The sequence below is a fragment of the Sturnus vulgaris genome, chromosome W (genome assembly GCF_052056855.1).
Source record: "Sturnus vulgaris isolate bStuVul1 chromosome W, bStuVul1.hap1, whole genome shotgun sequence".
Lineage (NCBI taxonomy): Eukaryota > Metazoa > Chordata > Aves > Passeriformes > Sturnidae > Sturnus > Sturnus vulgaris.
This window is the reverse complement of record NC_142282.1, coordinates 21,225,119-21,513,476: the sequence shown is the minus strand read 5'-3', so window position 1 is coordinate 21,513,476 and position 288,358 is coordinate 21,225,119.

The window sequence follows — 288,358 nt, the reverse complement described above, 5'->3', positions numbered from 1 at the left end:
CAGACAAGGAGAAGGCTGAAGTACTCAACAAGTGTTGGTCTCAATTTTTACTGCCAGTCACTATTTCCACATCTCTCAGGTTATTGGACTGGTGGGCTTGATTCTAAGCCATAGTAGCAGGTCAGCTTTCAGACCACTTGAGGAACCTGATCATGCAAGACCATGGGACCCACCCAGAGGCATGTCAGGGGGCTGAGAGAACTGGCAGCTGTAGTTGCTAAGGTGCTTCCTCCATCATATTTGAGAAAACAAGGCAACAAGCTGAAGTCTCCAGACACTGTGTTGTATTGAGTCCAATCCTCTTGGTCTTTTTTGTAAATCTTAGAGCTCTGAGTCAATTTCTGCAGAGGATTCCCAATGCAGTTTCAAAAATGGAATCTTTGTTATTGGTCCTCATGTTGATCTTGGATATTTCCATTTTCTGCGCTCCTATATTTTTGAAACATTTGTAATGACTGAAAAGAAAGCTGAGATGAGGCATTATGCTCTTTCCAGTGATATAAATGGACCAGTATTCTTTTCAGACAAATATATTTTTGCTGTGTCTAAGCACATGTGCATACCTGTGTTTGATTGATGTGTCCAGGTTTTGGCAATGGGGCAGCCACAGGGCCGTCTTGTGACAATGGCCCGGGTGCTGCCCTGTCCAACTTTCTACCAACTGACTCCACTTCAGGATGTCCTCCCTGCTGAGAGAAGAGGCTGGGACAGCACCTTTAGAAATGTGACTTTCTGGGTTTTTGTTTTGTTTTGTTTTGTTATTTTTAAAGTTACTAAAAACCTTCACCCTGATTTTTTGATGTGTTTGGTTTAGGGTTTTTTCAGTTTTGGGTGGGTTTTTCTGTGGGCTTTGTTTGTCTCTTTGGGGATTATTGTTTGGGGTTTTTTGTGTGTTTCTTTTGTCTGCTTTTTTTGTTTGTTTGTTTGTTTGTTTTGTTACGGTTTTGTAGATTTTTTTAAGCAAATTGATTGGAAAACTGAATAGTCCTCCACTATAGTCTCCTGGATTCACCTGAGAATCTTCCTAGGCATTACCCTGACCCTTTTTGCAATGAATCTCACATCATTCTCCTGAGGAAACTGTCTGCTTATGGTTTGGATGGGTGGGCTGTTTGCTGGGTGACAAACTGGGTGATGGCCAGGCCCAAAGAGTGGTGGGAAATAGAGTTCATCCGGCTGGTCCCCAAGGCTCAGTCTTGGGCCCAGTCCTGTTTAATATCTTTATCAGTGATCTGGTCAAGGGGATAGAGTACACGCCCAGGAAGTTCACAGATGATGCAAAGTTGGCTGGTAGTGTTTATTTCTTCTGGAAGACAGCAGGCTCTGCTTCTTCTTCCTCCTGTTCTGAGGTCGCTGCTCCCTCTTCATCCCTCATTAAGTGTGCTGATTTTGTCACTTGGATGAGAAAACAAACAATTTTAGCAACAATACTAGAGGCAGGGTACAAGAAAGGAAGAGTTCACATGAAATCCGCCCCCGCCCAACAACAGACAATACCTGATGGCTCCTCTGCCCAGCTTACTGACTACACCAGAACCCATTGTCCCCCAAAGATACTCCCTTCTCCCTGCCCCCAGCCATGATGTGAGATGGAATAGAATATCTAAGATTAAGATTCTCCCTATGTAACTCCATCATACTTTGATTCTGGGAAAAAAAATTTCTTGAAGTTCTCTCATTTCAGATCATTTGAATTTGAATTTGCATACTAAAAAGTCTAGCCAGAAACTCATGACAATATTAATAGCCCATTCTAGAATGTCGGAGATGATATACACTTCTTTCAAGAGCATTTGATACCACACGTGACTTCTCCAGAATTTCAATGAACAGTGGGAGTAGTCTACAAGATTCTTGCTGCCATCTGGATTTCCTGGTATTTGGCTGGTCTATGTAAGCCAAACAGCTATCCAGCAGAGGGAATATTAGTGTGATACTTGATGGTATGTGAGATGGAACACAGTAATTTATGGCTTTTTGCATAGTGATGAAGCTGTAAAGAAAGCTCCATAATGCTCAGACAAGGAGGCTGTTGGACTTCCAGCAGCAAAGGCCCAAAACGAACCAATGAAAAGGTGTCGTTGAAAAAAAAAGCCAGGTGGGGAGCAAAGTGATACTTAAGGGCATTTTACTGAAAGAGGAAATCTAGTGAAAAAAAAGGCCAAGAGTGTGTCTGCCCCCGATAACTCTCTACTCCAAGACACACTTGACCTAGTGGTTAAAGTTTTAACCTCTGCTGGATTTGAATTGCAGGAGGACAAAGTCCAAAGGATGCCACGTTGGAAGTACCTGGGCTTGGAAATTACTGCACGGACCATTGTTCCGCAGAAATTGGAAATTAATTGTAATCCAAAAACCTTAGCAGATCTCCATTCCCTGTGTGGGTCATTGAATTGGGTTAGGCCCTGGCTAGGCCTCACTAATGAGGACCGAGAACCTCTCTTCAATTTATTGAAGGGGGAGAGAGAGCTGCTTTCTCCCAGGGAACTGACCCCAGAGGCAAAGACGGCATTCGAAAAGGTACAAAAGACTTTAGGAGAGAGGCAAGTTCGCAGTTACCATCCCCTGCTGCCCTTCAAATTCATTGTCCTAGGAAAACTGCCTCACTTACACAGGTTAATATTCCAATGGATCCAGCTGCAGAGAGAGTCACTGTTAATCATAGAGTGGGTCTTCCTCTCCCACCAAAGACCCAAAACTATCACAAAGCCACAAGAGTTAATAGCTCAGCTGATTCAGAAAGCAAGGATGAGACTGTATGAAATAGCTGGTTGTGATTTCACATGTATTCACCTCCTTGTTAAACTGTCTGAGGAGGGAAGGAACTCTCCTGAAAGATTGACTAAAGAGATGTTTGAGCACTTGCTCCAGAGCAATGCCAATCTCCAATTAGCCCTGGACACCTACAGAGGACAAATATCAGTCCATGCCCCGTCTCACAAGCTGTTCAATGAGGAATTCCACCTCATTCCTCGAGAGAAGAGGAGTCGGAGACAACTCAAAGATCTCACAGTGTTCACGGATGCATTCGGGGCGTCCCACAAGTAGGTGATGACTTGGAAAAATCCCAAGACTCAGCATTGGGAGGCTGATGTTGAGTTTGTGGAAGGATCACCCCAGATAGCTGAACTGGCAGCGGTTGTGAGAGCCTTTGAGAAGTTCTCAGAGCCAATCAACTTGGTAACACTCAGCCTATGTAGCAGGGATAGTGTCCAGGGCAGAGCAGGCAGTGCTCAGAGACATCCAGAATGAGCAGCTTTTCAGGTTGCTTTCCAAACTAATTTATTTGATTTCTCATAGAGAACACCCGTTCTATGTGATGCATGTGAGGTCACACACAGATTTGCCAGGCGAAATTGCAGAAGGGAACCGTCAGGCAGACTCCCTTGCAACCCCAGCAGAACAAGCAACCCCAGCAGAACAAGCACGCCTTCCTGACATCTTCCAACAGGCAAAGCTGAGCCACCAGCAGTATGTCCAAAATGCGCCAGGTCTAATGCGTCAGTTCCAGCTAACACGGAGTCAGGCTCGAGCCTTTGTGGCCACCTGTCTCAACTGTCAGCTGCACACCATGCCCTCAATAGGCATGGGGGTTAGCACCCGAGGTCTAGGCAGTTGTGAAGTATGGCAGACAGACATCACACACATTCCTAGTTTCGTTCACCTCAAATATGTGCATGTTAGCATTGACACATATTCAGGCGCAGTCTATGCCTCTGCCCACGCAGGAGAAAGGGCAATACAAGCCAAAAAACACCTAATGCAAGCCTTTTCAGTATTGGGGATCCCTAGGGGAATCTTAACTGATCAGGGCGCAGCATATAAGTCCAAGGAGTTCCTGGAATTCGTCCAGCAGTGGGGAGTGGAATATAAAACTGGCACCTCCCACTCCCCCACAGGCCAAGGTGTAGTTGAGCGAGCCAATCAGATGCTCAAGCAGGTTTTGGCTAAACAGAGCAGTTCAACTGCGTGGATGTCTCCACAGCAGAAGCTCTGCAAAGCCATGTTTACTTTCAATTTCCTGAATTGTTCATTTGAGAACATGAGTCCACCTGTGGTACGTCACTTTAACAGTGGTAAACAGTTCAAGTTATCCCAACATCCTCCAGTTTTGATTAGGGACCCAGAAACCTGGGAAATCAAAGGTCCCTATGAGCTCATTACCTGGGGACGTGGCTACGCATGAGTATCCACTCCCTCAGGCCCTCGGTGGATTCCCCAAACGTGGGTGAAACCATATGTTCCCAAACATCCTGCTGCAGCTGAGGTGAATGAGGAGCAGGTGGCTGCGGCTTCAAAAAGAAGACGCTGCTGGAAAAAAGAAAAAGAAATCCTCATAGAGGATGACATCCCGGCAGATAGAGACCTTTAATCGGTTTTGCAATGTTTGTCTTTCCTTTTAGAGAAAAGCTTCCCTTCTCTAGGTCCTGTGAGGAACCCCATTCAAGTTGTCTTCCTGTTAACACTGAACAGTTTAGCAGCTGCATGAATCGTCCTTCAGCCACGTCAAAACATCTAGATGAACGTGGCACACACACTCCAAAATCGTGCTGCAATAAATTTTCTCCTACTACTGCACGGACATGAGTGCCAGGAAATTGAAGGACTTTGCTGTATGGATCTGACCTCGGGAGCTCCTAACATCCATGCTACCCTAATCTGAAGATTGGTTCAATGGACTGTTCAAAGGCTGGGGATTCACAGGGCAGTGGGCAAAGTCATAATTTAAATGAAACTAATATCCTTCTATCAACTTTGTAAAACAAAAAACAGGGAGATATTGCATTTCCTAGGTGGATTGTAAATGGTACATTCTGTGACCCCTGCTATGCCCTGTAGCCTGGTCCCTCTCCCCTCCTGGCCATACAGGGCTGGCTGGGATCCAGTTTCTCCCCGCCGACATTTTCAGACACTAGGAAAGATCTGTGCCCCCCGAGCTCTGTCTCTTTCTCCCTCTCTTTCTCCCTCTTTTCCTCGCTACCCACGAGAAATAAACCCTGCAACTTCATCAGGGAAAAGAGCCTCTCTTTTCATATCTTATTTAGGTCCCCGAGGCAAGGGCCCAGGAGGCTTCATTCTAAGACCTGAGTTAGACCAGAGGAAAAGGTGAAGACCCCATTTTTAGGGCCAAGAAAAAGCCTCAGCACTGCTGCTTGTGCTGCTTCTTGGTTCCCTTGCAGCCTGTTGTGGAAACATTGGCGGTCACTTCTAGGTGCCGAGTTGCACACAGCACCACGGTAAATGCCGCGGAGAAGGGAAATACAGAATGCAGCGAGGAGCTGGACGTGGCTTACGTGCAATAAATAGAAGGTGAACCAAGCACTGCCTCTTCAATCTGGCCCCCTCTGCTCTGGTAGCAACTTTTTCAAGTCGGAAAAGGGAGCTGCAAGTATGTAGAATAGAGGGCAGCGAGACGCCTTGTGATATGTGCCGTTTCAGGGCTGCTGACAGAGGGCTACTTTAAGAATGCCTTCTTCTTCCTCGAGTCCTTCTCGCTTCACTCTAGCTGCATGCAGTACACCACAGCGAAGGTGTGAGAAAAGGCACTGCCCCAGCTTTTGCCCTTGCGTGCAACGGCTGCGTTCTACTTTTCCAAGCAGCAAGAGCACTGAGAAGTGAAAGCAATTGTGAAGAAACTCGTTGACTGCTTGTGTGGTCTTTGCTGCGCTGCGCTTGCAATCCCGGTGCCCTGCGGCTTCGTTCTTCGCCTTCATTACCATTTAAAGCAGATTTGAACCCCTTGAAGACTGGTGGGGTGAAGTTCAATATCCGTGTGATGGATTGGGAGAAGATTTCACACGCTGCCACTTCCTCACAGTAAGTACCATTATTGAAGTAGCCCCAGAAACACACACTTAGAATGCCATAGCTCTGAATCAATGTGGCCATCTTCCAGAGAAAATTAAAAATCCATGAATTCCTCAACTGATCAACACACAAAATGAACCGGATAATAGCCACAGTAACCTTGGTTATGAGACTCATGTTTAAAAAAGGCCTTGCAAATGGGAGAGATATAGCAGTGACCACATGGAAGCCAATCCAGGGTAAGCTGGACAGCATGGTGTCACCTACCACAAGCTTGGGTAATTCAAGAACTGTTTTTCCCTTTTCTACCCCTCTCTCAATGTCCTCAGGGAATGCCTCATGTTCCGGGCGCCAAAATCTGTCTTGTTTGAAAGACAGGTATGGTGTAAGGAAAGGCAAGAGCCCCCTTCGTGAGATGCAGAGTGCAACCCCCTTCCCTTTTAATTATTTTAGTTTTAAATCAGAGGCCTTCAGGCAGGAGATGTGGCGATAAGGGTAACAGTTCTTTACTGATCTATAACAAGGCAGAAAACAACAACAGCTATAAATATTGACAACAGAACAGTATAACTCAGTTCCAGTCCCTTTTGGCTGCAGGCCATCTCCCTGTGCTCAGTTACCGGTGCTGTGTGGGCAGGGCAGGTCCCTCGCACTTGAAGCGGGCTGGAGTGATGATGACAGCGGCCCAGGGGTGAGAGGGATGGGGAAAGTGACTCCCCCCTCACGGTGTCGGTCGTGGTGCTGGGCAGAGTGTCCAGAGGTAGTAGGGTGAGGTGGGAGAGCAGCAGAGCTATGTCCAAAGGCAGGGAGGGTGGATCTCAGCGTTGGGGTGGCAGGGGAGATGATAGATCCGAGCATGGGGCGTCCTCTCCCTCCATGAGCCAAACGAGAGAGTTTTCCAGCCCGCTCCCGACCCCCATCCCACCTTTCCTTTTTCCGGTTTCCCGCCCCCCCTCTCTCCACCCACCTCCCTGCGAGAGAACATTACCTTAAGGTGTGTATCCACTTAGCATAACAATGGGAGAAATTCCACAGAAAGAAAAGGGAAGCATTCAACCCCCGACATTATCCACCCCTTTCTTTCTCCCATACTAATATGCTATATCAAATTAAACTGTTACATTACATATACATACATGCAGTTAGAGACATAGGCACAGTACTATAGGTATTTCACCCTAAAACAAGGTCTCCTTGGGGTATGCATCGGGTCCCTCCACTCTTTTGCATCACCGCCAGGTGCAACCTGGTCCCTGAGCGAATACAACTCCATGGATGGGACTGTCTTTGCTGGAGGCAGGATTCACCCAGACAGTTTTTCCTAGCATACCTCTCATGTGTACCACTGTAACCTTATTTCCATCTGATATTCCCAAGGGCTCAGATTGGGCAGGGCCTGCTCGGTTAGTGGAACCTCGGGTGTTCACTAACCATGTGGCCTTTGGTAGATTAATAATTGTTAATAATAATAATAATAATAATAATAATAATAATAATAATAATAATAATAATAATAGTTTGGTAGATTAATAATAGCTCTTCAAAGTTCCCCCACCCAGTGCCTTCAAGGTGGTTTTAAGCAGGCCATTGCACGGTTCAACTTTCCCTGCCGCTGGTGCATGGTAGGGGATATGGTACACCCACTCAATGCCGTGTTCTCTAGCCCAGGTGTGTATAAGGCCGTTCTTGAAATAAGTCCCATTGTCTGACTCAATTCTCTCAGGGGTACCATGACTCCCAAGAACTTGTTTTTCCAGGCCCAAGACGGTGTTCCGAGCAGTGGCATGAGGCACAGGGTAGGTCTCTAACAATCCAGTGGTAGGTTCCACCATGGTCAGTACATAGCACTTGCCCTGGCGGGTTTGAAGCAGTGTGATGTAGTCAATCTGCCAGGCCTCTCCATACTTATATTTGGCCCATCGCCCCCCAAACCAGAGGGCCTTCACCCGCTTGGCCTTCTTGATGGCAGCACACGTCTCACAGTCATGGATAACTTGAGAAATACTGTCCATGGTTAGATCAACCCCTTGGTCTCGTGCCCACTTATAGGTGGCATCTCTGCCCTGATGACCTGAGGCATCATGGCCCCATCGAGCCAGGAACAACTCTCCCTTGTGCTGCCAATCTAAATCTATCTTCGACACCTCTATCTGTGCAGCCTGATCTACCTGCTCATTGTGTCGGTGTTCCTCATTAGCCCGACTCTTGGGGACATGGGCATCTATGTGACGGACTTTCACAGGCAGCTTCTCTACATGGGTGGCAATGTCTTTCCATTCATGGGCAGCCCAGATTTGTTTTCCCCTACGTTGCTAGTTAGCCTTTTTCCCCCTTTCCAGCCAACCCCACAGAGCATTGGCTACCATCCATGAATCAGTGTAAAGGTAGAGTTTTGGCCACTTCTCTCTTTCAGCAATGTCCAGGGCCAGCTGAACAGCTTTGAGTTCAGCAAGTTGACTCGATCCACCTTCTCCTTCGGTAGCTTGTGCAACCCGGCGTGTGGGGCTCCATACGGCTGCTTTCCACTTCCGGTTCATCCCCACGATGCGGCAGGAACCATCAGTGAAAGGAGCATAGCTTGTTTCATCTGCTGGCAGTTGGTTATACGGTGGGGCTTCTTCAGCCCAGGTCACTTGTTCCTGTTCCTCTTCGTTGGCAAGACAAAAGTCTTCCCCTTCCGGCCAGTTGGCAATTATCTCCAAAATCCCAGGGCGATTCGGGTTTCCAATACGGGTGCATTGTGTGATGAGGGCAATCCATTTGCTCCTTGTGGCGTCAGTGGCATGGTGGGTTGAGGGAACCTTTCCTTTGAACATCCAACCCAGCACTGGCAGTCGGGGTGCCAGGAGGATTTGTGTTTCCGTGCCAACCACCTCTGAGGCAGCTTGAACTCCTTCATAGGCGGCCAAGATCTCCCTCTCCATTGGAGTATAGTTGGCCTCGGACCCTCTGTAGCTGCAACTCCAGAATCCCAGTGGTCGGCCTCCCGTCTCACCAGGCATCTTCTGCCACAGGCTCCAGGACAGACCATGGATCCCGGCTGCAGAGTAGAGCACGTTCTTCACCTCTGGTCCCATCATAACTGGGCCAAGGGCTACTGCATGAACGATCTTCTGCTTGATCTGGGCAAAGGCTTGATGCTGCTCAGGGCCCCAGTGGAAATCGTTCTTCTTACGGGTGACCAGGTAAAGAGGGCTCACAATCTGGCTGTACTCAGGAATATGCATTCTCCAAAAGCCTATGGCACCTACGAAGGCTTGTGTTTCCTTCTTGCTGGTTGGTGGAGACATTGCAGTGATCTTATTGATGACCTCACTGGCAATCTGGTGCCGTCCATCTTGCCACTTTACTCCCAGGAACTGGATCTCTTGGGCAGGCCCTTTGACTTTGCTCTTTTGAATGGCGAAGCCTGCTCCCAGCAGAACCTCAATGATCTTTTCTCCTTTCTGAAATACCTCCATTGTCGTGTCCCCCCACACAATGATGTCACCAATGTACTGCAGATGTTCTGGAGATCCACCCCTCTCCAGTGTAGCCTGGATCAATCCATGACAGATGGTGGGGCTGTGTTTCCACCCCCGGGGCAGTCGTTTCCACGTGTATTGCACACCCCTCCAGGTGAAAGCAAGCTGAGGCCTGCACTCTACTGCCAGCGGAATGGAGAAAAACGCATTGGCGATGTCACTGGTGGCGTACCACTTGGCTGCCTTGGACTCCAGCTCGTACTGGAGTTCCAGCATGTCCGGCACAGCAGCGCTCAGTGGTGGAGTCATTTCATTCAATGCACGATAGTCCACGGTTAATCTCCATTCTCCTTCAGATTTATGCACAGGCCAAATGGGGCTGTTGAAAGGTGAGTGGGTTTTACTGACCACCCCTTGGCTCTCCAGCTCACGGATCATCTTCTGGATGGGGATCACGGCATCTCGATTCGTCCGGTAGTTCTGGCGGTGCACTGTTGAGGTAGCAATTGGCACCTGTTGCTCTTTCACCCTGAGGACTCCCACTGCAGATGGGTTTTCTGATAGCCCAGGCAGGGTGTTGAACTGCTTAATGTCCTCTGCCGCCGCAGCAGCTATTCCAAAAGCCCACCTGAGTCCCTTTGGGTCATTGTAATAGCCGCTCCTGAGGAAGTCTATGCCTAGGATACATGGTGTCTCTGGGCCAGTCACAATTGGATGTTTCTGCCACTCTTTCCCAGTCAGGCTCACCTCAGCCTCCAGCAAAGTCAATTCCTGAGATCCCCCCATAACCCCAGCAATTGAAACAGGTTCCTCCCCGACATGTCCCAATGGTATTAATGTACACTGTGAACCAGTGTCAACCAATGCACTGTGTTCCTGTCGCTCTGATGTGCCAGGCCATCGGATCCACACCGTCCAAAAGATCCGGTTTTCCCGTGCCTCTCCCTGACTAGAGGCAGGGCCCCTCTAGCCCTGGTTATTATTTCTCTCCTGGGCATACATAGTGGACGTTCCTTCAAGGGGATCTGACAGATCATCTTCCCTTCTCTAATACCCTGCACCTTGGTCATGGGAGGCTGAGGCTACCTTCACTTTAGTGGAGTTCCCTCTGTTAGTGTTCCCCTCCCTGAGTTGGCGCACCCGTGCTGCCAGGACAGAAGTGGGTTTCCCATCCCACCTTCTCATGTCTTCCCCGTGGTCAAAAAGAAAAAAACACAGGTCAGCACGTGGGGTGTACCCTCTCTCCCTAGCTGGAGGACGTTGGGCTCTGCTTTTGGGGTCCATGACTCGCACTGGTGCTGCACTGATCTTCCTCACCTCTTCCCTTATCTCCTTCATCTCCTCCTTAAACTCCTCTCTGAGGTCCTTAACCACAGCAGAGACATGAGCCTGCATTGGGCCAGCCATCATACTCTGAAATTCCTGAGCCTGTTGGCAACAGAACCCACTGTCACTTGGTTGGTATCAGCATTAATCCTTGCTATAAAGGGGGTATATTGAGATGGGCCCAGGTTTGCCAGATTCCACAACCTCTGCCCTGTGCACCTGACCTTGTCAGGGTCATTGTCATTCTGTCCATCCCTCCCAAAGAGCACCTCCAGTACTGCCACTTGTCTCAGCTGTTGGATCCCTTCCTCAAGGGTATTCCAACGCGTTCTCTGGTGGTGCTCCTGCATTCTTTCCCTGTGGACAAATCTCTCTCTCACACTCATTAAAAGTCACTCCCAGAGGGAAAGGAGACCAGTCTCCCTTACAAATACTTGGTCCACACCTGAGTCCTGGGTCAAGGCTCCCAAATTCCTTGCCTCAGTACCATCCAGTTGCACACCTGTGCCCATAAGGTCCCAGACCCGCAGTAACCAGGTTGTAAAAGGCTCACGGCCCCGTCGTACAATGTCTTTACTCAGGTTACGGAGGCTCTCGTATGACAGGGACTCGGTGATGATCTCAACTTCTGGCTCCCTTGCTGGTTGTGAGGGGCCCCCTTCCTGACCCTTATTATTTGGGTGCCTTGTTTTCATCTTAGACTTCCTAGTTTCCACAGGGGCAACTGCTGCTGCTGAGTGCCCTTGCAGTTCAGCTGGAACCTGGACAGATGTAACATCTGTGGGTCCCACTGCTGCGCCATCAGAGTCTTCCCTCTTTAAGGTAGGGGGAGGGTTTCTCACCAGCTGGGGAGAGGTACTCCTTCAGCATCTGGCCCATCTCATGTATCTCCTTCGCTAGCACCCCCACCCATTATGGGTGGTTCCTTTCCAACGTGGGCTGTGGGGCAGGGTCAAACGCTGGGTTAATATCCCTAGTCTCTGGAACAGGGTAAAGCTCTGGGGTAACCTCCCTAATCTGGTAAACAGGATCAGGCTCTGGAGCAACATCCCTAGTCCCTGCGGTAGGTATCAGGGTGGTTATCCAAGTCAATCTCCCCTTATCTCTGAATGTTAGATAGAACAGGTTTAACAGGGATATAAGCAACACTAGCCACAGTATAATGTCATTAGCATTTAAAGCGGATTGGAACCCCTTGAAGACTGGTGGGGTGAACTTCAAAAACCATGTGATGGGTTTGGAGAAGATATCACCTGCTGCCACTTCCTCACAGTAAGTACCATTATTGAAGTAGCCCCAGAAACACACACTTAGAGTGCGATAGCTCTGAATCCATGTGGCCATCTTCCAGAGAAAATTAAAAATCCATGAATTCCTCAACTGATCAACACACAAAATGAACCGGATAATAGCCACAGTAACCTTGGTTATGAGACTCATGTTTAAAAAAGGCCTTGCAAATGGGAGAGATATAGCAGTGACCACATGGAAGCCAATCCAGGGTAAGCTGGACAGCATGGTGTCACCTACCACAAGCTTGGGTAATTCAAGAACTGTTTTTCCCTTTTCTACCCCTCTCTCAATGTCCTCAGGGAGTGCCTCACCTTCCGGGCGCCAAAATCTGTCTTGGTTTGAAAGACAGGTATGGTCTAAGGAAAGGCAAGAGCCCCTTTCCTGCGATGCAGAGTGCAACCCCCTTCCCTTTTAATTATTTTAGTTTTAAATCAGAGGCCTTCAGGCAGGAGATGTGGCGATAAGGGTAACAGTTCTTTACTGATCTCTAACAAGGCAGAAAACAACAACAGCTATAAAAATTGACAACAGAACAGAACAGTGTAACTCACTTCCAGTCCCTTTTGGCCACAGGCCGTCTCCCTGTACTCAGTTACCGGTGCTGTGTGGGCAGGGCAGGTCCCGCGCAGTTGAAGAGAGCTGCAGCAAAGGGGTGAGAGGGAGGGGGAAAGTTACTCCCCCCTCACGGTGTCCGCCATGGTTCTCAGCAGAGTGTTCCGAGGCAGTAGGGTGAGGTGGGAGAGCAGCAGAGCTATGTCCAAAGGCAGGGAGCATGGATCTCAGCGCTGTGGTGGCAGGGGAGATGCCAGATAGGAGCACGGGGCGTCCTCTCCCTACACGGGTCAAACGAGAGAGTTTTCCATCCCACCTTTCCTTTTTCCCATTTCACCCCCCCCTCCCTCCACACACCTCCCTGGGAGAGAACATTACCTAAAGATGTAGCCAATTAGCATAACAATGGGAGAAATTCCACAGAAAGAAAATAGACGAATTCAACCCCTACAATGGAGTACACCACAGCGAAGGTGTGAGGAAGGGCACTGCCCCAGCTTTTGCCCTGGCCTGCAACGGCTGTGAGCTACTTTTCCAAGCAGCAAGGGCAATGAGAAGTGAAAGGGATTGTGAAGGAGCTCTTTGACTGCTCGTGTGCTCTTCGCTGCACTGCGCTCGCAAGCGGCTTCGTTCTTCACCTTCTGCCGTCCAGACAGAGCTCAACTCCTGGGGTCAGTTTTAGCTCTGCCCAACAGCCTGTCCTCACTTCTACGGGCAAGCACGCCCTGTTGCCTTGGCTCCTAGTGCAAAGTCCCTAGCGAGCTCTCACTGAGTGCAATGCACCCAGAAAGACGCTCTCGCTCGTCTTTCAAGGAGCGATTCCTAACAGCAGAAGCACAAACTGGATGACGAGAAGGGACAATGTAGAACACGTCTCTATCCTGGCCCATTTTCTTGTGCGATATGTTCCTCCAGGTCTTCGGTCTTTGTGAATCTCTATGTACTGTGAACGCTGCTACTTACAGCTGAGAAGGACCGTAGCGCTAGCAGCGAATACGGAGAGGGCTGAGCATGTAGTCAAGGAGCGTGAAGTGCCCCTGCAATGTGGTGCTAATAGCAGCTTCCTCGCATCTGGGGCGAGCTCCGGCCACAAGACCTTCTTGTCCTGGCAACAGATCTTTGTGAAAGGCGTAGTCGAAAAGCTTTCGTTTTCCATTTGAACTGCGAGAGAGGCAGACTGTTACACGGAGCTCTGAGAACAAAGGTGCACGCCCTAGGAGGGCTTGGGCAGAAGCAGCGTTCTCGTGCGCTTGGCTGCTGGCACACTGCTGGCTGTGTGGCCCTGCCTCAGCGGCTTCTGACCACCAGGGTCTGAAAGCGGCGCCAGGCGTGGGCGAGGGCGGTGAATGAAGACGCACAAGTACCGTGCTTGTGTGCACCACGTTACAGGCTACTAGGAGAGGAAGGTGGCTGCCTCTCGCTTGCCTTCCTAAGTGCCCTTAGCAGTCGGAAGGAGCAAGCTGAAGCACTGCTGCTTGTGCTGCTCCTTGGCTCCCTTGCAGCCCGCTGTGGAAACATTGGCGGTCACTTCTAGGCACCGAGTTGCAGAGAGCACCACGGTAAATGCCGCGGAGAAGGGAAATACAGAGTGCAGCGAGGAGCTGGACGTGGCTTACGTGCGATAAGTAGAAGGTGAACCTAGGCACTGCCTCTGCAATCTGGCCCTCTCTGCCCTGGTAGCAACTTTTGCAAGTCAGCAAAAGGGGCTGCGAGTGTGTAGAATGTAGGGCAGCAAGACGCCGTGTGGTATGCGCCCTTTCAGGTCTGCTTGACAGAGGGCTACTTTAAGAATGCCTTCTTCTTCCTCGCATCCTTCTCGCTTTGCTCTAGCTACATGGATTACACCACAGCGAAGGTGTGAGGAAGGGCACTGCCCCAGCTCTTGCCTAGGCCTGCCTGTGCTGCCCGAAACCCCAAGTAAAACACAAACGAACAGAGTGTCAGTTTATGCGGTGCTTTATTCAGGGCCCGGGGACCTGCGGACTAGCGTCCCAAGTCAGGATCCCACTGATTCCCTTTTTAGAGGGTTTTTTATACCCTTATTACAAATGGTTTATGTGCAGAAGTACACATTCTTCTATAGAAACATTCACCTTGAAGAAAGCATTTTGCGTCATAAATCTTACATGGTTGCTTATCTTAGGACTATAGTGTTCTCCTCCTCAAACTCTCTCTTACGCCACTGCCCACCACCAGTACTTTATTTATGTTTATACTTTAACCTTATCACTAACGGTTCTGCATGCTCTCAGCACAGCACATTCCTAAGTTAGTTTCCCAGGGCCTACTCTGGGAACTACAGTCTTCAAGCCTTAGCATTACTACTACTATTATGGTTTATACACTTTATATTCTAATATTCAGGATTTCTAGTCCATACGGTAACAACTCCCCCCTTTTGAGCATTCTTCAGTCTTCTGCAAGGATGCTCAATTCTTCCAAGTGATAGTTTCTAGATATGATGGTGGAGGGTTGTTTCAGGAAGTGGGTTGAATCACTTCTTTTCGAGTCAGGGCCTTTATGATTTGCCGTGTGTGTGTTCCTTCTTTAGCAATTATTCCTAAAAGACATCTATACATAATCACAATTACTACAATGATTATTACAATCATTATTCCATTTTGAATAATTGAGGATAACCAACCAGAGACCTGGATTCCCAAAGAACTGAATAAAGCTCCAACGCAATTATGTTCTGCATCCTTTTGTACTTCATGTATGTTTAGTTCAATTCGCTCCAATTGACCTATATCCTTTTCTACTTCCTTCGTGACATTTGGGATATGTACACAACAGTGATCATCCCTTCCTTGTAAATATCCACAAACTCCGTGTTCCTTTAATAAGAGCAGATCTAATGCCATTCTATTCTGGATTGTCATCCTGGTTGTGGCTTGTAATTGTAGATTAAGATCTCTAAATCCCTTTTTTGTTACTGCTGCCAATCTTTCCGTCTGCTCTAGTAATTTATATAACATTTCCCGGTTTCTATATGTAGATACAGGTGCAAATAAAGATTCAAGCATCCAACCGAATTTTACACTTTCCCCTGGCTCGTGCCATTTATTCTCTAGATTTACTGCTTCGACTGTCTCAGGGCTTAATCCTCTTTTCGTCCTTTTCTCTTGGTCTTCCTTGGTTAATTTGGACTGTTTCCAAAATGGACATAAGGTTGGTATCCCTAACGTTATTTGAGTAATCGGACCACCTCTCGGTAAATGTGTAGTCCATTGGCCATGTCCCATTACCCAGACTGAATTTCCGGGGCTTCGTACTGTGGTTGATTGACAATCTTTCTGAGCTCCTTTTAATTCTCCCGTTATTGTATGGTTGTATCTCTGACATTCACATCCCCATTTTAACAACACCCGGACGGGTACTAATCCAATTTGGGATTCTGGGGTATCACAGGTTATGACTTTACTACAGTTCCAACCTGATATTTGGGCTAGTCTGCTGTGGTGCACTGTTTCAGCTTCGAGGGCCCCTGGATGTTCCTGTTTTCTTGACCACTCGATACACCAGTGTATTGATCCGATATAACTATAGGGTTCCAGTAGGCTAGGACCCAAATTGCTTTCCATTGCTCCCAATCTTCTTTCCCTTCTTGACACACTATCTCATGATAATAATCTACTACAGGTTTTCTCCTTTTCTGATTTACTTCAAATGTGCACCACCCAACATTTTTGTATTGACCTATTTCAGTGAATACAGAATTTGGTAATTTTAAACATTCCGATCTTTGCCCTGGGGTTGACCATCGTCTTCCATAGGTATAAACCTCTTCTACTATTCTAGTGCGATTTCGTAGCTCTCTGTGGCATTTCCTCGTTCCATTTACTATTTTTGGGGGCATTTCTCCTAATGGGATGATTCCCCACGGTATAGGGTCACTTGCTGCCTTTGGCAAGGGCAAACACGCTGTTATCGCTGTTACATTTTGCATTTTCCCAAAATCCCTAATTAATCCCACTACCAAATTCTCTTGCCCTAATTCCTGTTTCACGTTTTCCATTTCTTTTGCTTGTTGGACCGTTCTAGTTTCTCTCATCCTGCAAAGATTCCCTAATTTGAGAGTGCAATTGATTCTCAATGAAGGACCATCCCACATGTCAATTCTCATACTTGTGGGTGTTACTTGTATTGGATAAGAATGCCCTTTTGTCTTAAAACCCTCCGCCAAAATTTTTACATCTAAGTTCCCATAATCGAAGCTTTCCCTGATCCATACCATGCATGAAAATTGACCAACCTGAGCTTTTTGCAAGTGTGAGATCATTAGGGTAGTATTACCTTTCTGTTGTTTCATATCCCAAATTGTCACAATCCCTTCTGAAAATACCTTATTTGTAGTGATCAATTTCCATTTCATCTTTACTTCATCGAATCCAGCTCCCTGGTCATCAGAAAACAAACAGGTTAGATTTACATTTGCCCCTTGTGGTACAATCACTGTTGGTTTAGGAACAGTAACTTTAACAAAGGCATCTCCGATACGAGCAATGCTCAACATTAACATCGCAATCAAGGCCTTGCCCTGAACACCAGTTTTGTGTCGGTTAAAGGTTGGACTTCCCATCGTGACGGGACTTTCTTGATTCGGGTGTAGTGTATCCAATTGTCGATCCCTTGGACCTTTACGGTTGTGTATGTAGTCATAATCATTTGTCGGGGACCGTCCCATGTTTCTTTTAGTGGTTCCACATTCCAGTTTTTTATGTAGACTTGGTCTCCAGGCTGTATATCGTGGACGGGATTCTCCAGAGGCAAAGGTCGATTCCACTGCAACGCCCCCCGTAGTGCTGTAAGAGTCTTATTGAGAGACAAAATGTAATTTACCAGTACCTGATCTCCCACCACATTCGGGTCCCCTTTGTAAGTTGCAGCATGATAGGGTTTGCCGTATAAAATTTCATACGGACTTACTCCTACCTTGTCTCTAGGTTTGATCCTGACCCTTAACAGAGCTAAAGGTAATGCTTGAGGCCATTGTATCTTTGCTTCTTGGCAGATTTTCTTAATTTGGCCTTTTAGTGTCTGATTCATCTTTTCTACTTGTCCACTAGACTGAGGTCTCCAAGGTGTATGGAGATTCCATGTTATCCCAAGTACCTTAGCCACTTCTTGCACTATTCCTGCCACAAAATGAGGTCCCCTATCTGAGGACATCCCTAGTGGGATTCCAAACCTAGGGATGATCTCTCGAAGTAAAGTTTTAATCACTTCTTTTGCTTGGTTTGTTCTACATGGGAATGCCTCTGGCCAGCCTGAGAAGGTACATACATAGACTAAAACATACTTATACCCCTGTGCTTTTGGTAATTCTGAAAAATCTATCTGCCAATAATCTCCTGGCTGTGGGCCTATTTGCAATTTTCCCATTTGCACTTGCCTACGTGTCACTGGGTTGTTCTTAATACAAACTGGACACATTGCATTGATCCTTTTGGCCATTGTTAACATCTGATTGGAGATTATTTCTTGTTTTAGAAATTGCACTAGAGCTTCTGCTCCCCAATGGCATTTGTTATGTTCAATTTCTAATATCATTTTCATTATTTTTGTTGGCAATATCACTTGTCCTACGGCAGTTACATACCATCCGGCTGCATTCTTCTTAGCTTGTACTAGCCGTGCTAATTTTTCGTCTTCTGGTAGGTATACTGGTACTTCGTCCATAAAAGTTTCCGCAGGGTTGGTACGTGCTGGTAGCAACGCCATTTGGGTCCATACCTCGCGAGCAGCCTGTCTGGCTGCTCTGTCAGCCAGACGATTTCCCTGGAATGCTCTTTCTTCTCCCTGCTGGTGTCCTTTTACATGCATTACTGCTACCGCCTGGGGCTTATGTACTGCTTCCAGTAGTTGCACAATTTGTTCTCGGTGTTTGATTGACGAACCCTGTGAATTTAATATTCCTCTCTCCTTCCATAATGCCCCATGTACATGTATTACCCCAAATGCATATTTAGAATCAGTCCAAATATTTACTCTTTTCCCTTGACTCAATTCCAAGGCTCGGATGAGGGCTTGGATTTCAGCTTTTTGTGCTGATGTTCCGGGAGCCAAGGCTCTGGCTTCTATAACCTGTCTTAGAGTTACCACTGCATACCCGGCGTACCTGGTTCCATTTTCCACGAAACTAGATCCATCGGTATACAGCTCCCATTCAGGTTCGTCTAAGGGCTCATCCTTTAGATCCTTGCGGGTAGCGTATACCTGTTCGATGGTCTCCACACAGTCGTGTACCAGGTTGCCTTCTTCTTGGGTGGCTCTAAGAAATTCGGCTGGATTGAGATGGTTAGTTACCTTCATTTCAACATCATCATGTTCTCTAAGGATTGCCTGGTATTGCAGCATACGGCTAGAGGAGAGCCAATGCCCCCCTTTTTGTTCCAAAACTGCTATTACCATATGTGGGACAGACACTTCCATTTTCTGCCCCATAGTTAGTTTCCTAGCTTCTTGTATCAGAAGCACTGTTGCAGCAACAGCTCTAAGGCAGCCAGGCCATCCAGCGCTTACTGGATCCAGTTGTTTTGAGAAGTACCCCACCGGGCGCTTCCATGTTCCCAATTTCTGTGTCAACACCCCAATCCCCAGTCTTTGCCTCTCATTTACATATAGTTGAAAGGGTTTTGTGAGATCTGGCAACCCTAATGCAGGTGCCTCTTTTAGAGCTTGCTTCAAGTTCTGAAATGCCTTTTCTTGTATTTTATTCCATTTAAATTCAGGATTTTTGACTGCCTCATACAGAGGTTTTGCTTTTAGTCCAAATTCTGGAATCCACAACCGGCACCACCCTGCCATTCCTAAAAAGGACCTTAACTCTTGTGGATTTCGAGGTGTCGGTATAGCACATATTGCCTGGATCCGGTTCACCCCTAATTTCCGAACTCCTTGTGATATCTCGCATCCCAAATAAATGACTTGTGTTCTTACCAGCTGGGCCTTTTCTTTTGACACTCGGTATCCAGCTTGTCCGAGCATGTTGAGGAGTTCAATGCTGAGTCTTCGACAGATGTCTTCTTCTGTTGAGGCTAGAAAAATATCATCTACGTACTGTAGAAGAATAAATGAGAAAGGTGACTCCTTTACCTGGGTTAGTCTCCATTCTTCCAGTTCCCGGGCTAGTTGGTTTCCGAAGATGGTTGGAGAATTCTTGAATCCTTGTGGTAAACGTGTCCAGGTGAGCTGTCTTTTCCATCCTGTAGCAGGGTTTTCCCATTCGAAAGCAAAAATTTTCCTACTTTCAAATGCCAAAGGGATACAGAAGAATGCATCTTTCAAGTCAATTACTGTGAACCATTTAAATTTCTCCGAGACAGCTGTTAGCAATGTATATGGATTTGCTACTACTGGATGAATATCCTTTGTTATATTATTGATTGCCCTCAGATCTTGAACTAACCTGTACTTACCATTGGACTTCTTTACCGGAAATATGGGGGTATTGAATTCTGATTCACATTCCTGTAATATCCTTAAACTAACAAACTGATCTATTAAGGGTGCTACTCCTTTCCGAGCCTCTAGTTTCAGAGGGTACTGCCTTATCCGTACGGGTTGTGCTCCTTCCTTCAATTCCACAACTACCGGTTGTGCTGCTTTTGATTTTCCAGGAATCCCTGTTTCCCATACCCATGGTACCACAGCCTGTTCTATTTCTGTGGGGATTTCTGTTGCCTCTACTTCTTTCACTGTAAATAATTTGGCTATATTATCTTCTGGAATTTCTAATTTTACTCTTCCTTTTTCAAAGATTATTTTTGCCTCTAACATTGATAACAAATCCCTCCCCATTAATGATTCTGGGCTATTTGACATGTAAAAAAATTGATGATCAAATTCTTTCCCCCCAAACTTTATATCCAACGGACATAAAAATGCCCTTTCTTCCACCTGTCCTGTAACCCCTACCACCCGAATGGTAGAATCACTTAGAGGTCCTAATTTGGTGTTAATTGCAGAATATGTAGCCCCCGTATCTACTCTAAATTCCAATGGTTCCCCGTCTACTTCTAAAACTACCTTCAGATCCCGATCTAGTCAGCTTTGATTCTGGTAGCTTCCCATCATAAAGGCTTGGGCGACACCTTGTGGCCCTCCCTGAACTGCACTTGAATTATTTATCAACCCCTCCCTGCTATTCAGCCCGAATCCCATACCTTGATTAAGTGGACATTCGTTTTTCCAGTGTCCTCTGTTCTTGCACAAGGCACACTGATCCAATCCCAATCTCATTTTTCCTTGTCCCATTTGTAATTGGTTTGGGAATCCCCTTCCACCCATCGAAATTCCTCCCCTAGCCATTCCTCGCCCCCGTCCGCGCCCCCGGCCACCTCCCCACATACCATTCCCCGTTATCTGCTGTAGTACTGCCAACATACTAGCTTGTTGCTTCTTAGCAGTCTCTTTTCCCCTATTATTATACACCTTCCACGCAACTTCTAAAAGTTTATCCAAATTCCGTGTATCTTCCCCTTCTAATTTCTGCAACTTTTTCCGGATATCCTCTTGGGATTGTCCCATAAAAATTAAAGCTAGCTGCAATTTCCCTGATTCCCCTTCAATTTCTAAACTGGTATATTTTCGAGCAGTTTCCTTAAGCCTTTCTAAGAAAGCTGACGGGGACTCATTTTTCTCCTGCCTTACTGAATACAGCTTGGACCAGTTTAACGTCTTAGGTATCCCGCTCCGTATTCCTTCTATCAACAATTCTTGATAAGCCTTAAGTCTATGGTAACCCCCTGTTGAATTAACATCCCACTCTGGATCCTCCCGCGGCACCAAATCATTTAATGTACCGTCCGCTATTTGCAACCTAATCATTTCTCGTGCCTTTTCCCTCATAGCTTTAAACACCATCTCTTTCTCAGTAGAGTCCATTATTGTATCCAGTAAGACCTGTAAATCATTCCAGTCTGGATTCTGTGTTTTAACCACCATTTTCACTACCCTTGCCGCCCGTTCAGGATCCTCCCGATAAGCCCCCGCAGACTGCTTCCAAATTAACAAATCATTAGGAGAAAAAGGAACTTTCACTATTACTCGTTCTCTGTGGGGTCCAACCGCTTCCCGCAAAGGAGCCATCAATTGTGCACCCCTTTTTCCCTTCTTCTCCCGCCCGCTACGGGTCCTTTCACATAGAGGAGTACGCGGCTTATCAACGACTTTTCCTTTCTCTAAATCCCCCCCCTTTTCTTCCCCATTCACCTCTTCGTCCGACTCACTCGGTTCACTCTCCTCCAGGGGAGGGACACTAGGTGCTACCAACAGAGAAACATCCTCCTCAGGGTCTGACAACTTAACAGAATACTCCTTCCCTTTTTGCCACCCTTTGCAGCCCGCACAACCATCTGTTGCTGTTTTTAAGACCATAATGCCACACTCCTTCTGCCATTCTGGCTTATTTTTCAAATAATAAAACAAATCAAGATACGGGATTTCTTCCCATTTCTCATTATTTTGTAAGAAGTGCATAAGAGGAGTTATAATATCAGGATTTAGAGTACCATTTCGGGGCCGTTGCATACCCTCAGGTTCGTATTGGGGCCACACATGATTACAAAAATCAATCAATTTCTTTTTACTCAGTTCTTGACCAAAATTCCCCACCTTCCAATGTTGCAACAAACAGCCCAAGGGTGAATCATTCGGAATTTCCATTCCCCAACTAGCCAGAACTTTAAAGGTTTTAAAAGGCATCATAACACTCACACTCACACACTTTACTATTATTTCCACACTCACACACCCTTTACCACAATTCTTGCCTTTCTCGTCGCCGCGAGTGGCAAGTGCTGGATCTGCGCAATCACTGTTGCGTCTGACGACCAGCGCCTAGGCTTCCTTTTCCACAACCTTTAAGACGTCCTTTGCCCCCGGTGCGGGATCACCGTCCCGTCTTAATCGGTGGGCTTTCCCTTTCAATAAAGAATAAAGCACCTTGCGGGCTTACCTCACAGTCGTCCGTCAGGAGCGGGGTCGGGCACGGGTTGATGTCTCCTCAGAAATCACCTGGCGCCGGCGTGGAGTAGATCAGCTCGCGAACCGCCCCTGCCGCCACCGGAGTCCTGCCGCGGTCGCCAAAACTGCTGCCCGAAACCCCAAGTAAAACACAAACTAACAGAGTGTCAGTTTATGCGGTGCTTTATTCAGGGCCCGGGGACCTGCGGACTCGCGTCCCAAGTCAGGATCCCACTGGTTCCCTTTTTAGAGGGTTTTTTTATACCCTTTTTACAAATGGTTTATGTGCAGAAGTACACATTCTTCTATAGATACATTCACCTTGAAGATAGCATTTTGGCGTCATAAATCTTACATGGTTGCTTATCTTAGGACTATAGTGTTCTCCCCCTCAAACTCTCTCTTACGCCACTGCCCACCACCAGTACTTTATTTATGTTTATACTTTAACCTTATCACTAACGGTTCTGCATGCTCTCAGCACAGCACATTCCTAAGTTAGTTTCCCAGGGCCTACTCTGGGAACTACAGTCTTCAAGCCTTAGCATTACTACTACTATTATGGTTTATACACTTTATATTCTAATATTCAGGATTTCTAGTCCATACGGTAACACCTGTGCTGCACCTTTAGCTGCACACCAAAACAATGGCATTTCTTACCCTCAAGGTAAAAAAGGCGTTAGTGCAGCCTCAGGAATGGCAAGTGCCTAGGCATAACGTAGAGAGACCACGTATGAGGGAGTCTTTAGAGGATTCCTCCCCCATGGTGCGGGCGTATTCTCATTCTCGTGCTGAACTGAAATGTCCAGGGATGGCAAGTCCGGCCTGCCTTGTGCAGAGACGAACACAAATGTGGGGCTATGATCCTCTGTCCCAGAGCTCAGGTTCCAGGTGCAGCAGCCGCGGAGAACACTGTGGATTGTGGATGTGGCTGGGCTGGCTGCCCGACCCCCGTTGGTCTGACAGCTGCAGGAGTGGCAGCTGAACGGCATCGCATGAGGGCCCCATGGGGGGCAGGGAGAGAGCCGGGAGTGACCGTGAGCGACACCGGAAGCGATATCCATAGGGCCCAAAAGGCCAGAGGTGGCGTTGAGATTCACGGGCAGGAGGCTGCTAAGCTGCTTTTAAAGCTGGAGCTTCTCTGCTCTAGGACAGACTGGGAGAGCTGTGGGCGTCCAATGTGGAGAACAGAAGGCTCCAGGGTAGCCTTCAAGCCCCTTGCAGTGCCTGCTGGGGCTCCAAGATAGATGGGGAGGGACTTTGCAAAAGGGTCTGGATTCGCAGGACAAGGGGGTATAGCTTCAAACTGCCAGGGAGCTGGGGTAAATGGGATATTGGAAAGGAATTCTTCCTTGTGTGGGTGCTGAGGCCTGGCACATGTTGCTCAAAGAGGCTGTGTGGGAGCCCCATGGCAGGAAGTGTCCAGGGCCAGGCTGGAGCGGACATGGAGCAACCTGGACTAGTGGAAAAGTGTCCCTGCCCATGTCAGGATGTGGGAAGAAGATAATCTATCATCTCTAAGGTCGCTTCCAGTCCAAACCATTCTGGGATTCTAGGATTCACGGAAGGCCCTTTTCCAAGTGAAGTGTTGTATCTCTTGGCTCCCAGCTTGTAGTTGCCAGTTCTTCTGGAAGCAGGCCTGGCCAAGCAGCTGTGATGAGCCATGGCTTCTCAATAGGATGAGTGTGATATATTTGCAGAGAGGAAGGCTGCAGACAGATCTTCAAGGCCCAGGTAAAACAAGCAAAGGATTGAATAAAAGCCAAAGGTCGGTTGTGTTAGTCAGTTTGCTGGCTGTTGAAATGGCCCCGGGTCATTTTCAACATTACTAATTTGGATTTGTTTGAGTAAAAAATGAATGTGTTACCTCCAGCGTAGGCTCTCCAATGCATCTCCATGTGCTCCCATCTCTTTGTTGTATATCAGGTTCTATAAACTGAAGACAGAATCAGAACACACTAGTAAAACATATAGAGGTGTATTGAGCCAGCTTCAGGAGTTTTCAACTCTGCTGTTGACTTTTCTGGTAACTGCAAGCAAGGCAACACAATCCAGTTACTCCACTTATCCTCTCTGAGGAAAAGATTATCTTTTTTTTTCCTCATTTTGAAAATAGCCTAGAATGAAGAGTGTTATATATGTGGCATGTAGGATTCATTATTTTACCTTTCTCTTCTGCTGTCTTTCGCATACTAGTTTTTTTAATTTTTTTTTGTGGCTGTTGTCCATTCAGTAGGTTTGAAAGAATTCTAATTGTTGAGATGATGGTTCTTTGAAGGCTCACTTAGCCCACCTTTTGGGTGATGGAAAGAAGAAGACAAGGTCTTCTAAGAAGAGTAAAAAGCATACTTTAAAGAGACATTCAGAGATGTCTGCTGATGCCATGCAAATACCGTGTAATCAGCAGAAATGTGTTGGAAAAACACCCATCAGTGACTTCACAAGAAAGCCACACTCAAGACAGGTAAAGAACAGAAGCATAAAACCCCAAAGGTATGAAATGGACAGATTTTCATTGGGAATGAGCAACTCCTGAATTCTTGGTTCTAGAACTAGCGGCTTGTTATAAATAAACTGTCTCCTTGCCAAACATAAATTTGGTGTAATGAACTGCTCACTGCCCGTTGAAGTGCAGGGCTAGTAGACTAATATTTGCCATGGCAGGCATATTGTATGGCTTTCCTGTTAAAAAGAAATTGGTTTTGCTCATAGCAATCTAGATATGTACCCAGTCTGACACCTATTTTTTAGGCTATATTTCCAAGTAAATGGCTTCCGTGATGATGCAGAAAGTTTATGTCATGAACAGGAATGAAGTGATTGCATGCATCCTTTTTTACCCTAAGCCAGCTGCTGAATAATGAGACAGAGACTCTCACTGATGCCAAGGAGGGCCCAGGCTTTTGGGAAAAGCACTGGCCAGATAAAGCCTATTTCCACATTTCTTGCTAGCGTCTTCTTCCAAGTTCATGGGTTTGTTCATCTTTTAGAGCTGTTCTAGATGTCTCTGTAGTTTACATGTACTAAATGTAGCAAGTATTACTTCCATGCTGTCTTAATAGATTTGAAGTCGGGATCTACTGAGGCTTGAATGTCTCAGAAGAAGCAACGCTGATTCTTTGAATTCTATTCTTGAATGTGAGAATGATACTTATGTAGTTAATGAATTAATTAAATCGAATTCACTTGAATGGAAAAATTGTCTTGTTCATGTAGGTTTTACTTGGGAAATTGATATTTGAGTTCTACTTTTCATTGTTGTTGCTTTTCTGTATTTTTGGATTGCACAGATAGCAGATGTACTGACCAAGTATTCTGTGAAACTGGAGGAAATGTCCTTCCTCTTGGCAGCTGATGTTCACAAGCTCATTAACGCTAAGGCCATGGTAAATGTTTTACGTGGAGCAAGATAGCAGTCTGAATATTCCTAGAATGTCTTTCTTTCCCCAAATGAAATTCATTTTTTCTGCCTATCAATCACTGAAATATAGAAGAAATTTCTACTTGGCAGGGTATTGGTTATCATTTGTGTTGTTTTCTCCACTCATTTTCTGTAGAAGAGACAATGTTTTGTTTGTTTTTGCATGTTGTATGCTGCTTCTACTTCTGGTTTTATTTTTTAATACTCAGAATGTAAAGAGAGCACTGCTGGATAATGAGAGGGCAACTGCCAAGCTACTCTTGAATCGAATGAAATCAGAGCTTGAGAAAGAAAATTGGCATCAACTGAAATGGCAAGGGAGAGTCAAGGACTGGAAGCTCATGCAAAAGAAGTGTGTAGTTCAGAGTTTCAGGTCAGAAATGGGGCAGTCTTCTTTTGGACAATGAGCAACACAAAGTGGCTAGTGTTCACTTTTGGTTTCTATCAAAGTAATACTTGATCATTATTTCTTTCTACGTGATATCACATATGATATCACATATATCATGTGATTCCATTCTACATATCTACTTTCCATCCTGCAGAGAATTTATGGCAAGTGAAGAAATACAGAATCCCCCAACTGTGAATATGGAAATGGAAAAGTTGATAAAGGAGCAGATGGTACTCAGTGAACAGAGACTGAAGGCTTTGCAATATATCGGGTATGGCAAAGGAGGGTATAGCATAAAGGAAAACAATTGTTGCTGGAGTTGATGAAGGACTTGGCTACAAAATGCACTTTGCTTCCCATCAATGTGTGATTGCTTAAATGCAGCAGTAAGGCAGGGTCTACATCTATTTCTGTACAGCTCTTTTGAATGGAGAAAATGCATTCTTGATTTTCAGTGCCCCAGCCACACTTTATAGGTGGCGATCAGGCTCTAAAAATGGAGGACAGCAGAAGTAAATCTTGAAACATAGTAGAAATGGGCAAAGATGGGTGGAGAGATAGGAGCTGGTGCTTTTGTCAAGGCCTTTTTTCTCCATGCCGTGGGATTTTATTTGCGTAATAAATTAAGAGAGGAGTCTGGATAGAAATCTGACGTTGCTACTTTTGAATATCCATCCTGAACACAAGACACATTGGTGTGGGTGCAATGCATTACTATCTTTACAGGGAGGTTTTTTACAGTGGATGTAGGAACAAGGTAGATGACAGTTAGTTCCTTATCAGGCAGTAAACAGTTGGCCTTGAACAACAACAATCTCAGGTTTATTTTCATTGCTAAGATGGCTGTAAATAAAAGAGAGCCCAGTAGTATGGATATTCTGATTCATAATTTTATATTTGAAGTACTGAGTGGTTTGTATTTTAGGATACCTGACTCTTGTTCCCTACTTTGATAGCACCTTGTTGCCTCCAACATGTGCCAAATCTGATGGAAACGAATGGTGCAGAACTCTGGAGAATTGAAACATAAGTCTAGGTAGGTTGGGAAATCCTGAGAACAGTCTGGAATTCAAGAAATATTTTCTTTTCTCCCGGGCAACGATGAGGCAGACAGTTGCTTTGAGAGTGCATGTTTGCTCTATTCTTTGTTCCGTGTGTTCCCACATCCCTTCTCAGTTGCTTGGAGGTGGCAGTAAGAGCCAAAGAAGCTGCCTGTGGCATGGCTTTCCTTTGGCCAGTACAAACAACTGTGCATGGTGAGATCTAGCAGGAACTGGCTTGGTTAGAATGAATCTGGGGGAAATCAAAAGTTAATTTTGACATGGATCCCTTCTCAATCATACAAAAATACTCCTTTTTAACTCTTGCAGAAGAAGAGGAGAACTATGAGTAGAAGAGGGGAAGTATTGGAGATACTTCCTTTCTCTGTGTCCTTGCAGCATGCCTTCCCTCTCTGTGTCTGCCTTCTCTTGCTCCAGAGGACATCCTGTTGGGATGTTTGTAGCCTGTATGGTAGCAAAGAAGTTGGTAGCGATTGTAAGTACCTTGCTACTTTGAAGCATAATGATCAAGAGCTGTGTATGAAAATGTCTTGATTTCTTTGGCTGGTAGCATCTGGTGTCTGCAGGCAAAGGTCTGTAGGCACTGCCGGGATCTGTTCGGTGTGCTGAGATTCAGCACATGGCCTCTGTCATGTTTCCATGTCACACTGCACTATGAAAAATGGGAATTTTGACTGTGGTCTGTTCCATATCATTCAGACAGCCCTAATATGGAGTGCGTGGAGAAAATGAGCATCCAGTATGAGCTGGTCGAGGGCAAATGTCGGTAATGAAGGGAGTGCTCTCCTACGTGAATGTGGAAGATGCAAGGAGCCTCAGCACTTGTGCTAAATCTGTCTTATCTTGGGAAAGAAATTCCACCTCTGCCAAAATTTCTCCCTTTGTGTCCAACCAGATGGTATTGTTTACTAATCTAATATGGCATGTAGGAGGCTGGATCTATCTCTGTCCATCACAAGAAAAGAAACACTACATTTAGCCAGGCTCTCTGAAAGCCACACAGTATTTCTTCTGAGCATGTCAATAATTTGTTTTTCTTTTCCTTCAGATGACCCTGTTGGATATGAACATTTGCACAGCAGAAGATGCTGAAGTTGTGCACTCCAGCATGCTTCAGATGACTGAGAAACTAAAATGTAGGTTTGAAGAAATAGTGGGGCATGTGGATGTACGTTTCTTTTATTTGATGACATATATTTTCACCACTCCATGGGATTAGTCTGTTCTTCCTGTGTTCCCACCTGCAATGCCTTCTGCGTGGTAGGCTATTGATGTCACCTTAGAAAGAGGTCCATAGTGTGACAAAACACTCCAAAGAAACAGTTTGGTGTGGAAGAATTTCATGTGCAAGTGTTCATAATTCTTGTGTTTATTATTTGTAATATAAATAGATTGAATTTTTATGATCATTTCTATCTGAAATACATATGATAGTGATGAATGAAATATGGCCCAGCCTGCTTAAGATCAGACTTTAGGAAAAGCTGGAAATGATCTCCCAAATGTCTTCCAATCTTTTCTATACATATAAAAATTCGGGCAGTTGTTTCTAAAGGGATAAATTATAGAATGTGATTTGGTGCTTTATGGTGCCAGAATAAACAGAAGTTTTGATAATCTGCATTCTTAGCAGTTTACTTGGAGACTGATTTTTTTTTTACTCTCCAGATACAAGACACCATGTTGGATACCAGTCGTAAAATTCCAGGCAGCCTTTTATCATCTTACATATCCTCTTACTCATTCATTTCACCTTCCAGCAGTTTAGAAAGAACTTGTTCACTAGAATGTTTTTCTTTGGAGTGATTTTAAGGAGACGGATTAATGACCATAATACAGGTAGAAACATAGAAACAAGGGTGTGCTATAAAGACAGCACTTCTTAATGCAAATAACCCTCTGAAATTCCAAATACCTGCTATAAAATTAAAAATATAATCTTTGACTTTTAGATGGGAATTTCGACTCTTCAGTTTCATTCTGTCTGGTGCATTTTTGCTAACTGCTTGATTCACGCTGAATGGACAGTCCTGTCTTATTCTTGCTATGGCAACAGTGATAGAGATCACTGCTGCTTTCTGTAGAATGTGGCTGCAAGTTGCTATTACGAGATCTTGTGCAGGTCTAGAGTCTTATGGGATGTGAGGTTCTCATTGTTTCAACAACCAACTTGGGGTGGCGGTGACAGAGGTGTTCATTACCCAGGAAGATTTTCATAGGCCATGAATTTTGCTGAGGTAGCTTTCTCTTCTGGGTGTAGAATATATGTGCATAATTAACTTCCTTGAATCCTAAATAGTTGGGGAGATTTTAGTATCTACGAAACCATTTTTACTAGCTTTTTTATGTGGCCTTAGATGATGAAAGTGATCTGGATACAATTTTAGAAAAAAGCAAAACGGTGAGCTGTGAGGAAGAGCTGAAGGAGTATTTGGAGAACACCCTTTCTTCTTGAGATCAAATTAGAACAAGGTACGAATTTTGTATCGTCAACTTAAAAGGTAGGGCATCTTTTAACATTGGTTGTACTACTTAGGCCTTGTTTTAATGCTGTTGTGTGAAGGTATTGAGAAAGAGTGCTTTTCACTTCATGTAAGAATATAGAATAATGTCTGTACTGAACAAGGTTAAGGCAAATAATGCCCACGGTTTAGGAATGGGACAAAGGAAGACTCCTATCATTCAAAACCCATAGCACATCAGTATTACTGTGCATACCATCACATCTATTCCTTATTCAGAAGGTCAAAGTTGTAGCGCAGATTTTTGGATCACCGGAATCAGAAGTTGGTCTGCACCATCATCTCTTCACTCATAGATTTGATCTCATTCAAAGTTCTAGGAACTCAGAAGTTTAAGATAGCCAAACACTTGCAACGTTAAAAACCATCTAAAAATTGGTACAATACCGCTCTCCTTCCTGAAGATCTTAGCAGCAGCTCTGAAGCCATAGAGGAAGCAGCACTGTTCACACACACAGGAGGTCTTTCCTACCTGCTCCATCAGAGCCACATTAGAAGAGCAGTATGGACCTGAGGGGCAGATGCACATACCTTCACACACCTCGCAGTGGGACTGTGGTTACAGCTGGAGGTTTGATACTCTTCCTAATAATTTGAGCCATTAAAACAAAGCCAGAGGTAACAGACCAAGTGAAAATACAATGCCAGGTTGCGGAAAGAGAATGTTACTTATCTGAACACCTACATAAATTCCCCATCATTCTCTTTGTTTAGGAGACCAAGCCAATGTCCGTGTAAATGAAAACAAGTGTGAATATTGATTTTTCTTGAATCAAGACTCAGCTTTATGTCCAAGTCAAAGGCAAATAAACCAGAAAGGCTCCGCTGAGCACAGTGCAGAACTAACATGGAAGACAGTAATTTGACCTCTTATGTAAGCAGTGTTGGAATGGTTCCCCATCCAAAAGGAAGGATGTCAAATGCTTCTTTGGAAACATTTTAACTTCTGAGTATTTACTTTGTAATGAACTAATCTGTAACAAGCCAGGACGTGATTGTGTTCAGTAGAAACAGATCAATGGCAACATTTAGCCTAAAGGTTTTATGAGCTTGGTCAGGAAGTTCCATTTAGATTTAAAGGCACTGTAGTCATATTTAATTTTATTTCTCTCCCTACTTGAGTCTCTTAAACAGGGGCCTTCAATTGGACAGGAACGGGACACTGAAGCAAATTGTAATGGATGACGTAATGGCGTACCCGGAAGCATTTTGTGGGAATTGATTTCTTCTAGGTATCCATCAGTCAGCATTTTAGTGTGAAGGAAATCTTCAAACAGGTAAAACAAAAATTCCTGTTGGTTTAAAACCTGACTGCTATATTAATTTTTCATTTTGAGAAAATTTTCATGACCTTTAAAATTCAGACAATATCAAGTATTGTTTCAGCCTTTGAAGAAAGTGCTTTTGATAGAGATAGGAGAGGGAAACCAAAACATTTCTCAGAGCTGCACTTTCAACTCTGTCTTGTTTCAAATGGCACTTGAGCAAATTCATTTGCCTTTGGAACAGAAAACGACAAGGTAACAGGCTTATCATTACGGATTTGAGTGTTCCAGGTTCTTTAGATAGTAAGTGATCTATTCAAGATCATCTCTTACTGAAATAGATCCATTTTGATAAGGGATATGGATTTCTTAGAAGAAAGCAAATCCCTATGTTAAAAGGGTGTGGTGGGTGTTTTTTGTTGTTGTTTTGCTTTTAGAACTTGCAAGGCACAATCGACTTCATAGTTCGAGATCCAAATAAGACCACGACATTCCAAACAGGTGTTTAGTTTTGGTTGTTTTTCAATCGGTATATCTTTGGATTGTAACCAGTAGAACTGTGCTTGAACTGGAAAGAAGTAGCTAAGGTTTCCGAAGTGGAACAAACGGTGGAACGGTAAGCTGAGAGCATTGTGCATGGAGAGGAAAGAGGGGAAAATGGTAAGAGTTTCCTGAGTCGGAAGGGACCCCTAGGGATCGTCAAAGTCCAACTCCTGGCCCTGCACAGACACTCCAACAGTCCCACCCTCTGCATCCCTGAGAGCATTGGCCAAACGCTCCTGGATCTCTGGCAGCCTTGGGGCTGTGCCCATTGCCTGGAGAACCTATTCAGTGCCTGACCAGCCTCTAAGGAAAAAAACCTTTCCCTGATAGCCAGCCTAATTGTCCCCTGACACAGCTCCTGGCAGTCCCTTGGCTCCTGTCCCTGGTCGCAGAGAGCAGAGAGCAAAGCTGTCCCTGTGCTTCCCTTGAGAGGAGCTGAGAGGTCCCAAGTGAGGTGTGAGCTCAGTGTCCTCTCTGCAGCTGAACCAAATGCCCTCAGCCACTCTTTGTATGGCTTCCCCTCCAGCCTCTTCACTCTCTCTGTGTCCCTCCTTTGGACATTTCTCCAATAGCCTGAGGTCTTTCTGATGTTGTGGCATCCAAAATCGCCCCCAGGGCTTGAAGAGAGCGCAGTCCCAGCCCAGAGCAGAGCAGGACAATCACCTCTCTCGAGCGAGCAGTGCCACAAGATAGGGACAGTTGTCAAAAATCAGCTGGAGAAACAAATCTAACAGAGAAACAGGTGATCTAGGCACAGGAAATGGAAGAAGCAGAGGAAGATGAGGAGAGGATTCCTTTGTAAAGTGAAGAAAATGAGCATGGAGAGCAGGGACGAAGCATTATGCAGCTAAGTGAGCAAGAGAATAAGTTTGAAAGTGAAGGCAGTTTTGTCCAAAAGACGGTGGAATAGGAAGTCTTTTTGCTGAGAATGAATAGAAAGGTTATTTCCGTTTAGTTTGTATATGAAGCGCACAGGGCTCTAGATCCTTTTGTGGGAAAATGGAGTCTGTAAAGTTGCCAATTATTTTGGAGCGAATTTGGAGGTTTTTGGGGTCGCAGGTGAATTTTGGGTTGAATTCTGGGGACTTGGTGGTTCCCAGGTGAATGGGGGGGGGGGGATTTGGGGAGATCCAGGTAAGTTTGAGGGGTCCCAGGTTGATTGATTTTGGGGGAGAATTTGTGGAATTTTGGGGGATCCCATGTAGCGAGGTTTGGGGTTGTGTTGGTTTGAATGTAAAACCAGTGCGAGAATCCAAGTCAGTCATACAATTTTATAGGAGAAAAGAGAAAAAATAAAATACGTGCAATGCTATAGAAGAAAAACCATCAAAAAAGTGAGAAATACAACCTGACACCCTGTCAGTCAGGGTGTTGGTAGCAGTCCCTATAAATGGTGGGTGCAGTCCTCCTGGATGACAGATGTGGTTCAGTTGAAGCAGTGCTCCTGTAGAAGGGGCAGTTTTTCTCCGAAGATCCAGCGATGATGTGGAAAAAGGTCCGACTTTCCTCTGGGATCCAGTGGAAAGGACTGCCTTGGTGTTCCAAATCCCAGTTTTTACCTAGGTAGGAAATGTTTGGCTCCTCCCCCTGGCTGGAGCATCTCCCAATGGGATGATGTAATCTTATCAGTCACACAATAGGACTTAATGGCCCATTAACAGAATCTGTCTTCTGGAGGAAGGATGGGTTGTGAAAAGATAACGATGATCATCCCCCTGATCTTATCAGATGGCACATCAGCAGAGGCTATGTCCCACAGAGAAAAGGATCACCACCCCTCCCACATTTTAACAGATGGTGATAGAATACACATTTTTGCATTGTACCCCACGACATAATCCACCCCTTATTCTATTACCATCTACATCATACCCAAACCAATACCCTGTTACACATATATAATCCAAAATGAAACCTTACCTTCAGTTTTCACTAAAAATTAGGTCTCCTTGCAGTACACAACGTGTTTCCCCATCTTTCTGCATTACCCACCAAGTGCAACCAGGTCCTTGAGCAAAAACAATCCCACGGATTGGTTTGCCTTTGCCTGTGGTGGGATTAATCCAAACAGTCTTTCCTAAAATACCTTTCATGTGTGCCACAGGGACCTTGTTTCCATCCACTGTGTGCAGGGGTTCAGAGTGGGCAGGACCGGCTCAATTAATGGACCTTCGGGTGTTAACCATCCAGGTGGCTTTGGCCAAGTTCATTTCCCAATTTCTGAAGGTTCCACCACCTGGTGCTTTCAAAGTAGTCTTAAGGAGTCCATAAGACCGTTCAACTTTCCTGGCAGCTGGCGCGTTGTAAGGGATATGATATATCCATTCAATACCATGTTCTTTGGCCCAGGTGTTGATAAGGCCGGTCTTGAAATGGGTTCCGTTGTCTGATTCAATTCTGTCAGGGGTACCATGCCTCCAAAGGACTTGTTTTTCTAGGCCCAAGTTGGTGTTCCGGGCAGTGGCATGAGGCACAGGGTAGGTTTCTAACTATCCTGTAGTTGCTTCCACCATGGTCAGTACGTAGCGCTTGCCCTGGTGGGTTTGGGGAAGGGTGATGTAGTAAATTTTCCAGGCTTCCCCATACCTGTACTTTGACCATCGTCCACCGTACCACAGAGGCTTCACCCGCTTGGCCTGTTTGATTGCGGCACAGGTCTTGCAGTCATGGATGACCTGTGAGATGCTGTCCATGGTAACGTCCACCCCTCGGTCACGGGCCCATCGGTATGTTGCATCTCTCCCCTGATGACCAGAGGCATCATGGGCCCAACGAGCTAGGAATGATTCTCCCTTGTGCTGCCAGTCTAGATCTACCTGTGATACTTTCACTTTGGCAGCTCGGTCCACCTGCTCGTTGTTGTGATGTTCTTCATTAGACCGGGTTTTGGGTACATGTGCATCCACGTGTCAAACCTTTATGGTCAATTTCTCTACTCGGGCAGCAATGTCCTGCCAAATCTCAGCCGCACAGATGAGTTTCCCTCTGCGCTGCCAGTTGGCCTTTTTCCAGCGATCCAACCATCCCCACAGAGCATTAGCTACCATCCATGAGTCACGGTAGAGATAAAGCCTTGGCCACTTCTCTAGTTCAGCAATATCCAAAGCCAACTGGACGGCTTTTAGCTCTGCGACCTGACTCGATCCACCTTGTCCCTCGGTAGCTTGTGCAACTTGTCGTGTGGGGCTCCATACTGCAGCTTTCCATTTCTGGTTAGTGCCTACAATTCGGCAGGAACCATCAGTGAAGAGGGCATATCGTCTTTCAGTCTCCCGTAGCTCATTATATGGTGGGGCTTCCTCAGCACGTGCCACTTGCTCCTCTTCTTCTTCAGAAGACAATCCAAAACTCTCACCTTCAGGCCAGTTTGTAATTATTTCCAGAATCCCAGGGTGATTTGGATTTGCAGTACGGGCGCACTGAGTGATGAGGGCAATCCACTTGCTCCATGTGGTGTCAGTGGCATGATTTGTGGAAGGCACCTTTCCCTTGAACATCCAACCCAGCACTGGTAGTCGGGGTGCCAGGAGGAGTTGTGTTTCTTTGCCAATCACCTCTGAGGCAGCTTGAACTCCTTCATAGGCGGCCAAGATCTCCTTCTCTGTGGGAGTGTAGTTGGCTTCAGATCCTTTGTAGCTTCTGCTCCAGAATCCCAGTGCTCGACCCCAAGTCTCCCCAGGCACCTTCTGCCAAAGGCTCCAGGGCAGACCATGGTTCCCGGCTGCAGAGTAGAGCATGTTCTTCACATCTGGTCCCATCCTTACCGGGCCAAGGGCTACTGCATGAGCAATCTCCTGCTTGATCTGGGCAAAGGCTTGCTGCTGCTCAGGGCCCCAGTGGAAATCGTTCTTCTTGCGCGTGACCAGGTAGAGAGGGCTCACAATCTGGCTGTACTCAGGAATGTGCATTCTCCAAAAGCCTATGGCACCTAGGAAAGCTTGTGTTTCCTTCTTGCTGGTAGGTGGAGACATAGAGGTGATCTTATTAATTACCTCTGTTGGGATCTGACAACGTCTATCTTGCCACTTGACTCCTAGAAACTGAATTTCCTGAGCTGGTCCCTTAACTTTATTTCGCTTAATGGCAAAACCAGCTTTCAGCAGAATCTGGATAATCTTCTCTCCTTTCTCGAAGACTTCCCCTGCTGTGCTGCCCCATACAATGATGTCATCAATATACTGTAGATGTTCGGGGGCTTCACCCTTTTCCAGTGCAGCCTGGATCAGTCCATGACAGATGGTAAGACTGTGCTTCCACCCCTGGGGCAGACGATTCCAGGTGTACTGCACACCCCTCCAGGTGAAAGCAAACTGAGGCCTGCATTCTGCTGCCAGAGGAATGGAGAAAAATGCATTGGCAATGTCAATGGTGGAGTACCACTTTGCTGCCTTGGACTCCAGCTCGTACTGGAGTTCCAGCAAGTCCGGCACAGCAGCGCTCATCGGTGGAGTCACCTCATTCAAAGCACGATAGTCTAAGGTCAATCTCCATTCTCCTTCAGATTTACGCACAGGGCAGATGGGGCTGTTGAATGGTGAGTGGGTTTTACTGACCACCCCTTGGCTCTCCAGTTTACTGATCATTTCATGGATGTGAATCACCGAGTCTCTGTCAGTACGGTATTGCCGATGGTGTACTGTTGTTCTGGCAATTGGTACCTGTTGCTCTTCAACTCTCAGTAGTCCCACAGCAGAGGGGTCATCTGCAAGACCAGGCAAGGTGTTCAGTTTTCTAATGTTGTCTGTGTCTACAGCAGCTATACCAAAAGCCCAGCGATATCCTTTTGGGTCTTTGAAATATCAATTTCTAAGATAGTCTATGCCAAGGATGCATGGGGCCTCTGGGCCAGTCACGATGGGGTGTTTCTGCCACCTGTTCCCAGTTAAACTCACTTTGGCCTCCACTACAGTCAGCTGCTGGGATCCTCCTGTTACCCCAGAAATAGAGATGGATTCTTCTCCTACATTCTTTGATGGCATCAGAGTACATTGGGCGCCGGTGTCAACCAAAGCCTTATGTTTTTGTGGGTCGGATGTGCCAGGCCATCGGATCCACACAGTCCAATAGATCCGATTATCCCTCTCCTCTACCTGGCTAGAGGCAGGGCTACTCTATTCCTGATCTTGGTACATGTCGCTCTCTTCCTGTAAATAGGTTCTTGAGGTCCCTTCAAGAGGATCAGTCATATCATCATTCTGATACTGTCTGGAGTTCTGTACACAAGAGACTGGAGCAGCATTGACTCTAGATGGGCTTCTTGTGGTAGGTGTCCCTCTTTTCAGCTCACGTACCCGGGCTGCTAAGGAGGAGGTGTGTTTTCCATCCCACTTCCTCATGTCTTCTCCATGCTTCTGAAGGAAAAAACAGAGGTTACCTCGTGGAGTGTGTCCTCTCTCCCTGCCTGAGGAACGCCGGCTCCTAATGGCAGAAACTCTTGTTGGTTCTGGAGAGATCTGGTAGTTGTTTTCCTTAAGTTCTTTTTTTAGTTTCTGATGGCCCTCTTCATTTAAGCTTCGGACTTGCTCCACCAGCCTTGTTTCCACGGATGAGACATGGGTACGAAATGGGGCTGTGACAGTGTCCTCATAAATTCTTAGTTTATTGGCCAAGACGCCTACCATGTCCTCACCTTCCCTCCACTGCAGCGTTGCCAGGTAACGGGAATACATCTCTCATCCAAGCCGTGCAAATCTCAACCACATCTGTGACGTGCACCGGACACAGTCTGGGCTCTTAGGAAATCTCTCATCTTCTGAGAAAATGATCTCCAGCATGGCCAATTCCCTCAGGCATCGGATACCTTGTTCTATTGTGCTCCATTTTCCTTGGTGCACCTGGAGATCTTCTTTACAAAGGTATCTGTCCTTCACACTTGTCAGCAGTCGCCGCCAGAGGCTGAGAGTTTCTTGGGTTCTCCCAATCCCCTGGTCAATGACCACATCCCGGGACAGAGATCCCAGTTGCCTGGCCTCACTTCCATCCAGAATGGTGTCATTGGCTGCAGCGTCCCAGATGGGGAGCAGCCAGGTCAAGATGGACTCATTTGTCTGGTGGGTGAATTCCCTCCGCAGGTCAAGCAGCGCACCCAGGGATAGAGAGCGAGTGATGATTTCTGGATCTGTCTCTTCCGCTGGGTGCGAAGGTCATGCCACGTCCTCGTCAGTCACTATGCGGACTGATTTGCTCTTTGATTTCTTCTTCTGAACGGGGGCAACTGCTACTGCACTATGCTGTGCTGGTGCAGTGATGGTTTGTGTGGAGATGCTGATGGCGCTTCTGGCTTTTTTTCTCCTCTATGGCAGTCTGGGTAGACACGGACACTGTTGCTTTGCTTTTGGCTTTTTCCTCCTCTGTGGCAGTCTGCATAGACACGGACACTGTTGCTTTGGGTTAGGTTCTTCTCCTCTTTGTGACATTGTGTGCAGACATGGACGAAGTGGATTTGTTTCTTTTTTCCTCTTCCTCAAGATTACGCAGCAATACACCATGTAGTGTTTTATTTCTAAGCATGTTGTAGGCTGTGCAGAGGAGACAAAGCAGAACTAACAACAATATTATGCTGTGCTTAGCATCCAGCGGGAGCTCAACATTTCCAAAAACTACTGAATCAGGCCGGAAAGATTGGAAAAATCATTCTTTACCCCTCCCCCCAAGGCCTGGGTGTGATTATTAAAACCCCGGATGCAGCAACCTAGACTAGGACAAGCAAACAAAGTTGAGTATATATTCCGAATTATGTTCATTGCCTTAGAGGTTATCATGCAGTAGACATAATAGGCCAATAAAGCAATTTTTATACCATATCCAGGTCTACACAGGAGCATTACAGCTGGCAGATAGTTCCCCATGTGCAGAAAAATATAGAGAACAAGATATAAAACCCATGCAAGCATGTTGAGAATCATGGTGCATACAAAATTGTAATACTGACCTTTCTCAGTATGCTTCGTGCCCCACGTTGGGCGCCAATAAATGTGTTGGTTTGAAAGTAAAACCAGCGCGAGACTCCAAGTCAGTCATACAATTTTATAGGAGAAAAGAGAAAAAATAAAATACGTGCAATACTATAGAAGAAAAACCATCAAAAAAGTGAGAAATACAACCTGACACCCTGTCAGTCAGGGTGTTGGTAGCAGTCCCTATAAATGGTGGGTGCAGTACTCCTGGATGACAGATGTGGTTCAGTTGAAGCAGTGCTCCTGTAGAAGGTGCAGTTTTTCTCTGAAGATCCAGCGATGATGTGGAAAAAGGTCTGACTTTCCTCTGGGATCCAGTGGAAAGGACTGTCTTGGTGTTCCAAATCCCAGTTTTTATCTAGGTAGGAATGTTTGGCTCCTCCCCCTGGCTGGAGCATCTCCCAATGGGATGATGTAATCTTATCAGTCACACAATAGGACTTAATGGCCCATTAACAGAATATATCTTCTGGAGGAAGGATGGGTTGTGAAAAGATAACGATGATCATCCCCCTGATCTTATCAGATGGCACATCAGCAGAGGCTATCTCCCACAGAGAAAAGGATCACCACCCCTCCCACATTTTAACAGATGGTGATAGAATACACATTTTTGCATTGTACCCCAGGACTCGGGGGAATTTGTAGAATGTGGGGAATCCCAGTTGAATTTTAGGGGGGATTTGTGGAATTCTAGAGTTCTCAGGGGAATTTTGGGATGAATTTGGTGAATTTTAGGGTATACGTGTGATTTTTAGGGTTCTCAGGTGAGTTTTGGGGATGCCAGGCAGATTTTGGGGTGAATTCTGTCGATTTTGGGGTATCCAGGTGAGCATTTGAGAGTCGTGGGAGAATTTTGGGATGAACTGGGGGGGATGCAGGTGGATTTTCGGGGAAATTTGGTGATTTTTGATAGTCCCAGAAGGGTCTTGGAGTGATTTTTTTTGATTTGGGGTATCTGTGTGTGTTTTGAGGGGGATTGGAGACATTTTAGGGTGAATTTGGGAGGTGTTGGGGGGACTGGGTGTTGGGGGTGATTTGAGGGATTTTGGGGGTTGCAGGTGGGCTTTTGGGGTGAAGCCCTGGGATTTGGTGGTCCCCATGATTTTTGGGGTGAATTTCTGGAATTTTGGGAGTTGCCAGGTGAGTGCTGGGCATCCTAGGGGGGACTTCGTGGAGACTTTTGGGGATTTTGGTTTTTCCAGGTGAATTTCTGAGGTGAAAAGCTTCAAAAAGTTTTTTTTTTGAAAACAAATTAAAGCCAGAAGGTTATTGAAAATTAATAGATGTGATGCAAATAGCTAATATGCAGACAATACACAGCGAGACAAATCATGGGAAAAATACAGTGGTAACACATGAGTGTGTGAGGACGGGATCAGTATAGCTAAGGCTCACTTGAAGCTGAATTTGGAAAAGCATGCCAAAAATAAGAATAATAAAGGCACCTACATGTATTTCAGTGGGAAAAGGAAGATGAAAAGAAACCTATCACACCTCCCCTATTCTCCCCCACCCCTATAAGCCGGACAGGACTAGTGACAACAGAGAAGGAGAAGGCTGAGGTACTCAACAAGTGTTGGTCTCAATTTTTACTGCCAGTCACTATTTCCACATCTCTCAGCTTATTGGACTGGTGGACTTGATTCTAAGCCATAGTAGCAGGTCAGCTTTCAGACCACTTGAGGAACCTGATCATGCAAGACCATGGGACCCACCCAGAGGCATGTCAGGGCGCTGAGAGAACTGGCAGCTGTAGTTGCTAAGGTGCTTCCTCCATCATATTTGAGAAAACAAGGCAACAAGCTGAAGTCTCCAGACACTGTGTTGTATTGACTCCAATACTCTTGGTCTTTTTTGTAAATCTTAGAGCTCTGAGTCAATTTCTGCAGAGGATTCCCAGTGCAGTTTCAAAAATGGAATCTTTGTTATTGGTCCTCATGTTGATCTTGGATATTTCCATTTTCTGCGCTCCTATATTTTTGAAACATTTGTAATGACTGAAAAGAAAGCTGAGATGAGGCATTATGCTCTTTCCAGTGATATAAATGGACCAGTATTCTTTTCAGACAAATATATTTTTGCTGTGTCTAAGCACATGTGCATACCTGTTTTTGATTTATGTGTCCAGGTTTTGGCAATGGGGCAGTCACAGGGCCGTCCTGTGACAATGGCCCGGGTGCTGCCCTGTCCCGTTTTCTTCCAACTGTCTCCACTTCAGGATGTACTCCCTGCTGAGAGAAGAGGTTGGGACAGCACTTTAGAAATGTGACTTTCTGGGGTTTTTTTTTGTTTTGTTATTTTTAAAATTACTAAAAACATTCACCCTGATTTTTTGATGTGTTGGGTTTGGAGTTTTTTTCAATTTAGGGTGGGTTTTTTTGTGGGCTTTGTTTGTCTCTTTGGGGATTATTGTTTGGGGTTTTTTGTGTGTTTCTTTGGTCTGCTTTTTTTGTTTGTTTGTTCATTTTTTTATTACAGTTTTGTAGATTTTTTTAAGCAAATTGATTGGAAAACTGAATAGTCCTCCACTATAGTCTCCTGGATTCACCTGAGACTCTTCCTAGGCATCTCCCTGATCCTTTTTGCAATGAGTCTCACATCATCCTCCTGAGGGAACTGTCTGCTTATGTTTTGGATGGGTGGGCTGTTTGCTGGGTGACAAACTGGGTGATGGCCAGGCCCACAGAGTGGTGGGAAATAGAGTTCATCCAGCTGGTCCCCAAGGCTCAGTCTTGGGCCCAGTCCTGTTTAATATCTTTATCAGTGATCTGGACAAGGGGATAGAGTACACGCCCATGAAGTTCACCGATGATGCAAAGTTGGCTGGTAGTGTTTATTTCTTCTGGAGGACAGCAGGCTCTGCTTCTTCTTCCTCCTGTTCTGAGGTCGCTGCTCCCTCTTCATCCCTCATGAAGTGTGCTGATTTTGTCACTTGGATGAGAAAACAAACAATTTTAGCAACAATACTAGTGGCAGGGTACAAGAAAGGAAGAGTTCACATGAATCCCCCCCCAACAACAGACAATACCTGATGGCTCCTCTGCCCTCTCTTACTGACTACATCGGAACCCATTGTCCCCCAAATATACTTCCTTCTCCCTGCCCCCAGCCATGATGTGAGATGGAATAGAATAACTAAGATTAAGATTCTCCCTGTGTAACTCCATCATACTTCAATTCTGGGAAAAAAATTTTCTTGAAGTTCTCTCATTTCAGATCATTTGAATTTGAATTTGCATACTAAAAAGTCTAGCCAGAAACTCATGACAATACTAATAGCCCATTCCAGAATGTCCGAGATGATATACACTTCTTTCAAGAGAATGTGATACCTCACGTGAGTTTTCCAGAATTTAAATGAACAGCGGGAGTAGTCGACAAGATTCTTGCTGCCATCTGGATTTCCTGGTATTTGGCTGGTCTATGTAAGCCAACCAGCTATTCAGCAGAGGGAATATTAGTGTGATACTTGATGGTATGTGAGATGGAACACAGTAATTTATGGCTTTTTGCATAGTGATGAAGCTGTAAAGAAAGCTCCATAATGCTCAGACAAGGAGGCAGCTGGACTTCCAGCAGCAAAGGCCCAAAACGAACCAGGTAAATGGTGTCATTGAAAAAAAAAAAAAGACCAGGTGGGGAGCAAAGTGATACTTAAGGGCAGTTTACAGAAAGAGGAAATGTGGTGAAAAAAAAAAGTCCAAGAGTGAAGGAATAACAGGGAAAATGAATCTAAGGAAGGAAATCAATCTCAGCTCATCATTTCTGAAGCTAACAAGTTGTCATTGCAATGATGCATAAAGTGAGAAATAATAAATATGTCTGCTCCAAAATCTGAAATATAAGCTTCATTGCCTTCTGTCTTTTATGGAATCGTACAACAGTCTGTGATTAAAGATCATCTAGTCCAACTTCCTTGCCAGGTAGATCTTAGAGTAGATCAAATTGCTCAAGACTAGCCAAACTGATAAGGAGCACTCTCAATGATGGGGCATCCACAACTTCTCTGGAACACCCATTTGAGTGTCTCACCAGCTTCATTGTAGAAAAGTTTTTCCTTTTAGCCAATCTAAACCTAGTCTCAGTTTAACAGCATGGCCCCTTGTCCTGTCTCTGCAAACCTTCCTAAAAAGTCTTTCTCCATTTGTCTTATACCCTCTTTAAATATTCAATGGCCACCATACTGTCTGTCCAGAAACCTCGCTTCTCCAGGCTAAAAGATCCTACTTTTCACAAGAACCAGGTCATAAACTGAAATGGAAGACATCTCAGGAGATCAGATCATCGAACAGCTCAGCATAAGAATAGCTCTGAAGTCCGATCAACTAGCTTAGGGCTGTGTCAGTTTAAATTTTGAAAATTACCAGGAATTGAAATGCTTCAAGGAAGAGAACTCTGTGTGGCTCCAGAAACAGCCTGAGAAACTCGAGCAAACTCGAAACCTCAGAAACTACCACTGCTTTCTCTCCCTCAGCCCAAGCAGTCACAAAAAAGAAGTGTTCCCAGCAGGCTGGGATAGCACACATATACACTACATATACATGACAGGCATCGCCAGCAGCCACATCCTGCTCCTTTCTGTGGCTGGCAAGAGTGAGACTGGATGTTTACATGTGGGCAAATTGGGTGCCTCCAGCAGCTCAGACACTCAGCCTGCCCATTGACCCCACTGAATTCCAGTATTCGCAGTGTCCCAAGGCCACAGCACTACTCCTCTTGCTGGCACAGACCATCACACGCCTCCTAAATCAGTCAGGACTCCCCTTGTCCCACAGCCAGCAGCTCACGTGCTCTCCCCCAGGCCACTGCCATAGTTCACCAACTTCTCCACTTTGATCTTTGCTGGTGCTCTCAACACTGGCACACCCAGATGTTCTGCAGCTGTTGTCTCCTGGTGGAAAGGACTTGTAAAGCCATGTTTCCTAACAGGACTTCCACAACCTTTCAAAGCAACCTTTTCTGGGGTATGAACAATCTCATTCAAATGTCCACATTTCTTTTTCCATATGTGAAATCAGAATTTCCTTCTTCCGGGCATGCCCAAAAGAAGGCACAAACTACATTGCGCCTTCTGTTTCAAATGCTGACTTGTTTGTAAACAGTGCTAGGAGAATACCTGTTTTGATCCAAGCTAATCTCTGGCCCTTATAGTGCTTTCGGTAGTTAGTTTTGCTTTGCTGTTTACTTGATGTCCCATTGAATTGTTGAATCATAAACAGACTATCTGTCTGTATAGAAGCATAGCAGTGATGAATAAATGCAAGTACCATCTGCTCCTTTACCAACATTTTCATTTGCATATTCACAGTTGGGGGATTCTGTATTTCTTCACTTGCCATAAATTCTCTGCAGGATGGAAAGTAGATATGTAGAATGGAATCACATGATATATGTGATATCATATGTGATATCACGTAGAAAGAAATAATGATCAAGTATTACTTTGATAGAAACCAAAAGTGAACACTAGCCACTTTGTGTTGCTCATTGTCCAAAAGAAGACTGCCACATTTCTGACCTGAAACTCTGAACTCCACACTTCTTTTGCATGAGCTTCCAGGCCTTGACTCTCCCTTGCCATTTCAGTTGATGCCATTTTTCTTTCTCAAGCTCTGATTTCATTCGATTCAAGAGTAGCTCGGCAGTTGCCCTCACATTATCCAGCAGTGCTCTCTTTATATTCTGTGTATTAAAAAATAAAACCAGAAGTAGAAGCAGCATACGACATGCAAAAACAAACAAAAATTGTCTCTTCTACAGAAAATGAGGGGAGACAAGAACACAATTGATAACCAATACCCTGCCAAGTAGAAATATCTTCTATATTTCAGTGATTGATAGGCAGAAAAAATGAATTTCATTTGGGGAAAGGAAGACATTCTAGGAATATTCAGACTGCTATCTTGCCCCAGGTAAAACATTTACCTTGGACTCAGCGTTAATGAGCTTGTGAACATCAGCTGCCAAGAGGAAGGACATTTCCTCCAGTTTCACAGAATACTTGGTCAGTACATCTGCTATCTGTGCAATCCAAAAATACAGAAAAGCAACAACAATGAAAAGTAGAACTCAAATATCAATTTCCCAAGTAAAACCTACATGAACAAGACAATTTTTCCATTCAAGTGAATTCGATTTAATTAATTCATTAACTACATAAGTATCATTCTCACATTCAAGAATAGAATTCAAAGAATCAGCGTTGCTTCTTCTGAGACATTCAAGCCTCAGTAGATCCCGACTTCAAATCTATTAAGACAGCATGGAAGTAATACTTGCTACATTTAGTACATGTAAACTACAGAGACATCTAGAACAGCTCTAAAAGATGAACAAACCCATGAACTTGGAAGAAGACGCTAGCAAGAAATGTGGAAATAGGCTTTATCTGGCCAGTGCTTTTCCCAAAAGCCTGGGCCCTCCTTGGCATCAGTGAGAGTCTCTGTCTCATTATTCAGCAGCTGGCTTAGGGTAAAAAAGGATGCATGCAATCACTTCATTCCTGTTCATGACATAAACTTTCTGCATCATCACGGAAGCCATTTACTTGGAAATATAGCCTAAAAAATAGGTGTCAGACTGGGTACATATCTAGATTGCTATGAGCAAAACCAATTTCTTTTTAACAGGAAAGCCATACAATATGCCTGCCATGGCAAATATTAGTCTACTAGCCCTGCACTTCAACGGGCAGTGAGCAGTTCATTACACCAAATTTATGTTTGGCAAGGAGACAGTTTATTTATAACAAGCCGCTAGTTCTAGAACCAAGAATTCAGGAGTTGCTCATTCCCAATGAAAATCTGTCCATTTCATACCTTTGGGGTTTTATGCTTCTGTTCTTTACCTGTCTTGAGTGTGGCTTTCTTGTGAAGTCACTGATGGGTGTTTTTCCAACACATTTCTGCTGATTACACGGTATTTGCATGGCATCAGCAGACATCTCTGAATGTCTCTTTAAAGTATGCTTTTTACTCTTCTTAGAAGACCTTGTCTTCTTCTTTCCATCACCCAAAAGGTGGGCTAAGTGAGCCTTCAAAGAACCATCATCTCAACAATTAGAATTCTTTCAAACCTACTGAATGGACAACAGCCACAAAAAAAAATTAAAAAAACTAGTATGCGAAAGACAGCAGAAGAGAAAGGTAAAATAATGAATCCTACATGCCACATATATAACACTCTTCATTCTAGGCTATTTTCAAAATGAGGAAAAAAAAAGATAATCTTTTCCTCAGAGAGGATAAGTGGAGTAACTGGATTGTGTTGCCTTGCTTGCAGTTACCAGAAAAGTCAACAGCAGAGTTGAAAACTCCTGAAGCTGGCTCAATACACCTCTATATGTTTTACTAGTGTGTTCTGATTCTGTCTTCAGTTTATAGAACCTGATATACAACAAAGAGATGGGAGCACATGGAGATGCATTGGAGAGCCTACGCTGGAGGTAACACATTCATTTTTTACTCAAACAAATCCAAATTAGTAATGTTGAAAATGACCCGGGGCCATTTCAACAGCCAGCAAACTGACTAACACAACCGACCTTTGGCTTTTATTCAATCCTTTGCTTGTTTTACCTGGGCCTTGAAGATCTGTCTGCAGCCTTCCTCTCTGCAAATATATCACACTCATCCTATTGAGAAGCCATGGCTCATCACAGCTGCTTGGCCAGGCCTGCTTCCAGAAGAACTGGCAACTACAAGCTGGGAGCCAAGAGATACAACACTTCACTTGGAAAAGGGCCTTCCGTGAATCCTAGAATCCCAGAATGGTTTGGACTGGAAGCGACCTTAGAGATGATAGATTATCTTCTTCCCACATCCTGACATGGGCAGGGACACTTTTCCACTAGTCCAGGTTGCTCCATGTCCGCTCCAGCCTGGCCCTGGACACTTCCTGCCATGGGGCTCCCACACAGCCTCTTTGAGCAACATGTGCCAGGCCTCAGCACCCACACAAGGAAGAATTCCTTTCCAATATCCCATTTACCCCAGCTCCCTGGCAGTTTGAAGCTATACCCCCTTGTCCTGCGAATCCAGACCCTTTTGCAAAGTCCCTCCCCATCTATCTTGGAGCCCCAGCAGGCACTGCAAGGGGCTTGAAGGCTACCCTGGAGCCTTCTGTTCTCCACATTGGACGCCCACAGCTCTCCCAGTCTGTCCTAGAGCAGAGAAGCTCCAGCTTTAAAAGCAGCTTAGCAGCCTCCTGCCCGTGAAACTCGAAGCCACCGCTGGCCTTTTGGGCCCTACGGATATCGCTTCCGCTGTCGCTCAGGGTCACTCCCGGCTCTCTCCCTGCCCCCCATGGGGCCCTCATGCGATGCCGTTCAGCTGCCACTCCTGCAGCTGTCAGACCAACGGGGGTCGGGCAGCCAGCCCAGCCACATCCACAATCCACAGTGTTCTCCGCGGCTGCTGCACCTGGAACCTGAGCTCTGGGACAGAGGATCATAGCCCCACATTTGTGTTCGTCTCTGCACAAGGCAGGCCGGACTTGCCATCCCTGGACATTTCAGTTCAGCACGAGAATGAGAATACGCCCGCACCATGGGGGAGGAATCCTCTAAAGACTCCCTCATACGTGGTCTCTCTACGTTATGCCTAGGCACTTGCCATTCCTGAGGCTGCACTAACGCCTTTTTTACCTTGAGGGTAAGAAATGCCATTGTTTTGGTGTGCAGCTAAAGGTGCAGCACAGGTGTTACCGTATGGACTAGAAATCCTGAATATTAGAATATAAAGTGTATAAACCATAATAGTAGTAGTAATGCTAAGGCTTGAAGACTGTAGTTCCCAGAGTAGGCCCTGGGAAACTAACTTAGGAATGTGCTGTGCTGAGAGCATGCAGAACCGTTAGTGATAAGGTTAAAGTATAAACATAAATAAAGTACTGGTGGTGGGCAGTGGCGTAAGAGAGAGTTTGAGGGGGAGAACACTATAGTCCTAAGATAAGCAACCATGTAAGATTTATGACGCCAAAATGCTATCTTCAAGGTGAATGTATCTATAGAAGAATGTGTACTTCTGCACATAAACCATTTGTAAAAAGGGTATAAAAAAACCCTCTAAAAAGGGAACCAGTGGGATCCTGACTTGGGACGCGAGTCCGCAGGTCCCCGGGCCCTGAATAAAGCACCGCATAAACTGACACTCTGTTAGTTTGTGTTTTACTTGGGGTTTCGGGCAGCAGTTTTGGCGACCGCGGCAGGACTCCGGTGGCGGCAGGGGCGGTTCGCGAGCTGATCTACTCCACGCCGGCGCCAGGTGATTTCTGAGGAGACATCAACCCGTGCCCGACCCCGCTCCTGACGGACGACTGTGAGGTAAGCCCGCAAGGTGCTTTATTCTTTATTGAAAGGGAAAGCCCACCGATTAAGACGGGACGGTGATCCCGCACCGGGGGCAAAGGACGTCTTAAAGGTTGTGGAAAAGGAAGCCTAGGCGCTGGTCGTCAGACGCAACAGTGATTGCGCAGATCCAGCACTTGCCACTCGCGGCGACGAGAAAGGCAAGAATTGTGGTAAAGGGTGTGTGAGTGTGGAAATAATAGTAAAGTGTGTGAGTGTGAGTGTTATGATGCCTTTTAAAACCTTTAAAGTTCTGGCTAGTTGGGGAATGGAAATTCCGAATGATTCACCCTTGGGCTGTTTGTTGCAACATTGGAAGGTGGGGAATTTTGGTCAAGAACTGAGTAAAAAGAAATTGATTGATTTTTGTAATCATGTGTGGCCCCAATACGAACCTGAGGGTATGCAACGGCCCCGAAATGGTACTCTAAATCCTGATATTATAACTCCTCTTATGCACTTCTTACAAAATAATGAGAAATGGGAAGAAATCCCGTATCTTGATTTGTTTTATTATTTGAAAAATAAGCCAGAATGGCAGAAGGAGTGTGGCATTATGGTCTTAAAAACAGCAACAGATGGTTGTGCGGGCTGCAAAGGGTGGCAAAAAGGGAAGGAGTATTCTGTTAAGTTGTCAGACCCTGAGGAGGATGTTTCTCTGTTGGTAGCACCTAGTGTCCCTCCCCTGGAGGAGAGTGAACCGAGTGAGTCGGACGAAGAGGTGAATGGGGAAGAAAAGGGGGGGGATTTAGAGAAAGGAAAAGTCGTTGATAAGCCGCGTACTCCTCTATGTGAAAGGACCCGTAGCGGGCGGGAGAAGAAGGGAAAAAGGGGTGCACAATTGATGGCTCCTTTGCGGGAAGCGGTTGGACCCCACAGAGAACGAGTAATAGTGAAAGTTCCTTTTTCTCCTAATGATTTGTTAATTTGGAAGCAGTCTGCGGGGGCTTATCGGGAGGATCCTGAACGGGCGGCAAGGGTAGTGAAAATGGTGGTTAAAACACAGAATCCAGACTGGAATGATTTACAGGTCTTACTGGATACAATAATGGACTCTACTGAGAAAGAGATGGTGTTTAAAGCTATGAGGGAAAAGGCACGAGAAATGATTAGGTTGCAAATAGCGGACGGTACATTAAATGATTTGGTGCCGCGGGAGGATCCAGAGTGGGATGTTAATTCAACAGGGGGTTACCATAGACTTAAGGCTTATCAAGAATTGTTGATAGAAGGAATACGGAGCGGGATACCTAAGACGTTAAACTGGTCCAAGCTGTATTCAGTAAGGCAGGAGAAAAATGAGTCCCCGTCAGCTTTCTTAGAAAGGCTTAAGGAAACTGCTCGAAAATATACCAGTTTAGAAATTGAAGGGGAATCAGGGAAATTGCAGCTAGCTTTAATTTTTATGGGACAATCCCAAGAGGATATCCGGAAAAAGTTGCAGAAATTAGAAGGGGAAGATACACGGAATTTGGATAAACTTTTAGAAGTTGCGTGGAAGGTGTATAATAATAGGGGAAAAGAGACTGCTAAGAAGCAACAAGCTAGTATGTTGGCAGTACTACAGCAGATAACGGGGAATGGTATGTGGGGAGGTGGCCGGGGGCGCGGACGGGGGCGAGGAATGGCTAGGGGAGGAATTTCGATGGGTGGAAGGGGATTCCCAAACCAATTACAAATGGGACAAGGAAAAATGAGATTGGGATTGGATCAGTGTGCCTTGTGCAAGAACAGAGGACACTGGAAAAACGAATGTCCACTTAATCAAGGTATGGGATTCGGGCTGAATAGCAGGGAGGGGTTGATAAATAATTCAAGTGCAGTTCAGGGAGGGCCACAAGGTGTCGCCCAAGCCTTTATGATGGGAAGCTACCAGAATCAAAGCTGACTAGATCGGGATCTGAAGGTAGTTTTAGAAGTAGACGGGGAACCATTGGAATTTAGAGTAGATACGGGGGCTACATATTCTGCAATTAACACCAAATTAGGACCTCTAAGTGATTCTACCATTCGGGTGGTAGGGGTTACAGGACAGGTGGAAGAAAGGGCATTTTTATGTCCGTTGGATATAAAGTTTGGGGGGAAAGAATTTGATCATCAATTTTTTTACATGTCAAATAGCCCAGAATCATTAATGGGGAGGGATTTGTTATCAATGTTAGAGGCAAAAATAATCTTTGAAAAAGGAAGAGTAAAATTAGAAATTCCAGAAGATAATATAGCCAAATTATTTACAGTGAAAGAAGTAGAGGCAACAGAAATCCCCACAGAAATAGAACAGGCTGTGGTACCATGGGTATGGGAAACAGGGATTCCTGGAAAATCAAAAGCAGCACAACCGGTAGTTGTGGAATTGAAGGAAGGAGCACAACCCGTACGGATAAGGCAGTACCCTCTGAAACTAGAGGCTCGGAAAGGAGTAGCACCCTTAATAGATCAGTTTGTTAGTTTAAGGATATTACAGGAATGTGAATCAGAATTCAATACCCCCATATTTCCGGTAAAGAAGTCCAATGGTAAGTACAGGTTAGTTCAAGATCTGAGGGCAATCAATAATATAACAAAGGATATTCATCCAGTAGTAGCAAATCCATATACATTGCTAACAGCTGTCTCGGAGAAATTTAAATGGTTCACAGTAATTGACTTGAAAGATGCATTCTTCTGTATCCCTTTGGCATTTGAAAGTAGGAAAATTTTTGCTTTCGAATGGGAAAACCCTGCTACAGGATGGAAAAGACAGCTCACCTGGACACGTTTACCACAAGGATTCAAGAATTCTCCAACCATCTTCGGAAACCAACTAGCCCGGGAACTGGAAGAATGGAGACTAACCCAGGTAAAGGAGTCACCTTTCTCATTTATTCTTCTACAGTACGTAGATGATATTTTTCTAGCCTCAACAGAAGAAGACATCTGTCGAAGACTCAGCATTGAACTCCTCAACATGCTCGGACAAGCTGGATACCGAGTGTCAAAAGAAAAGGCCCAGCTGGTAAGAACACAAGTCATTTATTTGGGATGCGAGATATCACAAGGAGTTCGGAAATTAGGGGTGAACCGGATCCAGGCAATATGTGCTATACCGACACCTCGAAATCCACAAGAGTTAAGGTCCTTTTTAGGAATGGCAGGGTGGTGCCGGTTGTGGATTCCAGAATTTGGACTAAAAGCAAAACCTCTGTATGAGGCAGTCAAAAATCCTGAATTTAAATGGAATAAAATACAAGAAAAGGCATTTCAGAACTTGAAGCAAGCTCTAAAAGAGGCACCTGCATTAGGGTTGCCAGATCTCACAAAACCCTTTCAACTATATGTAAATGAGAGGCAAAGACTGGGGATTGGGGTGTTGACACAGAAATTGGGAACATGGAAGCGCCCGGTGGGGTACTTCTCAAAACAACTGGATCCAGTAAGCGCTGGATGGCCTGGCTGCCTTAGAGCTGTTGCTGCAACAGTGCTTCTGATACAAGAAGCTAGGAAACTAACTATGGGGCAGAAAATGGAAGTGTCTGTCCCACATATGGTAATAGCAGTTTTGGAACAAAAAGGGGGGCATTGGCTCTCCTCTAGCCGTATGCTGCAATACCAGGCAATCCTTAGAGAACATGATGATGTTGAAATGAAGGTAACTAACCATCTCAATCCAGCCGAATTTCTTAGAGCCACCCAAGAAGAAGGCAACCTGGTACACGACTGTGTGGAGACCATCGAACAGGTATACGCTACCCGCAAGGATCTAAAGGATGAGCCCTTAGACGAACCTGAATGGGAGCTGTATACCGATGGATCTAGTTTCGTGGAAAATGGAACCAGGTACGCCGGGTATGCAGTGGTAACTCTAAGACAGGTTATAGAAGCCAGAGCCTTGGCTCCCGGAACATCAGCACAAAAAGCTGAAATCCAAGCCCTCATCCGAGCCTTGGAATTGAGTCAAGGGAAAAGAGTAAATATTTGGACTGATTCTAAATATGCATTTGGGGTAATACATGTACATGGGGCATTATGGAAGGAGAGAGGAATATTAAATTCACAGGGTTCGTCAATCAAACACCGAGAACAAATTGTGCAACTACTGGAAGCAGTACATAAGCCCCAGGCGGTAGCAGTAATGCATGTAAAAGGACACCAGCAGGGAGAAGAAAGAGCATTCCAGGGAAATCGTCTGGCTGACAGAGCAGCCAGACAGGCTGCTCGCGAGGTATGGACCCAAATGGCGTTGCTACCAGCACGTACCAACCCTGCGGAAACTTTTATGGACGAAGTACCAGTATACCTACCAGAAGACGAAAAATTAGCACGGCTAGTACAAGCTAAGAAGAATGCAGCCGGATGGTATGTAACTGCCGTAGGACAAGTGATATTGCCAACAAAAATAATGAAAATGATATTAGAAATTGAACATAACAAATGCCATTGGGGAGCAGAAGCTCTAGTGCAATTTCTAAAACAAGAAATAATCTCCAATCAGATGTTAACAATGGCCAAAAGGATCAATGCAATGTGTCCAGTTTGTATTAAGAACAACCCAGTGACACGTAGGCAAGTGCAAATGGGAAAATTGCAAATAGGCCCACAGCCAGGAGATTATTGGCAGATAGATTTTTCAGAATTACCAAAAGCACAGGGGTATAAGTATGTTTTAGTCTATGTATGTACCTTCTCAGGCTGGCCAGAGGCATTCCCATGTAGAACAAACCAAGCAAAAGAAGTGATTAAAACTTTACTTCGAGAGATCATCCCTAGGTTTGGAATCCCACTAGGGATGTCCTCAGATAGGGGACCTCATTTTGTGGCAGGAATAGTGCAAGAAGTGGCTAAGGTACTTGGGATAACATGGAATCTCCATACACCTTGGAGACCTCAGTCTAGTGGACAAGTAGAAAAGATGAATCAGACACTAAAAGGCCAAATTAAGAAAATCTGCCAAGAAGCAAAGATACAATGGCCTCAAGCATTACCTTTAGCTCTGTTAAGGGTCAGGATCAAACCTAGAGACAAGGTAGGAGTAAGTCCGTATGAAATTTTATACGGCAAACCCTATCATGCTGCAACTTACAAAGGGGACCCGAATGTGGTGGGAGATCAGGTACTGGTAAATTACATTTTGTCTCTCAATAAGACTCTTACAGCACTACGGGGGGCGTTGCAGTGGAATCGACCTTTGCCTCTGGAGAATCCCGTCCACGATATACAGCCTGGAGACCAAGTCTACATAAAAAACTGGAATGTGGAACCACTAAAAGAAACATGGGACGGTCCCCGACAAATGATTATGACTACATACACAACCGTAAAGGTCCAAGGGATCGACAATTGGATACACTACACCCGAATCAAGAAAGTCCCGTCACGATGGGAAGTCCAACCTTTAACCGACACAAAACTGGTGTTCAGGGCAAGGCCTTGATTGCGATGTTAATGTTGAGCATTGCTCGTATCGGAGATGCCTTTGTTAAAGTTACTGTTCCTAAACCAACAGTGATTGTACCACAAGGGGCAAATGTAAATCTAACCTGTTTGTTTTCTGATGACCAGGGAGCTGGATTCGATGAAGTAAAGATGAAATGGAAATTGATCACTACAAATAAGGTATTTTCAGAAGGGATTGTGACAATTTGGGATATGAAACAACAGAAAGGTAATACTACCCTAATGATCTCACACTTGCAAAAAGCTCAGGTTGGTCAATTTTCATGCATGGTATGGATCAGGGAAAGCTTCGATTATGGGAACTTAGATGTAAAAATTTTGGCGGAGGGTTTTAAGACAAAAGGGCATTCTTATCCAATACAAGTAACACCCACAAGTATGAGAATTGACATGTGGGATGGTCCTTCATTGAGAATCAATTGCACTCTCAAATTAGGGAATCTTTGCAGGATGAGAGAAACTAGAACGGTCCAACAAGCAAAAGAAATGGAAAACGTGAAACAGGAATTAGGGCAAGAGAATTTGGTAGTGGGATTAATTAGGGATTTTGGGAAAATGCAAAATGTAACAGCGATAACAGCGTGTTTGCCCTTGCCAAAGGCAGCAAGTGACCCTATACCGTGGGGAATCATCCCATTAGGAGAAATGCCCCCAAAAATAGTAAATGGAACGAGGAAATGCCACAGAGAGCTACGAAATCGCACTAGAATAGTAGAAGAGGTTTATACCTATGGAAGACGATGGTCAACCCCAGGGCAAAGATCGGAATGTTTAAAATTACCAAATTCTGTATTCACTGAAATAGGTCAATACAAAAATGTTGGGTGGTGCACATTTGAAGTAAATCAGAAAAGGAGAAAACCTGTAGTAGATTATTATCATGAGATAGTGTGTCAAGAAGGGAAAGAAGATTGGGAGCAATGGAAAGCAATTTGGGTCCTAGCCTACTGGAACCCTATAGTTATATCGGATCAATACACTGGTGTATCGAGTGGTCAAGAAAACAGGAACATCCAGGGGCCCTCGAAGCTGAAACAGTGCACCACAGCAGACTAGCCCAAATATCAGGTTGGAACTGTAGTAAAGTCATAACCTGTGATACCCCAGAATCCCAAATTGGATTAGTACCCGTCCGGGTGTTGTTAAAATGGGGATGTGAATGTCAGAGATACAACCATACAATAACGGGAGAATTAAAAGGAGCTCAGAAAGATTGTCAATCAACCACAGTACGAAGCCCCGGAAATTCAGTCTGGGTAATGGGACATGGCCAATGGACTACACATTTACCGAGAGGTGGTCCGATTACTCAAATAACGTTAGGGATACCAACCTTATGTCCATTTTGGAAACAGTCCAAATTAACCAAGGAAGACCAAGAGAAAAGGACGAAAAGAGGATTAAGCCCTGAGACAGTCGAAGCAGTAAATCTAGAGAATAAATGGCACGAGCCAGGGGAAAGTGTAAAATTCGGTTGGATGCTTGAATCTTTATTTGCACCTGTATCTACATATAGAAACCGGGAAATGTTATATAAATTACTAGAGCAGACGGAAAGATTGGCAGCAGTAACAAAAAAGGGATTTAGAGATCTTAATCTACAATTACAAGCCACAACCAGGATGACAATCCAGAATAGAATGGCATTAGATCTGCTCTTATTAAAGGAACACGGAGTTTGTGGATATTTACAAGGAAGGGATGATCACTGTTGTGTACATATCCCAAATGTCACGAAGGAAGTAGAAAAGGATATAGGTCAATTGGAGCGAATTGAACTAAACATACATGAAGTACAAAAGGATGCAGAACATAATTGCGTTGGAGCTTTATTCAGTTCTTTGGGAATCCAGGTCTCTGGTTGGTTATCCTCAATTATTCAAAATGGAATAATGATTGTAATAATCATTGTAGTAATTGTGATTATGTATAGATGTCTTTTAGGAATAATTGCTAAAGAAGGAACACACACACGGCAAATCATAAAGGCCCTGACTCGAAAAGAAGTGATTCAACCCACTTCCTGAAACAACCCTCCACCATCATATCTAGAAACTATCACTTGGAAGAATTGAGCATCCTTGCAGAAGACTGAAGAATGCTCAAAAGGGGGGAGTTGTTACCGTATGGACTAGAAATCCTGAATATTAGAATATAAAGTGTATAAACCATAATAGTAGTAGTAATGCTAAGGCTTGAAGACTGTAGTTCCCAGAGTAGGCCCTGGGAAACTAACTTAGGAATGTGCTGTGCTGAGAGCATGCAGAACCGTTAGTGATAAGGTTAAAGTATAAACATAAATAAAGTACTGGTGGTGGGCAGTGGCGTAAGAGAGAGTTTGAGGAGGAGAACACTATAGTCCTAAGATAAGCAACCATGTAAGATTTATGACGCAAAATGCTTTCTTCAAGGTGAATGTTTCTATAGAAGAATGTGTACTTCTGCACATAAACCATTTGTAATAAGGGTATAAAAAACCCTCTAAAAAGGGAATCAGTGGGATCCTGACTTGGGACGCTAGTCCGCAGGTCCCCGGGCCCTGAATAAAGCACCGCATAAACTGACACTCTGTTCGTTTGTGTTTTACTTGGGGTTTCGGGCAGCACAGGCAGGCCTAGGCAAGAGCTGGGGCAGTGCCCTTCCTCACACCTTCGCTGTGGTGTAATCCATGTAGCTAGAGCAAAGCGAGAAGGATGCGAGGAAGAAGAAGGCATTCTTAAAGTAGCCCTCTGTCAAGCAGACCTGAAAGGGCGCATACCACACGGCGTCTTGCTGCCCTACATTCTACACACTCGCAGCCCCTTTTGCTGACTTGCAAAAGTTGCTACCAGGGCAGAGAGGGCCAGATTGCAGAGGCAGTGCCTAGGTTCACCTTCTACTTATCGCACGTAAGCCACGTCCAGCTCCTCGCTGCACTCTGTATTTCCCTTCTCCGCGGCATTTACCGTGGTGCTCTCTGCAACTCGGTGCCTAGAAGTGACCGCCAATGTTTCCACAGCGGGCTGCAAGGGAGCCAAGGAGCAGCACAAGCAGCAGTGCTTCAGCTTGCTCCTTCCGACTGCTAAGGGCACTTAGGAAGGCAAGCGAGAGGCAGCCACCTTCCTCTCCTAGTAGCCTGTAACGTGGTGCACACAAGCACGGTACTTGTGCGTCTTCATTCACCGCCCTCGCCCACGCCTGGCGCCGCTTTCAGACCCTGGTGGCCAGAAGCCGCTGAGGCAGGGCCACACAGCCAGCAGTGTGCCAGCAGCCAAGCGCACGAGAACGCTGCTTCTGCCCAAGCCCTCCTAGGGCGTGCACCTTTGTTCTCAGAGCTCCGTGTAACAGTCTGCCTCTCTCGCAGTTCAAATGGAAAACGAAAGCTTTTCGACTACGCCTTTCACAAAGATCTGTTGCCAGGACAAGAAGGTCTTGTGGCCGGAGCTCGCCCCAGATGCGAGGAAGCTGCTATTAGCACCACATTGCAGGGGCACTTCACGCTCCTTGACTACATGCTCAGCCCTCTCCGTATTCGCTGCTAGCGCTACGGTCCTTCTCAGCTGTAAGTAGCAGCGTTCACAGTACATAGAGATTCACAAAGACCGAAGACCTGGAGGAACATATCGCACAAGAAAATGGGCCAGGATAGAGACGTGTTCTACATTGTCCCTTCTCGTCATCCAGTTTGTGCTTCTGCTGTTAGGAATCGCTCCTTGAAAGACGAGCGAGAGCGTCTTTCTGGGTGCATTGCACTCAGTGAGAGCTCGCTAGGGACTTTGCACTAGGAGCCAAGGCAACAGGGCGTGCTTGCCCGTAGAAGTGAGGACAGGCTGTTGGGCAGAGCTAAAACTGACCCCAGGAGTTGAGCTCTGTCTGGACGGCAGAAGGTGAAGAACGAAGCCGCTTGCGAGCGCAGTGCAGCGAAGAGCACACGAGCAGTCAAAGAGCTCCTTCACAATCCCTTTCACTTCTCATTGCCCTTGCTGCTTGGAAAAGTAGCTCACAGCCGTTGCAGGCCAGGGCAAAAGCTGGGGCAGTGCCCTTCCTCACACCTTCGCTGTGGTGTACTCCATTGTAGGGGTTGAATTCGTCTATTTTCTTTCTGTGGAATTTCTCCCATTGTTATGCTAATTGGCTACATCTTTAGGTAATGTTCTCTCCCAGGGAGGTGTGTGGAGGGAGGGGGGGGTGAAATGGGAAAAAGGAAAGGTGGGATGGAAAACTCTCTCGTTTGACCCGTGTAGGGAGAGGACGCCCCGTGCTCCTATCTGGCATCTCCCCTGCCACCACAGCGCTGAGATCCATGCTCCCTGCCTTTGGACATAGCTCTGCTGCTCTCCCACCTCACCCTACTGCCTCGGAACACTCTGCTGAGAACCATGGCGGACACCGTGAGGGGGGAGTAACTTTCCCCCTCCCTCTCACCCCTTTGCTGCAGCTCTCTTCAACTGCGCGGGACCTGCCCTGCCCACACAGCACCGGTAACTGAGTACAGGGAGACGGCCTGTGGCCAAAAGGGACTGGAAGTGAGTTACACTGTTCTGTTCTGTTGTCAATTTTTATAGCTGTTGTTGTTTTCTGCCTTGTTAGAGATCAGTAAAGAACTGTTACCCTTATCGCCACATCTCCTGCCTGAAGGCCTCTGATTTAAAACTAAAATAATTAAAAGGGAAGGGGGTTGCACTCTGCATCGCAGGAAAGGGGCTCTTGCCTTTCCTTAGACCATACCTGTCTTTCAAACCAAGACAGATTTTGGCGCCCGGAAGGTGAGGCACTCCCTGAGGACATTGAGAGAGGGGTAGAAAAGGGAAAAACAGTTCTTGAATTACCCAAGCTTGTGGTAGGTGACACCATGCTGTCCAGCTTACCCTGGATTGGCTTCCATGTGGTCACTGCTATATCTCTCCCATTTGCAAGGCCTTTTTTAAACATGAGTCTCATAACCAAGGTTACTGTGGCTATTATCCGGTTCATTTTGTGTGTTGATCAGTTGAGGAATTCATGGATTTTTAATTTTCTCTGGAAGATGGCCACATGGATTCAGAGCTATCGCACTCTAAGTGTGTGTTTCTGGGGCTACTTCAATAATGGTACTTACTGTGAGGAAGTGGCAGCAGGTGATATCTTCTCCAAACCCATCACATGGTTTTTGAAGTTCACCCCACCAGTCTTCAAGGGGTTCCAATCCGCTTTAAATGCTAATGACATTATACTGTGGCTAGTGTTGCTTATATCCCTGTTAAACCTGTTCTATCTAACATTCAGAGATAAGGGGAGATTGACTTGGATAACCACCCTGATACCTACCGCAGGGACTAGGGATGTTGCTCCAGAGCCTGATCCTGTTTACCAGATTAGGGAGGTTACCCCAGAGCTTTACCCTGTTCCAGAGACTAGGGATATTAACCCAGCGTTTGACCCTGCCCCACAGCCCACGTTGGAAAGGAACCACCCATAATGGGTGGGGGTGCTAGCGAAGGAGATACATGAGATGGGCCAGATGCTGAAGGAGTACCTCTCCCCAGCTGGTGAGAAACCCTCCCCCTACCTTAAAGAGGGAAGACTCTGATGGCGCAGCAGTGGGACCCACAGATGTTACATCTGTCCAGGTTCCAGCTGAACTGCAAGGGCACTCAGCAGCAGCAGTTGCCCCTGTGGAAACTAGGAAGTCTAAGATGAAAACAAGGCACCCAAATAATAAGGGTCAGGAAGGGGGCCCCTCACAACCAGCAAGGGAGCCAGAAGTTGAGATCATCACCGAGTCCCTGTCATACGAGAGCCTCCGTAACCTGAGTAAAGACATTGTACGACGGGGCCGTGAGCCTTTTACAACCTGGTTACTGCGGGTCTGGGACCTTATGGGCACAGGTGTGCAACTGGATGGTACTGAGGCAAGGAATTTGGGAGCCTTGACCCAGGACTCAGGTGTGGACCAAGTATTTGTAAGGGAGACTGGTCTCCTTTCCCTCTGGGAGTGACTTTTAATGAGTGTGAGAGAGAGATTTGTCCACAGGGAAAGAATGCAGGAGCACCACCAGAGAACGCGTTGGAATACCCTTGAGGAAGGGATCCAACAGCTGAGACAAGTGGCAGTACTGGAGGTGCTCTTTGGGAGGGATGGACAGAATGACAATGACCCTGACAAGGTCAGGTGCACAGGGCAGAGGTTGTGGAATCTGGCAAACCTGGGCCCATCTCAATATACCCCCTTTATAGCAAGGATTAATGCTGATACCAACCAAGTGACAGTGGGTTCTGTTGCCAACAGGCTCAGGAATTTCAGAGTATGATGGCTGGCCCAATGCAGGCTCATGTCTCTGCTGTGGTTAAGGACCTCAGAGAGGAGTTTAAGGAGGAGATGAAGGAGATAAGGGAAGAGGTGAGGAAGATCAGTGCAGCACCAGTGCGAGTCATGGACCCCAAAAGCAGAGCCCAACGTCCTCCAGCTAGGGAGAGAGGGTACACCCCACGTGCTGACCTGTGTTTTTTTCTTTTTGACCACGGGGAAGACATGAGAAGGTGGGATGGGAAACCCACTTCTGTCCTGGCAGCACGGGTGCGCCAACTCAGGGAGGGGAACACTAACAGAGGGAACTCCACTAAAGTGAAGGTAGCCTCAGCCTCCCATGACCAAGGTGCAGGGTATTAGAGAAGGGAAGATGATCTGTCAGATCCCCTTGAAGGAACGTCCACTATGTATGCCCAGGAGAGAAATAATAACCAGGGCTAGAGGGGCCCTGCCTCTAGTCAGGGAGAGGCACGGGAAAACCGGATCTTTTGGACGGTGTGGATCCGATGGCCTGGCACATCAGAGCGACAGGAACACAGTGCATTGGTTGACACTGGTTCACAGTGTACATTAATACCATTGGGACATGTCGGGGAGGAACCTGTTTCAATTGCTGGGGTTATGGGGGGATCTCAGGAATTGACTTTGCTGGAGGCTGAGGTGAGCCTGACTGGGAAAGAGTGGCAGAAACATCCAATTGTGACTGGCCCAGAGACACCATGTATCCTAGGCATAGACTTCCTCAGGAGCGGCTATTACAATGACCCAAAGGGACTCAGGTGGGCTTTTGGAATAGCTGCTGCGGCGGCAGAGGACATTAAGCAGTTCAACACCCTGCCTGGGCTATCAGAAAACCCATCTGCAGTGGGAGTCCTCAGGGTGAAAGAGCAACAGGTGCCAATTGCTACCTCAACAGTGCACCGCCAGAACTACCGGACGAATCGAGATGCCGTGATCCCCATCCAGAAGATGATCCGTGAGCTGGAGAGCCAAGGGGTGGTCAGTAAAACCCACTCACCTTTCAACAGCCCCATTTGGCCTGTGCATAAATCTGAAGGAGAATGGAGATTAACCGTGGACTATCGTGCATTGAATGAAATGACTCCACCACTGAGCGCTGCTGTGCCGGACATGCTGGAACTCCAGTACGAGCTGGAGTCCAAGGCAGCCAAGTGGTACGCCACCAGTGACATCGCCAATGCGTTTTTCTCCATTCCGCTGGCAGTAGAGTGCAGGCCTCAGCTTGCTTTCACCTGGAGGGGTGTGCAATACACGTGGAAACGACTGCCCCGGGGGTGGAAACACAGCCCCACCATCTGTCATGGATTGATCCAGGCTACACTGGAGAGGGGTGGATCTCCAGAACATCTGCAGTACATTGGTGACATCATTGTGTGGGGGGACACGACAATGGAGGTATTTCAGAAAGGAGAAAAGATCATTGAGGTTCTGCTGGGAGCAGGCTTCGCCATTCAAAAGAGCAAAGTCAAAGGGCCTGCCCAAGAGATCCAGTTCCTGGGAGTAAAGTGGCAAGATGGACGGCACCAGATTGCCAGTGAGGTCATCAATAAGATCACTGCAATGTCTCCACCAACCAGCAAGAAGGAAACACAAGCCTTCGTAGGTGCCATAGGCTTTTGGAGAATGCATATTCCTGAGTACAGCCAGATTGTGAGCCCTCTTTACCTGGTCACCCGTAAGAAGAACGATTTCCACTGGGGCCCTGAGCAGCATCAAGCCTTTGCCCAGATCAAGCAGAAGATCGTTCATGCAGTAGCCCTTGGCCCAGTTATGATGGGACCAGAGGTGAAGAACGTGCTCTACTCTGCAGCCGGGATCCATGGTCTGTCCTGGAGCCTGTGGCAGAAGATGCCTGGTGAGACGGGAGGCCGACCACTGGGATTCTGGAGTTGCAGCTACAGAGGGTCCGAGGCCAACTATACTCCAATGGAGAGGGAGATCTTGGCCGCCTATGAAGGAGTTCAAGCTGCCTCAGAGGTGGTTGGCACGGAAACACAAATCCTCCTGGCACCCCGACTGCCAGTGCTGGGTTGGATGTTCAAAGGAAAGGTTCCCTCAACCCACCATGCCACTGACGCCACAAGGAGCAAATGGATTGCCCTCATCACACAATGCACCCGTATTGGAAACCCGAATCGCCCTGGGATTTTGGAGATAATTGCCAACTGGCCGGAAGGGGAAGACTTTTGTCTTGCCAACGAAGAGGAACAGGAACAAGTGACCTGGGCTGAAGAAGCCCCACCGTATAACCAACTGCCAGCAGATGAAACAAGCTATGCTCCTTTCACTGATGGTTCCTGCCGCATGGTGGGGATGAACCGGAAGTGGAAAGCAGCCGTATGGAGCCCCACACGCCGGGTTGCACAAGCTACCGAAGGAGAAGGTGGATCGAGTCAACTTGCTGAACTCAAAGCTGTTCAGCTGGCCCTGGACATTGCTGAAAGAGAGAAGTGGCCAAAACTCTACCTTTACACTGATTCATGGATGGTAGCCAATGCTCTGTGGGGTTGGCTGGAAAGGGGGAAAAAGGCTAACTAGCAACGTAGGGGAAAACAAATCTGGGCTGCCCATGAATGGAAAGACATTGCCACCCATGTAGAGAAGCTGCCTGTGAAAGTCCGTCACATAGATGCCCATGTCCCCAAGAGTCGGGCTAATGAGGAACACCGACACAATGAGCAGGTAGATCAGGCTGCACAGATAGAGGTGTCGAAGATAGATTTAGATTGGCAGCACAAGGGAGAGTTGTTCCTGGCTCGATGGGGCCATGATGCCTCAGGTCATCAGGGCAGAGATGCCACCTATAAGTGGGCACGAGACCAAGGGGTTGATCTAACCATGGACAGTATTTCTCAAGTTATCCATGACTGTGAGACGTGTGCTGCCATCAAGAAGGCCAAGCGGGTGAAGGCCCTCTGGTTTGGGGGGCGATGGGCCAAATATAAGTATGGAGAGGCCTGGCAGATTGACTACATCACACTGCTTCAAACCCGCCAGGGCAAGTGCTATGTACTGACCATGGTGGAACCTACCACTGGATTGTTAGAGACCTACCCTGTGCCTCATGCCACTGCTCGGAACACCGTCTTGGGCCTGGAAAAACAAGTTCTTGGGAGTCATGGTACCCCTGAGAGAATTGAGTCAGACAATGGGACTTATTTCAAGAACGGCCTTATACACACCTGGGCTAGAGAACACGGCATTGAGTGGGTGTACCATATCCCCTACCATGCACCAGCGGCAGGGAAAGTTGAACCGTGCAATGGCCTGCTTAAAACCACCTTGAAGGCACTGGGTGGGGGAACTTTGAAGAGCTATTATTAATCTACCAAACTATTATTATTATTATTATTATTATTATTATTATTATTATTATTATTATTATTATTATTAACAATTATTAATCTACCAAAGGCCACATGGTTAGTGAACACCCGAGGTTCCACTAACCGAGCAGGCCCTGCCCAATCTGAGCCCTTGGGAATATCAGATGGAAATAAGGTTACAGTGGTACACATGAGAGGTATGCTAGGAAAAACTGTCTGGGTGAATCCTGCCTCCAGCAAAGACAGTCCCATCCATGGAGTTGTATTCGCTCAGGGACCAGGTTGCACCTGGCGGTGATGCAAAAGAGTGGAGGGACCCGATGCATACCCCAAGGAGACCTTGTTTTAGGGTGAAATACCTATAGTACTGTGCCTATGTCTCTAACTGCATGTATGTATATGTAATGTAACAGTTTAATTTGATATAGCATATTAGTATGGGAGAAAGAAAGGGGTGGATAATGTCGGGGGTTGAATGCTTCCCTTTTCTTTCTGTGGAATTTCTCCCATTGTTATGCTAAGTGGATACACACCTTAAGGTAATGTTCTCTCGCAGGGAGGTGGGTGGAGAGAGGGGGGGCGGGAAACCGGAAAAAGGAAAGGTGGGATGGGGGTCGGGAGCGGGCTGGAAAACTCTCTCGTTTGGCTCATGGAGGGAGAGGACGCCCCATGCTCGGATCTATCATCTCCCCTGCCACCCCAACGCTGAGATCCACCCTCCCTGCCTTTGGACATAGCTCTGCTGCTCTCCCACCTCACCCTACTACCTCTGGACACTCTGCCCAGCACCACGACCGACACCGTGAGGGGGGAGTCACTTTCCCCATCCCTCTCACCCCTGGGCCGCTGTCATCATCACTCCAGCCCGCTTCAAGTGCGAGGGACCTGCCCTGCCCACACAGCACCGGTAACTGAGCACAGGGAGATGGCCTGCAGCCAAAAGGGACTGGAACTGAGTTATACTGTTCTGTTGTCAATATTTATAGCTGTTGTTGTTTTCTGCCTTGTTATAGATCAGTAAAGAACTGTTACCCTTATCGCCACATCTCCTGCCTGAAGGCCTCTGATTTAAAACTAAAATAATTAAAAGGGAAGGGGGTTGCACTCTGCATCTCACGAAGGGGGCTCTTGCCTTTCCTTACACCATACCTGTCTTTCAAACAAGACAGATTTTGGCGCCCGGAACATGAGGCATTCCCTGAGGACATTGAGAGAGGGGTAGAAAAGGGAAAAACAGTTCTTGAATTACCCAAGCTTGTGGTAGGTGACACCATGCTGTCCAGCTTACCCTGGATTGGCTTCCATGTGGTCACTGCTATATCTCTCCCATTTGCAAGGCCTTTTTTAAACATGAGTCTCATAACCAAGGTTACTGTGGCTATTATCCGGTTCATTTTGTGTGTTGATCAGTTGAGGAATTCATGGATTTTTAATTTTCTCTGGAAGATGGCCACATTGATTCAGAGCTATGGCATTCTAAGTGTGTGTTTCTGGGGCTACTTCAATAATGGTACTTACTGTGAGGAAGTGGCAGCGTGTGAAATCTTCTCCCAATCCATCACACGGATATTGAACTTCACCCCACCAGTCTTCAAGGGGTTCAAATCTGCTTTAAATGGTAATGAAGGCGAAGAACGAAGCCGCAGGGCACCGGGATTGCAAGCGCAGCGCAGCAAAGACCACACAAGCAGTCAACGAGTTTCTTCACAATTGCTTTCACTTCTCAGTGCTCTTGCTGCTTGGAAAAGTAGAACGCAGCCGTTGCACGCAAGGGCAAAAGCTGGGGCAGTGCCTTTTCTCACACCTTCGCTGTGGTGTACTGCATGCAGCTAGAGTGAAGCGAGAAGGACTCGAGGAAGAAGAAGGCATTCTTAAAGTAGCCCTCTGTCAGCAGCCCTGAAACGGCACATATCACAAGGCGTCTCGCTGCCCTCTATTCTACATACTTGCAGCTCCCTTTTCCGACTTGAAAAAGTTGCTACCAGAGCAGAGGGGGCCAGATTGAAGAGGCAGTGCTTGGTTCACCTTCTATTTATTGCACGTAAGCCACGTCCAGCTCCTCGCTGCATTCTGTATTTCCCTTCTCCGCGGCATTTACCGTGGTGCTGTGTGCAACTCGGCACCTAGAAGTGACCGCCAATGTTTCCACAACAGGCTGCAAGGGAACCAAGAAGCAGCACAAGCAGCAGTGCTGAGGCTTTTTCTTGGCCCTAAAAATGGGGTCTTCACCTTTTCCTCTGGTCTAACTCAGGTCTTAGAATGAAGCCTCCTGGGCCCTTGCCTCGGGGACCTAAATAAGATATGAAAAGAGAGGCTCTTTTCCCTGATGAAGTTGCAGGGTTTATTTCTCGTGGGTAGCGAGGAAAAGAGGGAGAAAGAGAGGGAGAAAGAGACAGAGCTCGGGGGGCACAGATCTTTCCTAGTGTCTGAAAATGTCGGCGGGGAGAAACTGGATCCCAGCCAGCCCTGTATGGCCAGGAGGGGAGAGGGACCAGGCTACAGGGCATAGCAGGGGTCACAGAATGTACCATTTACAATCCACCTAGGAAATGCAATATCTCCCTGTTTTTTGTTTTACAAAGTTGATAGAAGGATATTAGTTTCATTTAAATTATGACTTTGCCCACTGCCCTGTGAATCCCCAGCCTTTGAACAGTCCATTGAACCAATCTTCAGATTAGGGTAGCATGGATGTTAGGAGCTCCCGAGGTCAGATCCATACAGCAAAGTCCTTCAATTTCCTGGCACTCATGTCCGTGCAGTAGTAGGAGAAAATTTATTGCAGCACGATTTTGGAGTGTGTGTGCCACGTTCATCTAGATGTTTTGACGTGGCTGAAGGACGATTCATGCAGCTGCTAAACTGTTCAGTGTTAACAGGAAGACAACTTGAATGGGGTTCCTCACAGGACCTAGAGAAGGGAAGCTTTTCTCTAAAAGGAAAGACAAACATTGCAAAACCGATTAAAGGTCTCTATCTGCCGGGATGTCATCCTCTATGAGGATTTCTTTTTCTTTTTTCCAGCAGCGTCTTCTTTTTGAAGCCGCAGCCACCTGCTCCTCATTCACCTCAGCTGCAGCAGGATGTTTGGGAACATATGGTTTCACCCACGTTTGGGGAATCCACCGAGGGCCTGAGGGAGTGGATACTCATGCGTAGCCACGTCCCCAGGTAATGAGCTCATAGGGACCTTTGATTTCCCAGGTTTCTGGGTCCCTAATCAAAACTGGAGGATGTTGGGATAACTTGAACTGTTTACCACTGTTAAAGTGACGTACCACAGGTGGACTCATGTTCTCAAATGAACAATTCAGGAAATTGAAAGTAAACATGGCTTTGCAGAGCTTCTGCTGTGGAGACATCCACGCAGTTGAACTGCTCTGTTTAGCCAAAACCTGCTTGAGCATCTGATTGGCTCGCTCAACTACACCTTGGCCTGTGGGGGAGTGGGAGGTGCCAGTTTTATATTCCACTCCCCACTGCTGGACGAATTCCAGGAACTCCTTGGACTTATATGCTGCGCCCTGATCAGTTAAGATTCCCCTAGGGATCCCCAATACTGAAAAGGCTTGCATTAGGTGTTTTTTGGCTTGTATTGCCCTTTCTCCTGCGTGGGCAGAGGCATAGACTGCGCCTGAATATGTGTCAATGCTAACATGCACATATTTGAGGTGAACGAAACTAGGAATGTGTGTGATGTCTGTCTGCCATACTTCACAACTGCCTAGACCTCGGGTGCTAACCCCCATGCCTATTGAGGGCATGGTGTGCAGCTGACAGTTGAGACAGGTGGCCACAAAGGCTCGAGCCTGACTCCGTGTTAGCTGGAACTGACGCATTAGACCTGGCGCATTTTGGACATACTGCTGGTGGCTCAGCTTTGCCTGTTGGAAGATGTCAGGAAGGCGTGCTTGTTCTGCTGGGGTTGCTTGTTCTGCTGGGGTTGCAAGGGAGTCTGCCTGACGGTTCCCTTCTGCAATTTCGCCTGGCAAATCTGTGTGTGACCTCACATGCATCACATAGAACGGGTGTTCTCTATGAGAAATCAAATAAATTAGTTTGGAAAGCAACCTGAAAAGCTGCTCATTCTGGATGTCTCTGAGCACTGCCTGCTCTGCCCTGGACACTATCCCTGCTACATAGGCTGAGTGTTACCAAGTTGATTGGCTCTGAGAACTTCTCAAAGGCTCTCACAACCGCTGCCAGTTCAGCTATCTGGGGTGATCCTTCCACAAACTCAACATCAGCCTCCCAATGCTGAGTCTTGGGATTTTTCCAAGTCATCACCTACTTGTGGGACGCCCCGAATGCATCCGTGAACACTGTGAGATCTTTGAGTTGTCTCCGACTCCTCTTCTCTCGAGGAATGAGGTGGAATTCCTCATTGAACAGCTTGTGAGACGGGGCATGGACTGATATTTGTCCTCTGTAGGTGTCCAGGGCTAATTGGAGATTGGCATTGCTCTGGAGCAAGTGCTCAAACATCTCTTTAGTCAATCTTTCAGGAGAGTTCCTTCCCTCCTCAGACAGTTTAACAAGGAGGTGAATACATGTGAAATCACAACCAGCTATTTCATACAGTCTCATCCTTGCTTTCTGAATCAGCTGAGCTATTAACTCTTGTGGCTTTGTGATAGTTTTGGGTCTTTGGTGGGAGAGGAAGACCCACTCTATGATTAACAGTGACTCTCTCTGCAGCTGGATCCATTGGAATATTAACCTGTGTAAGTGAGGCAGTTTTCCTAGGACAATGAATTTGAAGGGCAGCAGGGGATGGTAACTGCGAACTTGCCTCTCTCCTAAAGTCTTTTGTACCTTTTCGAATGCCGTCTTTGCCTCTGGGGTCAGTTCCCTGGGAGAAAGCAGCTCTCTCTCCCCCTTCAATAAATTGAAGAGAGGTTCTCGGTCCTCATTAGTGAGGCCTAGCCAGGGCCTAACCCAATTCAATGACCCACACAGGGAATGGAGATCTGCTAAGGTTTTTGGATTACAATTAATTTCCAATTTCTGCGGAACAATGGTCCGTGCAGTAATTTCCAAGCCCAGGTACTTCCAACGTGGCATCCTTTGGACTTTGTCCTCCTGCAATTCAAATCCAGCAGAGGTTAAAACTTTAACCACTAGGTCAAGTGTGTCTTGGAGTAGAGAGTTATCGGGGGCAGACACACTCTTGGTCTTTTTTTTCACTAGATTTCCTCTTTCAGTAAAATGCCCTTAAGTATCACTTTGCTCCCCACCTGGCTTTTTTTTTCAACGACACCTTTTCATTGGTTCGTTTTGGGCCTTTGCTGCTGGAAGTCCAACAGCCTCCTTGTCTGAGCATTATGGAGCTTTCTTTACAGCTTCATCACTATGCAAAAAGCCATAAATTACTGTGTTCCATCTCACATACCATCAAGTATCACACTAATATTCCCTCTGCTGGATAGCTGTTTGGCTTACATAGACCAGCCAAATACCAGGAAATCCAGATGGCAGCAAGAATCTTGTAGACTACTCCCACTGTTCATTGAAATTCTGGAGAAGTCACGTGTGGTATCAAATGCTCTTGAAAGAAGTGTATATCATCTCCGACATTCTAGAATGGGCTATTAATATTGTCATGAGTTTCTGGCTAGACTTTTTAGTATGCAAATTCAAATTCAAATGATCTGAAATGAGAGAACTTCAAGAAATTTTTTTTCCCAGAATCAAAGTATGATGGAGTTACATAGGGAGAATCTTAATCTTAGATATTCTATTCCATCTCACATCATGGCTGGGGGCAGGGAGAAGGGAGTATCTTTGGGGGACAATGGGTTCTGGTGTAGTCAGTAAGCTGGGCAGAGGAGCCATCAGGTATTGTCTGTTGTTGGGCGGGGGCGGATTTCATGTGAACTCTTCCTTTCTTGTACCCTGCCTCTAGTATTGTTGCTAAAATTGTTTGTTTTCTCATCCAAGTGACAAAATCAGCACACTTAATGAGGGATGAAGAGGGAGCAGCGACCTCAGAACAGGAGGAAGAAGAAGCAGAGCCTGCTGTCTTCCAGAAGAAATAAACACTACCAGCCAACTTTGCATCATCTGTGAACTTCCTGGGCGTGTACTCTATCCCCTTGACCAGATCACTGATAAAGATATTAAACAGGACTGGGCCCAAGACTGAGCCTTGGGGACCAGCCGGATGAACTCTATTTCCCACCACTCTTTGGGCCTGGCCATCACCCAGTTTGTCACCCAGCAAACAGCCCACCCATCCAAACCATAAGCAGACAGTTTCCTCAGGAGAATGATGTGAGATTCATTGCAAAAAGGGTCAGGGTAATGCCTAGGAAGATTCTCAGGTGAATCCAGGAGACTATAGTGGAGGACTATTCAGTTTTCCAATCAATTTGCTTAAAAAAATCTACAAAACCGTAACAAAACAAACAAACAAACAAACAAAAAAAGCAGACAAAAGAAACACACAAAAAACCCCAAACAATAATCCCCAAAGAGACAAACAAAGCCCACAGAAAAACCCACCCAAAACTGAAAAAACCCTAAACCAAACACATCAAAAAATCAGGGTGAAGGTTTTTAGTAACTTTAAAAATAACAAAACAAAACAAAACAAAAACCCAGAAAGTCACATTTCTAAAGGTGCTGTCCCAGCCTCTTCTCTCAGCAGGGAGGACATCCTGAAGTGGAGTCAGTTGGTAGAAAGTTGGACAGGGCAGCACCCGGGCCATTGTCACAAGACGGCCCTGTGGCTGCCCCATTGCCAAAACCTGGACACATCAATCAAACACAGGTATGCACATGTGCTTAGACACAGCAAAAATATATTTGTCTGAAAAGAATACTGGTCCATTTATATCACTGGAAAGAGCATAATGCCTCATCTCAGCTTTCTTTTCAGTCATTACAAATGTTTCAAAAATATAGGAGCGCAGAAAATGGAAATATCCAAGATCAACATGAGGACCAATAACAAAGATTCCATTTTTGAAACTGCATTGGGAATCCTCTGCAGAAATTGACTCAGAGCTCTAAGATTTACAAAAAAGACCAAGAGGATTGGACTCAATACAACACAGTGTCTGGAGACTTCAGCTTGTTGCCTTGTTTTCTCAAATATGATGGAGGAAGCACCTTAGCAACTACAGCTGCCAGTTCTCTCAGCCCCCTGACATGCCTCTGGGTGGGTCCCATGGTCTTGCATGATCAGGTTCCTCAAGTGGTCTGAAAGCTGACCTGCTACTATGGCTTAGAATCAAGCCCACCAGTCCAATAACCTGAGAGATGTGGAAATAGTGACTGGCAGTAAAAATTGAGACCAACACTTGTTGAGTACTTCAGCCTTCTCCTTGTCTGTTGTCACTAGTCCTGTCCGGCTTATGGGGATGGGGGGGAATAGGGGAGTTGTGATAGGTTTCTTTTCATCTTCCTTTTCCCACTGAAATACCTATAGGTGCCTTTATTATTCTTATTTTTGGCATGCTTTTCCAAATTCAACTTCAACTGAGCCTTTGCTATACTGATCCCATCCTCACACACTCATGTGTTACCACTGTATTTTTCCCATGATTTGTCTCGCTGTGTATTGTCTGCATATTACCTACTTGCATCACACCTATTAATTTTCAATAACCTTCTGGCTTTAACTTGTTTATAAAAAAAAACCTCTTTGAACCTTTTCACCTCAGAAATTCACCTGGGAAACCCAAAATCCCCAAAATTTGTCCCGAAGTCCCCCTGGGATGCCCAGCACTCACCTGGCAACTCTCAGAATTCCACAAATTCACCCCAAAATTCACGGGGGACCCCCAAATCCCAGGGCTTCACCCCAAAATCCCACCTGCAACCCCCAAAATCCCTCAAATCACCTCCAAGACCCAGTCCCCCCAACACCTCCCAAATTCACCCCAAAATCTCTCCAATCCCCCTCAAAACGACCGAAATACCCCCAAATCCACCGAATTAGCTCCAAGACCCATCTGGGACTCCCCAAAATCACCAAATTCCCGGGATAATCCACCTGCATCCCCCCAAATTCATCCCAAAATTCTCCCACGACTCCCAAATGCTCACCTGGATACCCCAAAATCGACAGATTTCACACCAATATCTGCCTGGCATCCCCAAAACTCACCTGAGAACCCTAAAATTCACATGTATACCCTAAAATTCACCAAATTCCCCCCAAAATTACCCCGAGATCCCTAGAATTCCACAAATTCCCCCTAAAATTCAACTGGGACTCCCCAGTTTCCAAAAATTCAACCCTGTCCTCGGGTACAATGCAAAAATGTGTATTCTATCACCATCTGTTAAAATGAGGGAGGGGTGGTGATCCTTATCTCTGTGGGAGATATCCCCTGCTGATGTGCCATCTGATAAGATCAGGGGGATGATCATCGTTAGCTTTACACAACCCATCCTTCCTCCAGAAGACAGATTCTGTTAATGGGCCATTAAGTCCTATTGTGTGACTGATAAGATTACATCATCCCATTGGGAGATGCTCCAGCCAGTGGGAGGAGCCAAACAATTCCTACCTAGATAAAAACTGAGATTTGGAACACCAAGGCAGTCCTTTCCACTGGGTCCCAGAGCAAAGCTGAACCTTTTTCCACATCATCGCTGGATCTTTGGAGGAAAACTGCACCTTCTACAGGAGCACTGCTTCAACTGAACCACAGTTGTCATCCAGGAGGACTGCAGCCACCATTTATACAGACTGATACTGTTACCCTATGGACTAGAAATCCTGAATATTAGAATATAAAGTGTATAAACCATAATAGTAGTAGTAATGCTAAGGCTTGGAGACTGCATTTCCCAGAGTAGGCCCTGGGAAACTAACTTAGGAATGTGCTGTGCTGAGAAAATAATGTTCAAAAGATTTAGGAGAGCATGCAGAACTGTTAGTGATAAGGTTAAAGTATAAACATAAATAAAGTACTGGTGGTGGGCAGTGGCGTAAGAGAGATTAAGGGGGAGAACAGTATAGTCCTAGGATAAGCAACCATGTAAGATTTATGACGTAAAATGCTATCTATAAGGTGAATGTATCTATATTATTTAGAAGCATGTGTACTTCTGCTCATAAACCATTTGTAAAAAGGGTATAAAAAACCCTCTAAAAAGGGAACCGGTGGGATCCTGACTTTGGACGCGAGTCCGCAGGTCCCCGCGCCCCGAATAAAGCACCGCATAAACTGACACTCTGTTAGTTTGTGTTTTACTTGGGGTTTCGGGCAGCACTACCAACACCCTGACTGACAGGGTGTCAGGTTCTATTTCTGACTTTGTTGGTGGGTTTTCTTTTATATTATTGAAGTTATTTTATTTTTTCTCTTTTCTCCTATTAAATTCTATTACTGTCTTGGAGTATCACACTGGTTTTACTTTCAAACCAACACATTTATTGGCGCCCAACGTGGGGCACGAAGGGTACTGAGAAAGGTCAGTATTACAATTTTGTATTCACCATGATTCTCAACATGCTTACATGAGTTTTATATATTGTTCTCTATATTTTTCTGCACATGGGGAACTACCTGCCAGCTGTAATGCTCCTGTGTAGACCAGAATATGGTATAAAAATTGCTTTCTTGGCCTATTATGTCTACTGCATGATAACCTCTGAGGCAATGAACATAATTCAGAATATATACTCGACTTTGTTTGCTTGTCCTAGTCTAGGTTGCTGCATCCGGGGTTTTACCAATCACACCCAGCCCTTGGGGTGCGGGGCAAAGAATGATTTTTTCCTATCTATCCGGCCTGATTCAGTAGTCTTTGGAAATGTTGAGTTCCCGCTGGATGTTAAGGACAGCATAATATTGTTGTTAGTTCTGCTTTGTCTCCTTTGCACGGACTACAACATGCAGGTCACAGATATGGTTGAGATTTGCACGGCTTGGACCAGAGATGTATTCCCGTTACCTGCCAATACTACAGTGGAGGGAAGGTGAGGACATGGTAGGCGTCTTGGCCAATAAACTAAGAAATTATGAGGACACTGTCACAGCCCCATTTCGTACCCATGTCTCATCCGTGGAAACAAGGCTGGTGGAGCAAGTCCGAAGCTTGATTGAAGAGGGCCATCAGAAACTAAAAAAAGAACTTAAGGAAAACAACTACCAGATCTCTCCAGAACCAACAAGAGTTTCTGCCCTTAGGAGCCGGCATTCCTCAGGCAGGGAGAGAAAACACTCCATGAGGTAACCTCTGGTTTTTCCTTCAGGAGCATGGAGAAGACATGAGGAAGTGGGGTGGAAAACCCACCTCCTCCTTAGCAGCCCGGGTACGTGAGCTGAAAAGAGGGACACCTACCACAAGAAGCTCATCTAGAGTCAATGCTGCTCCAGTCTCTCGTGTACAGAACTCCAGACAGTATCAGAATGATTATATGACTGATCCTCTTGAAGGGACCTCAAGAACCTATTTACAGGAAGAGAGCAATGTGTATGAAGATCAGGAATAGAGGAGCCCTGCCTCTAGCCAGGTAGAGGAGAAGGATAATCGGATGTATTGGACTGTGTGGATCCGATGGCCTGGCACATCCGACCCACAAAAACATAAGGCTTTGGTTGTCACCGGTGCCCAATGTACTCTGATGCCATCAAAGTACGTAGGAGAAGAATCCATCTCTATTTCTGGGGTAACAGGAGGATCCCAGCAGCTGACTGTAGTGGAGGCCAAAGTGAGTTTAACTGGGAACAGGTGGCAGAATCACCCCATCGTGACTGGCCCAGAGGCCCCATGCATCCTTGGCATGGACTATCTTAGAAATGGATATTTCAAAGACCCAAAAGGATATCGCTGGGCTTTTGGTATAGCTGCTGTAGCGACAGATGACATTAGAAAATGGAACACCTTGCCTGGTCTTGCAGATGACCCCTCTGCTGTGGGACTACTGAGAGTTGAAGAGCAACAGGTACCAATCGCCAGAACAACAGTACACCGTCGGCAATACCGTACTGACAGAGACTCAGTGATTCCCATCCATTAAATGATCCGTAAACTGGAGAGTCAAGGGGTGGACAGCAAAACCCACTCACCCTTCAACAGCCCCATCTGGCCTGTGCGTAAATCTGAAGGAGAATGGAGATTGACCGTAGACTATCGTGCATTGAATGAGGTGACTCCACCGCTGAGCACTGCTGTGCCGGACATGCTGGAACTCCAGTACGAGCTGGAGTCCAAGGCAGCAAAGTGGTACGCCACCATTGACATCGCCAATGCATTTTTCTCCATTCCTCTGGCAGCAGAATGCAGGCCTCAGTTTGCTTTCACCTGGAGGGGCGTGCAGTACACCTGGAATCGTCTGCCCCAGGGGTGGAAGCACAGTCCCACCATGTTATGGACTGATCCAGGCTGCACTGGAAAAGGGTGAAGCACCCGAACATCTACAGTATATCGATGACATCATTGTATGGGGCAGCACAGCAGGGGAAGTCTTCGAGAAAGGAGAGAAGATTGTCAAGATTCTGCTGAAAGCTGTTTTTGCCATTAAGCAAAGTAAAGTTAAGGGACCGGCTCAGGAAATTCAGTTTCTAGGAGTCAAGTGGAAAGATGGACGTCGTCAGATCCCAAGAGAGGAAATGAATAAGATCACCTCTATGTCTCCACCTACCAACAAGAAGGAAACACAAGCTTTCCTAGGTGCCATAGGCTTTTGGAGAATGCACATTCCTGAGTACAATCAGATTGTGAGCCCTCTCTACCTGGTTACACGCAAGAGGAAGGATTTCCACCTGGGCCGTGAGCAGCAGCAAGCCTTGGCCAGATCAAGCAGGAGATTGCTCATGCAGTAGCCCTTGGCCCAGTCAGGATGGGACCAGATGTGAAGAACGTGCTCTACTCTGCAGCCGGGAACCATGGTCTGCCCTGGAGCCTTTGGCAGAAGGTGCCTGGTGAGACTCGGGTCGACCACTGGGATTCTGGAGTCGAAGCTACAAAGGATCTGAAGCCAACTACACTCCCACAGAGAAGGAGATCTTGGCTGCCTATGAAGGAGTTCAAGCTGCCTCAGAGGTGGTTAGCACGGAAACACAACTCCTCCTGGCACCCCGACTACCAGTGCTGGGTTGGATGTTCAAGGGAAAGGTGCCTTCCACACATCACGCCACTGACAACCACATGGAGCAAGTGGATTGCCCTCATCACTCAGCGTGCCCGTATTGGGAATCCAAATCGCCCTGGGATTCTGGAAATAATTACAAACTGGCCTGAAGGTGAGACTTTTAGATTGTCTTCTGAAGAAGAAGAGGAGCAAGTTGCACGTGCTGAGGAAGCCCCACCATATAATGAGCTACCGGAGACTGAAAGACGATATGCCCTCTTCACTGATGGCTCCTGCCAAATTGTAGGCACTAACCGGAAATGGAAAGCTGCAGTATGGAGCCCCACACGACAAGTTGCACAAGCTACGGAGGGACAAGGTGGATCGAGTCAGGTCGCAGAGCTAAAAGCCTTCCAGTTGGCTTTGGATATTGCTGAACTAGAGAAGTGGCCAAGGCTTTATCTCTACACTGACTCATGGATGGTAGCTAATGCTCTGTGGGGATGGCTGGATCGCTGGAAAAAGGCCAACTGGCAGCGCAGAGGGAAACCCATCTGGGCAGCTGAGATTTGGCAGGACATTGCTGCCCAAGTATAGAAATTGACCATAAAGGTTTGACACGTGGATGCACATGTACCCAAAAGCCGGGCTAATGAAAAGCATCACAACAACGAGCAGGTGGACCGAGCTGCCAAAGTGAAAGTATCACAGGTAGATCTAGACTGGCAGCACAAGGGAGAATCATTCCTACTTCGTTGGGCCCATGATGCCTCTGGTCATCAGGGGAGAGATGCAACATACCGATGGGCCCGTGACCGAGGGGTGGACCTTACCATGGACAGCATCTCACAGGTCATCCACGACTGCGAGACCTGTGCCGCAATCAAACAGGCCAAGCGGGTGAAGCCTCTGTGGTACGGTGGACGATGGTCAAAGTACAGGTATGGGGAAGCCTGGCAAATTGACTACATCACCCTTCCCCAAACCCACCTGGGCAAGCGCTACGTACTGACCATGGTGGAAGCAACTACAGGATGGTTAGAAACCTACGCTGTGCCTCATGCCACTGCCCGGAACACCATCTTGGGCCTAGAAAAACAAGTCCTTTGGAGGCATGGTACCCCTGAGAGAATTGAATCAGACAAGGGAACCCATTTCAAGAACAGCCTTATCAACACCTGGGCCAAAGAACATGGTATTGAATGGATATATCATATCCCTTACCACGCGCCAGCTGCCGGGCAAGTTGAACGGTCTAATGGACTCCTTCAGACCACTTTGAAAGTACTAGGTTGTGGAACCTTCAGAAATTGGGAAATGAACTTGGCCAAAGCCACATGGATGGTTAACACCCGAGGGTCCATAAAATCGAGCCGGTCCTGCCCACTCTGAACCCCTGCAGACAGTGAATGGGGGCAAGGTCCCTGTGGCACCCAGGAAAGGTACTTTATGAAAGACTGTTTGGATTAATCCCACCACAGGCAAAGGCAAACAGACCCGTGGGATTGTTTTTGCTCAAGGACCTGCTTGCACTTGGTGGGTAATGCAGAAAGATGGGGAAACACGTTGTGTACTGCAAGGAGACCTAATTTTTAGTGAGAACTGAAGGTAAGGTTTCATTTTGTATTATATATCTGTAACAGGGTATTGGTTTGGGTCTGATGTAGATGGTAATAGAATAAGGGGTGGATTATGTCCTGGGGTACAATGCAAAAATGTGTATTCTATCACCATCTGTTAAAATGTGGGAGGGGTGGTGATCCTGATACCGAAATAATGAGAAAAAGGACTAATGTAGATATAGTAGTAGTCATGCTAAGGCTTAGAAAACTGCAGTTCTCAGACAGGCCCTGGGAACCAGCCCTGGGAATGAGCTGGGGACTGTGGAAACAATAATTAAAGATAATTAAAGAATTTAGTGGAGCATATAAGAACATCTAGAAACTTTCAGGATAAGGCTAAAGTATAATAATAAATAAAGGGTTCTGGTGATGGGAAAACATGCAAGGGGGAATTAAAGGGGGGTAGCCTATAGTTTTGAATAGACAAGCATGCAAAATTTATAACTTTTAGGAATGATATCTACAAGATTTATGTATCTGTATTGTCTTGAAGAATGTGTACCTCTGCACGTGGACTACTTTGTAAAAAGGTATAAAAAACTTGACGAAAAAGGGAACTGTGGGACCCTGACTTTGGACGCTAGTCCGCAGGTTCCCCGGGCCCTGAATAAAGCACCGCATAAACTGACACTCTGTTAGTTTGTGTTCTGTTTGGGGCATCGGGCAGCAATCCTTATCTCTGTGGGAGATATCTTCTGCTGATGTGCCATCTGATAAGATCAGGGGGATGATCACTGTTAACTTTTCACAACCCATCCTTCCTCCAGAAGATATATTCTGTTAATGGGCCATTAAGTCCTCTTGTGTGACTGATAAGATTACATCATCCCATTGGGAGATGCTCCAGCCAGGGGGAGGAGCCAAACATTTCCTACCTAGATAAAAACTGAGATTTGGAACACCAAAGCAGTCCTTTCCACTGGATCCCAGAGGAAAGTTGAACCTTTTTCCACATCATCGCTGGATCTTCAGAGGAAAACTGCCCCTTCTACAGGAGCACTGCTTCAACTGAACCACATCTGTCATCCAGGAGGACTGCAGCCACCATTTATAAGGACTGCTACCAACACCCTGACTGAGAAGGTGTCAGGTTGTATTTATGACTTTTTTGCTGGTTTTTTCTTTTATATTATTGCATGTATTTTATTTTTTCTCTTTTCTCCTATTAAGTTGTATTACCTACTTGGAGTCTCGCATTGGTTTTACTTTCAAACCAACACAACCCCAAACCTCGCTACCCGGGATCTCCCAAAATTCCAAAAATTCTCCCCCAAAATAAACCTGGGACCCCTCAAAACCCACCTGGATCTCCCCAAATCGCCCCTCCCCCGTACGCAATTCACCTGGGAACCCCCAAATCCCCAGAATTCTACCCAAAATTCACCTGAGTCCCCAAAAACCTCCAAATTCGCTCCAAAACAATTGGCAACTTTACACACTCCATTTTCCCACAAAAGGATCTAGAGCCCTGTACGCTTTGTATACAAACTAAACACAAAATACCTTTCTATTCATTCTCAGCAAAAAGACTTCCTATTCCTCCTTCTTTTGGACAAAACTGCCTTCACTTTCAAACTTATTCTCTTGCTCACTTACCTGCATAATGCTTAGTCCCTGTTCTGCATGCTCATTTTCTTCACTTTTACAAGGAATCCTCTCTTCATCTTCTTCTTCCTCTGCTTCTTCCATTTCCTATGCCAAGATCACCTGTTTCTCTGATAGATTTGTTTCTCCAGCTGATTTTTGACAACTGTCCCTATCTTGTGGCACTTCTCGCTCGAGAGAGGTGATTGTCCTGCTCCGGGCTGGGACTGCGCTCTCTTCAAGCCCTGGGGGCAATTTTGGATGCCACAACGTCAGAAAGACCTCAGGCTATTGGAGAAATGTCCAAAGGAGAGACACAGAGATAGTGAAGAGGCTGGAGGGGAAGCCATACAAAGAGTGGCTGAGGGCATTTGGTTCAGCTGCAGAGAGGACACTGAGCTCACACCTCACTTGGGACCTCTCAGCTACCCTCAAAGGCAGCACAGGGAAAGCTTTGCTCCCCGCTCTCTGCGACCAGGGACAGGAGCCAAGGCAATGCCAGGAGCTGTGTCAGGGGACGATTAGGCTGGCTATCAGGGAAAGGTTTTTTTCCTCAGAGGCTGGTCAGGCACTGAATAGGTTCTCCAGGCAATGGGCACAGCCCCAAGGCTGCCAGAGATCCAGAAGTGTTTGGCCAACGCTCTCAGGGATGCAGAGGGTGGGACTGTTGGAGTGTCTGTGCAGGGCCAGGAGTTGGACTTTGACGATCCCTAGGGGTCCCTTCCGACTCAGGAAACTCTTACCATTTTCCCCTCTTTTCTCTTCTTGCACAATACTCTCAGTTTACCGTTCCACCATATGTTCCACTTCTGAAACCTCCGCTACTTTTTTCCAGTTCAAGCACAGTTCTACTGCTTACAATCCAAAGATATACAGATTGAAAAACAACCAAAAAAGAAACACCTGCTTGGAATGTCGTGGTCTTATTTGGATCTCTAACTATGAAGTCGATTGTGCCTTGCAAGTTCTAAAAGCAAAACAACAACAAAAAACACCCACCACACCGTTTTAACATAGGGATTTGCTTTCTTCTAAGAAATCCATATCCCTTCTCAAAATGGATCTATTTCAGTAGGAGATCTACTTGAATAGATCACTTACTATCTAAAGAACCTGGAACACTCAAATCCGTAATGATAAGCCTGTTAGCCTGTCGTTTTCTGTTCCAAAGGCAAATGAATTTGCTCAAGTGCCATTTGTAACAAGGACAGAGTTCAAAGTGTGGCTCTGAGAAATGTTTTGGTTTCACTCTCCTATCTCTATCAAAAGCCCTTTCTTCAATGGCTGAAACAATACTTGATATAGTCTGAATTTTAAAGGTCATGAAAATTTTCTCAAAAGTGAAAAATTAATATAGCAGTCAGGTTTTAAACCAACGGGAATTTTTGTTTTACCTGTTTGAAGATTTCCTTCACACTAAAATGCTGGCTGATGGATACCTAGAAGAAATCAATTCCCACAAAATGCTTCTGGGTAAGCCATTACGTCATCCATTACAATTTGCTTCAGTGTCCTGTTCCTGTCCAATTGAAGGTCCCTGTTTAAGAGACTCAAGTACGGAGAGAAATAAAATTAAATATGACTACAGTGCCTTTAAATCTAATTCGAACTTCCTGATCAAGCTCATAAAACCTTTAGGCTAAATGTTGCCATTGATCTGTTCCTATTGAACACAATCACCTCCTGGCTTGTTAGTGATTAGTTCATTACAAAGAAAGAAATGCACAGAAGTTAAAATATTTCCAAAGAAGCATTTGACATCGTTTCTTTTGGATGGGGAACCTTTCCAACACTGCTTACATAAGAGGTCAAATTACTGTCTTCCATGTTAGTTGTGCACTGTGCTCAGCGGAGCCTTTCTGCTTTATTTGCCTTTGACTTGGACATAAAGCTGAGTCTTGAGTCAAGAAAAATCAATATTCACACTTCTTTTCATTTACACGGACATTGGCTTGGTGTCCTAAACAAAGAGAATGATGGGGAATTTATGTAGGTGTTCAGATAGGTAACATTCTCTTTCCGCAACCTGGCATTGTATTTTCACTTGGTCTGTTACCTCTGGCTTTGTTTTAACAGCTCAAATTATTAGGAAGAGTATCAAACTCCAGCTCTAACAACAGTCCCACTGCCAGGTGTGTGAAGGTATGTGCATCTGCCCCTCAGGTCCATACTGCTCTTCTAATGTGCCTCTGATCGAGCAGGTAGTAAAGACCTCCTGGGTGTGTGAACAGTGCTGCTTCCTCTATGGCTTCAGAGCTGCTGCTAAGATCTTCAGGAAGGAGAGCGGTATGGTACCAATTTTTAGATGGTTTTTTAAGTTGCAAGTGCATGGCTATCTTAAACATCTGAGTTCCTAGAACTTTGAATGAGATCAAATCTATGAGTGAAGAGATGATGGTGCAGACCAACTCCTGATTCCGTGATCCAAGAATGTGCGCTAATACTTTTACCTTCTGAATAAGGCATGGATGTGATGGTACGCACAGTAATACTGATGTGCTATGGTTTTTGAATGATAGGAGTCTTCCTTTGTCCCATTCCTAAACCGTGGGCATTATTTGCCTTAACCTTGTTCACTAGGGACATTATTCTATATTCTTACATGAAGTGAAAAGCACTCTTTTTCCATACCTTCACCCAACAGCATTAAAACAAGGCCTAAGTAGTACAACCCATGTTCAAAGATGCTCTACCTTTTAAGTTGACAATACAAAATTCATACCTTGTTCTAATTTGATCTCAAGAAGAAAGGGTGTTCTCCAAATACTCCTTCAGCTCTTCCTCACAGCTCACCATTTTCCTTTTTTCTAAAATTGTATCCAGATCACTTTCATCATCTAAGGCCACATAAAAAAGCTAGTAAAAATGGCTTTGTAGATACTAAAATCGACCCCACTATTTAGGATTCAAGGAAGTTAATTATGCACATATATTCTACACCCAGAAGAGAAAGCTACCTCAGCAAAACTCATCGCCTATGAAAATCTTCCTAGATAATGAACACCTCTGACACTGCCACCCCAAGTTGCTTGTTGAAACAATGAGAACCTCACATCCAATCAGACTCTAGACCTGCACAAGATCTCGTAATAGCAACTTGCAGCCACATTCTACAGAAAGCAGCAGTGATCTCTATCACTGTTGCCATAGCAAGAATAAGACAGGACTGTCCATTCAGCGTGAATCAAGCAGTTAGCAAAAATGCACCTGACAGAATGCAACTTAAGAGTAGAAATTCCTATCAAAAAATCAAAGATTACATTTTCAATTTTATAGTAGGTATTTTGAATTTCCCTTTAGAAACAAATGCCCGACTTTTTTTACGTATAGAAAAGATTGGAAGACATTTGGGAGATCATTTCCAGCTATTCCTAAATTTTGATGTTGAGCAGACTGGGCCATACATCATTCATCCCGATCATATGTGTTTCTGATAGAGATGATCATAAAAATACAATCTATTGATATTACAAATAATAAACACTAGAATTATGAACACTTCCACATGAAACTCTTCCACACCAAACTGTTTCTTTGTAGTGTTTTGTCACACTATGGACCTCTTTCTAAGGTGACATCAATAGCCTACCACGCAGAAGGCATTGCAGATGGGAGCACAGGAAGAACAGACTAATACCAAGGAGTGATGAAAATATATGTCATCAAATAAAAGAAACGTACATCCACGTGCTCCACTTCTTCTTCAAACCTACATTTTAGTTTCTCAGTCATCTGAAGCATGTTGGAGTGCACAAGTTCAGTGTTGTGTTATGTTGTTTAATGTTAATTTTCCTTCTGTGTTGATGGTTCATCCCAGTTTCTTTCCCCTAAGTTAAGTGCATAATGGTTTTTCCCTTTGGCGCCCTTGTCCTAGTCAGTCATCCTAAACCCCTCCCCTTTATCTAGAACCTTCCCTGTCCCTCACCCTAAACCCTGCCCCACCGGATGTCAATCCTTTGTAGCCCCTCTCTTTGTTCTAGAAGTTTCTGTGTCAAGCATTCCCTTTTGTATTCATGACTGGTTATATTGTATGCATCCCCACCCTCGGTTTGCCTTATTGGTTCAATGTACCCCTTTCTCCACCCTCTGTACCTCCCCCCGTTAACCGTTATTGGCCAGAGTTTTGTGCCTTCCCCTTGCTCCTCCCCCGTACTTAAGCCGGTGTAGAACCCATTCTAACTGCCTTTTGCGCTTCCCCCTCCCAACCTCCTGATCTGTTACCTCTTCCTTCAATAAATCCCTTCCCCCAGAACCGTAAAAGGTCTCTCCTGCGACTCTTTATCCCGCCCTGACGACTCGCCCAGGCGTAGCTGTTGCTACACCCCTTCTTCGGCTCCCAGAGTGGTGCCGGGGAGGGGCCACTCACCGTCGTAGGCTTCCCTGAGCTAGCCGATAGCCCAGGTGAGGTGGGCAGTGGATGGAAGAAGCGTCAGTTAAGCATCTTCTGCGGTGCAAATGTTCATATCCAACAGGGTCATCTGAAGGAAAAGAAGAACAAACTATTGACATGCACAGAAGAATACTGTGTGGCTTTCAGAGAGCCTAGCTAAACGTAGTGTTTCTTTTCTTGTGATGGACAGAGATAGATTCAGCCTCCTACATGCCATATTAGATTAGAAAACAATACCATCTGTTGGACACAAAGGGATAAATAAGATAAGACAGATTTAGCACAAGGGCTGAGGCTCCTTGCATCTTCCACATTCACATAGGACAGCACTCCCTTCATTACCGGCATTTGTTAAGGCTTTTCCACATTTCAAATACAAACACCAACTACTACTGTGAAACCAAACAGATGGCTTACTTTTGAACAGAGTAAGGCGGAGGTTAAAAAGGAATTCCACTTGTTATCTCAATGTTTGGTGCATCCTCAGATATGTTTTACTCTAATGACACATTGGAGCACGGCTATCACAGCCAAAAGCTGTGGCACTCATCTTGCACATCTGCCCTTTCTCCTGACATTTGCCCTCGACCAGCTCATACTGGATGCTCATTTTCTCCACGCACTCCACATTAGGGCTGTCTGAATGCTATGGAACTGACCACAGTCAAAATTCCCATCTTTCATAATGCAGTGTGACATGGAAACATGACAGAGGCCATGTGCTGAATCTCAGCACACGGAACAGATCCCAGCAGTGCCTACAGACCTTTGCCTACAGACACCAGACACTACCAGCCAAAGAAATCAAGACATTTTCATACACAGCGCTTTATCATTATGCTTCAAAGTCGCAAGGTACTTACAATCGCTACCAACTTCTTTGCTACCATACAGGCTACATATATCCCAACAGGATGTGCTCTGGAGCAAGAGAAGGCAGGCACACAGAGGGAAGGCATGCTGCAAGGACATAGAGAAAGGAACTATCTCCAACACTTCCCCTCATCTTCTCATACTACCCCTCTTCTTCTGCAAGAGTTAAAAAGGAGTATTTTTGTATGATTGAGAAGGGATCCATGTCAAAATTAACTTTTGATTTCCCCCAGATTCATTCTAACCGAGCCAGTTCCTGCTAGATCTCACCATGCACAGGTGTTTGTACTGGCCAAAGGAAAGCCATGCCACAGGCAGCTTCTTTGGCTCTTACTGCCACCTCCAAGCAACTGAGAAGGTATGTGGGAACACACGGAACAAAGAATAGAGCAAACATGCACTCTCAGAGCAACTGTCTGCCTCATCGTTGCCCGGGAGAAAAGAAAATATTGCTTGAATTCCAGACTGTACTCAGGATTTCCCGACCTACTAAAACTTTTGTTCCAATTCTCCAGAGTTCTGCACCATTCGCTTCCATCAGATTTGGCACATGTTGGAGGCAACAAGGTGCTATCAAAGTAGGAAACAAGAGTCAGGTATCCTAAAATACAAACCAGTCAGTACTTCAAATATAAAATTATGAATCAGAATATCCATACTACTGGGCTTTCTTTTATTTACAGCCATCTTGGCAATGAAAATAAACCTGAGATTGTTGTTGTTCAAGGCCAATTGTTTACTGCCCGATAAGGAACTAACTGTCATCTACCTTGTTCCTACATCCACCCTAAAAAACCTCCCTGTAAACATCGTAATGCATTGCACCCACACCAATGTGTCTTGTGTTCAGGATGGATATTCAAAAGTCACAACGTTAGATTTCTATCCAGACTCCTCCCTTAATTTATTACGCAAATAAAATCCCACGCCATGGAGAAAAAATGCCTTGACAAAAGCATCAACTTCTAGCTCTCCACCCATCTTTGCCCAATTCTACTATGTTTCAAGATTTACTACTGCATTCCTCCATTTTTAGAGCCTGATCGCAACCTATTAAATGTAGCTGGGGCACTGAAAATCAAGAATGCATTTTCTCCATTCAAAAGAGCTGTACAGAAATAGATGTAGACCCTGGCTTACTGCTGCATTTAGCAATCACACATTAACAGGAAGCAAAGTGCATTTTGGAGCCAAGTCCTTCATTAACTCCAGCAACAATTGTTTTCCTTTATGCTATACCCTCCTTTGCCATACCTGACATATTGCAAACACTTCAGTCTCTGTTCACTGAGTACCATCTGCTCCTTTACCAACTTTTCCATATTCACAGTTGGGGGATTCTGTATTTCTTCACTTGCCATAAATTCTCTGCAGGATGGAAAGTAGATATGTAGAATGGAATCACATGATATATGTGATATCATATGTGATATCACGTAGAAAGAAAAATGATCAAGTATTACTTTGATAGAAACCAATAGTGAACACTAGCCACTTTGTGTTGCTCATTGTCCAAAAGAAGACTGCTACATTTCTGCTCTGAAACTCTGAACTACACACTTCTTTTGCATGAGCTTCCAGTCCTTGACTCTCCCTTGCCATTTCAGTTGATGCCATTTTTCTTTCTCAAGCTCTGATTTCATTCGATTCAAGAGTAGCTTGGCAGTTGCCCTCTCATTATCCAGCAGTGCTCTCTTTACATTCTGTGTATTAAAAAATAAAACCAGAAGTAGAAGCAGCATACGACATGCAAAAACAAACAAAAAATTGTCTCTTCTACAGAAAATGAGGGGAGAAAAGAACAAAAATGATAACCAATACCCTGCCAAGTAGAAATTGCTTCTATATTTCAGTGATTGATAGGCATAAAAAATGAATTTCATTTGGGGAAAGAAAGACATTCTAGGAATATTCAGACTGCTATCTTGCCATACCTCACAACTGCCAAGACCTCGGGGGTTAACCCCCATGCCTATGGAGGGCATGGTGTGCAGCTGACAATTGGGACAGGTGACCACAATGGCTCGAGCCTGACTCCGTGTTAGCTGGAACTGACGCATTAGACCTGGTGTATTCTGGTGATACTGCTGGCGGCTCAGCTTTGCCTGTTGGAAGATGTCAGGAAAGCGTGCTTGTTCTTCTGGGGTTGCTTGTTCTGGTGGGGTTGCAAGGTTGTCTGCCTGACGGTTCCCTTCTGCAATTTTGCCTGGCAAATCTGTGTGTGATCTCACATGCATCACATAGAACGGGTGTTCTCTATGAGAAATCAAATAAATTAGTTTGGAAAGCAACCTGAAAAGCTGCTCATTCTCGATGTCTCTGAGCACTGCATGCTCCGCCCTGGACACTACCCCTGCTACATAGGCTGAGTCTGTCACCAAGTTGATTGGCTCTGAGAACTTCTCAAAGGCTCTCACGACTGTTGCCAGTTCGGCTACCTGGGGTGATCCTTCCACAAACTCAACATCAGCTTCCCAATGCTGAGTCTGAGGATTTCTCCAAGTCATCACTGACTTGTGGGATGCCCCGGATGCATCCGTGAACACTGTGAGAGCTTTGAGTGGTCTCTGACTCCTCTTCTCACGGGGAATGTGGTCAATTCCTCATTAAATAGCTTGTGAGACGGGGCATGGACTGATATTTGTCCTCTGTAGCTGTCCAGGACTAATTGGAGACTGGCATTGCTCTGGAACAAGTGCTCAAACATCTCTTTAGTCAATCTTTCAGGAGAATTCCTCCCCTCCTCAGACAGTTTAACAGGGAGGTGAATACATGTGAAGTCACAAACAGCTAGTTCATACAGTCTCATCCTTGCTTTCCGAATCAGCTGAGCTATCATTTCTTGTGGCTTAGTGATAGTTTTGGATCTTTGGTGGGAGAGGAAGACCCACTCTATGATTAAGAGTGACTCTCTCTGCTCCTTGATCCATTGGAATATTAACCCGTGTAAGTGAGGCAGTTTCCCTCGGACAATGAATTTGAAGGGCAGCTCGGGCTGGTAACGGTGAGCTTGCCTCTCTCCTAAGGTCTTTTGTACCTTTTCGATTGCAGTCTTTGCCTCTGGGGTCAGTTCCCTGGGAGAAAGCAGCTCTCTCTCCCCCTTCAATAAATTGAAGAGAGGTTCTAGGTCCTCATTAGTGAGGCCTAGCCAGGGCATAACCCAATTCAATGACCCACACAGGGAATGGAGATCTGCTAAGGTTTTTGGATTACAATTAATTTCCAATTTCTGCGGAACAATGGTCCGTGCAGTAATTTCCAGGCCCAGGTACTTCCAAGGTGGCATCCTTTGGACTTTGTCCTCCTGCAATTCAAATCCAGCAGAGGTTAAAACTTTAACCACTAGGTCAAGTGTGTCTTGGAGTAGAGAGTTATCGGGGGCACACACAAGCACATCATCCATGTAATGAAGGATGATGGCCTCCCCTCTCTGCGCACGCACCTGGGACAGCAATGAGGCCACATGCCACTGGCAGATGGAGGGACTACATTTTAATCCCTGGGGCAAAATCTTCCAGTGGTAGCGCTTCATTGGAGCTTCTCGATTTATAGTAGGAACCGAGAAGGTGAACCGTGGGGCATCCTCTGGGTGTAGGGGAATGGGGAAGAAACAGTCCTTGATGTCTAGAACAGCCAATTGCCAATCTCTAGGAAGCATTGTTGGAGAAGGCATTCCAGGTTGGAGAGACCCCGTGTCCTCAATTACTTTGTTTATTTCCCGGAGGTCGTGGGGCAGCCTCCACTTGTCCTTCCCCGGTTTCTTTATCACAAAAACCGGAAAATTCCACGCACTTGTGGTCTCCTCTATGTGGCCTTTAGCCAATTGCTCTTCCAAAAGCTCCTCAAGCGCCCTGAGCTTTTCCTTACTCATTGGCCACTGTGCTGCCCACTTTGGGGTATCATCTAGCCATTTCAATTTTTGGGTAGGGCGCTGTACAGTGGCCGGGTCTAAAAATCCCGAGGAGTCTTAGGAATAATCAATTTTACCCCCCACTGGGACATGGTGTCTCTCCCCCATAGAGGGCATTTATAGTCTGTAACAAATGGACGGATGCTAGCCAATTTTCCATCCGGCCCCTCAATTTGTACGATGCTTTTTGATATTTATGCCAATTTGACTCCTCCTACACCTTGGATTCTGCCAGCCACAGGCTGAAGTTTCCAATGTGACGGCCACATCCTTTCGGGTATGAAAGTCACATCAGCACCTGTGTCCAGTACCCCCTCCACATGGAGGTGATCTCATCCACGGGTTAGGTTGCATGCCAGAGAAGGTTTGTCCTCACCCACCGCTTCTGCCCAGTAGACTTCACATGATTTTCCAACTACTGGGACCTCCTGTGGAACAGGAATGGCCTGGGCAAGGATTTGTCCCTCGACCATTAATATGGTGGTAGAGGACATCGTGCCAGGAGAATGAGGCCAGTTATGCTTCCCTTGATGGTCATGGGAGCTACCTCAATCTCTGGGTGTGTGTTTGCTGTGTCCCCGACAACAAAGCACTCACTGTCCAGTTTCATGTGGTTTAACGTCACGTCCTGTGTACTGTTAGCTAAGTCCACTGTAATGACTGTCCAATCACGTGACCTGAAATGAAAACCTTTGGTAGTCACAAGCCTAAAACGGCCTAGTGGCTTCCAAACCTTGTTAATTGAAGATTTAATATTTTCATTGCCATGCATCCCCACACCCTCTCCCCCATCCTCCCCCTTTTTGTTTATTAAGAGAGAGTCCTTTGAGAGCCGAGGGCGCTATTGTGTTAATGGCGGGTACGCGCTGTAAAGCTAGTTTTTTCGTTTGTTGGTCTTCTTCTGTTTCTGGTTGTGTGGACAGTCCCTGGCGAACTGTCCTGGCTGCTTGCACTAGAAGCAAATGATGTGCTGCAGCTGCTCTGGTGACATTGGTTGCTTCTTGGCTTCTGGTGTTACAGCTGCCATGGTCTTTGGGTGTGCCAGTCCTGGATTTCTCTCGTGTCCACTGAGCAGTTCTGCTTTCCTGGCGAAGGCTTCTATCATCTGTGCTAAGCTAGGTGCTGGCTCGAGGGGAAGGCCAAGAATAACCCTATGGCAGGTTTCATTAGCATTCCTCTGAGCCATCTCTTTAATTAATTCAGCTTGTACCACTGGATCAGACACCTGTCTTTCCACTTGCGCACGAAGGCGGTCCACAAACTGTAAGAAATTCTCAGAAGCAAGCTGTTTAATGTTAGCACAACTGCCTTTAGTATCTACTGTTGGTTATTGGTTAAAAGCCTTTTCTGCAACATTGCATATTTTATCCAGGACAGACTTGGATAGTACTCTGGTTTGGCTTTCGGGGCAATGCCAATCCTTTTCCCCACATAGGTGTTCATATGTTATGTCATTATTATCAGCATCTTTTGCATCATCTGAGCTTTTTAAAAGCTCTAGTAAAAGCACTTTCAAAGATCTTTTCCACAGGCTTTCCCATAGATCATATTCTGAAGGAGTTAACAGACATCGGAAAAGCTCTTTGATATCATATGGAACCAGTTTATTTGAGGTATAGGTGGCTCTCATCATACCTTTAGAGATGTCACTATTTCCACCAAATTCTATCTGTAATTAACAAATTTCCTTTTTTATCTTGATAGAACAAAGGTTGATAACTTCTTCTACCATTCCTCTTACCAAGATAAACTACAGGAGCAACTGATGGTATATACTCTTTTTCCTGGTGTTGAATTTCAGGGCTGGGCATCCCCCCCCCCCCACTGGACCGGGGGGCTGCCCACCCCCCCCACCACGGGAACACCATCCGTCCCGCAGGGGCTCTGAGCTGATCCCTCCCCACCCCCACCCCCACCGAAACTAGCAGGGGCTACATTGCCCTCCCCCACTCCCCAGCAGCTTGGAGGGAAGGAATGTGAAACTGGAGCGGGGGAGGGGTGGTGGGATCCAGGGTTGCAACACCTGTGGGCGGGGACGCTGGGTGCTGTGCAGGGCGGGGTCTTGGCGGGGGGAGGGGGCAGTGGAGCCAAGGGCGGGGATGGGTTATGGGAGGGGACAGGCTTAGGGGCAGGGACCGGAGGGTGAAGGGGGTTGCGGGATGCAGGAGGAGACACGTGGCTGCCACCACATGGGATCCCCCCTACGAGCTGTATCGCATGGCCAGAGCTATCGGGGACCCCGACACATTCAGATGTAGCCACATGGCCGTTGCCCCGAGGGGAAGGGAACAAGGAAGGAGTGCTGAAAATTTTCGAAAAATTATCAGAACCGGGATACCGGGGAGGACCCAGGAACTCAGAGCACCCACAGCCGTGCTGGGAGCCCTGCACCCCCCTGGGAGACCCGTGGGTCCCCTCCAGTTCCGGGTTATAGGGTTTTTGGTAAAGGGAAGGTGAGTCTGAACAGTTTTGCTGCTGCTCTCTGTTGTTTTCTGTCTGAATTTGAAGTTTCCGAATTTGTAAAAACTTGGGGAGGAATACAGAAGCTGTTTTATCTCCATTTTCCACTTTTCAAGTTAATAAATCCCCTATTTCATCCCAAAATGAAATCGAATTTATATTTTGCAATTCAAGGTCAGATTTTTCAACAGACAGCCAGCTGGAAAAACGGGCTAATTTTTTCTTAGATATTAAAACATTTCCTGAACTTAATATCTCCCTGAGTTGGTTTCTTATACTCTTTTGTAAGGCAGATTGCAGTAAGCCCATGATGTTTAGCAATTTGCCACTATATCTACCCGACTACAGTTAAAAACACAGGAAGAGAGTTAGTTGTTAAAACGTGCCAGGTACACAACGGTTTTCAGGCTTTACTGGATGCGGAGCCAATATTAATTTCGCCGTTTCTGTCGGTAAAACCCAATTGGCGCCCGCAGCGCCGTAGGGACCGATGCTGCAGCAAATACCCACAAAAAACGCAAAGAACCCATCAAAGCTTCCTGCCCACCGCTGCGCCAGGATGACTGCGTCAAGCCCCCACCAGTCCGCACGCCACACCACGTGGTGGAGGGCCCACCGAGCCATCTCACAGGCTGCGCACACGCCCGCGCCGTGTCTCTCCTCGAGAGCAGCGCCACGCCAGCCAAATGCCACCAGTGAGACCCCCACGCGGAGCTCCCGGAACCCACCCAACCCGAAAGGAGGCTTCCACTCACCTTTTTTTTTCTTGCAGGCAGAGGCGTCTGAGTAACTGTAGTGGGTCTACGTCCAGAACCGACCTGCCTGGGCTTCTGACTGGCTCCCGGTTCGTGCTTAAAAGTCTTCGAACTGCACAAAATGCTGCTTAAAGAAATTTAATCTAGTTTATCAGCTCCAAGGCATCTTGAATCCCAAAAATAGGAGTCACAGCCGAACGTGGGGTGATCTGTAGAGACCATTCGCGTAGGGCGCCAAATGAGGCTTTTTCTTGGCCCTAAAATGGGGTTCTTCGCCCTTCCTCCGGTCTAGCTCAGGTGTTAGGGTGATGGCTCCCGGGGCCCTTGCCTAATGGACGTAAATAAGATAACAAAAGAGGCTCTTTTCCCTGATGAACTTACGGGGTTTATTTCTTCTGGACAGCGAGGAAAAGAGGGAGAAAGAGAAAAAGAAGGAAAAAGAGACAGAGGTCAGGGGGTACAGATCTTTTCTAGGGTCTGCAAAGGGTGGCGGGGAGAAACTGGATCCCAGCCAGCCCTGTATGGCCAGGAGGGGAGAGGGACCAAGCTACAGGGCATAGCAGGAGTCACAGAATGTACCATTTACAATGCATCTAGGAAATGCAACAGTCTTTCCTACCTGCTCGATCAGGGGCACATTAGAAGAGCAGTATTAACCTGAGTGGCAGATGCACATACCTTCACAGACATCGCAGTGGGACTGTGTCTGGAGCTGGAGGTTTGATATTCTTCCTGATAATTTGAGCCGTTAAAACAAAGCCAGAGGTAACAGACCAAGTGAAAATACAATGCCAGGTTGCGGAAAGAGAATGTTACCTATCTGAACACTTACATAAATTTCACATCACACTCTTTGTTTAGGAGACCAAGCCAATGTCCGTGTAAATGAAAAGAAGTGTGAATATTGATTTTTCTTGAATCAAGACTCAGCTTTATGTCCAAGTCAAAGGCAAATAAACCAGAAAGGCTCCGCTGCGCACAGTGCAGAACTAACATGAAAGACAGTAATTTGACCTCTTATGTAAGCAGTGATGGAATGGTTCCCCATCCAAAAGGAAGGATGTCAAATGCTTCTTTGGAAATATTTTAACTTCTGTGCATTTCTTTCTTTGTAATGAACTAATCTCTAACAAGCCAGGACGTGATTGTGTTCAGTAGAAACAGATCAATGGCAACATTTAGCCTAAAGGTTTGATGAGCTTGATCAGGAAGTTCGAATTAGATTTAAAGGCACTGTAGTCATATTTAATTTTATTTCTCTCCGTACTTCAGTCTCTTAAACAGGGACCTTCAATTGGACAGGAACGGGACACTGAAGCAAATTGGAATGGATGACGTAATGGTTTACCCGGAAGCATTTTGTGGGAATTGATTTCTTCTAGGTATCCATCAGCCAGCATTTTAGTGTGAAGGAAATCTTCAAACAGGTAAAACAAAAATTCCCGTTGGTTTAAAACCTGACTGCTACATTAATTTTTCACTTTTGAGAAAATTTTCATGACCTTTAAAATTCAGACTATATCAAGTATTGTTTCAGACATTGAAGAAAGTGCTTTTGATAGAGATAGGAGAGGGAAACCAAAACATTTCTCAGAGCCGCACTTTGAACTCTATCCTTGTTACAAACAGCACTTGAGCAAATTCATTTGCCTTTGGAACAGAAAACGACAAGGTAACAGGTTTATCATTACGGATTTGAGTGTTCCAGGTTCTTTAGATAGTAAGTGATCTATTCAAGTAGATCTCCTACTGAAATAGATCCATTTTGAGAAGGGATATGGATTTCTTAGAAGAAAGCAAATCCCTATGTTAAAACGGTGTGGTGGGTGTTTTTTGTTGTTGTTTTGCTTTTAGAACTTGCAAGGCACAATCGACTTCATAGTTCGAGATCCAAATAAGACCATGACATTCCAAACAGCTGTTTCTTTTTGGTTGTTTTTCAATCTGTATATCTTTGGATTGTAACCAGTAGAACTGTGCTTGAACTGGAAAGAAGTAGCGGAGGTTTCAGAAGTGGAACATACAGTGGAAAAGTAAGCTGTGAGCATTATGCAAGGAGGGGAAAGAGGGGGAAATGATAAGAGTTTCCTGAATCGGAAGGGACCCCTAGGGATCGTCAAAGTCCAACTCCTGGCCCTGCACAGACACTCCAACAGTCCCACCCTCTGCATCCCTGAGAGCATTGGCCAAACGCTCCTGGATCTCTGGCAGCCTTGGGGCTGTGCCCATTGCCTGGAGAACCTATTCAGTGCCTGACCAGCCTCTGAGGAAAAAAGCCTTTCCCTGATAGCCAGCCTAATCGTCCCCTGACACAGCTCCTGGCATTCCCTTGGCTCCTGTCCCTGGTTGCAGAGAGCAGAGAGCAAAGCTGTCCTTGTACTGCCCTTGAGAGGAGCCGAGAGGTCCCAAGTGAGGCGTGAGCTCAGTGTCCTCTCTGCAGCTGAACCAAATGCCCTCAGCCACTCTTTGTATGGCTTCCCCTCCAGCCCCTTCGCTATCTCTGTGTCCCTCCTTTGGACATTTCTCCAATAGCCTGAGGTCATTTTGACGATGTGGCATCCAAAATTGCCCCCAGGGCTTGAAGAGAGCGCAGTCCCAGCCCGGAGCAGGACAATCACCTCTCTCGAGCGAGAAGTGCCACAAGATAGGGACAGTTGTCAAAAATCAGCTGGAGAAACAAATCTATCAGAGAAACAGGTGATCTTGGCATAGGAAATGGAAGAAGCAGAGAAAGAAGAAGATGAGGAGAGGATTCCTTTGTAAAGTGAAGAAAATGAGCATGCAGAACAGGGACTAGGCATTATGCAGGCAAGTGAGCAAGAGAATAAGTTTGAAAGTGAAGGCAGTTTTGTGCAAAAGAAGGAGGAATAGGAAGTCTTTTTGCTGAGAATGAATAGAAAAGTTTTTTCCGTTTAGTTTGTATATGAAGCACCCAGGGCTCTGAATCATGGTTTTAAAAAGTTAAGATTTTTGCTAAGAGTAGAAGTAGTTTCCATGACCAAGATGTAAGTTAGGTAGGTAAATGGTAGGTAAATAATTACTAGATGCTTAGGCTAGAACTAATTGGTATAATTATCTACTATTATAAAATTACGTACAGAAGAACGTAAAATAAGTAAACTGCTAACCATGAAGCACGGAGCCTTGGATCGTGCCAGAGGGTCACTGAGACCTGATGAAGACTCTCCTGACTTCATCGTTCGAGACCACTGACCCATTTCGAGACCACCGACCCAATTCAGGAGAAGAGCTGTGCGCGCGTGAAGGACTAATGGGCTCATTTTAATATGGGATGGGAGGTGCTGGGGTTATGCACATGTATTGTATCTAAGATCTTGGGGAATAAATAGATGGCAAAGAACCTTGTTCGGGGCCGTCATGCCTTTCGGAGGTGACTCCCGTGCCGCCCGCCGGTGAATAAACATATCACTTTCTAACTTTAATTAGTTAGAGGGTCTTCTCTCAGTGATTATACCGGGATTTTTAATGATTCAGCTCAAGATCCTTTTGTGGGAAAATGGAGTGTGTAAAGTTGCCAATCATTTTGGAGCTAATTTGGAGGTTTTTGGGGTCCCAGGTGAATTTTGGGTTGAATTCTGGGGATTTGGGGGTTCCCAGGTGAATGGGGGGGGGGGATTTGGGGAGATCCAGGTAAGTTTTGAGGTGTCCCAGGTTGATTTTGGGGGATACCGGGTAGCGAGGTTTGGGGTTGTGTTGGTTTAAAAGTAAAACCAGTGTGAGACTCCAAGTCAGTAATACGATTTTATAAGGGAAAAGAGAAAAAATAAAATACATGCAATAATATAAAAGAAAAACCACCAACAAAATTAGAAATACAACCTGACACCCTATCAGTCAGGGTGTTGTTAGCAGTCCGTATAAATGGTGGCTGCAGTCCTCCTGGATGACAGATGTGGTTCAGTTGAAGCAGTGCTCCTGTAGAAGGTGCAGTTTTCCTCTGAAGATCCAGCGATGATGTGGAAAAAGGTCGAACTTTCCTTTGGGATCTAGTGGAAAGGACTGCTTTGGTGTTCCAAATCTCAGTTTTTATCTAGGTAGGAAATGTTTGGCTCCTCCCCCTGGCTGGAGCATCTCCCAATGGGATGATGTAATCTTATCAGTCACACAATAGGACTTAATGGCCCATTAACGGAATATGTCTTCTGGAAGAAGGATGGGTTGTGAAAAGTTAACAGTGATCATCCCCCTGATCTTATCAGAAGGCACATCAGCAGAGGATATCTCCCACAGAGATAAGGATCACCACCCCTCCCACATTTTAACAGATGGTGATAGAATACACATTTTTGCATTGTACCCCAGGACATAATCCACCCCTTATTCTATTACCATCTACATCAGACCCAAACCAATACCCTGTTACAGATATGTAATACAAAATGAAACCTTACCTACAGTTCTCACTAAAAATTAGGTCTCCTTGCAGTACACAACGGGTTTCCCCATCTTTCTGCATTACCGACCAAGTGCAAGCAGGTCCTTGAGCAAAAACAATCCCACGGGTCTGTTTGCCTTTGCCTGTGGTGGGATTAATCCAAACAGTCTTTCATAAAGTACCTTTCCTGTGTGCCACAGGGACCTTGCCCCCATTCACTGTCTGCAGGGGTTCAGAGTGGGCAGGACCGGCTCGATTTTATGGACCCTCGGGTGTTAACCATCCATGTGGCTTTGGACAAGTTCATTTCCCAATTTCTGAAGGTTCCACAACCTAGTACTTTCAAAGTGGTGTGAAGGAGTCCATTAGACCGTTCAACTTGCCCGGCAGCTGGCGCGTGGTAAGGGATATGATATATCCATTCAATACCATGTTCTTTGGCCCACGTGTTGATAAGGCTGTTCTTGAAATGGGTTCCCTTGTCTGATTCAATTCCCTCGGGGGTACCATGCCTCCAAAGGACTTGTTTTTCTAGGCCCAGGATTGTGTTCCGGGCAGTGGCATGAGGCACAGGGTAGGTTTCTAACCATCCTGTGGTTGGTTCCACCATGGTCAGTACGTAGCGCTTGCCCAGGTGGGTTTGGGGAAGGGTGATGTAGTCAGTTTGCCAGGCTTCCCCATACCTGTACTTTGACCATCGTCCACCGTACCACAGAGGCTTCACCCGCTTGGCCTGTTTGATTGCGGCACAGGTCTCGCAGTCGTGGATGACCTGTGAGATGCTGTCCATGGTAAGGTCCACCCCTCGGTCACAGGCCCATCGGTATGTTGCATCTCTCCCCTGATGACCAGAGGCATCATGGGCCCAACAAGCTAGGAATGATTCTCCCTTGTGCTGCCAGTCTAGATCTACCTGTGATACTTTCACTTTGGCAGCTCGGCCCACCTGCTTGTTGTTTTGATGTACTTCATTAGCCCAGTTTTCGGGTACATGTGCATCCACGTGTCGAACCTTTATGGTCAATTTCTCTACTTGGGCAGCAATGTCCTGCCATATCTCAGCTGCCCAGATGGGTTTCCCTCTGCGCTGCCAGTTGGCCTTTTTCCAGCGATCCAGCCATCCCCACAGAGCATTAGCTACCATCCATGAGTCAGTGTAGAGATAAAGCCTTGGCCACTTCTCTAGTTCAGCAATATCCAAAGCCAACTGGACGGCTTTTAGCTCTGCGACCTGACTCGATCCAACTTGTCCCTCCGTAGCTTGTGCAACTTGTCGTGTGGGGCTCCATACTGCAGCTTTCCATTTCCAGTTAGTGCCTACAATTCGGCAGGAACCATCATTATATGGTTGGACTTCCTCAGCACGTGCCACTTGCTCCTCTTCTTCTTCAGAAGACAATCCAAAAGTCTCACCTTCAGGCCAGTTTGTAATTATTTCCAGAATCCCAGGGCGATTTGGATTCCCAATATGGGCACGCTGAGTGATGAGGGCAATCCACTTGCTCCATGTGGTGTCAGTGGCGTGATGTGTGGAAGGCACCTTTCCCTTGAACATCCAACCCAGCACTGGTAGTCGGGGTGCCAGGAGGAGTTGTGTTTCTGTGCCAATCACCTCTGAGGCATCTTGAACTCCCTCATAGGTGGCTGAGATCTCCTTCTCTGTGGGAGTGTAGTTGGCTTCAGATCCTTTGTAGCTTCTGCTCCAGAATCCCAGTGGTCGACCCCGAGTCTCACCAGGCACCTTCTGCCAAAGGCTCCAGGGCAGACCATGGTTCCCGGCTGCAGAGTAGAGCACGTTCTTCACATCTGGTCCCATCCTGACTGGGCCAAGGGCTACTGCATGAGCAATCTCCTGCTTGATCTGGGCGAAGGCTTGCTACTGCTCAGGGCCCCAGCGGAAATCGTTCCTCTTGCGGGTAACCAGGTAGAGAGGGCTCACAATCTGACTGTACTCAGGAATGTGCATTCTCCAAAAGCCTATGGCACCTAGGAAAGCTTGTGTTTCCTTCTTGTTGGTAGGTGGAGACATAGAGGTGACCTTATTAATTACCTCTGTTGGGATCTGACGACATCCATCTTGCCACTTGACTCCTAGAAACTGAATTTCCTGAGCCGGTCCCTTAACTTTACTTCGCTTAATGGCAAAATCTGCTTTCAGCAGAATCTGGATAATCTTCTCTCCTTTCTCGATGACTTCCCCTTCTGTTCTGGCCCATAAAATGATGTCATCGATATACTGTAGATGTTCGGGGGCTTCACCCTTTTCCACTGCAGCCTGGATCAGTCCATAACATGGTGGGACTGTGCTTCCATCCCTGGGGCAGACGATTCCAGGTGTACTGCACGCCCCTCCAGGTAAAAGCAAACTGAGGGCTGCATTCTGCTGCCAGAGGAATGGAGAAAAATGCATTGGCGATGTCAATGGTGGCATACCACTTTGCTGCCTTGGACTCCAGCTCATACTGGAGTTCCAGCATATCCGGCACAGCAGCTCTCAGTGGTGGAGTAATTTAATTCAATGCACCATATTCCACGGTTAATCTCCAGTCTCCTTCAGATTTACGCACAGGCCAGATGGGGCTGTTTAAGGGTGAGTGGGTTTTACTGACCACCCCTTGGCTCTCCAGCTCACGGATTATCTTCTGGATGAGGATCACGGCATTTCGATTCGTCCGGTAGTTCTGGCGGTGCACTGTTGAGGTAGCAATTGGCACCTGTTGCTCTTTCACTCTGAGGAGTCCCACTGCAGATGGGTTTTCTGATAGCCCAGGCTGGGTGTTCAACTGCTTAATGTCCTCTGCCGCCACAGCAGCTATTCCAAAAGCCCACCTGAGTCCCTTTGGGTCTTTGTAATAGCCGTTCCTGCGGAAGTCTATACCTAGGATACATGGTGCCTCTGGGCCAGTCACAATTGGATGTTTCTGCCACTCTTTCCCAGTCAGGCTCACCTCAGCCTCCAGCAAAGTCAATTCCTGAGATCCCCCCGTAACCCCGGCTATTGAAACAGGTTCCTCCCCGACATGCCCTGATGGTATTAATGTACACTGTGAACCAGTGTCAACCAATGCACTGTGTTCCTGTGGCTCTGATGTGCCAGGCCATCGGATCCACACCGTCCAAAAGATCCGGTTTTCCCGTGCCTCTCCCTGACTAGAGGCAGGGCCCCTCTAGCCCTGGTTATTATTTCTCTCCTGGGCATACATACTGGAGGTTCCTTCAAGGGGATCTGACAGATCATCTTCCCTTCTCTAATACCCTGCACCTTGGTCATGGGAGGCTGAGGCTGCCTTCACTTTAGTGGAGTTCCCTCTGTTAGTGTTCCCCTCCCTGAGTTGGCGCACCCGTGCTGCCAGGACAGAAGTGGGTTTCCCATCCCACCTTCTCATGTCTTCCCCATGGTCATGTAGAAAAAAAACACAGGTCAGCACGTGGGGTGTACCCTCTCTCCCTAGCTGGAGGACGTTGGGCTCTGCTTTTGGGGTCCATGACTCGCACTGGTGCTGCACTGATCTTCCTCACCTCTTCCCTTATCTCCTTCATCTCCTCCTTAAACTCCTCTCTGAGGTCCTTAACCATAGCAGAGACATGAGCCTGCATTGGGCCAGCCATCATACTCTGAAAATTCCTGAGCCTGTTGGCAACAGAACCCACTGTCACTTGGTTGGTATCAGCATTAATCATTGCAATAAAGGGGGTATATTGAGATGGGCCCAGGTTTGCCAGATTCCACAACCTCTGCCCTGTGCACCTGACCTTGTCAGGGTCATTGTCATGCTGTCCATCCCTCCCAAAGAGCACCTCCAGTACTGCCACTTCTCTCAGCTTTTGGATCCCTTCCTCAAGGGTATTCCAAGGCGTTCTCTGGTGGTGCTCCTGCATTCTTTCCCTGTGGACAAATCTCTCTCTCACACTCATTACAAGTCGCTCCCAGAGGGAAAGGAGACCTGTCTCCCTTACAAATACTTGGTCCACACCTGAGTCCTGGGTCAAGGCTCCCAAATTCCTTACCTCGGTACCATCCAGTTGCACACCTGTGCCCATAAGGTCCCAGACCTGCAATAACCAGGGTGTAAAAGGCTAAGGAGCCCGTCATACAATGCCTTTCCGCAGGTTACGGAGACTCTCGTATGACAGGGACTCGGTGATGATCTCAACTTCTGGCTCCCTTGCTGGTTGTGAGGGGCCCCCTTCCTGACCCTTATTATCTGGGTGCCTTGTTTTCATCTTAGACTTCCTAGTTTCCACAGGGGCAACTGCTGCTGGCTGTGAGTGCCCTTGCAGTTCAGCTGGAACCTGGACAGTTGTAACGTCTGTGGGTCCCACTGCTGCACCATCAGAGTCTCCCTCTTTAAGGCAGGGGGAGGATTTCTCATCAGCTGGGGAGAGGTACTCCTTCAGCATCTGGCCCATCTCATGTATCTCCTTCGCTAGCAGTCCCACCCATTATAGGTGGTTCCTTTCCGAGGTGGGCTGTGGGGCAGGGTCAAACTCTGGGGTAATATCCCTAGTCTCTGGAGCAGGATCAGGCTCTGGGGTAACATCCCTAGTCTCTTGGATAGGATCAGGCTCTGGGATAACATCCCTAGTCCCTGCAGTAGGTATCAGGGTCGTTATCCAAGTCAATCTCCCCTTATCTCTAAATGTTAGATAGAACAGGTTTAACAGGGATATAAGCAACACTAGCCACAGTATAATGTCATTAGCATTTAAAGCGGCTTTGAAACCCTTGAAGACTGGTGGGGTGAACTTCAGAAACCCTGTGATGGGTTTGGAGAAGATTTCACCTGCTGCCACTTCCTCACAGTAAGTACCATTATTGAAGTAGCCCCAGAAACACACACTTAGAGTGCGATAGCTCTGAATCCATGTGGCCATCTTCCAGAGAAAATTAAAAATCCATGAATTCCTCAACTGATCAACCCACAAAATGAACCGGATAATAGCCACAGTAACCTTGGTTATGAGACTCATGTTTAAAAAAGGCCTTGCAAATGGGAGAGATATAGCAGTGACCACATGGAGGCCAATCCAGGGTAAGCTGGACAGCATGGTGTCACCTACCACAAGCTTGGGTAATTCAAAAACTGTTTTTCCCTTTTCTACCCCTCTCTCAACGTCCTCAGGGAGTGCCTCACATTCCGGGCGCCAAAATCTGTCTTGGTTTGAAAGACAGGTATGGTCTAAGGAAAGGCAGGAGCCCCTTTTCTGCGATGCAGAGTGCAACCCCCTTCCCTTTTAATTATTTTAGTTTTAAATCAGAAGCCTTCAGGTAGGAGATGTGGAGATAAGAATAACAGTTCTCTACTGATATCTAACAAGGCAGAAAACAACAACAGCTATAAAAATTGACAACAGAACAGAACAGTATGACTCAGTTCCAGTCCCTTCTGGCCGCAGGCCGTCTCCCTATGCTCAGTTACCGGTGCTGTGGGGGCAGGGCAGGTCCCGCGCAGTTGAAGAGGGCTGCAACCCCGGGGTGAGAGGGACGGGGAAAGTGACTCCCCACTCACGGTGTCGGTCATGATGCTCTACAGAGTGTCCGGAGGTATTAGGGTGAGGTGGGAGAGCAGCAGAGCGATGTCCAAAGGCAGGGTGCGTGGATCTCAGTGCTGGGGTGGCAGGGGAGATGCCAGATAGGAGCAAGAGGCGTCGTCTCCCTCCACGGGCCAAACAAGAGAGTTTTCCAGCCCACCTTTCATTTTTCCTGTTTCACTCCCCCTCCCTCCACACATTTCCCTGGGACAGAACATTACCTAAAGATGTAGGCAATTAGCATAACAAGGGGCGAAATTCCACAGAAAGAAAAGGGAAACATTCAACCCCTAACAATGGAGTTCACCACAGCAAAGGAGTGGGGAATGGCACTTCCCCAGCATTTGCCCTGGCGTGCAACGGCTCTGAGCTACTTTTCCAAGCAGCAAGGGCACTGAGAACTGAAAGCTATTGTGAAGGAGTTCTTTGGCTGCTCGTGTGCTCTTCGCTGCACTGCGCTCCCAAGTGGCTTCGTTCTTCACCTTCTGCCGTCCGGAGAGACCTCAAGTCCTGGGGTCAGTTTCAGCTCTGCCCAACAGCCTGTCCTCAGTTCTGCGAGCAGGCACGCCCTGTTGCCTTGGCTCCTAGTGCAAAGTCCCTAGCGAGCTCTCACTCAGTGTAGTGCACCCAGAAAGACGCTCTCACTTGTCTTTCAAGGAGTGATTCCTAACAGCAGAAGCAGCAGAAGCACAAACTGGATGACAAGAAGGGACAATGTAGAATACGTCTCTGTCCTGGCACATTTTCGTGTGCGATATGTCCCTACAGGACCTAGGTCCATGCGAAGCTCTGTGTACTGGTAGCGCTGCTACTTGCAGCTGAGAAGGACCGTGGAGCTAGCAGTGAATTCGGAGAGGGCTGAGCATGTAGTCAAGGAGCGAGAAGTGCCCATGGAATGCGGGGCTAATAGCAGCTTCCTCACGTCGGTGGCGAGCTCCGGCCACAACACTTTCTCGTCCTGGCAACAGATCTCTGTGAAGGCGTAGGCGAAAAGCTTTCGTTTTCCATTCGAACTGCGAGAGAGGTAGACTGTTGCACGGAGCTCTGAGAACAAAGGTGCACGCCCTAGGCGGGCTTGGGCAGAAGCAGCGTTCTCGAGCGCTTGGGTGCTGGCACACTGCTGGTTGTGTGGCGCTGCCTCAGCGGCTTCTGGCCGCCAGGGACTAAAAGGGGCGCGAGGCGTGGGCGAGGGCGGTGAAGGAAGCCACACAAGTACCGTGCTTGTGTGCAGCACGTTACAGGGTACTAGGAGAGGAAGGTGGCTGCCTCTCGTTTGCCTTCCCAAGTGCCCTTAGCAGTCGAAAGGAGCAAGCTGAAGCACTGCTTCTTGTGCTGCTCCTTGGTTCCCTTGCAGCCCTCTGTGGAAACATTGGCGGTCACTTCTAGGCGCCGAGTTGCAGAGAGCGCCACGGTAAATGCCGCGGAGATGGGAAATACAGAGTGCAACGAGGAGCTGCACATGGCTTACGTGCAATAAGTTGAAGGTGAATCTAGGCACTGCCTCTTCAATCTGGCCCTCTCAGTTCTGGCAGCCACTTTTGAAAGTCGGGAAAGGGAGCTGCGAGTATGTAGAATGGAGTGCAGTGAGACGCCGTATGTTATGCTCCCTTTCAGAGCTGCTGACAAGGGGCTACATTAAGAACGCCTTCTTCTTCCTCCCGTCCTTCTCGCTTCGCTCTAGCTGCATGGAGTACAACACAGTGAAGCAGTGAGGAACGGCACTGCCCCAGCTTTTCCCTTGGCCTGCCTTTGCTGCGCCTTTAGCTGCACACCAAAACAATGTCATTTCTTACCCTCAAGGTAAAAAAGGCGTTAGTGCAGCCTCAGGAATGGCAAGTGCCTAGGCATTAAGATGAGAGACCACGTATGAGCGAGTCTTTAGAGGATTCCTCCCCCATGGCGCAGGTGTGTTCGCATTCTAGTGCTGAACTGAAAAGTCCGGGCATTGCAAGTCTGGCCTGCCTTGTGCAAGGATGAGCACAAATGTGGGGCTATGATCCTCTGGTCCAGTGCTCTGCTTCCGGGTGTGTGGGCCTCCATGAGCCCCCAGCAGCCACCGAGGACACTGTGGATTGTGGATGTGGATGGGCCGGCTGCCTGACCCCCATTGGTCTGACAGCTGCAGGAGTGGCGTCCGAGCAGCATCGCCTGAGGGCCCCATGGGGGGCAGGGAGTGAGCCGGGAGTGACCGTGAGCGACACCGGAAGCGATATCCATAGGGCCCAAAAGGCCAGAGGTGGCGTTGAGATTCACGGGCAGGAGGCTGCTAGGCTGCTTTGAAAGCTGGAGCTCCTCTGCTCTAGGACAGACTGGGAGAGCAGTGGGTGTCCAATGTGGAGAACAGAAGGCTCCAGGGAGATCTTCCAGCCCCTTGCAGTGCCTGCTGGGGCTCCAAGATAGCTGGGGAGGGACTTTGCAAAAGGGTCTGGACTCGCAGGACAAGGGGGTATAGCTTCAAACTGCCAGGGAGCTGGGGTAAATGGGATATTGGAAAGGAATTCTTCCTTGTGTGGGTGCTGAGGCCTGGCACATGTTGCTCAAAGAGGCTGTGTGGGAGCCCCATGGCAGGAAGTGTCCAGGGCCAGGCTGGAGCGGACATGGAGCAACCTGGACTAGTGGAAAAGTGTCCCTGCCCATGTCAGGATGTGGGAAGAAGATAATCTATCATCTCTAAGGTCGCTTCCAGTCCAAACCATTCTGGGATTCTAGGATTCACGGAAGGCCCTTTTCCAAGTGAAGTGTTGTATCTCTTGGCTCCCAGCTTGTAGTTGCCAGTTCTTCTGGAAGCAGGCCTGGCCAAGCAGCTGTGATGAGCCATGGCTTCTCAATAGGACGACTGTGATATATTTGCAGAGAGGAAGGCTGCAGACAGATCTTCAAGGCCCAGGTAAAACAAGCAAAGGATTGAATAAAAGCCAAAGCTTGGTTGTGTTAGTCAGTTTGCTGGCTGTTGAAATGGCCCCAGGTCATTTTCAACATTTCTAATTTGGATTAGTTTGAGTAAAAAATGAATGTGTTACCTCCAGCGTGGGCTCTCCAATGCATCTCCATGTGCTCCCATCTCTTTGTTGTATATCAGGTTCTATTAACTGAAGACAGAATCATAACACAGTAGTAAAACATTTAGAGGTGTAGTTAGCCAGCTTCAGGAGTTTTCAGCTCTGCTGTTGACTTTTCTGGTAACTGTAAGCAAGGCAACACAATCCAGTTACTCCACTTTTCCTCTCTGAGGAAAAGATGATTTTTTTTCATTCATTTTAAAAATAGCCTTGAATGAAGAGGGTTATGCATGTGGCATGTAGGATTCATTATTTGACCTTTCGCTTCTGCTGTCTTTCGCGTACTAGTCTTTTTAATTTTTTTTGCCACTGATCACCATTCAGTAGGTTTGAAAGCATTCTAATTGTTGAGATAATGGTTCTTTGAAGGCTCACTTAGCCCACCTTTTGGGTGAAGGAAAGATGAAGACAAGGTTCTCTAAGAAGAGTAAAAAGCATACTTTAAAGAGACATTCAGAGATGCCTGGTGATGCCATGCAATTACCGTGTAATCAGCAGAAATGTGTTGAAAAAACACCCATCAGTGACTTCACAAGAAAGCCGCACTCAAGACAGGTAAAGAACAGAAGCATAAAACCCCAAAGGTATGAAATGGACAGAATTCCATGGGGCATGAGCAACTCCTGAATTCTTGGTTCTAGAACTAGTGGCTTGTAATAAACAGACTGTCTCCTTGCCAAACGTAAATTTGGTGTAATGAACTGCTCACTGCCCGTTGAAGTGCAGGGCTAGTAGACTAATATTTGCCGTGGCAGGCATATTGTATGGCTTTCCTGTTAAAAAGAAATTGGTTTTGCTCATTGCAACCTAGATATGTACCCAGTCTGACACCTATTTTTAGGCTATATTTCCAAGTAAATGGTTTCCGTGATGATGCAGTAAGTTTATGTCATGAACAGGAATGAAGTGATTGCATGCATCCTTTTTTACCCTAAGCCAGCTGCTGAATAATGAGACAGAGACTCTCACTGACGCCAAGGAGCGCCCAAGCTTTTGGGAAAAGCACTGGGCAGATAAAGCCTATTTCCACATTTCTTGATAGCGTCTCCTTCAAGGTTCATGGGTTTGTTCATCTTTTAAAGCTGTTCTAGATGTCTTTGTAGTTTACATGTACTAAATGTAGCAGGTATTGCTTTCATGCCGTCCTAATAGATTTGAAGTTGGCATCTACTCAGGCTTCAATGTCTCAGAAGAAGCAACGTTGATTCTTTGAATTCTATTCTTGAACGTGAGAATGATACTGATGTAGTTAATGAATTAATTAAATCGAATTCACTTGAATGGAAAAATTGTCTTGTTCATGTAGATTTGAACTTGGGAAATTGATATTTGAGTTCTACTTTTCATTGTTGTTGCTTTTCTGTATTCTTTGATTGCACAGATAGCAGATGTACTGACCAAGTATTCTGTGAAACTGGAGGAAATGTCCTTCCTCTTGGCAGCTGATGTTCACAAGCTCATTAACGCTAAGGCTATGGTAAATGTTTTACCTGGGGCAAGATAGCAGTCTGAATATTCCTAGAATGTCTTTCTTTCCCCAAATGAAATTCATTTTTTCTGCCTATCAATCACTGAAATATAGAAGCAATTTCTACTTGGCAGGGTATTGGTTATCATTTTTGTTCTTTTCTCCCCTCATTTTCTGTAGAAGAGACAATTTTTTGTTTGTTTTTGCATGTCGTATGCTGCTTCTACTTCTGGTTTTAATTTTTACTACACAGAATGTAAAGAGAGCACTGCTGGATAATGAGAGGGCAACTGCCAAGCTACTCTTGAATCGAATGAAATCAGAGCTTGAGAAAGAAAAATGGCATCAACTGAAATGGCAAGGGAGAGTCAAGGACTGGAAGCTCATGCAAAAGAAGTGTGTAGTTCAGAGTTTCAGGGCAGAAATGTGGCAGTCTCCTTTTGGACAATTAGCAACACAAAGTGGCTAGTGTCCACTATTGGTTTCCATCAAAGTAATACTTGATCATTTTACTTTCTACGTGATATCACATATGATATCACATATATCATGTGATTCCATTCTACATATCTACTTTCCATCCTGCAGAGAATTTATGGCAAGTGAAGAAATACAGAATCCCCCAACTGTGAATATGGAAATGGAAAAGTTGGTAAAGGAGCAGATGGTACTTGCATTTATTCATCACTGCTATGCTGCTATACAGACAGATAGTCTGTTTATGATTCAACAATTCAATGGGACATCAAGTAAACAGCAAAGCAAAACTGACTACCGAAAGCACTATAAGGGCCAGAGATTAGCTTGGTTCAAAACAGGTATTCTCCAGCATTGTTTACAAATAAGTCAACATGTGAAACAGAAGGCATAATGTGGTTTGTGCCTTGTTTTGGGCATGCCCGGAAGAAGGAAATTCTGATTTCACATATGGAAAAAGAAATGTGGACATTTGAATGAGATTGTTCATACCCCAGAAAAGGTTGCTTTGAAAGGTTGTGGAAGTCCTGTTAGGAAACATGGCTTTACAAGTCCTTTCCACCAGGAGACAACAGCTGCAGAACATCTGGGTGTGCCAGTGTTGAGAGCACCAGCAAAGATCAAAGTGGAGAAGTTGGTGAACTATGGCAGTGGCCTGGGGGAGAGCACGTGAGATGCTGACTGTGGGGCCAGGTGAGTCCTGACTGATTTAGGAAGCGTGTGATGGTCTGTGCCAGCAAGCGGAGTAGTGCTCTGGCCTTGGGACGCTGTGAATACCGGAATTCAGTGGGGTCACTGGGCAGGCTGAGCAAAAACCTTAACTTTTTAAAACCATGATTCAGAGCCCTGGGTGCTTCATATACAATCTAAACGGAAAAATCTTTTCTATACATTCTCAGCAAAAAGACTTCCTATTCCTCCTTCTTTTGGACAAAACTGCCTTCACTTTCAAACTTATTCTCTTACTCACTTGCCTGCATAATGCTTAGTCCCTGTTCTGCATGCTCATTTTCTTCACTTTACAAAGGAATCCTCTCCTCATCTTCTTCTTTCTCTGCTTCTTCCATTTCCTATGCCAAGATCACCTGTTTCTCTGATAGATTTGTTTCTCCAGCTGATTTTTGACAACTGTCCCTATCTTGTGGCACTTCTCGCTCGAGAGAGGTGATTGTCCTGCTCCGGGCTGGGACTGCGCTCTCTTCAAGCCCTGGGGGCAATTTTGGATGCCACATCGTCAAAATGACCTCAGGCTATTGGAGAAATGTCCAAAGGAGGGACACAGAGATAGCGAAGGGGCTGGAGGGGAAGCCATACAAAGAGTGGCTGAGGGCATTTGGTTCAGCTGCAGAGAGGACACTGAGCTCACACCTCACTTGGGACCTCTCGGCTCCTCTCAAGGGCAGCACAGGGACAGCTTTGCTCTCTGCTCTCTGCAACCAGGGACAGGAGCCAAGGCAATGCCAGGAGCTGTGTCAGGGGACGATTAGGCTGGCTATCAGGGAAAGGTTTTTTTCCTCAGAGGCTGGTCAGGCACTGAATAGGTTCTCCAGGCAATGGGCACAGCCCCAAGGCTGCCAGAGATCCAGGAGCGTTTGGCCAATGCTCTCAGGGATGCAGAGGGTGGGACTGTTGGAGTGTCTGTGCAGGGCCAGGAGTTGGACTTTGACGATCCCTAGGGGTCCCTTCCGACTCAGGAAACTCTTACCATTTCCCCCTCTTTCCCCTCCTTGCATAATGCTCACAGCTTACCGTTCCACCGTATGTTCCACATCTGAAACCTCCGCTACTTCTTTCCAGCTCAAGCACAGTTCTACTGGTTACAATCCAAAGATATACAGATTGAAAAACAACCAAAAAGAAACACCTGTTTGGAATGTCGTGGTCTTATTTGGATCTCGAACTATGAAGTCGATTGTGCCTTGCAAGTTCTAAAAGCAAAACAACAACAAAAAACACCCACCACACCGTTTTAACATAGGGATTTGCTTTCTTCTAAGAAATCCACATCCCTTCTCAAAATGGATCTATTTCAGTAAGAGGTCATCTTGAATAGATCACTTACTATCTAAAGAACCTGGAACACTCAAATCCGTAATGATAAGCCTGTTACCTTGTCGTTTTCTGTTCCAAAGGCAAATGAATTTGCTCAAGTGCTGTTTGTAACAAGGACAGAGTTGAAAGTGTGCCTCTGAGAAATGTTTTGGTTTCCCTCTCCTATCTCTATCAAAAGCCCTTTCTTCAATGGCTGAAACAATACTTGATATAGTCTGAATTTTAAAGGTCATGAAAATTTTCTCAAAAGTGAAAAATTAATATAGCAGTCAGGTTTTAAACCAACGTGAATTTTTGTTTTACCTGTTTGAAGATTTCCTTCACACTAAAATGCTGGCTGATGGATCCCTAGAAGGAATCAATTCCCACAAAATGCTTCCGGGTAAGGCATTACGTCATCCATTCCAATTTGCTTCAGTGTCCCGTTCCTGTCCAATTGAAGGTCCCTGTTTAAGAGACTCAAGTACGGATGGAAATAAAATTAAATATGACTACAGTGCCTTTAAATCTAAACCGAACTTCCTGATCAAGCTCATATAACCTTTAGGCTAAATGTTGCCATTCATCTGTTTCTACTGAACACAATCACGTCCTGGCTTGTTACAGATTAGTTTATTACAAAGAAAGAAATGCACAGAAGTTAAAATATTTCCAAATAAGCATTTGACATCCTTCCTTTTGGATGGGGAACCATTCCAACACTGCTTACATAAGAGGTCAAATTACTGTCTTCCATGTTAGTTGTGCACTGTGCTCAGTGGAGCCTTTCTGGTTTATTTGCCTTTGACTTGGACATAAAGCTGAGTCTTGATTCAAGAAAAATCAATATTCACACTTCTTTTCATTTACACGGACATTGGCTTGGTGTCCTAAACAAAGAGAATGATGGGGAATTTATGTAGGTGTTCAGATAGGTAACATTCTCTTTCCGCAACCTGGCATTGTATTTTCACTTGGTCTGTTACCTCTGGCTTTGTTTTAATGGCTCAAATTATTAGGAAGTGTATCAAACCTCCAGGTCTAACCACAGTCCCACTGCGATGTCTGTGAAGGTATGTGCATCTGCCACTCAGGTTAATACTGCTCTTCTAATGTGCCCCTGATCGAGCAGGTAGGAAAGACTGTTGCATTTCCTAGATGCATTGTAAATGGTACATTCTGTGACTCCTGCTATGCCCTGTAGCTTGGTCCCTCTCCCCTCCTGGCCATACAGGGCTGGCTGGGATCCAGTTTCTCCCCGCCACCCTTTGCAGACCCTAGAAAAGATCTTTACCCCCTGACCTCTGTATCTTTTTCTCTTGCTCCCTCTTTTCCTCACTACCCAATCGAAATAAACCCTGCAACTTCATCAAGGAAAAGAGCCTCTTTTGTTATCTTATTTATGTCCATGAGGCAAGGTCCCCGGGAGCCATCACCCTAACACCTGAGCTAGACCGGAGGAAGGGTGAAGAACCCCATTTTAGGGCCAAGAAAAAGCCTCATTTGGCGCCCAACGTGAATGGTCTCTACTGAGCACCCCACGTTCGGCTGTGACTCCTATTTTCGGGATTCAAGATGCCTTGGAGCTGATAAACGAGCTTAAATTTCTTTAAGCTGCATTTTGTGCAGTTCGAAGACTTTTAAGCACGAACCGGGAGCCTGTCAGAAGCCCAGGCAGGTCGGTTCTGGACGTAGACCCACTACAGTTACTCAGACGCCTCTGCCTGCAAGAAAAAAAAAGGTGAGTGGAAGCCTCCTTTCACGGCTGGTGGGTTCCTGGAGCTCTGCGGGGGGCTGTCACCAGTGGCATTTGTCCGGCGCGGCGCCATCCTCGGGGAGAGAGACCACTCTGTTGTGTGAGCGGCGTGCGGGTGGCTCGATGTGCCCGCAGTCACGTGGTGTGGCGTGAGGACTGGGGGCGGATGGACGCAGTCACCCAGGCGCAGCGGCAGGCAGGCAGCTTTGATCGGTTTCAAAGTAGCGGCACGGGGTTTTTTTGCGGTTTTTTGCGGGTTTTTGCGGCAGAGTCGGCCCCTACAGCAGCGCCCGTGCCAAGTCGGTTTTACAGACAAGAAATGGCAAAATTAACATCGGCGCCGCAGGCAGTCAAGCCTGAAAACCGTGGTGTACCCGGCACGGTTTAACAACTAAATCTCTTCCTGTGTTTTTAACTGTAGTGGGGTAGATATAGTGGCAAATTGTTAAACATCATGGGCTTACTGCAATCTGCCTTACAAAAGAGTATAAGAAACCAACTCAGGGAGATATTAAGTTCAGGAAATGTTTTAATATCTAAGAAAAAATTAGCCCGTTTTTCCAGCTGGCTGTCTGTTGAAAAATCTGACCTTGAATTGCAAAATATAAATTCGATTTCATTTTGGGATGAAATAGGGGATTTATTAACTTGAAAAGTGGAAAATGGAGATAAAACAGCTTCTGTATTCCTCCCCAAGTTTTTACAAATTCGGAAACTTCAAATTCAGACAGAAAACAACAGAGAGCAGCAGCAAAACTGTTCAGACTCACCTTCCCTTTACCAAAAACCCTATAACCCGGACCTGGAGGGGACCCACGGGTCTCCCTGGGGGGTGCAGGGCTCCCAGCACTGCTGTGGCTGCTCTGAGTTCCTGGGTCCTCCCCGGTATCCCAGTTCTGATAATTTTTCAAAAATTGTCAGCACTCCTTCCTTGTTCCCTTCCCCTCTGGGCAATGGCCACGTGGCTCCCCCTGAAGGTGTCGGGGTCCCCGATAGCTCTGGCCATGCGATACAGCTCGTAGGGGGGAGTCCCATATGGTGGCAGCCACGTGTCTCCTCCTTCATCCCGCAACCCCCTTCACCCTCCGGTCCCTGCCCCTAAGCCTGTCCCCTCCCATAACCCATCCCTGCCCTCGGCTCCACTGCCCCCTCCCCCCTCCAAGACCCCGCCCTGCACGGTACGCAGCGACCCCGCCCACAGGTGTTGCAACCCTGGTCCCCACCACCCCTCCCCCGCTCCGGTTTCACATTCCTTCCCTCCAAGCTGCTGCGGGGTGGGGGAGGGCAGTGGAGCCCCTGCTGAGTTCAGTGCCGGTGGGGATGGGGGTGGGGAGGGATCAGCTCAGAGGCCCTGCGGGACGGATGGTGTTCCCGTAGTGGGGGGGGGGGGGGGGGGGGGTGGGCAGGCCCCCGGTCCAGTGGGGGGGGGATGCCCAGCCCTGAAAGTCAACACCAGGAAAAAGAGTATATACCATCAGTTGCTCCTGTAGTTTATCTTGGTAAGAGGAATCGTAGAAGAAGTTTTCAACCTTTGTCCTATCAAGATAAAAAAGGAAATTTGTAAATTACAGAGAGAATTTGGTAAAAACAGTGAAATCTTTAAAGGCATGATGAGAGCCACCTTTAACTCAAACGAACTGGTTCCATATGATATCAAAGAGCTTTTCCGATGTCTGTTAACTCCTTCAGAATATGATCTATGGGAAAGCCTGTGGAAAAGATCTTTGAAAGTGCTTTTACTAGAGCTTTTAAAAAGCTCAGATGATGCAAAAGATGCTGATAATAATGACATAACATATGAACACTTATGTGGGGAAAAGGATTGGAATTGCCCCGAAAGCCAAACCAGAGTACTATCCAAGTCTGTCCTGGATAAAATATGCAATGTTGCAGAAAAGGCTTTTAATCAATTACCAACAGTAGATACTAAAGGCAGTTATGTTAACATTAAACAGCTTGCTTCTGAGAATTTCTTACAGTTTGTGGACCGCCTTCATGCGCAAGTGGAAAGACAGGTGTCTGATCCAGTGGTACAAGCTGAATTAATTAAAGAGATGGCTCAGAGGAATGCTAATGAAACCTGCCGTAGGGTTATTCTTGGCCTTCCCCTCGAGCCAGCACCTAGCTTAGCACAGATGATAGAAGCCTTCGCCAGAAAAGCAGAACTGCTCAGTGGACACGAGAGAAATCCAGGACTGGCACACCCAAAGACCATGGCAGCTGTAACACCAGAAGCCAAGAAGCAACCAATGTCACCAGAGCAGCTGCAGCACATCATTTGCTTCCAGTGCAAGCAGCCAGGACACTTCGCCAGGGACTGTCCACACAACCAGAAACAGAAGAAGACCAACAAACAAAAAAACTAGCTTTACAGCGCGTACCCGCCATTAACACAAGAGCGCCCTCGGCTCTCAAAGGACTCTCTCTTAATAAACAAAAAGGGCGAGGATGGGGGAGAGGGTGTGGGGATGCATGGCAATGAAAATATTAAATGTTCAATTAACAAGGTTTGGAAGCCACTAGGCCGTTTTAGGCTCGTGACTACCAAAGGTTTTCATTTCAGGTCACCTGATTGGACAGTCATAACAGTGGACTTACCTAACAGTACACAGGACGTGACGTTAAACCACATGAAACTGGACAGTGAGTACTTTGTTGTCGGTGACACAGCACACACACCCCTAGAGATTGAGGTGGTTCCCATGACCATCAAGGGAAGCATAACTGGCCTCATTCTCCTGGCACGATGTCCTCCACCACCATATTACCTGGCTGAGGGACAAATCCTTGCCCAGGCCATTCCTGTTCCACAGGATGTCCCAGTAGATGGAAAATCACCTGAAGTCTACTGGGCAGAAGTGGTGGGTGAGGACAAACCTTCTCTGGCATGCAACCTAACCCGTGGATCAGATCACCTCCATGTGGAGGGGGTACTGGACACAGGTGCTGATGTGACTATCATACCTGAAAGGATGTGGCCGTCACATTGGGAACTTCATCCTGTGGCTGGCAGAATCCAAGGTGTAGGAGGAGTAAAATTGGCAAAAATATCAAAAAGCATCGTGTAAATTGAGGGGCCGGATCGAAAATTGGTTAGCATCCGTCCATTTGTTACAGACTATAAATGCCCGCTATGGGGGAGAGACACCATGTCCCAGTGGGGGGTAAAATTGATTATTCCTAAGACTCCTCGGGATTTTAAGACCCGGCCACTGTACAGAGCCCTACCCAAAAGTTGAAATGGCTAGATGATACCCCAAAGTGGGTAGCACAGTGGCCGATGAGTAAGGAGAAGCTCAGGGCGCTTGAGGAGCTTTTGGAAGAGCAATTGGCTAAAGGCCACATAGAGGAGACCACAAGTGCATGGAATTTTCCGGTTTTTGTGATAAAGAAACCGGGGAAGGACAAGTGGAGGCTGCCCCACGACCTCCGGGAAATAAACAAAGTAATTGAGGACACGGGGTCTCTCCAACCTGGAATGCCTTCTCCAACAATGCTTCCTAGGGATTGGCAATTGGCTGTTCTAGACATCAAGGACTGTTTCTTCCCCATTCCCTACACCCAGAGGATGCCCCACGGTTCGCCTTCTCGGTTCCTACCATCAATCGAGAAGCTCCAATGAAGCGCTACCACTGGAAGATTTTGCCCCAGGGATTAAAATGTAGTCCCTCCATCTGCCAGTGGCATGTGGCCTCATTGCTGTCCCAGGTGCGTGCGCAGAGAGGGGAGGCCATCATCCTTCATTACATGGATGATGTGCTTGTGTGTGCCCCCGATAACTCTCTACTCCAAGACACACTTGACCTAGTGGTTAAAGTTTTAACCTCTGCTGGATTTGAATTGCAGGAGGACAAAGTCCAAAGGATGCCACCTTGGAAGTACCTGGGCTTGGAAATTACTGCATGGACCATTGTTCCGCAGAAATTGGAAATTAATTGTAATCCAAAAACCTTAGCAGATCTCCATTCCCTGTGTGGGTCATTGAATTGGGTTAGGCCCTGGCTAGGCCTCACTAATGAGGACCTAGAACCTCTCTTCAATTTATTGAAGGGGGAGAGAGAGCTGCTTTCTCCCAGGGAACTGACCCCAGAGGCAAAGACTGCAATCGAAAAGGTACAAAAGACCTTAGGAGAGAGGCAAGCTCACCGTTACCAGCCCGAGCTGCCCTTCAAATTCATTGTCCGAGGGAAACTGCCTCACTTACACGGGTTAATATTCCAATGGATCAAGGAGCAGAGAGAGTCACTCTTAATCATAGAGTGGGTCTTCCTCTCCCACCAAAGATCCAAAACTATCACTAAGCCACAAGAAATGATAGCTCAGCTGATTCGGAAAGCAAGGATGAGACTGTATGAACTAGCTGTTTGTGACTTCACATGTATTCACCTCCCTGTTAAACTGTCTGAGGAGGGAAAGAACTCTCCTGAAAAATTGACTAAAGAGATGTTTGACCACTTGCTCCAGAGCAATGCCAGTCTCCAATTAGCCATGGACAGCTACAGAGGACAAATAATCATTCCATGCCGCGTCTCACAAAGCTGTTCAATGAGGAATTCCACCTCATTCCTCGTGAGAAGAGGAGTCAGAGACCACTCAAAGCTCTCACAGTGTTCATGGATGCATCTGGGGCATCCCACAAGTCGGTGATGACTTGGAGAGATCCTCAGACTCAGCATTTGGAAGCTGCTTTTGATTTTGTGGAAGGGTCACCCCAGGTAGCTGAACTGGCAGCAGTCGTGAGAGCCTTTGAAAAGTTCTCAGAGCCAATAAACTTGGTGACAGACTCAGCCTATGTAGCGGGGATAGTGTCCAGGGCAGAGCAGGCAGTGCTCAGAATCATCGAAAATGAGCAGCTATTCAGGTTGCTTTCCAAACTAATTTATTTGATTTCTCATAGAGAACACCCGTTCTATGTGATGCATGTGAGATCACACACAGATTTGCCAGGCGAAATTGCAGAAGGGAACCGTCAGGCAGACTCCGTTGCAACCCCAGCAGAACAAGCAACCCCAGCAGAACAAGCACGCCTTCCTGACATCCTCCAACAGGCAAAGCTGAGCCACCAGCAGTATCACCAGAATACACCAGATCTAATGCGTCAGTTCCAGCTAACACGGAGTCAGGCTCGAGCCATTGTGGCCACCTGTCCCAACTGTCAGCTGCACACCATGCCCTCAATAGGCATGGGGGTTAACCCCGGAGGTCTTGGCAGTTGTGAGGTATGGCAGACGGACATCACACGCATTCCTAGTTTTTGTCGCCTCAAATATGTGCATGTTAGCATTGACACATATTCAGGCACAGTCTATGCCTCTGCCCACGCGGGAGAAAGGGCAATGCATGCCAAAAAACACCTAGTGCAAGCCTGTTCAGTATTTGGGATCCCTAAGGAAATCAAAACTGATCAGGGCGCAGCGTATAAGTCCAAGGAGTTCCTGGAATTCTTCCAGCAGTGGGGAGTGGAACATAAAACTGGCACCTCTCACTGCCCCATAGGCCAAGGTGTAGTTGAGCGAGCCAATCAGATGCTCAAGCAGGTTTTGGCTAAACAGAGCAGTTCAACTGTGTGGATGTCTCCACAGTAGAAGCTCTGCAAAGCCATGTTTACTATCAGTTTCCTGAATTGTTCATTTGAGAACATGAGTCCACCTGTGGTACGTCACTTTAACAGTGGTAAACAGTTCAAGTTATCCCAACATCCTCCAGTTTTGATTAGGGACCCAGAAACCTGGGAAATCAAAGGTCCCTATGAGCTCGTTACCTGGGGGCGTGGCTATGCGTGCGTATCCACTCCCTCAGGCCCTCGGTGCATTCCCCAAATGTGGGTAAAACCGTATGTCCCCAAACATCCTGCTCCAACTGAGGGGAACGAGGAGCAAGTGGTTGTGGCTTCAAAAAGAAGACACCGCCGGAAAAAAGAAAAAGAAATCCTCCTAAAGGATGACATTCTGGCATATAGAGTCTTTTAACAGGTTTTATAATGTTTGTCCCTTTATTTAGAGAAAAGCTTCCCTTCTCTAGGTTCTGTGAGGAACCCCATTTAAATTGTCTTCCTGTTAACAATGAACATTTTAGCAGCTGCATGAATCATCCTTCCGCCCTGTCAGAACATCTGGGTGACCCTGGAACACACACTCCAAAATCGTGCTGCTACAGATTTTCTCCTACTACTGCACGGACATGAGTGCCAGGAATTTGAAGGACTTTGCTGTATGGACCTAACCTCAAAAATTCCTAACAACCATGCTACCCTAATCTGAAGACTGGTTCAATGGACTGTTCAAAAGCTGGGGACCCAAAGGGTGGTGGGCCAAACCATAAGTTGAATGAAACTAATATCCTTCTTTCAACTTTGTTAAACAAAAAATTGGGAGATGTTGCATTTCCTAGATGCATTGTAAATGGTACTTTCCGTGACCCCTGCTATGCCCTGTATCTTGGTCCCTCTCCCCTCCTTGCCATACAGGGCTGGCTGGGATCCAATTTCTCCCCGCCCCCCTTTTCAGACCCTAGAAAAGATCTTTGCCCCCTGACCTCTGTTTCTTTTTCTCTTTTTCTCTTTCTCCCTCTTTTCCAAGCTTCCCACGAGAAATAAACCCTGCAACTTCATCAGGGAAAAGAGCCCCTTTTGTTATCTTATTTACGTCGATGAGGCAAGGACCCTGGAGGCTTCATCCTAACACCTGAGCTAGACCGGAGGAAGGGTGAAGAACCCGATTTTAGGGCAGAGCAAAAGCCTCAGTACACCACAGCGAAGGTGTGAGGACGGGCACTGCCCCAACTTTTGGCCTGGCCTGCCTTTGCTGCGCCTTTAGCCGCACACCAGAACAATGGCATTTCTTCCCCGATAGGTAAAAAAGGTGTTAGTGTATCCTCAGGATTGGCAAGTGCCTAGGCATTAAGATGAGAGACCACGTATGAGGGAATCTTTAGAGGTTTCCGCCCACCTTGCGCAGGTGTATTCTCATCCTCGCGCTGAACTGAAAAGTCCGGGCATGGCAAATCTGGCCTGCCTTGTGCAGAGACGAACACAAATGTGGGGCTATGATCCTCTGTTCCGGAGCTCTGCTTCCGGGTGTGTGGGCCTCCATGAGGCCCCAGCAGCCACCGAGGACACTGTGGATTGTAAATGAGGCTGGGCTGGCCCCCCGGCCCCCGTTGGTCTGACAGCGCCAGGAATGGCGATGGAGCGGCATCGCCTGACGGCCCCATGGGGGGCGGGGAGAGAGCAGGGAGTTACCCTGAGCGACACCGGAAGCGATATCCATAGGGCCAAAAGGCCAGCGGTGGCGTCGAGTTTCACGGGTAGGAGGCTGCTAAGCTGCTTTGAAAGCTGGAGCTCCTCTGCTCTAGGACAGACTGGGAGAGCTGAGGGTGTCCAATGTGGAGAACAGAAGGCTCCAGGGAGACCTTCGAGCCCCTTGCAGTGCCTGCTGAGGCTCCAATATAGCTGGGGAGGGACTTTGCAAAAGGGTCTGGACTCGCAGGACAAGGGGGAATAGCTTCAAACTGCCAGAGGGCTGGGGTAGATGGGATATTGCAAAGGACTTCTTCCTTGTGTGGGTGCTGAGGCCTGGCACATGTTGCTCAAAGAGGCTGTGTGGGAGCCCCATAGCAGGAAGTGTCCAGGGCCAGGCTGGAGCGGACATGGAGCAACCTGGACTACTGGAAAAGTGTCCCCGCCCATATCAGGATGTGGGAAGAAGATAATCTATCATCTCTAAGGTCGCTTCCAGTCCAAACCATTCTGGGATTCTAGGATTCATGGAAGGCCCTTTTCCAAGTGAAGTGTTGTATCTCTTGGCTCCCAGCTTGTAGTTGCCAGTTCTTCTGGAAGCAGGCCTGGCCAAGCAGCTGTGATGAGCCACGGCTTCTCAATAAGACGACTGTGATATACTTGAAGAGAGGAAGGCTGCAGACAGATCTTCAAGGCCCAGGTAAAACAAGCAAAGGATTGAATAAAAGCCAAAGGTTGGTTGTGTTAGTCAGTTTGCTGGCTGTTGAAATGGCCCCAGGTCATTTTCAACATTTCTAATTTGGATTTGTCTGAGTAAAAAATGAATGTGTTACCTCCAGCGTAGGCTCTCCAATGCATCTCCATGTGCTCCCATCTCTTTGTTGTATATCAGGTTCTATTAACTGAAGACAGAATCATAACACAGTAGTAAAACATTTAGAGGTGTAGTTAGCCAGCTTCAGGAGTTTTCAACTCTGCTGTTGACTTTTCTGGTATCTGTAAGCAAGGCAACACAGTCCACTTACTCCACTTTTCCTCTCTGAGGAAAAGATGATCTTTTTTTTTTTTTCTCATTTTAAACATAGCTTGAAATGTAGAGAGTTACGCATGCGGCATGTAGGATTCATTATTTTACCTTTCTCTTCTGCTGTCTTTCGCGTACTAGTTTTTTTAAATTTTTTTTGTTGCTGTTCTCCATTCAGAAGGTTTGAAAGAATTCTAATTGTTGCGATGATGGTTCTTTGAAGGCTCACTTAGCCCACCTTTTGGGTGAAGGAAAGAAGACAAGGTCCTCTAAGAAGAGTAAAAAGCATACTTTAAAGAGACATTCAGAGGTGTCTGCTGATGCCATGCAATTACTGTTTAATCAGCAGAAATGTGTTGGAAAAACACCCATCAGTGACTTCACAAGAAAGCCACACTCAAGACAGGTAAAGAAGAGAAGCATAAAACCCCAAAGGAATGAAATAGACAGATTTTCATTGGGAATGAGCAACTCCTGAATTCTTGGTTCTAGAACTAGTGGCTTTGTCTTGGTTTGAAAGAGAGGTATTTCCAAAGGAATGTAAGACCCCCCTTCCTGAGATGCAGAATACAACCCCATCCCTTTTAATTATTTTAGTTTTAAATCAGAGGCCTTCCGGCATGAGATATGGGGATAAGGATAACAGTTCTTTACTGATATCTAACAAGGCATAAAACGACAACAGCTATAAAAATTGACAACAGAACAGCACAGTATAGCTCAGTTCCAGTCCATTTCGACCCCAGACCGCCTCCCTGTGCTCAGTTACCAGTGCTGTGGTGGGTGGGCAGGTCCCATGCAGTTGACGTGGGCTGGGTGATGGCGGCAGCAACCCAGGGTTGAGAGGGATGGGAAAGTGACTCCCCCCGCACAGTGTCGATCGTGGTGCTCAGCAGAGTGTCCGGTGGTAGTAGGGTGAGGAGGGAGAGGAGCAGAGGGATGTCCAAGGGTAGGGACCGTGGATCTCAGCAGGGGGGGCAGGGGAGATGCCAGATCGAAGCCCGGGCTGTCCTCCCACTCCACCAGCCAAGCGAGAGAGCCCGCCCGCTCCAGACCCCCCGTCCCTCCTTTCCTTTTTCCGGTTAGCCCCCTCCCCCTCCACCCACCCCCCTACGAGGGAACATTATCTATTGTTTATGCGTGTGTTATGCGCCCTTTCAGGGCTGCTGACAGGGGGCTACTTCAAGAACGCCTTCTTCTTCCTCGAATCCTTCTCGATTCTCTCTGGCTGCATGGAGTACACCATAGCGAAGGTGTGAGGAAGGGCACTGCCCCAGCTTTTGCCCTGGCGTGCAACGGCTGTGTGCTACTTTTCCAATCAGCAAGAGCACTGAGAAGTGAAAGCGATTGTGAAGGAGCTCTTTGGCTGCTCGTGTGCTCTTCGCTGCACTGCGCTCCCAAGCCCAGTGCCCTGCGGCTTCGTTCTTCGCCTTCTGCCGTCCAGACAGAGCTGAACTCCAGCGCTCAGTTTCAGCTCTGCCCAACAGCTTGTCCTCATTTCTGCGGGCAAGCACACCCTGTTGCCTTGGCTCCGAGTGCAAAGACCCTAGCCAGCTCTCACTCAGTGCAATGCACCCAGAAATACACTCTCGCTCGTGTTTCAAGGAGCGATTCCTAACAGCAGAAGCAGCAGAAGCACAAACTGGATGGCGAGAAGGGACAATGTAGAACATGTCTCTGTCCAGGCACATTTTCATGTGCGATATGTCCCTCCAGGTCCTCGGTCCATGCGAAGCTCTATGTACTGTGAGCGCTGCTACTTGCAGCTGAGAAGGACCGTGGAGCTAGCAGCGAATTCGGAGAGCGCTGAGCACGTAGTCAAAGAGCGAGAAGTGCCCATGCAATGCGGTGCTAATAGCAGCTTCCTCGCATTGGGGGCGAGCTCCTGCCACAAGGTATTCTCGTCCTGGCGGCAGATCTCTGTGAAGGGCGTAGGCGAAAAGCTTTCATTTTCCATTCGAACTGCGAGAGAGGCAGACTGTTGCACGGAGCTCTGAGAACAAAGGTGCATGTCCTAGGCGGGCTTGGGCAGAAGCAGCGTTCTCGAGCGCTTGGCTGCCGGCACACTGCTGGCTGTGTGGCGCCACTTCAGCGGCTTCTGGCCGCCGGGGAGTGAAAGCGGCGCCAGACGTGGGTGAGGGCGGTGATCGAAGCCACACAAATACCGTGCTTGTGTGTGCCACTGTTGGAGTCAGTAAGGTAGGAGTTTCTCTGAATCCTTCAGGGAGAGATCAGAATGCAGGGATTGAGTTGAATCCTTTGGATGGATTGAAGTATATTAGGCCTCTTACTTATAAGGCAGAGGTGTAGACTTAAGCTATAACATAAGAGAAAGAAAATAAGTAAGTAAATGGAATAAGTTTTAAGTGCTTTTAGTGAGCAAAAGGTCTTAGATGCCTAAGAAGTAGTACATGTTCTAGTGAAGGTTGAAAAACATGCTAGTGTTTTCTTAGCAGCTCCAAGAACTTAGCTTTAGACATAATAGAGTTAGAGTTAAGAATATTGCTTACATTTTTCAGTTAGAACAAGATAGGCCATGAACGTAATTTATACATAGCTTGGCGTGTTAAGAAATTAGAATTCTAATAGGTTAAGAAGTAGTGGTCCGAGTCTGGTCCGATTCTACGTCTTAGTTTGCTCGTAAGTTTCTATAAAAGAAGAGGCTTGGAAAGAGACATTGCTTTTAGCCATTGCTTTTATGCCACAGCTTTTGCTCTGCTTTTGTTTTCGCCGCAGAAATCAAGACCCGAGAAGAAGATAGGAGCTGCCCGGCTCCTCCTGCCCTGCTGGGACCACGGGGAGCTTCTGCTTCTGTTTGGGACTCTGAGCTAGAACCTTAAATGGACTTTGTTAGCTTTGACTCTGCATTTGAGACTGATGTGCTTCTGCAATAAATAACTTGACAGCTACTATTAGCCGATTTGCTTTTTACATAAAAGAAGAAGTAGCCTGAGAGTGTGGGTGCACAAGAAGCACCCGGAGATCCCCAGAAACCTTACATTTGGTGCCCCGTGTTTGGTGCCGTGCTTTCTCCTCTCTTTGCAAGGCTTTATATCTACTGTCGGGCCTCCTTCGAACCCTCATTTGAGTGTGGTAAGAAGGCTGGACACCCCACCGGTTGCTGAGAGGAGCAAGCACCCCTAAAAGGTGGACGAAGGGGGCTGGGTCTGGACCTTCTCATCGCCTGTCTTATATTGAGGTGAGCTTTGGGGTGAAGAGTAGTGCCATTTAGAATTAGAGAAATGCGAAATAATATGCCAAAAGAGCAGAAATATGGCTTTGATTACTTAAAATTCTTGTTAAGAAAGCATGGTTTTAACGTTTCTGAAAAAAAGTTGAAAGAGCTTTTAGTATATGCTCATAGTGTGTTTCCTGATATAGATCTTGATTCTGCCTTAAGTGCTTCTTATTGGGATCAGATAGGAGTTAAGCTTTTTGAAGATGTTACTCGAGGTGATAAGACAGCCCCGTTGCTGTTACCAACTTGGAAGTATGTTAGTGATTCTCTGTTAATGCATAATCTTGTCGATACAGAGGTTTCCTCTCTCCCTTCTGGGATGCCGTTGCGAGCCTTTGAGGGAAATTCTGGAACCGAGCCCCCCCCCCACCGCGATCTCGGGCAGCCACCCCACCGCGGTCTCCTGCAGCTAGGGAGGATGGCCCTGAACGCGATCTCGGGGTCTCGCCGCCACGATTGTTACACAGTGAGCCCTGTTTTGCGAGTGCGGGACCTGGTTCTGTCCCACCGGCCCCCGAACGGAGTTTCGAGGGCGAAAGAGCTGCGGGTCCTGTACCGGGTTCCAGTGTCGGGGATTCGGGTGATTGTCAGTTTCCCTCCCCTCCGCGGCTGAGTCGAGCGGCAGCGCCAGTTTTGGCTGCGCTGGAAGCACGTCGCGATTTTTACGGCATGACTGCCGGTGCTAGGTACCTGCCGTGCGGGCCGCTTCCTTTAACGGTAGCTGCGCCGCCGTTTTTTTCTACCTTGCACCGGGACAATGCGGGCTTTGCTGCATTTTACGCGCCTTTTCCACAAATGACTCAGTCGGCTTTCATACCTTATGCCGCGAGTTTGGATTCGGGAGCGCGTTCGGGGAGTTTTCCATCTCTGCATACTTATCGGGACAGCGCGGAAGTTTTCGAACAAGCGCTGCATCATGACGTCAGTCCTTTGCGTCGGGCAGCGTCGCATCATCTGCGCCTGCGGGTCCCCAACCCGGCCCTCGTTGCTGTGTTCATTGTGCACCTACGGAGGCGGAGTTGCCGGTCCCCGCCCACAGCCGGACCGGCAATGTGATCGGGAGATCGGGATCCCCCCTCCCCCCCCCCCCCCCCCCCCCCCCCGCTTAGCCGCGGTGCTGCGGTTTCTGTGCCTGCATGGGACAACCCTCCTTTTGTGTCCATAGATGAGGCAGAGTTGGCAAAGAAGAGGGGGAATTGGAGGGAGGAGGGGCAGGACGGCGTGATTGAGGGTGAGAGGGAAGATCAGTGGGCTGTTGAGAAAAAGAGAGGAGTTGATTGTCCCGTTCCAGGGAGATCAGAGGTTCCAACATCAAAGCCAGAAAACTCAAACGGGGAAAGAAGTTGGTCTGTTTTTAAGCCTGAGAATTCTCAGTCAAAGACTCCACAGCATGTTTCTGTAAATTGGACAGCAATGAGGCACCAAGCAATTAAAGAGAAAGATTTTCATTTAGCTACTGAACCGTTATTAGCTCTGCCTGTTAGATACGGCAGAGGAGGAGCGAACCCTAGATGGGAACCAATAGATCATCAAGATGTTAAGGAGCTTAGGAAGGTATTGAAGGAGGATGGATTGGGCTCACCATATTTTAGGCAATTATTGAGAGGACTGTTTAACAGTGTGGATTTGACACCGCATGATTGCCGTTGTATTGCTGAAGCATTGTTGACGGAATCACAATTAATTTTGTGGGAAGGAAGGTGGAAAAGGTTTTAAAATCAATTAATTGAAGGATATGCTGGGGGTCCCAATGCTCAGTTTACACTGGCAGATTTAGCAGGAGAAGCCCCACATGATAGAACTGAAGACCAGGAGGTAGATTTGCCTAGAGCAGTGCTCAATGATATTAAGAGGGCTGCCTGCAAAGCCTTGCTTCTGACTCAGCCAGCGGGGACCCCAGAGGGAGATTTTGTGCAAATTAAACAAGGGCCAACAGAACCCTATGCAACATTTGTTGACCGCCTATCACAGTCCCTGGACAGGCAATGTGAAGATGATAGAATCCGTACACTGATGCTTCAAACTCTTGCTTTCATGAATGCTAATAGTGAGTGTAAAAAAAGTTATTCAAAGCCTGCCAGATTCTAACCCCGATCTCTCACGGATGCTAGAGGCTTGCAGTAAGATTGGCACTCCCCAACGTATAGCTACTCTTCAAGCAGATACTATGGGAGAGAAGATTGGGGAAAAACTTAAAGAGAATAATGATTACCTTGCAAAGGCTCTTGATAATCTTAGTTCAGCACTTTTGCAAAATAATAAGTTTCAGAAAGATGGTGCTTCTAAAGGGTCATGTTATAGATGTGGAAAATCAGGACATTTGATAAAGAATTGCCCAGACCCAGCAGAGAGCAAAAAGTCAACTGGTCGTTGCCCAAGATGCAGAAAGGGGAAGCATCAGGCTAGCCAATGCCGTTCTAAATATGATATTGAAGGGAATCTGTTGACGGGAAACGGGAGAGTGAGCGCCCCCCACCGAGTGCCGAAACAAATAGTGGCTTTCCAGCAGCCAGGAGGCTTCCCTGGGGCAGGATACATGAATTATCCGGCCCCATCATACCCTGGGTGGCCAGTCAGTTACCCAACGATCCCACCCTTTTACCCCCAGGGGCACAATGCCAGCTGGCAACTTCCAAATTAACCTGCTTTTTACAGAATTGTCATGCAGTTGTTTCTACAGGAGTGACGGGAACTTCACAAAGGAGACAAGATTTTCTAATTATAGGTAAAGAAAGGAATCGTATTTTGGGACTTGTGGTTTTTCCGACTATTGTTTCAGCAAATTGTAATGAAGAATTGACAGTTTTAGTTCAAGCCTGGTGCCTTCCACTTGCCATTCCAGCAGGAACTCCAATAGCTACAGCTGTTGCTTTGCCACCTAATATAGAGGAGCAGCTTGTTGAAGGTCAACGGATGTCAACTGGGAACATGAATATAGCTTCTCATGTTTTTTGGGTGGAACATATAGGCCGCAACCGACCAAAACTGACTTGCAGCCTAACTCATAATAACAAAACTATTGAAATTACAGGTCTCCTGGACACTGGTGCTGATGTTACAGTGATTTCTTATTTGCTTTGGCCAAAGGACTGGACTTTAATTACTCCTTTAGATCCTATTACAGGTATCAGAGGGGCCACTGTTTGTCAACGAAGTGAATACGTGATCACAGTCAGAGGACCAGCGGGGAAGACAGCGGCCATCTGTCCCTTTGTGGTGCAAAGACCCATCACAGCCTGGGGAAGGGACCTGCTGTCTCAGCGGGGAGCAAGGCTGGAAGTGGATTTTTGTGAAAAGCCATGACAGCATTTATCACTCCAAAATTATCCTGGAAAACTAATAATCCTGTATGGGTGAGTCAATGGCCTCTGGAGGAAGAGAAATTGAGTGCTCTTAAAGAACTGATTAGAGAACAACTACAAAAAGGCCACATTAGAGTGACGAAGAGTCCGTGGAATTCACCAGTGTTTGTCATTCGCAAGAAAGCATCTGGTGCCTGGAGGCTGCTTCAAGACCTCAGGAAGATCAATGAGGTAATAGAAGACATGGGACCACTACAACCGGGTCTCCCTTCGCTCTCAATGATCCCGAGAGACTGGCCTCTTGTTATTATTGACTTAAAAGACTGTTTTTTCAATATCCCACTCCATCCAGATGACACTCCATGGTTTGCTTTTTCTATTGCAAGTATCAACAGACAAGAACCCCTGCAAAGATACCACTGGGTGGTTCTGCCACATGGAATGAAGAACTCTCCTACTATATGTCAATGGTTTGTGGCTCAGGCTTTGGCCCCTGTGCAGCAAAAGCATCCTCGAGCAATGATTTTACATTACATGGACGATTTACTTATTTCAGCTTTGACTCCAAAGGAAGTAAAAGAGGTTTGTGATAATGTTGTTGCAGCAGTTCAGGAAGCAGGACTTGAAATCTCCACTGAAAAAATATGAGAAGTTTCACCATGGAAGTATTTAGGGTGGAGAATGACAGAGCATTCCATCAAGCCTCAGAAAATTCAGCTCCAAACTAAGGTCAACACCTTACAAGATCTGCAGCAACTTTTGGGGGAAATCAACTGGATCAGAGTTACTTTAGGGATTACCAATGATGAACTTGCTCCGGTTTTTGACTTGCTTAGAGGGAATTGTGACATCACTTCTCCCAGATCTTTGACACCTGAAGCTCAGAAAGCCCTTGAAAAGGTCACCGAAGCCCTTCAATCTAGACAAGCTCATCGATGTGTGCATTCATTGCCTTATTTTCTTGCAATTTTGGGGGGAAACAAACAGTTATATGGACTGATATTTCAGTGGGACGTTCTGAAAGGGGACCCTTTGTTGATAATAGAATGGGTTTTTTTATCTTCTAGGTCTCCCAAGACAATTTTTACCACGATGGAAATGTTGGCTCAGATTGTAATTAGAGCCAGGGAAAGGTTAATGGCCATTGCAGGTCGGGATTTTACCATAATCTACTTGCCTTTGAGGAGAGAGTATTCTGATTGGGCATTGCAAAAGTCAGAGGATTTGCAGATTGTGTTGTTAAATTTTTCGGGTATTTGCTCTCTACATTTCCCAAGTCACAAGTTATTGCAAGCAAAATTAAATTTTAGGGAAAAGCCCATTTTAAGTCAAGTGCCTCTGGAAGCTATTAGTGTTTACTGATGGTTCAGGGAGAACCCATAAGTCAGTTATTACGTGGCAAAACGAAAAAACTAAAGACTGGGAGTCAGATATTCAGTCAGTGGAAGGTTCACATCAAGTTGTGGAGTTAGCAGCTGTAGTTAGAACGTTTCAACTTTTTCCAGAACCTTTTAATTTGATCACAGATTCTGCATATGTAGCAAATATAGTAAACAGAATAGAGGGATCAATTCTAAAAGATGTCAATAATGATGATTTATATCGATACCTTGCATGTCTTTATACTATCTTGCAAAATAGAACTAATCCATATTTTGTTTCCCATATTAGGGCTCATTCTTCACTTCTACGATTTCTGGCAGAAGGGAATACTAGGGCTGATGAGCTGACAGTGGCTGTTGTTAATACTTTGCCCAACATTTTTGAGCAAGCAAAATTGAGTCATGCCTTCTTTCACCAAAATGCTCAAGCACTTGTGCGGACCTTTCACCTTTCTAAAGATCAGGCGAAGGCAATTATAAGTGCCTGTCCTGACTGTCAATTGGTGCAACCTCCTGTCTCCACAGGAGCAGTCAATCCACGAGGGTTACACAGCCTTGAATTGTGGCAAACAGATATTACTAAGTACCCATCATTTGGGAAGTTTAAAAACATCCATGTGTCAGTGGACACTTTTTCAGGTGCAGTTTATGCCTCCCTTCATACAGGGGAGACAGCTAACCAGGTGTGTCAACATTTTTTGCAAGCTTTTGCTTCATTGGGTGTGCCTCAGGAGATAAAAACTGACAATGGCCCAGCATATAAGGCCAAAAGATTGTCTGATTTTTTGATGGATTGGGGTGTTCGACATGTTTTAGGTATCGCTCATTCTTCCACGGGTCAAGCAATTGTTGAAAGAACGCATCGCTCTTTAAAACGTATCTTAGATCAGCAGAAAGGAGGATTGGCACAAGCCACACCGCAAATGAGATTGAGTAAAGCTTTGTATGTTTATAATTTTTTGAATAGCTCTCCTACAGAGTCTGACCCACCAATTTTTAGGCATTTCTATAACAATACTAGGGAAAATTGAAAGAAAATCCTCCAGTTTTGATCAAAAATTTAGAAACGGAAAATTGAAGGCCCATTTCCTTTAATAACTTGGGGCAAGGGTTTTGCTTGTATTTCCACAGATTCAGGACCCAAGTGGATTCCAGCTAAGAACGTGAAACCTTTCCAAGAGCAAGAAAGCACTACCCACTCCTCCAGTGAAGAAGCGGGCACACAAACGTGAACTGTTAAAGATCTTTACGTACACCTGATATCTCATGCTTTATCTAAAGAAGACTGTGTGCTCTGCTCTTTTTTTTTTCTTTAAAAAAGAGGGGGAATCAGTAGTATTGTAGAATTTTGTTTTGTATTAGTTTAGGGAAACATGGGTTTTCATTTTATGCTGTGCTTTTATTGCTTTGCTTTGTTTACTATTAGTAGTACAGATTTGCCAATTAGCCAGACTAAGACGAATGTTTGGGTGACATTAGCTAATGTGACCGGTCTGGATACTATATGTCTGTCCAACACAACCCCGGAGAAGCCATTTTCAACTTGTTTAGTTGGTGTGACTGTGGATGTTTGGCCAATTCCCATAGAAGTTGATAGAGCTATACAAGGACCTTTGGCAGGAACGCCAAAATGGGACCTTCAAACCCCTGTTAGTACGTGGGAGTGGTGGGTTCCCCATCTTCCTGAAACAATTTCAGAACCACAAGAACTGGACATTTTTGGTTCTGTGAAAATGAACTTTTGTGCTGTGTTTAACTACACAGAAGAAAATCGAGCTTTAGTTAATGATGTTTCTCCTCATCATGTTATTTATAAAAATCAAACTTTTTGGTGTAATCAGACTTTTTGGGTCCAATTGACGTTTAATAATGTTACTTATCAGTTGCCACGAGATGTTGGCTTTTTCTCGGCCCAAAACAGGGTCTTTCACCCTTCCTCCGGTCTAGCTCAGGTGTTAGGGTGAAATTCCCCTGGGCCCTAGCCGCAGGGACGTAGTTAAGATATCAAAAGAGGCTCTTTCCCCTGATAAAGTTACAGGTTTATTTCTCGTGGGTAGTGAGTGAAAAGGGAAGGGAAAAGAGCGGGGGAAGAGAGAGAAAAGAGGGGGAAGAACAGGGTAAAAGCGTGGGGGGAAAAGAGAACGGGGGAAGAGGGAAAAGTGCAGGGTAAGAGAGAAAAGACGGGGTAAGAGAGCAGGGGAAGAGAGCGGGGTAAGAGGACGGGAGAAAAGCGTGGGGGAAGAGAGCGAGGCCAGCGGGTCCTGACCTTTCCTAGGGTCTGGAAAGGGGGGGCGGGGAGAAATTGGATCCCAGCCAGCTCTGTGTGGCCAGGAGGGGAGAGGGACCAAGATACAGGGCACAGCAGGGGTCACGGGATGTACCATTTACAATGTATCTAGGAAACGCAACATCTCCCCGTTTTTTGTTTAACAAAGTTGAAAGAAGGATATTGGTATCATTCAAATTACGATTTTGCCCACCACTTGTAGCTGGCGGGAGGGTTAGATTGTTTCAAGTCTTTCATTTCTATGTGATTGACTACTGAGGTAGAGGGAATGAGACTATGAATAGCCTTGAAAACCAAGTGACGTAGGATCCCGAAGGCCATTATTACAAGGAAAAGAACAAGAAAAATTAACATAATTGTTTTGACTATAGATGTCCACCACCCTGTGAGTCCCCAGCCTTTGAACAGTCCATTGATCCAATCTTCAGATTCTTGCTTCACTTGTCCGATTAAGTTGTTCATGTTTCGGAGGGCAGCATGGATGTTAGGAGCTTTCGAGGTCAGGTCCATACAGCAAAGTCCTTCAAATTCCTGGCACTCATGTCCCTGCAGTAGCAAGAGAAAATCTATAGCAGCACGATTTTGTAGTGTGGCCTGCCTGGTGATTTCCTCGTCTTCTAGGAGGGAGCTGATTGCGGTGGATGTTAAGTTTGCCTGTTTGACTACCCAACATTCTAGGTGGCCCAATTCGCCTAGAGCTTTAGCTGCTGCAACCCACGGAAGAAACAGGGACGCAGCAATTCTTTTGGACTTGGCCCAATGGAAAATTTCAGAATCACAGTTTGGGTCCATATTGTCTGCAATTCGTTTTTGGATTTTATTACCTGATTTGTTTTTGTGAGTCCAATCGCTAATTAGGGTTTCGTTGGGTGCCAACAGGGACAACCGACCAAAGGTGCATGGCCCTCCTAAGAGCCGAGAAGGAATTCCTGCCCACATCCGGTCTCCACAAATTAAGAACAATCCCTTTGGGAGGCTTTTGGGGCTTGAATAAGTTGGGGTATCAGTTGCAATATGGCTTATAGTATTGCACCACCTTTTGGCAGTGAATTCCCCACGATATTGCATTATGTTGTGGAATTCCTTTATGCTAGAAGGTTTTGGGAAGATTCTAAAGTGAATGCAATATTGTGCTGGGTAGGAACCTAGCAGTTCTAATTCTTGGGGTTCTTGAGCTGTTTTGGGCAAACTTGGCAGCAACTCTTCTATGGGGTTTTTATTTACTCCAGCTTGCTGCCTATGATTTTTGTGTGATGAAATGGTGTGTGACTCAGGAATTTCATTGGGACAGTGTGTTTCAAAACTGGCTGAATATTCTCCAGCCTTCAATGGGATTCCTACCAGGCAGGTGGACATAGGGTTTGCTGTTGCTGCTGTGGACAGACATGTTTTCTTGTTGGAGAGTCTGTGCCAGGGTCACCCAGACGTTCTGACGTGGCTGAGGGACGATCCATGCAGCTGCTAGACTGTTCAGTGTTAGCAGGAAGACAGCTTGGATGGGGTTCATCACGGGACTGAGAGAAGAGAAACTTTTCTCTAGAAGAAAAGACAAACATTATAAAACCTATTAAAAGTCTCTATTTGCCGGAATGCCACCTTCCATGAGGATTTCTTTTCCTTTTTTCCGGCGGCGTCTTCTTTTTGAAGCCACAGCTACCTGCTCCTCGTTCTCTTCAGTTGGAGCAGGATGTTTGGGAACAAACGGTTTCACCCACTTTTGGGGAATCCACCGAGGGCCTGAGGGAGTGGATACGGACGCATAGCCACGCCCCCAGGTAACAAGCTCATAGGGACCTTTGATTTCCCAGGTTTCTGGGTCCCTAATCAAAACTGGAGGATGTTGGGATAACTTGAATTGTTTACTACTGTTAAAGTGACGTACCACAGGTGGACTCATGTTTTCAAATGAACAATTCAGGAAATTGATAGTAAACATGGCCTTGCAGAGCTTCTGCTGTAGAGACAACCACACAGTTGAACTGCTCTGTTTAGCCAAAACCTGCTTGAGTGTCTGATTGGCTCGCTCCACTATACCTTGGCCTGTGGGGGAGTGGGAGGTGCCAGTTTTATGTTCCACTCCCCACTGCTGGACGAATTCCAGGAACTCCTTGGACTTATACACTGCGCCCTGATCAGTTTTGATTTCCTTAGGGATCCCCAATACTGAAAAGGCTTGCACTAGGTGTTGTTTAGCATGCACAGCCCTTTCTCCCATGTGGGCAGAGGCATAGACTGTGCCTGAATATGTGTCAATGCTAACATGCACATATTTGAGGCGACCAAAACTAGGAATGCGTGTGATGTCCGTCTGCCATACCTCACAACTGCCAAGACCTCCGGGGTTAACCCCCATGCCTATTGAGGGCATGGTGTGCAGCTGACAGTTGGGACAGGTGGCCACAATGGCTCAAGCCTGACTCCGTGTTAGCTGGAACTGACGCATTAGACCTGGTGTATTCTGGTGATACTGCTGGTGGCTCAGCTTTGCCTGTTGGAAGATGACAGGAAGGCGTGCTTGTTCTGCTGGGGTTGCTTGTTCTGCTGGGGTTGCAAGGGAGTCTGCCTGACGGTTCCCTTCTGCAATTTCGCCTGGCAAATCTGTGTGTGATCTCACATGCATCACATAGAACGGGTGTTCTCTATGAGAAATGAAATAAATTAGTTTGGAAAGCAACCTGAATAGCTGCTCATTTTCGATGTTTCTGAGCAGTGCCTGCTCTGCCCTGGACACTATCCCTGCTACATAGGCTGAATCTGTCACCAAGTTTATTGGCTCTGAGAACTTTTCAAAGGCTCTCACGACTGCTGCCAGTTCAGCTACCTGGGGTGACCCTTCCACAAAATCAAAAGCAGCTTCCAAATGCTGAGTCTGAGGATCTCTCCAAGTCATCACCGACTTGTGGGATGCCCCAGATGCATCCATGAACACTGTGAGAGCTTTGAGTGGTCTCTGACTCCTCTTCTCACGAGGAATGAGGTGGAATTCCTCATTGAACAGCTTTGTGAGACGTGGCATGGAATGATTACTTGTCCTCTGTAGCTGTCCATGGCTAATTGGAGACTGGCATTGCTCTGGAGCAAGTGGTCAAACATCTCTTTAGTCAATTTTTCAGGAGAGCTCTTTCCCTCCTCAGACAGTTTAACAGGGAGGTGAATACATGTGAAGTCACAACCAGCTAGTTCATACAGTCTCATCCTTGCTTTCCGAATCAGCTGAGCTATCATTTCTTGTGGCTTAGTGATAGTTTTGGATCTTTGGTGGGAGAGGAAGACCCACTCTATGATTAAGAGTGACTCTCTGCTCCGTGATCCATTGGAATATTAACCCGTGTAAGTGTGGCACTTTTCCTAGGACAATGAATTTGAAGGGCAGCTCGGGCTGGTAACGGTGAGCTTGCCTCTCTCCTAAGGTCTTTTGTACCTTTTCAATTGCAGTCTTTGCCTCTGGGGTCAGTTGCCTGGGAGAAAGCAGCTCTCTCTCCCCTTTCAATAAATTGAAGAGAGGTTCTAGGTCCTCATTAGTGAGGCCTAGCCAGGGCCTAACCCAATTCAGTGACCCACACAGGGAATGGAGATCTCCTAAGGTTTTTGGATTACAATTAATTTCCAATTTCTGCGGAACAATGGTCCGTGCAGTAATTTCCAGGCCCAGGTACTTCCAAGGTGGCATCCTTTGGACTTTGTCCTCCTGCAATTCAAATCCAGCAGAGGTTAAAACTTTAACCACTAGGTCAAGTGTGTCTTGGAGTAGAGAGTTATCGGGGGCACACACAAGCACATCATCCATGTAATGAAGGATGATGGCCTCCCCTCTCGGGGCACGCACCTGGGAAAAGCAATGAGGCCACATACCACTGGCAGATGGAGGGACTACATTTTAATCCCTGGGGTAGAACTCTCCAGTGGTAACGCTTCATTGGGGCCTCTCGATTGATGGTAGGAACCGAGAAGGCGAACCGTGGGGCATCCTCTGGGTGTAGGGGGATATGGAAGAAACAGTCCTTGATGTCTAGAACAGCCAATTGCCAATCTCTGGGAAGCAGTGTTGGAGAAGGCATTCCAGGTTGGAGAGACCCCATGTCTTCAATTACTTTGTTTATTTCCCGGAGGTCGTGGAGCAGCCTCCACTTGTCTTTCCCTGGTTTCTTTATCACAAAAATCGGGAAATTCCACGCACTTGTGGTCTCTTCTATGTGGCCTTTAGCCAATTGCTCCTCCACAAGCTCCTCAAGCGCCCTGAGCTTCTCCTTACTCATCGGCCACTGTGCTACCCACTTTGGGGTATCATCTAGCCATTTTAACTTTTGGGTAGGGCGCCTCACAGTGGCCGCTTTTAAAAATCCCGAGGAGTTTTAGGAATAATCAATTTCACCCCCCACTGGGCCATGGTGTCTCTCCCCCATAGAGGGCATTTATAGTCTGTAACAAATGGACGGATGCTAGCCAATTTTCCATCCGGCCCCTCAATTTGCACGATGCTTTTTGATATTTTTGCCAATTTGACTCCTCCTACACCCTGGATTCTGCCTGCCACAGGCTGAAGTTCCCAATGTGACGGCCACATCCTTTCGGGTATGATAGTCACATCAGCACCTGTGTCCAGTACCCCCTCCACATGGAGGTGATCTGATCCACGGGTTAGGTTACACGCCCGAGAGGGCTTGTCCTCACCCACCACTTCTGCCCAGTAGACTTCAGGTGATTTTCCATCTACTGGGACATCCTGTGGAACAGGAATGGCCTGGGCAAGGATTTGTCCCTCAGCCAGGTAATATGGTGGTGGAGGACATCGTGCCAGGAGAATGAGGCCAGTTATGCTTCCCTTGATGGTCATGGGAACCACCTCAATCTCTAGGGGTGTGTGTGCTGTGTCACCGACAACAAAGTACTCACTGTCCAGTTTCATGTGGTTTAACGTCACGTCCTGTGTACTGTTAGGTAAGTCCACTGTTATGACTGTCCAATCAGGTGACCTGAAATGAAAACCTCTGGTAGTCACAAGCCTAAAATGGCCTAGTGGCTTCCAAACCTTGTTAATTGAACATTTGATATTTTCATTGCCATACATCCCCACACCCTTTATCCCATCCTCCCCCTTTTTGTTTATTAAGAGAGAGTCTTTTGCAAGTGTGGAGCCCGCAGTATTTATAGCCGAGCGCGCTATGGTGTTAATGGCGGGTACGCGCTGTAAAGCTAGTTTTTTTGTTTGTTGGTCTTCTTCTGTTTCTGGTTGTGTGGACAGTCCCTGGCGAAGTGTCCTGGCTGCTTGCACTGGAAGCAGATGATGTGCTGCAGTTGCTCTGGTGACATTGGTTGTTTCTTGGCTTCTGGTGTTACAGCTGCCATGGTTCTTGGGTGTGCCAGTCCTGGATTTCTTTCGTGTCCACTGAACAGTTCTGCTTTTCTGGCACAGGCTTCTATCATTTGTGCTAAGCTATGTGCTGGCTCCAGGGGAAGGCCAAGAATAACCCTACGGCAGGTTTCATTAGCATTCCTTTGAGCCATTTCTTTAATTAATTCAGCTTGTAATACTGGATCAGACACTTGTCTTTCTACTTGAGTACGAAGGCGGTCCACAAACTGTAAGAAATTCTCAGAAGTAAACTGTTTAATGTTAATATAACTGCCTTTAGTATCTACTGTTTGTAATTGATTAAAGGCTTTTTCTGCAGCATTGCATATTTTATCTAGGACAGTCTTAGATAGTACTCTGGTTTGGTTTTCAGGGCAATACCAATCTTTTTCCCCACATAGGTGTTCATATGTCATATCATTATTATCAGCATCTTTTGCATTATCTGAGCTTTTTAAAAGCTCTTGTAAAAGCACTTTTAAAGATCTTTTCCATAGGCTTTCCCATAGATCATATTCTGAAGGAGTTAACAGACACCGGAAAAGCTCTTTGATATCATGTGGAACCACTTCGTTTGAGTTAAAAGTGGCTCTCATCATGCCTTTAAAGATTTCACTATTCCTACCAAATTCTCTTTGTACTTTACAAATTTCTTTTTTATCTTGGTAGGACAAAGGTTGATAACTTCTTTTCCCGTTTCTCTTACCAAGATAAACTACAGGAGCAACTGATGGTATATACTCTTTTTCCTGGTGTTGACTTTCAGGGTTGGGCATCCCCCCCCCACCCGGCCCGGGAGGCTGGCCACCCCCCCCCCACCACGGGAGCCCCATCCATCCCCCAGGGGCTGTAAGCTGATCCCCCCCCACGCCCACCCCCACCGGCACTGAAACTAGCAGGGGCTACATTGCCCTCCCCCACCCCGCAGCAGCTTGGAGGGAAGGAATGTGAAACCGGAGAGGGGGAGGGGTGGTGGAATTCAGGGTTGCAACACCTGTGGGCGGGGTCGCTGGGTGCCGTGCAGGGCTGGGTCTTGGAGGGGGGAGGGGGCGGTGGAGCCGAGGGCAGGGATGAGTTATGGGAGGGGACAGGCTTAGGGGCTGGGACCGGAGGGTAAAGGAGGTTGCGGGATGAAGGAGGAGACACATGTCTGTCACCATATCGGCCCCCCCCCTCTCCGTGTACCGCATGGCCAGAGCTATCTGGGACCCCAATCCTGACCTGTCCAGATAGGGCCACATGTCCGTGGCCCGGAGGGGAAGGGAACAAGGAAGGAGAGCTGATAATTTTTGAAAAATTGTCAGAACTGTGATACTGGGGAGGATTTGGGGGCTCAGAACAGTTACAGCCGTGCTGGTCACCGTGCATTTCCAAGGGAGACCCAAGGGTGCTTTCCAGGTTATGGTTATAGGGATTTTTGGAAAGGGAAGGTGAGCTTGAATCATTTTGCTGCTGCTGTCTGTTGTTTTCTGTCTGAATTAAAACTTTCCTAATTTGTAAGAATATCGGGAGGAATACAGAGGCAATTTTATCTCCATTTTCTACTTTTAAAATTAATAAATCCCCTATTTCATCCCAAAATGAAATCGAATTTATATTTTGCAATTCAAGGTCCGATATTTCAACAGACAGCCAGCTGGAACAACGGGCTAATTTTTTATTAGATATTGAAACATTTCCCTAACTTAATATTTCCTTGAGTTGTTTTCTTATACTCTTTTGTAAGGCCGATTGCTGTATGCCCATGGTATTAGCAATTTGCACTATATCTACCCCACTACAGTTAAAACACGGGAAAGGAGTTAGTTGTTAAGACGTGCTAGTTACACTACGGTTTTCAGGCTTTACTAGATGTGGAACCGATGTTAATTTTGCCGTTTTTCGTCAGCAAAACCTTATGTGGCGCCCGCGCCACTGTAGGGACCGACCCCACCACAAAAACCCGTAAAAACCGCAAAAACTGCAAAAAAACTCCCTGTGCCGCAGCTTTGAAACCGATCAAAGCTGCCTGCCTGCCGCGCCGCGCCTGGGGTGGCCGCGTCCAGCCCCCCCCCCCCAGCCCCCGCGCAGCACCACGTGGCCGATGGCTTGAGAGCCGCGCGCACGCTGCAAACACGCCTGCGCTGCCTCTCCTCCCGAGAACTGCGCCGGGCCGGCAAAATGCCACCGGTGAGACCCTCCCGCGGAGCTCCGGGAACCACCCGCCGCAAAGGGACGCTTCACTCACCTTTCCTGTTGCAGGCAGAAACGTCTGTGTACACGTAGTGGATCCACGTCCCCAACTGACCTGTCTGGAACTGACAGGCTGCCGGTTAGTGCTGAAAAGTCTTCGAACTGCACAAAATGCAGCTTAAAGAAATTTGAGCTAGTTGATCAGATCCTATGCTGGTCGAATCCCGAAAATAGGAGTCACAGCTAAACGTGGGTGCTTTGTAGAAACCACGCACGTGGAGTGCCAACTGTCGGCTTTTTCTCGGCCCAAAACAGGGTCTTTCACCCTTCCTCCGGTCTAGCTCAGGTGTTAGGGTGAAATTCCCCTGGGCCCTAGCCGCAGGGACGTAGTTAAGATATCAAAAGAGGCTCTTTCCCCTGATAAAGTTACAGGTTTATTTCTCGTGGGTAGTGAGTGAAAAGGGAAGGGAAAAGAGCGGGGGAAGAGAGAGAAAAGAGGGGGAAGAACAGGGTAAAAGCGTGGGGGGAAAAGAGAACGGGGGAAGAGGGAAAAGTGCGGGGTAAGAGAGAAAAGACGGGGTAAGAGAGCAGGGGAAGAGAGCGGGGTAAGAGGACGGGAGAAAAGCGTGGGGGAAGAGAGCGAGGCCAGTGGGTCCTGACCTTTTCTAGGGTCTGGAAAGGGGGGGCGGGGAGAAATTGGATCCCAGCCAGCTCTGTGTGGCCAGGAGGGGAGAGGGACCAAGATACAGGGCACAGCAGGGGTCACGGGATGTACCATTTACAATGTATCTAGGAAACGCAACAACGAGGGATGTTTCTTATTTGTGGGGACAGAGTTTGGCCTGCTATCCCGGCGCACATCAAAGGTGGACCATGTAGTATTGGAAAACTTACTTTGTTAGCACCCAAAATGAAGAAGTCTATGAAGTATAGAGTGAGGAGATTTAACCATCTTTACAAACCAGACTGCAAGGATGATTTTACACCTTGGGGTCTTGGGAAGAGACTTCCATCGTCTCTTCTTTTGCCACAACTTAGTTCGGCAGTGGCATTGAAGCAATTAGATCGATTGGGGTGCTGGTTGAGTAAAGAGACCAGTGCTACTTCCCTTGCAATGAGTGATATGTTAACGGATGTTAGCAGTAATAGACATGCAACTTTGCAAAATAGAGCTGCAATTGATTTCCTTTTGTTAGCACATGGCCATGGATGTAAAGATTTTGATGGAATGTGTTGCATGAATTTATGTGATCATTCGGAATCCATTCATAAAAGTATACAACGGCTTAGGGAAGGTGTGGCAAAGATCAAAATTGATGATGGAACTTGGTTAGATGATTTGTTTAATGGATTAGACCTGACATCGTGGGCAAAAAAGCTTTTAAAAATGGATTTATATGTTTTAATTATTATAATAGTGGTACTAATTATGGTGCCCCGTTTTTTCCGATGTATTCGACAGATAAATGAAAGATCTGTTGAGGGGATCTTTATGGTCCAAAGAGGAGGGGGAGATGTTGGAGTCAGTACGTCAGGAGTTTCTCTGAATCCTTCAGGGAGAGATCAGAATGCAGGGATTGAGTTGAATCCTTTGGATGGATTGAAGTATATTAGGCCTCTTACTTATAAGGCAGAGGTGTAGACTTAAGCTATAACATAAGAGAAAGAAAATAAGTAAGTAAATGGAATAAGTTTTAAGTGCTTTTAGTGAGCAAAAGGTCTTAGATGCCTAAGAAGTAGTACATGTTCTAGTGAAGGTTGAAAAACATGCTAGTGTTTTCTTAGCAGCTCCAAGAACTTAGCTTTAGACATAATAGAGTTAGAGTTAAGAATATTGCTTACATTTTTCAGTTAGAACAAGATAGGCCATGAACGCAATTTATACGTAGCTTGGCGTGTTAAGAAATTAGAATTCTAATAGGTTAAGTAGTGGTGGTCCGAGTCTGGTCCGATTCTACGTCTTAGTTTGCTCGTAAGTTTCTATAAAAGAAGAGGCTTGGAAAGAGACATTGCTTTTAGCCATTGCTTTTATGCCACAGTTTTGCTCTGCTTTTGTTTTCACCGCAGAAATCAAGACCCGAGAAGAAGATAGAAGCCGCCTGGCTCCTCCAGCCCTGCTGGGACCACAGGGAGCTACTGCTTCTGTTAGGGACTTTGAGCTAGAACCTTAAATGGACTTTGTTAGCTTTGACTCTGCATTTGAGACTGATGTGCTTCTGCAATAAATAACTTTACAGCTACTATTAGCTGCTTTGCTTTTTACATAAAAGAAGAAGTAGCCTGAGAGTGTGGGTGCACAAGACGCACCCGGAGGTCCCCAGAAACCTCACACACCACGTTACAGGCTACTAGGAGAGGACTGTGGCTGCCTCTCGCTTGCCTTCCCAAGTGCCCTTAGCAGTCGGAAGGAGCAAGCTGAAGCACTACTGCTTGTGCTGCTCCTTGGTTCCCTTGCAGCCCGCTCTGGAAACATTGGCGGTCACTTCTAGGCTCCGAGTTGCAGACAGAACCAGGGTAAATGCCGCGGAGAAGGGAAATACAGAGTGCAGCGACGAGGTGGACGTGGCTTACGTGCAATAAGTAGAAGGTGAACCTAGGCACTGCCTCTTCAATCTGCCCCCTCTGCTCTGGTAGCAACTTTTGCAAGTAGGAAAAGGGAGCTGCGAGTATGTAGAATGGAGGGCAGCGAGACGCCGTGTGTTATGCGCCTTTTCAGGGCTGCTGACAGAGGGCTACTTTAAGAACGCCTTCTTCTTCCTCGCATCCTTCTCACTTCTCTAGCTGCATGGAGAACACCACAGCGAAGCTGTGAGGAAGGTCCCTGCCCCAGCTTTTGGCCTGGCCTGCCTCTGCTGCGCCTTTAGCTGCACACCAGAACAATGGCATTTCTTACCCACAAGGTAAAAAAGGGGTTAGTGTAGCCTCAGTATTGGCAAGCGCCTAGGCATTAAGTGGAGAGACCATGTATGAGGGAGTCTTTAGAGGTTTCCTCCCGCATTGGCCGGTGTATTCTCATTCTCACGCTGAACTGAAAAGTCCGGGCATGGCAAATCTGGCCTGCCTTGTGCAAGGATGAGCACAAATGTGGGACTATGATCCTCTGTTCCGGACGTGTGCTTCCGGGTGCACGGGCCGCCATGAGCCTGCAGCAGCCGCCGAGGACACTGTGGGTTGTGAATGAGGCTGGTCCGGCTGACCTACCCCTGTTGGTCTGACAGCTACAGGAATGGCGTCGGAGCGGCATCGCCTGAGGGCCCCATGGGGGGCGGGGAGAGAGCTGGGAGTGACCCCGAACGACACCGGAAGCGATAGCCGTAGGGCCCGGAAGCCCTGCGGTGACATCGAATTTCATAGATAGGAGGCTGCTAAGCTGCTTTGAAAGCTGGAGCTCCTCTGCTCTAGGACAGACTGGGAGAGCTGAGGGTGTCCAATGTGGAGAACAGAAGGCTCCAGGGAGACCTTCGAGCCCCTTGCAGTGCCTGCTGGGGCTCCAATATAGCTGGGGAGGGACTTTGAAGCTATTCCACCTTGTCCTGTGAGTCCAGACCCTTTTCCAAACTGCCAGAGGGCTGGTGTAGATGGGATATTGCAAAGGACTTCTTCCTTGTGTGGGTGCTGAGGCCTGGAACATGTTGCTCAAAAGGGCTGTGTGGGAGCCCCATGGCAGGAAGTGTCCAGGGCCAGGCTGGAGTGGACATGGAGCAACCTGGACTAGTGGAAAAGTGTCCCTGCCCATGTCAGGATGTGGGAAGAAGATAATCTATCATCTCTAAGGTCGCTTCCAGTCCAAACCATTCTGGGATTCTAGGATTCATGGAAGGCCCTTTTCCAAGTGAAGTGTTGTATCTCTTGGCTCCCAGCTTGTAGTTGCCAGTTCTTCTGGAAGCAGGCCTGGCCAAGCAGCTGTGATGAGCCATGGGCTCTCAACTGGACGTGTGTGATATATTTGCAGAGAGGAAGGCTGCAGACAGATCTTCAAGGCCCAGGTAAAACAAGCAAAGGATTGAATAAAAGCCAAAGGTTGGTTGTGTTAGTCAGTTTGCTGGCTGTTGAAATGGCCCCAGGTAATTTTCAACATTTCTAATTTGGATTTGTTTGAGTAAAAAATGAATGTGTTACCTAAAGCATAGGCTCTCCAATGCATCTCCATGTGCTCCCATCTCTTTGTTGTATATCAGGTTCTATTAACTGAAGACAGAATCATAACACAGTAGTAAAACATTTAGAAGTGTAGTTAGCCAGCTTCAGGAGTTTTCAACTCTGCTGTTGACTTTTCTGGTAACTGTAAGCAAGGCAACACTATCCAGTTACTCCACTTTTACTCTCTGAGGAAAAGATGATCTTTTTTCTTTTTTTTTTGCAGTTTGAAAATAGCCTTGAATGAAGAGAGTTATGCATGTGGCATGTAGGATTCATTATTTTACCTTTCTCTTCTGCTGTCTTTCGCGTACTAGTTTTTTTTTTTTTTTTTTTTTTGTCGCTGTTCTCCATTCAGTAGGTTTGAAAGAATTCTAATTGTTGAGATGATGGTATTTTGAAGGCTCACTTAGCCCACCTTTTGGGTGAAGGAAAGAAGAAGGCAAGGTCCTCTAAGAAGAGTAAAAAGCATACTTTAAAGAGACATTCAGAGATGTCTGCTGATGCCATTCAATTACCGTGTAATCAGCAGAAATGTGTTGGAAAAACACCCATCAGTGACTTCACAAGAAAGCCACACTCAAGACAGGTAAAGAACAGAAGCATAAAACCCCAAAGGAATGAAATGGACAGATTTTCATTGGGAATGAGCAACTCCTGAATTCTTGGTTCTAGAACTAGGGGCTTGTAATAAATAGACTGTCTCCTTGCCAAACGTAAAATTGGTGTAATGAACTGCTCACTGCCCGTTGAAGTGCAGGGCTAGTAGACTAATATATGCCATGGCAGGCATATTGTATGGCTTTCCTGTTAAAAAGAAATTGGTTTTGCTCATAGCATTCTAGATATGTACCCAGTCTGACACCTATTTTTTAGGCTATATTTCCAAGTAAATGGCTTCCGTGATGATGCAGTAAGTTTATGTCATGAACAGGAATGAAGTGATTGCATGCATCCTTTCTTACCCTAAGCCGGCTGGTGAATAATGAGATAGAGACGCTCACTGACGCCAAGGAGTGCCCAAGCTTTTGGGAAAAGCATTGGGCAGATAAAGCCTATTTCCAAATTTCTTGCTAGTGTCTTCTTCAAAGTTCATGGGTTTGTTCATCTTTTAGAGCTGTTCTAGATGTCTTTGTAGTTTACATGTACTAAATGTAGCAGGTATTGCTCTCATGCCATCCTAATAGATTTGAAGATGGGATCTACTCAGGCTTCAATGTCTCAGAAGAAGCAACGTTGATTCTTTGAATTCTATTCTTGAAAGAGAGAATGATACTTATGTAGTTAATGAATTAATTACATCGAATTCACTTGAATGGAAAAATTGTCTTGTTCATGTAGATTTTAACTTGGGAAATTGATCTTTGAGTTCTACTTTTCATTGTTGTTGCTTTTCTGTATTCTTTGATTGCGCAGATAGCAGATGTACTGACCAAGTATTCTGTGAAACTGGAGGAAATGTCCATCCTCTTGGCATCTGATGTTCACAAGCACATTAACTCTAAGGCCATGGTAAATGTTTTACCTGGGGCAATATAGCGGTCTGAATATTCCTAGAATGTCTTTCTTTCCCCAAATGAAATTCATTTTTTCTGCCTATCAATCACTGAAATATAGAAGAAATTTCTACTTGGCAGGGTATTGGTTATCATTTGTGTTCTTTTCTCCCCTCATTTTCTGTAGAAGAGACAATTTTTGTTTGTTTTTGCATGTCGTATGCTGCTTCTACTTCTGGTTTTATTTTTTAATACACAGAATATAAAGAGAGCACTGCTGGATAATGAGAGGGCAACTGCCAAGCTACTCTTGAATCGAATGAAATCAGAGCTTGAGAAAGAAAAATGGCATCAACTGAAATGGCAAGGGAGAGTCAAGGACTGGAAGCTCATGCAAAAGAAGTGTGTAGTTCAGAGTTTCAGGTCAGAAATGGGGCAGTCTTCTTTTGGACAATGAGCTACACAAAGTGGCTAGTGTTCACTTTTGGTTTCTATCAAATAATACTTGATCATTTTTTCTTTCTACGTGATATCACATATGATATCACATATATCATGTGATTCCATTCTACATATCTACTTTCCATCCTGCAGAGAATTTATGGCAAGTGAAGAAATACAGAATCCCCCAACTGTGAATATGGAATTGGAAAAGTTGATAAAGGAGCAGATGGTACTCAGTGAACAGAGACTGAAGGTTTTGCAATATATCGGGTATGGCAAAAGAGGGTATAGCATAAAGGAAAACAATTGTTGCTGGATTTAATGAAGGACTTGGCTACAAAATGCACTTTGCTTCCTGTCAATGTGTGATTGCTAAATGCAGCAGTAAGGCAGGGTCTACATCTATTTTTGTAAAGCTCTTTTGAATGGAGAAAATGCATTCTTGATTTTCAGTGCCCCAGCTACACTTAATAGGTGGCGATCAGGCTCTAAAAATGGAGGAATGGAGAAGTAAATCTTGAAACATAGAAGAAGTGGGCAAAGATGGGTGGAGAGCTAGGAGTTGGTGCTTTTGTCAAGGCATTTTTTCTCCATGGCGTAGGATTTCATTTGCACAATAAATTAAGAGAGGAGTCTGGATAGAAATCTAACGTTGCTAAGTTTGAATATCCATCCTGAAAACAAGACGCATTGGTGTGGGTGCAATGCATTATGATCTTTACAGGGAGGTTTTTTACGGTGGATGTAGGAACAAGGTAGATGACAGTTAGTTCCTTATCGGGCAGTAAGCAGTTGGCCTGGAACAACAATAATCTCAGGCTTATTTTCATTGCCAAGATGGCTGTAAATAAAAGAAAGCCCAGTAGTATGGATATTCGGATTCTTAATTTTATATTTGAAGTAATGACTGGTTTGTATTTTAGGATACCTGACTCTTGTTCCTACTTTGATAGCACCTTGTTGCCTCCAACACGTGCCAAATCTGATGGAAGCGAATGGTGCAGAACTCTGGAGAATTGAAACAAGTCTAGGTAGGTCGAGAAATCCTAAGAACAGTCTGGAATTCAAGCAATATTTTCTTATCTCCCGGGCAACGATGAGGCAGACAGTTGCTTTGAGAGTGCATGTTTGCTCTATTCTTTGTTCCGTGTGTTCCCACATACCTTCTCAGTTGCTTGGAGGTGGCAGTAAGAGCCAAAGAAGCTGCCTGTGGCATGGCTTTCCTTTGGCCAGTACAAACACCTGTGCATGGTGAGATCTAGAAGGAACTGGCTTGGTTAGAATGAATCTGGGGGAAATCAAAAGTTAATTTTGACATGGATGCCTTCTCAATCATACAAAAATAATCCTTTTTAACTCTTGCAGAAGAAGAGGGGAAGTATGAGAAGAAGAGGGGAAGTATTGGAGATACTTCCTTTCTCTGTGTCCTTGCAGCATGCCTTCCCTCTCTGTGTCTGCCTTCTCTTGCTCCAGAGCACATCCTGTTGGGATGTTTGTAGCCTGTATGGCCGCAAAGAAGTTGGTAGCGATTGTAAGTACCTTGCTACTTTGAAGCATAATGATAAAGAGCTGTGTATGAAAATGTCTTGATTTCTTTGGCTGGTAGTGTCTGGTGTCTGTAGGCAAAGGTCTGTAGGCACTGCTGGGATCTGTTCCGTGTGCTGAGATTCAGCACATGGCCTCTGTCATGTTTCCATGTCACACTGCACTATGAAAGATGGGAATTCTGCCTGTGGTCAGTTCCATAGCATTCAGACAGCCCTAATGTGGAGTGCGTGGAGAAAATGAGCATCCAGTATGAGCTGGTCGAGGGCAAATGTCAGGAGAAAGGGCAGATGTGCAAGTTGAGTGCCACATCTTTTGGCTGTGATAGCCGTGGTCCAGTGTGTCATTTGAGTAAAATGCGTCTGAGGATGCACCAAACATTGAGATAACAAGTGGAATTCCTTTTTAACCTCCGCCTTACTCTGTTCAAAAAGTAAGCCATCCGTTTGGTTTCACAGCAGTAGTTGGTATTTGTACTTGAAATGTGGAAAAGCCGTAACAAATGCTGGTAATGAAGGGAGTGCTGTCCTACGTGAATGTGGAAGATGCAAGGAGCCTCAGCCCTTGTGCTAAATCTGTCTTATCTTGGCAAAGAAATTCCACCTCTGCCTCAATTTCTCCCTTTGTGTCCAACCAGATGGTATTGTTTACTTATCTAATATGGCATGTAGGAGGCTGAATCTATCTCTGTCCATCACAAGAAAAGAAACACTACGTTTAGCCAGGCTCTCTGAAAGCCACACAGTATTTCTTCTGTGCATGTCAATAATTTGTTCTTCCTTTCCTTCAGATGACCCTGTTGGATATGAACATTTGCACAGCAGAAGATGCTGAAGTTGTGCGCTTCAACATGCTTCAGATGACTGAGAAACTAAAATGTAGGTTTGAAGAAGAAGTGGAGCCCGTGGATGTATGACGTTTCTTCCAACCACTGCCCACCTCACCTGGGCTACCGGCTAGCTCCGGGAAGCCTGCGTCGGTGAGTGGCCCCTCCTCGGCGCCACTCTGGGAGCCGCAGAAGAGGTGTAGCAACAGCGACGCCTTGGCGAGTCGTCAGGGAGGGACAAAGAGGCGCAGGAGAGACCTTTACTGTTCTGGGGGAAGGGATTTATTGAAGGAAGAGTTAACAGGTCAGGAGGTTGGGAGAGGGAACCGCAAAAGGCAGTTTGAGGGGTTCTACACAGGCTTAAGTACGGGGGAGGAGCAAGGGGAGGGCACAAAACTCTGTCCAATAACGGTTAACGGGGGGAGGTACAGAAGGGGGGAAAGGGGTACATTGAGCCAATAAGGTAAACCGAGGGTGGGGATACATACAATATAACCAATCATGAATACAAAAGGGAATGCTTGACACAGAAACTTCAAGAACAAAGGGAGGGGCTACAAAGGATTGACATCCAGTGGGGCAGGGTTTAGGGTGAGGGACAGGGAAGGTTCCAGATAAAGGGGAGGGGTTTAGGGTGACTGACTAGTGAAAAGGTGGGAAAGGGAAAACACATTATGTACTTAGGGGAACGAAACAGGGACCAGCCATCAACACAGAAGGAATGTTAACATTAAACAACGCAACACAACAGATGTACGTTTCTTATATTTGATGTCATATATTTTCATCACCCCTTGGGATTAGTCTGTTCTTCCTGTGCTGCCACTTGCAATGCTTTTTTCAGCGTGGTAGGTCATTGATGTCACCTTAGAAAGAGGTCCATAGTGTGACAAAACACTACAAAGAAACAGTTTGGTGTGGAAGAGTTTCATGTGGAAGTGTTCATAATTCTTGTGTTTATTATTTGTAATATAAATAGATTGTATTTTTATGATCATTTCTATCTGAAATGCATATGATAGCGATGAATGACGTATTGCCCAGCCTGCTTAAGATCAGAATTTAGGAATAGCTGGAAATGATCTCCCAAATGTCTTCCACTTTTTTCTATACATAAAAAAAGTCAGGCAGTTGTTTCTAAAGGGATAAATTATAGAATGTGTTTTGGTGCTTTCTGGTGCCAGAATAAGCAGAAGTTTTTATAATCTGCATTCTTAGCAGTTTACTTGGAGATTTATTTTTCTTACTCTCCAGATAGAAGATGCCATGTTGGATACCAGTTGTAAAATTCCAGGCAGCCTTTTATCATGTTACATATCGTCTTATTCATTTCACCTTCCAGCAGTATAGAAAGAACTTGTTCACTTGAATGTTTTTCTTTGGAATGATTTTAAGGAGACGGCTAAATGGCCATCATACAGGTAGAAACATAAAAACAAGGGTGTGCTATAAAGACAGGACTTCTTAATGCAAAGAGCCCTCTGAAATTCCAAATACCTGCTATAAAATTAAAAATGTAATCTTTGACTTTTAGATGGGAATTTCTACTCTTCAGTTTCATTCTGTCAGGTGCATTTTTGCTAACTGCTTGATTCACACTGAATGGACAGTCCTGTCTTATTCTTGGTATGGATACAGTGCTGCTTTCTGTAGAAAGTGGCTGCAAGTTGCTATTACGAGATCTTGTGCAGGTCTAGAGTCTGATTGGATGTGAGGTTCTCATTGTTTCAACAAGCAACTTGGGGTGGCAGTGTCAGAGGTGTTCATTATCTAGGAAGATTTTCATAGGCGATGAGTTTTGCTGAGGTAGCTTTCTCTTCTGGGTGTAGAATATATGTGCATAATTAACTTCCTTGAATCCTAAATAGTTGGGGAGATGTTAGTATCTACGAAACCATTTTTACTAGCTTATTTATGTGGCCTTAGATGATGAAAGTGATCTGGATACAATTTTAAAAAAGGAAAATGGTGAGCTGTGAGGAAGAGCTGAAGGAGTATTTGGAGAACACCCTTTCTTCTTGAGATCAAATTAGAACAAGGTATGAATTTTGCATCGTAAACTTAAAAGGTAGAGCATCTTTGAACATTGGTTGTACTACTTAGGCCTTGTTTTAATGCTGTTGTGTGAAGGTATGGAAAAAGAGTGCTTTCCACTTCATGTAACAATATAGAATAATGTCCCTACTGAACAAGGTTAAGGCAAATAATGCCCACGGTTTAGGAATGGGACAAAGGAAGACTGTTATCGTTCAAAAACCATAGCACATCAGTATTACTGTGCGTACCATCACATCCATGCCTTATTCAGAAGGTAAAAGTAGTAGCGCAGATTCTTGCATCACCGGAATCAGAAGTTGCTCTGCACCATCATCTCTTCACTCATAGATTTGATCTCATTCAAAGTTCTAGGAACTCAGACGTTTAAGATAGCCAAGCACTTGCAACTTTAAAAACCATCTAAAAATTGGTACAATACCGCTCTCCTTCCTGAAGATCTTAGCAGCCGGTCTGAAGCCATAGAGGAAGCAGCACTGTTCACACACCCAGGAGGCCTTTCCTACATGCTTGATCAGAGGCATATTAGAAGAGCAGTATGGACCTGAGGGGCAGATGCACATACCTTGACACACCTCGCAGTGGGAGTGTGGTTAGAGCTGGCGGTTTGATACTCTTCCTAATAATTTGAGCCATTAAAAAAAAGCCAGAGGTAACAGACCAAGTGAAAATACAATGCCAGGTTGCGGAAAGAGAATGTTACCTATCTGAACACCTACATAAATTCCCCATCATTCTCTTTGTTTAGGAGACCAAGCCAATGTCCGTGTAAAAGAAAACAAGTGTGAATATTGATTTTTCTTGAATCAAGACTCAGCTTTATGTCCAAGTCAAAGGCCAATAAACCAGAAAGGCTCCGCTGAGCACAGTGCACAGCTAACATGGAAGACAGTAATTTGACCTCTTATGTAAGCAGTGTTGGAATGGTTCCCCATCCAAAAGGAAGGATGTCAAATGCTTCTTTGGAAATATTTTAACTTCTGTGCATTTCTTTCTTTGTAATGAACTAATCTCTAACAAGCCAGGACGTGATTGTGTTCAGTAGAAATAGATCAATGGCAACATTTAGCCTAAAGGTATTATGAGCTTGATCAGGAAGTTCGATTTAGATTTAAAGGCACTGCAGTCATATTTAATTTTATTTCTCTCTGTACTTGAGTCTCTTAAACAGGGACCTTCAATTGGACAGGAATGGGATGCTGAAGCAAATTGTAATGGATGACGTAATGGCTTACCCGGAAGCATTTTGTGGGAATTGATTCCTTCTAGGTATCCATCAGCCAGCATTTTAGTGTGAAGGAAATCTTCAAACAGGTAAAACAAAAATTCCCGTTGGTTTAAAACCTGACTGCTATATTAATTTTTCACTTTTGAGAAAATTTTCATGACCTTTAAAATTCAGACCATATCAAGTATTGTTTCAGCCATTGAAGAAAGTGCTTTTGATAGAGATAGGAGAGGGAAACCAAAACATTTCTCAGAGCTGCACTTTCAACTCTGTCCTTGTTACAAACGGCACTTGAGCAAATTCATTTGCCTTTGGAACAGAAAACTGCGAGGTAACACGTTTATCATTACGGATTTGAGTGTTCCAGGTTCTTTAGATAGTAAGTGATCTATACAAGATGACCTCTTACTGAAATAGATCAATTTTGAGAAGGGATATGGATTTCTAAGAAGAAAGCAAATCCCTATGTTAAAACGGTGTGGTGGGTGATTTTGTTGTTGTTTTGCTTTTAGAACTTGCAAGACAAAATCGACTTCATTGTTCTAGATCCAAATAAGACCACGACATTCCAAACAGGTGTTTCTTTTTGGTTGTTTTTCAATCTGTATATCTTTGGATTGTAACCAGTAGAACTGTGCTTGAACTGGAAAGAAGTAGCGGAGGTTTCAGAAGTGGAACATACAGTGGAACAGTAAGCTGAGAGCATTGTGCAAGGAGAGGAAAGAGGGGAAAATGGTAAGAGTTTCCTGAGTCGGAAGGGACCCCTAGGGATCGTCAAAGTCCAACTCCTGGCCCTGCACAGACACTCCAACAGTCCCACCCTCTGCATCCCTGAGAGCATTGGCCAAACGCTCCTGGATCTCTGGCAGCCTTGGGGCTGTGCCCATTGCCTGGAGAACCTATTCAGTGCCTGACCAGCCTCTGAGGAAAAAAACCTTTCCCTGATAGCCAGCCTAATCGTCCCCTGACACAGCTCCTGGCATTCCCTTGGCTCCTGTCCCTGGTCGCAGAGAGCAGAGAGCAAAGCTGTCCCTGTGCTGCCCTTGAGAGGAGCTGAGAGGTCCCAAGTGAGGTGTGAGCTCAGTGTCCTCTCTGCAGCTGAACCAAATGCCCTCAGCCACTCTTTGTATGGCTTCCCCTCCAGCCTCTTCACTATCTCTGTGTCCCTCCTTTGGACATTTCTCCAATAGCCTGAGGTCTTTCTGACGTTGTGGCATCCAAAATTGCCCCCAGGGCTTGAAGAGAGCGCAGTCCCAGCCCAGAGCAGAGCAGGACAATCACCTCTCTTGAGCGAGTGGTGCCAGAAGATAGGGACAGTTCTCAAAAATCATCTAGAGAAACAAATCTAACAGAGAAACAGGTGATCTTGGCACAGGAAATGGAAGAAGCAGGGGAAGAAGAAGATAAGGAGAGGATTCCTTGTAAAAGTGAAGAAAATGAGCATGCAGAACAGGGACTAAGCATTATGCAGGTAAGTGAGCAAGAGAATAAGTTTGAAAGTGAAGGCAGTTTTCTCCAAAAGAAGGAGGAAGAGGAAGTCTTTTTGCTGAGAATGAATAGAAAGGTTTTTTCGGTTTAGTTTGTATATGAAGCACCCAGGGCTCTGAATCATGGTTTTAAAAAGTTAAGGTTTTTGCTAAGAGTAGAAGTAGTTTCCATGACCAAGATGTAAGTTAGGTAGGTAAATGGGAGGTTAATAATTACTAGATGCTTAGGCTAGAGCTAATTGGTATAATTATCTGCTATTATAAATTTGCGTACAGAAGAACGTAAAATAAGTAAATTGCTAACCATGAAGCACGGAGCCTTGGATCGTGCCAGATGGTCACTGAGACCTGATGAAGACTCTCCTGACTTCAGCCTTCAAGACCACTGACCCATTTCGAGACCACCGACCCAATTCAAGAGAAGAGCTGTGCACGCGTGAAGGACTAATAGGCTCATATTAATATGGGATGGGGATGGGAGGCGCTGGGGTTATGAATATGTGTTGTATATAAGATCTTGGGGAATAAATAGATGGCAAAGAACCTTGTTCAGGGCCATCACGCCTTTCGGAGGTGACTCCCGTGCCGCCCGCCGGTGAATAAACATACCACTTTCCATCTTTAATTAGTTAGAGAGTCTTTGTCCGTGATTATACCGGATTTTTTAATGATTCAGCTCTTGATCCTTTTGTGGGAGAACGGAGTGTGTAAAGTTGCCCATCATTTTGGAGCGAATTTGGAGGTTTTTGGGGTCCCAGGTGAATTTTGGGTTGAATTCTGGGGATTTAGAAGTTCCCAGGTGAATTGCGGGGGGGGGGGGGAGGATTTGGGGAGATCCAGGTGAGTTTTGAGGGGTCCCAGGTTGATTTTGGGGGAGAATTTGTGGAATTTTGGGGGATCCCGGCTAGCAATGTTTGGGGTTGTGTTGGTTTGAAAGTAAACCCAGTGCGAGACCCAAGTCAGTAATACAATTTAATAGGATAATAGAGAAAAAAAAAAAGCAATAATATAAAAGAAAAACCACCAACAAAGTCAGAAATACAACCTGACACCCTGTCACTCAGGGTGTTGGTAGCAGTCCGTATAAATGGTGGCTGCAGTCCTCCTGGATGACAGATGTGGTTCAGTTGAAGCAGTGCTCCGGTAGAAGGTGCAGTTTTCCTCCAAAGATCCAGCGATGAGGTGGAAAAAGGTCCGACTTTCCTCTGGGATCCAGTAGAAAGGACTGCCTTGGTGTTCCAAATCTCACTTTTTATCTAGGAAGGAAATGTTTGGCTCCTCCCCCTGGCTGGAGCATCTCCCAATGGGATGATGTAATCTTATCAGTCACACAATAGGACTTAATGGCCCATTAACAGAATATATCTTCTGGAGGAAGGATGGGTTGTGAAAAGATAACAGTGATCATCCCCCTGATCTTATCAGATGGCACATCAGCAGAGGATATCTCCCACAGAGATAAGGATCACCACCCCTCTCACATTTTAACAGATGGTGATAGAATACACATTTTTGCATTGTACCCCAGGACAGGGGTGAATTAGTGGAATGTGGGAGTCCCAGTTTAATTTTAGGGGGAATTTGTGGAATTCTAGGGATCTCAGGGGAATTTGGGGGGGAATTTGGTGAATTTTAGGGTATACATGTGAATTTTAGGGTTCTCACATGAGTTTTGGGAGTGCCAGGCTGATTTTACGGTGAATTCTGTCGATTTTGGGGTATCCAGGTGAGCATTTGGGAGTCGTGGGAGAATTTTGGGATGAATTTGGGGGGATGCAGGTGGATTTTCCAGGGAATGTTGGTGATTTTTGAGAGTCCCAGATGGGTCTTGGAGTGAATTTGGTAGATTTGGGGGTATCTGGGTGGGTTTTGAGCGGGATTGAAGAGATTTTGGGGTGAATTTGGGAGGTGTTGGGGGGACTGGATCTTGGGGGTGATTTGAGGGATTTAGGGCATTGCAGGTGGGATTTTGGGGTAAAGCCCTGGGATTTGGGGGTCCCCCGTGAATTTTGGGGGGAATTTGTGGAATTCTGGGAGTTGCCAGGTGAGTGCTGGGCATCCCAGGGAGGACTGCAGGGTGAATTTTGGGGATTTTGGGTTTTCCAGCTGAATTTCTGAGGTGAAAAGATTCAAAAAGGGTTTTTTTTGAAAACAAGTTAAAGCCAGAACTTTATTGAAAATTAATAGATGTGATGCAAGAAGCTAATAGGCAGACAATACACAGCAAGACAAATCATGGGAAAAATACAGTGGTAACACATGAGTGTGTGAGGACAGGACCCGTATAGCTAAGGCTAAATTGAAGCTGAATTTGGAAAAGCATGCCAAAAATAAGAATAATAAAGGCAACTACGGGTATTTCAATGGGAAAAGGAAGATGAAGAAAAACCTATCAGACCTCCCCTATTCCCACCCCACCCCCATTAGCCAGACAGGACTAGTGACAACAGACAAGGAGAAGGCTGAGGTACTCAACAAGTGTTGGTCTCAATTTTTACTGCCAGTCACTATTTCCACATCTCTCAGGTTATTGGACTGGTGCACTTGATTCTAAGCCCTAGTAGCAGGTCAGCTTTCAGACCACTTGAGGAACCTGAACATGCAAGACCATGGGACCCACCAAGAGGCATGTCAGGGCCCTGAGAGAACTGGCACCTGTAGTTGCTAAGGTGCTTCCTCCATCATATTTGAGAAATCAAGTAAACCAGCTGAAGCCTCCAGACACTGTGTTGTATTGACTCCAATACTCTTGGTTTTTTTTGTAAATCTTGGAGCTCTGAGTCAATTTCTGCAGAGGATTCCCAATGCAGTTTCAAAAATGGAATCTTTGTTATTGGTCCTCATGTTGATCTTGGATATTTCCATTTTCTGCACACCTATATTTTCAAAACATTTGTAATGACTGAAAAGAAAGCTGAGACGAGGCATTATGCTCTTTCCAGTGATATAAATGGACCAGTGTTCTTTTCAGACAAATATATTTTTGCTGTGTCTAAGCACATGTGCATACCTGTGTTTGATTGATGTGTCCAGGTTTTGGCAATGGGGCAGCCACAGGGCCGTCCTGTGACAATGGCCCAGGTGCTGCCCTGTCCCGCTTTCTTCCAACGGGCTCCACTTCAGGATGTCCTCCATGCTGAGACAAGAGGCTGGGATAGCACCTTTAGAAATGTGACTTTCTGGTTTGGGTTGCTTTTTGTTTTGTTTTGTTTTGTTATTTTTAAAGTTACTAAAAACCTTCACCCTGATTTTTTGATGTGTTGGGTTTGCGGTTTTTTTTTCAGTTTTGGGAGGGGCTTTTTTTGGGCGTTTTCAGGGGTTTTTTTGTCTCTTTGGGGATTATCGGTTGGGGTTTTGGGGTTTTTGGTGTGTTTGTTTGGTCTGCTTTTTTTGTTTGTTTGATTGTTCGTTTGTTTTTTTATTACGACTTTGTAGATTTTTTTAAGCAAAGTGATTGGAAAACTGAATAGTCCTCCAATATAATCTCCTGGATTCACCTGAGACTCTTCCTAGGCATCTCCCTGACCCTTTTTGCAATGAGTCTCTTTCTTGGTTTGAAAGACAGGTATGGTCTAAGGAAAGGCAAGAGCCCCCTTCCTGAGATGCACAATGTAACCCCCTCCCTTTTAATTATTTTAGGTCCAAATGAGAGGCATTCAGGGAGGAGATGTGGGGATAAGGGTCAAAGTTCCTTACTCATATCTAACAAGGCTGGAAAACAACAACAGCTATAAATATTGACAACAGAACAGAATAGTATAGCTCAGCTCTAGTCCCTTTTGGCCTCAGGCTGTCTCCCTGCACTCAGTTACCGGTGCTGTGGGGGCAGGGCAGGTCCCGTGCAGTTTAAGCGGGCTGGAGTGACGGCGGCAGCGGCCCAGGGTTGAGAGGGATGGGGAAAGTGACTCCCCCCTCACGGTGTCGATCGTGGTGCTCGGCAGAGTGTCCGGAGGTAGTAGGGTGAGGTGGGAGAGCAGCAGAGGGATGTCCAGTGTCAGGGAGCGTGGATCTCAGTGCTGGGGTGGCAGGGGAGATACCAGACCGGAGCCCGGGCTGTCCTCCCACTCCTGGAGCCAAGCGAGAGAGAGAGTCCCCCGGTCCACACCCCCCGTCCCACCTTTCATTTTCTGGTTCCCCCCCTCCCCCTCAACCCACCCCCCTACGAGATAACTGCTTAGCATAACAATGGGAGAAATTCCACAGAAAGAAAAGGGAAGCATTCAACCCCCAACATTATCCACCCCTGAATTTCTCCCATACTAATATGCTATATCAAATTAAACCGTTACATTATATATACATACATGCAGTTAGAAACATAGGCACAGTACTATAGGTATTTCACCCTACAGCAAGGTCTCCTTGGGGTATGCATCGGGTCTCTCCACTCTTTTGCATCACCCATCAGATGCAACCTGGTCCCTCAGCGAATACAACTCCACAGCTGGGATTGTCTTTGCTGGAGGCAGGATTCACCCAAACAGTTTTTCCTAGCATACCTCTCATGTGTACCACTGGAACCTTATCTCCATCTGATATTCCCAAGGGCTCAGATTGGGCAGGGCCTGCTAGGTTAGTGGAACCTCAGGTGTTCAATAACCATGTGGCCTTTGTTAGATTAATCTCCCAGTTCTTCAAAGTTCCCCCACCCAGTGCCTTCAAGGTGGTTTTAAGCAGGCCATTGCACCGTTCAACTTTCCCTGCAGCTGGTGCATGGTAGGGGATATGGTACACCCACTCAATGCCGTGTTCCCTAGTCCAGGTGTGTATAAGGCTGTTCTTGAAATGAGTCCCATTGTCTGACTCAGTTCTCTGAGGGGTACCATGCCTCCAAAGAACTTGTTTTTTCCAGGCCCAAGATGGTGTTCCTAGCAGTGGCATGAGGCACAGGGTAGGTCTCTAACCATCCAGTGGTGGCTTCCACCATGGTCAGTACATAGCGCTTGCCCTGGGGGGTTTGAGGCAGTGTGATGTAGTCAATCTGCCAGGCCTCTCCATACTTATATTTCTCCCATCGCCCTCCATACCAGAGGGGCTTCACCCGCTTGGCCTGCTTGATGGCAGCGCATGTCTCACAGTCATGGATAACTTGAGAAATACTGTCCATGGTTAGATCCACCCCTCGATCTCGTGCCCACTTATAGGTGGCATCTCTGCCCTGATGACCTGAGGCATCATGGGCCCATCGAGCCAGGAACAACTCTACCCTTGTGCTGCCAATCTAAATCTATCTTCGACACCTCTATCTGTGCAGCCTCATCTACCTGCTCATTGTGTTGGTGTTCCTCGACTCTTGGGGACATCGGCATCTACGTGATGGACTTTCACAGGCAGCTTCTGTACCCGGGTGGCAGTGTCTTTCCTTTCATCGGCAGCCCAGATTGGTTTTCCCCTACGTTGCCAGTTAGCCTTTTTCCACCATTCCACCCAACCCCACAGAGCATTGTCTACCATCCATGAATCAGTGTAAAGGTAGAGTTTTGGCCACTTCTCTCTTTCAGCAATGTCCAGGGCCAGCTGAACAGCTTTGAGTTCAGCAAGTTGACTCGATCCATCTTCTCCTTCAGTAGCTTGTGCAACCTGTCGTGTGGGGCTCCATACGGCTGCTTTCCACTTCCGGTTCATCCCCACGATGCGGCAGGAACCATCAGTGAAAGGAGCATAGCATGTTTCATCTGCTGGCAGTTGGTTATACGGTGGGGCTTCTTCAGCCCGGGTCACTTGTTCCTGTTCCTCTTCGTCGGCAAGACCAACGTCTTCCCCTTCCGGCCAGTTGGCAATTATCTCCAAAATCCCAGGGCGATTCGGGTTTCCACTTGCTCCATGTGGCGTCAGTGGCATGGTGGGTTGAGGGAAGCTTTCCTTTAAACATCGACCCCAGCACTGGCAGTCGGGGTGCCAGGAGGAGTTGTGTTTCCGTGCCAATCACCTCTGAGGCAGCTTGAACCTCTTCATAGGCGGCCAAGTTCTCCCTCTCCATAGGAGTATAGTTGGCCTCGGACCCTCTGTGGCTTGGACTCCAGAATCCCAGTGGTCTGCCTCGCGTCTCACCAGGCACCTTCTGCCACAGGCTCCAGGACAGACCATGGTTCCCATCTGCAGAGTAGAGAACGTTCTTCACATCTGGTCCCGTCCTGACTGGGCCAAGGGCTACTGCATGAGTGATGTCCTGCTTGATCTGGGCAAAGGCTTGCTGCTGCTTAGGGCCCCAGTGGAAATAGTTCTTCTTGCAGGTGAACAGGTAAAGAGGGCTCACAATCTGGCTGTACTCAGGAATGTGCATTCTCCAAAAGCCTATGGCACCTACGAAGGCTTGTGTTTCATTCTTGCTGGTTGGTGGAGACATTGCAGTGATCTTATTGATGACCTCACTGGGAATCTGGAGCCGTCCATCTTGCCACTTTAGTCCCAGGAACTGGATCTCTTGGGCAGGCTTTTTGACTTTGCTCTTTTGAATGGCGAAGCCGGCTCCCAGCAGAATCTCAATGATCTTTTCTCCTTTCTGAAATACGTACATTTCCCTGTCCCCCCACAGAATGATGTCATAAGTGTACTGCAGATGTTCTGGAGATCCACCCCTCTCCAGTGTAGCCTGGATCAGTCCATGACAGATGGTGGGGCTGTGTTTCCACCCCTGGTGTTGGAGGTTGAATTATGCCCTTTTCTTTCAGTGGAATTTTCTCCCATTGTTAGGCTAAGTAATTGTGGCTACACCTTAAAACGACAGATAATGTTCTCTCGTAGGGGGGTGGCTGGAGGGGGAGGGGGGGGGGAACCGGAAAAGGAAAGGTGCGACTGGGGGTCTGGAGCGGGGCTCTCTCTCTCGCTTGGCTCGTGGAGTGGGAAGACAACCTGGGCTCTGCTCTGGCATCTTCCCCTGCCATCCCAGCACTGAGATGCACGCTCCCTGCCTTTGGACATCACTCTGCTGCTCTCCCATCTCACCCTACTACCTCCAGACATTCTGCTGAGCACCACGACCGACACCGTGAGGGGGAGTCACTTTCCCCATCCCTCTCACCCCTGGGCCGCGGCCGCCATCACCCAGCCCTCTTCAACTGGGTGGGACCTGCCCTGCCCCCACAGCACCGGTAACAGCACAGGGAGACGGCCTGCGGCCAGAGGGGACTGGAGCGGAGCTAGACTGTTTCTGTTGCCAATTTTTATAGCTCTTGTTGTTTTCTGCCTTGTTAGATACCAGTAAAGAACTGTTATTCTAATCCCCATATCTCCTGCCTGAAGGCCTCTGATTTGGACCTAAAATAATTAAAAGGGAGGGGGGTTGCACTCTGCATCGCAGAAAAGGGGCTCCTGCCTTTCCTTAGACCATACCTGTCTTTCAAACCAAGACACCTGGGGCAGTCGGTTCCACGTGTATTGCACACCCCTCCAGGTGAAAGTAAACTGAGGCCTGCAGTCTACTGCCAGAGGAATGGAGAAAAATGCATTGGCGATGTCAATGGTGGCGTACCACTTTGCTGCCTTGGACTCCAGCTCATACTGGAGTTCCAACATGACTGGCACAGCAGCGCTCTGTGGTGGAGTCATTTCATTCAATGCACGATAGTCCATGGTTAATCTCCATTCTCCTTCAGATTTACGCACAGGCCAGATGGGGCTGTTGAAGGGTGAGTGGGTTTTACTGACCACCCCTTGGCTCTCCAGCTCACGGATCATCTTGTGGATGGGGATCACGGCATCTCGATTCGTCCGGTACTGCCGGCGGTGCACTGTTGAGGTAGCAATTGGCACCTGTTGCTCTTTCACTCTGAGGAGTCCCACTGCAGATGGGTTTTCTGATAGCCCAGGCAGGGTGTTGAAATGCTTAATGCCCTCTGCCGCCACAGCAGCTATTCCAAAAGCCCACCTGAGTCCCTTTGGGTCTTTGTAATAGCCTCTCCTGAGGAAGTCTATGCCTAGGATACATGGTGCCTCTGGGCCAGTCACAATTGGATGTTTCTGCCACTCTTTCCCAGTCAGGCTCACCTCAGCCTCTAGCAAAGTCAATTCCTGAGGCTCCCCCGTAACCCCGGCAACTGAAACAGGTTCCTCCCCGACATGTCCTGATGGTATTAATGTACATTGTGAACCAGCGTCAACCAATGCACTGTGTTCCTGTGGCTCTGATGTGCCAGGCCATCGGATCCACACCGTCCAAAAGATCCGGTTTTCCCGTGCCTCTCCCTGGCTAGAGGCAGGGCCCCTCTAGCCCTGGTTATTATTTCTCTCCGGGGCATACATAGTGGAGGTTCCTTCAAGGGGATCTGAAAGATCATCTTCCCTTCTGTAATACCCTGCACCTCCATGGGAGGCTGAGGCTACCCTCACTTTAGTGGAATTCCCTCTGTTGGTGTTCCCCTCCCTGAGTTGGCGCACCCATGCTGCCAGGACAGAAGTGGGTTTCCCATCCCACCTTCTCATGTCTTCCCCGTGGTCACGTAGAAAAAAACACAGGTCAGCACGTGGGGTGTACCCTCTCTCCCTAGCTGGGGGGCGTTGGGCTCTACTTTTGGGGTCCATGACTCACACTGGTGCTGCACTGATCTTCCTCACCTCTTCCCTTATCTCCTTCATCTCCTCCTTAAACTCCTCTCTGAGGTCCTTAGCCACAGCAGAGACATGAGCCTGCACTGGGCCAGCCATCATACTCTGATAATTCCTGAGCCTGTTGGCAACAGAACCCACTGTCACTTGGTTGGTATCAGCATCAATCATTGCAATAAAGGGGGTATATTGAGATGGGCCCAGGTTTGCCAGATTCCACAACCTCTGCCCTGTGCACCTGACCTTGTCAGGGTCATTATCATGCTGTCCATCCCTCCCAAAGAGCACCTCCAGTACTGCCACTTCTCTCAGCTTTTGGATCCCTTCCTCAAGGGTATTCCAACGTGTTCTCTGGTGGTGCTCCTGCATTCTTTCCCTGTGGAAAAATCTCTCTCTCACACTCATTAAAGGTCGCTCCCAGAGGAAAACGAGACCTGTCTCCCTTACAAATACCTGGTCCACACCTGAGTCCTGGGTCAAGGCTCCCAAATTCCTTGCCTCAATACCCTCCAGTTGCACACCTGTACCCATAAGGTCCCAGACCCGCAATAACCAGGTTGTAAAAGGCTCACGACCCCGTCGTACAATGTCTTTTCGCAGGTTACGGAGACTCGTATGACAGGGACTCAGTGATGATCTCAACTTCTGGCTCCCCTGCTGGTAGTGAGGGGCCCCCTTCCTGACCCTTATTATCTAGGTGCCTTGTTTTCATCTTAGACTTCCTAGTTTCCACAGGGGCAAATGCTGCTGGCTGTGAGTGCCCTTGCAGTTCAGCTGGAACCTGGACAGATATAACATCTGTGGGTCCCACTGCTGCACAATCAGAGTCTCCCTCTTTAAGGCAGGGGGAGGGTTTCTCACCAGCTGGGGAGAGGTACTCCTTCAGCATCTGGGCAATCTCATGTATCTCCTTCGCTAGCACCCCCACGCATTCTGGGTGGTTCCTTTCCGAGGTGGGCTGTGGGGCAGGGTCAAACTCTGGGGTAATGTCCCTAGTCTCTGGAACAGGGTCAGGCTCTGGAGTAACCTCCCTAGTCTCTGGGACAGGATCAGGCTCTGGGGTAACATCACTAATCCCTGGGGTAGGTATCAGGGTTGTTATCCAAGTCAATCTCCCCTTATCTCTGAATGTATGATAGAACAGGTTTAACAGGGATATAAGCAACACTAGCCACAATATAATGTCATTAGCATTTAAAGTGGATTGGAACCCCTTGAAGACTGTTGGGGTGAACTTCAAAAAACCTGTGATGTGTTGAGAAAAAATTTCACCTGCTGCCACTTCCTCACAGTAAGTACCATTATTGAAGTAGCCCCAGAAACACACACTTAGAGTGCGATAGCTCTGAATCCATGTGGCCATCTTCCAGAGAAAATTAAAAATCCATGAATTCCTCAACTGATCAACCCACAAAATGAACTGGATAATAGCCACAGTAACCTTGGTTATGAGACTCATGTTTAAAAAAGGGCTTGCAAATGGGAGAGATAGAGCAGTGACCACATGGAGGCCAATCCAGGGTAAGCTGGACAGCATGGTGTCACCTATCACAAGCTTGGGTAATTCAAAAACTGTTATGCCCTTTTCTACCCCTCTCTCAATGCCCTCAGGCAATGCCTCACGTTCTGGGCGCCAAAATCTGTCTTGGTTTGAAAGACAGGTATGGTCGAAGGAAAGGCAAGAGACCCTTTCCTGCGATGCAGAGTGCAACCCCCCTCCCTTTTAATTATTTTAGGTCCAAACCAAAGGCCTTCAGGCAGGACATGTGGGGATAAGAAAAACAGTTCTTTACTGATATCTAGCAAGGCAGAAAACAACAACAGCTATAAAAATTGGCAACAGAACAGAACAGTATGACTCAGTTCCAGTCCCTTTTGGCCGCAGGCCGTCTCCCTGTCCTCAGTTACCGGTGCTGTGGGGGCAGGGCAGGTCCTGCGCAGTTGAAGAGGGCTGGAGTGACGGCGGCAGCAGCCGAGGTGTGAGAGGGATGGGGAAAGTGACTCCCCCCTCACGGTGTTGGTCATGGTGCTCGGCAGAGTGTCCAGAGGTAGTAGGGTGAGGTGGGAGAGCAGCAGAGGGATGTCCAACGGCAGGGAGCGTGGATCTCAGCGGTGGGGTGGCAGGGGAGATGCCAGATAGGAGCAGGGGGTGTCGTCTCCCTCCACGAGCCAAAGGAGAGAGTTTTCCAACCCACCCCCGTGCCCCGTCCCACCTTTCCTTTTTCCAGTTTCACCCCCCGCCACCCTCCACCCACCTGCCTGCGAGAGAACATTACATTTAGGTGTAGCCAATTAGCATAATAATGGGAGAAATTCCACAGAAAGAAAAGGGAAGCATTCAGCCTCAACAATGGAGTACACCACAACAAAGGTGTGAGGAAGGGCACTGCCCCAGCTTTTGCCCTGCCGTGCAACGGCTGTGTGCTACTTTTCCAAGCAGCAAGAGCACTGTGAAGTGAAAGCGATTGTGAAGGAGCTCCTTGGCTGCTCGTGTGCTCTTTGCCGCACTGCGCTTGCAAGCGGCTTCGTTCTTCGCCTTCTGCCTTCCGGACAGAGCTGAACTCCAGCGCTCAGTTTCAGCTCTGCCCAACGGCTTGTCCTCAGTTCTGCCAGCAAGCATGCCCTGTTGCCTTAGCTCCCAGTGCAAAGTCCCTAGCGATCTCTTTCTCAGTGCGATGCACCCAGAAAGACGCTCTCGCTCGTCTTTCAAGGAGCGATTCCTAACAGCAGAAGTAGCAGAAGCACACACTGGATGACGAGAAGGGACAATGTAGAACACGTCTCTGTCCTGGCACGTTTTCGTGTGCGATATAACCCTCCAGGTCTTCGGTAATTGCGAAGCTCTATGTACTGTGAGCACTGCTACTTGCAGCTGAGAAGGACCGTGGAGCTAGCAGCGAATTCGGAGAGCGCTAAGCACATAGTCAAGGAGCGAGAAGTGCCCCTGCAATGAGGTGTTAATAACAGTGTCCTCGCATCGGGGGCTGTAAGGGTCGGTCCAAAGTTCCCCTCGATTTTGCCTCCTGACCGTCGCAAGGAGACCTCGAGGACCCCCACCCGGGCTCACTCTGAAGAATGGTTTCCTATCCCGGCCAAGGTGGATGTTCTTGACTGTGTGCTGGTGTATTGTGTTCACTCGACTGTGCTGTCATGGCACCAACTAGAGGCTGTGTTGTACCACCAAGTGAGGACTGCTTGACCGTACCTGTCTCCTGCAGCACCACACAATATTCCATAAATCTTCCCACCTCTTGGCCAGAGGCCACTCGCTTTGGAGAAGGACTATAAAAGAGCGATCCTCTGAGAAAGACCCTTTGAGATCTCTCCACTGACGAAGACCCGTCTACCCCCTGGAGAAGACCCGTGAGATCTCCCCACGGACGAAGACTCGTCTATCGGATGACTCGTGAGGACGCCCGTCTCGTCTGTTGGTAGCTATTTCCCCATCCCTTTCTTTCCTTCCCCTCTCCCTATACTTTGTTTCCTATACCTCTCCCCCTTACCGTAAGTGAGTTGTTGGCATTTGATGAAATGCATTGCTGTTGTTGAATAAACTGATTTTCTGCTGTTTAATAAACTGATTTTGCCCCCTGCCCTTTGCCTGTTTTCACCTTTAAGATCAAAAGAACCATCATGACCCCCACTCTGTATTAATAGCAGATCCTGACATTAAATTGGCATCACGGACAGGATTTTCTGACAGATAGAAGGGATGCAAGGTTGTCTGTAGTCTGTATCAGGGGAAGGAAGTCTTACTCCAGCCTCACCTTGCTGGCCACCTTGGATGGGTGAGCCTGTCTAGAAAGCAAGGGGGGTTTTTCTGATTTCCTGCAGACTGCAGACTGCAGACACCTTGGTGTGGAGCATCCCCAGACTCGCTTGAGGGCTCTGTAGTCAGAATTTCACAAAAGATCTACTGGTGCAATAGGCGGGACACTGTTGTTGTTGTTGTTGTTGTTGTATTTTATGATGTTTTTGATACTTGGTGTAGTGAAGAGACAACCTGGTGTTTTGTAACTAAGGAGTGCCTCCCAAGTAGTTTGGTCTCTTCACCCGCGAAGGGGGGCACACAGCGAAAGCTGTTTCGTTGTGTGTGGTAACTTAAGCAATAGACCTCCCTGTTGTGGTTTTTACTTATCCCTTCACAAAATGACTGAGAATTCCACCGTAACAGATAAAGCTGCATTTTATGCTCTATTAGCTAAGTGTAGCGCCAGACCGTCCCAAGGTGGGGAGGAATGGGAGAACGGTAATTGGTTTAATCTGGATAATGTGACTGATAGAATATATTCTTTGCAACATGAATCAAAGTTCAAACTGGGCAAAAATAAAACCATGCTCTGCTCATTTTTTGGAGCTTGTCTTATGTCAGCCATAGAAACTCGCTCTAAGCGAGTTAGTGATGAAAGTACAATTATAGATTCTTTGCAAAATCTTGTTCAAATTCTGCAAAAACAATTAGATCAAGAAAGGAATGAGAACCGTTTGTTGCGAGATGAAAATCATTTGCTACAGGCTGCCCTAAGAGAAGAAAGTACCAAAAAAGTAAAGCAGAATGAAACACAGAAGAGAAGGAGATGGTTGATATTTATCAAATTTATCCCCAAAAGGAGTTAAGTATAATGAAAAATCTTGGGGAACACTGCTGTCCGAAGTTGAGACCTATGGTTAAAACACAATATACTTATCTTGGTCCTGATGATTTTGTACCAAACATTTCTACAAAAGAAATCCCATATTCTGCCACTGAATCAGCAAAACTGACAAAGGAATATGGGCGACTCCCTCATGAAACAGAGACTAAATATGTATTTCGAGTGTCTCTTACTGGGGGAGATGAGATTAAATTATCAGAAAGTGAAGCTAGTGGGTATTGGGGACATGGGGTCTTCTTAACAACTGGAGATAAGAGCTACCCATGGTCCTTGACCGAACGTGCAGCTTTTTGTGCTGGGGGGCTTAACCCCCTGGAAAGGGGAGACCCTATAGCTTTAGTTGATACTCCCGACCAACTTTTGGAAAACATTCACAAAGCTGCTTGCCTGCAAATGATACATGAGAGAAAACTGACAACCACCTATGAATCACCTATGCAATTGCCTGTAATGCCTGAAATCATGACCCCTTTAATTCGTGGTCTCCCAGAAACACTCAAATCTACCGCAATTCTCCTTCAAAAAACTATCGCATCCATGACACCTGTAGAAAGCTTAGATAGATTTCTTAGAAACTCACGTGAGCGATCTGGTTCCGTGGACTCTTTCCCTCCCTATGAATCCCCCTCTAGACGGACTCCAGAGTCTCCTGACAATAACCGTGAAGTTTGGACATGGAGCGAAGTTACAGAGGAATTGTTGAATTACAGCAGGAAATATGGACCCGTAAAAGTCCCAGAAGATAAAGTGGAGAAAACTAAAGGTGTTAGACACATTGTTTCTCCTAGTGATAAGCCATAAAAGGGGAAATTGAATACTGCCCGTCAGTACTGGTGGTCTTTGGGGCTAAAGAAACAAATTCCTAAAGATGTTATGGATGGCTTACCACTTGACAAGTTGATAAAAATTGTTGTGAATTGGCATTGCCCTAAGATCCTTACATCAAACTCTCCTACTGTCCAGCCTAGTGCACCTCCTCCTCCACCGGTTGTGGTCAGTGAGTCAAACTTAACCCCTCCACAGATTCTGGGCAGTGAGCCAAATCAATCTCCTCCACAGGTTCTGAGAGCTGATTCAGAGTTTCCTCCTTCTCATTTTTTGGGAAAGGAACTGAAACGGCGTCAGAAGCAGGGAAACTAGAAACCCCGTCTCTCGTGGGTGGGCAGAGGGATGGGGGGGAGGGGGGGGAACTGGTTATTTATTAGAACGCTCACCAGAAATCCTAATACTGGGGACCTCCTGATAACAGCAATGGTTGGCCCTAAAAGGTCACCTGTTACCTTTGTGGTTGACACTGGAGCCCAAATTTCTGCACTAACAAGAAAAGCTGCGCAGAAATGTGGAGTTGTTCCAACAAGGAGACAATGCTTTGTTCTCAATGCCTTGGGGACCACAGAAGCTATGGATATAGCTCAGATAAAAATCTTACGACCTGGAGAGGAGAATTTGTTACTTATCAAAATTGTAATTGGAGATATTCCAAATGATTTATTGGGAATGGATGTCCTTGCTGGAAGACAGTGGGAAGACGAGGAGGGTTGTCTCTGGTCCTTTGGCACACCACGTTTTATAATCTGCTTCAATCCGCACCTTCCTTACCTTTCAGTAAAATTACTAATGTGAAACAATACCCACTTCCCACTGGTGCCAAAGAAGGAATCAAGCCAGTTATTCAGGACCTGAGAGATCAGGGAGTGATAATTGACACTCATTCTCCCTTTAACTCTCCAGTGTGGCCAGTCCGTAAACCTAACGGAAAGTGGAGGCTGACAGTAGATTTTCGCAGACTAAATGCAAACACAGATCCTCTCACAGCAGCTGTCCCAAATTTAGCTGAACTTATAACTTCAATTCAGGAGAAGGCTCATACAATCATGGCAACTATAGATGTCAAAGACATTTTCTTTATGATACCTATACAGCCAGAGGACATGGACTGTTTTGCCTTCACATGGGAAGGACAGCAATACACCTTCACTAGGCTTCCTCAAGGGTACAAACACTCCCCTACTCTAGCCCACCATGCTTTAGCACAGGAATTAGAAAAGATACCCAAACCTGACAATGTAGCTGTCTATCAATACATTGATGATATTCTGGTGGGGGGAGATGAAATAGAAGTAGTGGGGGATAGCCAACAGAAAATAATCTCTCATCTGGAAAGCCTTGACTTACAAATTCCCCCAGAGAAAATCCAGAAACCTTCTTAGGAGGTGAAGTTTTTGGGGATTTGGTGGAAAGGAGGTATGACATGCATTCCACCTGATACCCTAACCTCCTTAGATCAAATTAAAATGCCTGGATCCAGGAAAGAGCTTCAACAAGCTCTGGGATTATTAGTGTTTTGGAGAAAACACATCCCTGATTTTTCAATTATTGCTAGACCTCTTTATGACTTGCTGAGGAAAAGGTTAAAATGGGATTGGACTCCTTCTCAGGAGGAAGCATTACAACTGCTGATTTTTGAAGCAACTGCACATTAAGCTCTAGGCCCTATTCATCCCACAGATCCTTTCCAGGTAGAATGGGGATTTGCCACCTCGGGGTTGTCAGTGCACATATGGCAACGAGGCCCAGAAGGCCCTACAAGGCCTGTTGGTTTTTATTCTCGTGGTTTTAAAGATGCTGAAAAAAGATACACTACCTGGGAAAAGGGGCTTTTTGTTGTCAGCATAGCTCTCATAGAAGTGGAGAAAATTACACGTCAGCAACCAATTGTATTAAGAGGCCCTTTTAAAGTTATTAAAACAGTCACCAGTGGGACCCCTCCCCCTGACGGGGTGGGCCAGAGACCCTCAGTTAGGAAGTGGTATGCCCAGATAGAGCATTACTGTAACATCTTCTATGTAACAGAAGGAGCTGTAAAAAATCTGGCTATACAAGAAACTGAGAACTTGGCTAGCAGCCACGATAAACCTGCCTCAGTAATTAAAGTGGCCCCTCCTTTCTCCCCGGAACAATCAGTGAATTCTTGGTTTACTGATGCTTCTGCTAAACGAGAAGGAAAGGTGTGGAAATACAGGGCAGTAGCTCTCCATACTTCATCTGGTGAACGAATTATTACTGAGGGAGACGGCAGTGCTTGGGTTGGTGAGCTGATTGCTGTATGGAGTGTTTTCAAGCATGAGGTACATAATACCTCTCTTGTTTGTATTTACACTGACTCCTATGCTGTGTTTAAAGGATGTACAGAGTGGCTTCCTTTCTGGCAGCAAAATGATTGGGAAGTTAACAGGATCCCAGTATGGCATAAGGAAAAATGGCAAGAAATTCTAGATATAGCCAATCAAGGAAACTTTGCTGTGGGGTGGGTGGCTTCTCATCAGACAGATGGAAATTTAGCTGGTGAGTGGAATAATGCTGCTGATGAGTTAGCAAGACTAAGTCCCCTGAAAAAGGAACAAATTACAGAGGATTGGGAGCACCTGCTAGAATGGCTGCATATAAAAAGACCACATACAGGTGCGAAAGATTTGTACAAAGAAGCCCTTGCTCGTGGCTGGCCTGTCACCAGGGAAATGTGTAAAACATGCATATCAGCTTGTGAACAATGCCGCAGACGACTAGAAAGGCATCCTTTGGAAGATGACCCTTTGCACTTAAGGAAAGGTAAAGGCTTATGGGACGCGTGGCAGGTAGATTATATCGGTCCCTTTAAGAAGTCTGGTGGTAAACATTTCGTGCTGGTAGGAGTGGAAATAATATCAGGGTTAGCTCAAGCTGAAGCCTTTAACAGATCTACGGGAGAAAACACTGTTAAGGCATTACAAGAATGGTTTGGAACTTTTCCAAAGCCACAGGAGATTCAATCTGATAATGGGTCTCACTTTACTGCTAAAGTAGTACAGGAATGGGCAAGGGAGGAAGGAATAAAGTGGACTTTTCACACCCCCTATTACCCTCAAGCCAACGGGATTGTAGAAAGGACAAATGGTCTTCTGAAGCGACTCCTAAAACCACATGAGGGAAGTTGGGATCTTCGATTATGGCAAGCTGTAAAAGGTATAAATGATAGATGGGGGGTAAACGGGTGTCCCAAAATAACTGCTTTTTGTCCAAAAGCCCCAAGCATCATTCCTGCACTACAGGGACCTAATGATCATAAAAATCCAGCCCATTACCCTGGGCAACCTGTTTTAGTAAACCTCCCTACTGTAGGAGAAGTACCACTGGTACTAAAAACTCCTCTGAATAAATATGCATGGGTAGCCACCGATGCTCTGGGAAAGGAGCATCGGATAAGTACCCGTTGGATTGTTCCATCATTTTGACCTCCTGCCTCTTGGTGGCAGACTCTGTTGTGTTTACTTTTCACAGAAGAACGCCGAGGGACATGGGAACCGGACAAACCATGATCACCTTTTTGATACTTCTCTGTATCCTACCACAACACCATGGCCAAAACTCGGCCGAGTGGCCGTGGTCTGAAGCTTCCATCAGATATACCAGTGCTTTAGGACCCTACCCCAGAGATCGTCACCCAAGCCTTGCGACCGTAGTACTGCACGATTCTGAGGTATACCGTTCAAGTGACTGGGGTTGGGACAAAAAGGACTGGGCTAGGGTACTAATAGGAACAATTGGTGAAGAAATCAAGGTAGGATGCAGAAAAGTGGAGAAATCCCTTCATGAGAAAGCCACTACCATTGCAATTGCCGGGAATTACTTAAAATCAGATATAACTAGTAGCTTGCACCCTAACATCACGGCGAGTCTCTGTCCCACGACAGTATGGACATGTAAAAAGCAAGTCCCCCTAATACTGTGCTGTGGCCAAAGGAAGGTTGGTAACTATACCTTGGACCCTGACGCCAACAACGTCGAAGTTACAAAGCTTTGTGCGGATGAACTTACTGACTGTTGGCATAACTTTACTTTAACCAGACCAACCTATGTAACATGCTCCTGGCAGAATAACACAACAGATGAGTCCAGCTTGAAAGGTCTGACCTATAGGTTCAAAATAAATGCCATAGAAAAACCCACACTGACCGCAGTAGTTGCATACCATGGTGTAAGCACCCCCTTAGTGTTGGATGACAAAAACAAGGTTTTCCCTCCTTTCGTGGTGACGCAAGGTGATGACGTCGCAATAACTTGTAAATTAGTGGCTGGATCCCTCACCGAACCTGCATAGAGTTATGGCATAGGAGCCCATGGCCGGACTTTATATTGCAGAACCCAAAATCAAGACTGTTGGCTAAATTTAACTGCTATAAAATTTTCCTATAAAGTCATGTGTGGAAAAAACAAAACAAAATACTGGGGGGAACTTGATGTTAATGTTGTAACACCTACCACCCAACCACCGGTTGTGTTGAGCCCTACGATTTTTCAATTTGGGCCATACGTAATTAGAAAAACTGGCCAACAACAAATATTGTTTAATCCGGCATGGTCTCTCAAACAAATCAAATTGCTGATGCAAAATAATGTCTCAGAAGTTCAGCCAGCTTGTTCACCCTTTCTACAGACTTCTTTTGAGGGATGGACAACCTGGTTGTGGAAACAGAATCCTTCCAAAAAACGAATGGCTAGAGACATAACCGGTGTTGTGGGAACAGGATTGGGAATTTTGAATAGCATTGATTCAGAAGTACTAATGAATAAATTGGCTACCACAGCTGGAGATGTAACCAAATTACAACGGCCCCTGCAAACAACCTTAACAGCTTTGGGGACTCAACAGTGGTTGTTATCAAACATATTACCAAGTTGGGAAAAGGTAAATGTAAATGACCACAAATTGATAATCGATGCACTTGGTGCTACACAAAATAACATCTCTTTGGCTCTCAGTTGTATCCAGGCCCAGTTGTGGATGCAGTCGGTTGCTGCTTTAATTATAAGAGAAGGTGAGGAAGGCACTTTTCCCACTGAAATTCAAAAGATAGTCTGGGACAGTGCCACTGATTTTGAAAAAGAATTCCAGTCCTGGTGGAACTTAGTAAATTTTACCTATGATCCCAGCACAAACACAGCCACAGCCTTTGTACTGACTATACGTAATGCTTCAGTGCATTCAATATTCCCCATCATTACATTAGGGTTGAACCATGATGGAGCTATTCTCTATCCTTTCGAGCATAGGGAATGGGCCCGTCAAATTGGTGGGAGGTGGCAAACTGTCAATTTGGAAACTTGCATTGTCCGGGAACAACAAGGCTTTATCTGTGAAAGTAATGCAAGTAGAGCTCAAGATATCTGCTTGGACACAGAACAGAACGTTTGCAATTTTGAAATTCATCCAAACGAGATACCTGAAACAGTACTGGTATATGTAGGCAATGGATGTGCATGCTTTAGAACTGCTTGTAATAGTGTTTTCATAGAAAATTTGGTAGTGAATACTAAGAATCATTCAAACTTTTGTGTCTGTAACTTTACTAGGATTTCAGGATGTGATTTTTCCTATGTAGCCCCAGTTACTTCTCACCATCTTTTGCAGTCAAATTACACACTGATCCACCATCTATTGCCCACTCCAATTGGAATGAACCTCTCTCTGGTGAAGCAATTGTTGCTCCACCAAGATCTGATTGAAATTTTGGAGAAGATCAAGAAAAACGGATAGAAAACTCAAATAGCTGTTCATCAAAATGTGGAAAAAATACATCGTGTTTTGGAAAGGGTAAAGACAGATGCTGAACACAGGTGGTGGGATACTCTATTTGGGTGGTCACCTACTGCTACAGGTGTCCAGAACAAATTGTGTCATCCCACCATTGTTCTCTTGATTTTGGTTTTAATTGGTTTTGTTTTATCAGCAATCCTATACATTATGAGTTGGAGAATAATGAAACGGTTAGCACAATTGGCATCTGTGACAAATGTATCCAGATCGGTTACTGTTGACATCCCAAGGGTTATTGACACAAGGTTTTAAATAGGATAAAATATGATTTTTAACTAGAATTGATTATCTTCTAATTGCAATTAGAATTGTTTAATCAAAAACTTGCTTTAAAAATTGATTTATTTCTAATCAAAAATTGAAAAATTAAAGACTTGATCAAATTGTTTAAGATTGTTAGTAATCAAAAATTAAATATAATTGATCTGTTTTGTTTTCCTTTTTTCTCCTTTTCCTTATCCTGTCCCTTATCTTTGTCCTACTTTCCTGTCTCTGTTTTCCGGGATATGCTACCAACTTGGACGAGTCCTGAAGACACCACAACTGAAGACTCCACCACGACTGTACAAAGGGGTGCTCTTGATGACGATCGTGAGTCACGGGGTGGTGTAAGGGTCGGTCCGAAGTTCCCCTCGATTTTGCCTCCCGACCGTCGCAAGGAGACCTCGAGGACCCCCACCCAGGCTGACTCTGGACAATGGTTTCCTGGCCTGGCCAAGGTGGGTGCTCGTGATTGTGTGCTGGTGTATTGTGTTCACAGGACTGTGCTGTCGTGGCACCAACCAGAGGTTGTGTTGTACCAACAGCTGAGGACTGCTTGACCATACCTGTCTCCTGCAGCACCACACAATAGTCCATAAATCTTCCCACCTCTTGACCAGAGGCCACTCGCTTTGGAGAAGGACTATGAAAGAGCAACTCTCTGAGAAAGACCCTTTGAGATCTCTCTACTGATGAAGACGCATCTACACCCTGGAGAAGACCCCTGAGATCTCCCCACGGACGAAGACTCGTCTATCGGATGACTCGTGAGGACGCCCGTCTCGTCTGCTGGTAGCTATTTTCCAATCCCTTTCTTTCCTTCCCCTCTCCCTATACTTTGTTTCCTATACCTCTCCCCCTTACCGTAACTGAGTTGTTGGCATTTGATGAAATGCATTGCTGTTGTCGAATAAACTGATTTTCTGCTGTTGAATAAACTGATTTTGTCCCCTGTACTTTGCATGTTTGCACCCTTTAGATCAAAACAACCATCACGACCCCCGCTCTGTATTAATAGTGGATCATGACAGGGGCCAGCTCTGGCCACAAGACATTCTCGTCCTGGCAACAGATCTCTGTGAAGGGCGCAGGCAAAAAGCTTTCATTTTCCATTTGAACTGCGAGAGAGGCAGACTGTTGCACGGAGCTCTGAGAACAAAGGTGCACGCCCTAGGCGGGCTTGGGCAGAAGCAGCGTTCTCGAGCACTTGGCTGCCGGCCCACTGCTGGCTGTGTGGCACCGCTTCAGCGGCTTCTGGCCGCGGGGGTGTGAAAGCTGTGCCAGGAGTGGGCGAGGGCCGTGAACAAAGCCGCACAAGTACCGTGCTTGTGTGCACTACATTACAGGCTACTAGGAGAGGAAGGTGGCTGCCTCTCACTTGCCTTCCCACATGAACCAAGCAGTCAAAAGGAGCAAGCTGAAGCTCTGCTGCTTGTGCTGCTCCTTGGTTCCACTTGCAGCAGGCTGTGGACACATTGGCGGTCACTTCTAGGCTCCGAGGTGCAGAGAGCACCACGGTAAATGCCGCAGAGAAGGGAAATACAGAGTGCAGCGACGAGGTGGATGTGGCTTACGTGCAATAAGTAGAAGGTGAACCTAGGCACTGCCTCTTCAATCTGGCCCCCTCTACTCTGGTAGCAACTTTTGCAGGTCGGCAAAGGGAGCTGCGAATATGTAGAATGGAGGGCAGCGAGACGCCATGTGTTATGCGCCCTTTCAGGGCTGCTTGACAGAGGGCTACTTTAAGAAGGCCTTCTTCTTCATTTCGTCTTTCTCGCTTCGCTCTAACTGCATGGAGAACACCACAGCGAAGCTGTGAGGAAGGGCCCTGCCCCAGCTTTTGGCCTGGCCTGCCTCTGCTGCGCCTTTAGCTGCACACCAGAACAATGGCATTTCTTACCCACAAGGTAAAAAAGGTGTTAGTGTAGCCTCAGTACTGGCAAGTGCCTAGGCATTAAGTTGAGAGACCACGTATGAGGGAGTCTTTAGAGGTTTCCTCCCCCATGGAGCTGGTGTATTCTGATTCTCGTGCTGAACTGAAAAGTCCGGGCATGGCAATTCTGGCCTGCCTTGTGCAGGGACAAACACAAATGTGGGGCTATGATCCTCTGTTCCGGAGCTCTGCTCCGGGTGTGTATGCTGCCATGAGCCGGCAGCAGCCACCGAGGACACTGTGTATTGTGGATGAGGCTGGGCTGGCCCCTCGGCTACCTTTGGTCTGAGAGCAGCAAGAGTGGCATCCGAGCGGCATCGCCTGAGGGCCCCATGGGGTGCGGGGAGAAAGGTGGAAGTGATCCTGAGTGACGCTGGAAGCGATATCCGTAGGGCACGGATGGCCAGCGGTGGGCGTCGAGTTTCACGGGTAGGAGACTGCTAAGCTGCTGTGAAAGCTGGAGCTCCTCTGCTCTAGGACAGACTGGGAGAGCTGAGGTTGTCCATTCTGGAGAACAGAAGGTTCCAGGGAGACCTTCAAGCCCCCTGCAGTGCCTGCTGGGGCTCCAAGATAGATGGGGAGGGACTTTGGAAAAGGGTCTGGACTCGCAGGACAAGGGGGAATAGCTTCAAACTGCCAGAGGGCTGGGGTAGATGGGATATTGGAAAGGAATTCTTCCTTGTGTGGGTGCTGAGGCCTGGCACATGTTGCTCAAAGAGGCTGTGTGGGAGCCCCATGGCAGGAAGTGTCCAGGGCCAGGCTGGAGCGGACATGGAGCAACCTGGACTAGTGGAAAAGTGTCCCTGCCCATGTCAGGATGTGGGAAGAAGATAATCTATCTCTAAGGTCGCTTCCAGTCCAAACCATTCTGGGATTCTAGGATTCATGGAAGGCCATTTTCCAAGTGAAGTGTTGTATCTCTTGGCTCCCAGCTTGTAGTTGCCAGTTCTTCTGGAAGCAGGCCTGGCCAAGCAGCTGTGATGAGCCATGGCTTCTCAATAGGACGAGTGTGATATACTTGCAGAGAGGAAGGCTGCAGACAGATCTTCAAGGCCCAGGTAAAACAAGCAAAGGATTGAATAAAAGCCAAAGGTTGGTTGTGTTAGTCAGTTTTCTGGCTGTTGAAATGGCCCCATGTCATTTTCAACATTTCTAATTTGGATTTGTTTGAGTAAAAAATGAATGTGTTGCCTAAAGCATAGGCTCTCCAATGCATCTCCATGTGCTCCCATCTCTTTGTTGTATATCAAGTTCTATTAACTGAAGACAGAATCATAACACAGTAGTAAAACATTTAGAGGTGTAGTTAGCAAGCTTCAGGAGTTTTCAACTCTGCTGTTGACTTTTCTGGTATCTGTAAGCAAGGCAACATAATCCACTTACTCCACTTTTCCTCTCTGAGGAAAAGATGAACTTTTTTTTTTTCTCATTTTAAAAATAGCTTGGAATGAAGAGAGTTACGCATGTGGCATGTAGGATTCATTATTTTACCTTTCTCTTCTGCTGTCTTTTGCGTACTAGTTTTTTTAAATTTTTTTGTTGCTGTTCTCCATTCAGTAGGTTTGAAAGAATTCTAATTGTTGAGATGATGGTTCTTTGAAGGCTCATCTAGCCCACCTTTTGGGTGAAGGAAAGATGAAGACAAGGTCCTCTAAGAAGAGTAAAAAGCATACTTTAAAGAGACATGCAGAGATGTCTGCTGATGCCATGCAATTACTGTGTAATCAGCAGAAATGTGTTGGAAAAATACCCATCAGTGACTTCACAAGAAAGCCACACTCAAGACAGGTAAAGAACAGAAGCATAAAACCCCAAAGGTATGAAATGGACAGATTTTCATTGGGAATGAGCAACTCCTGAATTCTTGGTTCTAGAACTAGGGGCTTGTAATAAATAGACTGTCTCCTTGACAAATGTAAATTTGGTGAAATGAGCTGCTCACTGCCCGTTGAAGTGCAGGGCTAGTAGACGAATATTTGCCATGGCAGGCATATTGTATGGCTTTCCTGTTAAAAAGAAACTGGTTTTTCTCATAGCAATCTAGATATGTACCCAGTCCAACACCTAATTTTTAGGCTATATTTCCAAGTAAATGGCTCCCATGATGATGCAGTAAGTTTATGTCATGAACAGGAATGAAGTGATTGCATGCATCCTTTCTTACCCTAAGCCGGCTGTTGAATAATGAGATAGAGACGCTCACTGACGCCAAGGAGTACCCCAGCTTTTGGGATAAGCACTGGGCAGATAAAGCCTATTTCCACATTTCTTGCTAGCGTCTTCTTCAAAGTTCATGGGTTTGTTCATCTTTTAGAGCTGTTCTAGATGTCTTTGTAGTTTACATGTACTAAATGTAGCAGGTATTGCTCTCATGCCATCCTAATCGATTTGAAGTTGGGATCTACTCAGGCTTCAATGTATCAGAAGAAGCAACGTTGATTCTTTGAATTCTATTCTTGAACGTGAGAATGATTCTTCTGTAATTAATGAATTACTTAAATCGAATTCACTTGAATGGAAAAATTGTCTTGTTCATGTAGATTTTAACTTGGGAAATTGATCTTTGAGTTCTACTTTTCATTGTTGTTGCTTTTCTGTATTCTTTGATTGCACAGATAGCAGATGTACTGACCAAGTATTCTGTGAAACTGGAGGAAATGTCCTTCCTCTTGGCAGCTGATGTTCACAAGCTCATTAACCCTAAGGCCATGGTAAATGTTTTACCTGGGGCAAGATAGCGGTCTGAATATTCCTAGAATGTCTTTCCCCAAATGAAATTCATTTTTTCTGCCTATCAATCACTGAAATATAGAAGAAATTTCTACTTGGCAGGGTATTGGTTATCATTTGTGTTCTTTTCTCCCCTCATTTTCTGTAGAAGAGACAATTTTTGTTTGTTTTTGCATGTCGTATGCTGCTTCTACTTCTGGTTTTATTTTTTAATACACAGAATATAAAGAGAGCACTGCTGGATAATGAGAGGGCATTCTACATATCTACTTTCCATCCTGCAGAGAATTTATGGCAAGTGAAGAAATACAGAATCCCCCAACTGTGAATATGGAATTGGAAAAGTTGATAAAGGAGCAGATGGTACTCAGTGAACAGAGACTGAAGGTTTTGCAATATATCGGGTATGGCAAAAGAGGGTATAGCATAAAGGAAAACAATTGTTGCTGGACTTAATGAAGGACTTGGCTACAAAATGCACTTTGCTTCCTGTCAGTGTGTGATTGCTAAATGCAGCAGTAAGGCAGGGTCTACATCTATTTCTGTACAGCTCTTTTGAATGGAAAAAATGCATTCTTGATTTTCTGTGCCCCAGCTACACTTAATAGGTGGCGATCAGGCTCTAAAAATGGAGGAATGGAGAAGTAAATCTTGAAACATAGTAGAAATGGGCAAAGATGGGTGGAGACCTAGAAGTTGGTGCTTTTGTCAAGGCATTTTTTCTCAATGGCGTGGGATTTCATTTGCACAATAAATTAAGAGAGGAGTCTGGATAGAAATCGAACGATGCTATGTTTGAATATCCATCCTGAACACAAGACGCATTGGTGTGGGTGCAATGCATTACGATCTTTACAGGGAGGTTTTTTAACGGTGGATGTAGGAACAAGGTAGATGACAGTTAGTTCCTTATCGGGCAGTAAACAGTTGCCCTTGAACAACAATAATCTCAGGTTTATTTTCATTGCCAAGATGGCTGTAAATAAAAGAAAGCCCAGTAGTATGGATATTCGGATTCATAATTTTATATTTGAAGTAATGACTGGTTTGTATTTTAGGATTCCTGACTCTTGTTTCCTACTTTGATAGCACCTTGTTGCCTCCAACACGTGCCAAATCTGATGGAAGCAAATGGTGCAGAACTCTGGAGAATTAAAACAAAAGTCTAGGTAGGTCTGGAAATCCTAAGAACAGTCTGGAATTCAAGCAATATTTTCTTTTCTCCCGGGCAACGATGAGGCAGACAGTTGCTTTGAGAGTGCATGTTTGCTCTATTCTTTGTTCCATGTGTTCCCACATACCTTCTCAGTTGCTTGGAGGTGGCAGTAAGAGCCAAAGAAGCTGCCTGTGGCATGGCTTTCCTTTGGCCAGTACAAACACCTGTGCATGGTGAGATCTAGAAGGAACTGGCTTGGTTAGAATGAATCTGGGGGAAATCAAAAGTTAATTTTGACATGGATGCCTTCTCAATCATACAAAAATAATCCTTTTTAACTCTTGCAGAAGAAGAGGGGAAGTATGAGAAGAAGAGGGGAAGTATTGGAGATACTTCCTTTCTCTGTGTCCTTGCAGCATGCCTTCCCTCTCTGTGTCTGCCTTCTCTTGCTCCAGAGCACATCCTGTTGGGATGTTTGTAGCCTGTATGGCCGCAAAGAAGTTGGTAGCGATTGTAAGTACCTTGCTACTTTGAAGCATAATGATAAAGAGCTGTGTATGAAAATGTCTTGATTTCTTTGGCTGGTAGTGTCTGGTGTCTGTAGGCAAAGGTCTGTAGGCACTGCTGGGATCTGTTCCGTGTGCTGAGATTCAGCACATGGCCTCTGTCATGTTTCCATGTCACACTGCACTATGAAAGATGGGAATTCTGCCTGTGGTCTCATCGATATCATTCAGACAGCCCTAATGTGGAGTGCGTGGAGAAAATGAGCATCCAGTATGAGCTGGTCGAGGGCAAATGTCAGGAGAAAGGGCAGATGTGCAAGTTGAGTGCCACATCTTTTGGCTGTGATAGCCGTGGTCCAGTGTGTCATTTGAGTAAAATGCGTCTGAGGATGCACCAAACATTGAGATAACAAATGGAATTCCTTTTTAACCTCCGCCTTACTCTGTTCAAAAAGTAAGCCATCCGTTTGGTTTCACAGCAGTAGTTGGTATTTGTACTTGAAATGTGGAAAAGCCGTAACAAATGCTGGTAATGAAGGGAGTGCTGTCCTACGTGAATGTGGAAGATGCAAGGAGCCTCAGCCCTTGTGCTAAATCTGTCTTATCTTGGGAAAGAAATTCCACCTCTGCCTCAATTTCTCCCTTTGTGTCCAACCAGATGGTATTGTTTACTTATCTAATATGGCATGTAGGAGGCTGAATCTATCTCTGTCCATCACAAGAAAAGAAACACTACGTTTAGCCAGGCTCTCTGAAAGCCACACAGTATTTCTTCTGTGCATGTCAATAATTTGTTCTTCTTTTCCTTCAGATGACCCTGTTGGATATGAACATTTGCACAGCAGAGGATTCTGAAGTTGTGCACTCCAACATGCTTCAGATGACTGAGAAACTGAAATGTATGTTTGAAGAAGAAGTGGAGCGCGTGGATGTATGACGTTTCTTCCACCTACTGCCCACCTCACCTGGGCTACCGGCTAGCTCCAGGAAGCCTGCGTCGGTGAGTGGCCCCTCCCCGGCACCACTCTGGGACCCGCAGAAGAGGCGTACCAACAGCTACACCTGGGCGAGTCGTCAGAGAGGGACAAAGAGGCGCGGGAGGGACAAAGAGGCGCAGGAGAGACCTTTACTGTTCTGGGGGAAGGGATTTATTTAAGGAAGAGGCACCAGGTCAGGAGGTTGGGAGAGGGAACCGCAAAAGGCATTTTGAGGGGTTCTACACAGGCTTAAGTACGGGGGAGGAGCAAGGGGATGGCACAAAACTCTGTCCAATAACGGTTAACGGGGGGAGGTACAGAGGGCGGGGAAAGGGGTACATTGAGCCAATAAGGTAAACCGAGGGTGGGGATACATACAATATAACCAATCATGAATACAAAAGGGAATGCTTGACACAGAATCTTCTAGAACAAAGGGAGGGGCTACAAAGGATTGACATCCAGTGGGGCAGGGTTTAGGGTGAGGGACAGGGAAGGTTCCAGATAAAGGGGAGGGGTTTAGGATGACTGACTAGGGCAAAGGCGGGAAAGGGAAAAACCATTATGTAATTAACTTAGGGGAACGAAATTGAGACCAACCATCAACACAGAAGGAAAATTAACATTAAACAATGCAACACTACATCTCCCCCTTTCTTTTTAAACAGAAGTGTCATTTTCAAAGTCCTCGCCAGAGGTGAGCCCATCCTTCTCTTCCTCAACTGCTTTCATGTCTTCACCATTTGGGGGATCTTCGAGATCCCAATCCAGGATAGGCCCCACCTCTGCGTGGTTAACTTGGGCTGATGGGGAGATGCTGCGGACAACTAAGATCTGTATAATGGGGATAGCAATACAAACGAGAATAATAACAAGGACAATAGAAATAATGGTTTTGACAACTGAAGCCAGCCAACCCAAAATCCCCAGCCTTTAAAGATGTTTCTCAGCCAGTCTTCGGATTCCTCCTTGATGTTCGTGACAAGACCTTGTATTTGCTGTATCTTGGAGTGGACACTGCTGCTCCGAGATGACAAGTTGAGACAGCAGAGGCCTTTGAAGCCCTCGCAGCTGTGGCCATGCGCAAGCAACAGGAAATCTATTGCTCCCCGATTTTGTAGGGTCGCCTTCCTGGTAATTTCCTCATCTGCTAGGAGGTCGCTTAAGGCCACTGACCTAAGGTTTGCCTGTTTCGCTACCCAGCACTCTAGGCGGCCCAATTCACCTAGGGCTTTAGCCACTGCCATCCACGCTAAAAAGATGGAGACAGCAACTCTTTTGGACTTAGACCAATGAAAAACATCTGCATTGCAATTTTCGTCCAAATTATGAGCTTCTCTCTTTTGGATTGCCGATTTTGTGTTTTTAGATTTCCAATTTGAAATTTGGGTACGGTTAGGCGAAAACAGGGTCAGTCGTCCAAGCGTGCACAGCCCTCCTATCAGGCAAGAGGGGATGCCTGCCCACTCCCGGTCGCCACAGATCCAGGAGACCCCCTTACCTAGCTGAGGAGGTTGGTCTACAGGGGTCCCCTCAATCTGGGCGGTGGCGTTGCACCACGCGGTAGCTCTATAGTCAAGGTTGGGTTGGATAACATTTAGGTATGATTCGGGGTTGGACCATCTATAATGATTCTGAACACAAAAACGGGATGGGGCTGAACCAAGTAACTCTAATTCCTGAGGTTCCTCGGGTGCTTTGGGAAGGTCTTTAGACCACTCCCACAACACCCAGAGGGGGTTGGTCATAGGATAGGAGGCATAGGAGGGGTGCCACCGCTGGGGGTTAAAATCATCCCGCATGTTGATGATTGTCTTGGGATATTCGTCAGGCTGAAATGGGATCCTCACCAGGCAGGTTGAAAGTGGATTCCCTGTTGCCGCAATTGATAAGCAGAGATGGTCCTGCTGCATGGCCTGGGCCAGGATGACCCACACATTCTTCCTCGGCTGCAGGACTATCCACTCCACTGAAGACTGGCAGAGGCACGCCCAGATGACAAGGGCATACCACATCCTGGGGCTCCGGGTGGCTGACTAAAACAGAACAGGAAAAGGGAATGGGTTACTCAAATAGGTCCTGAACTTCAGGGGGAGGAAACAACTTGGAGAAGGGGCTGTCCCGCCCTCTGGGGTACCCTTGGTGTTCCAGGGAGGGGCGCCGGCGACGATGAAGCGCTGCATATTTGACCTCTCCTGAGGTTGGCCCTGACAGATGTCCCTGACTGGCAGTATAGGGCCGGACCCACCTTTGAGGGACGCACCTCAAACCAAAGGGAGTGGATACGCAAGCGTACCCACGACCCCAGGTGACTAACTCATGTGGGCCCTCCGTATTACCGGTCTCCGGGTTCTTCACCATCACGGGAGGGTGTTTTCTCAGACATAATGATGAAGAGTTCGTGAAGTGCCTCACAATGGGAGGACTCAGCACTTCGAAGGAGCAGTTAAGAAAGTTGATGGTAAAAAGGGCTTTTTGCAATTTAGTATGAGGTGTATCGAATTGAGTATCGCCCTGTTGCTGCTCCAGGACCCGTTTGAGCGTTTGGTGGGCACCCTCAACCATGCCCTGACCTGCGGGGGAATAACGGGATGCCAGTCTTATGTTTGATTCCCCACCTCTGCAGGAACTCCCGGAAGGCCGTGGAAGCATATGCTGGGCCATTGTCCAATTTCAATTCCCTTGGGATCCCCAACACAGAGAAGGCCTGTACAAGGTGTTTCTGTACATCCTTGGCCTTCTCCCCTGCGTGGGCAGAAGCGAAGACTGCCCCGGAAAAGGTGTCCACACTCACATGTACATATTTCAACCTGCCGAACTGCGGAACGTGGGTGACATCAATCTGCCATAACTCACAGCTCTCCAGGCCTCTAGGATTGATGCCAGAGCTCAGGGTTGGCACCCCAAGCTTCTGGCACTGGGGACATGTGGCCACAATGTCCTTGGCCTGGTCACGGATTAGTTGGAATTGCCATACCAAGCCAGGCGCATTCTGATGGAATTTCTGATGGCTCAGCTTTGCCTGTTGGTAAATATCAGGAATCCTGGCCATATCAGCTGGTGCGGCCAGGATGTCCGCTCTCTGATTACCCTCGGCGATAAAGCCTGGCAGGTCTGTGTGCGATCTTACGTGCATCACAAAGTACGGATGCTCTCGGTGGGAGACAGCATATATCAGCTTCGAGAGCAGACCGTGGAGGTTCGGATTAGAGACTTCTTTCAAAACAGCATTCTCTGCCCTTGACACCACACCCGCCACATAGGCCGAATCTGTAACCAAATTAAGTGGCTCTGAGAACCTCTCGAAAGCTCTAACGACTGCATCTAACTCAGCAATTTGAGGGGACCCCTCAACAACCTTAACATCTGCCTCCCACTGCTGAGTCTGGGGGTTCTTCCAAGTCATGACTGACTTGTGCGAAGCCCCAGATGCATCTGTAAAAACAGTTAGAGCTTTGAGCGGCACCAGGCTCAATTTTTCTTTCGGGACCAGATTGAAATTTGAATTAAATAATTTATGACTTTGGTGGTGGACAGATGTTTGTCCTGTGTAGCTATCAAGGGCAAAGAGAAGAGTCTCATTCTCCTGGAGCAAATGCTCCAAAACCTCCTTAGTCAGCTTGCCTGATGATAAGGCAAGTGGTTCTCGGATGAACGCAAAATCGCAACCTGCCAGCTCTCCCAAACGGGCCCTGGCCTTCCTGATCAGCTGCGCCATCAGCTCCTGTGGCCTGGTGATACTTTTGGACTTCTGATGACTGAGGAACACCCACTCTATAATCAAGAGGGGGTCCCTCTGGTCCCGGTCCCACTGGTAAATGAGGCCGTGGAGGTGCGGCAGCCGTCCCAGGATAATAAACTCAAATTGCAGGTTCGGCAGGTAGCAATGGGCTTGTCTCGTCCCCATCGCCTTCTCTACCTTTTCCAGAGCTGCCCTCGCATCTGGGGTCAGCACCCTAGGAGAAAGTAACTCATCTCCCCCTTTCAATAAATTGAAAAGGGGAGCTAGGTCCTCGGTGGTCAATCCTAGCCAGGGTCTGACCCAATTCAATGACCCGCACAGCTGGTGGAAATCCGCAAGGGTTTTTGGCTTGGTGTTAATTGCCAATTTCTCTGGGACAATAGTCCGGCTCTTAATTTGGAGCCCGAGATACTTCCACAGGGGCATCCTATGAACTTTCTCCTACTGGAGCTCAACCCCTGCAGAGATCAAAACCTCAATGACAAGGTCAAGGACATACTGCAGTATGTTGTCCGTGGGGGCACAAATTAGCACGTCATCCATATAGTGCAGGATGACGGCCTCCCCTGCCTTGGCATGGACAGGAGACAGCAATGAGGCCACATACTATTGACAGATACTGGGGCTGTTCTTCATGCCCTGAGGCAGTACCCGCCAATGGAAGCGCCTCATTGGGGATTCCCGGTTGATGGATGGAACCGAGAAGGCAAACCGTGGTGCATCCTCGGGGTCGAGGGGAATATGGAAAAAACAATTCTTGATATCTAGGACTGCCAGATTCTAATTTTGTGGCAGCATTGAGGGTGAGGGCATACCTGGTTGCAGAGACCCCCTGTCTTCTATCTTTTTATTTGTTTCACGAAGGTCGTGAAGGAGCCGCCACTTGTCCTTCCCCAGCGTTTTGATGACGAAGACCGGAGAATTCCAAGGGCTCCAGGTTGGCTCGATGTTACCTTTGGCTAACTGCTCCTCCACGATTTCGTTGAGCGCCTGCAATTTCTGTTTGTTAAGCGACCACTGATCTATCCATACTGGTTCATCAGATAGCCAATTCAGTTTCTGGACAGGGCGCTCCACAGCGGCCGCTAAGAAAAATCCCACGGGGTTTTCGGGATCTCAATACGAACACCCCATTGCGACATGACATCTCTGCCCCACAGGGGAGCTTTATACTCCATAACAAAAGGGCAGATATTAGCCACCTGCCCTTCAGGTCCCTCAGTTTTAATTACGTTTTTGACTGCCGAGCCAATTGGGCCCCTCTGACTCCTTGTATTCTGCCAGCCACGGATTGCAACTCCCAATGTGACGGCCAATTCTCGGTTGGTATAATTGTCACATCTGCTCCTGTATCGAAGAGTCCGTTGAGGTAAAAGTAGTCTTCACCCCGATGGAGTCCACATCCAATGATTGGTTTATCCTCACCAATGACTTCCGCCCAATAGACGCAGGGATTAGCCGGTTTCGCCACGATGGTGTTGGGCACCGGAATCGCCTGTGCTACTAGTTGTTCCTTTGGCAGGAAGTATGGAGGCTGGATGCACCGTGCCAGGAGAGAGAAACGGTCCGGACACAAAAACCATGTCTGCGGCACGATTTCAATCTCCGGAGGGGTACACTTTGTATCCCCAAGCACGACATACGTGCAGTCGAGTCCGGCGAACAAACCCGGTGATGTGGGCTTCACCGACACCAACCGCCAGTCCTGTGTTTCAAAATAAGTGTTATCTGTCAGGGCCAAGCTCAGGGGAGGACGAGGAGTCCACCCTGGCGCTATTCGTCGTGTTCGGCAAATGTCGGATCCGGTGGGAATGTCACATGCGGTATTAGTATTGCCCCCCCCCCCCCCCCCCCAGGTCCCCCTCACGCCCCGCCTCACTTTTCTTTTCACCCGAGGCGGAGTCGCTCTCCCCAGTTAGTTTTTTTTTGCTTGTGTGTTTCCTCCCACCTCCCCCTGCCCCTTCCCGTTATCGATTTTATTTTTAAGAGGGCACATGTGCGCGATGTGACCAAGCTGGTTGCAGAGGAAGCAGCGCACAGGGAAAGTCTTTGCAGCTGCAGTCATCGCCGCCATCATCACTCCTCCTCTGGTGGGAATAGGTGGCACTGGCACAACTGCGCGCTTGACACAGGCCTCCACTATAAGCTGGAGAGACGGCTCAGGGTAGAGAGGTAGAGATGTTATATATAACCTGTTTACATGCATCGTTAGCATTTAACTTTATCATTTCCATTATTAGTTCTTCTAGGGTGTCCTGGTCTTTCACTTGCTTTTTAATTTCTATCTTTAGCCTCTCCATGAACTCAATGATAGGTTCCGCCGGCCCCTGTTTGATGGAGGCATAGTGGACACGGGGCTCGGTGGTCGGCATCACCATGAATGTCTTCTCAGCAGCATCTTGAATTTTTAAAATCACAGGCTTTGGGATTTTTTCTGCCTGTACTTCTGCCTGGAACCACTGCCCTTCGCCTCACAAATGATCCATCGTGATTGGTTTCTTGTCTGTGTCAATGGCGCACTCGGGGGTCTGTAAGAGCTCAGGCAGGAGTTCCCCTAGCATCCTTTTCCATGTGTCCTCCCACAATCTGTACTCAATTGATAGGAGGAGACATTTAAACACTCCTTTCAAGTAGCTAGGGACCAAGATATTGGAGGAGAAAGTAGCTTCCAATAAGCCTTTAAAATATTCGCTCTTTCTCCCGAACTCCTTCTGTGCCCTACAGAGCTCTTTTCAAAGGGATTATTCAAATGTCCGCCAATTTGGAATACCCCTTTGCCAAGAATAAAAAACAGGAGTGGCAATGAGTGTGGTCTCCGGTTCCGGGTTCCGATCCCCTGGCCTGTCACTTCCGGTTTCCGGAGCCTGGGAACCGGAAGGAGGGGCATGGGAATCGGAAGTCGGAAGCGGAGGGGCAGGACCGCTTACCGAGGAGGAGCCAGAACACTGGCAACATTCATGGTGATGGGTGGGACCTGTTGAGCTCGGGGGCCGCCTCTCTGGGGGTGGAGTAAGAGGAGGAGTTTTAGTAGGAGGAGGAGGAGGAGCCTGGGGAGGAGGAACACCCCTCCCGTGGGAGGAGACAGGGGCAGGACTTGGGGAAGGAGGCGGGAACAGAAAGGGGTTGGGACACGGTGTAGGGGGCGGAGCCACAGTCGGAGGAGGGTACGGATCAATGAGGAAGGGATTCTGGGGAGAAAAAGGAGCCAGAGCACAAGGGACCAGACACGCCACGTGGCCTGCGCCATCTGGTGTGCCGGAGTCCAGGAGGCTATTTTGTGGCTCCAGGGGGGATGACTGGAACCTGACTGACTTTGGGGTTTTTGGGGTAGAGCCTGGGGGAGGAGCAGGGGAGGGTTTCGGGGTACATTTACAAACTTTACAACTCTTTAAAACAGGTTTCAGGGTAGAAGTCGGGGTGCAACTGGGAGAGACAGAACTGCGGGAAGAGGGATTAGGGGAAGGCTCCCTGACGGCTGGCGCCTTGCCGCCCGGGCTAGGGTATCGGGACGACCGAGAGGGGCCAGGAGAGCAGCGCCTGGTCTCCCTGGCCGGGCTGGCCTGCGATCGTTGCCGAGCTGCCCGTCTCGGATCCCCCGATGCAGGGGAAGAGGGATTGGAACGAGGGTTAGGAGAGGGGGGAACAACTGGGGGAACCTGGGATGGCTTGCTTCCCTTCCCCGCCCTCTCCTGGTTGAGCGGGGCCGGACACCCGCTCCCCGCCTTTTCTTTTACAGCTGTACGAATTTGAATGTATAAACTGAAAAGCCGATCCACGGAGGTGTCTAATTCCTCAACGCCATGAGCCTTTGTCCTACTAGTACCCAAAATTGGACCGACTCCATTTGCTGGGGTGACACCCCGGGGAATTGGGAAGCAAGCCATTTATGAACTTCTTTAACGAACCCCGTGAAAACTTTTTTTTCCCTCCCTCCAGGATACCCACAAATTGGAAAAACATCTCCCGCTGCTGTGTGGACAGCTTTGCGCCCATTATGGTGTGCCTACCCACACAGCAGGACTCACTCTCCCACTGCAGCAAAAGAAAACTGAAACAATTGAGAATAAAGGTCCCATGGCCAGTGAGTCCCCCACCCTCAGGGACTAAAGGAAGGGGTGTTCTTACGGGCCCCCACACCTCGGGCTGCACACCCCACCCCGCCTAATGGTAAGCCCCCCTGCACCCCGTAGGGGGATACTTACCGGCTCCGTTGGCCTCTGGAACAGGAGCTGCAACAGGAGGCCCCTCCCTCGAAAGTGGTCCTCCGGGCGCAGAGGTTTGCCACCTTCTCCCCGGGAGCGCTGTGGACCTGGCCTGCTCCGATCGGGGTAGTCGACGCCCAATGCCTCTGATCCTCAGATCTAAGAGGCTCTTCGTGGGGACACCGGCGAAGTCGCCCGGCGGTGAGCGCCAAACTGACATTTCTTCCACCCACTGCCCACCTCACCTGGGCTACCGGCTAGCTCCGGGAAGCCTGCGTCGGTGAGTGGCCCCTCCCCGGCACCACTCTGGGAGCCGCAGAAGGGGTGTAGCAACAGCTACGCCGTGGCGAGTCATCAGGGAGGGACAAAGAGACGCAGGAGAGACCTTTAACGGTTCTGGGGGGAGCGATTTATTGAAGGAAGAGGCAACAGGTCAGGAGGTTGGGAGAGGGAACCGCAAAAGGCAGTTTGAGGGGTTCTACACAGGCTTAAGTACGGGGGAGGAGCAAGGGGAGGGCCAATAACGGTTAACGGAGGGAGGTACAGAAGGTGGGGAAAGGGGTACATTGAGCCAATAAGGCAAACCGAGGGTGGGGATGCATACAATATAACCAGTCATGAATACAAAAGGGAATGCTTGACACAGAAACTTCTAGAACAAAGGGAGGGGCTACAAAGGATTGACATCCAGTGGGGCAGGGTTTAGGGTGAGGGACAGGGAAGGTTCCAGATAAAGGGGAGGGCTTTTAGGATGACTAAGGAAAAGGTGGGAAAGGGAAAAACCATTATGTACTTAACTTAGGGGAACGAAATGGGGACCAACCATCAACACAGAAGGAATATTAACATTAAACAACGCAACACAACAGATGTACGTTTCTTTTATTTGATGACATATATTTTCATCATTCCTTGGGATTAGTCTGTTCTTCCTGTGCTCCCACCTGCAATGCCTTCTGCGTGGTAGGCTACTGATGTCACCTTAGAAAGAGGTCCATAGTGTGACAAAACACTCCAAAGAAACAGTTTGGTGTGGACGAGTTTCATGTGGAAGTGTTGATAATTCTTGTGTTTATTATTTGTAATATAAATAGATTGTATTTTTATGATCATTTCTATCTGAAATACATATGATAGCGATGAATGACGTATGGCCCAGTCTGCTTAAGATCAGACTTTAGGAAAAGCTGGAAATGATCTCCCAAATGTCTTCCAATCTTTTCTATACATAAAAAAAGTCGGGCAGTTGTTTCTAAAGGGATAAATTATAGAATGTGATTTGGTGCTTTGTGGTGCCAGAATAAACAGAAGTTTTTATAATCTGCATTCTTAGCAGTTTACTTGGATATTTATTTTTCTTACTCTCCAGATAGAAGATGCCATGTTGGATACCAGTTGTAAAATTCCAGGCAGCCTTTTATCATGTTACATATCGTCTTATTCATTTCACCTTCCAGCAGTATAGAAAGAACTTGTTCACTTGAATGTTTTTCTTTGGAGTGATTTTAAGGAGACAGCTAAATGGCCATAATACAGGTAGAAACATAAAAACAAGGGTGTGCTATAAAGACAGGACTTCTTAATGCAAAGAGCCCTCTGAAATTCCAAATACCTGCTATAAAATTAAAAATGTAATCTTTGACTTTTAGAAGGGAATTTCTACTCTTCAGTTTCATACTGTCAGGTGCATTTTTGCTAACTGCTTGATTCACGCTGAATGGACAGTCCTGTCTTATTCTTGGTATGGCAACAGTGATAGAGATCACTGCTGCTTTCTGTAGAAAGTGGCTGCAAGTTGCTATTAATAGATCTTGTGCAGGTCTAGAGTCTGATTGGATGTGAGGTTCTCATTGTTACAAAAACAACTTGGGGTGGCAGTGTCAGAGATGTTCATTAGGAAGATTTTCATAGGCGATGAGTTTTGCTGAGGTAGCTTTCTCTTCTGGGTGTAGAATATATGTGCATAATTAACTTCCTTGAATCCTAAATAGTTGGGGAGATGTTAGTATCTACGAAACCATTTTTACTAGCTTTTTTATGTGGCCTTAGATGATGAAAGTGATCTGGATACTATTTTAGAAAAAAGCAAAACGGTGAGCTGTGAGGAAGAGCTGAAGGAGTATGTGGAGAACACCCTGTCTTCGTGAGATCAAATCAGAACACGGTATGAATTTTGCATCGTCAACTTAAAAGGTAGAGCATGTTTGAACATTGGTTGTACTACTTAGGCCTTGATTTAATGCTGTTGTGTGAAGGTATGGAAAAAGAGTGCTTTCCACTTCATGTAACAATATAGAATAATGTCCCTACTGAACAAGGTTAAGGCAAATAATGCCCACGGTTTAGGAATGGGACAAAGGAAGACTGCTATCATTCAAAAACCATAGCACATCAGTATTACTGTGCATACCATCACATCCATGCCTTATTCAGATGGTTAAAGAAGTAGCGCAGATTCTTGGAAGACCGGAATCAGAAGTTGGTCTGCACCATCATGTCTTCACTCATAGATTTGATCTCATTCAAAGTTCTAGGAACTCAGACGTTTAAGATAGCCAAGCACTTGCAACTTTAAAAGCCATCTAAAAACTGGTACAATACCGCTCTCCTTCCTGAAGATCTTAGCAGCAGCTCTGAAGCCATAGAGGAAGCAGCACTGTTCACACACCCAGGAGGTCTTTCCTACCTGCTCGATCAGAGGCACATTAGAAGAGCAGTATGGACCTGAGGGGCAGATGCACATACCTTCACACACCTCGCAGTGGGACTGTGGTTAGAGCTGGAGGTTTGATACTCTTCCTAATAATTTGAGCCGTTAAAACAAAGCCAGAGGTAACAGACCAAGTGACAGTACAATGCCAGGTTGCGGAAAGAGAATGTTACCTATCTGAACACCTACATAAATTCCCCATCATTCTCTTTGTTTAGGAGACCAAGCCAATGTCCGTGTAAATCAAAACAAGTGTGAATACTGATTTTTCTTGAATCAAGTCTCAGCTTTATGTCCAAGTCAAAGGCCAATAAACCAGAAAAGCTCCGCTGCGCACAGTGCACAAGTAACATGGAAGACAGTAATTTGACCTCTTATGTACGCAGTGTTGGAATGGTTCCCCATCCCAAAGGAACGATGTCAAATGCTTCTTTGGAAATATTTTAACTTCTGTGCATTTCTTTCTTTGTAAGGATCTAATCTCTAACAAGCCAGGACGTGATTGTGTTCAGTAGAAACAGACCAATGGCAATATTTAGCCTAAAGGTATTATGAGATTGATCAGGAAGTTCGATTTAGACTTAAAGGCACTGTAGTCATATTTAATTTTATTTCTCTCCGTACTTGAGTCTCTTAAACAGGGACCTTCAATTGGACAGGAACGGGACACTGAAGCAAATTGTAATGGATGACGTAATGGTTTACCCGGAAGCATTTTGTGGGAATGGATTTCTTCTAGGTATCCATCAGCCAGCATTTTAGTGTGAAGGAAATCTTCAAACAGGTAAAACAAAAATTCCCGTTGGTTTAAATCCTGACTGCTATATTAATTTTTCACTTTTGAGAAAATTTTCATGACCTTTAAAATTCAGACTATATCAAGTATTGTTTCAGCCATTGAAGAAAGTGCTTTTGAGAGAGATAGGAGTGGGAAACCAAAACATTTCTCAGAGCTACACTTTCAACTCTGTCCTTGTTACAAACAGCACATGAGCAAATTCATTTGCCTTTGGAACAGAAAACTGCGAGGTAACACGTTTATCATTACGGATTTGAGTGTTCCAGGTTCTTTAGATAGTAAGTGATCTATACAAGATGACCTCTTACTGAAATAGATCCATTTTGACAAGGGATATGGATTTCTAAGAAGAAAGCAAATCCCTATGTTAAAACGGTGTGGTGGGTGATTTTGTTGTTGTTTTGCTTTTAGAACTTGCAAGGCACAATCGACTTCATAGTTCTAGATCCAAATAAGACCACAACATTCCAAACAGGTGTTTCTTTTTGGTTGTTTTTCAATCTGTATATCTTTGGATTGTAACCAGTAGAACTGTGCTTTAACCGGAAAGAAGTAGCGGAGGTTTCAGAAGTGGAACATACGGTGGAACAGTAAGCTGAGAGCATTGTGCAAGGAGAGGAAAGAGGGGAAAATGGTAAGAGTTTCCTGAGTCGGAAGGGACCCCTAGGGATCGTCAAAGTCCAACTCCTGGCCCTGCACAGACACTCTAACAGTCCCACCCTCTGCATCCCTGAGAGCGTTGGCCAAACTCTCCTGGATCTCTGGCAGCCTTGGGGCTGTGTCCATTGCCTGGAGAACCTATTCAGTTCCTGACCAGCCTCTGAGGAAACAAAACCTTTCCCTGATAGCCAGCCTAATCGTCCCCTGACACAGCTCCTGGCATTCCCTTGGCTCCTGTCCCTGGTTGCAGAGAGCAGAGAGCAAAGCTGTCCCTGCGCTGCCCTTGAGAGGAGCTGAGAGGTCCCAAGTGAGGTGTGAGCTCAGTGTCCTCTCTGCAGCTGAACCAAATGCCCTCAGCCACTCTTTGTATGGCTTCCCCTCCAGCCTCTTCACTATCTCTGTGTCCCTCCTTTGGACATTTCTCCAATAGCCTGAGGTCTTTCTGACGTTATGGCATCCAAAATTGCCCCCAGGGCTTGAAGAGAGCCCAGTCCCAGCCCAGAGTAGAGCACGGCAATCACCTCTATCGAGCGAGCGGTGCCACAAGTTAGGGACAGTTGTCAAAAATCAGCTGGAGAAACAAATCTAACAGAGAAACAGGTGATCTAGGCACAGGAAATGGAAGAAGCAGAGGAAGAAAAAGATGAGGAGACGATTCCTTGTAAAAGTGAAGAAAATGAGCGTGCAGAACAGGGACTAAACATTATGCAGGCAAGTGAGCAAGAGAATAAGTTTGAAAGTGAAGGCAGTTTTGTCCAAAAGAAGGAGGAATAGGAAGTATTTTTGCTGAGAATGAATAGTAAGGTTTTTTCCGTTTAGTTTGTATATGAAGCACCCAGGGCTCTGAATCATGGTTTTAAAAAGGTAAGGTTTTTGCTAAGAGCAGATGTAGTTTCCATGACCAAGATGTAAGTTAGGCAGGTAAATGGGAGGTTAATAATTACTAGATGCTTAGGCTAGAGCTAATTGTTATAATTATCTGCTATTATAAATTTATGTACAGAAGAACGTAAAATAAGTAAACTGCTAACCATGAAGCACGGAGCCTTGGATAGTGCCCGAGGGTCACTGAGACCTGATGAAGACTCTCCTGACTTCATCCTTCGAGACCACTGACCCATTTTGAGACCACCGACCCAATTCAAGAGAAGAGCTGTGCACCCGTGAAGGACTAATGGGCTCATTTTAATATGGGATGGGGATGGCAGGTGCTGGGGTTATGCATATGTATTGTATGTAAGATCTTGGGGAATAATAGATGGCAAAGAACCTTGTTCAGGGCCGCCACACCTTTCGGAGGTGACTCCCGTGCCGCCCGCCGGTGAAAAAACATACCACTTTCTAACTTTAATTAGTTAGAGGGTCTTTGTCCATGATTATACCGGGTTTTTTAATGATTCAGCTCTAGATCCTTTTGTGGGAAAATGGAGTGTGTAAATTTGTCAATAATTTTGGAGCGAATTTGTAGGGTTTTGGGGACCCAGGTGAATTTTGGGTTGAATTCTGGGGATTTGGGGGTTCCCAGGTGAATTGGGGGAGGGATTTGGGGAGATCCAGGTGAGTTTTGAGGGGTCCCAGGTTGATTTTGGGGGAGAATTTTTGGAATTTTGGGGGCTCCCGGGTAGCGAGGTTTGGGGTTGTGTTGGTTTGAAAGTAAAACCAGTGTGAGACTCCAAGTCAGTAATACAATTTAATAGGAGAAAAGAGAAAAAATAAAATACATGCAATAATATAAAAGAAAAAACCACCAACAAAGAAATACAACCTGACACCCTGTCACTCAGGGTGTTGGTAGCATTCCGTATAAATGGTGGCTGCAGTCCTCCCGGATGACAGATGTGGTTCAGTTGAAGCAGTGCTCCTGTAGAAGGTGCAGTTTTCCTCCGAAGATCCATTGATGATGTGGAAAAAGGTTCAACTTTCCTCTGGGATCCAGTGGAAAGGACTGCCCATGAGCAGAGGATATCTCCCACAGAGATAAGGATCACCACCCCTCCCACATTTTAACAGATGGTGATAGAATACACATTTTTGCATTGTACCCCAGGACATAATCCACCCCTTATTCTATTACCATCGACATCATAACCAAACCAATACCCTGTAACAGATATATAATACAAAATGAAACCTTACCTTCAGTTCTCACTAAAAATTAGGTCTCCTTGCAGTACACAACGGGTTTCCCCATCTTTCTGCATTACCCACCAAGTGCAACCAGGTCCTTGAGCAAAAACAATCCCACGGATTGGTTTGCCTTTGCCTGTGGTGGGATTAATCCAAACAGTCATTCCTAAAATACATTTCATGTGTGCCACAGGGACCTTGTTTCCATTCACTGTGTGCAGGGGTTCAGAGGGGGCAGGACCGGCTCGATTGATGGACCCTCGGGTGTTAACCATCCAGGTGGTTTTGGCCAAGTTCATTTCCCAATTTCTGAAGGTTCCACCACCTGGTGCTTTCAAAGTAGTCTTAAGGAGTCCATTAGACCGTTCAACTTTCCCGGCAGCTGGCGCGTGGTAAGGGATATGATATATCCATTCAATACCATGTTCTTTGGCCCAGGTGTTGATAAGGCCGTTCTTGAAATGGGTTCCGTTGTCTGATTCAATTCTCTCAGGGGTACCATACCTCCAAAGGACTTGTTTTTCTAGGCCCAAGATGGTGTTCCGGGCAGTGGCATGAGGCACAGGGTAGGTTTCTAACCATCCTGTAGTTGCTTCCACCATGGTCAGTACGTAGCGCTTGCCCTGGTGGGTTTGGGGCAGTGTGATGTAGTCAGTTTTCCAGGCTTCCCCATACCTGTACTTTGACCATTGTCCACCGTACCACAGAGGCTTCACCCGCTTGGCCTGTTTGATTGCGGCACAGGTCTTGCAGTCGTGGATGACCTGTGAGATGCTGTCCATGGTAAGGTCCACCCCCAGGTCACGGGCCCATCGGTATGTTGCATCTCTCCCCTGATGACCAGAGGCATCATGGGCCCAACGAGCTAGGAATGATTCTCCCTTGTGCTGCCAGTCTAGATCCACCTGTGATACTTTCACTTTGGCAGCTTGGTCCACCTGCTCGTCGTTGTGATGTTCTTCATTCGCCCAGCTTTTGGCTACATGTGCATCCACGTGTTGAAGCTTTATGGTCAATTTCTCTACTCGGGCAGCAATGTCCTGCCAAATCTCAGCTGCCCAGATGGGTTTTCCCCTACGTTGCCAGTTGGCCTTTTTCCAGCCATCCAGCCATCCCCACAGAGCATTAGCTACCATGCATGAGTCAGTGTAGAGATAAAGCCTTGGCCACTTCTCTAGTTCAGCAATATCCAAAGCCAACTGGACGGCTTTTAGCTCTGCGACCTGACTCGATCCACCTTGTCCCTCGGTAGCTTGTGCAACTTGTCGTGTGGGACTCCATACTGCAGCTTTCCATTTCCGGTTAGTGCCGGCAATTCGACAGGAACCATCAGTGAAGAGGGCATATCGTCCTTCAGTCTCCGGTAGCTCATTATATGGTGGGGCTTCCTCAGCACTTGCCACTTGCTCCTCTTCTTCTTCAGAAGACAATCCAAAAGTCTCACCTTCAGGCCAGTTTGTAATTAGTTCCAGAATCCCAGGGCGATTTGGATGCCCATCATCAGCAGAGGATATCTCCCACAGAGATAAGGATCACCACCCCTCCCACATTTTAACAGATGGTGATAGAACACACATTTTTGCATTGTACCCCAGGACAGAGGTGAATTTGTAGAATGTGGGGAGTCCAAGTTTAATTTTAGGGGGAATTTGTGGAATTCTAGGGATCTCAGGGGAATTTGGGGGGGAATTTGGTGAATTTTAGGGTATACAAGGGAATTTTAGTGTTCTCAGGTGAGTTTTGAGGATGCCAGGTGGATTTTGGGGTGAATTCTGTCGATTTGGAGGTATCCAGGTGAGCATTTGGGAGTCATGGGAGAATTTAGGGATGAATTTGGGGGGATGCAGGTGGATTTTCTAGGGAATTTTGGTGATTTTTGGGAGTCCCAGATGGGTCTTGGAGTGAATTTGATGGATTTGGGGTATCTGGGTGGGTTTTGAGGGGGATTGGAGAGATTTTGGGGTGAATTTGGGAGGTGTTGGGGGGACTGGGTTTTGGGGGTGATTTGAGGGATTTTGGGGGTTGCAGGTGGAATGCTGGGGTGAATCCGTGGGAATTGGGGGTCCCCCGTGAATTTTGGGGTGAATTTGTGGAATTCTGGGAGTTGCCAGGTGAGTGCTGGGCATCCCAGGGAGGACTGCGGGGTGAATTTGGGGGATTTTGGGTTTCCCAGGTGAATTTCTGTGGAGAAAAGGTTCAAAAGGTTTTTTTTTTTAATACAAGTTAAAGCCAGAACTTTATTGAAAATTAATAGATGTGATGCAAGTAGGTAATATGCAGAAAATACACAGCGAGACAAATCATGCGAAAAATACAGTGGTAACACATGAGTGTGTGAGGATGGGATCAGTATAACTAAGGCTCAGTTGAAGCTGAATTTGGAAAAGCATGCCAAAAATAAGAATAATAAAGGCACCTATGGGTATTTCAGTGGGAAAAGAAAGATGAAAAGAAACCTATCACAACTTCCCTATTCCCCCCCCCACCCCCATAAGCCGGACAGGACTAGTGACAACAGACAAGGAGAAGGCTGAGGTACTCAACAAGTGTTGGTCTCAGTTTTTACTGCCAGTCACTCTTTCCACATCTGTCAGGTTACTGGACTGGTGGACTTGATTCTAAGCCATAGTAGCAGGTCAGCTTTCAAACCACTTGAGGAACCTGAGCATGCAAGACTATGGGACCCACCCAGAGGCATGTCAGGGCCCTGAGAGAACTGGCAGCTATAGTTGCTAAGGTGCTTCCTCCATGATATTTGAGAAATCAAGGCAACCAGCTGAAGTCTCCAGACACTGTGTTGTATTGACTCCAATACTCTTGGTCTTTTTTGTAAATCTTAGAGCTCTGAGTCAATTTCTGCAGAGGATTCCCAATGCAGTTTCAAAAATGGAATCTTTGTTATTGGTCCTCATGTTGATCTTGGATATTTCCATTTTCTGCACACCTATATTTTCAAAACATTTGTAATGACTGAAAAGAAAGCTGAGACGAGGCATTATGCTCTTTCCAGTGATATAAATGGACCAGTGTTCTTTTCAGACAAATATATTTTTGCTGTGTCTAAGCACATGTGCATACCTGTGTTTGATTGATGTGTCCAGGTTTTGGCAATGGGGCAGCCACAGGGCCGTCCTGTGACAATGGCCCAGGTGCTGCCCTGTCCCACTTTCTTCCAACTGGCTTCACTTCAGGATGCCCTCCCTGCTGGGAGAAGAGGCTGGGACAGCACCTTTAGAAATGTGATTTTATGGTTTGTTTTTTTTGTTTTGTTTTGTTTTGTTTTGTTTTGTTATTTTTATAGTTACTAAAAACCTTCACCCTGCTTTTCTGATGTGTTGGGTTTGGGGTTTTTTTTCAGTTTTGGGTGGGTTTTTTGGGGGGCTTTCTTTGGGGCTTTTTTTGACTCTTTGGGGATTATAGGTTGGGGGTTTTTGTGTGTTTGTTTGGTCTGCCTTTTTGTTTGTTTGTTTCTTTGTTTGTTTATTACGGTTTTGTAGAGTTTTTTAAGCAAATTGATTGGAAAACTGAATAGTCCTCCACTATAGTCTCCTGGATTCACCTGAGACTCTTCCTAGGCATTACCCTGACCCTTTTTGCAATGAATCTCACATCATTCTCCTGAGGAAACTGTCTGCTTATGGTTTGGATGGGTGGGCTGTTTGCTGGGTGACAAACTGGGTGATGGCCAGGCCCACAGAGTGGTGGGAAATAGAGTTCATCCAGCTGGTCCCCAAGGCTCAGTCTTGGGCCCAGTCCTGTTTAATATCTTTATCAGTGATCTGGACAAGGGGATAGAGTACACGCCCAGGAAGTTCACAGATGATGCAAAGTTGGCTGGTAGTGTTTTTTTCTTCTGGAGGACAGCAGGCTCTGCTTCTTCTTCCTCCTGTTCTGAGGTCGCTGCTCCCTCTTCATCCCTCATTAAGTGTGCTGATTTTGTCACTTGGATGAGAAAACAAACAATTTTAGCAACAATACTAGTGGCAGCGTACAAGAAAGGAAGAGTTCACATGAATCCTCCCCCCCAAAAAAAAATAGACAATACCTGATGGCTCCTCTGCCCAGCTTACTGACTAAACCGGAACCCACTGTCCCCCATAGATACTCCCTTCTCCCTGCCCCCAGCCATGATGTGAGATGGAATAGAATAACTAAGATTAAGATTCTCCCTATATAACTCCATCATACTTCGATTAGGGGAAAAAAAATTTCTTGAAGTTCTATCATTTCAGATCATTTGAATTTGAAAGCAATACCTGCTACATTTAGTACATGTAAACTACAAAGACATCTAGAACAGCTCTAAAAGATGAACAAACCCATGAACTTTGAAGGAGACGCTAGCAAGAAATGTTGAAATAGGCCTTATCTGCCCAGTGCTTTTCCCAAAAGCTTGGGCACTCCTTGGCATCAGTGAGAGTCTCTGTCTCATTATTCAGCAGCTGGCTTGGGGTCAAAAAGGATGCATGCAATCACTTCATTCCCGTTCATGACATAAACTTACTGCATCATCACAGAAGCCATTTACTTGGAAATATAGCCTAAAAAATAGGTGTCAGACTGGGTACATATCTAGATTGCTATGAGCAAAACCAATTTCTTTTTAACAGGAAAGCCATACAAATATGCCTGCCATGGCAAATATTAGTCTACTAGCCCTGCACTTCAACGGGCAGTGAGCAATTCATTACACCAAATTTACGTTTGGCAAGGAGACAGTCTATTTATTACAAGCCCCTAGTTCTAGAACCAAGAATTCAGGACTTGCTCATTCCCAATGAAAATCTGTCCATTTCATACCTTTGGGGTTTTATGCTTCTGTTCTTTACCTGTCTTGAGTGTGGCTTTCTTGTGAAGTCACTGATGGGTGTTTTTCCAACACATTTCTGCTGATTACACAGTAATTGCATGGCATCAGCAGACATCTCTGCATGTCTCTTTAAAGTATGCTTTTTACTCTTCTTAGAGGACCTTGCCTTCTTCTTTCCTTCACCCAAAAGGTGGGCTAAGTGAGCCTTCAAAATACCATCATCTCAACAATTAGAATTCTTTCAAACCTACTGAATGGAGAACAGCGACAAAAAAAAAAAAAAAAAAAAAAAACTAGTACGCGAAAGACAGCAGAAGAGAAAGGTAAAATAATGAATCCTACATGCCACATGCATAACTCTCTTCATTCAAGGCTATTTTCAAACTGCAAAAAAAAAAGAAAAAAGATCATCTTTTCCTCAGAGAGTAAAAGTGGAGTAACTGGATAGTGTTGCCTTGCTTACAGTTACCAGAAAAGTCAACAGCAGAGTTGAAAACTCCTGAAGCTGGCTAACTACACTTCTAAATGTTTTACTACTGTGTTATGATTCTGTCTTCAGTTAATAGAACCTGATATACAACAAAGAGATGGGAGCACATGGAGATGCATTGGAGAGCCCACGCTGGAGGTAACACATTCATTTTTTACACAAACAAATCCAAATTAGAAATGTTGAAAATGACCTGGGGCCATTTCAACAGCCAGCAAACTGACTAACACAACCAACCTTTGGCTTTTATTCAATCCTTTGCTTGTTTTACCTGGGCCTTGAAGATCTGTCTGCAGCCTTCCTCTCTGCAAATATATCACACTCGTCCTATTGAGAAGCCATGGCTCATCACAGCTGCTTGGCTAGGCCTGCTTCCAGAAGAACTGGCAACTACAAGCTGGGAGCCGGCCAACCACATCCACAATCCACAGTGTCCTCTGAGGCTGCTGCAGGCTCATGGCGGCCCACACACCCAAAAGCAGAGCTCTGGAACAGAGGATCATAGCCCCACATTTGTTCTCTTCTTTGCACAAGGCAGGCCGGACTTGCCATGCGTGGACTTTTCAGTTCAGCACGAGAATGAGAATACACCAGCACCATGGGGGAGGAATCCTCTAAAGACTCCCTCATACGCGGTCTCTTTACGTTATGCCTAGGCACTTGCCATTCCTGAGGCTGCACTAACGCCTTTTATACCTTGAGGCTCAGAAATGCCATTGTTTTGGTGTGCAGCTAAAGGCGCAGCACAGGCAGGCCTAGGCAAAAGCTGGGGCAGTGCCCTTCATCACACCTTCTCTGTGGTGTACTAAATGCAGCTAGAGCGAAGCGAGAAGGACGCGAGGAAGAAGAAGGGATTCTTAAAGTAGCCCTCTGTCAAGCAGCCCTGAAAGGGCGCATAACACACGGCGTCTTGCTGCCCTACATTCTACACACTCGCAGACAATTTTGCTGACTTGCAAAAGTTGCTACCAGAGCAGAGGTGGCCAGATTGAAGAGGCAGTGCCTAGGTTCACCTTCTACTTATTGCACGTAAGCCATGTCCAGCTCCTCGCTGCACTCTGTGTTTCCCTTCTCCGCGGCATTTACCGTGGTGCTCTCTGCAATTCGGCGCCTTGAAGTGACCGCCAATGTTTCCACAGCGGGCTGCAAGGGAACCAAGGAGCAGCACAAGCAGCAGTGCTTCAGCTTGCTCCTTTCCACTGCTAAGGGCACTTGGGAAGGCAAGCGAGAGGCAGCCACCTTCCTCTCCTAGTAGCATGTAACATGGTGCACACAAGCACGGTACTTGTGCGGCTTGGTTCACCGCCCTCGTCCACGCCTGGCTCCGCTTTCAGTCCCCGGCGGCCAGAAGCCGCTGAGGCAGCGCAACACAGCCAGCAGTGTGCCAGCAGCCAAGTGCAAGAGAACGCTGCTTCTGCCCAAGCCCGCCTAGGGCGTGCACCTTTGTTCTCAGAGCTCCGTGCAACAGTCTGCCTCTCTCACAGTTCGAATGGAAAACGAAAGCTTTTCCCCTACGCCCTTCACAGAGATCTGTTGCCAGCACGAGAAGGTCTTGTGGCCGGTGCTCGCCCCCGAAGCGAGGAAGCTGATATTAACAGCGCATTGCAGGGGCACTTCTCGCTCCTTGACTACATGCTCAGCCCTCTCCGAATTCTCTGCTAGCTCCACGGTCCTTCTCAGCTGCAAGTAGCAGCGATTACAATACATAGAGCTTCGCATGGACCGAGGACATGGAGGGACATATCGCACGCGAAAATGTGCCAGGACAGAGATGTGTTCTACATTGTCCCTTCTCGTCATCCAGTTTGTGCTTCTGCTGCTTCTGCTGTTAGGAATCGTTCCTTAAAAGACGAGCGAGAGCGTCTTTCTGGGTGCATTGCACTGAGTGAGAGCTGGCTAGGGACTTTGCACTCGGAGCCAAGGCAACAGGGTGTGCTTGCCCGCAGAAATGAGGACAAGCTGTTGGGCAGAGCTGAAACTGAGCGCTGGAGTTCAGCTCTGTCTGGACGGCAGAAGGCGAAGAACGAAGCCACTTGCGAGTGCAGTGCAGCGAAGAGCACACGAGCAGTCAAAGAGCTCCTTCACAATCGCTTTCACTTCTCAGTGCCCTTGCTGCTTGGAAAAGTAGCTCGCAGCCGTTGCACTCCAGGGCAAAAGCTGGGGCAGTGCCCTTCCTCATACCTTCGCTGTGGTGTACTCCATTGTTGGGGGGTTGAATGCTTCCCTTTTCTTTCTGTGGAATTTATCCCATTTTTATGCTAATTGGCTACATCTTTAGGTAATATTCTCTCCCAGGGAGGTGTGTGGAGGGAGGGGGGGTGAAACGGGAAAAAGGAAAGGTGGGCTGGAAAACTCTCTCTTTTGGCTCGTGGAGGGAGATGACACCCAGTGCTCCTATCTGGCATATCCACTGCCACCCCAGCGCTGAGATCCACACTCCCTGCATTTGGACATCGCTCTGCTGCTCTCCCACCTCACCCTACTACCTCCGGACACTCTGCCGAGCACCATGAGCGACACCGTGAGGGGGGAGTCACTTTCCCCATCCCCCCCACCTTGGGCTGCAGCCCTCTTCAACTGGGCTGGACCTGCCCTGCCCCCACAGCACCTGTACCTGAGCACAGGGAGACGGCCTGCAGCCAAAAGGGACTGGAACTGAGTTACACTGTTCTGTTCTGTTGTCAATTTTTATAGCTGTTGTTGTTTTCTGCCTTGTTAGAGATCAGTAAAGAACTGTTATTCTTATCCCCAGATCTCCTGCCTGAAGGCCTCTGATTTGGACCTAAAGTAATTAAAAGGGAGGGGGGCTGCACTCTGCATCGCAGGAAAGGGGCTCTTGCCTTTCCTTAGACCATATCTGTCTTTCAAACCAAGACAGATTTTGGCGCCCGGGACATGAGGCATTGCCTGAGGACATTGAGAGAGGGGTAGAAAAGGGAATAACAGTTCTTGAATTACCCAAGCTTGTGGTAGGTGACGCCATGCTGTCCAGCTTACCCTGGATTGGCCTCCATGTGGTCACTGCTATATCTCTCCCATTTGCAAGCCCTTTTTTAAACATGAGTCTCATAATCAAGGATACTGTGGCTATTATCCGGTTCATTTTGTGGATTGATCAGCTGAGGAATTCATGGATTTTTAATTTTCTCTGGAAGATGGCCACATGGATTCAGAGCTATCGCACTCTAAGTGTGTGTTTCTGGGGCTACTTCAATAATGGTACTTACTGTGAGGAAGTGGCAGCAGGTGAAATCTTCTCCAAACCCATCACATGGTTTTTCAAGTTCACCCCACCAGTCTTCAAGGGGTTCAAATCCGCTTTAAATGCTAGTGACATTATACAGTGGCTAGTGTTGCTTATATCCCTGTTAAACCTGTTCTATCTAACATTCAGCGATAAAGGGAGATTGACTTGGATAACAACCCGGATACCTACCGCAAGGTACTAGGGATGTTACCCCAGAGCCTGATCATGTCCCAGAGACTACGGATGTTACCCCAGAGCCTGACCCTGTTCCAGAGACTAGGGATATTAACCCAGCTTTTGACCCTGCCCCACAGCCCACCTTGGAAAGGAACCACCCAGAATGGGTAGGTGTGCTAGCGAAGGAGATACATGACATGGGCCAGATGCTGAAGGAGTACCTCTCCCCAGCTGGTGAGAAACCCTCCCCCTGCCTTAAAGAGGGAAGACTCTGATGGTGCAGCAGTGGGACCCACAGACGTTACATCTGTCCAGGATCCAGCTGAACTGCAAGGGCACTCAGCAGCAGCAGTTGCCCCTGTGGAAACTAGGAAGTCTAAGATGAAAATAAGGCACCTAGATAATAAGGGTCAGGAAGGGGGCCCCTCACTACCAGCAGGGGAGCCAGAAGTTGAGATCATCACTGAGTCGCTGTCATACGAGAGTCTCCGTAACCTGCGAAAAGACACTGTACGACGGGGCCGTGAGCCTTTTACAACCTGGTTACTGCGGGTCTGGGACCTTATGGGCACAGGTGTGCAACTGGATGGTACTGAGTTAAGGAATTTGGGAGCCTTGACCCAGGACTCAGGTGTGGACCAAGTATTTGTAAGGGAGACAGGTCTCCTTTCCTTCTGGGAGCGACCTTTAATGAGTGTGAGAGAGATATTTGTCCACAGGGAAAGGATGCAGGAGCACCACCAGAGAATGCGGTGGAATACCCCTGAGGAAGGGATCCAAGAGCTGAGAGAAGTGGCAGTACTGGAGGTGCTCTTTGGGAGGGATGGACAGCATGACAATGACCCTGACAAGGTCAGGTGCACAGGGCAGAGGTTGTGGAATCTGGCAAACCTGGGCCCATCTCAATATACACCCTTTATTGCAAGGATTGATGCTGATACCAACCAAGTGACAGTGGGTTCTGTTGCCAACAAGCTCAGGAATTTTCAGAGTATGATGGCTAGCCCAATGCAGGCTCATGTCTCTGCTGTGGTTAAGGACCTCAGAGAGGAGTTTAAGGAGGAGATGAAGGAGATAAGGGAAGAGGTGAGGAAGATCAGTGCAGCATCAGTGAGAGTCATGGACCCCAAAAGTAGAGCCCAACGCCCCCCAGCTAGGGAGAGAGGGTACACCCCACATGCTGACCTGTGTTTTTTTCTACGTGACCACGGGGAAGACATGAGAAGGTGGGATGGGAAACCCACTTCTGTCCTGGCAGCATGGGTGCGCCACCTCAGGGAGGGGAACACTAACCGAGGGAACTCCACTAAAGTGAAGGTAGCCTCAGCCTCCCATGACCAAGGTGCAGGGTATTACAGAAGGGAAGATGATCTGTCAGTTCCCCTTGAAGGAACCTCCACTACGTATGCCCAGGAGAGAAATAATAACCAGGGCTAGAGGGGCCCTGCCTCTAGCCAGGGAGAGGCACGGGAAAAACAGATCTTTTGGACGGTGTGGATCGGATGGCCTGGCACATCAGAACCACAGGAACACAGTGCATTGGTTGACACTGGTTCACAGTGTACATTAATACCATCGGGACATGTCGGGGAGGAACCTGTTTCAATTGCCGGGGTTACGGGGGGATCTCAGGAATTGACTTTGCTGGAGGCTGAGGTGAGCCTGACTGGGAAAGAGTGGCAGAAACATCCAATTGTGACTGGCCCAGAGGCACCATGTATCCTAGGCATAGACTTCCTCAGGAACGGCTATTACAAAGACCCAAAGGGACTCAGGTGGGCTTTTGGAATAGCTGCTGTGGCGGCAGAGGGCATTAAGCATTTCAACACCCTGCCTGGGCTATCAGAAAACCCATCTGCAGTGGGACTCCTCAGGGTGAAAGAGCAACAGGTGCCAATTGCTACCTCAACAGTGCACCGCCGGCACTACCAGACGAATCGAGATGCCGTGATCCCCATCCACAAGATGATCCGTGAGCTGGAGAGCCAAGGGGTGGTCAGTAAAACCCACTCACCCTTCAACAGCCCCATCTGGCCTGTGCGTAAATCTGAAGGAGAATGGAGATTAACCGTGGAGTATCGTGCACTGAATGAAATGACTCCACCACTGAGGGCTGCTGTGCCGGACATGCTGGAACTCCAGTACGAGCTGGAGTCCAAGGCAGCAAAGTGGTACGCCACCATTAACATCGCCAATGCATTTTTCTCCATTCCTCTGGCAGTAGAGTGCAGGCCTCAGTTTGCTTTCACCTGGAGGGGTGTGCAATACACGTGGAACCGACTGCCCCAGGGGTGGAAACACAGCCCCACCATCTGTCATGGACTGATCCAGGCTACACTGGAGAGGGGTGGATCTCCAGAACATCTGCAGTACATTGATGACATCATTGTGTGGGGGGACACAGCAATGGAGGTATTTCCGAAAGGAGAAAAGATCACTGAGATTCTGCTGGGACCCGGCTTAGCCATTAAAAAGAGCAAAGTCAAAGAACCTGCCCAAGAGATCCAGTTACTGGGAGTAAAGTGGCCAGATGGACGGCGCCAGATTCCCAGTGAGGTCATCAATAAGATCAATGCAATGTCTCCACCAACCAGCAAGAAGGAAACACAAGCCTTCCTAGGTGCCATAGGCTTTTGGAGAATGCACATTCCTGAGTACAGCCAGATTGTGAGCCCTCTTTACCTGGTCACCCGCAAGAAGAACGATTTCCACTGGGGCCCCGAGCAGCAGCAAGCCTTTGCGCAGATCAAGCAGGAGATCGCTCATGCAGTAGCCCTTGGCCCAGTCAGGACGGGACCAGATGTGAAGAACGTTCTCTACTCTGCCGCCGGGAACCATGGTCTGTCCTGGAGCCTTTGGCAGAAGGTGCCTGGTGAGACGCGTGGCCGACCACTAGGATTCTGGAGTCGAAGCTACAGAGGGTCCGAGGCCAACTATACTCCTATGGAGAGGGAGATCTTGGCCGCCTATGAAGGGGTCCAAGCTGCCTCAGGGGTGGTTGGCACAGAAACACAACTCCTCCTGGCACCCCGACTGCCAGTGCTGGGGTGGATGTTTAAAGGAAAGCTTCCCTCAACCCACCATGCCACTGACGCCACATGGAGCAAATGGATTGCCCTCATCACACAACGCGCCCGTATTGGAAACCCGAATCGCCCTGGGATTTTGGAGATAATTGCCAACTGGCCGGAAGGGGAAGACTTTGCTCTTGCAGACGAAGAGGAACAGGAACAAGTAACCCGGGCCGAAGAAGCCCCACCGTATAACCAACTGCCAGCAGATGAAACATGCTATGCTCTTTTCACTGATGGTTCCTGCCGCATCGTGGGGATGAACCGGAAGTGGAAAGCAGCCATATGGAGCCCTACACGACAGGTTGCACAAGGTACCGAAGGAGAAGGTGGATCGAGTCAACTTGCTGAACTCAAAGCTGTTCAGCTGGCCCTGGACATTGCTGCAAGAGAGAAGTGGCCAAAACTCTACCTTTACACGGATTCATGCATGGTAGCCAATTCTCTGTGGGGTTGGGTGGAAAGGTGGAAAAAGGCTAACTGGCAACGTAGGGGAAAACCAATCTGGGCTGCCGATGAATGGAAAGACATTGCCACCCAGGTAGAGAAGCTGCCTGTGAAAGTCCATCAAGTAGATGCCCATGTCTGTTGTGTTATGTTGTTTAATGTTAATTTTCCTTCTGTGTTCATGGTTCATCCCAGTTTCTTTCCCCTAAGTTAAGTACATAATGGTTTTTCCATTTCCCGCCCTTGTCCTAGTCAGTCATCCTAAACCCCTCCCCTTTATCTGGAACCTTCCCTGTCCCTCACCCTAAACCCTGCCCCACGGGATGTCATTCCTTTGTAGCCGCTCCCTTTGTTCTAGAAGTTTCTATGTCAAGCATTCCCTCTTGTATTCATGATTGCTTATATTGTATGTATCCTCACCCTCGGTTTGCCTTATTGGCTCAATGTACCCCTTTCCCCACCTTCTGTACCTCCCCCCATTAACCGTTATTGGCCAGAGTTTTGTGCCATCCCCTTGCTCCTCCCTTCTACTTAAGCCTGTGTAGAACCCCTTCTAACTGCCTTTTGCGGTTCCCCCTCCCAACCTCCGGACTTGTTACCTTTTCCTTCAATAAATCCCTTCCCCCAGAACCGTACAAGGTCTCTCCTGTGACTCTTTATCCCTCCCTGATGACTCTCCCAGGCGTAGCTGTTGCTACACCCCTGCTGTGGCTCCCGGAATGTTGCCGGGGAGGGGCCACTCACTGATGTAGGATTCCCAGAGCTAGCCGGTAGCCCAGGTGAGGCGGGCAGTGGGTGGAAGAAACGTCACATGTCCCCAAGAGTAGGGATAATGAGGAACAGCAACACAATGAGCAGGTAGATCAGGCTGCACAGATAGAGGTGTCGAAGATATATTTAGATTGGCGGCACAAGGGACAGTTATTCCTGGCTCGATGGGGCCATGATGCCTCAGGTCATCAGGGCAGAGATGCCACCTATAAGTGGGCACGGGACCGAGGGGTGGATCTAACCATGGACAGTATTTCTCAAGTTATCCATGACTGTGAGACGCGTGCTGCCATCAAGCAGGCCAAACGGGTGAAGCCCCTCTGGTATGGGGGGCGATGGGCAAAATATAAGTATGGAGAGGCCTGGCAGATTGACTACATCACACTGTCTCAAACCCGCCAGGGCAAGCGCTATGTACTGACCATGGTGGAAGCCACCACTGGATGGTTAGAGACCTTCCCTGTGCCTCATGCCACTGCTCGGAACAACATTTTGGGCCTGGAAAAACAAGTTCTTTGGAGGCATGGTACCCCTGAGAGAACTGAGTCAGACAAGGGAACCCATTTCAAGAACGGCCTCCAGCAAAGACAATCCCAGCTGTGGAGTTGTATTCGCTGAGGGACCAGGTTGCATCTGATGGGTGATGCAAAAGAGTGGAGAGACCCGATGCATACCCCAAGGAGACCTTGTTTTAGGGTGAAATACCTATAGTACTGTGCCTATGTCTCTAACTGCATGTATGTATATATAATGTAACGGTTTAATTTGATATAGCATATTAGTATGGGAGAAAGAAAGGGGTGGATAATGTTGGGGGTTGAATGCTTCCCTTTTCTTTGTGTGGAATTTCTCCCATTGTTATGGTAAGTGGCTACACCTTAAGATAATGTTCTCTCTCAGGGAGGTGGGTGGAGGGAGGGGGGGGGGCAATCCAGAAAAAGGAAAGGTGTGACAGGGGTCGGGAGCGGGCTGGAAAACTCTCTCGTTTGGCTCGTGCAGGGAGAGGACAACCCATGCTCAGATCTGGCACCTCCCCTGCCACTCCAGCACTGAGATCCACGCTCTCTGCCTTTGGACATTGCTCTGCAGCTCTTCCACCTCACCCTACTACCTCCAGACACTCTGCTGAGCACCACGACCGCCACTGTGAGGGGGGAGTAACTTTCCCCATCCCTCTCACCCCTGGGCAGCTGCCGCCGTCACTCCAGCCCGCTTCAACTGCGTGGGACCTGCCCTGCCCCCACAGCACCGGTAACTGAGCGCAGGGAGACAGCCTGTGGCCAAAAGGGACTGGAACTGAGTTATACTGTTCTGTTCTGTTGTCAATTTTTATAGCTGTTGTTGTTTTCTGCCTTGTTAGATATCAGTAAAGAACTGTTATTCTTATCCCCACATCTCCTACCTGAAGGCCTCTGATTTAAAACTAAAATAATTAAAAGGTAGGGGGGTTGCACTCTGCATCGCAGGAAAGGGGCTCTTGACTTTCCTTAGACCATACCTGTCATTCAAAACAAGACAGATTTTGGCGCCCTGAACGTGAGGCATTCCCCGAGGACATTGAGAGAGGGGTAGAAAAGGGAATAACAGTTCTTGAATTACCCAAGCTTGTGGTAGGTGACACCATGCTGTCCAGCTTACCCTGGATTGGCCTCCATGTGGTCACTGCTATATCTCACCAATTTGCAAGGCCTTTTTTAAACATGAGTCTCATAACCAAGGTTACTGAGGCTGTTATGCGGTTCGTTTTGTGGATTGATCCGTTGAGGAATTCATGGATTTTTAATTTTCTCTGGAAGATGGCCACATGGATTCAGAGCTATCGCACTCTAAGTGTGTGTTTCTGGGGCTACTTCAATAATGGTACTTACTATGAGGAAGTGGCAGCAGGTGAAATCTTCTCCCAATACATCACACAGATATTGAAGTTCACCCCACCAGTCTTCAAGGGTTTCAAATCTGCTTTAAATGGTAAAGAAGGCGAAGAACGAAGCCGCAGAGCACCGGGATTGCAAGCGCAGCGCAGCGAAGAGCACTCGAGTAGTCAACGAGTTCCTTCACAATTGCTTTCACTTCTCAGTGCTCTTGCTGCTTGGAAAAGTAGCACACAGCAGTTGCAAGCAAGGGCAAAAGCTGGCGCAGTGCCCTTCCTCACACCTTCGCTGTGCTGTACTGCATGCAGTTAGAGCGAAGCGAGAAGGACGCGAGGAACAAGAAGGCATTCTTAAAGTAGCTCTCTGTCAGCAGCCCTGAAAGGGCACATAACACACGGCGTCTCGCTGCCCTCTATTCTAAATACTTGCAGCTCCCTTTTCCGACTTGCAAAAGTTGCTTCCAGAGCAGAGGGGGCCAGATTGAAGAGGCAGTGCCTAGGTTCACCTTCTACTTATTGCACGTAAGCCACGTCCACCTCCTCGCTGCACTCTGTATTTCCCTTCTCCGCGGCATTTCCCATGGTGCTGTGTGCAACTCGGCGCCTAGAAGTGACCGCCAATACTTCCACAGCAGGCTGCAAGGGAACCAAGGAGCAGCACAACCATCACTGCTGAGTCTTTTTCTCGGCCCTAAAAATGGGGTCTTCACCTTTTCCTCCGGTCTAGCCCAGGTCTTAGAATGAATCCTCCTGGGCCCTTGCTTCATGGACCTAAATAAGATAACAAAAGAGGCTCTTTTCCCTGATGAAGTTGCAGGGTTTATTTCTTGTGGGTAGCAAGGAAAAGAGGGAGAAAGACAGGGAGAAAGAGACAGAGCTCAGGGGGTACAGATCTTTTCTAGGGTCTGAAAAGGGGGGGCAGGGAGAAACTGGATCCCAGCCAGCCCTGTATGGCCAGGAGGGGAGAGGGACCAAGCTACAGGGCATAGCAGGGGTCACAGAATGTACCATTTGCAATCCTCCTAGGAAATGCAATATCTCCCTGTTTTTTGTTTTACTAAGTTGAAAGAAGGATATTAGTTTCATTTAAATTATGACTTTGCCCACCGCCCAGTGAATCCCCAGCCTTTCAACAGTCCATTGAAGCAGTTTTCAGATTAGGGTAGCATGGATGTTAGGAGCTCTCGAGGTCAGGTCCATACAGCAAAGTCCTTCAAATTCCTAGCACTCATGACCGTGCAGTAGTAGGAGAAAATTTATTGCAGCGCGATTTTGGAGTGTGTGTTCCAGGTTCATCTAGATGTTTTGACATGGCTGAAGGGTGATTCATGCAGTTGCTAAACTGCTCAGTGTTAACAGGAAAACAAGTTGAATGGGGTTCATCACAGGACCTAGAAAAGGGAAGCTTATCTCTAAAAGGAAAGACAAACATTATAAAACCTATTAAAAGTGTCTATATGCCGGAATGTCATCCTCTATGAGGATTTCTTTTCTCTTTTCTGGTGGCGTCTTCTTTTTGAAGCCACAGCCACCTGCTCCTCGTTCCCCTCAGTTGGAGCAGGATGTTTGGGGACATACGGTTTCACCCACTTTTGGGGAATCCACCGAGGGCCTGAGGGAGTGGATACACACGCATAGCCACGCCCCCAGGTAACGAGCTCATAGGGACCTTTGATTTCCCAGGTTTCTGGGTCCCTAATCAAAACTGGAGGATGTTGGGATAAGTTGAACTGTTAACCACTGTTAAAGTGACGTACCACAGGTGGACTCATGTTTTCAAATGAACAATTCAGGAAATTGATAGTAAACATGGCTTTGCAGACTTCTGCTGTGGAGACATCCACGCAGTTGAACTGCTCTGTTTAGCCAAAACCTGCTTGAGCATCTGATTGGCTCGCTCCACCACACCTTGGCCTGTGGGGGAGTGGGAGGTGCCAGTTTTATGTTTCACTCCCCACCGCTGGACGAATTCCAGGAACTCCTTGGACTTATATACTGCGCCCTGATCAGTTAAGTTTTCCCTAGGGATCCCCAAAACTGAAAAGGCTTGCACGAGCTGTAGTGATCCCGTCCTCACACACTCCTGTGTGTTACCACTGTATTTTCCCCATGATTTGTCTCGCTGTGTAATGTCTGCATATTACCTACTTGCATCACATCTATTAATTTTCAATAAACTTCTGGCTTTAACTTGTTTTCAAAAAAAAACCTTTTTGAAGCTTTTCACCTCAGAAACTCACCTGGGAAACCCAAAATCCCCAAAATTCACCCCGCAGTCCTCCCTGGGATGCCCAGCACTCACGTGGCAGCTCCCAGATTTCCACAAATTCACCCCAAAATTCACAGGGGACCCCCAAATCCCAGGGCTTTACCCCAAAATCCCACCTGCAACCCCCAAAATCCCTCAAATCACCCCCAAGATCCAGTCCCCCCAACACCTCCCAAATTCACCCCAAAATCTCTTCAATCCCCCTCAAAACCCACCCAGATACCCCCAAATCTACCAAATTCACTCCAAGACCCATCTGGGACTCTCAAAAATCACCAACATTCCCTGGAAAATCCACCTGCATCCCCCCAAATTCATCCCAAAATTCTCCCACGACTCCCAAATGCTCACCTGGATACCCCAAAATCGACAGAATTCACCGTAAAATCAGCCTGGCACTCCCAAAACTCATGTGAGAACCCTAAAATTCACATGTATACCCTAAAATTCACCAAATTCCCCCCCAAATTCCCCTGAGATCCCTAGAATTCCACAAATTCCCCCTAAAATTAAACTGGGACTCCCACATTCCACTAATTCACCCCTGTCCTGGGGTACAATGCAAAAATGTGTATTCTATCACCATCTGTTAAAATGTGGGAGGGGTGGTGATCCTTATCTCTGTGGGAGATATCCCCTGCTGATGTGCCATCTGATAAGATCAGGGGGATGATCATCGTTATCTTTTCACAACCCATCCTTCCTCCAGAAATATATTCTGTTAATGGGCCATTAAGTCCTATTGTGTGACTGATAAGATTACATCATCCCATTGGGAGATGCTCCAGCCAGGGGGAGGAGCCAAACATTTCCTACCTAGATAAAAACTGGGATTTGGAACTCCAAGGCAGTCCTTTCCACTGGATCCCAAAGGAAAGTCGGACCTTTTTCCACATCATAGCTGGATCTTTGGAGGAAAACTGCATCTTCTACAGGAGCACTGCTTCAACTGAACCACATCTGTCATCCAGGAGGACTGCAGCCACCATTTATACGGACTGCTACCAATACTCTGACTGACAGGGTGTCAGGTTGTATTTCTGACTATGTTGGTCGTTTTTCTTTTATATTATTGCATGTATTTTATTTTTTCTCTTTTCTCCTATTAAATTGTATTACTGACTTGGAGTCTCGCATTGGTTTTAATTTCAAACCAACACATTTATTGGCGCCCAACGTGGGGCCCGAAGGGTACTGTGAAAGGTCTGTATTACAATTTTGTATTCACCATGATTCTCAACATGCTTACATTGGTTTTATATCTTGTTCTCTATATTTTTCTGCACATGGGGAACTATCTGCCAGCTGTAATGCTCCTGTGTAGATCTGGATATGGTATAAAAATTGCTTTATTGGCCTATTATGTCTACTGCATGATAACCTCTGAGGCAATGAACATAATTCGGAATATATACTCGACTTTGTTTGCTTGTCTTAGTCTAGGTTGCTGCATCCGGGGTTTTAACAATCACACCCAGCCCTTGGGGGGAGGGGTAAAGAATGATTTTTTCCAATCTTTCCGGCCTGATTCAGTAGTTTTTGGAAATGTTGAGTTCCCGCTGGATGCTAAAGACAGCATAATATTGTTGTTAGTTCTGCTCTGTCTCCTCTCCACAGCCTACAATGTGCTTAGAAATAAAACACTACATGGTGTATTGCTGCTTAATCTTGAGGAAGAGGAAAAAAGAAACAAATCAACTTCGTCCACGTCTGCACACAATGTCATAAAGAGGAGAAGAACCAAACACAAAGCAACAGTGTCCGTGTCTATGCAGACTGCCACAGAGGAGGAAAAAGCCAAAAGCAAAGCAACAGTGTCCGTGTCTACACAGACTGTCACAGAGGAGAAAAAAAGCCAGAAGTGCCATCAGAATCTCCACACAAACCATCACTGCACCAGAACAGCCTAGACCAGTAGCAGTTGCCCCGTTCAGAAGAAGAAATCAAAGAGCAAATCAGTCCGCATAGTGACTGACGAGGACGTGGCAGGACCTTCGCACCCAGCGGAAGAGACAGAGCCAGAAATCATCACTCGCTCTCTATCCCTGGGTGAGCTTCGTGACCTGAGGAGGGAATTCACCTGCCAGACAAATGAGTCCATCTTGACCTGGCTGCTCTGCATCTGGGACGCTGCAGCCAATGACACCATTCTGGATGGAAGTGAGGCCAGGCAACTGGGATCTCTGTCCCGGGATGTGGTCATTGACCAGGGGATTGGGAGAACCCAAGAAACTCTCAGCCTCTGGCGGCGACTGCTGACAAGTGTGAAGGACAGATACCTTTGTAAAGAAGATCTCCAGGTGCACCAAGGAAAATGGAGCACAATAGAACAAGGTATCCGAAGCCTGAGGGAATTGGCCGTGCTGGAGATCATTTTCTGAGAAGATGAGAGATTTCCTAAGAGCCCAGACTGTGTCCGGTGCACGTCACAGATGTGGTTGAGATTTGCATGGCTTGGACCAGAGATGTATTCCCGTTACCTGGCAACGCTGCAGTGGAGGGAAGGTGAGGATATGGTAGGCGTCTTGGCCAATAAACTAAGAATTTATGAGGACACTGTCACAGCCCCATTTCGTACCCATGTCTCATCCGTGGAAACAAGGCTGGTGGAGCAAGTCTGAAGATTGATTGAAGAGGGCCATCAGAAACTAAAAAAAGAACTTAAGGAAAACAACTACCAGATCTCTCCAGAACCAACAAGAGTTTCTGCCATTAGGAGCCGGCAATCCTCAGGTAGGGACAGATGACACACTCCACGAGGTAACCTCTGGTTTTTCCTTCAGAAGCATGGAGAAGACATGAGGAAGTGGGATGGAAAACCAACCTCCTCCTTAGCAGCCCGGGTACGTGAGCTGAAAAGAGAGACACCTACCCCAAGAAGCTCATCTAGAGTCAATGCTGCTCCAGTCTCTCGTGTACAGAACTCCAGACAGTATCAGAATGATGATATGACTGATCCTCTTGAAGGGACCTCAAGAACCAATTTACCGGAAGAGCGACGTGTACCAAGATCAGGAATAGAGGAGCCCTGCCTCTAGCCAGGTAGAGGAGAGGGATAATCGGATCTATTGGACTGTGTGGATCCAATGGCCTGGCACATCCGACCCACAAAAACATAAGGCTTTGGTTGACACCAATGTACTCTGATGCCATCAAAGTATGTAGGAGAAGAATCCATCTCTATTTCTGGGGTAACAGGAGGATCCCAGCAGCTGACTGTAGTGGAATTTTTGTTTTACATGTTTGAAGCTTTCCTTCACACTAAAATGCTGGCTGATGGATACCTAGAAGAAATCAATTCCCACAAAATGCTTCCGGGTAAGCCATTACGTCATCCATTACAATTGGCTTCAGTGTCCCGTTCCTGTCCAATTGAAGGTCCCTGTTTAAGAGACTCAAGTAGGGAGAGAAATAAAATTAAATATGACTACAGTGCCTTTAAATCTAAATCGAACTTCCTGATCAAGCTCATAAAACCTTTAGGCTAAATGTTGCCATTGATCTGTTTCTACTGAACACAATCACTTCCTGGCTTGTTACAGATTAGTTCATTACAAAGAAAGAAATGCACGGAAGTTAAAATATTTCCAAAGAAGCATTTGACATCCTTCCTCTTGGATGGGGAACCATTCCAACACAGCTTACATAAGAGGTCAAATTACTGTCTTCCATGTTAGTTCTGCACTGTGCTCAGCGGAGCCTTTCTGGTTTATTTGCCTTTGACTTGGACATAAAGCTGAGTCTTGATTCAAGAAAAATCAATATTCACACTTGTTTTCATTTACATGGACATTGGCTTGGTCTCCTAAACAAAGAGAATGATGGGGAATTTATGTAGGTGTTCAAATAGGTAACATTCTCTTTCCGCAACCTGGCATTGTATTTTCACTTGGTCTGTTACCTCTGGCTTTGTTTTAATGGCTCAAATTATTAGGAAGAGTATCAAACCTCCAGCTCTAACCACAGTCCCACTGCCCAGTCTGTGAAGGTATGTGCATCTGCCCCTCAGGTCCATACTGCTCTTCTAATGTGCCTCTGATCGAGCAGGTAGGAAATACTGTTGCATTTCCTAGATGCATTGTAAATGGTACATTCCGTGACCCCTGCTATGCCCTGTAGCTTGGTCCCTCTCCCCTCCTGGCCATACAGGGCTGGGTGGGATCCAGTTTCTCCCTGCCACCCTTTTCAGTCCCTAGAAAAGATCTGTGCCCCCTGACCTCTGTTTCTTTTTCCCTCTTTTTCTCTTACTCTCTCTTTTCGTCGCTACCCACGAGAAATAAACCGTCTAACTTCATCAAGGAAAAGAGCCCCTTTTATTATCTTATTTTCGTCCATGAGACACGGGCCCCAGGAGCCATCACCCTAACACCTGAGCTAGACCGGAGGAAGGGCGAAGAACCCCATTTTAGGGCCGAGAAAAAGCCTCAGATGGCGCCCTACGTGAATGGTCTCTACAGAGCACCCCACGTTCGGCTGTGACTCCTATTTTTGGGATTCAAGAAGCCTTGGAGCTGATCAACTAGCTTAAATTTCTTTTAGCTGCATTTTGTGCAGTTCGAAGACTTTTAAGCACAAACCGGGAGCCTGTCAGAAGCCCAGGCAGGTCGGTTCTGGACGTAGGTCCATTACAGTTACTCAGACGCCTCTGCCTGCAAGAAAAAAATAGGTGAGTAGAAGCCTCCTTTCGCTGCGGATGGGTTCCTGGAACTCCGCGTGGGGGTCTCACCGGTGGCATTTGGCTGGTGTGGCGCCACTCTCGAGGAGAGACATGGCACGGGCGTGTGCGCGGCCTGCGTGACGGGTCGGGGTGCCCGCGACCATGTGGTGTGGTGTGCGGACTGGTGGGGGCTGGACGCAGTCACCCAGGCATGGCGGCAGGCAGGCATCTTTGATCGGTTTCAAAGCGGTGGCACGGAGGTTTCTGGTGGTTTTTGTGGGTTTTTGTGACGGGGTCGGTCCCTACAGCAGCGAGGGCGCCACGTGGGTTTTACCGACAGAAACGGCAAAATTAACATCGGCTCCGCATCCAGTAAAGCCTGAAAACCGTAGCGTACCTGGCACGTTTTAACAAGTAACTCCTTTCCTGTGTTTTTAACTGTAGTGGGGTAGATATAGTGGCAAATTGCTAAACATCATGGGCTTACAGCAATCTGCCTTACAAAAGAGTATAAGAAACCAACTCAGGGAAATATTAAATTCAGGAAATGTTTTAATATTTAAGAAAAAATTGGCCCATTTTGCCAGCTGTCTGTCTGTTGAAAAATCTGACCTTGAATTGCAACATATAAATTCGATTTCATTTTGGGATGAAATAGGGGATTTATTAAATTTAAAAGTAGAAAATGGAGATAAAACATCTTCTGTATTCCTCCCGATTTTTTTACAAATTCGGAAACTTTAAATTCAGACAGAAAACAACAGACAGCAGCAGCAAAACGGTTCAGACTCACCTTCCCTTTCCCGAAAACCCTATAACCATAACCTGGAGGGGACCCACGGGTCTCCCTGGGGGGTGCAGGGCTCCCAGCACTGCTGTGGCTGCTCTGAGTCCCTGGGTCCTCCCCAGTATCCCGGTTCTGATAATTTTTCGAAAATTGTCAGCATTCCTTCCTTGTTCCCTTCCCCTCTGGGCAACGGCCACGTGGCTACACCTGAAGGTGTCAGGGTCCCAGATAGCTCTGGCCATGCGATACAGCCTGTAGGGGGGGGTCCCATATGGTGGCAGCCACGTGTCTCCTCCTTCATCCCGCAACCCCCATCACCCTACGGTCCCTGCCCCTATGCCTGGCCCCTCCCATAACCCATCCCTGCCTTCGGCTCCACTGCCCCCACGCCCCTCCAAGACCCAGCCCACAGGTGCTGCAACCCTGAATCCCACCACCCCTTTCCCGCTCCGGTTTCACATTCCTACCCTCCAAGCTGCTGCGGGGTGGGGGAGGGCAGTGGAGCCCCTGCTGAGTTCAGTGCCGGTGGGGGTGGGGAGGGATCAGCTCACAGCCCCTGGGGGACGGATGGTGTGCCCGTGGTGGGGGGGGGGGGGTGGGCAGCCTCCCGGTCCGGGTGGGGGAGGGATGCCCAGCCCTGAAAGTCAACACCAGGAAAAAGATAAAATCCCGAGGAGTTTTAGGAATATCAATTTTACCCCCCACTGGGACATGGTGTCTCTCCCCCATAGAGGGCATTTATAGTCTGTAACAAATGGACGGATGCTAGCCAATTTTCCATCCGGCCCCTCAATTTGTACGATGCTTTTTGATATTTTTGCCAATTTGACTCCTCCTACACCCTGGATTCTGCCTGCCACAGGCTGAAGTTCCCAATGTGACAGCCACATCCTTTCAGGTATGATAGTCACATCAGCACCTGTGTCCAGTTCCCCCTCCACATGGAGATGATCTCATCCACGGGTTAGGTTGCATGCCAGAGAAGGTTTGTCCTCACCCACCACTTCTGCCCAGTAGACTTCAGGTGAGTTTCCATCTACTGGGACCTCCTGTGGGACAGGAATGGCCTGGGCAAGGATTTGTCCCTCAGCCAGGTAATATGGTGGTGGAGGACATCGTGCCAGGAGAATGAGGCCAGTTATGCTTCCCTTGATGGTCATGGGAGATACCTCAATCTCTGGGGGTGTGTGTGCTGTGTCCCTGACAACAAAGTTCTCACTGTCCAGTTTCATGTGGTTTAACGTCACGTCCTGTGTACTGTTAGGTAAGTCCACTGTAATGACTGTCCAATCAGGTGACCTGAAATGAAAACCTTTGGTAGTCACAAGCCTAAAATGGCCTAGTGGCTTCCAAACCTTGTTAATTGAACATTTGATATTTTCATTGCCATACATCTCCACACCCTCTATCCCATCCTCCCCCTTTTTGTTTATTAAAAGAGAGTCTTTTGCGAGTGTGGAGCCCGCAGTATTTATAGCCGAGCGCGCTATTGTGTTAATGGTGGGTACGCACTGTAAAGCTAGTTTTTTTTGTTTGTTGGTCTTCTTCTGTTTCTGGTTGTGTGGACAGTCTCTGGCGAAGTGTCCTGGCTGCTTGCACTGGAAGCAGATGATGTGCTGCAGCTGCTCTGGTGACATTGGTTGCTTCTTGGCTTCTGGTGTTACAGCTTCCGTGGTCTTTGGGTGTGCCAGTCCTGGATTTCTTTCGTGTCCACTGAGCAGTTCTGCTTTTTTGGCGCAGGCTTCTATCATCTGTGCTAAGCTAGGTGCTGGCTCCAGGGGAAGACCAAGGATAACCCTACAGCAGGTTTCATTAGCATTCCTCTGAGCCATCTCTTTAATTAATTCAGCTTGTAATACTGGATCAGACACTTGTCTTTCTACTTGCATACGAAGGCGATCCACAAACTGTAAGAAATTCTCAGAAGTAAACTGTTTAATGTTAATATAACTGCCTTTAGTATCTACTGTTGGTAATTGATTAAAAGCCTTTTCTGCAACATTGCATATTTTATCCAGGACAGACTTGGATAGTACTCTGGTTTGGCTTTCAGGGCAATGACAATCTTTTTCCCCACATAGGTGTTCATATGTCATATCATTATTATCAGCATCTTTTGCATTATCTGAGCTTTTTAAAACTCTTGTAAAAGCACTTTTAAAGATCTTTTCCACAGGCTTTCCCATAGATCATATTCTGAAGGAGTTATCAGACACCGGAAAAGCTCTTTGATATCATATTGCTGCCCGAAACCCCAAGTAAAACACAAACTAACAGAGTGTCAGTTTATGCGGTGCTTTATTCAGGGCCCGGGGACCTGCGGACTCGCGTCCCAAGTCAGGATCCCGCTGGTTCCCTTTTTAGAGGGTTTTTTTATACCCTTTTTACAAATGGTTTATGTGCAGAAGTACACATTCTTCTGTAGATACATTCACCTTGAAGATAGCATTTTGGCGTCATAAATCCTACATGGTTGCTTATCTTAGGACTATAGTGTTCTCCTCCTCAATCTCTCTCTGGCGCCACTGCCTCAGGACTATAGTGTTCTCCCCCTCAATCTCTCTCTTATGCCACTGCCCACCACCAGTACTTTATTTATGTTTAGACTTTAACCTTATCACTAACGGTTCTGCATGCTCTCAGCACAGCACATTCTTAAGTTAGTTTCCCAGGGCCTACTCTGGGGACTGCAGTCTTCAAGCCTTAGCATTACTACTACTATTATGGTTTATACACTTTATATTCTAATATTCAGGATTTCTAGTCCATACGGTAACAACTCCCCCCTTTTGAGCATTCTTCAGAGCCTTCTGCAAGGATGCTCAATTCTTCCAAGTGATAGTTTCCAGATATGATGGTGGAGGGTTGTTTCAGGAAGTTGGTTGAATCACTTCTTTTCGAGTCAGGGCCTTCATGATTTGCCGTGTATGTGTTCCTTCTTTAGCAATTATTCCTAAAAGACACCTATACATAATCACAATTACTACAATGATTATTACAATCATTATTCCATTTTGAATAATTGAGGATAACCAACCAGAGACCTGGATTCCTAAAGAACTGAATAAAGCTCCAACCCAATTATGTTCTGCATTCTTTTGTACTTCATGTATGTTTAGTTCAATTCGCTCCAATTGACCTATATCCTTTTCTACTTCCTTCGTGACATTTGGGATATGTACACAACAGTGATCATCCCTTCCTTGTAAATATCCACAAACTCCGTGTTCCTTTAATAAGAGCAGATCTAATGCCATTCTATTCTGGATTGTCATCCTGGTTGTGGCTTGTAATTGTATATTAAGATCTCTAAATCCCTTCTTTGTTACTGCTGCCAATCTTTCTGTCTGCTCTAGTAATTTATATAACATTTCCCGGTTTCTATATGTAGATACAGGTGCAAATAAGGATTCAAGCATCCAACCGAATTTTACACCTTCCCCCGGTTCGTGCCATTCATTCTCTAGATTTTCTGCTTCGACTATCTCAGGGCTTAATCCCCTTTTCGTCCTTTTCTCTTGGTCCTCCTTGGTTAATTTGGACTGTTTCCAAAATGGACATAAGGTTGGTATCCCTAACGTTATTTGAGTAATCGGACCACCTATCGGTAAATGTGTAGTCCATTGGCCATGTCCCATTACCCAGACTGAATTTCCGGGGCTTCGTACTGTGGTTGATTGACAATCTTTCCGAGCTCCTTTTAATTCTCCCGTTATTGTATGGTTGTATCTCTGACATTCACATCCCCATTTCAACAACACCCGAACGGGTACCAATCCAATTTGGGATTCTGGGGTATCACAGGTTATGACTTTACTACAGTTCCAACCTGATATTTGGGCTAGTCTGCTGTGGTGCACTGTTTCAACTTCGAGGGCCCCTGGATGTTCCTGTTTTCTTGACCACTCAATACACCAGTGTATTGATCCGATATAACTATAGGGTTCGAGTAGGCTAGGACCCCAAATTGCTTTCCATTGCTCCCACTCTTCTTTCCCTTCCTGACACACTATCTCATGATAATAATCTACTACAGGTTTTCTTCTTTTCTGATTTACTTCAAATGTGCACCACCCAACATTGTTGTATTGACCTATTTCAGTGAATACAGAATTTGGTAATTTTAAACATTCCGATCTTTGCCCTGGGGTTGACCACCGTCTTCCATAGGTATAAACCTCTTCTACTATTCTAGTGCGATTTCGTAGCTCTCTGTGGCATTTCCTCGTTCCATTTACTATTTTTGGGGGCATTTCTCCTAATGGGATGATTCCCCACGGTATAGGGTCACTTGCTGCCTTTGGCAAGGGCAAACACGCTGTTATCGCTGTTACATTTTGCATTTTCCCAAAATCCCTAATTAATCCCACTACCAAATTCTCTTGCCCCAATTCCTGTTTCTCATTTTCCATTTCTTTTGCTTGTTGGACCATTCTAGTTTTTCTCATCCTGCAAAGATTCCCTAATTTAAGAGTACAATTGATTCTCAATGAAGGACCATCCCACATGTCAATTCTCATACTTGTGGGTGTTACTTGTATTGGATAAGAATGCCCTTCTGTCTTAAAACCCTCCACCAAAATTTTTACATCTAAGTTCCCATAATCGAAACTTTCCCTAATCCATACCATGCATGAAAATTGACCAACCTGGGCTTTTTGCAAGTGTGAGATCATTAGGGTAGTATTACCTTTCTGCTGTTTCATATCCCAAATTGTCACAATTTCTTCTGAAAATACCTTATTTGTAGTGATCAATTTCCATTTCGTCTTTACTTCATCGAATCCAGCTCCCTGGTTATCAGAAAACAAACAGGTTAGATTTACATTTGCCCCTTGTGGTACAATCACTGTTGGTTTAGGGACAGTAACTTTAACAAAGGCATCTCCGATACGAGCAATGCTCAACATTAACATCGCAATCAAGGCCTTGCCCTGAACACCAGTTTTGTGTCGGTTAGAGGTTGGACTTCCCATCGTGACGGGACTTTCTTGATTCGGGTGTAGTGTATCCAATTGTCGATCCCTTGGACCTTTACGGCTGTGTATGTAGTCATAATCACTTGTCGGGGGCCGTCCCATGTTTCTTTTAGTGGTTCCACATTCCAGTTTTTAATGTAGACTTGGTCTCCAGGCTGTATATCGTGGACGGGATTCTCCAGAGGCAAAGGTCGATTCCACTGCAATGCCCCCCGTAGTGCTGTAAGAGTCTTATTGAGAGACAAAATGTAATTTACCAGTACCTGATCTCCCACCACATTAGGGTCCCCTTTGTAAGTTGCAGCATGATAGGGTTTGCCGTATAAAATTTCATACGGACTTACTCCTACCTTGTCTCTAGGTTTGATTCTGACCCTTAACAGAGCTAAAGGTAATGCTTGAGGCCATTGTATCTTTGCTTCTTGGCAGATTTTCTTAATTTGGCCTTTTAGTGTCTGATTCATTTTTTTCTACTTGTCCACTAGACTGAGGTCTCCAAGGTGTATGGAGATTCCATGTTATCCCAAGTACCTTAGCCACTTCTTGCACTATTCCTGCCACAAAATGAGGTCCCCTATCAGAGGACATCCCTAGTGGGATTCCAAACCTAGGGATGATTTCTCGAAGTAAAGTTTTAATCACTTCTTTTGCTTGGTTTGTTCTACATGGGAATGCCTCTGGCCAGCCTGAGAAGGTACATACATAGACTAAAACATACTTATACCCCTGTGCTTTTGGTAATTCTGAAAAATCTATCTGCCAATAATCTCCTGGCTGTGGGCCTATTTGCAATTTTCCCATTTGCACTTGCCTACGTGTCATTGGGTTGTTCTTAATACAAACTGGACACATTGCATTGATCCTTTTGGCCATTGTTAACATCTGATTGGAGATTATTTCTTGTTTTAGAAATTGCACTAAAGCTTCTGCTCCCCAATGGCATTTGTTATGTTCAATTTCTAATATCATTCTCATTATTTTTGTTGGCAATATCACTTGTCCTACGGCAGTTACATACCATCCAGCCGCATTCTTCTTAGCTTGTACTAGCCGTGCTAATTTTTCATCTTCTGGTAGGTATACTGGTACTTCGTCCATGAAAGCTTCCGCAGGGTTGGTACGTGCTGGTAGCAACGCCATTTGGGTCCATACCTCGCGAGCAGCCTGTCTGGCTGCTCTGTCAGCCAGACGATTTCCCTGGAATGCTCTTTCTTCTCCCTGCTGGTGTCCTTTTACATGCATTACTGCTACCGCCTGGGGCTTATGTACTGCTTCCAGTAGTTGCACAATTTGTTCTCGGTGTTTGATTGACGAACCCTGTGAATTTAATAGTCCTCTCTCCTTCCATAATGCCCCATGTACATGTATTACCCCAAATGCATATTTAGAATCAGTCCAAATATTTACTCTTTTCCCTTGACTCAATTCCAAGGCTTGGATGAGGGCTTGGATTTCAGCTTGTTGTGCTGATGTTCCGGGAGCCAAGGCTCTGGCTTCTATAACCTGTCTCAGAGTTACCACTGCATACCCGGCGTACCTGGTTCCATTCTCCACGAAACTAGATCCATCGGTATACAGCTCCCATTCAGGTTCGTCTAAGGGCTCATCCTTTAGATCCTTGCGGGTAGCGTATACCTGTTCGATGGTCTCCACACAGTCGTGTACCAGGTTGCCTTCTTCTTGGGTGGCTCTAAGAAATTCGGCTGGATTGAGATGGTTAGTTACCTTCATTTCAACATCATCATGTTCCCTAAGGATTGCCTGGTATTGCAGCATACGGCTGGAGGAGAGCCAATGCCCCCCTTTTTGTTCCAAAACTGCTATTACCATATGTGGGACAAACACTTCCATTTTCTGCCCCATAGTTAGTTTTCTAGCTTCTTGTATCAGAAGCACTGTTGCAGCAACAGCTCTAAGGCAGCCAGGCCATCCAGCGCTTACTGGATCCAGTTGTTTTGAGAAGTACCCCACCGGGCGCTTCCATGTTCCCAATTTTTGTGTCAACACCCCAATCCCCAGTCTTTGCCTCTCATTTACATATAGCTGAAAGGGTTTTGTGAGATCTGGCAACCCTAATGCAGGTGCCTCTTTTAGGGCTTGCTTCAAGTTCTGAAATGCCTTTTCTTGTATTTTATTCCATTTAAATTCAGGATTCTTGACTGCCTCATACAGAGGTTTTGCTTTTAGTCCAAATTCTGGAATCCACAACCGACACCACCCTGCCATTCCTAAAAAGGACCTTAACTCTTGTGAATTTCGAGGTGTTGGTATAGCACATATGGCCTGGATCCGGTTCACCCCTAATTTCCGAACTCCTTGTGATATCTCGCATCCCAAATAAATGACTTGTGTTCTTACCAGCTGGGCCTTTTCTTTTGACACTCGGTATCCAGCTTGTCCGAGCATGTTGAGGAGTTCAATGCTGAGTCTGCGACAGATGTCTTCTTCTGTTGAGGCTAGAAAAATATCATCTACGTACTGTAAAAGAATAAATGAGGAAGGTGACTCCTTTACCTGAGTTAGTCTCCATTCTTCTAGTTCCCGGGCTAATTGGTTTCCGAAGATGGTTGGAGAATTCTTGAATCCTTGTGGTAAACGTGTCCAGGTGAGCTGTCTTTTCCGTCCTGTAGCAGGATTTTCCCATTCGAAAGCAAAAATTTTCCTACTTTCAAATGCCAAAGGGATACAGAAGAATGCATCTTTCAAGTCAATTACTGTGAACCATTTAAATATCTCCGAGACAGCTGTTAGCAATGTATATGGATTTGCTACTACTGGATGAATATCCTTTGTTATATTATTAATTGCCCTCAGATCTTGAACTAACCTGTACTTACCATTGGACTTCTTTACCGGAAATATGGGGGTATTGAATTCTGATTCACATTCCTGTAATATCCCTAAACTGACAAACTGATCTATTAAGGGTGCTACTCCTTTCCGAGCCTCCAGTTTCAGAGGGTACTGCCTTATCCGTACGGGTTGTGCTCCTTCCTTCAATTCCACAACTACCGGTTGTGCTGCTTTTGATTTTCCAGGAATCCCTATTTCCCATACCCATGGTACCACAGCCTGTTCTATTTCTGTGGGGATTTCTGTTGCCTCTACTTCTTTCACTGTAAATAATTTGGCTATATTATCTTCTGGAATTTCTAATTTTACTCTTCCTTTTTCAAAGATTATTTTTGCCTCTAACATTGATAACAAATCCCTCCCCATTAATGATTCTGGGCTATTTGACATGTAAAAAAATTGATGATCAAATTCTTTCCCCCCAAACTTTATATCCAACGGACGTAAAAATGCCCTTTCTTCCACCTGTCCTGTAACCCCTACCACCCGAATGGTAGAATCACTTAGAGGTCCTAATTTGGTGTTAATAGCAGAATATGTAGCCCCCGTATCTACTCTAAATTCCAATGGTTCCCCGTCTACTTCTAAAACTACCTTCAGATCCCGATCTAGTCAGCTTTGATTCTGGTAGCTTCCCATCATAAAGGCTTGGGCGACACCTTGTGGCCCTCCACGAACTGCACGTGAATTATTTATCAACCCCTCCCCGCTATTCAGCCCGAATCCCATACCTTGATTAAGTGGACATTCGTTTTTCCAGTGTCCTCTGTTCTTGCACAAGGCACACTGATCCAATCCCAATCTCATTCTTCCTTGTCCCATTTGTAATTGGTTTGGGAATCCCCTTCCACCCATCGAAATTCCTCCCCTAGCCATTCCTCGCCCCCGTCCGGGCCCCCGGCCACCTCCCCACATACCATTCCCCGTTATCTGCTGTAGTACTGCCAACATACTAGCTTGTTGCTTCTTAGCAGTCTCTTTTTCCCTATTATTATATACCTTCCACGCAACTTCTAAAAGTTTATCCAAATTCCGTGTATCTTCCCCTTCTAATTTCTGCAACTTTTTCCGAATATCCTCTTGGGATTGTCCCATAAAAATTAAAGCTAGCTGCAATTTCCCTGATTCCCCTTCAATTTCCAAACTGGTATATTTTCGAGCAGTTTCCTTAAGCCTTTCTAAGAAAGCTGACGGGGACTCATTTTTCTCCTGCTTTACTGAATACAGCTTGGACCAGTTTAACGTCTTAGGTATCCCGCTCCATATTCCTTCTATCAACAATTCTTGATAAGCCTTAAGTCTATGGTAACCCCCTGTTGAATTAACATTCCACTCTGGATCCTCCCGCGGCACCAAATCGTTTAATGTACCATCCGCTATTTGCAACCTAATCATTTCTCGTGCCTTTTCCCTCATAGCTCTAAACACCATCTCTTTCTCAGTAGAGTCCATTATTGTATCCAGTAAAACCTGTAAATCATTCCAGTCTGGATTCTGTGTTTTAATCACCATTTTCACTACCCTTGCCGCCCGTTCAGGATCCTCCCGATAAGCCCCCACAGACTGCTTCCAAATTAACAAATCATTAGGAGAAAAAGGAACTTTCACCATTACTCGTTCCCCATGGGGTCCAACCGCTTCCCGCAACGGAGCCATCAATTGTGCATCCCTTTTTCCCTTCTTCTCCCGCCCGCTACGGGTCCTTTCACATAGAGGAGTACGCGGCTTATCAACGACTTTTCCTTTCTCTAAATCCCCCCCTTTTTCTTCCTCATTCACCTCTTCGTCCGACTCACTCGATTCACTCTCTTCCGGGGGGGGTGCACTAGGTGCTACCAACAGAGAAACATCCTCCTCAGGGTCTGACAACTTAACAGAATACTCCTTCCCTTTCTGCCACCCTTTGCAGCCCGCACAACCATCTGTTGCTGTTTTTAAGACCATGATGCCACACTCCTTCTGCCACTCTGGCTTATTTTTCAAATAATAAAACAAATCAAGATACGGGATTTCTTCCCATTTCTCATTATTTTGTAAGAAATGCATAAGAGGAGTTATAATATCAGGATTTAGAGTACCATTTCGGGGCCATTGCATACCCTCAGGTTCGTATTGGGGCCACACATGATTACAAAAATCAATCAATTTCTTTTTATTCAGTTCTTGACCAAATTTCCCCACCTTCCAATGTTGCAACAAACAGCCCAAGGGTGAATCATTCGGAATTTCCATCCCCGAACTAGCCAGAACTTTAAAGGTTTTAAAAGGCATCATAACACTCACACTCACACACTTTACTATTATTTCCACACTCACACACCCTTTACCACAATTCTTGCCTTTCTCGTCGCCGCGAGTGGCAAGTGCTGGATCTGCGCAATCACTGTTGCGTCTGACGACCAGCGCCTAGGCTTCCTTTTCCACAACCTTTAAGACGTCCTTTGCCCCCGGTGCGGGATCACCGTCCCGTCTTAATCGGCGGGCTTTCCCTTTCAATAAAGAATAAAGCACCTTGCGGGCTTACCTCACAGTCGTCCGTCAGGAGCGGGGTCGGGCACGGGTTGATGTCTCCCCAGAAATCACCTGGTGCCGGCGTGGAGTAGATCAGCTCGCGAACCGCCCCTGCCGCCTCCGGAGTCCTGCCGCGGTCGCCAAAACTGCTGCCCGAAACCCCAAGTAAAACACAAACTAACAGAGTGTCAGTTTATGCGGTGCTTTATTCAGGGCCCGGGGACCTGCGGACTTGCGTCCCAAGTCAGGATCCCGCTGGTTCCCTTTTTAGAGGGTTTTTTTATACCCTTTTTACAAATGGTTTATGTGCAGAAGTACACATTCTTCTGTAGATACATTCACCTTGAAGATAGCATTTTGGCGTCATAAATCCTACATGGTTGCTTATCTTAGGACTATAGTGTTCTCCTCCTCAATCTCTCTCTGGCGCCACTGCCTCAGGACTATAGTGTTCTCCCCCTCAATCTCTCTCTTATGCCACTGCCCACCACCAGTACTTTATTTATGTTTAGACTTTAACCTTATCACTAACGGTTCTGCATGCTCTCAGCACAGCACATTCTTAAGTTAGTTTCCCAGGGCCTACTCTGGGGACTGCAGTCTTCAAGCCTTAGCATTACTACTACTATTATGGTTTATACACTTTATATTCTAATATTCAGGATTTCTAGTCCATACGGTAACAATATGGAGCCAGTTCGTTTGAGTTAAAAGTGGCTCTCATCATGCCTTTAAAGATTTCACTATTTCTACCAAATTCTCTTTGTACTTTACAAATTTCTTTTTTATCTTGATAGGACAAAGGTTGATAACTTCTTTTACCGTTTCTTTTACCAAGATAAACTACAGGAGCAACTGATGGTATATACTCTTTTTCCTGGTGTTGACTTTCAGGGTTGGGCATCCCCCCCCCCACCCGGCCCGGGAGGCTGCCAATCCCCCCCCACCACGGGGACACCATCCGTCCTGCAGGGGCTGTGAGCTGATCCGTCCCAACCCCCACCCTCACCGACACTGAAACTAGCAGGGGCTACATTGACCTCCCCCACCCCGCAGCAGCTTGGAGGGAAGGAATGTGAAACCGGAGAGGGGGAGGGGTGGTGGAATCCAGGGTTGCAACACCTGTGGGAGGGGTCGCCGGGTGCCGTGCAGGGCTGGGTCTTGGAGGGGCAAGGGGGCGGTGGAGCAGAGGGAAGGGATGAGTTATGGGAGGGGACAGGCTTATGGGCTGGGACCGGAGGGTAAAGGGGGTTGCGGGATGAAGGAGGAGACACGTGGCTGTCACCATATGGGCCCCCCCCCTCTCCCTGTTCCGCATGTCCAATGCTATCTGGGACCCCGATCCTGACCTGTCCAGATAGGCCACGTGTCCGTGGCCCGGAGGGGAAGGGAACAAGGAAGGAGAGCTGATAATTTTGGAAAAATTGTCAGAACCGGGATACTGGGGAGGATTCGGGGATTCAGAACAGTTACAGCCGTGCTGGGCACCCTGCATTTCCAAGGGAGACCCGAGGGTGCTTTCCAGGTTATGGTTATAGGGTTTTTGGGGAAGGGAAGGTGAGTTTGAATCATTTTGCTGCTGCTGTCTGTTGTTTTCTGTTTGAATTAAAACTTTCCGAATTTGTAAGAATATCGGGAGGAATACAGAGGCAGCTTTATCTCAATTTTCTACTTTTAAAGTTAACAAACCCCCTATTTCATCCCAAAATGGAATCGAATTTATATTTTGCAATTCAAGGTCAGATATTTTAACAGATAGCCAGTTGGCAAAACGGGCTAATTTTTTATTAGATATTAAAACATTTCCTGAACTTAGTATATCCTTGAGTTGTTTTTTTATACTCTTTTGTAAGGCAGATTGCTGTAAGCCCATGGTGTTAGCAATTTGCACTATATCCACCCCACTACAGTTAAAACACAGGAAAGGAGTTAGTTGTTAAGACGTGCTAGGTACACTACGGTTTTCAGGCTTTACTGGATTCGGAGCCGATGTTAATTTCTCCATTTTTTGTCAGCAAAACCTTACGTGGTGCCCGCGCCGCTGTAGGGATCGACCCCGCCGCAAAAACCCGTAAAAACCGCAAAAACTGCAAAAGACCTCCCTGTGCCGCAGCTTTGAAACCGACCAAAGCTGTCTGCCTGCCGAGCCACGCCTGTGGTGGCCGCGTCCAGCCCCCCCCCCAGCCCCCGCGCCGCACCACGTGGCCAAGGGCTGCCCAATCGTGCGCACTCTGCAAACACTCCCGGGCCGCCTCTCCTCCCGAGAACAGCGCCGCGCTGGAAAAATGCCACCGGTGACACCCCCCCCCCCCCCCCCCCCGGAGCTCCCGGAACCACCCGCCGCGAAGGGACGCTTTAACTCACCTTTCCTCTTGCAGGCAGAGACGTCTGTGTAATTGTAGTGGATCCACGTCCCGAACCGACCTGTCTGGGCTCCTGAGAGGCTGCCGGTTCGTACTGAAAAGTCTTCGAACTGTACAAAATGCAGCTTAAAGAAATTTAAGCTAGTTGATCAGCTCCAAGGCTTCTTGAATCCCGAAAATAGGAGTCACAGCGGAACGTGGGTGCTCTGTAGAGACCACGCACGTGGAGCGCCAACTGATGGCTTTTACTTGGCCCCAAAATAGGGTTTTTCACCCTTCCTCTGGTCTAGCTCAGGTGTTAGGGTGAAGCTCCCCTGGGCCCTTGCCTCATGGAAGTAAATAAGATATCAAAAGAGGCTCTTTCCCCTAATAAAGTTACAGGTTTAATTCTCGTGGGTAGTGAGTGAAAAAGGGAAGGGGAAAAGGGAGAAAAGAGGGAAAAAAGAGAGCGAGGCCAGGGGGTACTGACTTTTTCTAGGGTCTGGAAAGGGGGGGCGGGGAGAAATTGGATCCCAGCCAGCTCTGTGTGGCCAGGAGGGGAGAGGGACCAAGATACAGGGCACAGCAGGGGTCACGGAATGTACCATTTACAATGCATCTAGGAAACGCAACAGCTATCATATGTATTTCAGATAGAAATGATCATAAAAATACAATCTATTTATATTACAAATAATAAACACAAGAATTATGAACACTTCCACATGAAACTCTTCCACACCAAATTGTTTCTTTGGAGTGTTCTGTCACACTATGGACCTCTTTCTAAGGTGACATCAATAGCCTACCACGCAGAAGGCATTGCAGGTGGGAGCACAGGAAGAAGAGACTAATCCCAAGAAGTGATGAAAATATATGTCATCAAATAAAAGAAACGTACATCCACGTGCTCCACTTCTTCTTCAAACCTACATTATAGTTTCTCAGTCATCCGAAGCATGTTGGAGTGCACAACTTCAGCATCTTCTGCTGTGCAAATGTTCATATGCAACAGGGTCATCTGAAGGAAGAGAAGAACAAATTATTGACATGCGCAGAAGAAATACTGTGTGGCTTTCAGAGAGCCTGGCTAAATGTAGTGTTTCTTTTCTTGTGGTGGACAGAGATAGATTCAGCCTCCTACATGCCATATTAGATTAGTAAACAATACCATCTGGTTGGACAAAAACGGAGAAATTGAGGCAGTGGTGGAATTTCTTTGCCAAGATAAGACAGATTTAGCACAAGGGCTGAGGCTCCTTGCATCTTCCATATTCACGTAGGACAGCAGTCCCTTCATTACCGACATTTGTTACGGCTTTTCCACATTTCAAGTACAAACACCAACTACTGCTGTGAAACCAAACGGATGGCTTACTTTTTGAACAGAGTAAGGCGGAGGTTAAAAAGGAATTCCACTTGTTATCTCAATGTTTGGTGCATCCTCAGACGCATTTTACTCGAATGACACATTGGAACACGGCTATCAAAGCCAAAAGCTGTCACACTCAACTTGCACATCTGCCCTTTCTCCTGACATTTGCCCTCGACCAGCTCATACTGGATGCTCATTTTCTCCACGCACTCCACATTAGGGCTGTCTGAATGATATCGAAGAGACCACAGGCAGAATTCCCATCTTTCATAGTGCAGTGTGACATGGAAACATGACAGAGGCCATGTGCTGAATCTCATCACACGGAACAGATCCCAGCAGTGCCTACAGACCTTTGCCTACAGACACCAGACACTACCAGCCAAAGAAATCAAGACATTTTCATACACAGCTCTTTATCATTATGCTTCAAAGTAGCAAGGTACTTACAATCGCTACCAACTTCTTTGCTACCATACAGCCTACAAACATCCCAACAGGATGTGCTCTGGAGCAAGAGAAGGCAGACACAGAGAGGGAAGGCATGCTGCAAGGACACAGAGAAAGGAAGTATCTCCAACACTTCTGCTCTTCTTCTCATACTTCCCCTCATCTTCTCCAAGAGTTAAAAAGGAGTATTTTTGTATGATTGAGAAGGGATCCATGTCAAAATTAACTTTTGATTTCCCCCAGATTCATTCTAACCAAGCCAGTTCCTGCTAGATCTCACCATGCACAGGTGTTTGTACTGGCCAAAGGAAAGCCATGCCACAGGCAGCTTCTTTGGTTCTTACTGCCACCTCCAAGCAACTGAGAAGGTATGTGGGAACACATTGAACAAAGACTGTTTCTTCCACATTCCCCTTCACCCAGAGGATGCCCCAAGGTTCGCCTTCTCGGTTCCTACCATCAATCGAGAGGCCCCAATGAAGCCCTACCACTGGAGAGTTTTGCCCCAGGGATTAAAATGTAGTCCCTCCATCTGCCAGTGGAATGTGGCCTCATTCCTGTCCCAGGTGCGTGCCCAGAGAGGGGAGGCCATCTGTTGCGTTCCCTAGATACATTGTAAATGGTACATCCCGTGACCCCTGCTGTACCCTGTATCTTGGTCCCTCTCCCCTCCTGGCCACACAGAGCTGGCCGGGATCCAATTTCTCCCCGCCCCCCCTTTCCAGACCCTAGAAAAGGTCAGGACCCGCTGACCTCGCTCTCTTTCCCGCATTTTTTCCCCTCTCTTGCCCCGTTCTCTTTTTTCCCACTCTCTCTTATCCCGTTCTCTCTTTTTTCCCCCCTCTCTTTTCCCGCATCTCTTTTTCCCCCAGATCTCTTATCCCGCTCTCCCTTTTTCCCCCTTTTTCTCTTCCCCCGTTCTCTTTTCCCTTCCCTTTTCACTCACTACCCACGAGAAATAAACCTGTAACTTTATCAGGGGAAAGAGCCTCTTTTGATATCTTATCTACGTCTTTGTGGCTAAGGCCCAGAGGAATATCATCCCAACACCTGAGCTAGACCGGTGGAAGGTGATAGACTCTGTTATAGGCCGGAAGAAGCCCTAACAGTTGGCGCCCCACGTGCGTGTTTCTTTAAAGCACCCACGTTTCGCTGTGATCCCTAATTTCGGGATTCGACCAGCATAGGAGCTGATCAACTAGCTAAAATTTCTTTAAGCTGCATTTTCTGCAGTTCGAAGACTTTTCAGCACGAACCGGCAGCCTGTCAGTCCCAGACAGGTCGGTTCAGGACGTGGATCCACTACCGTGTACACAGACGTGTCTGCCTGCAAGAAAAAAGGTGAGTTAAGCGTCCCTTTCCGGCTGGGGGTTCCCGGAGCTCCGCGGGGGGGTCTCACCGGTGGCATTTTGCCGGCCCGGAGCCGTCCTCGGAAGGACAGGCGGCACGGGTGTGTTTGCAGCGCGCGCGGCTTGGAAGCCCTCGGCCACGTGGTGCGGCACGGGGGCTGGGGGGAGGGCTGGACGCGGCCACCCCAGGCGCGGCACAGCAGGCAGGCAGCTTTGATCGGTTTCAAAGCTGCGGCACAGGGAGGTTTTTTTGCGTTTTTTGCGGTTTTTACGGGTTGTTGCGGCGCGGGGGGCGGTCCCTATAGCGGCGCGGGCGCCACACATAGGTTTTGCTGACAAAAAACGGCGAAATTAACATCGGTTCCGCATCTAGTAAAGCCTGAAAACCGTGGTGTACGTCTTAACAACTAACTCCTTTCCTGTGTTTTAACGGTAGTGGGCTAGATATAGTGCAAATTGCTAACACTATGGGGATACAGCAATCTGCTTTACAAAAGAGTATAACAAAACAACTCAAAGAAATACTAAGTTCAGGAAATGTTTTAATATCTAATAAAAAACTAGCCCGTTTTGCCAGCTGGCTGTCTGTTGAAATATCGGACCTTGAATTGCAAAATGTAAATTCGATTTCATTTTGGGATGAAATAGGGAATTTATTGACTTTAAAAGTAGAAAATGGAGATAAAACTGCCTCTGTATTCCTTCCGATATTCTTACAAATTCGGAAAGTTTTAATTCAGACAGAAAACAACAGACAGCAGCAGCAAAATGATTCAAGCTCACCTTCCCTTTCCAAAAATCCCTATAACCATAACCTGGAAAGCACCCCAGGGTCTCCCTTGAAAATGCAGCATACTCAGCACGGCTGTAACTGTGCTGAAACCCCAAATCCTCCCCAGTATCCCGGTTCTGACGATTTTTCTAAAATTATCAGCTCTCCTTCCTTGTTCCCTTCCCCTGCAGGCCACGAACACGTGGCCGTATCTGGACAGGTTGGGGTCCCAGATAACATTGGACATGCGGTTCAGGGAGTGGGGGAGGGCCGATATGGTGACAGCCACGTGTCTCCTCCTTCATCCCGCAACCCCCTTCCCCCTCCGGTCCCTGCCCCTAAGCCTGTCCCCTCCCATAACTCCTCCCTGCCCTCGGCTCCACCGCCCCCTCCCCCCTCCAAGACCCTGTCCTGCCTGGTACCTGTCGACCCCGCCCACAGGTGTTGCAATCCTGAATTCCACCACCCCTCCCCCTCTCCGGTTTCACATTCCTTCCCTCCAAGCTGCTGCAGGGTGGGGGAGGTCAATGTAGCCCCTGCTGGGTTCAGTAGGGGAGGGGGTGGGGGTGGGGAGGGATCAGCTCACAGCCCCTGGGGGATGGATGGTGCTCCCGTGGTGGGGGGGGGTGGGCAGCCTCCTGGGCTGGGTGGGGGGGGGATGCCCAAACCTGAAAGTCAGCACCAGGAGAAAGAGTATGTACCATCTGTTGCTCCTGTAGTTTATCTTAGTAAGAGAAACGGAAAAAGAAGTTATCAACCTTTGTCCTACCAAGATAAAAAAGAAATTTGTAAAGTGCAAAGAGAATTTGGTAGGAATAGTGAAATCTTTAAAGGCATAATGAGAGCCACTTTTAATTCAAACGAAATGGTTCCATATGATATCAAAGAGCTTTTCCGGTGTCTGTTAACTCCTTCCGAATATGATCTATGGGAAAGCCTATGGAAAAGATCTTTAAAAGTGCTTTTACAAGAGCTTTTAAAAAGCTCAGATAATGCAAAGGATGCTGATAATAATGATATCACATATGAACACCTATGTGGGGAGAAAGATTGGCATTGCCCTGAAAATCAAACCAGAGTACTATCTAAGTCTGTCTTAGATAAGATATGCAATGTTGCAGAAAAAGCCTTTAATCAATTACCAACAGTAGATACTAAAGGCAGTTATATTAACATTAAACAGTTTACCTCTGAGAGTTTCTTACAGTTTGTGGACCGCCTTCGTATGCAAGTAGAAAGACAAGTGTCTGATCCAGTATTACAAGCTGAATTAATTAAAGAAATGGCTCAGAGGAATGCTAATGAAACCTGCCGTAGGGTTATCCTTGGCCTTCCCCTGGAGCCAGCACCTACCCTAGCACAGATGATTGAAGCCTGCGCCACAAAAGCAGAACTGTTCAGTGGACACGAAAGAAATCCAGGACTGGCACACCCAAGGACCATGGCAGCTGTAACACCGGAAGCCAAGAAGCAACCAGTGACACCAGAGCAACTGCAGCACATCATCTGCTTCCAGTGCAAGCAGCCAGGACACTTCGCCAGGGACTGTCCACACAACCAGAAACAGAAGAAAACCAACAAACAAAAAAACTAGCTTTACAGCGCGTACCCGCCATTAACACAATAGCGCGCTCGGCTATAAATACTGCGGGCTCCACACTTGCAAAAGACTCTCTTTTAATAAACAAAAAGGGGGAGGATGGGATAGTGGGTGTGGGGATGTATGGCAATGAAAATATCAAATGTTCAGTTAACAAGGTTTGGAAGCCACTAGGCCGTTTTAGGCTTGTGACTACCAGAGGTTTTCATTTCAGGTCACCTGATTGGACAGTCATAACAGTGGACTTACCTAACAGTACACAGGACGTGACGTTAAACCACATGAAACTGGACAGTGAGTACTTTGTTGTCGGTGACACAGCACACACACCCCTAGAGATTGAGGTGGTTCCCATGACCATCAAGAGAAGCATAACTAGCCTCATTCTCCTGGCACGATGTCCTCTACCACCATATTACCTGGCTGAGGGACAAATCCTTGCCCAGGCCATTCCTGTTCCACAGGAGGTCCCAGTAGATGGAAAATCACCTGAAGTCTACTGGGCAGAAGTGGTGGGTGAGGACAAGCCCTCTCTGGCATGCAACCTAACCCGTGGATCAGATCACCTCCATGTGGAGGGGGTACTGGACACGGGTGCTGATGTGACTATCATACCTGAAAGGATGTGGCCGTCACATTGGGAACTTCAGCCTGTGGCAGGCAGAATCCAGGGTGTAGGAGGAGTAAAATTGGCAAAAATATCGAAAAGCATCGTACAAATTGAGGGGCCGGATGGAAAATTGGCTAGCATCCGTCCATTTGTTACAGATTATAAATGCCCTCTATGGGGGAGAGACACCATGTCACAGTGGGGGGTAAAATTAATTATCCCTAAAACTCCTCGGGATTTTTAGAAGCGGCCACTGTGGGGCGCCCTACCCAAAAGTTAAAATGGCTAGATGATACCCCAAAGTGGGTAGCACAGTGGCCCATGAGTAAGGAAAAGCTCAGGGCGCTTGAGGAGCTTGTGGAGGAACAATTGGCTAAAGGCCACATAGAAGAGACCACAAGTGCATGGAATTTCCCGATTTTTGTAGTAAAGAAACCAGGGAAAGACAAGTGGAGGCTGCTCCACGACCTCCGGGAAATAAACAAAGTAATTGAAGACATGGGGTCTCTCCAACCTGGAATGCCTTCTCCAACAATGCTTCCCAGAGATTGGCAATTGGCTGTTCTAGACATCAAGGATTGTTTCTTCCATATACCCCTACACCCAGAGGATGCCCCACGGTTTGCCTTCTCGGTTCCTACCATCAATCGAGAGGCCCCAATGAAGCGTTACCACTGGAGAGTTCTGCCACAGGGAATGAAATGTAGTCCCTCCATCTGTCAGTGGTATGTGGCTTCATTGCTGTCCCAGGTGCGTGCCCAGAGAGGGGAGGCCATCATCCCTCATTACATGGATGATGTGCTAGTGTGTGCACCCGATAACTCTCTACTCCAGGACACACTTGACCTTGTGGTTAAAGTTTTAACCTCTGCTGGATTTGAATTGCAGGAGGACAAAGTCCAAAGGATGCCACCTTGGAAGTACCTGGGCCTGGAAATCACTGCACGGACCATTGTTCCGCAGAAATTGGAAATTAATTGTAATCCAAAAACCTTAGCAGATCTCCATTCCCTGTGTGGGTCATTGAATTGGGTTAGGCCCTGGCTAGGCCTCACTAATGAGGACCTAGAACCTCTCTTCAATTTATTGAAAGGGGACAGAGAGCTGCTTTCTCCCAGGGAACTGACCCCAGAGGCAAAGACTGCAATTGAAAAGGTACAAAAGACCTTAGGAGAGAGGCAAGCTCACCGTTACCAGCCCGAGCTGCCCTTCAAATTCATTATCCTAGGAAAACTGCCACACTTACACGGGTTAATATTCCAATGGATCAAGGAGCAGAGAGAGTCACTCTTAATCATAGAGTGGGTCTTCCTCTCCCACCAGAGATCCAAAACTATCACTAAGCCACAAGAGTTAATAGGACAACTGATTCGGAAAGCAAGGATCAGACTGCATGAACTGGCTGGCTGTGACTTCACATGTATTCACCTCCCTGTTAAATTGTCTGAGGAGGGAAAGAACTCTCCTGAAAAATTGACTAAAGAGATGTTTGAGCATTTGCTCCAGAGCAATGCCAGTCTCCAATTAGCCCTGGACAGCTACAGAGGACAAATATCAGTCCATGCCCCGTCTCACAAGCTGTTTAATGAGGAATTCCACCTCATTCCTCGTGAGAAGAGGAGTAGGAGACCACTCAAAGCTCTCACAGTGTTCACACATGCATCTGGGGCATCCCACAAGTCGGTGATGACTTGGAGAGATCCTCAGACTCAGCATTGGGAAGCTGATGTTGAGTTTCTGGAAGGGTCACCCCAGGTAGCTGAACTGGCAGCAGTAGTGAGAGCCTTTGAAAAGTTCTCAGAGCCAATAAACTTGGTGACAGACTCAGCCTATGTAGCGGGGATAGTGTCCAGGGCAGAGCAGGCAGTGCTCAGAAACATCGAAAATGAGCAGCTTTTCAGGTTGCTTTCCAAACTAATTTATTTGATTTCTCATAGAGAACATCCGTTCTATGTGATGCATGTGAGATCACACACAGATTTGCCAGGCGAAATTGCAGAAGGGAACCGTCAGGCAGACTCCCTTGCAAGCCCAGCAGAACAAGCCACCCCAGCAGAACCAGCACGCCTTCCTGACATCTTCCAACAGGCAAAGCTGAGCCACCAGCAGTATCACCAGAATACACCAGGTCTAATGCGTCAGTTCCAGCTAACACGGAGTCAGGCTCGAGCCATTGTGGCCACCTGTCCCAACTGTCAGCTGCACACCATGCCCTCAATGGGCATGGGGGTTAACCCCCGAGGTCTTGGCAGTTGTGAGGTATGGCAAACAGACATCACACACATTCCTAGTTTTGGTCGCCTCAAATATGTTCATGTAAGCATCGACACATATTCAGGTGCAGTCTATGCCTCTGCCCATGCAGGAGAAAGGGCTATGCATGCCAAACAACACCTAGTGCAAGCCTTTTCAGTGTTGGGGATCCCTAAGGAAATCAAAACTGATCAGGGCGCAGTGTATAAGTCCAAGGAGTTCCTGGAATTCGTCCAGCAGTGGGGAGTGGAACATAAAACTGGCACCTCCCACACCCCAAAGGCCAAGGTGTAGTGGAGCGAGCCAATCAGACACTCAAACAGGTTTTGGCTAAACAGAGCAGTTCAACTGTGTGGATGTCTCCACAGCAGAAGCTCTGCAAAGCCATGTTTACTATCAATTTCCTAAATTGTTCATTTGAAAATATGAGTCCACCTGTGGTACGTCACTTTAACAGTAGCAAACAATTCAAGTTATCCCAACATCCTCCAGTTTTGATTAGGGACCCAGAAACCTGGGAAATCAAAGGTCCCTATGAGCTTGTTACCTGGGGGCGTGGCTATGCGTGTGTATCCACTCCCTCAGGCCCTCGGTGGATTCCCCAAAAGTGGGTGAAACCGTTCGTTCCCAAACATCCTGCTCCAACTGAGGAGAACGAGGAGCAAGTAGCAGTGGCTTCAAAAAGAAGACGCCGATGGAACAAAGGAAAAGAAATCCTCATAGAAGGTGGCATTCCGGCAGATAGAGACTTTTAATAGGTTTTATAATGTTTGTTTTTCCTTCTAGAGAAAACCTTCTCTTCTCTCAGTCCCGTGATGAACCCCATCCAAGCTGTCTTCCTGCTAACACTGAACAGTCTAGCAGCTGCATGGATCGTCCCTCAGCCACGTCAGAACGTCTGGGTGACCCTGGCACAGACGCTCCAACAAGAAAACATATGTCTGTCCACAGCAGCAACAACAAACCCTATGTCCACCTGCCTGGTAGGAATCCCATTGAAGGCTGGAGAATATTCAGCCAGTTTTAAAACACACTTGCCCAATGAAATTCCTGAGTCACACACCATTTCATCACACAAAAATCATAGGCAGCAAGCTGGAGTAAATAAAAACCCCATAGAAGAGCTGCTGCCAAGTTTGCCCAAAACAGCTCAAGAACCCCAAGAATTAGAACTGCTAGGTTCCTACCCAGCACAATATTGCATTCACTTTAGAATCTTCCCAAAACCTTCTAGCATAAAGGGATTTCACAACATAATGCAACATCGTGGGGAATTCACTGCCAAAAGGTGGTGCAATACTATAAGCCATATTGCAGCTGATACCCCAACTTATTCAAGCCCCAAAAGCCTCCCAAAGGGATTGTTCTTAATTTGTGGAGACCGGGCGTGGGCAGGAATTCCTTCTCGGCTCTTAGGAGGGCCATGCACCTTCGGGCGGTTGTCCCTGTTGGCACCCAACGAAACCTTAATTAGTGATTGGACTCACAAAAACAAATCAGGTAATAAAATCCAAAAACGAAGTGCAGACAATATGGACCCAAACTGTAATTCTGAAATTTTCCATTGGGCCAAGTCCAAAAGAATTGCTGCATCCCTGTTTCTTCCGTGGGTTGCAGCAGCTAAAGCTCTAGGCGAATTAGGCCACCTAGAGTGTTGGGTTGTCAAACAGGCAAACTTAACATCCACCGCAATCAGCTCCCTCCTAGAAGACGAGGAAATCACCAGGCAGGCCACACTCCAAAATCGTGCTGCTATAGATTTTCTCTTGCTACTACACGGACATGAGTGCCAGGAATTTGAAGGACTTTGCTGTATGGACCTGACGTCGAAAGCTCCTAACATCCATGCTGCCCTCCGAAACATGAACAACTTAATCGGACAAGTAAAGCAAGAATCTGAAGATTGGTTTAATGGACTGTTCAAAGGCTGGGGACTCACAGGGTGGTGGACATCTATAGTCAAAACAATTGTGTTAATTTTTGTTATTCTTTTCCTTGTAATAATGGCATTTGGGATCCTACGTCACTTGGTTTTCAAGGCTATTCATAGTCTCATTCCCTCTACCTCAGTAGTCAATCACATAGAAATGAAAGACTTGAAACAATCTAACCCTCCCGCCAGCTACAAGTGGTGGGCAAAATCGTAATTTAAATGATACCAATATCCTTCTTTCAACTTTGTTAAACAAAAAACGGGGAGATGTTGCGTTCCCTAGATACATTGTAAATGGTACATCCCGTGACCCCTGCTGTACCCTGTATCTTGGTCCCTCTCCCCTCCTGGCCACACAGAGCTGGCCGGGATCCAATTTCTCCCCGCCCCCCCTTTCCAGACCCTAGAAAAGGTCAGGACCCGCTGACCTCGCTCTCTTTCCCGCATTTTTTCCCCTCTCTTGCCCCGTTCTCTTTTTTCCCACTCTCTCTTATCCCGTTCTCTCTTTTTTCCCCCCTCTCTTTTCCCGCATCTCTTTTTCCCCCAGATCTCTTATCCCGCTCTCCCTTTTTCCCCCTTTTTCTCTTCCCCCGTTCTCTTTTCCCTTCCCTTTTCACTCACTACCCACGAGAAATAAACCTGTAACTTTATCAGGGGAAAGAGCCTCTTTTGATATCTTATCTACGTCTTTGTGGCTAAGGCCCAGAGGAATATCATCCCAACACCTGAGCTAGACCGGTGGAAGGTGATAGACTCTGTTATAGGCCGGAAGAAGCCCTAACAGCCATCATCCTTCATTTCATGGATGATGTGCTAGTGTGTGCACCCGATAACTCTCTACTCCAAGACACACTTGACCTAGTGGTTAAAGTTTTAACCTCTGCTGGATTTGAAGTGCAGGAGGACAAAGTCCAAAGAATGCCACCTTGGAAGTACCTGGGCCTGGAAATTACTGCACGGACCATTGTTCCGCAGAAATTGGAAATTAATTGTAATCCAAAAACCTTAGCAGATCTCCATTCCCTGTGTGGGTCATTGAATTGGGTTAGGCCCTGGCTAGGCCTCACTAATGAGGACCTAGAACCACTCTTCAATTTACTGAAAGGGGAGAAAGAGCTGCTTTCTCCCAGGGAACTGACCCCAGAGGCAAAGACTGCAATCGAAAAGGTACAGAAGACCTTAGGAGAGAGGCAAGCTCACCGTTACCAGCCCGAGCTGCCCTTCAAATTCATTGTCCTAGGAAAAGTGCCACACTTACACGGGTTAATATTTCAATGGATAAAGGAGCAGAGAGAATCACTCTTAATCACAGAGTGGGTCTTCCTCTCCCACCAAAGATCCAAAACTATCACTAAGCCACAAGAGTTAATAGCACAGCTGATTCGGAAAGCAAGGATCAGACTGTATGAACTAGCTGGTTGTGACTTCACATGTATTCACCTCCCTGTTAAACTGTCTGAGGAGGGAAAGAACTCTCCTGAAAAATTGACTAAAGAGATGTTTGAGCATTTGCTCCAGCGCAATGCCAGTCTCCAATTAGCCCTGGACAGCTACAGAGGACAACTATCAGTCCATGCCCCGTCTCACAAGCTGTTTAATGAGGAATTCCACCTCATTCCTCCTGAGAAGAGGAGTCGGAGACCACTCAAAGCTCTCACAGTGTTCACAGATGCATCTGGGGCGTTCCACAAGTCGGTGATGACTTGGAGAAATCCTCAGACTCAGCATTGGGAAGCTGATGTTGAGTTTCTGGAAGGGTCACCCCAGGTAGCTGAACTGGCAGCAGTCGTGAGAGCCTTTGAAAAGTTCTCAGAGCCAATAAACTTGGTGACAGACTCAGCCTATGTAGCGGGGATAGTGTCCAGGGCAGAGCAGGCAGTGCTCAGAGACATCGAAAATGAGCAGCTTTTCAGGTTGCTTTCCAAACTAATTTATTTGATTTCTCATAGAGAACACCCGTTCTATGTGATGCATGTGAGATCACACACAGATTTGCCAGGCGAAATTGCAGAAGGGAACCGTCAGGCAGACTCCCTTGCAACCCCAGCAGAACAAGCAACCCCAGCAGAACAAGCAACCCCAGCAGAACAAGCACGCCTTCCTGACATCTTCCAACAGGCAAAGCTGAGCCACCAGCAGTATCACGAGAATACACCAGGTCTAATGGGTCAGTTCCAGCTAACACGGAGTCAGGCTCGAGCCATTGTAGCCACCTGTCCCAATTGTCAGCTGCACACCATGCCCTCAATAGGCATGGGGGTAAACCCCCGAGGTCTTGGCAGTTGTGAGGTATGGCAAACAGACATCACACACATTCCTAGTTTTGGTCGCCTCAAATATGTGCATGTTAGCATTGACACGTATTCAGGCACATTCTATGCCTCTGCCCACATGGGAGAAAGGGCTATGCATGCCAAACAACACCTAGTGCAAGCCTTTTCAGTGTTGGGGATCCCTAAGGAAATCAAAACTGATCAGGGCGCAGTGTATAAGTCCAAGGAGTTCCTGGAATTCGTCCAGCAGTGGGGAGTGGAACATAAAACTGGCACCTCCCACACCCCAAAGGCCAAGGTGTAGTGGAGCGAGCCAATCAGACACTCAAACAGGTTTTGGCTAAACAGAGCAGTTCAACTGTGTGGATGTCTCCACAGCAGAAGCTCTGCAAAGCCATGTTTACTATCAATTTCCTAAATTGTTCATTTGAAAATATGAGTCCACCTGTGGTACGTCACTTTAACAGTAGCAAACAATTCAAGTTATCCCAACATCCTCCAGTTTTGATTAGGGACCCAGAAACCTGGGAAATCAAAGGTCCCTATGAGCTTGTTACCTGGGGGCGTGGCTATGCGTGTGTATCCACTCCCTCAGGCCCTCGGTGGATTCCCCAAAAGTGGGTGAAACCGTTCGTTCCCAAACATCCTGCTCCAACTGAGGAGAACGAGGAGCAAGTAGCAGTGGCTTCAAAAAGAAGACGCCGATGGAACAAAGGAAAAGAAATCCTCATAGAAGGTGGCATTCCGGCAGATAGAGACTTTTAATAGGTTTTATAATGTTTGTTTTTCCTTCTAGAGAAAACCTTCTCTTCTCTCAGTCCCGTGATGAACCCCATCCAAGCTGTCTTCCTGCTAACACTGAACAGTCTAGCAGCTGCATGGATCGTCCCTCAGCCACGTCAGAACGTCTGGGTGACCCTGGCACAGACGCTCCAACAAGAAAACATATGTCTGTCCACAGCAGCAACAACAAACCCTATGTCCACCTGCCTGGTAGGAATCCCATTGAAGGCTGGAGAATATTCAGCCAGTTTTAAAACACACTTGCCCAATGAAATTCCTGAGTCACACACCATTTCATCACACAAAAATCATAGGCAGCAAGCTGGAGTAAATAAAAACCCCATAGAAGAGCTGCTGCCAAGTTTGCCCAAAACAGCTCAAGAACCCCAAGAATTAGAACTGCTAGGTTCCTACCCAGCACAATATTGCATTCACTTTAGAATCTTCCCAAAACCTTCTAGCATAAAGGGATTTCACAACATAATGCAACATCGTGGGGAATTCACTGCCAAAAGGTGGTGCAATACTATAAGCCATATTGCAACTGATACCCCAACTTATTCAAGCCCCAAAAGCCTCCCAAAGGGATTGTTCTTAATTTGTGGAGACCGGGCGTGGGCAGGAATTCCTTCTCGGCTCTTAGGAGGGCCATGCACCTTCGGGCGGTTGTCCCTGTTGGCACCCAACGAAACCTTAATTAGTGATTGGACTCACAAAAACAAATCAGGTAATAAAATCCAAAAACGAAGTGCAGACAATATGGACCCAAACTGTAATTCTGAAATTTTCCATTGGGCCAAGTCCAAAAGAATTGCTGCATCCCTGTTTCTTCCGTGGGTTGCAGCAGCTAAAGCTCTAGGCGAATTAGGCCACCTAGAGTGTTGGGTTGTCAAACAGGCAAACTTAACATCCACCGCAATCAGCTCCCTCCTAGAAGACGAGGAAATCACCAGGCAGGCCACACTCCAAAATCGTGCTGCTATAGATTTTCTCTTGCTACTACACGGACATGAGTGCCAGGAATTTGAAGGACTTTGCTGTATGGACCTGACGTCGAAAGCTCCTAACATCCATGCTGCCCTCCGAAACATGAACAACTTAATCGGACAAGTAAAGCAAGAATCTGAAGATTGGTTTAATGGACTGTTCAAAGGCTGGGGACTCACAGGGTGGTGGACATCTATAGTCAAAACAATTGTGTTAATTTTTGTTATTCTTTTCCTTGTAATAATGGCATTTGGGATCCTACGTCACTTGGTTTTCAAGGCTATTCATAGTCTCATTCCCTCTACCTCAGTAGTCAATCACATAGAAATGAAAGACTTGAAACAATCTAACCCTCCCGCCAGCTACAAGTGGTGGGCAAAATCGTAATTTAAATGATACCAATATCCTTCTTTCAACTTTGTTAAACAAAAAACGGGGAGATGTTGCGTTCCCTAGATACATTGTAAATGGTACATCCCGTGACCCCTGCTGTACCCTGTATCTTGGTCCCTCTCCCCTCCTGGCCACACAGAGCTGGCCGGGATCCAATTTCTCCCCGCCCCCCCTTTCCAGACCCTAGAAAAGGTCAGGACCCGCTGACCTCGCTCTCTTTCCCGCATTTTTTCCCCTCTCTTGCCCCGTTCTCTTTTTTCCCACTCTCTCTTATCCCGTTCTCTCTTTTTTCCCCCCTCTCTTTTCCCGCATCTCTTTTTCCCCCAGATCTCTTATCCCGCTCTCCCTTTTTCCCCCTTTTTCTCTTCCCCCGTTCTCTTTTCCCTTCCCTTTTCACTCACTACCCACGAGAAATAAACCTGTAACTTTATCAGGGGAAAGAGCCTCTTTTGATATCTTATCTACGTCTTTGTGGCTAAGGCCCAGAGGAATATCATCCCAACACCTGAGCTAGACCGGTGGAAGGTGATAGACTCTGTTATAGGCCGGAAGAAGCCCTAACAGCCATCATCCTTCATTTCATGGATGATGTGCTAGTGTGTGCACCCGATAACTCTCTACTCCAAGACACACTTGACCTAGTGGTTAAAGTTTTAACCTCTGCTGGATTTGAAGTGCAGGAGGACAAAGTCCAAAGAATGCCACCTTGGAAGTACCTGGGCCTGGAAATTACTGCACGGACCATTGTTCCGCAGAAATTGGAAATTAATTGTAATCCAAAAACCTTAGCAGATCTCCATTCCCTGTGTGGGTCATTGAATTGGGTTAGGCCCTGGCTAGGCCTCACTAATGAGGACCTAGAACCACTCTTCAATTTACTGAAAGGGGAGAAAGAGCTGCTTTCTCCCAGGGAACTGACCCCAGAGGCAAAGACTGCAATCGAAAAGGTACAGAAGACCTTAGGAGAGAGGCAAGCTCACCGTTACCAGCCCGAGCTGCCCTTCAAATTCATTGTCCTAGGAAAAGTGCCACACTTACACGGGTTAATATTTCAATGGATAAAGGAGCAGAGAGAATCACTCTTAATCACAGAGTGGGTCTTCCTCTCCCACCAAAGATCCAAAACTATCACTAAGCCACAAGAGTTAATAGCACAGCTGATTCGGAAAGCAAGGATCAGACTGTATGAACTAGCTGGTTGTGACTTCACATGTATTCACCTCCCTGTTAAACTGTCTGAGGAGGGAAAGAACTCTCCTGAAAAATTGACTAAAGAGATGTTTGAGCATTTGCTCCAGCGCAATGCCAGTCTCCAATTAGCCCTGGACAGCTACAGAGGACAACTATCAGTCCATGCCCCGTCTCACAAGCTGTTTAATGAGGAATTCCACCTCATTCCTCCTGAGAAGAGGAGTCGGAGACCACTCAAAGCTCTCACAGTGTTCACAGATGCATCTGGGGCGTTCCACAAGTCGGTGATGACTTGGAGAAATCCTCAGACTCAGCATTGGGAAGCTGATGTTGAGTTTCTGGAAGGGTCACCCCAGGTAGCTGAACTGGCAGCAGTCGTGAGAGCCTTTGAAAAGTTCTCAGAGCCAATAAACTTGGTGACAGACTCAGCCTATGTAGCGGGGATAGTGTCCAGGGCAGAGCAGGCAGTGCTCAGAGACATCGAAAATGAGCAGCTTTTCAGGTTGCTTTCCAAACTAATTTATTTGATTTCTCATAGAGAACACCCGTTCTATGTGATGCATGTGAGATCACACACAGATTTGCCAGGCGAAATTGCAGAAGGGAACCGTCAGGCAGACTCCCTTGCAACCCCAGCAGAACAAGCAACCCCAGCAGAACAAGCACGCCTTCCTGACATCTTCCAACAGGCAAAGCTGAGCCACCAGCAGTATCACGAGAATACACCAGGTCTAATGGGTCAGTTCCAGCTAACACGGAGTCAGGCTCGAGCCATTGTAGCCACCTGTCCCAATTGTCAGCTGCACACCATGCCCTCAATAGGCATGGGGGTAAACCCCCGAGGTCTTGGCAGTTGTGAGGTATGGCAAACAGACATCACACACATTCCTAGTTTTGGTCGCCTCAAATATGTGCATGTTAGCATTGACACGTATTCAGGCACATTCTATGCCTCTGCCCACATGGGAGAAAGGGCTGTGCATGCTAAACAACACCTAGTGCAAGCCTTTTCAGTATTGGGGATCCCTAAGGAAATCAAAACTGATCAGGGCACAGCATATGAGTCCAAGGAGTTCCTGTAATTCGTCCAGCAGTGGGGAGTGGAACATAAAACTGGCACCTCCCACTCCCCCACAGGCCAAGGTGTGGTGGAGCGAGCCAATCAGATGCTCAAGCAGGTTTTGGCTAAACAGAGCAGTTCAACTGCGTGGATGTCTCCACAGCAGAAGCTCTGCAAAGCCATGTTTACTATCAATTTCCTGAATTGTTCATTTGAAAACATGAGTCCACCTGTGGTACATCACTTTAACAGTGGTAAACAATTCAAGTTATCCCAACATCCTCCAGTTTTGATTAGGGACCCAGAAACCTGGGAAATCAAAGGTCCCTATGAGCTTGTTACCTGGGGGAGTGGCTATGCGTGAGTATCCACTCCCTCAGGCCCTCAGTGGATTCCCCAAACGTGGGTGAAACTGTATGTTCCCAAACATGCTGCTGCAACTGAGGAGAACGAGGAGCAGGTCGCTGTGGCTTCAAAAAAAAGACACCGCTGGAAAAAAGGAAAAGAAATCCTCATAGAATGTGGCATTCCGGCAGATAGAAACTTTTAATAGGTTTTATAATGTTTGTCTTTCCTTCTAGAGAAAAGCTTCTCTTCTCTCAGTCCTGTGATGAACCCCATCCAAGCTGTCTTCCTGTTAACACTGAACAGTCTAGCAGCTGCATGGATCATCCCTCAGCCACGTCAGAACATCTGGGTGACCCTGGCACAGACGCTCCAAGAGAAAAACATATGTCTGTCCACAGCAGCAACACCAAACCCTATGTCCACCTGCCTGGTAGGAATCCCATTAAAGGCTGGAGAATATTCAGCCAGTTTTGAAACACACTTGCCCAATGAAAGTCGTGAGTCACACACCATTTCATCACGCAAAAATCATAGGCAGCAAGCTGGAGTAAATAAGAATCCCATAGAAGAGTTGCTGCCAAGTTTGCCCAAAACAGCTCAAGAACCCCAAGAATTAGAACTGTTAGGTTCCTACCCAGCACAATATAGCATTCACTTTAGAATCTTCCCAAAACCTTCTAGCATAAAGAAATTCCACAACATAATGCAATATCGTGGGGAATTAACTGCCAAAGGGTGTTACAATACTATAAGCCATATTGCAGCTGATACCTCAACTTATTCAAGCCGCAAAAGCCTCCCAAAGGGATTGTTCTTAATTTGTGGAGACCGGGCGTGGGCAGGGATTCCTTCTTGGCTCTTAGGAGGGCCACGCAGCTTCGGTCGATTGTCCCTGTTGGCACCCAACGAAACCTTGATTAGCGATTGGACTCACAAATACAAATAGGGTAATAAAATCCAAAAACGAAGTGCAGACAATATGGACCCAAACTGTAATTCTGAAATTTTCCATTGGGCCAAGTCCAAAAGAATTGCTGTGTCCCTGTTTCTTCCGTGGGTTGCAGCAACTAAAGCTCTAGGCAAATTGGGCCACCTAGAGTGTTGGGTAGTCAAACAGGCAAACTTAACATGCACCGCAATCAGCTCCCTCCTAGAAGACGAGGAAATTACCAGGCAGGCCACACTACAAAATCGTGCTGCTATAGATTTTCTCTTGCTACTGCGCGGACATGAGTGACAGGAATTTGAAGGACTTTGCTGTATGGACCTGACCTCAAAACCTCCTAACATCCATGCTGCCCTCCGAAACATGAACAACTTAATCGGACAAGTGAAGCAAGAATCTGAAGATTGTTTCAATGGACTGTTCAAAGGCTGGGGACTCACAGGGTGGTGGACATCTATAGTCAAAACAATTATGTTAATTTTTGTTATTCTTTTTCTTGTAATAACGGCGTTCGGAATCCTACATCACTTAGTTTTCAAAGCTATTAATGGTCTCATTCCCTCTACCTCAGTAGTCAATCACATAGAAATGAAAAACTTGGAACAATCTAAACCTCCCACCAACTGCAAGTGGTGGGCAACATCATAATTTGAATGAAACTAATATCCTTCTTTCAACTTTGTTAAACAAAAAAATGGGGTGATGTTGCTTTTCCTAGATACATAGTAAATGGTACATTCCGTGACCCCTGCTGTGGCCTGTATCTTGGTCCCTCTCCCCTCCTGGCCACACAGAGCTGGCCGGGATCCAATTTCTCCCCGCCCCCCTTTCCAGACCTTAGAAAAGGTCTGTACCCCCTGGCCTCTGTCTCTTTTTCCCCTCTTTTCTCCCCTCCCTCTTTTCCTCGCTACCCACGAGAAATAAACCCTGTAACTTCATTAGGGAAAAGAGCCTCCTTTGTTATTTTATTAACGTCCATTAGGCAAGGGCCCAAGGAAACTTCCCCCTAACACCTGAGCTAGACCAGAAGAAAGGGAAAAACCCCATTTTAGGGCCAAGTAAAAGCCTCATGATGGAGTCGCCCATATTCCTTTGTCAGTTTTGCTAATTCAGTGGCAGAATATGGGATTTCTTTTGTAGAAATATTTGGTACGAAATCATCAGGACCAAGATAAGTATATTGCGTTTTAACCATAGGTCTCAACTTCAGACAGCAGTGTTCCCCAAGATTTGTCATTATAGTTAAGTCCTTTTGGGGATAAATTTGATTAATGTGAACAATCTCCTTCTCTTCTGTTTCTGCGTGTGTTTCATTCTGGTTTACTTTTTTGGTACTTTCTTCTCTTAGGGCAGCCTGTAGCAAATGATTTTCATCTCGCAACAAACGGTTCTCATTCCTTTCTTGATCTAATTGCTTTTGCAGAATTTGAACAAGATTTTGCAAAGAATCTATAATTGTACTTTCATCACTAACTCGCTTAGAGCGAGTTTCTATGGCTGCCGTAAGACAAGCTCCCAAAACTTAGCAGAGTATGGTTTTATTTTTGCCCAGTTTGAACTTTGATTCATGTTGCAAAGAATATATTCTATCAATCACATTATCCAGATTAAACCAATTACTGTTCGCCCATTCCTCCCCACCTTGGGACGGTCTGGTGCTACACTTAGCTAATAGAGCATAAAATGCAGCTTTATCTGTTACGGTGGAATTCTCAGTCATTTTGTGAAGGGATAAGTAAAAACCACAACAGGGAGGTCTATTGCTTAAGTTACCACACACAACGAAACAGCTTTCGCTGTGTGCCCCCCTTCACGGGTGAAGAGACCAAACTACTTGGGAGGCACTCCTTAGTTACAAAACACCAAGTTGTCTCTTCACTACACCAAGTATCAAAAACATCATGAACAACAACAACAACAACAACAGTGTCCCGCCTTTTGCACCAGTAGATCATTTGTGAAATTCTGTCGACAGAGCCCTCAAGCGAGTCTGGGGATGCTCCACACCAAGGTGTCTGCAGTCTGCAGGAAATCAGAAAAACCCCCCTTGCTTTCTAGACAGGCTAACCCATCAAACGTGGCCAGCTAGATGAGGCTGGAGTAAGACTTCCTTCCTCTGATACAGACTACAGACAACCTTGCATCCCTTCTGTCTGTCAGAAAATCCTGTCCGTGACGCCAATTTAATGTCAGCATCCACTATTAATACAGAGCGGGGGTCATGATGGTTCTTTTGATCTTAAAGGTGCAAACAGGCAAAGTGCAGGGGACAAAATCAGTTTATTCAGCAGCAGAAAATCAGTTTATTCAACAACAGCAATGCATTTCATCAAATGCCAACAACTCAGTTACGGTAAGGGGGTGAGGTATAGGAAACCAAGTATAGGAAGAGGGGAAGGTAAGAAAGGGATGGGAAAATAGCTACCAACAGACAAGACGGGCCTCTCATGGGTCATCCGATAGACGGGTCTTCGTCAGTGGAGAGATCTCAAAGGGTCTTTCTCAGACGATCGCTCTTTTATAGTCCTTCTCCAAAGTGAGTGGCCTCTGGCCAAGAGGTTGGAAGATTTATGGACCATTGTGTGGTGCTGTAGGAGACAGGTACGGTCAAGCACTCTTCAGTTGGTGGTACAACACAAACTCTGGTTGGAATCGCTCCTTAAAAGACGAGCGAGAGCGTCTTTCCGGGTGCATTGCATTGAGCGAGAGCTCGCTGGGGACTTTGCACTCGGAGCAACGGCAAAAGGTCGTGCTTGCCCGCAGAACTGAGGACAAGCTGTTGGGCAGAGCTGAAACTGACTGCTGGAGTTCAGCTCTGTCTGGACGGCAGAAGGCGAAGAACGAAGCCGCAGCGCACTGGGCTGGGGGGAGCAGTGCAGCAAAGAGCACACGAGCAGCCAAATAGCTCCTTCACAATCGCTTTCACTTCTCAGTGCTCTTGCTGCTTGGAAAAGTAGCACACAGCTGGTGCACGGCAGGGCAAAAGCTGGGGCAGTGCCCTTCCTCACACCTTTGTTATGGTGTACTCCATGCAGCTGGAGTGAAGCGAGAAGGAAGGGAGGAAGAAGAAGGCGTTCTTAAGTAGCCCTCTGTCAAGCAGTGCTGAAATAGCGCATAACACACGGCGTCTCGCTAACCTCTATTCTACATACTTGCAGCGCCCTTTGCCTACTTGCAAAAGTTGCTACCAAAACTGAGGGGGCCAGATTGAAGAGGCAGTGCCTAGGTTCACCTTCTATTATTGCACATAAGCCACTTCCAGCTCCTTGCTTCAGTCTGTATTTCCCATCTCCGCGGCATTTACCGTGGTGCTCTCTGCAACTCGGCGCCTAGAAGTGACCGCCAATGTTTCCACAGCGGGCTGAAAGGGAACCAAGGAGCAGCACAAGCAGCAGTGCTTCAGCTTCCTCCTTTCGACTGCTAAGGGCACTTAGGAAGGCAAGCGAGAGGCAGCCACCTTCCTCTCGTAGTAGCCTGTAACGTGGTGCACACAAGCACGGTACTTGTGCTTCTTCGTTCACCTCCCTCGACCACGCCTGGCGCCCCTTTCACTCCCCGGCGGCCAGAAGCCGCTGAAGCAGCAGTGTGCCGGCACCCAAGCGCTCGAGAACGCTGCTTCTGCCCAAGCCCGCCTAGGGCGTGCACCTTTGTTCTCAGGGCTCCGTGCAACAGTCTGCCTCTCTCGCAGTTCGAATGGAAAACGAAAGCTTTTCGCCTACGCCTAAACAGAGATCTGTTGCCAGGACGTGAAGGTCTTTTGTTCGGAGCTCACCCCCGCCGCGAGGAAGCTGCTATTAGCACCGCATTGCAGGGGCACATCTCGCTCCTTGACTACCTGCTCAGCGCTCTCCGAATTCGCTGCTAGCTCCATGGTCCTTCTCAGATGCAAGTAGCAGCGCTCACAGTACGGAGAGCTTCGTATGGTGCCAAGACCTGGAGGGACATATCGCACACGAAAATGTGTCACGACAGGGACGTGTTCTACATTGTCCCTTCTCGTCATCCAGCTTGTGCACCTGCTGCCTCTGCTGTGACGAATCGTTCCTTGAAAGACGAACGAGAGCTCCTTTCCAGGCACATTGCACTGAGTGAGAGCTCCCTAGGGACTTTTGGATGTAAAACTTTTTCCACCTCCAAAAATACATGGCTAAGTCCTAAAAGTTTTTGTTTTATTAAGAATAGTTTCGTCCAAGTATTTCTGTTCTAAACACCCTTGGTTTCAGTCTGAAATTAACTGCTTGTTTCTGTCTTTTTGCCTAGTGGCAATCTAATTCTAAGGTAACTAGATGAGTTGGAAATCCATAAATTACATCTCAGGTTAGGTGGGACAATTGGCTCAGAAGAAAAAGGAATTGAGGATTTGGAAAGAATCCAAAGTGCGCTGATGCCACCATCTGAGATTCCCTTGGGTTCCAAATCCTTTCATTTGTGTTTTTGTGGGCTTTTTTGAAGGCGGTGTACAGTTGAAGCCATGATTTAGCTGCGGTGACACGTGCTCTACTCTAAAAGCATTATTTTCTCAGTGAGCATTGACAACAGGTACAGTATCGTCTTTTAAGATTCCCTGCACTCCACATATGGTGGCAAAAGCAGTGCCTTGACTGTAATCATAAATGTGATTACACTTTCATTGCTTTGACATCATGTAGGATGCTTCCTCCATCTGCTGTGGTCAGCATTAAGTAACAGATTTCTCAGTTTCTAGGAAGAGTCTAGCAAAACAATCACCTTGCTCCTTCTCTTGCATTTATTCATCACTGCTATGCTGCTATACAGACAGATAGTCTGTTTATGATTCAACAATTCAATGGGACATCAAGTAAATAGCAAAGAAAAAGTAACTACCGAAAGAACTATAAGGGCCAGAGATTAGCTTGGATCAAAACAGGTATTCTCCTAGCATTGTTTACAAACAAGTCAGCATGTGAAACAGAAGGCACAATGTAGTTTGTGCCTTGTTTTGGGCTTGCCCGGAAGAAGGAAATTCTGATTTCACATATGGGAAAAGAAATGTTGACATTTGAATAAGATTATTCATACCCCAGAAAAGGTTGCTTTGAAAGGTTGTGGAAGTCGTGTTAGGAAACGTGGCTTTACAAGTCCTTTCCACCAGGAGACAACAGCTGCAGAACATCTGGGTGTGCCAATGTCGAGAGCACCAGCAAAGATCAAAGTGGAGAAGTTGGAGAACAATGGCAGTGGCCTGGGGGAGAGCACGTGAGCTGCTGGCTGTGGGACAAGGGGAGTCCTGACTGATTTAGGAGGCATGTGATGGTCTGTGCCAGCAAGAGGAGTAGTGCTGTGGCCTTGGGACACTGCGAATACTGGAAATCAGTGGGGTCACTGGGCAGGCTGAGTGTCTGAGCTGCTGGAGGGACCCAGTTTGCTCACATGTAAACATCCAGTCTCACTCTTGCCAGCCACAGAAAGGAGCAGGATGTGGCTGCTGGCAATGCTTGTCATGTATATGTAGTGTATATGTGCGCTATCCCAGCCTGCTGGGAACACTTCTTCTTTGTGACTGCTTGGGCTGAGGGAGAGAAAGCAGTGGTAGTTTCTGACGTTTCGAGTTTGCTCGAGTTTCTCAGGCTGTTTCTGGAGCCACCCAGAGTGCTCTTCCTTGAAGCATTTCAATTCCTGGTAATTTTCAAAATTCAAACAGACACAGCCCTAAGCTAGTTGATCTGACTTCAGAGCTATTCTTACGCTGAGCTGTTGGATGATCTGATCTCCTGAGATGTCTTCCATCTCAGTTTATGACCTGGTTCTTGTGAAAAGTAGGATCTTTTAGCCTGGAGAAGAGAGGTTTCTGGAGAGACACTATTGTGGCCTTTGAATATGTAAAGAGGGTATAAGACAAATGGAGAAAGACTTTTTAGGAAGGTTTGCAGAGACAGGACAAGGGGCCATGCTTTCAAACTGAGACTAGGTTTAGATTGGCTAAAAGGAAAAACTGTTCTACAATGAAGCTGGTGAGACACTCAAACGGGTGTTCCAGAGAAGCTGTGGATGCCCCATCATTGAGAGTGCTCCTTATCAGTTTGGCTAGTCTTGAGCAAGTTGATCGACTGTAAGATCTACCTGGCAAGGAAGTTGGACTAGATGATCTTTAATCACAGACTGTTATATGATTCCGGGAAAGACAGCATGCAATAAAGGTCATATTGCAGATTTTGGTGCAGACATATTTATTATTTCTCACTTTATGCATCATTGCAAGGACAACTTGTTAGCTTCTGAAATGATGAGCTGAGATTGATTTCCTTCCTTAGTTTCATTTTCCCTGTTATTCCTTCACTCTTGGCCTTTTTTTTTCACTAGATTTCCTCTTTCAGTAAACTGCCCTTAAGTATCACTTTGCTCCCCACCTGGCTTTTTTTTTTTTCAATGACACCTTTTGACTGGTTTGTTTTGGGCCTTTGCTGCTTGAAGTCCAGCAGCCTCCTTGTCTGAGCCTTATGGAGCTTTCTTTACAGTTTCATCACTATGCAAAAAGCCATAAATTACTGTGTTCCATTTCACATACCATCAAGTATCACACTAATATTCCCTCTGCTGAATAGCTGGTTGGCTTACATAGACCAGCCAAATACCAGGAAATCCAGATGGCAGCAAGAATCTTGTAGACTACTCCCGCTTTTCATTTAAATTCTGGAGAAGTCACATGAGGTATCACATTCTCTTGAAAGAAGTGTATATCATCTCGGACATTCTAGAATGGGCTATTAATATTGTCATGAGTTTCTGGCTAGACTTTTTAGTATGCAAATTGAAATTCAAATGATGTGAAATGATAGAACTTCAAGAAATTTTTTTTCCCAGAATGGAAGTATGATGGAGTTGCATAGGGAGAATCTTAATCTTAGTTATTCTATTCCATCTCACATCATGGCTGGGGGCAGGGAGAAGGGAGTATCTTTGGGGGACAATGGGTTCTGGTGTAGTCAGTAAGCTGGGCAGTGGAGCCATCAGGTATTGTCTGTTGTTGGGGGGGGATTCATGTGAACTCTTCCTTTCTTGTACCCTGCCACTAGTATTGTTGCTAAAATTGTTTGTTTTCTCATCCAAGTGACAAAATCAGCACACTTAATGAGGGATGAAGAGGAGCAGCCACCTCAGAACAGGAGGAAGAAGAAGCCGAGCCTGCTGTCCTCCAGAAGGAAAAAAACACTACGAGCCAACTTTGTATCATCTGTGATCTTCCTGGGCGTGTACTCTATCCCCTTGTCCAGATCACTGATAAAGATATTAAACAGGACTGGGCCCAAGACTGAGCCTTGGGGACCAGCTGGATGAACTCTATTTCCCACCACTCTGTGGGCCTGGCCATCACCCAGTTTGTCACCCAGCAAACAGCCCACCCATCCAAACCATAATCAGACAGTTTCTTCAGGAGAATGATGTGAGACTCATTGCAAAAAGGATCAGGGAGATGCCTAGGAAGAGTCTCAGGTGAATCCAGGAGACTATAGTGGAGGACTATTCAGTTTTCAATCAATTTGCTTAAAAAACTCTACAAAACGGTAACAACAAAGAAACGAACAAACAAAGCAAATCAAACAAACACAGAAAAAACCCCAAACAATAATCCCCAAAGACACAAAAAAAGCTCCAAAGAAGCCCACAAAAAACCCACCCAATACTGAAAAAAACCCAAAACCCATCACATCAAAAAATCAGGGTGAAGGTTTTTAGTAACTATGAAAATAACAAAACAAAACAAAAGAAAAAAAGAAACCATTAAGTCACATTTCTAAAGGTGCTGTCCCAGCCTCTTCTCTCAGCAGGGAGGACATCTTGAAGTGGAGCCAGTTGGAAGAAAGCGGGACAGGGCAGCACCTGGGCCATTGTCACAGGACAGCCCTGTGGCTGCCCCATTGCCAAAACCTGGACACATCAATCAAACACAGGTATGCACATGTGCTTAGACACAGCAAAAATATATTTGTCTGAAAAGAATACTGGTCCATTTATATCACTGGAAAGAGCATAATGCCTCGTCTCAGCTTTCTTTTCAGTCATTACAAATGTTTTGAAAATATAGGTGTACAGAAAATGGAAATATCCAAGATCAACATGAGGACCAATAACAAAGATTCCATTTTTGAAACTGCATTGGGAATCCTCTGCGGAAATTGACTCAGAACTCTAAGATTTACAAAAAAGACCAAGAGTATTGGAGTCAATACGACACAGTGTCTGGAGACTTCAGCCGGTTGCCTTGATTTCTCAAATATGATGGAGGAAGCACCTTAGCAACTACAGCTGCCAGTTCTCTCAGGGCCCTGACATGCCTCTGGGTGGGTCCCATGGTCTTGCATACTCAGGTTCCTCAAGTGGTCTGAAAGCTGACCTGCTACTAGGGCTTAGAATCAAGTCCACCAGTCCAGTAACCTGACAGATGTGGAAATAGTGACTGGCAGTAAAAATTGAGACCAACACTTGTTGAGTACCTCAGCCTTCTCCTTGTTTGTTGTCACTAGTCCTGTCTGGCTTATGGGGGTGGGGGGGTGATGGGGGAGTTGTGATAGGTTTCTTTTCATCTTCCTTTTCCCACTGAAATACCCGTAGGTGCCTTTATTATTCTTATTTTTGGCATGCTTTTCCAAATTCAGCTTCAACTGAGCCTTAGCTATAGTGATCCCATCCTCACACACTCATGTGTTACCACTGTATTTTTCCCATGATTTGTCTTGCTGTGTATTGTCTGCATATTACCTTCTTGCATCACATCTATTAATTTTCAATAACCTTCTGGCTTTAATTTCTTTTCAAGAAAAAACCTTTTTGAAACTTTTCTCCTCAGAAATTCACCTGGGAAACCCAAAATCCCCAAAATTCACCCCGAAGTCCCCCCTGGGATGCCCAGCACTCACCTGGCAACTCCCAGAATTCCACAAATTCACCCCAAAATTAACAGAGTACCCCCAAATCCCAGGGCTTCACCACAAAATCCCACCTGCAACACCCAAAATCCCTCAAATCCCCCCCAAGACCAAGTTTCCCCAACACCTCCCAAATTCACCCCAAAATGTCTCCAATCCACCTCAAAACCCACCCAGATACCCCCAATTCCAACAAATTCACTTTAAGACCCATCTGGGACTCCCAAAAATCACCAAAATTCCCCGGGAAATCCACCTGCATGCCCCCAAATTCATCCATAAATTCTCCCACGACTCCCAAATGCTCAACTGGATACCCCAAAATCGACAGAATTCACCCCAAAATTCTCCTGGAATCACCAAAACTCACATGAGAACCCTAAAATTCACATGTATACCCTAAAGTACACCAAATTCCACCCAAAATTCCCCTGAGATCACTAGAATTCCACAAATTCCCCCTAAAATTCAACTGGGAGTCCTCACATTCCACAAATTCACCCCAAACCTCGCTACCCGGGATCCCCCAAAATTCCAAAAATTCTCCCCCAAAATCAACCTGGGACCCCTCAAAACTCACCTGGATCTCCCCAGATTCCCCCCCCCCCCGCACACCGCAATTCACCTAGGAACCCCCGCATCGCCAGAATTCAACCCAAACTTCACCTGGGACCCCAAAAACCTCCAAATTCGCTCCAAAATGATTGGCAACTATACACACTCCTTTTTCCCACAAAAGGATCTAGAGCCCTGTGAGCTTCGTATACAAACTAAACGGAAAAAAACTTTCTTTTCATTCTCAGCAAAAAGACTTCCTATTCCTCCTTCTTTTGGACAAAACTGCCTTCACTTTCAAACTTATTCTCTTGCTCACTTTCCTGCATAATGCTTAGTCCCTGTTCTGCATGCTCATTTTCTTCACTTTTACAAGGAATCCACTCCTCATCTTCTTCTTCCCCTGCTTCTTCCATTTCCTATGCCAAGATCACTTGTTTCTCTGTTAGATTTGTTTCTCCAGCTGATTTTTGACAACTGTCCCTATCTTGCGGCACCGCTCGCTCGAGAGAGGTGATTGTCCTGCTCTGCTCTGGGCTGGGACAGCGCTCTCTTCAAGCCCTGGGGGCAATTTTGGATGCCATAACGTCAGAAAGACCTCAGGCTATTGGAGAAATGTCCAAAGGAGGGACACAGAGATAGTGAAGAGGCTGGAGGGGAAGCCATACAAAGAGTGGCTTAGGGCATTTGGTTCAGCTGCAGAGAGGACACTGAGATCACACCTCACTTGGGACCTCTCAGCTCCTCTCAAGGGCAGCACAGGGACAGCTTTGCTCTCTGCTCTCTGCGACCAGGGACAGGAGCCAAGGGAATGCCAGGAGCTGTGTCAGGGGAGGATTAGGCTGGCTATCAGGGAAAGGTTTTTTTCCTCAGAGGCTGGTCAGGCACTGAATAGGTTCTCCAGGCAATGGGCACAGCCCCAAGGCTGCCAGAGATCCAGGAGCGTTTGGCCAATGCTCTCAGGGATGCAGAGGGTGGGACTGTTGGAGCGACTGTGCAGGGCCAGGAGTTGGACTTTGACGATCCCTAGGGGTCCCTTCCGACTCAGGAAACTCTTACCATTTTCCCCTCTTTCCTCTCCTTGCACAATGCTCTCAGCTTACTGTTCCACCATATGTTCCACTTCTGAAACCTCCGCTACTTCTTTCCAGTTCAAGCACAGTTCTACTGGTTACAATCCAAAGATATACAGATTGAAAAACAACCAAAAAGAAACACCTGTTTGGAATGTCGTGGTCTTATTTGGATCTAGAACTATGAAGTCAATTGGGCCTTGCAAGTACTAAAAGCTAAACAACAAGAAAAAACACCCACCACACCGTTTTAACATAGGGATTTGCTTTCTTCTAAGAAATCCATATCCCTTCTCAAAATGGATCTATTTCAGTAAGAGATCATCTTGAATAGATCACTTACTATCTAAAGAACCTGGAACACTCAAATCCGTAATGATAAGCCTGTTACTTTGTCATTTTCTTTTAAAAAGGCAAATGAATTTGCTCAAGTGCCGTTTGTAACAAGGACAGAGTTCAAAGTGTGGCTCTGAGAAATGTTTTGGTTTCCCTCTCCTATCTCTATCAAAACCGCTTTCTTCAATGGCTGAAACAATAGTTGATATAGTCTGAATTTTAAAGGTCATGAAAATTTTCTCAAAAGTGAAAAATTAATATAGCCGTCAGGTTTTAAACCAACGGGAATTTTTGTTTTACCTGTTTGAAGATTTTCTTCACACTAAAATGCTGGCTGATGGATACCTAGAAGAAATCAATTCCCAGAAAATGCTTCCGGGTAAGCCATTAGGTCATCCATTACAATTTGCTTCAGTGTCCCGTTCCTGTCCAATTGAAGGTCCCTGTTTAAGAGACTCAAGTACAGAGAGAAATAAAATTAAATATGACTACAGTGCCTTTAAATCGAACTTCCTGATCAAGCTCATAAAAACTTTTGGCTAAATGTTGCCATTGTTCTGTTTCTACTGAACACAATCACGTCCTGGCTTGTTAGAGATTAGTTCATTACAAAGAAAGAAATGCACAGAAGTTAAAATATTTCCAAAGAAGCATTTGACATCGTTCCTTTTGGATGGGGAACCATTCCAACACTGCTTACATAAGAGGTCAAATTACTGTCTTCCATGTTAGTTGTGCACTGTGCTCAGCAGAGCCTATCTGGTTTATTGGCCTTTGACTTGGACATAAAGCTGAGTCTTGATTCAAGAAAAATCAATATTCACACTTGTTTTCATTTACACGGACATTGGCTTGGTCTCCTAAACAAAGAGAATGATGGGGAATTTATGTAGGTGTTTAGATAGGTAACATTCTCTTCCCGCAACCTAGCATTGTATTTTCACTTGGTCTGTTACCTCTGGCTTTGTTTTAACGGCTCAAATTATCAGGAAGAATATCAAACCTCCAGCTCTAGCTACAGTCCCACTCCGAGGTGTGTGAAGGTATGTGCATCTGCCCCTCAGGTCCATACTGCTCTTCTAACGTGCCCCTGATCAAGCAGGTAGGAAAGACTGTTGCATTTCCTAGATGGATTGTAAATGGTGCATTCCGTGACCCCTGCTATGCCCTGTAGCTTGGTCCCTCTCCCCTCCTGGCCATACAGGGCTGGGTGGGATCCAGTTTCTCCCTGCCACCCTTTGCAGTCCCTAGAAAAGATCTGTGCCCCCGGACCTCTGTCTCTTTTTCCCTCTTTTTCTCTTGCTCCCTCTTTTTCTCACTACTCATGAGAAATAAACCGTCTAACTTCATCAGGGAACAGAGCCTCTTTTGTTATCTCATTTATGTCCATGAGGCAAGGGCCCCGGGAGCCATCACCCTAACACCTGAGCTAGACCAGAGGAAGGGCGAAGAACCCCATTTTAGGGCTGAGAAAAAGCCTCAGTTGGCGCCCAACTTGAATGGTCTCTACAGAGCACCCCACATTCGGCTGTGACTCCTATTTTTGGGATTCAAGAAGCCTTGGAGATGATAGACTAGCTTAAATTTCTTTAACCTGCATTTTGTGCAGTTCGAAGACTTTTAAGCACGAACCGGGAGCCTGTCAGAAGCCCAGGCAGGTCGGTTCTGGACGTAGACCCACTACAGTTACTCAGATGCCTTTGCCTGCAAGAAAAAAATAGGTGAGTGGAAGCCTCCTTTCGCTGCGGGTGAGTTCCTAGAGCTCCGCGTGGGGGTCTCACCGGTGGCATTTGGCTGCCGTGGCGCCGCTCTCAAGGAGAGACACGGCGCGGGCGCGTGCGTGGCCTGCGCGACGGCTCGGTGTGCCCGCGACTACGTGGTGTGGCGTGCTGACTGGTGGGGGCTGGACGCAGTCACCCAGGCGCGGCAGCAGGCAGGAAGCTTTGATCGGTTTCAAAGCCGTGGCACGGAGGTTTTTTTGCGGTTTTTGTGGGTTTTTGCTGCGGGAACAGTCCCTATAGCGGGGCAGGCTAAATTAACGAAATTAACGTCGGGTCGGCATCCAGTAAAGCCTGAAAACCACAGTGTACCTGGCACGGTTTAACAACTAACTCTCTTCCTGTGTTTTCAACAGTAGTGGGGTAGATATAGTGGCAAATTGCTAAACATCATGCGCTTACAGCAATCTGCCTTACAAAAGAGTATAAGAAACCAACTCGGGGAGATATTAAGTTCAGGAAATGTTTTAATATCTAAGAAGAAGTTAGCCCGTTTTGCCAGCTGGCTGTCTGTTGAAAAATCTGACCTTGAATTGCAAAATATAAATTCGATTTCATTTTGGGACGAAATAGCGGATTTATTAACTTTAAAAGTGGAAAATGGAGATAAAACAGCTTCTGTATTCCTCCCGAATTTTTTACAAATTCGGAAACTTTTAATTCAGACAGACAACAACAGACAGCAGCAGCAAAACGGTTCAGACTCACCTTCCCTTTCCCCAAAACCCTATAACCTGGACCTGGAGGGGACGCACGGGTCTCCCTGGGGGGTGCAGGTCTCCCAGCACTGCTGTGGCTGCTCGGAGTCCCTGGGTCCTCCCGGGTATCCCAGTTCTGATAATTTTTCGAAAATCGTCAGCATTCCTTCCTTGTTCCCTTCCCCTCTGGGCAACTGCCAGGTGGCTACACCAGAAGGTGTCGGGGTCCCAGATAGCTCTGGCCATGCGATACAGCCTGTAGGGGGGGGTCCCATATGGTGGCAGCCACGTGTCTCCTCCTTCATCCCGCAACCCCCTTCACCCTCCGGTCCCTTCCCCTAAGCCTGTCCCCTCCCATAACCCATCCCTGCCCTCGGCTCCACTGTCCCCTCCCCCCTCCAAGACCCCGCCCTGCACGGCACCCAGCGACCCCGCCCACAGGTGTTGCAACCCTGGATCCCAGCACCCCTCCCCCGCTCCGGTTTCACATTCCTTCCCTCCAAGGTGCTGCGGGGTGGGGAAGGGCAGTGGAGCCACTGCTGAGTTCAGTGCCGGTGGGGGTGGGGAGGGATCAGCTCACAGCCCCTGGGGGACGGATGGTGTCCCCGTGTTGCGGGGGGCTGGGCAGCCTCCCGGTCCGGGTGGGGGTGGGATGCCCAGCCCTGAAAGTCAACACCAGGAAAAAGAGTATATACCATCAGTTGCTCCTGTAGTTTATCTTGGTAAGAGGAATGGTAGAAGAAGTTATCAACCTTTGTCCTATCAAGATAAAAAAGGAAATTTGCAAAGTACAGAGAGAATTTGGTAGAAATAGTGAAATCTTTAAAGGCATGAAGAGAGCCACCTTTACCTCAAAAGAAGTGGTTCCATATGATATCAAAGAGCTTTTCCGATGTCTGTTAACTCCTTCAGAATATGATCTATGGGAAAGCCTGTGGAAAAGATCTTTGAAAGTGCTTTTACTAGAGCTTTTGCAAAGCTCAGATGATGCAAAAGATGCTGATAAGAAGTGAGAAATAATAAATATGTCTGCGCCAAAATCTGAAATATGAACTTTATTGCATTCTGCCTTTCATGGATTCATACAACAGTCTGTGATTAAAGATCATCTAGTCCAACTTCCTTGCCAGGTAGATCTTACAGTAGATCAAATTGCTCTAGACTAGCCAAACTGATAAGGAGCACTCTTGATGATGGGGCATCCACAACTTCTCTGGAACACCCATTTGAGTGTCTCACCAGCTTCATTGTAGAAAAGTTTTTCCTTTTAGCCAATCTAAACCTAGTCTCAGTTTGAAAGCATGGCCCCTTATCCTGTCTCTGCAAACCTTCCTAAAAAGTCTTTCTCCATTTGTCTTATACCCTCTTTACATATTCAAAGGCCACAATAGTGTCTCTCCAGAAACCTCTCTTCTCCAGGCTAAAAGATCCTACTTTTCACAAGAACCAGGTCATAAACTGAGATGGAAGACATCTCAGGAGATCAGATCATCCAACAGCTCAGCGTAAGAATAGCTCTGAAGTCACATCAACTAGCTTAGGGCTGTGTCTGTTTGAATTTTGAAAATTACCAGGAATTGAAATGCTTCAAGGAAGAGCACTCTGGGTGGCTCCAGAAACAGCCTGAGAAACTCGAGCAAACTCGAAACGTCAGAAACTACCACTGCTTTCTCTCCCTCAGCCCAAGCAGTCACAAAGAAGAAGTGTTCCCAGCAGGCTGGGATAGCGCACATATACACTACATATACATGACAAGCATTGCCAGCAGCCACATCCTGCTCCTTTCTGTGGCTGGCAAGAGTGAGACTGGATGTTTACATGTGAGCAAACTGGGTCCCTCCAGCAGCTCAGACACTCAGCCTGCCCAGTGACCCCACTGATTTCCAGTATTCGCAGTGTCCCAAGGCCACAGCACTACTCTGCTTGCTGGCACAGACCATCACACGCCTCCTAAATCAGTCAGGACTCCCCTGGTTCCACAGCCAGCACCCCACTTGCTCTCCCCCCGGCCACTGCCATTGTTCACCAACTTCTCCACTTTGATCTTTGCTGGTGCTCTCAACACTGGCACACCCAGATGTTCTGCAGCTGTTGTCTCCTGGTGGAAAGGACTTGTAAAGCCATGTTTCCTAACACGACTTCCACAACCTTTCAAAGCAACCTTTTCTGGGGTATGAACAATCTCATTCAAATGTCAACATTTCTTTTCCCATATGTGAAATCAGAATTTCCTTCTTCTGGGCATGCCCAAAACAAGGCACAAACTACATTGCGCCTTCTGTTTCACATGCTGACTTGTTTGTAAACAATGCTAGGAGAATACCTGTTTTGATCCAAGCTAATCTCTGGCCCTTATAGTGCTTTCACTAGTTAGTTTTTCTTTGCTATTTACTTGATGTCCCATTGAATTGTTGAATCATAAACAGACTATATGTCTGTATAGCAGCATAGCAGTGATGAATAAATGCAAGAGAATGAGCAAGGTGATTGTTTGCTAGACTCTTCCTAGAAACTGAGAAATCTGTTACTTAATGCTGACCACAGCAGATGGAGGAAGCATCCTACATGATGTCAAAGCAATGAAACTGTAATCACATTTATGATTACAGTCAAGGCACTGCTTTTGCCACCGTAAGTGGAGTGCAGGGAATCTTAAAAGATGACACTGTAACTGTTGTCCATGCTCACTGAGAAAATAATGCTTTTACAGCAGAGCAGGCCTCACCGCAGCTAAATCATGGCTTCAACTGTACACCGCCTTCAAAAAAGCCCACAAAAACACAAATGAAAGGATTTGGAACCCAAGGGAATCTCAGATGGTGGCATCAGCGCACTTTGGATTCTTTCCAAATCCTCAATTCCTTTTTCTCCCCAGCCAATTGTCCTACCTAACCTGAGATGTAATTTATGGATTTGCAACACATCTAGTTACCTTAGAATTAGATTGCCACTAGGCAAAAAGACAGAAACAAGCAGTTAATTTCAGACTGAAACCAAGGGTGTTGTCCTGGTTTAGGGCAAATTTGGGAGGAAACCTCTGAATGAGGTCCCTCGGGAAAAAAGGAAAAAAAAAAAAATTGGAGAGAAGTGGAAAAAAAGAACTGTTTATTCAACAGGCAACACACCTCCCAACACAACAATGAACAATATCAAACAGCAAAACCTCTCGCTGTTCTGAAGAGACGGCAGATTTAGTCGAGTTCTTTCCGTGGTTGCCCGGCTCACTCAGTCTGCTCTCAGTCTCTCCTGTGCTGGGGATGCCGCGGCCCAGGCCTGGCCCGGTGGGCCACAGGTGTGAGCTCCCGGTGCTCTTCTGGGTTTTCAGTCCAAAGCAGGTTCAGACAGTTCCAGGAAAATAGGAGGGAAAAAAAAAGAAAAAAAAACCTAAAAAACAAAACAAAAAAAAAAATCCAGGGGGCTTCTCTGCCTCAGCTAGCCAAAAAACTAACCAAGAGCAAAGGAGAGCTCTCTCTCTCTACCTGTCCACCGCAGACTACACAGTCTGAGAGCAGGAATGTGGGGGAGCCAGTGCAGTCTCTGATAACAAACTCTGCACTTCTTCTTCCCCCCTCTGCCCTTTCACTCCTGGAACCAGTCTAAAAGTTGCAGACTTTAATATTCAACACCAACAGAACAGACGATTTGGGGATATAGGCATCATACAGTCACCCCAAGACAGGTGTTTAGAACAGCAATACTTGGACATAACAAATCTTAACAAAACCAAAACTTTTAGGACTTACCCATGTATTTTTGGAGGTGGAAAAAGTTTTGCATCCAAAAGTCCCTAGGGAGCTCTCACTCAGTGCAATGTGCCTGGAGAGGCGCTCTCGCTCGTCTTTCAAGGAACGATTTGTCACAGCAGAGGCGTCAGGTGCACAAGATTCCCCTACGAGAATGGGGAGTGTAGAACTCTCTGTCAGTCTCAGTCACTACTCAGTGTAGAACGTCTCTGTCCTGGCACATTTTCGTGTGTGATATGTCTCTCCAGCTCTTCCGTCCTTGCGAAGCTCTATGTACTGTGTGCGCTGCTACTTGCAGCTGAGAAGGACCGTGGTGCTAGCAGCGAATTCGGAGAGCGCTGAGCACGTAGTCAACGAGCGAGAAGGGCATCTGCAATGCGGTGCTAATAGCAGCTTCCTCGCGGAGGGGGCGAGCTCCGAACAAAAGACCTTCTCTTCCTGGCAACAGATCTCTGTGAAGGGCGTAGGCGAAAAGCTTTCGTTTTCCATTTGAACTGCGAGAGAGGCAGACTGTTGCACGGAGCTCTGAGAAGAAAGGTGCACGCCCTAGGCGGGCTTGGGCAGAAGCAGCGTTCTCGAGCGCTTGGCTGCCGGCACACTGCTGGCTGTGTGGCACCGCTTCAGAGGCTTCTGGCCGCCGGGGAGTGAAAGCGGCGCCAGGCGTGGGCGAGGGCCGTGAACGAAGCAGCACAAGTACCGTGCTTGTGTGCAGAACTTTACAGGCTACTAGGAGAGGAAGGTGGTTGCCTCTCGCTTGCCTTCCCAAGTGCCCTTAGCAGATGGAAGGAGGAAGCTGAAGCACTGCTGCTTGTGCTGCTCCTTGGTTCCACTTGCAGCAGGCTGTGGACACATTGGCGGTCACTTCTAGGTGCCAAGTCGCAGATAGCACCACGGTAAATGTGGCCGAGAAGGGAAATACAGACTGCAAGGAGGAGCTGCACATGGCTTACGTGCAATAAGTTGAAGGTGAACCTAGGCACTGCCTCTTCAATCTGGCCCCCTCAGTTCTGGCAGCCACTTTTGCAAGTCGACAAAGGGAGCTGTGAGTATGTAGAATGGAGGGCAGCGAGACGCCGTGTGTTATGCGCCCTTTCAGGGCTGCTGACAGGGGGCTACTTTATGAACGCCTTCTTCTCCCTCGCGTCCTTCTCACTTCGCTCTAGCTGCATGGAGTACACCACAGCGAAGGTGTGAGGAACGGCACTGCACCAGCTTTTCCCTTGGCTTGCAATGGCTGTGTACTACTTTTCCAAGCAGCAGGAGCACTGAGAAGTGAAAGCGATTATGAAGGAGCTCTTTGGCTGCTCATGTTCTCTTCGCTGCACTGTCCTCGCAAGCCCGGTGCTCTGGGGCTTCCTTCTTTGCCTTCATTAGCATTTAAAGCGGATTTGAACCCCTGGAAGACTGGTGGGGTGAACTTCAAAAACTGTGTGATGGGTTGGGAGAAGATTTCACCTGCTGCCACTTCCTCACAGTAAGTACCATTATTGAAGTAGCCCCAGAAACACACACTTAAATTGCGATAGCTCTGAATCCATGAGGCCATCTTCCAGAGAAAATTAAAAATCCATGAATTCCTCAACTGATCAACCCACAAAATGAACCGGATAATAGCCACAGTAACCTTGGTTATGAGACTCATGTTTAAAAAAGACCTTGCAAATGGGAGAGATAGCAGCGACCACATGGAGGCCAATCCAGGGTAAGCTGGACAGCATGGTGTCACCTACCACAAGCTTGGGTAATTCAAGAACTGTTATCCCCTTTTCTAACCCTCTCTCAATGCCCTCAGGCAATGCCTCACGTTCCGGGCGCCAAAATCTGTCTTGGTTTGAAAGACAGGTATGGTCGAAGGAAAGGCAAGAGCCCCTTTCCTGCGATGCAGAGTGCAACCCCCCTCCCTTTTAATTATTTCAGGTCCAAATCAGGGGCCTTCAGGCAGGAGATGTGGGGATAAGAACAACAGTTCTTTACTGATATCTAACAAGGCAGAAAACAACAACAGCTATAAAAATTGACAACAGAACCGAACAGTATGACTCAGCTCCAGTCCCTTTTGGCCGCAGGCCATCTCCCTGTGCTCAGTTACCGGTGCTGTGGGAGCAGGGCAGGTCCCGCTCAGTTGAAGAGGGCTGGAGGGACAGCGACAGCGGCCCAGGGGTGAAAGGGATGGGGAAAGTGACTCCCCCCTCAAGGTGTCAGTCGTGGTGCTCGGCAGAGTGTCCGGAGGTAGTAGGGTGAGGTGGGAGAGCAGCAGAGGGATGTCCAAAGGCAGGGAGCATGGATCTCAGCGCTGGGGTGGCAGGGGAGATGCCAGATTGGAGCACGGGGCGTCCCCTCCCTCCACGAGCCAAACAAGACAGAGTTTTCCAGCCCAGTCCCTACCCCCGTCCCACTTTTCCTTTTTCCGGTTCCCCCCCCGCGCTCCCTCCACCCACCTCCCTTTGAGAGAACATTACCTTAAGGTGTGGCCACTTAGCATAACAAGGGGAGAAATTCCACAGAAAGAAAAGGGAAGCATTCAACCCCCAACAATGGAGTACACCACAGCGAAGGTGTGAGGAAGGGCACTGGCGTGCAACGGCTGTGTGCTACTTTTCCAAGCAGCAAGAGCACTGAGAAGTGAAAGCGATTGTGAAGGGGCTCTTTGACTGCTCATGTGCTCTTTGCTACACGGCACTGGGAATCAGCTTCGTCCTTTGCCTTCTGCCGTCCGGACAGAGCTGAACTCCAGCGCTCAGTTTCAGCTCTGCCCAACAGCTTGTCCTCAGTTCTGCGGGCCAGCACGCCCTGTTGCCTTGGCTCCGAGTGCAAAGGCCCTAGCGAGCTCTCACTCAGTGCAATGCACCCAGAAAGACGCTCACGCTCGTCTTTCAAGGAACGATTCCTAACAGCAGAAGCAGCAGAAGCACAAACTGGATCACGAGAAGGGACAATGTAGAACAAGTTGTTGTTTTTTATGATGTTTTTGATACTTGGCGTAGTGAAGAGACAACCTGGTGTTTTGTAACTAAGGAGTGCCTCCCATGTAGTTTGGTCTCTTCACCCGCGCAGGGGGGCACACAGCGAAAGCTGTTTCGTTGTGTGTGGTAACTTAAGCAATAGACCTCCCTGTTGTGGTTTTTACTTATCCCTTCACAAAATGACTGAGAATTCCACCGTAACAGAAAAAGCTGCATTTTATGCTGTATTAGCTAAGTGTAGCGCCAGACCGTCCCAAGGTGGGGGGGAATGGGCGAACGGTAATTGGTTTAATCTGGATAATGTGATTGATAGAATATATTCTTTGCAACATGAATCAAAGTTCAAACTGGGCAAAAAAAACCCCATGCTCTGCTCAGTTTTGGGAGCTTGTCTTACGGCAGCCATAGAAACTCGCTCTAAGCGAGTTAGTGAAGAAAGTACAATTATAGATTCTTTGCAAAATCTTGTTCAAATTCTGCAAAAACAATTAGATCAAGAAAGGAATGAGAACTGTTTGTTGCGAGATGAAAATCATTTGCTACAGGCTGCCCTAAGAGAAGAAAGTACCAAAAAAGTAAAGCAGAATGAAACACACCCAGAAACAGAAGAGAAGGAGATTGTTCACATTAATCAAATTTATCTCCAAAAGGAGTTAACTATAATGAAAAATCTTGGGGAACACTGCTGTCCGAAGTTGAGACCTATGATTAAAACACAATATACTTATCTTGGTCCTGATGATTTTGAACCAAACATTTCTACAAAAGAAATCCCATATTCTGCCACTGAATTAGCAAAACTGACAAAGGAATATGGGCGACTCCCTCATGAAACAGAGACTGAATATCTATTTCGAGTGTCTCTTACTGGGGGAGATGAGATTAAATTATCAGAAAGTGAAGCTAGTGGGTATTGGGGACATAGGGTCTTCTTAACAACTGGAGATAAGAGCTACCCATGGTCCTTGACCCAACGTGCAGCTTTTTGGGCCGGGGGGCTTAACCCCCTGGAAAGGGGAGACCCTATAGCTTTAGTTGGTACTCCCGACCAACTTTTGGAAAACATTCACAAAGCTGCTTGCCTGCAAATGATACATGAGAGAAAACTGACAACCACCTATGAATCACCTATGCAATTGCCTGTAATGCCTGAAATCATGACCCCTTTACTTCGTGGTCTCCCAGAAACACTCAAATCTACCGCAATTCTCCTTCAAAAAACTATCTCATCCATGACACCTGTAGAAAGATTAGATCGATTTCTTGGAAACTCACGTGAGCGATCTGGTTCCGTGGACTCTTTCCCTCCCTATGAATCCCCCTCTAGACGGACTCCAGAATCTCCTGACAATAAGCGTAAAGTTTGGACATTGAGCGAAGTTGCAGAGGGATTGTTGAATTACAGCAGGAAATATGGACCCCTAAAAGTCCCAGAGGATAAAGTGGAGAAAACTAAAGGTGTTAGACACATTGTTTCTCCTAGTGATAAGCCATAAAAGGGGAAATTGAATACTCCCCGTCAGTACTGGTGGTCGTTGGGGTTAAAGAAACAAATTCCTAAAGATGTTATGGATGGCTTACCACTTGACAAGTTGATAAAAATTGTTGTGAATTGGCATTGCCCTAAGATCCTTACATCAAACTCTCCTACTGTCCAGCCTAGTGCACCTCCTCCTCCACCGGTTGTGGTCAGTGAGTCAAACTTAACCCCTCCACAGATTCTGGGCAGTGAGCCAAATCAATCTCCTCCACAGGTTCTGAGAGCTGATTCAGAGTTTCCTCCTTCTCATTTTTTGGGAAAGGAACTGAAACGGCGTCAGAAGCAGGGAAACTAGAAACCCCGTCTCTCGTGGGTGGGCAGAGGGATGGGGGGGAGGGGGGGGAACTGGTTATTTATTAGAACGCTCACCAGAAATCCTAATACTGGGGACCTCCTGATAACAGCAATGGTTGGCCCTAAAAGGTCACCTGTTACCTTTGTGGTTGACACTGGAGCCCAAATTTCTGCACTAACAAGAAAAGCTGCGCAGAAATGTGGAGTTGTTCCAACAAGGAGACAATGCTTTGTTCTCAATGCCTTGGGGACCACAGAAGCTATGGATATAGCTCAGATAAAAATCTTACGACCTGGAGAGGAGAATTTGTTACTTATCAAAATTGTAATTGGAGATATTCCAAATGATTTATTGGGAATGGATGTCCTTGCTGGAAGACAGTGGGAAGACGAGGAGGGTTGTCTCTGGTCCTTTGGCACACCACGTTTTATAATCTGCTTCAATCCGCACCTTCCTTACCTTTCAGTAAAATTACTAATGTGAAACAATACCCACTTCCCACTGGTGCCAAAGAAGGAATCAAGCCAGTTATTCAGGACCTGAGAGATCAGGGAGTGATAATTGACACTCATTCTCCCTTTAACTCTCCAGTGTGGCCAGTCCGTAAACCTAAGGGAAAGTGGAGGCTGACAGTAGATTTTCGCAGACTAAATGCAAACACAGATCCTCTCACAGCAGCTGTCCCAAATTTAGCTGAACTTATAACTTCAATTCAGGAGAAGGCTCATACAATCATGGCAACTATAGATGTCAAAGACATTTTCTTTATGATACCTATACAGCCAGAGGACATGGACTGTTTTGCCTTCACATGGGAAGGACAGCAATACACCTTCACTAGGCTTCCTCAAGGGTACAAACACTCCCCTACTCTAGCCCACCATGCTTTAGCACAGGAATTAGAAAAGATACCCAAACCTGACAATGTAGCTGTCTATCAATACATTGATGATATTCTGGTGGGGGGAGATGAAATAGAAGTAGTGGGGGATAGCCAACAGAAAATAATCTCTCATCTGGAAAGCCTTGACTTACAAATTCCCCCAGAGAAAATTCAGAAACCTTCTCAGGAGGCGAAGTTTTTGGGGATTTGGTGGAAAGGAGGTATGACATGCATTCCACCTGATACCCTAACCTCCCTAGATCAAATTAAAATGCCTGGATCCAGGAAAGAGCTTCAACAAGCTCTGGGATTATTAGTGTTTTGGAGAAAACACATCCCTGATTTTTCAATTATTGCTAGACCTCTTTATGACTTGCTGAGGAAAAGGGTAAAATGGGATTGGACTCCTTCTCAGGAGGAAGCATTACAACTGCTGATTTTTGAAGGAACTGCACATCAAGCTCTAGGCCCTATTCATCCCACAGATCCTTTCCAGGTAGAATGGGGATTTGCCACCTCGGGGTTGTCAGTGCACATATGGCAACGAGGCCCAGAAGGCCCTACAAGGCCTGTTGGTTTTTATTCTCGTGGTTTTAAAGATGCTGAAAAAAGATACACTACCTGGGAAAAGGGGCTTTTTGTTGTCAGCATAGCTCTCATAGAAGTGGAGAAAATTACACGTCAGCAACCAATTGTATTAAGAGGCCCTTTTAAAGTTATTAAAACAGTCACCAGTGGGACCCCTCCCCCTGACGGGGTGGGCCAGAGACCCTCAGTTAGGAAGTGGTATGCCCAGATAGAGCATTACTGTAACATCTTCTCTGTAACAGAAGGAGCTGTAAAAAATCTGGCTATACAAGAAACTGAGAACTTGGCTAGCAGCCACGATAAACCTGCCTCAGTAATTAAAGTGGCCCCTCCTTTCTCCCCGGAACAATCAGTGAATTCTTGGTTTACTGATGCTTCTGCTAAACGAGAAGGAAAGGTGTGGAAATACAGGGCAGTAGCTCTCCATACTTCATCTGGTGAACGAATTATTACTGAGGGAGACGGCAGTGCTTGGGTTGGTGAGCTGATTGCTGTATGGAGTGTTTTCAAGCATGAGGTACATAATACCTCTCTTGTTTGTATTTACACTGACTCCTATGCTGTGTTTAAAGGATGTACAGAGTGGCTTCCTTTCTGGCAGCAAAATGATTGGGAAGTTAACAGGATCCCAGTATGGCATAAGGAAAAATGGCAAGAAATTCTAGATATAGCCAATCAAGGAAACTTTGCTGTGGGGTGGGTGGCTTCTCATCAGACAGATGGAAATTTAGCTGGTGAGTGGAATAATGCTGCTGATGAGTTAGCAAGACTAAGTCCCCTGAAAAAGGAACAAATTACAGAGGATTGGGAGCACCTGCTAGAATGGCTGCATATAAAAAGACCACATACAGGTGCGAAAGATTTGTACAAAGAAGCCCTTGCTCGTGGCTGGCCTGTCACCAGGGAAATGTGTAAAACATGCATATCAGCTTGTGAACAATGCCGCAGACGACTAGAAAGGCATCCTTTGGAAGATGACCCTTTGCACTTAAGGAAAGGTAAAGGCTTATGGGACGCGTGGCAGGTAGATTATATCGGTCCCTTTAAGAAGTCTGGTGGTAAACATTTCGTGCTGGTAGGAGTGGAAATAATATCAGGGTTAGCTCAAGCTGAAGCCTTTAACAGATCTACGGGAGAAAACACTGTTAAGGCATTACAAGAATGGTTTGGAACTTTTCCAAAGCCACAGGAGATTCAATCTGATAATGGGTCTCACTTTACTGCTAAAGTAGTACAGGAATGGGCAAGGGAGGAAGGAATAAAGTGGACTTTTCACACCCCCTATTACCCTCAAGCCAACGGGATTGTAGAAAGGACAAATGGTCTTCTGAAGCGACTCCTAAAACCACATGAGGGAAGTTGGGATCTTCGATTATGGCAAGCTGTAAAAGGTATAAATGATAGATGGGGGGTAAACGGGTGTCCCAAAATAACTGCTTTTTGTCCAAAAGCCCCAAGCATCATTCCTGCACTACAGGGACCTAATGATCATAAAAATCCAGCCCATTACCCTGGGCAACCTGTTTTAGTAAACCTCCCTACTGTAGGAGAAGTACCACTGGTACTAAAAACTCCTCTGAATAAATATGCATGGGTAGCCACCAATGCTCTGGGAAAGGAGCATCGGATAAGTACCCGTTGGATTGTTCCATCATTTTGACCTCCTGCCTCTTGGTGGCAGACTCTGTTGTGTTTACTTTTCACTGAAGAACGCCCAGGGACATGGGAACCGGACAAACCATGATCACCTTTTTGATACTTCTCTGTATCCTACCACAACACCATGGCCAAAACTCGGCCGAGTGGCCGTGGTCTGAAGCTTCCATCAGATATACCAGTGCTTTAGGACCCTACCCCAGAGATCGTCACCCAAGCCTTGCGACCGTAGTACTGCACGATTCTGAGGTATACCGTTCAAGTGACTGGGGTTGGGACAAAAAGGACTGGGCTAGGGTACTAATAGGAACAATTGGTGAAGAAATCAAGGTAGGATGCAGAAAAGTGGAGAAATCCCTTCATGAGAAAGCCACTACCATTGCAATTGCCGGGAATTACTTAAAATCAGATATAACTAGTAGCTTGCACCCTAACATCACGGCGAGTCTCTGCCCCACGACAGTATGGACATGTAAAAAGCAAGGCCCCCTAATACTGTGCTGTGGCCAAAGGAAGGTTGGTGACTATACCTTGGACCCTGACGCCAACAACGTCGAAGTTACAAAGCTTTGTGCGGATGAACTTACTGACTGTTGGCATAACTTTACTTTAACCAGACCAACCTATGTAACATGCTCCTGGCAGAATAACACAACAGATGAGTCCAGCTTGAAAGGTCTGACCTATAGGTTCAAAATAAATGCCATAGAAAAACCCACACTGACCGCAGTAGTTGCATACCATGGTGTAAGCACCCCCTTAGTGTTGGATGAGAAAAACAAGGTTTTCCCTCCTTTCGTGGTGACACAAGGTGATGACATCGCAGTAACTTGTAAATTAGTGGCTGGATCCCTCACCGAACCTGCATACAGTTATGGCATAGGACCCCATGGCTGGACTTTATATTGTAGAACCCAAAATCAAGACTGTTGGCTAAATTTAGCTGCTATACAATTTTCCTATAAAATCATGTGTGGAAAAAATGATACAAAATACTGGGGGGAACTTGATGTTAATGTTGTAACACCTACTACCCAACCACCGGTTGTGTTGAGCTCTATTAGTTTTCAATTTGGACCATATGTAATTAAAAACACTGGCCAACAAGAAATATTGTTTAATCCGGCATGGTCTCTCAAACAAATCAAATTGCTGATGCAAAATAATGTCTCAGAAGTTCAGCCAGCTTGTTCTCCCTTTCTACAGACTTCTTTTGAGGGATGGACAACCTGGCTGCGGAAACGGAATCCTTCTAAAAAAACGAATGGCAAGAGACATACCGGTGTTGTGGGAACAGGATTGGGAATTTTGAATAGCATCAATTCAGAAGTACTAATGAATAAATTGGCTACCACAGCTGGAGATGTAACCAAATTACAACGGCCCCTGCAAACAACCTTAACAGCTTTGGGGACTCAACAGTGGTTGTTACCAAACATATTACCAAGTTGGGAAAAGGTAAATATAAATGACCACAAATTGATAATCGATGCACTTGGTACTACACAAAATAACCTCTCTTTAGCTCTCCGTTGTATCCAGGCCCAGTTGTGGATGCAGTCGGTTGCTGCTTTAATTATAAGGGAAGGTGAGGAAGGCACTTTTCCCACTGAAATTCGGAAGTTAGTCCGGGACAGTGCCACTGATTTTGAAAAGGAATTCCAGTCCTGGTGGAACTTAGTAAATTTTACCTATGATCCCAGCACAAACACAGCCACAGCCTTTGTACTGACTATACGTAATGCTTCAGTGCATTCAATATTCCCCATCATTACATTAGGGTTGAACCATGACGGAGCTATTCTCTATCCTTTCCAGCATAGGGAATGGGCCCGTCAAATTGGTGGGAGGTGGCAAACTGTCAATTTGGAACCTTGCATTGTCCGGGAACAACAAGGGTTTATCTGTGAAAGTAATGCAATTAGAGCTCAAGATATCTGCTTGGACACAGAACGGAACGTTTGCAATTTTGAAATTCATCCAAACGAGATTCCTGAAAGAGTACTGGTATATGTAGGCAATGGATGTGCATGCTTTAGAACTGCTTGTGATAGTGTTTTCATAGAAAATTTGGTAGTGAATACTAAGAATCATTCAAACTTTTGTGTCTGTAACTTTACTAGGATTTCAGGATGTGATTTTTCCTATGTAGCCCCAGTTACTTCTCACCATCTTTTGCAGTCAAATTACACACTGATCCACCATCTATTGCCCACTCCAATTGGAATGAACCTCTCTCTGGTGAAGCAATTGTTGCTCCACCAAGATCTGATCGAAATTTTGGAGAAGATCAAGAAAAACAAACAGAAAACTCTAATAGCTGTTCATCACAATGTGGAAAAAATACATCGTGTTTTGGAAAGGGTAAAGACAGATGCTGAACACAGGTGGTGGGATACTCTATTTGGGTGGTCACCTACTGCTACAGGTGTCCTGAACAAATTGTGACATCCCACCATTGTTCTCTTGATTTTGGTTTTAATTGGTTTTGTTTTATCAGCAATCCTATACATTATGAGTTGGAGAATAATGAAACGGTTAGCACAATTGGCATCTGTGACAAATGTATCCAGATCGGTTACTGTTGGCATCCCTAGGGTTATTGACACAAGGTTTTAAATAGGATAAAATATGATTTTTAACTAGAATTGATAATCTTCAAATTGCAATTAAAATTGTTTAATCAAAATTTTGCTTTAAAAATTTGATTTATTTCTAATCAAAAATTGAAAAATTAAAGACTTGAACAAATTGTTTAAGATTGTTAGTAATCAAAAATTGAATATAATTGATCTTTTTTGTTTTCCTTTTTTCTCCTTTTCCTTATCTAGTCCCTTATCTTTTTCCTACTTTCCTGTCTGTGTTTTCCAGGATATGCTACCAACTTGGACAAGTCCTGAAGACACCGCAACTGACGACTCCACCACGACTGTACAAAGGGGTGCTCTTGACGACGATCGTGAGTCACGGGGTTGTGTAAGGGTCGGTCCGAAGTTCCCCTCGATTTTGCCACCCGACCGTCGCAAGGAGACCTCGAGGACCCCCACCCAGGCTGACTCTGAACAATGGTTTCCTGGCCCGGCCAAGGTGGATGCTCGTGACTGTGTGCAGTTGTATTGTGTTCACTGGACTGTGCTGTCATGGCACCAAACAGAGTTTCTGTTCTACCACCAACTGAGGAGTGCTTGACGGCACCTGTCTCCTGCAGCACCACACAATGGTCCATAAATCTTCCCACCTCCTGGCCAGAGGCCACTCGCTTTGGAGAAGGACTATAAAAGAGCGACTCTCTGAGAAAGACCCTTTGAGATCTCCCCACGGATGAAGACTCGTCTATCGGATGACCCGTGAGGACGCCCGTCTCGTCTGTTGGTAGCTATTTTCCCATCCCTTTCTTTCCTTCCCCTCTCCCTATACTTTGTTTCCTATACCTCTCCCCCTTACCGTAACTGAGTTGTTGGCATTTGATGAAATGCATTGCTGTTGTTGAATAAACTGATTTTCTGCTGTTGGATAAACTGATTTTGTCCCCTGCACTTTACCTGTTTGCACCTTTAAGATGAAAAGAACCATCAGGACCCCTGCTCTGTATTAATAGTGGATCGTGAAAGCGGCGCCAGGCGTGGGGAAGGGCGGTGAACGAAGCTGCACTAGTACCGTGCTTGTGTGCACCACGTTACAGGCTACTAGGAGAGGAAGGTGGCTGCCTCTCACTTGCCTTCCCAAGTGCTCTTAGCAGTTGGAAGGAGCAAGGTGAAGCACTGCTGCTTGTGTTGCTCCTTAGTTCCCTTGCAGCCCGCTGTGGAAACATTGGCGGTCACTTCGAGGCGCCGAGTTGCACACAGCACCACGGTAAATGCCGCGGAGAAGGGAAATACAGAGTGCAGCGAGGAGGTGGACGTGGCTTATGTGCAATAAGTAGAAGGTGAACCTAGGCACTGCCTCTTCAATCTGGCCCCCTCTGCTCTGGAAGCAACTTTTGCAAGGTTGCAAAGGGAGGTGAGAGGTTGTAGAATGGAGGGAAGCGAGACGCCGTGCGTTATGCGCCCTTTCAGGGCTGCTTGACAGAGGGCTACTTTAAGAACGCCTTCTTCTTCCTCGCATCCTTCTCGCTTCGCTCTAGCTGCATGGAGTACACCACTGCGAAGGTGTGAGGAAGGGCATTGCCGCAGCTTCTGCCCTGCCGTGCAACGGCTGTGTGCTACTTTTCCAAGCAGCAAGAGCACTGGGAAATGAAAGCGGCTCTGAAGGAGCTCTTTGAGTGCTCGTGTCCTCTTCGCTGCATGGCGCTCACAAGCCCGGTGCCCTGTGGCTTCGTTCTTCGCCTTCTGCCATCCAGACAGGTCTGAACTCCAGCGGTCAGTTTCAGTTCTGCCCAAGAGCTTGTCCTCAGTTCTGCTGGAAAGCACGTCCTGTTGCCTTGGCTCCGAGTTCAAAGTCCCTAGCGAGCTGTCAGTGCAATGCACCCAGAAAGATGCTCTTGCTCGTCTTTCAAGGAGCGATTTCTAAGAGCAGAAGCAGCAGAAGCACAAACTGGATGACGATTAGGGATGATGTAGTACACGTCACTCTCCTAGCACATTTTCCTGTGCGATATGTCCCTCCAGGTCCTCAGTTCATGCGAAGCTCTATGTACTGTGAACGCTGCTACTTGCAGCTGAGAAAGACCATGGAGCTAGCAGGGAATTTGGAGAGCACTGAGCACGTATTAAGGGAGCGAGAAGCGCCCCTGCAATGCGGTGCTAATAGCAGCTTCCTCGCGGCGGGGGCGAGCTCCGAACAAAAGACCTCGTCCTGGCAACAGATCGCTGTGAAGGGCGGAGGGAAATAGCTTTCGTTTTCCATTCGAACTGTGAGAAAGGCAGAATGTTGCACGGAGCTCTGAGAACAAAGGTGCACGCCCTAGGCCTTGGTATGACAGCGGCAGGAGTGGCGTCCGAGCGGCATCACCTGAGGGCCCCATGGGGTGCGGGGAAAAAGCCGGGAGTGCCCCCGAGTGACACCGGAAGTGATATCCATAGGGCCCGGAAAGCGAGCGGTGGCGTCGAGTTTCATGGGTAGGAGGCTGCTAAGCTGCTTTGAAAGCTGGAGCTCTTCTGCTCTAGGACAGACTGGGAGAGCTGAGGGTGTCCAATGTGGAGAACAGAAGGCTCCAGGGAGACATTCGAGCCCCTTGCAGTGCCTGCTGGGGCTCCAAGATAGCTGGGGAGGGACTTGGCAAAAGGGTCTGGACTCTCAGGACAAGGGGGAATAGCTTCAAACTGCCAGAGGGCTGGGGTAGATGGGATATTGCAAAGGAATTCTTCCTTGTGTGGGTGCTGAGGCCTGGCACATGTTGCTCAAAGAGGCTGTGTGGGAGCCCCATGGCAGGAAGTGTCCAGGGCCAGGCTGGAGCAGACATGGAGCAACCTGGACTAGTGGAAAAGTGTCCCTGCCCATGTCAGGATGTGGGAAGAAGATAATCTAGCATCTCTAAGGTCGCTTCCAGTCCAAACCATTCTGGGATTCTAGGATTCATGGAAGGCCCTTTTCCAAGTGAAGTGTTGTATCTCTTGGCTCCCAGCTTGTAGTTGCCAGTTCTTCTGGAAGCCGGCCTCGCCAAGCAGCTGTGATGAGCCATGGCTTCTCAATAGGACGAGTGTGATATATTTGCAGAGAGGAAGGCTGCAGACAGATCTTCAAGGCCCAGGTAAAACAAGCAAAGGATTGAATAAAAGCCAAAGGTTGGTTGTGTTAGTCAGTTTGCTGGCTGTTGAAATGGCCCCAGGTCATTTTCAACATTTCTAATTTGGATCTGTTTGAGTAAAAAATGAATGTGTTACCTCCAGCATAGGCTCTCCAATGCATCTCCATGTGATCCCATCTCTTTGTTGTATATCAGGTTCTATTAACTGAAGACAGAATCATAACACAGTGGTAAAACATTTAGAGGTGTAGTTACCCAGCTTCATGAGTTTTTAACTCTGCTGTTGACTTTTCTGGTAACTGTAAGCAAGGCAACACAATCCAGTTACTCCACTTTTCCTCTCTGAGGAAAAGATGATCTTTTTTTTTTTTTCTCAGTTTGAAAATAGCCTCGAATGAAGAGAGTTATCCATGTGGCATGTAGGATTCATTATTTAACCTTTCTCTTCTGCTGTCTTTCGCGTACTAGTTTTTTAATTTTTTTTTTCGCTCTTCTCCATTCAGTAGGTTGGAAAGAATTCTAATTGTTGAGATGATGGTTCTTTGAAGGCTCACTTAGCCCACCTTTTGGGTGAAGGAAAGAAGAAGACAAGGTCCTCTAAGAAGAGTAAAAAGCATACTTTAAAGAGACATTCAGAGATGTCTGCTGATGCCATGCAATTACTGTGTAATCAGCAGAAATGTGTTGGAAAAACACCCATCAGTGACTTCACAAGAAAGCCACACTCAAGGCAGGTAAAGAACAGAAGCATAAAACCCCAAAGGTCTGAAATGGACAGATTTTCATTGGGAATGAGCAACTCCTCAATTCTTGGTTCTAGAACTAGGGGCTTGTAATAAATAGACTGTCTCCTTGCCAAACGAAAATTTGATGTAATGAACTGCTGTCTTGGTTTGAAAGACAGGTATGGTCTAAGGAAAGGCAGGAGCCCCTTTTCTGCGATGCAGCGTGCAACCCCCCTCCCTTTTAATTATTTTAGGTCCAATTCAGACACCTTCAGGCAGGAGATATGGGGATGAGAATAACAGTTCTTTACTGGTATTTAACAAAGCAGAAAAAAAACAACAACAGCTATAAAAATTGGCAACAGAAACAGTCTAGCTCCGCTCCAGTCTCTTCTGGCCGCAGGCCGTCTCCCTGTGCTGTTACCGGTGCTGTGGGGGCAGGGCAGGTCCCGCGCAGTTGAAGAGGGCTGGGTGATGGCGGCCGCGGCCCAGGGGTGAGCGGGGATGGGGAAAGTTACTCCCCCCTCACGGTGTCGGTCGTGGTGCTCAGCGGAGTGTCCGGAGGTAGTAGGGTGAGCTGGGAGAGCAGCAGAGCGATGTCCAAAGGCAGGGAGCGTGGATCTCAGCGCTGGGATGGCAGGGGAAGATGCCAGAGCAGAGCCCAGGTTGTCTTCCCACTCCAGGAGCCAAGCGAGAGAGCGAGCCCAGCTCCAGACCCCCCTATCCCACCTTTCCTTTTCCCGTTCCCCCCCCCTCCCCCTCCAGCCACCCCCCTACGAGAGAACATTATCTGTCGTTTTAAGGTGTAGCCACAATTACTTAGCATAACAATGGGAGAAATTCCACAGAAAGAAAAGCGAAGCATTCAACCCCCAACAACTGCTCACTGCCCGTTGAAGTGCAGGGCTAGTAGACTAATATTTGCCATGGCTGGCATTTTGTATGGCTTTCCTGTTAAAAAGAAATTGGTTTTGCTCATAGCAACCTAGATATGTACCCAGTCTGACACCTATTTTTTAGGCTATATTTCCAAGTAAATGGCTTCCATGATGATGCAGTAAGTTTATGTCATGAACAGGAATGAAGTGATTGCATGCATCCTTTTTGACCCCAAGCCAGCTGCTGAATAATGAGACAGAGACTCTCACTGACGCCAAGGAGTGCCCAAGCTTTTGGGAAAAGCACTGGGCAGATAAAGCCTATTTCCACATTTCTTGCTAGCGTCTTCTTCAAAGTTCATGGGTTTGTTCATCTTATAGAGCTGTTCTAGATGTCTTTGTAGTTTACATGTACTAAATGTAACAGGTATTGCTTTCATGCTGTCCTAATAGATTTGAAGTTGGGATCTACTCAGGCTTCAATGTCTCAGAAGAAGCAACGTTGATTCTTTGATTTCTGTTCTTGAACGTGAGAGTGATACTTATGTAGTTAATGAATTAATTAAATCGAATTCACTTGAATGGAAAAATTGTCTTGTTCATGTAGATTTTAACTTGGGAAATTGATATTTGAGTTCTACTTTTCATCGTTGCTGCTTTTCTGTATTCTTTGATTGCACAGATAGCAGATGTACTGACCAAGTATTCTGTGAAACTGGAGGAAATGTCCTTCCTCTTGGCAGCTGATGTTCACAAGCTCATTAACGCTAAGGCCATGGTAAATGTTTTACCTGGGGCAAGATAGCAGTCTGAATATTCCTAGAATGTCTTTCTTTCCCCAAATGAAATTCATTTTTTCTGCCTCTCAATCACTGAAATATAGAAGCAATTTCTATTTGCAGGGTATTGTTTATCATTTGTGTTCTTTTCTCCCCTCATTTTCTGTAGAAGAGACAATTTTTTGTTTGTTTTTGCATGTCGTATGCTGCTTCTACTTCTGGTTTTATTTTTTAATACACAGAATTTAAACTGAGCACTGCTGGATAATGAGAGGGCAACTGCCAAGCTACTCTTGAATCGAATTAAATCAGAGCTTGAGAAAGAAAAATGGCATCAACTGAAATGGCAAGGGAGAGACAAGGACTGCAAGCTCATGCAAAAGAAGTGTGTAGTTCAGAGTTTCAGGTCAGAAATGTGGCAGTCTTCTTTTGGACAATGAGCAACACAAAGTGGCTAATGTTCACTCTTGGTTTCTATCAAAGTAACACTTGATCATTTTTTTCTTTCTACGTGATATCACCTATGATATCACATACATAATGTGATTCCATTCTACATATCTACTTTCCATCCTGTAGAGAATTTATGGCAAGTGAAGAAATACAGAATCCCCCAACTGTGAATATGGAAATGGAAAAATTGATAAAGGAACAGATGGTACTCAGTGAACAGAGAGTGAAGGTCTTGCAATATATCGGGTATGGCAAAAGAGGGTATAGCATAAAGGAAAACAATTGTTGCTGGAGTTAATGAAGGACTTGGCTACAAAATGCACTTTGCTTCCTGTCAGTGTGTGGTTGCTAAATGCAGCAGTGAGGCAGGGTCTACATCTATTTCTGTACAGCTCTTCTGAATGGAGAAAATGCATTCTTCATTTTCAGTGCCCCAGCCACATATAATAGGTGGCGACCAGGCTCTAAAAATGGAGGAATGCAGAAGTAAATCTTGAAACATAGTAGAAATGGGCAAAGATGGGTGGAGACCTAGAAGTTGGTGCTTTTGTCAAGGCATTTTTTTCTCAATGGCGTGGGATTTTATTTGCGTAATAAATTAAGAGAGGAGTCTGGATAGAAATCGAACGTTGCTACGTTTGAATATCCATCCTGAACACAAGACACATTGGTGTGGGTGCAATGCATTACGATCTTTACAGGGAGGTTTTTTACGGTGGATATAGGAACAAGGTAGATGACAGCTAGTTCGTTATCGGGCAGTAAACAGTTGGCCTGGAACAACAACAATCTCAGGTTTATTTTCATTGCCAAGATGGCTGTAAATAAAAGAAAGCCCAGTAGTATGGATATTCAGATTCATAATTTTATATTTGAAGTACTGACTGGTTTGTATTTTAGGATACCTGACTCTTGTTTCCTGCTTTGATAGCACCTTGTTGCCTCCAACACGTGCCAAATCTGATGGAAACGAATGGTGCAGAACTCTGGAGAATTGAAACAAAAGTCTAGGTAGGTCGGGAAATCCTAAGAACAGACTGGAATTCAAGCAATATTTTCTTTTCTCCCGGGCAACGATGAGGCAGACAGTTTCTTTGAGAGTGCATGTTTGCTCTATTCTTTGTTCCGTGTGTTCCTACATACCTTCTCAGTTGCTTGGAGGGGGCAGTAAGAGCCAAAGAAGCTGCCTGTGGCATGGCTTTCCTTTGGCCAGTACAAACACCTGTGCATGGTGAGATCTAGCAGGAACTGGCTTGGTTAGAATGAATCTGGGGGAAATGAAAAGTTAATTTTGACATGGATGCCTTTGCAATCATACAAAAATACTCCTTTTTAACTCTTGGAGAAGAAGAGGGGAAGTGTGAGAAGAAGAGGGGAAGTATTGGAGATACTTCCTTTCTCTGTGACCTTGCAGCATGCCTTCCCTCTCTGTGCCTGCCTTTTCTTGCTCCAGAGCACATCCTGTTGGGATGTTTGTAGCCTGTAAGGTAGCAAAGAAGTTGGTAGCGACTGTAAGTACCTTGCTACTTTGAAGCATAATGATAAAGAGCTGTGTATGAAAATGTCTTGATTTCTTTGGCTGGTAGTGTCTGGTGTCTGTGGGCAAAAGTCTATAGGCACTGCTGGGATCTGTTCCGTGTGCTGAGATTCAGCACATGGCCTCTGTCATGTTTCCATGTCACACTGCACTATGAAACATAGGAATTTTGACTGCGGTCTGTTCCATAGCATTCAGACAGCCCTAATGTGGAGTGCGTGGAGAAAATGAGCATCCAGTATGAGCTGGTCGAGGGCAAATGTCAGGAGAAAGGGCAGATGGGCAAGTTGAGTGCCACAGCTTTTGGCTGTGATAGCCGTGGTCCAATGTGTCATTAGACTAAAATGCGTCTGAGGATGCACCAAACATTGAGATAACAAGTGGAATTCCTTTTTAACCTCCGCCTTACTCTGTTCAAAAAGTGAGCCATCCGATTGGTTTCACGGTAGGAGTTGGTATTTGTACTTGAAATGTGGAAAAGCCGTAACAAATGCCGGTAATGAAGGGAGTGCTGTCCTACGTGAATGTGGAAGATGCAAGGAGCCTCAGCGCTTGTGCTAAATCTGTCTTATCTTGGGAAAGAAATTCCACCTCTGCCTTAATTTCTCCCTTTGTGTCCAACCAGATGGTATTGTTTACTAATCTAATATGGCATGTAGGAGGCTGAATCTATCTCTGTCCATCACAAGAAAAGAAACACTACGTTTTGCCAGGCTCTCTGAAAGTCACACAGTATTTCTTCTGTGCATGTCAATAATTTGTTCTTCTTTTCCTTCAGATGACCCTGTTGGATATGAACATTTGCACAGCAGAAGATGCTTAACTGACGTTTCTTCCACCCACTGCCCACCTCACCTGGGCTACCGGCTAGCTCCGGGAAGCCTACGTCGGTGAGTGGCCCCTCCCGGGCACCACTCCGGGAGACAAAGAAGGGGTGTAGCAACAGCTACGCCTGGGCGAGTCGTCAGGGAGGGATAAAGAGGCGCAGGATAGACCTTTTACGGTTCTGGGGGAAGGGAATTTTGAAGGAAAAGGTAACAAGTCCGGAGGTTGGGAGGGGGAACTGCAAAAGGCAGTTTGAGGGGTTCTACACTGGCTTAAGTACGGGGGAGGAGCAAGGGGAAGGCACAAAACTCTGGCCAATAACGGGAAATGGGGGGAGGTACAGAAGGTGGGGAAAGGGTTACATTAAGCCAATAAGGCAAACCGAGGGTGGGAATACATACAATATAAGCAATCATGAATACAAGAGGGAATGCTTGACACAGAAACTTCTAGAAAAAAGGGAGGGGCTACAAAGGATTGACATCCCGTGGGGCAGGGTTTAGGGTGAGGGACAGGGAAGGTTCCAGATAAAGGGGAGGGGTTTAGGATGACTGACTAGGACAAGTGCGGGAAAGGGAAGAACCATTATGCACTTAACTTAGGGGAAAGAAACTGGGATGAACCATCAACACAGAAGGAAAATTAACATTAAACAACATAACACAACACTGAACTTGTGCACTCCAACATGCTTCAGATGACTGAGAAACTAAAATGTAGGTTTGAAGAAGAAGTGGAGCACGTGGATGTACGTTTCTTTTATTTGATGACATGTTTTCATCACTCCTTGGTATTAGTATGTTCTTCCTGTGCTCCCATCTGCAATGCCTTCTGCGTGGTAGGCTGTTGATGTCACCTTAGAAAGAGCTCCATAGTGTGATAAAACACTACAAAGAAACAGTTTGGTGTGGAAGAGTTTCATGTGGAAGTGTTCATAATTCTTGTGTTTATTATTTGTAATATGAATAGATTGAATTTTTATGATCATTTCTATAAGAAACACATATGATAGGGATGAATGAGGAATGGCCCAGCCTGCTTAACATCAGACTTTAGGAATAGCTAGAAATGATCTCCCAAATGTCTTCCAATCTTTTGTGTACATAAAAAAGTCGGGCAGTTGTTTCTAAAGGGAAATTCAAAATACCTGCTATAAAATTAAAAATGTAATCTTTGATTTTTTGATTGGAATTTCTACTCTTCAGTTTCATTCTGTCAGGTGCATTTTTGCTAACTGCTTGATTCACGCTGAATGGACAGTCCTGTCTTATTCTTGGTATGGCAACAGTGATAGAGATCACTGCTGCTTTCTGTAGAAAGTGGCTGCAAGTTGCTATTACGAGATCTTGTGCAGGTCTAGAGTCTGATTGGATGTGAGGTTCTCATTATTTCAACAACCAACTTGGGGTGGCAGTGTCAGAGGTGTTCATTATCTAGGAAGATTTTCATAGGCGATGAGTTTTGCTGAGGTAGCTTTCTCTTCTGGGTGTAGAATATACGTGCATAATTAACTTCCTTGAATCCTAAATAGTTGGGGAGATTTTAGTATCTACGAAACCATTTTTACTAGCTTTTCTATGTGGCCTTAGATGATGAAAGTGATCTGGATACAATTTTAGAAAAAAGGAAAATGGTGAGCTGTGAGGAAGAGCTGAAGGAGTATTTGGAAAACACCCTTTCTTCTTGAGATCAAATTAGAACAAGGTATGAATTTTGCATTATCAGCTTAAAAGGTAGAGCATCTTTGAACATTGATTGTACTACTTAGGCCTTGTTTTAATGCTGTTGTGTGAAGGTATGGAAAAAGAGTGCTTTTCACTTCATGTAAGAATATAGAATAATGTCCCTACTGAACAAGTTTAAGGCAAATAATGCCCACGGTTTAGGAATGGGACAAAGGAAGACTGCTATCATTCAAAAACCATAGCACATCAGTATTACTCTGCATACCATCACATCCATGCCTTATTCAGATGGTTAAAGGAGTAGCGCAGATTCTTGGAAGACCGGAATCAGAAGTTGGTCTGCACCATCATGTCTTCACTCATAGATTTGATCTCATTCAAAGTTCTAGGAACTCAGACGTTTAAGATAGCCAAGCACTTGCAACTTTAAAAGCCATCTAAAAACTGGTACAATACCGCTCTCCTTCCTGAAGATCTTAGCAGCAGCTCTGAAGCCATAGAGGAAGCAGCACTGTTCACACACCCAGGAGGTCTTTCCTACCTGCTCGATCAGAGGCACATTAGAAGAGCAGTATGGACCTGAGGGGCAGATGCACATACCTTCACACACCTGGCAGTGGGACTGTTGTTAGAGCTGGAGGTTTGATACTCTTCCTAATAATTTGAGCCGTTAAAAAAAAGCCAGAGGTAACAGACCAAGTGAAAATACAATGCCAGGTTGAGGAAAGAGAATGTTACCTATCTGAACACCTACATAAACTCCCCATCATTCTCTTTGTTTAGGAGACCAAGCCAATGTCCATGTAAATGAAAACAAGTGTGAATATTGATTTTTCTTGAATCAAGACTCAGATTTATGTCCAAGTCAAAGGCCAATAAACCAGATAGGCTCTGCTGAGCACAGTGCACAACTAACATGGAAGACAGTAATTTGACCTCTTATGTAAGCAGTGTTGGAATGGTTCCCCATCCAAAAGGAAGGATGTCAAATGCTTCTTTGGAAATATGTTAACTTCTGTGCATTTCTTTCTTTGTAATGAACTAATCTCTAACAAGCCAGGACGTGACTGTGTTCAATAGAAACAGATCAATGGCAACATTTAGCCTAAAGGTATTACGAGATTGATCAAGAAGTTCGATTTAGATTTAAAGGCACTGTAGTCATATTTATTTCTCTCCGTACTTGAGTCTCTTAAACAAGGACCTTCAATTGGACAGGAACGGGACACTGAAGCCAATTGTAATGGATGACGTAATGGCTTACCCGGAAGCATTTTGTGGGAATTGATTTCTTCTAGGTATCCATCAGCCAGCATTTTAATGTGAAGGAAATCTTCAAACAGGTAAAACAAAAATTCCCGTTGGTTTAAAATCTGACTGCTATATTAATTTTTCACTTTTGAGAAAATTTTCATGACCTTTAAAATTCAGACTATATCAAGTATTGTTTCAGCCATTAAAGAAAGTGCTTTTGATAGAGATAGGAGAGGGAAACCAAAACATTTCTCAGAGCCACACTTTGAACTCTGTCCTTGTTACAAACGGCACTTGAGCAAATTCATTTGCCTTTGGAACAGAAAACGACAAGGTAACAGGCTTATCATTACGGATTTGAGTGTTCCAGGTTCTTTAGATAGTAAGTGATCTATTCAAGATGATCTCTTACTGAAATAGATCCATTTTGAGAAGGGATATGGATTTCTTAGAAGAAAGCACATCCCTATGTTAAAACAGTGTGGTGGGTTGTTTTGCTTGTTCTTCTGCTTGTAGAACTTGCAAGGCACAATCGACTTCATAGTTCTAGATCCAAATAAGACCACGACATTCCAAACAGGTGTTTCTTTTTGGTTGTTTTTCAATCTGTATATCTTTGGATTGTAACCAGTAGAACTGGGCTTGAACTGGAAAGAAGTAGCGGAGGTTTCAGAAGTGGAACATACGGTGGAACAGTAAGCTGAGAGCATTGTGCAAGGAGAGGAAAGAGGGGAAAATGGTAAGAGTTTCCTGAGTCGGAAGGGACCCCTAGGGATCGTCAAAGGCCAACTCCTGGCCCTGCACAGACACTCCAACAGTCCCACCCTCTGCATCCCTGAGAGCATTGGCAAAAAAGTCCTGGATCTCTGGCAGCCTTGGGGCTGTGCCCATTGCCTGGAGAACCTATTCAGTGCCTGACCAGCCTCTGAGGAAAAAAACCTTTCCCTGATAGCCAGCCTAATCGTCCCCTGACACAGCTCCTGGCATTCCCTTGGCTCCTGTCCCTGGTCGCAGAGAGCAGAGAGCAAAGCTGTCCCTGTGCTGCCCTTGAGGGGAGCTGAGAGGTCCCAAGTGAGGTGTGATCTCAGTGTCCTCTCTGCAGCTGAACCAAATGCCCTAAGCCACTCTTTGTATGGCTTCCCCTCCAGCCTCTTCACTATCTCTGTGTCCCTCCTTTGGACATTTCTCCAATAGCCTGAGGTCTTTCTGACGTTGTGGCATCCAAAATTGCCTCCAGGGCTTGAAGAGAGCCCAATACCAGCCCAGAGCAGAGCAGGACAATCACCTCTCTCGAGCAAGCGGTGCCACAAGATAGGGACTGTTGTCAAAAATCAGCTGGAGAAACAAATCTAAAAGAGAAACAGGTGTTCTCGGCACGGGAAATGGAAGAAGCAGAGGAAGAAGAAGATGAGGAGAGGATTCCTTGTAAAAGTGAAGAAAATGAGCATGCAGAACAGGGACTAAGAATTATGCAGGTAAGTGAGCAAGAGAATAAGTTTGAAAGTGAAGGCACTTTTCTTCAAAAGAAGGAGGAATAGGAAGTATTTTTGCTGAGAATGAATAGAAAGGTATTTTTTGTTTAGTTTTTTTACGAAGCGCACAGGGCTCTAGATCCTTTTGTGGGAAAATGGAGTGTGTAAAGTTGCCAATCATTTTGGAGCGAATTTGGAGGTTTTTGGGGTCCCAGGTGAATTTTGGGTTGAATTCTGGGGATTTGGGGGTTCCCAGGTGAATTGCGGACAGGGGAGGGGGGATGTGGGGAGATCCAGGTGAGTTTTGAGGGGTCCCAGGTTGATTTTGGGGGAGAATTATTGGAATTTTGGGGGATCCCGTGTAGCGAGGTTTGGGGTTGTGTTGGTTTGAAAGTAAAACCAGTGCAAGACTCCAAGACAGTAATACAGTTTAATAGGAGAAAAGAGAAAAAATAAAATACATGCAATAATATAAAAGAAAAACCACCAGCAAAGTAAGAAATACAACCTGACACCCTGTCAGTCAGGGTGTTGGTAGCAGTCCGTATAAATGGTGGCTGCAGTCCTCCTGGATGACAGATGTGGTTCAGTTGAAGCAGTGCTCCTGTAGAAGGTGCAGTTTTCCTCCGAAGATCCAGCGATGATGTGGAAAAAGGTTCGACTTTCCTCTGGGATCCAGTGGAAAGGACTGCCTTGGAGTTCCAAATATCAGTTTTTATCTAGGTAGGAAATGTTTGGCTCCTCCCACTGGCTGGAGCATCTCCCAATGGGATGATGTAATCTTATCAGTCGCACAATAGGATTTAATGGCCCATTAACAGGATCTGTCTTCTGGAGGAAGGATGGGTTGTGAAAAGATAACGATGATCATCCCCCTGATCTTATCAGATGGCACATCAGCAGAGGATATCTCCCACAGAGATAAGGATCACCACCCCTCCCACATTTTAACAGATGGTGATAGAATACACATTTTTGCATTGTACCCCAGGACATAATCCACCCCTTATTCTATTACCAGCTACATCATACCCAAACCAATACCCCGTTACAGATATATAATACAAAATGAAACCTTACATACAATTCTCTCTAAAAATTATGTCTCCGTGCAGTACACAATGGGTTTCCCCATCTTTCTGCATTACCCACCAAGTGCAACCAGGTCCTTGAGCAAAAACAATCCCACGGATTGGTTTGCCTTTGCCTGTGGTGGGATTAAACCAAACAGTCTTTCCTAAAATACCTTTCCTGTGTGCCACAGGGACCTTGTCCCCATCCACTGCGTGCATGGGTTCAGAGTGGGCAGGACCGGCTCGATTGATGGAGCCTCGAGTGTTAACCATCCAGGTGGCTTTGGCCAAGTCCATTTCCCAATTTCTGAAGGTTCCACCACCTGGTGCTTTCAAAGTATTCTTAAGGAGTCCATTAGACCGTTCAACTTTCCCGGCAGCTGGCGCGTGGTAAGGGATATGATATATCCATTCAATACCATGTTCTTTGGCCCAGGTGTTGATAAGGCTGTTCTTGAAATGGGTTCCGTTGTCTGATTCAATTCTCTCAGGGGTACCATGCCTCCAAAGGACTTGTTTTTCTAGGCCCAAGATGGTGTTCCAGGCAGTGGAATGAGGCACAGGGTAGGTTTCTAACCATCCTGTAGTTGCTTCCACCATGGTCAGTACGTAGCGCTTGCCCTGGTGGGTTTGGGGAAGGGTGATGTAGTCAATTTGCCAGGCTTCCCCATACCTGTACTTTGACCATCGTCCACCGTACCAGAGGGGCTTCACCCGCTTGGCCTGTTTGATTGCAGCACAGGTCTCGCAGTTGTGGATAACCTATGAGATGCTGTCCATGGTAAGGTCCACCCCTCGGTCACAGGCCCATCGGTATGTTGCATCTCTCTCCTGATGACCAGAGGCATCATGGGCCCAACGAGCTAGGAATGATTCTCCCTTGTGCTGCCAGTCTAGATCCACCTGTGATATTTTCACTTTGGCAGCTCGGTCCACCTGCTCGTTGTTGTGATGTTCTTCATTAGCCCAGCTTTTGGCTACATGTGCATCCACGTGTTGAAACTTTATGTTCAATTTCTCTACTCGGGCAGCAATGTCCTGCCAAATCTCAGCTGCCAAGATGGGTTTCCCTCTGCGCTGCCAGTTGGCCTTTTTCCAGCCATCCAGCCATCCCCACAGAGCATTAGCTACCATCCATGAGTCAGTGTAGAGATAAAGCCTTGGCCACTTCTCTAGTTCAGCAATATCCAAAGCCAACTGGACGGCTTTTAGCTCTGCGACCTGACTCAATCCACCTTGTCCCTCGGTAGCTTGTGCAACTTGTCGTGTGGGGCTCCATACTGCAGCTTTCCATTTCCGGTGAGTGCCTACAATTTGGCAAGAACCATCAGTGAAAAGGGCATATCATCTTTCACTCTACCGTAGCACATTATATGGTGGGGCTTCCTCAGCACGTGCCACTTGCTCCTCTTCGTCTTCAGAAGACAATCCAAAAGTCTCACCTTCAGGCCAGTTTGATATTATTTCCAGAATCCCAGGGCGATTTGGATTCCCAATACGAGCACGCTGAGTGATGAGGGCAATCCACTTGCTCCATGTGGTGTCAGTGGCGTGATGTGTAGAAGGCACCTTTCCCTTGAACATCCAACCCAGCACTGGTAGTCGGGGTGCCAGGAGGAGTTGTGTTTCTGAGCCAATCACCTCTGAGGCAGCTTGAACTCCTTCATAGGCGGCCAAGATCTCCTTCTCTGTGGGAGTGTAGTTGGCTTCAGATCCTTTGTAGCTTCTGCTCCAGAATCCCAGTGGTCTCACCAGGCACCTTCTGCCAGAGGCTCCAGGACAGACCATGGTTCCCGGCTGCAGAGTAGAGCACGTTCTTCACATCTGGCCCCGTCCTGACTGGGCCAAGGGCTACTGCATGAGCGATCTCCTGCTTGATCTGGGCAAAGGCTTGCTGCTGCTCAGGGCCCCAGTGGAAATCGTTCTTCTTGCGGGTGACCAGGTAAAGAGGGCTCACAATCTGGCTGTACTCAGGAATGTGCATTCTCCAAAAGCCTATGGCACCTTGGAAAGCATGTGTTTCCTTCTTGCTGGTAGGTGGAGACATAGCGGTGATCTTATTAATTACCTCTGTTGGGATCTGACGACGTCCATCTTGCCACTTGACTCCTAGAAACTGAATTACCTGAGCTGGTCCTTTAACTACTTCACTTAATGGCAAAACCAGCTTTCAGCAGAATCTGGATAATCTTCTCTCCTTTCTCGAAGATTTCCCCTGCTGTGCTGCCCCATACAATGATGTCATCGATATACTGTAGATGTTCGGGGGCTTCACCCTTTTCCAGTGCAGCCTGGATCAGTCCATGATAGATGGTGGGACTGTGCTTCCGCCCCTGGGGCAGACGACTCCAGGTGTACTGCACGCCCCTCCAGGTGAAAGCAAACTGAGGCCTGCATTCTGCTGCCAGAGGAATGGAGAAAAATGCATTGGAGATGTCAGTGGTGGTGTACCACTTTGCTGCCTTTGACTCCAGCTCGTACTGGAGTTCCAGCATGTCCGGCACAGCAGCACTCAGCGGTGGAGTCACCTCATTCAATGCACAATAGTCTACGGTCAATCTCCATTCTCCTTCAGATTTACACACAGGCCAGATGGGGCTGATGAAGGGTGAGTGGGTTTTGCTGACCACCCCTTGACTCTCCAGTTTACGGATCATTTCAAAGATGGCAATCACCTAGTCTCTGTCAGTACGGTATTGCCCACGGTGTACTGTTGTTCTGGCGATTGGTACCTGTTGCTCTTCAACTCTCAGTAGTCCCACAGCAGAGGGTCATCTGCAAGACCAGGCAAGGTGTTCAGTTTTCTAATGTCGTCTGTCTCTACAGCAGCTATCCTGAAAGCCCAGCGATATCCTTTTGGGTCTTTGAAATATCCATTTCTAAGATAGTCTATGCCAAGGATGCATGGGGCCTCTGGGCCAGTCACGATGGGGTGTTTCTGCCACCTGTTCCCAGTTAAACTCACTTTGGCCTCCACTACAGTCAGCTGCTGGGATCCTCCTGTTACCCCAGAAATAGAGATGGATTCTTCTCCTACATACTTTGATGGCATCAGAGTACATTGGGCGCCGGTGTCAACCAAACCCTTATGTTTTTGTGGGTCGGATGTGCCAGGCCATTGGGTCCACACAGTCCAATAGATCCGATTATCCCTCTCCTCTACCTGGCTAGAGGCAGGGCTACTCTATTCCTGATATTGGTACATGTCGGTCTCTTCCTGTAAA